This window comes from Panthera onca, chromosome C1 (assembly GCF_046562875.1).
Source record: "Panthera onca isolate mPanOnc1 chromosome C1, mPanOnc1 haplotype 2, whole genome shotgun sequence".
NCBI classification, from domain to species: domain Eukaryota; kingdom Metazoa; phylum Chordata; class Mammalia; order Carnivora; family Felidae; genus Panthera; species Panthera onca.
In genome coordinates this window covers 117,943,111-118,219,803 of record NC_138346.1, presented here as the reverse complement: position 1 = coordinate 118,219,803, position 276,693 = coordinate 117,943,111, and the positions used below count along the sequence as shown (strand labels likewise).

At 45.8% G+C, this 276,693-nt stretch overlaps 4 protein-coding genes and 1 long non-coding RNA gene across 18 annotated transcripts; 3 read left to right on the top strand and 2 right to left on the bottom strand.

Moving 5' to 3' along the window:
• Positions 1 to 52,332: 52,332 nt before the first annotated feature.
• LOC132671348 (uncharacterized) lies at positions 52,333 to 122,474 on the top strand. 5 transcript variants are annotated; one of them, XM_060622049.3, is made up of 4 exons: positions 52,333 to 52,655; positions 115,492 to 115,626; positions 117,729 to 117,820; positions 122,256 to 122,474. In XM_060622049.3, exon 4 carries the CDS (start codon positions 122,268 to 122,270, stop codon positions 122,472 to 122,474), a length of 207 nt encoding a protein of 68 aa, XP_060478032.1. In that variant the 5' UTR covers positions 52,333 to 52,655; positions 115,492 to 115,626; positions 117,729 to 117,820; positions 122,256 to 122,267. The 5 variants fall into 5 exon arrangements, with proteins under 5 accessions (XP_060478032.1, XP_060478035.1, XP_078307642.1 ...); XM_078451516.2 differs by lacking the exon at positions 52,333 to 52,655 and adding an exon at positions 110,713 to 110,879; XM_060622051.3 differs by lacking the exon at positions 52,333 to 52,655 and adding an exon at positions 111,379 to 111,424.
• BCL9 (BCL9 transcription coactivator) lies at positions 122,460 to 135,943 on the top strand. Of its 3 annotated transcripts, none has more exons than XM_078451515.2 (7): positions 122,460 to 122,568; positions 123,783 to 123,877; positions 125,316 to 125,505; positions 126,393 to 126,492; positions 129,343 to 131,584; positions 132,854 to 133,114; positions 134,220 to 135,943. In XM_078451515.2, the coding sequence occupies exons 1-7, from the start codon at positions 122,516 to 122,518 to the stop codon at positions 135,335 to 135,337; spliced, it is 4,059 nt and encodes a 1,352-aa protein (XP_078307641.1). In that variant the 5' UTR covers positions 122,460 to 122,515; the 3' UTR covers positions 135,338 to 135,943. The 3 variants fall into 3 exon arrangements, with proteins under 3 accessions (XP_078307641.1, XP_078307640.1, XP_060478028.2); XM_078451514.2 differs by having other exon boundaries at positions 123,783 to 124,099; positions 134,256 to 135,943; XM_060622045.3 differs by having other exon boundaries at positions 123,783 to 124,099.
• A 12,765-nt stretch (positions 135,944 to 148,708) lies between these two features.
• ACP6 (acid phosphatase 6, lysophosphatidic) lies at positions 148,709 to 176,499 on the bottom strand. Of its 3 annotated transcripts, none has more exons than XM_078451513.2 (10): positions 176,284 to 176,499; positions 168,558 to 168,686; positions 168,312 to 168,442; positions 167,901 to 167,980; positions 165,120 to 165,207; positions 164,121 to 164,253; positions 162,910 to 163,010; positions 160,651 to 160,746; positions 158,825 to 158,990; positions 148,709 to 152,393 (listed from the first exon to the last, which is right to left on the bottom strand). In XM_078451513.2, the coding sequence occupies exons 1-10, from the start codon at positions 176,497 to 176,499 to the stop codon at positions 152,208 to 152,210; spliced, it is 1,326 nt and encodes a 441-aa protein (XP_078307639.1). In that variant the 3' UTR covers positions 148,709 to 152,207. The 3 variants fall into 3 exon arrangements, with proteins under 3 accessions (XP_078307639.1, XP_078307637.1, XP_078307638.1); XM_078451511.1 differs by lacking the exon at positions 148,709 to 152,393 and adding an exon at positions 157,995 to 158,186; XM_078451512.1 differs by lacking the exons at positions 148,709 to 152,393; positions 158,825 to 158,990 and adding an exon at positions 159,002 to 160,213.
• A 349-nt stretch (positions 176,500 to 176,848) lies between these two features.
• Positions 176,849 to 275,798, top strand: LOC144617200 (uncharacterized). Of its 6 annotated transcripts, none has more exons than XR_013557396.2 (4): positions 176,849 to 178,538; positions 258,430 to 258,571; positions 269,619 to 269,666; positions 275,684 to 275,798. It is a non-coding gene; the product is annotated as an uncharacterized LOC144617200 (long non-coding RNA). The 6 variants fall into 6 exon arrangements; XR_013557397.2 differs by lacking the exon at positions 275,684 to 275,798 and adding an exon at positions 273,014 to 273,448; XR_013557399.2 differs by lacking the exon at positions 258,430 to 258,571.
• On the bottom strand, positions 237,460 to 254,959 carry GJA5 (gap junction protein alpha 5). Its single transcript, XM_060622047.3, has 2 exons — positions 254,776 to 254,959; positions 237,460 to 240,580 (listed from the first exon to the last, which is right to left on the bottom strand). Exon 2 carries the CDS (start codon positions 240,546 to 240,548, stop codon positions 239,472 to 239,474), a length of 1,077 nt encoding a protein of 358 aa, XP_060478030.1. The 5' UTR covers positions 240,549 to 240,580; positions 254,776 to 254,959; the 3' UTR covers positions 237,460 to 239,471.
• Positions 275,799 to 276,693: the final 895 nt, after the last annotated feature.

Here is a 276,693-nt window from a genome sequence, read left to right as displayed (position 1 = left end):
ATAGAACCTCAAGGTTAAAAGCCATTGAGCCCAAACACTGAATTGATACTTGAATTGTATCCACATCGCCATTCAGCTTTTGTCTGAGCTGCTCAGGGACAGCGCATGTGTATGTAGTCATTGGACATCTGGGAAATCTGCTCTGTAGTAACTTTCACCAGTGTCTACTCATTCAGGCCACACTGAAGAAAGCATCCCTGTGTATGCTGTCTCTCTCTTCTACAAGTGGTTCTCATCAGGTTTGCCTATAGATGGGACAGCAGCCCACACAGCTGCCCTGGAAACTCAGTATGTTCCCAACCTTCCGAAACTTCCTTATAGGAATCATTAGCATTCACAGAAGAAAACATTTCTGTTTTTTAATTCCTCTCATCTCCTGCAGCCACATCCCTGTCAAAGCTTCTGACTTGGTTAGCTTGTTTATCTCCTCAGTGAAAAGTGTGTGATCTGCTTTTCTCTAGTCTAGAACAATTCTTCATTACTGTGCTCTGGAGAACTTCATAAGATCCTAGTGATTATTCCATGAAAAAAATAGTTTCATGTAGTCAAATAATTTTGGAAAGCTGCAGGCATAACTAAACAGTTTTCTCATGTAAAAGTATGCTAACATGTACTATAAATTCCCAAAAGGGAGCTGTAGAAATGCTGTAGTGCATTTCCTAAACTTATTGGTTAACAAATGCATTTTGTTGTGGTTGCTTCTTTTCTGGGACTAGCATTCCATAAGACGATCTTTGGGAAATCTCGTCCAGAAAGTATATCTCAAACTTAACTATTATATGACCTATAAAATATTGCCTTAGGGACGCCTGGGTGGCTCACTCGGTTAAGTGTCTGACTCTTGATTTTAGCTCAGGTCACAATCTTGCAGTTCATGAGTTTGAGCCCAGCGTCGGCTCTGTGCTGACAGCTCAGAGCCTGCTTGGGATTCTCTCTCTCCTTCTCTCTGTCCTTCCCCAGCTCACTCACTCTCTCTCTCTCTCTCTCTCAAAATAAATAAACATTTAAAAAATAAAAGATAAAACATTGACTTAGATGACTGTATTATAAAATAACAGAAGTATGTACAATCATAAAAATAGGTGTAAACTCCACTCCTTGCACTTATAGCTCTTATATAAGCAACTATAAAACCAAATCAGTTTACAAATTAAATATAAGCAAACCCAATAAAATTCCAATTGACCACATTAAGTTAATGTGACATGTAGTACTGCTTTGCTTAAGCCAAATCGCCAGTGTGGAGTTTATCGATAAAGACATAAAATCTTATTATTAACTTGATTTTTTTGGCTTTGTGCACAGTAGACTTGCACTTGAACCATCAAATCATTGCTGATAAATTTCTTTTTAAGAAATGGAACTCGTTTAACCACATATTTGTTTTGGGATGGGTCAATCAATGCCAGGGTGCACCCCTCCCATATAAAATAGTGTATTTTTAAAACACTCTTTTAAGAAAATTATTGATTTATTTTCTGCTATTGAACTGTATGTAGTAAGTTAGTATGAACAAAGAATACAAGGCAAACACTTAAAATAGGAGTAGCATTCAAATGTGGTGCTCACTGATGTGCACAGATGCTTCCAGGTTTGACCTTCCTGTATTTTTCTGTCATGTGGTAGTGATGACAATTCTCCCAGCGCTTGTATTTTCCTGAACTAGCAGAAAACTTCATCTACAGATGATCTGGAGGCATTATTTGGCTTTCACTTGACAGGAATATGATCTCAGGCAGATACAAAACCAGGTACCCAAACTAGGAGGCCATATTCAGTTTTTAAGAGAATCATCTATAATTCAGAAAACGCTTGTATTCATTTTTAGACGTGATTATAAAAGTAGAACAGATTAAGGGAAAGTAGAGACTGAGTGCTGCTGAAATGCCTACATTGATTTTTGCAGAGAGTTGGTCCACAGACTCTTTTCTTGGCAACAGGGAGGACGAGAAATCGGTTGGCTGGAGTTTCCAGTTCCTGCTTTTCTCCCCTATGGCTCCCTCCCCTGCCCTCAGACAATACAGGAAAGGAGCTATTGGGTATGTTTTGACATTCATTCACACCAATGTGCTACCTCTGTTGGCAGTTTTAAGACTTTTAATGCATTATTGTGGAAGAAAGACTTTCCCTCTCACCTAAAGGATGTTGGAATTCAGACTCCCTGGACTGGAGGAGGAACTGGATTTGGGGACAGAGAGGATATATAGGAGTGGTTCTCTCCTTAGAATTTAAGCCATATTGGGGCTCACAGGGGGCTCAGTTGGCTAAGCGTCTGACTCTTGACTTCGGCTTGGGTCATGATCTCACAGTTCATGAGTTCAAGTCCCATGTCGGGCTCTGTGCTGACAGTGCAGAGCCTGCTTGGGATTCTCTCTCTCTCTCTCTCTCTCTCTCTCTCTCTCTCTCTCTCCCTCTTTCTCTCTGTCCCTCTCCCCCGTGCATGTGCACACACACCCCCTCTCTCTCTCTCAGAATAAATAAACTTAAAAAAAGAAAAGCATTTAAACCATATTTAGGAATGAAATTGAACAGAATACAAATCTAATCTGAATTGTGATCTGAACTCACAGGCTTAGGCAGGTGGCATACAGAAAGCTGCCCCCTGCTTTAACCTGCCTCAAGACACCCTCAAGTCCCTTCTTCCCGGTGTCCTCCTCTTGCCGGGGACCATGGCTGTGTCTGGCTTGGGGCTCTCTTCCTGTTTGCCTTTCCTCTTTTTGAAGCCTGTCAGCCGTCTCTGTCCCATTCCACCACCTCTCCATCCAGGGAGGGAAAACATACTCCAGGACCCCCTCTGCTGGGCAGCTCGGGGATTGACATGGAAAACACATGAAGGGAACTTCGTGAGAAGGAATCCCAAGGGAAGCTCAGGTGGGGAGAAATAAGATGCATGCCCTTTGTCTTTCATCATGTGGGTGATAATAAAGATACTAAGATGCTAAAGATTGAAAACCCAGGATATGGTCTCCAGGTGCACACCAATGCTCTTTAGCTAGAAGAATGGTGGATAGTGCTAAGCAGCTAAGTGAGAATATATCTTGAGGATCTTCTCTGGCTAGCAATCTCACGACTTCAACTGGATTTCCTGATCTGGAGAACTCTAAATGACCAATATTCCACCCAAGTCAGGCATGGTAGGATTCTTGCCTTTTCTCGAAGAGGAGAAAAAGAAACATGACCGTAAACTGGGATTAAGAGCATGCAACTCAGATATTTCGTGCAAGGCATGCACCTAACTTATGTCTGTATAATGTTCATTGTTTTTCCTTCTTCTTTTTGTTTTTTTTTTTTACTTTTTTTCTCATGTTTTCAACAACTATTTATTAAGCCCCTGTGATGTGATAAGCTCTCTGCCAAGACTTTGAGAGTCCAAAGATGAAAGACTTGATCCCTGCCCTCCAGGGACTTTCAGTCTAGAAGAGGGAATGAACAATAAACTAAACAGCAAGACAACAGATAATTGCAATACATGACCATTCCTTTACTTAAAAAATTTTTTTTAACGTTTATTTATTTTTGAGAGAGAGAGAGAGAGAGAGAGTCAGAGCCCAACCGGGGGAGGGACAGAGAGGGGAGACCCAGAATCCAAAGCAGGTTCCAGGTTCTGAGCTGTCAGCACAGAGCCTGACTTGGGGCTCAAACTCACGAACCTCGAAATCATGACCTGAGTGGAAGTCAGACACTCAACCGACTGAGCCGTCCCCGCACCCCAGGCCATGCCTTTACTTGCTACGGGCTTGTGAAGCCATCTACATTCCTGTTATCTCCACAAAGCAAGGCATACCCTGGTCTGCTGAGATTCTACAGTCCTTGCCTAATATCTTGTAGAGAAGGGCGTTCAGCATGTACGTTTTTGATAATGAAAATATAGACCCTTGTGTGAGGACAATCCATCCATGGGTTGCAAGCTCTTAGTGCAGGGATTGTAGCTAATTGTCCATTTCATACAGCAGGCAATTCACTGGGAAGAAAATGTGGTAATACTTCCCTGCTGCCACCTGGTGCTTTATTTACACTAAATTAGGCTCAGAGTAGTGGATGAGGCAACTGAAAATCATTAACCACGCTCAACTTTGAAATGAAATCCCAGCCCCATCCACCCAACACACATGTGGGGAACACGTGAATACACACTCACCATGCACACATATATCCTCTCCCTCACTGCTTCCATCTCTGCCAGCCCAGGGCGGGTTTTCTGGGAAAGTGCGTTCAGTTAAGACTAGAAAATGGGGCGTCTGATACAAGTTAATGTGTAGGGGGTGCCTCACCACTTAAAAAAAATTGTTTTAATGTTTATTTTTGAGAGAGAGAGAGACAGCACGAGCAGGGAAGGGGCAGAGAGAGAGAAACACACAGAATCCAAAGCAAGCTCCAGGCTCTGAGCTGTCAGCACATAGTCCGACGCGGGGCTCAAACCCACAAACTGCGAGATCATGACCTGAGCCGAAAGTCGGAGGCTTAACCCACTGAGCCACCCAGGTGCCCCACCACTTTTTCTCATTTGTTTTACTTTGCCAGTTTTTAGCTTGATTTTGAAGGTTTAAGCTTATCCTGTACATACAGGTTGTTTTAAAGCAAAGCTTTCCAGCCTTTAACGTGTCTAGTATTTTTCTAAGAATAATCGGAGAACTATTTATCATGGATTTTAATGTACGATGCAGACAGGTGATCTCAGCATGTTGGTTCCTGACCCCTTTTCTATTTGTTGTCTGACTCTTGTAACTGTATGTCTGAAATAATTCAGTATTTTCAGATATTAGTATACCCTTAATCGTTAATGAAATAAAAAACTCTTAGCTTCTCTTTGCAGTGGAGAAAGGGGAAAAAAAAAAGACTAGAGAATGGGGCCAAGGTGCCATGATTGGACATTTTTTTTTTCCTCTGGAGGACAAAGCACATGCTGGAGTGATGAACCCAACTGTGTAAAGAGTTAGTGAAGCAAGGGGTGCCTGTGTGGCTCAGTCAGTTAAGCGTCTGACTTCAGCTTGGGTCACGATCTTGTGGTTCATGGGTTCAAGCCCCGTGTCAGGCTCTGTGCTGAAAGCCCAGAGCCTGGAGCCTACTTCAGATTCTGTGTCTCTCTCTTTCTCTCTCTCTCTCTCTCTGCCCCTCCCCCACTTGTGCTCTGTCTCTCTCTCTCAAAAATAAACGTTTAAAAAAATTAAAAAGACAAAGAGTTAGCAAAGCAACTGTGACCATCAGCTTGTTGGTTAGCCCCTCATCAAATATTTTTGAACACCTACTTTGTGACAGGCACAATTCAAGGCTCTGGGGAATCACTGGTGAAGAAGAGGAGTATGTTAGCTCACCTAAAGGGGATTAGTCTAGGGTGGAGAGTCCTGTTAACTCCTAAACAAATAAATAACATAATATCAGGCCTGCATAAGGGCTAGAAAGAACATTACGTGTGGGGATGTGACTAAGGTGTTTCAGTGACGTGGCCAGGGCTGGCTGCTCAGAGGAGGCCATGTTTGAGAGATGGAGAGGTGATACTGATGGTGAAAAAGAAAAATCTATGGGAGGAGAATCTAAGGCAGAGAAGCCCACACAGGCCACAAGAAGAGAAAGACTTGGGTACCTACAGGACAGAGGAAGGCGAGGGTGGGAAGAACCACATGAGGTGAGTGATGGGCAAGGGGAGGAAGGGGAAGCTGGCAAGAGTGGCGGGGCTGGATGGGCTGACACTGGGGGAACAACAGTAAGGCCTTCAGATTCAATTCTATGTGCAAAGGCAAAGCGGCTAGCTGGGTTGAAGCAAGGGCGTGATGCGACCTGCTCTGGTTTTGTGAATGATTGCGATGGAGGATGGGTTATAGGGAAATTATGAAAGTGTGAGACCAGTTAAAAGGCTGTGGCTGTGTCAGCTTTGAGAGGTATTTTGCAGGTAGAGCCAAAGGGTTTATTGAAGCCCTAGATGCAGGGATATGAGTGAGAGAAAGGGATCAAATAGAGCCTTCAGAGTATCTAAGTAGATGGTGGTTCCATTTGCTAAAGTGAGGAAGGCTGAGATGGGGAAATGTATTTGGAGTGCAGAATCAGTAGCTCTGTTTGGCCATGTTACATTTGAAACATCTGTCCGACTGCCATGTGGAGTAGACAGGTAGGTGGTAGGCCTGGATTTCAGGGAAAAAAGGTCCAGAGGAGATGTGGGCGACATCAGCACGCGGATGGTACGTGAGGCCATGTTGGTTCCCCTTACTCTGCTTTATAGCCTTGAATAACATCCTTACCTAACACCGTCTATCTCAGCTCTCAGAAAGCATCTTTCCATTGGCAAGAATAGCAAAGTAAAAGATCGGATGGGGTGGTAAAAATCTGCCATTTTAAAGAAGAAGCAACTCCAGACACACGCATAAGATGTCAGACTTTGCAAGGGCTCTGCCTCCGAAACCCTCATTTTGTTGATGAGAAGTGCCGTGTGCAGAGAGATAAACTGACCAGCGGTGTCACAGGTCTGGTGCGCATACGGCAGAGCCAGACCTTGAACCTACGTGTGCTGGCTCCCACGCGCCCTCTCAGCACTCCTTCTGGCTGCCAAGATGGCCCGATGGCATACAGTCCGTGGGGTACAAACAAGGCCAGGTGTGTGTACCTCTCACAGGTGAATTTAAAATGAACATTTCAACCCGTATTCGAGATTTTCGTTCTGTACCATTCAAGAGTGAGTGATAGTTCCAGATTCAGCATAGAACAGGAGCAAATAATTTTTAAAAATAACAACGTTCTGGAAACCAGTCTCTTCACCTCTGTCTCTAGGGCTGCTTTGAGACATCTGTCTCATCTGTCTTGGTCATCAGTGAAGGCCTTAGGACACCTCGCTTCCAGATACCCTGGGAATCTGCATCTGCCCTTTGTGAATATGGCAACGGGCAGGGAAGGAGCGATTCTGCATCCTGCAAGGCACCGCTAGAGGGCTGCAGAGACTAGCGGTGACAGGTACAGACGGTCAGCAAGACCCAACCCAGAGAACCGGCCATCATCACCTAGTGGCCCAACACTCCCTCCCTTTAGGCAAGGGAGGAAATTGGAGCCTCAGAAAGATTAAGGCCACTGGCTGGTGAGTGACAATCACAGATCTATCACAGGTTCAAAATTCAGTGTGACACAATGGCAAGGGTGTGGGTTTTAGAGCCAAGAATCCCTGGTCGGTCAAATTGCCCAACTTGTCTGAACATCAGTGTTCTGGTCTGTGTTATGGGTAATAGTGCTCCTGCCATATGCCATGCAGCATGTTACGTCGGTAAGTTGGCGTTGTTGAGAGGCCTTAGTAAACATTTGTCAAATGCCCAGACCTTTCTCCTCTTCTTGCCGAGGCACTCGTTCCTCTCTGGACTAACTCACCCTCAGGAAGCAACTTTCAGTCATCAACCCAGATGATCCCATCTGCTTATAATGCTCTGCTGCATGGCCAAGTATGTAAACGGCACTATATAACACAGAAACGTAACAAGCAAAGCCACAGGATATATATGTGTATATATATTTTACATTTATCAAAGAGGCTAGGAAGGAGGGTGTCTTCCTTGTCAGTGTCCCAGAATTTGGAGGGGCAGAGAGAGAGGGAGACACGGAATCTGAAGCAGGCTCCAGGCTCTGAGCTGTCAGCACGGAGCTGACATAGGGCTCGAACTCATGAACCATGAGATCATGACCCAAGCCAAAGTCAGACGCTCAACCGACTGAGCCACCCAGATGCCCCATCCTTGGTTTGATTTTAGAGATGAGGAAACTGAGGACCAGAGAAGTTAATTAACTTGTCCAAGTCCTACCAGCATGCAAGTGGCAATGCTGGAGGTTAAGTTCAGCTCTGCCTGTGTTTTCACTGTGCCCTTTTTCTGTGAGATGCTTGCAAAAGGTGAAACCATGGAAAGTGCCATAAAGGGAAGGTTGCCGGGAGTTCTGAAGGGAATAACCGCTCCTGACCGAGGGATCTAGAAGGAATTCTGGAGGAAAGCTCAAAGTGGCCAAGCCTAAAAGCGGGAAAAAGGAAGAAGGAATTCCCACACGCCTATCTGTAGTTAACGTGATGCATCGAAACATGGTGTATTTGGTGTATGAGAGAAAGACACACAGGAACGCACGCACGCATGCACGCACGCATACTTAAGGCTGATTGAATTCTCTAAAAGAACTCTCCCTGGAAGGAAGTAGGGGTCAAAAGCTGAAGTGAAAAAAAATCTAAAGGTAGAGTATTAACACCAGTGTGCTTCACTGCCAGCTCGCCCAGGAAATTAATTTCACGTTGAGTCGTTCTATTAAAAACCCGACTGAAGTGTCTTCACAAGGTAAACAATGGGAAAGCCTCCAAGACCTTCCTAAAGCCTGTAACACAGCCAGAGGCTGACCTGACCTAATTGGCAGGTGTAGATCGGTGGCCAGGGAAACCCAGTTCTCTTCCACCTACCACAAGCCTGGCCAGCTGCCACTCAAAGATGCTAGTCCGGTGGCCACACGCAGCAGCCTCGAGGCTACCCCGCCCCCACCTTCAGCGGTGCTGCCCACCAGCATGCTAGTCACTGTGAGCACCTTCTGAACATGAAGGTCTAAACGCTCTTGCATAGCAGTTCTAGAAATAGCCAGGCACCTGAGTGTAACATGACACAGGAAACATCCTTCCATCCGGTACAAAGAACGCTCCTCCAAAGGACAGGGAGAGGATGTCATAATTAGCATCATTCATTCATCCAGCAGAACTGAGCCCCCAGCTATGAGCCAAAGGTAGTTCTCAACCCTGGCTGCCCAGGAGAATCACCTGGGATCTTTTAAAAATACCGACGTCAGGGCTCCACCCAAAGCCAATTAAATGAGAATATCTGGGAGTGGAGCCCAGGCCTTGGTATTCTTTAAAAGCTCTCTGGACGATTCTCATGTGGTTAAGAACCACCGCATTAGACATTGTATACAACAAAACCCAGAATCACTGACCAGGCCTCAAGGAGCTCGCAGTTCCACAGAGCCCTACAGTCCGCGATGGGTTTTTTTCCTGTAGGTGACCTTGACTGATCTTCACACCAAGCCTGTGTTAGAAAGAAAACAACAGGCCCAAAATGGCGTCACTTGGGCCAGGCCCAACCCTGGGCCTAATACCTAACCTATTTGTAGTTCCCATCTTCCCCAGAAATATGTCTTACCATGTCAGTCAGGAATTTTCTGATGAACACCACTGAGGTGGTCTGTCACAAGGGCCCTCTCCATCCCCCAAAGGAAGATGAGGTAATTCACCTAATAAGGCCTAGAACAATTCTTTTCTTTTTTCTTTTCTTTTCTCTTCTTTTCTTTTCTTTTCTTTCCTTTCCTTTCTTTTCTTTTCTCTTCTTTTCTTTTCATGTTTATTTAATTTTGAGAGAAAGAGAGAGACAGAGAGAGAGAGAGAGAGAGAGAGAGAGAGAGAGAGAGAGAGAAGGCGTGGGGGAGGGCAGAGAGACAGGGAGACACAGAATTCGAAGTAGGCTCCAGGCTCTGGGCTGTCAGCACAGAGCCCGACTTGGGATCACAAGATTATAACCTGAGCTGAAGTTGGCTACTCAACCAGCTGAGCCACCCAGGTGCCCCAAATCCTTTCTTTTCTTTTGCTTATAACTTTCTTTCCTTACCAGCCTTCCCATAGAAACCTTCCATTTTGTATGCCTTTCTACTTGCCAGATAGAATGCTGCCTGGTTAACGAATTGTTTAATAAAGCCAATTAGATGTTCAAATTTCCTTCAGTTTTGTTTTTTAACACCTGGGAGGGTGTTGTGATTGCCCATTTTGCAGACGATGTAGCTGAGGCTAAGAGGGGGTATATGTGCCCAATGTCACACAGCAGGTAAGCAGCAGAGTGGGCGTAGGAACTGGGTTTTCTGATTCCAAGACTCTTGCTCTGCATCACAGAGGAACTGGACTTGAGAAACGGCATAGGTCACATCACAACTACACCATGGCAGGGGCCAAGAGCCAAAAGGACACATGGGGACAAGAATTAGGTGGACCTACTTGTCATAGCAAATGCACGCTAACCAGCTGATGTCCATCAGTGTTCCTAAACTGTGTCTGTGTTGATCAACTGCTTGTTTATTTAACCATTTTCATTAAGGACTTTTCTAGGCAACAGAGCCTGTGGCCAGAATAGTAAGTAGATTTTTAAAAGATCACCTTGCCAGGCTCAACTCTTGGCCTTGGGATATGCTAACAACCCTTTAGAAGAATACAATTCATTGCACAAATTCTTAGGCTGTGAATAGTGGTACCAGCAGGTTTGCTGATTTGCTGGCCGTTAATTAATGGTCAATAGGTATTTGAGGCGCAGCCTGTGTTAGTAGAAAGAAAGAGGGAGACAGGTGCAGCATGTGGCTAAACTCAGGGGCTTTGAAATCTAATCCCTTCTCTGGGCGGCAGGTTAGCCTTATAAAACCTTTGCCTGTTTCGGTTGCACACACAGTTTTGCCTACTCAGGAGTGTCCCGTAACATTTCCAAGGTGGCCTCAGAGATACTGAGTCTGGTTTCCCAAGGTCCTTTGGGAAGAAGGAACTACTACTCTTCATAACCAGATTTACTGGCGCTCTGCTTCTCCCTTCAGTATTTTGGCCTAGACTCAGCTCTGGTCTGCTCTTCCAACCCCTCCTCCTCTTCACTCCTGGGATCTGCCACCAATCAAATGGAACCCTCTAGTTTTGCAAACGAGGAGACCGAGGTCACAGGAGAGACCTGGCCAGAGCCAAGTGAAGAGTGGTAGAGCGAGGACCAGCCTGGCATCTTGGCCCCCCCGCAATGCTCTTTGCATGGGTTCAACCTTAGGCAACATCACCGTGTAAACAGAGCTAGTCTTATAACCTCTCACCTTTTTCAGATCAAGAATAAAGAACTTAGATATGCTAATACGCATTATTAACACCTCAGTATAGGCAAAACCCATATTTCTTTTTTAAAAAGGATTTGCCTTGTATGTCAACTCTACTTCAATGATATATATGAATGAATGAATGAATGAATGAATGAATGAAAAAGGACCCATTAGGAGAAAAAAAGTCTCTAACAGCACTTTTGGTCTCTGACAGTCTGTATTCAGAACTTCTTGGCTCCTTTAGTAAGAGTAAAAGTAACAATAATCAACATACCATTTCCTGAGCACCCAGTATGTTCCAGGTGGTGTAAAAATCTGCTTTTATATATAGTTAATGCCCATGTAAAGCAGGTCTTTGTTTTTCTGTAAGCAGATAAGGAAGCTCGAATTCAGAGTGGGCACTAGCCTGCACAAGTTCACGCAGTAAGTAGCTGGACAGGGTGAAGTGTGCTGCTCAAAAGACAGGGTCTTTGTACCACATACATAAATGACATGTACCCTCCTCCCGGACTGAGGCCTTATGGGAACGAGGGTCCGGAAACTGTGGACACGGCAGGGCCTGCACACGGATTCAAGGATGCACAAGGGAGAGAGGCACCAGCCCCCAAGGGCCAAGCATCTTGTAGTTCCCTTCTAAATGCTCCCCCTTCCCTGCCCCCCATCGTTACCATTCATCTCCTTGTTAGTCATAGACCCTGGAGGCTGTGAGGGAAACGCGCAGTTTGAGCACAGCCTGGCCCAACCCTGGAATGGAGCCCGATGCCTGTGACATTCATCAACTGGTTAATTTCAGAAAGGCATCCATTTGCACCAGCTGCTTAAAAAGCTCTCTGCCCTCAGGAGACGCTCAGCCAATCACAAAGCAAAGGCAGGGAGTTTTTCTGGTAACCATGTTCAACCCAGTGTCTGTCTGCTGCTTGTTTGGTTGTATAATTTCAGTGAAGCTCAGGAGAGTGGAGAGTACGGCTAAAATGAATGATCTTATTTCCTTTAAATTATTATTCTTATATTTATGGCTCACATTTGTCCTTACTGCACAAGTGCCCTATTAACCTATGATGATGATGATGATGATGATGGTCATGATGAAAATGAGTGCTATTGCTCTTTGCATGGTGGGAGATGCCTGGCTGTTTCTGACAGATTCTCTCCAGGTGGCTGCATCTCATATGTGTGTTTGGAGGGAGGGGAGAGGGAAAGTCCCCACAAGTCTGGGGACTGTGCATGAATTCTGTCAGTTCAGGTTCAAGCCTCAAAGTGAGAAAGTCCTTTTAGAAGTGATTGATCAACCAGAATGCAAACACATTCACATAGAGAAGGAGAGATCCCTCACCAGTCCCCAGAATTAATTCTCAGGTCCAACCAAGAGACCAAATGCTTTGTGATCACAGATTCGGGATGTTGTCAAGGGTGGGTGTGGGTGGCGACTGTGGAGGGCCAGCCCTTCTTCTACAGCTAATACTTATTAAGCTCTCTCATTGTTCTAGGCACTGGACATGAATGGCCTCAGACTCTGCAAGAGCCCTAGGAGGAGAAGGGTGCTAGTTATCAACCCCATTTTACTAGTGGTAAAGCAGAAACTTGGGAGGTCACCTTATTCATTCAAGTTCAGGTGCGTCTATCTACAAAATTGATTCTCAACCACCTTCTTGGTCCTCTCTTAGGGTTAGGGGCACTTAAAGAGTTAGCCTTATCTGTTCACTCTGGGACCACCTTCTCCCTGGTATAGTACTGGAGACTTCTTTTTTTTCAATTTTTTAATTAAGTTTATTTATTTATTTTGAGAGACAGAGAGCAAGTGGGGTAGGGGCAGAGAAAGGGGGTAGAGAGAGAGAATCCCAAGCAGGCTCCACACTGTCAGTGCAGAGCCTGATGCGGGGCTTGAGCTCATGAACTGTGAGACCATGACCTGAGTTGAAATCAAGGGTCAGATGCTTAACTGACTGAGCCACCCAGGAGCCCCAGTACTGGAGACTTCTGATTGATTTTTGCTTACATGTTCCTTTTTATGGTCTCTATGTAAGCCAGCTGTCTGGCTACATTTGACAGTTTATATTTTTGTTTTGAGCTCAATGGTAGATTAGAAAATGAATTAAAAGTCAGGCCAGAAAAAAATGTGTAATATATATACATAGTAGAAAGAAGTTGAAGGTGATGCTAGAAGGGGGTGGGTAGGAGAAGATAACATAAATATGTAGTTGTTGCATTGATTCATTTATTCAACAATAAATCTGTGCTGAATACCCACTGTGTGCCAGCTACTGAGTGCGTAGAGCTGACAGTAAAAAGAACAGGTCTAGGCTATACCCTCAAGCTTCCCAGAGTGTAGTAGGGGCAGGAATGGGAAACACTAATGATCCAATGTTCAGGGTATTTGGAAGCAAAGGAAAGTGCATGGCCTGACCTTGCCAAAGTCTCTGGGTAGGGAAGGGGGCTGGGAAGACTTCACAGTGCTTCTTAAATTATACACAATATCTTCTATTAACACATCAATAGCAGCATAAGATCAGTTGAAGAAGTTCTTGTTTTAAGTCCATGTGTAGGGCAAAAACATCTTAATATGATAAGTACAGCTGATCCTTGAACAACACAGGGATTAGGGGCACCAGCCCACTGCCCAGTCAAAAATCCATACATAACTTTTGACTCCCCCAAAACGTTACTACTAATAGACTACTGTTGGCCAGCAGTCTCATTGATAAGTCAATTGACACATAGTTTGTATGTTATGTGTATTATATGCTCTATTCTTACAATCAAGTAAGCTAGAAAAAAGAAAATGTTATTAAGAAATTAAGGAAGAGAGGCACTGGGTGGCTCAGTCAGTTGAGTGTTCAACTCTTGATTTCGGCTCAGGTCAGGATCCCAGGGTTGTGGAATTGAGCCCTAAATTGGGCTCTGCACTGGGCATGGAGCCTGCTTGAGATTCTCTCTCTCTCTCTCTCTCTCTCTCTCTCTCTCTCTCCCTTCTGTCTCTTTTCCCTGCTCTCTCTCTCTCTCTCAAATAAAATATATATATAGTATGTATACAATATATGTATACACACACATATATATACACATATATAAATTAAGGCACAGAGAATACATTTACAAAGCTGTACTGCAAAGAGCCCCCCTATTATGTGTGTGTGTATACACACACATAATAGTTCAAACCCATGCTGTTCAAGGATCAACTGTATTTAAAAAAAAATCAACTGTATTTAGAAATATTAGCTTCAAATAGAATAATAAGATATGTGAAGTGGAATTAAAACAATAATAAACTAATGTGTATGAATTCAGGCAGTAACCTAAGCCATTGACATGATTAACTCAGTTGTCACTAGAACCCTAAGAGGTAAATATGAATAGTATTCCCATTTTATAGACTAAAGAACTGAGCCCCAGATTGATACGAAAGGCCAAGTAGTACCCCTCATCTATGATGTACCTAGTACTAAGGTTAAAGCGAGGGGTCAAGAGGAGACATCAAGTTTGAATTAGGACAAAACTCTCACACATGTGAGGTCTGTAGACTTGGGTCTTCATGGGTAAAATGAATGGGTCGGTAGATAAATTCTGAGATGCTTTCAATGTCAAACCATGAAAATAATTCTTAAATTTATTTCCAATGGAATAAAATAAGGAAGGGCAAGAGATGAGAAACAGGAAAGCTGGGCTTTGGAAGATGCCTCTGGAACTTCATGGAACCTGTACCCACGAGGTAATCTAGAACAGAATGGACGTACGAAGGAAAGGACGTGTGGAGGAAAAACAAAAGGCTCCCTCGGAGATGGAAAAAGATTGATGTGGTATAGTACAGCAGAAAACAAAGTAAAAGCATCGTTCATGATGGATCACCAGTGGGAGAGCTGAGGAGGAGCATGACCCCGATAACACTTCACGGGTAAGGTGGCAGGAGCACCAGTTCTAGCATCAGACTACCTCAAGTTCAAATCCAGGCTCTGCTACTCTGTAGTGGGACCTCAGGCCAGTCCCCCAACCTCCTCCGTGCCTTGGCTTTCCTCGTCTATAATCTGGGGATAATACTAGTACCTTCCTCCTGGAGTTGCTGACCGATAGGCTGAGATAACACACCTGTGGCAAAGTGCTCCGTGAATTTAGCCGTTGTTACTAATCCTAAAACAGTGGGAGACAGACAAGTCGCATTCCAGTCTTTGCATCACATCCAGCCTGATTAGGCCCTGACAGAAGTCATGGCAGTGGCAAGGGGAGGGTGTAAACAGTCAGTTGGGAAGGTCCCAGACAAACACTGAAGAACTGAGACCAGCCTTTTGGAGAAGTGAAGGTCAAGGCAGCAGCCATTACCTGTGTCCACACGTGCATAAAGGAGTCATTTCGTGTGTCCATACACTACACGTGTCCACACGTGCGTAAAGGGGCTCCCTCAAAAATGCCAAAGAATTGTACCTCTTTATCTCATTTTGGGGCAGATCCAGAGAAAATGAGCTTCACACAGGAGGGAAGGACTTCCTGATGAGGGATTAGGTACAGAGTTCTAAGCAAGGAGGGGTGTCTGCTTGCTACCCGTTGGAGCTTTAACATATAAATACATAAAGTCTTATTTTGCTGAAGTGGGGGCTTAGCCAAGGCCCCCACTGTGAGCCAAGGCCCCCAGTCTGAGTGATTAGAAGATGATTCCTTCCAAGTCTCGGGCCTAAGAACCTAGCACTGAACCCAATCGTGCGGTTGCTTTGGTTCTGTTTTCCCCACACTCAGTCACCCCTTGAGCTGCGCACCTACTGTGCACCAAGCACTCTTCAAGGCCCCACATTCCATTCCTATTCCAGGCCTCCTTTCCTTGCCAGGCCTTTCTGAAGCACCACAATCGCGCACACGTGCGTTCCATTCCCATCCAATTTCAATTCTTGTCCATCCTCCAGGAGCTAATTTCCGACACACGTACACATACTCAAGTCAACCTTAACGATGGGGTGCTTCCCTGGTGCCTGTGCCCGAGGATGGGCTGGTGGAGGCAGCGTGACGCTGGTTCGGACACTGAGCCTCCGCAGGGTCTGGGTCCCCACACTCACTGCTAGTAACGTGGGCCCCAGAAACCGTTAGTGCAATGCACTGACTTCTCTCGGTTTCTTGGGTGCTGAGTAATGGGGGTAAACTAAAGAGAAGAATCGTATAAATAGACTACTTTAACAAACGATCATATTCACACATAGGAAACACAACAGCAAATCAGAACAACAGGGAAACGCAGCGCGCTAATGAGACCGGAAGGCTGTTTCGGTTTCTGAGCTCTGCTTGCTGGTGTTTTGAAAGGGCAAAGCAACTCCGTGGCAGGAATGTCCTGGGGGAGAAAATTCCACCAGGACCGGCTATTATCAGGCTGTCGTGGAGGAGGTGGGAAAAGGCTGCCCAAGAGAGTCTGATTCGTAGACTGCTCTCGGAAGGAGCCAATGCTGGGTCTGATCAGAGATCATCGTCTTAGTGCTGCCCGGTTTTTTGAGAAATAAACGCCCAGGATCACATCGCATCTTCGCAGGCTCCCCAGCCAGCCGGCCTGGGTCTGGGCTCGAGGGGCGGGCAGGGGAGAGATGAGAAACGTGTAATCTGACGCCACCACCTGCTGGCTGGCTGGAGGGCTGGCTGGAGGGCAGGAGGGAAGGAAGGCGGGTGGGTGTTCAAGAATCTTTGTGGAGGTTTTGCTTCCTCCCCCTCTCTTCCCTATCCTCCCACAGAATTGCTTATTCCTCTGGCAAAACCCTGATTCTCTGTGCCAAAGTTCTCCACGCACGAAAGGGGGGTGGGTGATAACATCTGGTACCCGCTTTTCCAGTGTCTTGCAAGGCTTCATATTCTAATATTTCTAAAGCATCTGGAAGCTCAGCAAAAGGTGACCATTTGTAAGCACCTTGAACTGTCATTGACAACTGATATTTAGTGAGCATAGACTCTGGACCAGAATGTGTACTGGCTATTATAGATCATCCCATGCAAGGCTTCACAACAGCATGGTGAAGAAGGTATTGCTATCCCTGCCTTTCTGGCAAAGAAAAAAAAAAAGAAAGCCCAGAAAAATTAAGTAACTTGTCTACATTTATACAGGTAAAAAGAGTCAGGATTGAGTCTGACCCAATATGTGGTTCTGCCTTTCCTGTGTACTTTGAATTGTGTCTCCTGGGACGTTCTGTTCATTTATCCTGTGAATACTCTGGGTATCCTTTATTTTATGTTTTTCTCCCTTCTGTATCTCTGTGTCTGTGTGTCTGTTTTTCTGTGTCTTCCTCTGTCTCTTGGTCTCACTCAGACACACACACGCGCGCACACACACACGCTCACACGCCCTGAGTGCCCAGTTAGGGGGCGGCCAGTAGTTCTGGGCCCTGCCCCATAGAGACGGTTTCCCTGTTCTCCCTCCTCCGATCCCACACCCCGTTTTCATCACACATTTCCCAGAGACCTCAGTACCTGTCCCCTGCTAACGGGCCAGTTCAGCTACATGAAGCCGGCAGTTTGAAATTCTTCCTCCCTAGGGTGAACCTTCCTTGGCAATGTCTGAAGAAGTTTGTCCGTTCATCGTATGCTACAGTTCACTTGCCGATAAATCCTATATTGCTTTGTATTTGTGACAGCCCTCCTCTTGTTGCCTTTAACAACTGTTTGGCCCTTGAATCTTCCACATGTTTTCTGTCTTGTTCCTAGAAGCAGGAATCATGTCTTGTGTCTGTTTCATCAATACCCCCATGTGCTTGACACACGACAGGCATTCAAGAAATATTTATTCGTTTTGTGTCCAGTTTCCTCCCCTTCCTGGGAATGGGTCTGCCAAGTCACCTCTGCGCCCACCTTCTGTGCCTTGCTGGATATTCCCCCATCCCCATCCTGCCCAGGTTTTTCATTCCTTCCTCTCCTCAGTTAACTTGGCATGGAGTCCTGTTTGCTTGCTAAATCGCCTTCTTTGGGTCCTATAGGCAGACAGCAAATCAAATGCGGAGTGTCGCTAAGTTTTAGTTTCTTGTTGGACAACAGAGTTTGCTGGCCACACGACCAGAAGGACGACAGAGTTTGCTGGCCGCACGACCAGACTCTTCTGATCCTCTGTGTCTCCCACAGCTATCGTCTCAGGGCCTTTCCCTCGCTTGGAACATGCCATGACACATCCCTTGCAAGAGTTGTCAACGTTCTACCAACAGCTAAATCCAACGTACCCTTTTTGGCCTTTTATCTTGACCTCTCAGCCCATTTGTCCTTACTGACGGGTTTTTCGCAAACACTTCCCTCAGCTTTCATGACATCACCCTCGTCTGACACCCTCTGGCTTCTCTGGCCGCTGCTTCCTCTGGTTGTCATCAGTCCTACACTTATTAAACATAATTAACGTAATAGCTGGCATTAATGGATGCTTACTGTGTGCCAGGATTTTGGTAAACTTCATAGATACGGTTCTATAAGGTACGTACTGTCATTGCCCCATTAGAGAGGAAGAGGCCAAGGCTCACGGGGTGACACAACTTCCCCAGAGACGTATGGCCAGAGGCGCCTGATCCGATTCCAAAGCTTATTCCAACAGCAACAAGATGCTTCATGTCATTGGTAGGTTTTCTTCTCTTCACTTTTAGAGCTCCTTGGAGCTCTGGCGTGGCCCTGTTTCTCCTCTTGCTGTCTACTCTCCCTGGACAGTCTCACCCGCTTGTCTTTAGCAAGGAAATAGTGCCACACGGCTACCTTCAGCCCACGCTTCTCTCCTGAGCTCCAGATCGTCTTCTCCAACTGCCCATGGGCCAGTGACACGTGAGGTCTCAAACATGACATGACATCTGTCCCTCAAGACCTGCTCTTGCTCCCAGACTCCCTCTCTCAGTAGAATCACACGATTATCCACCGATTGCCCGAGTGAGGAAACTTAGTGTCCTCTGTGTTACATCTTATTCATCCTCCTTAACGGGGTTTCCAAGGCCCTTTAAGACTGCATTCCTGCGTCTCTTTCCGGGATTTCTTCCCGTCTTCACCTCGTTGCGATCACCCCATTGCGGTCCCGAGAATGAGCCAATCACTTCACTGCAATTACTTTCCCACTGTTGATGTAGTCTCGTCTGTTGCAGTGTCTTGAGGATCCGGCAGAGCGCCGTGTACATCAAAGGCTCTCAAAATAATACTGAATGAATGAATGAACTGCAAAACAGCGTTAATTATAACTACTTCTCTGTTATATTGGGTAATTGTGAAGATTACATGCAATAGTATTTGTGATTGTGCTTTGTAAGCTGTAAAATTATAGAACAATAAAAAACTATGCATGGTTGATCTCCTCTGCTTTTCCGGATTCCCCGTCCTCTTTCTGGACCCACTATCTCTTCAATAGTCAAGAGACCATGAGCTAGCTATCCAAGTCCTGCTGGGGACTCCAGCTGACATTTGCCCCGGGCTCTCTTGCTTGGAGGCTCCCTTCTGATCCAGGAGCTGCTAAGGTTGCATTCCGCATCATCCCTAACTTGGCGCAATCTGCAGCTGCTGCCAAAGCCTTATACTCACCCCACCACACCCACAACTTAACTCTCACCCAATCCAATTTGGTTCTTTAGGCCGGCTCTCCCCACCCTAAAGAGTATTAGTGGCCACCTTGGCACTAAGGGCTAGCACCTCTGTCCCCACACACCCTGATGGGACTTTGTGCTTTCCCTCTTTCCAGAAACTTTGCTAGAGGGGATATCCTGACCAAAGGTTCTCCTGGCCATGGAGAAGATGATTTGGAGAGGAATAAAATGCTAAGAGAGTTTTAAAGCACACTCTCAATCATTGCTGGATTCAGAGGAGAGAGGTTGGAAAGAATGTGAGAAAGGGGAGAAATGAGGAGTAGATGAGAGGGTGAGGAGTTGCTGGGTGGGCGGGAGAAGAACTCAGTCCTCCCTGATCATGCTCTGTTCCCTGACAACCACCCACTTTGGCAAAGCAGACGTCCTCTCTGGCCAGCTGCAAAGGTGTTCCATTCTCATCTAGTGTCACCCTCCACAAGACATGCCTTTGACCTCTTATGATTTAACTTAGAAATAGACTTATTCAGAATCATTGCTGACCTTAGAGGCCAAAATCAGAGGTCATCACCGGTCTTCATTTTAATCAGTACATTTGGGGGAGGTCAATCACTGTATCCTCTGGTGGTTTCAAATTATAAAAACAACCAGAATCACAACAGCAATAGCCCCATTGGCTCATTCACACAAGGTGGGGGCATAAACATGCCCTCTTCTCTGTCTCAGCACCCGCTTCTTAGACTAACACCCCTTGTGACTTCTTGAAAACTGCCCTGGATATTCAGTAACCTCAAGTTATCTGGAAGGGAAAGCAGTTAATGTGATCTGGCCCAGACCACCCATACCAGAAATGGACAAGCTTTTAATTCCATAGAAGCCTGTTTATCTGGAAATAGAGCCACTGTGCATATGCTAAATTTCTTTCTTTTTGTAAAAAAAAATTTTTTTTAATGTTTGTTTATTTTTGCGAGACACAGAGACAGAGCACGAGTGGGGGAGGGGCAGAGACAAAGAGAGACACAGAATCCAAAGCAGGCTCCAGGCTGTGAGCTGTCAGCACAGAGCCTGACGCGGGGCTTGAACTCCCGAACCGTGAGATCATGACCTGAGCTGAAGTCGGATGCTTCATCGACTGAGCCACCCACGCACCCCAATTTCTCTTTCTTTTTGAAATGTTGGGTTCTTTTGGAATGAACCTCTCTAAACGCCATACAAAGCGCTGATTGGATGCTCCAGGTGAACATTGCCCCCACCCCTTGTATTCACCTGCACGCAGGCCCCTTCCCTCAGCCCCTTTATGTCTCTCATCTGACATCGCTGTGCAGGACCTCTTTCCACCACGCAGCCCCGTCCTGGGCCCAGAAGCACATTGCTTGTATGACACTCAGGGTGCTAAGCTCACCTGCACCTTTTCCTGTTTTTCCTGTGCAATTTGGGGAAGTGACAGAACTGTCATAATGTGTACATTTAAGTCTCTGAGTTTTCAACAGGGAAGAGAAGGAGGGGGATCAGGAAGATGAGAAGGGGGGCAGACGCATTTTATTACTTTTCGAGATACTAGTTCTGGAGCCTCATTTTTTTTTCACGCTCCAAAAAAATCCCTGCATAACAACTAGATAGAATGATGAGCAGTGACACCTTGGAAGGCAGCCAGTCTAACACTAACCGTATTAGAGAGATAATATAATTTTAGACCTGGAGGGGCCTCAGACCTGATTTAGTCCAGCACTCTCATGTGGAGATAAGGACAGTGAGGCCCAGGGAGGTGTTGTGACTTGCTCAAGGTCACGTAGGGAGCTTGGTCTAGAAACAGCTCTCTGGGCAGGCAAGGCCACTCTATCCAGACTCTGGCAGGGTGAGTAGCGCAGCAGGGTCTGTGCAAAGGGCTGGGGGTAGGGCGGGGGTAGAGGCAGTGGGAAAGAAAGTGAGGGAACAGGGTGTTGGAAGAAAAGAAGCCAGGAAGGGTCCCAGAGGAAGGTGTTCCAGAAGCACCATTTCAAATGGAACAGTCAAGCCTGAGACATCTGGGCATGAGAGGTGCCAGGTGGGCCTGGACTGGGCAGCAGTCGGGCACCAGGAAATTCCCTGGGAGTCAAAGCAGTCGGAGAAGCAGAGTCAAAAGAGGCTGATTTGCAAACAGCACAGGGCTCTGCAAACAGAAACCGCAGCTGCAGGACCCAAGGACAGAATTTAGATTTATGGAGTGTGGATAGGACTTTTGGTCAGCATCAGTCACCTCCACCCTGTGAATCACCGCCAAATCTGGATGAGTTGTATTATTGACCATGATAATAGGAGGATGAATGGTGGCTGTGATCGCCTGTACTGCCATCAACCTATAAGATGGCTAGAAATCTTGATCTGGCCAGCCCTTGGCCCAGATAACGATGTGCCAGAGACACCGTGACGGCCATGAGCGAGACAAAGGCCACTATGCACAATCCTGAGATGGAGGGGCCCGCTCTGTCATGGGTCAGAGCCCAGGTGAACACAGACCTTGGCTGGGGAGGTTGGGGGCGGGAGGGGTGGGTGGGTGGGAGCAAAGACAGCAAAAGCTGGAGAATGGAGAGGACCAAATCGCCTATCTTCCTCTCACGGGTTCAGAAGCCGTCAGTGAGGCAGTGCCCAAACGTTGGTGCTCCTAATGCTCAAAGGGCACACCTCTGAACAATTTCATTGCCAGCATATCCAGATTTTGTCACAAGCCTTGAGTAAGTCACTTAACTTTGCTATGTGTCAGGCTAAATCAACACAATGCAAAAAAACCACATCTGGATGAAAATGAAACGCCTCTGTCAGTTGTCTGGGTGTTTTGTCTACCTGACATCAAACAGCTGGATTCTTGTAAACATTTGGATGACGCACTGAATTCTTCATTTTTCATTCAGATCACAAAATCATAAACTCTCCAGCTTGGCAGGAACTTAAAGGTCATCTAATCCCTGATATTTGGCATAGCCTCAAATGACCTGTTTGGTATTATTGTGCAAATCAAACACTAAGATAGGGTATGTGTTGTGTCTAATTATACATATTGTATCTTATTTAAACACATGTTTATTTTAACATTTTGTTCTCCTTGGCTGTTTAATTGAATTGTAAATGAATCATTTACAGAGTAAACTAGATTATTATATGTATGAAAATACAATGAAATCCTGTAATTAGCCCAGCCTTGATTTAAAAAAAATAAAAAGCTGCAGGTGCATAAATGTGCATGAACCTTGATGCCACACTCAGCACGGAGCCAAGAGGCTGTGTGAGTTACCTTCCCTCCTGAAGTTACCCGCTTAGCTTGACAGAGAGCGGTTTGCAAAGAAGTTTGCTTCATCTCTTGTTCACTCCCTCACTTAAGGTTGCCATTTAAAGAGCTCGAACCCGGTGTCCGTTTCTGGACGGAGGCTGAAGTGGAGTTGACTCCCAGTTCGTGAGTTTGAGTCTGCACCGGGCTCTGCACCCAGAGCCTGCTTGGGATTCTCCGTCTCCCTCTCTCTCTGCCCCTCCCCCACTCCCTCTCTCTCTCAAAATAAATAAATAAGCATTTAAAAAAATAAAAAACACAGGGGCACCTGGGTGGCTCCGTCAGTTAAGTGTCTGACTTCGGCTCAGGTCTTGAAACCGTGGTTTGTGGGTTCGGGCCCCACGTCGGGGTCTGTGCTGACAGCTCGGAGCCTGGAGCCTGCTTCAGGTTCTGTGTCTTCCCATCTCTCAGCCCCTCCCCTGCTCATGCTCTGTCTCTGTCTCTCAGTAATAAATAAATGTTTAAAAAAATTATTTAAAAATAAATAAATTAATTAATTAATTAAAACGTTCATCCAAATGCAGCTTCACAGAGAAGATGCGCTAAGGAAGCTTTCTCCCCCACAGATCCGGCTCCTGGCCTCAAGTATGTATTTCATTTCCCCGACAATTTGCATGGAGCTTTTCATTTTTCACAAGTGGTTCTTTGAGCCATTGACTCATTTATCCTGGTAGGCTCTGTAGAAATGGGTACAACCAAATTAAGATATAGGAGCACAGGGTAAACATATTCCAAAACCAAATAACATGTGCACTGAGTTAAAATGAGGGTCTGGGGAGAAAAACCAAGTCGTGAAGGTCCAGGAAAAGAAAGAAAGGGTGAAATGAGATGGTGAGTCAATGAGGCAGGGAGATGGGGGAAGACTGCTCTGGATGGCAGGAGACGTAGATAAGGAGGTTCTTATATTTGCAGTGATGAAAGCTTGTAACGGGATGGAGGGAAGTAAATGGGATGGTGGGAGTAAATCAGTCAGTCGGCCAGCCAGCAGCGTTTGCGGGTACCCACTGTGCACAGAGCGTTCTTGGTACAAATAACGGTGGGGAGTTAGCCAGGCTGAAAAGACCTTCCCGGATGAGCTTAAAAACTAGTGGAGGAAACCACCACAGCAAACAACACTTCTGTGAACTTCAGAAGAAGCAGGGCCATATCGAATAATGAAGATAGCTGTAATCTAAGCAGGTGGCAATACAACCACATGCACAAAAGACAACTCAAGCAATCTAGATAGTATAGATTTAATACATATGTATGTCAGAGCTAACATTTATCGAGTACTTACTATGCAGCAGATATCGTATTAAGCACTTTATGCACATCTTATATATGGGAAGTGTGGACTAGCCTGGGAAATCGAAACATCAAGTAATACGCCTGTTCATTTTGGTATGAAAGGAAATAAATGAAAGGGTATAGGGAAGAGGTATGGGAACAGACTTTGGCATTCCAGGATTTGACATAACGAGCAGTGACTATCGAGGAGCAGTCCTTAAAGTGCAGGTCGTGGATTAATGTGCAGCGTGCTCAGATAAGAGTGACTTATGTTGGGCGACGATTCTCTCTTAGCTTTGGGGGAGAAAGTTTCACTGCCCACTGTTTGCATCTCAGTACAACCTCCTTGTTCTATGTACTTCATTGAGTTTGTAGTCATTCTTCTGAAAGGATGCTTTACTGCACTTCATGGGGGGGAGACTAGAAACCACTGTTTTAAATGCAAGTTTGAAGACTTACAAAGATGTTATGAAGTGCACTTCATAAAGGCAAGGGGTCTCCTGATTTCAGAGCAGCGCTCAAGTCCCCTGTTGGGCAGGGGTAAGTTCTCTGACGCCTCCCTGTGGTCTAATTCCAGTGGAATCACCGGGGTCTGTACCAGTGGTTCTGTCAGAGCCGCTGCTGTGACAGCTTGCCATTCTTGTCTCCTGGGAGTAACACCTCTGTTTTGCTCAGGGTTTGGGGGATGGAGAACTGTAAAATGTATTTTGGATTGGCCAACCTTCTCTTCAAAGGGTGCCTGGCCTCGACCCCCCATCCCCTGCTGTGCTGCGGGACAAGGCCCTGGGCTGCTCTTGCAACCAGGGTGGCTGTGTTCTCTACAAGAGCCTGCGCTCTGCCCTGTGATCGAATGCATAGTTGACTCTTGATAGAAAGGCAGCCAGGGCACCTGGGTGGCTCAGTCGGTTGAGCAACCAACTCTTGATTTTGGCTCAGGTCATGATCCCAGGGTCATGGGATCGAACCCCACGTTGGGCTCCACACTGAGGAGACTTCTTAGGATTCTCTCTTTCTCCCTGTGCCCCTCTCCCCTACTCACATACTCTCTTTCTCTCTTTCTAAAAAAATGGGGCACTTGGGTGGCTCAGTCGGTTGAGCGTCTGACTTCAGCTCAGGTCATGATCTCCCAGTCTGTGGGTTTGAGCCCTGCGTTGGGCTCTGTGCTGACAGCTCAGAGCCTGGAGCCTGCTTAGGATTCTGTGTCTCCCTCTTTCTCTCTGCCCCCCCCCCCCCCCGCCACTCATGTTCTGTCTCTTTCTCTCTCTCTCAAAAAAAAAGTGAATAAACATTTTAAAAATGTTTTAATTAAAAAAAGAAAAGAAAGACAGTCAATCTGAACTGTGTGTCAAGTGGGCTCCACAGAAGTGATGACATAGGGCAATAAGGTTCTTTTAGAAATTTGAACTGGTAAATTCCAAAAAGGAATTGGTAGCACGAAAAGCGTCAAGAAGTTCAACAGGGAAGGGCAACTGGGGAGAATAGCGGGTCACGCTTGTGGCGAACAGTACAACGCTGAAGGGCCGGCTCCTGGGGCGGATCCTCCCTGCGCCCATCAGACACTTCCCTCGCTGAGAGGCTACTGTTGCCAGATGGTTCTGGGATGTGTCTCTCTTCTATTGCCATAGGTATGCCTCAGTAAGCCCCCACCGACTGAGGCAGAGTGAGGTAGTGTCTGTTCCTGGGAAAGAAGATATCCCAGGACTGTCAGCCAGTTAGGGATCATTTCATCAGTGCTACCTGAAGTACGGCCCAAGGACCAGTGCACTCCACCGCCGGGCCGGTACGTGCGAACCAAGAACAGAAAGTGAGAGTAAGCATTTGATACTTGAACGGGAATTTGACTTTGCCGCAACATCCAGTTTTATGGCTGTTGAATCTACCGATAAAAAAAATTTGAGCCTGCGTTTAGTAAGTCTGGGGGTTTATTTTTACTTCATTTTTCTAGTAATTTATTTTTATTGTGTTTTACAAAATTATCAGTAACCGAAGGGCTGTAAATGGTAAACAACAACAACAACAATAACAACAACTTAAAAACAAGTCCTCTGGAACAGATAGCCCTGATTGATCCTTGATCCATGAGTGGATATCAGCAATAACAAATAATAGAGTAGAAAATATTACAGCACATTGCATATAGCAAGGCTGAGTATGGGTTTGTTTGTTTTTAACTCGGTAAGTATGGCTTTGTGAAACTTTTCTTTAAGTATAAGTAAATACACACACACACGTATTTTTGTATACGTATACAGCAGGGCAACGAACCTGGGATCATCATGCTTGTTTGTAAAATGGGCCTCTGCTTTTTTCATAGGTATAGGGAAAAATATGTACATCACTGAAAAATTATATAATATCTATAGGATACTCTTTTTGCATTATCTGATTTTGACTCTATGGGATCTATTTGACAACTGTATAAGTTGCAGATCACTGGGGCGCCTGGGTGGTTCAGTCAGTTAAGCATCCGATTCTTAACTGTGGCTCAGGTCATGATCTCACAGTTCATGAGACTGAGCCCCACATCAGGCTCTGTGCTGATAGTGCAGAGCCTGCTTGAGATTCTCTCTCTCCCTCTCTCTCTCTGCCCCCTCTCTCACTCATGCTCTCTCTCAAAATAAATCAGTAAACATTTAAAAAAATGATAGATAACTGATAGCATTGCAAAATCATTCCTGTCTACAGACATGCAAATTCTATCACTTTAAGGAGTGGTTCAGATGACTCCCACCCCCCATGGAAGAAACAAGTTTTGCCTCTTTTTATTTATTTATTTATTTTTTTTTTTTTAATTTTTTTTAACGTTTATTTATTTTTGAGACAGAGAGAGACAGAGCATGAACGGGGGAGGGGCAGAGAGAGAGGGAGACACAGAATCGGAAGCAGGCTCCAGGCTCTGAGCCATCAGCCCAGAGCCCGACACGGGGCTCGAACTCACGGACCGCGAGATCGTGACCTGAGCTGAAGTCGGACGCTTAACCGACTGAGCCACCCAGGCGCCCCTTTTTTTTTTTTTTATTTTTTTTTTTTTTAATTTTTTTTAACGTTTATTTATTTTTGAGACAGAGAGAGACAGAGCATGAACGGGGGAGGGGCAGAGAGAGAGGGAAGTTTTGCCTCTTTTTGTACATTCTTGTCAGTATTCCCGATGTAGAAACATCCCTGTTCTCTGGATTCTCTTTGATCCAGTTGTAACATCCATCTAGTTCCCTCACTGATTGAATTAAATAAAGTCTCTAAGGGGGCGCCCGGCTGGTTCAGTCGGTACAGCACGTGACTCTTGATCTCAGGGTTGTGATCTCGAGTCCCACGTTGGGGGTAGAGATCACTTTAAAAAAAAAAAAAGGCAGTAAAAAAAAATCTGCAAGGCATGAGCATTCTAACTCTGTATGAGCATCGAGTCTACCTTTTCTTAAGGATGATCTTTCAACAGAGGTCATGGTAACACTTTCATGCCAACATCAGGTTGTGGTGTTCGTTGAGACTGAAGTCCATTCTGATGAAATGGGACCCCTTGACAGGAAGCAAAGCCTGGGACCCCAGCAAGGCTGAGGGGCTTCCTCCTGTGCTCACGTTCTGCAGCTGCCATTACAGGAATTGAAAGGGACTTCGATTGTGAAAGACCTTTGCGAAAGACCAGGTGCTGTCAATGACTTTGATTGCTGCTCCATAATATCCCTCCCAGACCTTATTCTTGTGATATTTTAAAATACACACCCCTCTTATTATAGTTCAGAAAAATGTCAAGATGCAATTGAACGTAGACTAGGTAAATTCAAAGTATAAGGCCTCAAAGATAGCAAGAATGAACAGCAGCTTGAGAATTAAATATCTAGATGCTAGCCCAGGGGCACCTGGGTGGCTCAGTCAGTTGAGTGTCCAATTCTTGATTTCGGCTCAGGTCATGATCCCCTGGTCAGGGGATCAAGCCCCGTGTCAGGCTCTGTGCTGAGCATGGAACCTGCTTGGGATTCTCTCTCTCCCTTGCTCTCTGCCCCTCCCTAACTCAAGCATGCTCGAGCTCTCTCTCTCTCTCTCTCTCTCTCAAAATAAATAAATAAACATAAAAAAAATAGATGCTAGCCCAGCTTGATCTCTAATTAGCTGTATGATCTTAAGAAAGTTACTTAACCTCTGTGGGCCTCAGATTCCTTATCTGTACTTTGACCTAAATTAATAGCTTTGATTTTGGGGGTGGGGCAGAACGTGGGGGTAACAACAGTTTTTTCAAAAGAAAGCTTGCACACAGTCCCAATTTGCAAAACAATGACAGACACTCTCTCCAGTTGGGTGTCTGCTTGGTTTCAGCTCCCCACACTGTGGCCGGCTCTACTTACAGGGGCCCCTCAGAACCCCAAGGATTCCAGAATAGTACAGCCTCCGAGACGTGGAACTCAATTGCATGAAAGCGCTTCCTAACGCTGTGATGTTACAGTCAATTATTTTGTCTCTGAGTGTCCTGACCTTTGGAGTGGTGTTTCTATCCCCAGTTCCCGTAACCCCTGGGATTCACCCCTCAGTTCTAGTTTAAAACATGTCTATTGTATTCTATGGGGCACCTGAGTGGCTCAGTCAGTTAAGCATCCGACTTCGGCTCAGGTCATGATCTCATGGTCTGTGAGTTCGAGCCCTGTGTCAGCCTCTGTGCTGATAGCTCAGAGCCTGGAGCCTGCTTCCGATTCTGTGTCTCCCTCTCTCTCTGCCCCTCCCCCGCTCATGCTCTGTCTCTCTCTGTCTCTCAAATATAAGTAAATGTTTAAAAAAAATAAAATAAAACATATCTATTGTATTCTAATAATCTGTTGAAATATCTGCTTCCCCCACCAGCCTGTGAGTTCCCCGAGAGTACAAGCCACATCTTCATTCTGAGCTCTCTCCTCCACCCCACCAGTGACCTCCTGCTCAGAGCTCGCTCCTGAGCCTCAGGCTCCCACGTGCAGCTGCGTGCCAGACAATTCCACCCTGGGGACCTCCCAGGCTCTTCAAAAGCAACACGTGTAGAACTGGCCAGAGCTTCCGTTCAGAACCCTCACCCCATCCTGACGTCCCATCTCGATGAAGGATGCTGCCATCCACCCGCTGCCTCACTTCATTGCCACATCCAACCTGTGACGTGTCCCTTAATTCCACCTCCTCCTATTCTTGGTTCCACATGCTTCTCCTCCAGTGGGACACTGCTATTGCCCAAGGACCCATGGCCACAGGGATAACAGCAGATAATTTTGATGGAGCTTTCGGGGTGCCGAGTGTTGTGGTAGTATGTACGTATATAAATAGGTGAATTAAGTAAGTTGCTCTTCATACGCGAACTCCTTCAATGTCCGTGCCTACTTGGTATCGTAGTGGTCATTACCAGTCTCTCATTTGATGGGTAAGGACATTGAAACTCGGAGAGAATAAATAACTTGCTGGAGCTGGAACGCGAGCCCCTCTTTCTCTAATGCTAATGCTCCAGCCCTTGACCATTCCATGAAAACTAAAATGTGGGCTGGTGTTCTGTCCCTACCACCAGCCTTGCCCTTTTAAGTCCTTTCTCCCTTCTTATAGCCCGGGGCATTTTTAAAAATAGAAGTCTTATCATGTATCCTCCACTGACAACTCTTCATTGTTTTTCCTTTGCCCTGGATACTGTACAAACTTGTTTCGAGCTCACTGGGGCCTTCACAGTCTGGACCACATTAACCTCTCCGACTCTCTTCTTGCCTCTGTCACCCTGGGCTCCAGTCACATTGAATCGTTTGCAGTTTTGAGCACACACCTCACAGTGTCTCGCATCAGTCCATACCGCCTTTTGCTTGTGCCTGGCAAATTCTTTGCCCCACCTCTTTACCCAGCCGGCCCCTGGGCCCCGAGTCACACTCCAGGGCTCAGCTCAGAAATGTTCACTGCTAAGAAGCTCTCTGTGACCCACTCCGGTTGCCAGAGCCCCATGTATTTCCTGACGGTATCGCCGTTACTCAACATCGGAAGTCCCTGTTTATTTGTCAGTGTCCCCCACCAAAACCAGCTCCCAGAGGGTAGAGACTGCTTCTCATTCATACATTGTCACCCTTTACCCTAAGTTGGGTTCCTTTGAAACAGGTGAGGATTCTTGGCAGGTGATGGATTTATTGAGGGAGTATTTATCTCAAGCTGGTCCCAGAGGGAGCTCTGGGTCTTGATGACAGCACAGATTGTCCCCTGTCCAGTGAGCAAAGGGGCTGAACTTCCATCCCCTCAGAGAGAGAGAGGGAGAGAAAGAGAGAAAAAGTGTGTCGGGGACATAACTCCCAGGCATCACTGGGGACAGTGCTTCCCACCCATAGGATTCCAGAAAAGGGCAGCTGTGAGTCCTTAGCAGCTAGCAGGTGGGTACGCCCTCCGGCTAAGAGGATTTGCTACTCACCCCAGCAACTGAATGCAGCCTGCCACATGACACTCAATAACTGTCAGAGGAATAAACGACATAACTTTTTTATTCATCTCTCTATTTCTCATTTATTCCTGGCTTAATGGTTTTTCTCGTGAATTAAATCCCCTTAAAGCTCTCTAGCTGTTTTCCCCTTCCCTGAACTCTAACCACTTCACAGTGTTCCCATACTTGGGTAACTCTAGTTTCTCCCTTAATGTGTTTTGTTAAGTACTAGCCAAATATGCACACGACTGTTCAAATTTCTACAACTTAATTAGTTGTTAAGGGTCTAACTGCTCCCCAGTCAGACCGTACACATCTTCTCAAATCCAGGAGGATTTGCAGGGGAAAAGTTTCTGTCATACTGGCAATTGTGGGCAAATTTGATTTTTTAAAAAATTTTTTTAATGTTTATTCATTTTTGAGAGAGAAAGAAACCGAGTGCAAGTGGAGGAGGGGCAGAGAGAGAGAGGGAGACACAGAATCCTAAGCTGGCTCCAGGTTCCGAGCCGTCAGCACAGAGCCCAATGTGGGGCTTGAACTCACGGACTGTGAGATCGTGACCTGAGCCAAAGCCAGACACTTAGCCGACTGAGTCACCCAGGCGCCCTTGGGAAAATTTGACTTTTAAGCCATTTGCTTAGAATGATCTGCTCCAGAATATCTACATATATCCTGCTTGAGGGTCTACTCAAATATATCTATCAATTCTCCATAATTTGTGTGTGTATTATCAAGGGTAAGGGCCCTTACCTAGCAGTTAGCTGCTGCCTGTTCAGAGGGCCTGACATCAGCAGCCCCCTTCCCCGGTTAGGAAGCTGGGGAGGTCCCCTGTGGAAGGAAGGTGGATTATTCCTACAAGAAGTTTGCTTCTGCCCAAGAGGGCCTGGGCCCCGACTTTGTTCCTCAAAGACATTTTCTCTCTGGGAGAAATTCAGCCCCATGAGACTCAGCCAGAAGTTAAGAACCTTCAAGGTAGAGACTGAGTCTTGTTCGTCTTTACATAAACTTAGTAATACTTCACACTCGACTGTTTAAATGTACTTTCACATATAGTATCTCATTTGACCCTCACAAAAATCACAGTGAACAAAGAACTATTGGTCCCATTTTACCATCAAGAAACATCTAGACATCAAGACATCTAGAAGTCAAATGACTCCCCTACGATCACATAGCTATTAAGTGATGGAGCCACGATTCAAACCCAGGATTTCTGATGCCAAATGCGATGGTCTCTTCAGGGCACCCCCCTGCGTCCCTGAGTAATGTGAGGCTGGCATGCCATATGCCCTCATTAGCTGTTTGTTGGGTTGAATTACCTATGGCTTCTATTATTCATGTCCAGTGCTCCCCTTCTTTAGTCTAGATAGCAAAGAGTACACGATGGGCTCGTCTGTGTCAGTGGAAGCATTGTGCCAATAAGGTCAAGGGCACTGGTTCAGTTCTCAAAAGAACAGTTACTTCTGTCCCAAGACAGTAGCAATCTTAGTTCCAGAGATAGAGATCACTCTCCTAATCAACCGTTTTGCCTGACTGTCATGGTCAACAGCAAGGAATGGACAAAATAATTTGAATAGGGAGGGGCAAATCCATTACTAATTCCAGGGAGCCTGGGAAAGAAAATCTTGTTATTTTAATTTTTCTCCTAGGAAAAGGGGTAGAGAATCAGTGGAGTTACCCAGAGAAGACTCTGGGTCAATATTCAATGATTCAACTGCATCTAGCCCTAAAACGTTTAGGAAGGAGGGGGTGAGCCAGGCTAAAGTGAGAACAACCGCACAGGAAGAAATGACCAGCTGGGACATTTGGTTCCAATACACATCAGGTCTTCAAAGAGGAGGTCAGAGGGTACATTTTCTGCTAGAGATACCTTGAAGACTTTGAGGAACAGGAAAGTGTCATGCTTCCACTGGCTAAATTTTAAATCCAGAACCTCAAATAAAACCTTCACCCAAGTTCCCAACTTCCATTCCTACCACTTAGCTTATAACGACAAGAAAGAACAAACGCTTTCTAACAAATACTTGAAAACTTCAGAGCTCTTACTGCTAATAAAGCTCACAGCCATTCAATTTAATGAACACTGGATGACAGGCCTGTTGTACATCCACAACCCTACAAGGCCCCGGGAGTGGGGTGCATGAAGCCTCTGCCCTTGTTATCATCCAAGGAGTAAAACCATTGTAGTGTGTAGTAACACAAGTCAAGCAAAAAGTAAGCGCTGACTGGTGAATGTGCTCTAGGAGATTCAGGGGGAAAGCTGGCTGTGATCACATTCCTTTGGGAAATCTTCATGGGAGAGGACTGAACTGAACTTTGAAGGATTGTTAGGATCTGATTCTGAAGGCAGAGGGGAGGGGAAAGAGACTTCCTCTTCTGAATCCAGTGCCCCACCTACATTCTCCGGGCCCCCTTTGCTAGTTCTGCCATTGCTGCAGCAACCAGCCGCAAGCGAACAAGATTTGGCACTTCGGGGCCTGGAGCAGTGCTCGGTTTCCCTTCCTGGCTTCCTCTGCCCTCGCCGTCCCATCCGCAGGAACCAGCTCAGCTGCTCTGATACACGTGCAAACCTGGCAGCGCGAGGAAGTTAACACCCAATGGACAGCACTCGACCAATGGGGAGCAGAAGCTGGTGGACTGATGCCTCCGTCTTCCACCCTGCGGGTTCCCAAGCCTGAGATGCCTTATACAAGGGCTCTTCAGAGAGTCCCAACTAGCACTGAACGCGGGTTGCCCACAGTGATGATCAGATAAATAAAATCCGCATGGATTGGCTTCTCTTTCTTTCCTGTTTCAGTCTTTACAGACCCCTAGGCCCCCAATCCTATTTCTTAGAATCACTTCCCAAAACTAACCGCCTGCACACAAGCTCTTGACTTGGAAAGAGTCTGGACTAAGGTTAAGAATGAGGTTGTTGCTTTTTCTTGACCTCCCTGAAAAGCAGGTGTTCCAGAGAGAGGAGAAAGTCATGCAATACGGTACAGGGAGGGAGGTGCCAAATCTCTCTACCAAACCTCACAGGCGGATGACCTGCTCCTTCTTTTGGATTGGTCCTACAGGACTTCACTTAGAGCCCTCCTGGGGGTCTTCAGAGAGCTCCCTGAGGCCTGAGTGATGGAGAACACCACCTCTGTGTGGTATAGGACACTTCACTGAGGCTGCAGCAGCCCAGCCCCATGCCCTCCTCTTTCCCCAGTTGTCAGTGAAAGCTGAAAGGGGTTCTTGTATTCTGAGGCCCAGCATTGTGGAGAGGGCGAGAGCTGGACCTCAGCTTACCTGCAGCACCCTAACCCTCCCTAAGCCTAAGCCACCCTCCCTCCCTCCCTAAGCCATCCTCCCTCCCTAATCCACCAGGTCTCAGCACCCTCCAGACCCCCGACCCATCCCCAGGTTGGCATTTGCTCAGTCTGCACGCAGCCAGCCTCCCCAGACCGCTCGGCCCCACTGTGTCCTCACCAGAAAGCACGCTCGGAAGGGCCCTCAGACCGGCTTACTCTGATCTTGGCAGTACGCCTGATCCTCTCTGAATGTAGACCATGTTGAGTTTTGTGCCTCACAAGTGAAGCATGATAATAAGAACTTGGAGAGGATCTCACAGGGATATTGGGTTTGAGAAAAAGATCTAGACTGAATGCTGAGAGGAACAGGGTGACTTAGCTCAGTGAGAAGGAAGGATGTGCAATGTGCCAATGGTCCCAGTGATTCAGACAGACCGACCCATGCCAGAGGCATGGGATATTGCCTGAAAGACTGAGGTTGGTGGGAACTTCTCCCTCAGAAGGACCGTGAAGGGCTTGCATTAGGTGGGAAGGTGGGGGCGGGAAGATTGTCAGGGAGACTGAAGAGAGGTAGATGACTGAGTAGGGTTTCTGGTAAGACCAACAGGACTCAGGGTTCATTTAAGGACGACTAAAGCCCAGTCATTGGTGGTGGGAGGCTTGTTCTCCTCAACAATCTCTCTGGCCTTGAGTGATGCCATTAGGCTCAATTTTACCCGTGTGCACTTGAAGGTGCAGGAAAGCGATGTGGAGAGGAGGGGAGAGAGGGCGGTGGGAAAGGCAAGAAGGAAGGGGGAATGGCATCTGTAATTGCTGTCGGAACGCTTCCGCATCAGCAGCCAGCCCTACAGGTCTTCTGGACCCTGTTCAGGAAAGCCGCGTGGCCCAGGGGTCAGGATCCTGGCCTGGGCGACAGACCCGAGGGTCCCAGCGCTGCCTTAGGCAGGCTGAACAGCCCTCGCTCCACACGTACCTCCCAACACAGCTTCCTCATCTAGAGTGGAAACCCCGTGAGGACAGGCACTTTGCCCTATTCATGGTGATAGCCCTGGAGCCTCGTAGGGCACCTGGCAATACATATTTTCTGAATGAATGCAGAAACCTATGAAATGGGAGTAATGTGACCACTGCTCCATAGGCAATAAAACATCATGACAAAGAACATAGAATTCATCTGAATTCAAACTCAGCCACTTCTAGCACGTAACTTGGGCAGGTTAGTGAATCTCTCCATGCCTCTCTGTGCCTCAGTTTCCTTATGTGTAAAATAGAGAAAATAACAGTACATCTACCTCAACCAGTTATGGTGTAGCTTAAAACAAGTTAATTTAATGTATGTGAAATGTATAAAATAGTGCCTGGTTATATATTTGTTAGTTATTATCATTGTGATGAGGATTAATTGATAAAAGGCAGAGAAATGCTCAGCCCTTGTGTTCTATTCTATATACTCTATTCTATACTCTCTCTTACGATGAAAGATAATCAGATATTGTTATTGAAAAAAATTTTTTAATGTTTGTTCATTATTGAGAGACAGAGACAGAGCGTGAGCATGGAAGGGCAGAGAGAGAGGGAGACACAGAATCCAAAGCAGGCTCCAGGCTTTGTGCTGTTAGCCAGAGCCCAACGTGGGTCTCGAACCCACAGACTGTGAGACCATGACCTGAGCCGAAGTCAGACACCCAACCGATGATGGAGCCACCCAGGCGCCCCGAAAAATAATTTTTGTTTATTTATTTATTTTGAGAGAGACAGAGACAGCACCAGCGGGGGAGGGGCAGAGAGAGAGAGAGAGAGAGAGAGAGAGAGAGAGAGGAAGACAGAGAATCTCAAGCAGGCTCTGCACCATCAGTGCAGAGCCCAACGCGGGTTGGTGGGTGGGGGGGGGGAGGGCTCGAACACATGAAGCCGTGAAATCATGACTTGAGCCGAAACTGAGAGTCAGACAGTTACCCACCTGAGCCATCCAGGCACCCCTGAAAGTTTTTTAATATTAAAACATTTAAAAAAATTTTTTTAATGTTTATTTATTTTTGAGAGAGACGGAGACAGAATGTGAGTGGGTTGGGGCAGAGGGACAGGCACAGAATCCGAGGCAGGCTCCAGGCTCCAAGCTGTCAGCACAGAGCCCGACACGGGGTTCGAACTCATGAGCTGCGAGATCATGACCTGAGCTGAAGTCGGACACTCGACTGAGCCACGCGCCTTTAATATAAAAACATTTTAAAGCCCACGGCTCATCATCCGCCACACTGTAAGCTCTCCCTAAATGTTAGTAATTGTTACTGTTGCTATTGTTTTCGGTATAAGAAAATCATTCTGATCTGACCGGATCTGCAGGCTGAGTTTCATCCTCAGGATCCATTTGGAACAGGAGCAGGCAGTGGCAGGCATTAACGGAGGAAAGATCCCCAGGAAAACTGCTCTTGGCATTGAATAGGATGGAGTAGCGGGAACTGAGCTGGTTGTAATGTTTAGCCGCAGGCTAGAGAAACAGACTTGAACAACAGCAGAACAGGAGAAAAACAGTGATGTGAAGAAGCACAGACACTGAGTAGAACTTGTTGTAATTCACCAGACCAATTTCTTCTTCTGTACAGTTTGTTACTTCCATTACTAGTCAGAGAGGCTGGTTCAATTCCTCAAGAAGTATTTACGAAATTTGTACTATTATCATTTTTTTCGGCACTGTGATCAGGGTTGTGAGAAATAGAAAGGCAGCATATGGCAGCCTTTGCTCTTGGGCTTATAATCTCTTAAAGAGAGAATACAGTAGACACATTAAGATCGTATATGAATACATCCCTAAGTGGACAAAGCAGGTGACTGCTGCAATACTTTAAGACAAGGGAGACGTTGATTCATTTGTTCATTCTTGCAAACACTCACTGAATCATTGTTTAATAGACATTTACTAAGCAGCCACTGTGCTGAAGGTCATAAAGGATAGGAAGTTCAGGAAACTACATGCCTGCCCTCAAGGAACCTGTACTTTAAAACTGAAGGTGGTCAGGGGGGCCTGGGTGGCTCAGTCAGTTTCTGCTCAGGTCATGATCTCACCGTTTGTGAGTTCAAGCCCTGCATCAGGCTCTGTGCTGACAGCGTGGAGCCTGCTTGGGATTCTCTCTCTCCTTCTCTCTCTGTCCCTCCCCCCATCTCAAAATAAGACACATTTTTTAAAAATTAAAAAAAAACAAACAAACCTGTTGGCGGTCTGTATGAGAACAGCTCCAATACAGGGCAGAACACAGTCATGTTTTAGGGATTTGCTCAGTGTTAGCATTACCAGATGTACCTGAGTGGTTTTGTGTGGCTTTCTGAGGATGGTGGAATTTGATGTGACTTGAAGGCTCAGTATAACGTAAATGTATGGGGGCAGAGATGGCATGCCGAGGAGGAAACTCGCAGAAGTAGAGATCAGCACGGCTTGTATTTCGTTGATTCATCAATTCATGGAACAGACTTTATTTTTGGAAATATCTATTATAGGTCTTAAAGAGGAATAAGAAATCGTTCCTTCCCTCAATTTGTAGGCTAACGGGGGAGGCAGGTGCATTTGTAAAAAGCATATTACAGTGTGGCATGTGTAACAATTGAAGTATGTGTAAAGTAACCTGCAGAAAGCTATAATGACGTGGGGATTCAGCAGGTGACAAGGGAGCCAAGACTGCAGGAACAAGGGCCAGCATGTACAAAGGCTCTTTAGGAAGCCCATTGGAGAAGCCAGTGTATAAGGGCAGATGAAGAGTGATGGGAAATCAGGTAGTTAGACAGGTAGAGATCAGGTCATAAGGGCACTAGAGGCCATTCATGGAATTTAGGCTTTGTTCAGAGGACAGGACGATCAGTAAAAGTTTTCGGGGGAAATGACCTACCACATTTGTATTTTGGAAAGATAATGATAACTGTGTCTTATATTATTTAGGGAGGGCCAACTGTGGTTTATAAACCTCAACCTCACAATAATCTTTATCACCTCCAGAGAGATGCACAAATTTGCCCAAGTTCACTCAAGGGGTGAGGAGATGAGGAGGCTTTCCTGTCTTACCCCTACACGCTGCTACCTCTCTGCCGCATGGAAGGGACCGGAAGGGAAGAGGCAGAGCTGTAGTCAGAACAAAAGATACTAAGCCCAGAATTGAAGCAGTGGGGGAGGAGTGTAGAGAAAGAGACGGAGTCCAAAAGTATTTAAGACGTAGGCTCTCCTGGGCAGTGTGAGAGATTAGATGTGGGGAGAAAAGTGGGGAGGGGCTAGAGCGACCCCCAGATTTCTGCTCCTACAACTGTGTTTCTTGTGGGGCTGTCTGCAGGGGTCGGAACTGTAGGAAGTGAGGGAGGCAGGGATGGAGGTGATGGGGGAGGCAGCTGTGGGACATCCAGTGAGGACCCCCGTGGGTGGGGGACCCCCGTGACACACAATCTGACAGACTGGCCGGACGGGCAGGGCTGATTGGACTGTAGAGAGCCCGGATGACAGGATAACACACGGATGTGAGTTTGAAGGCAGTAAGGAGTCACTGAGGCCCTTTGATTAGGGAAGCAACATGGTCAGTAACAGCTTTTTAAATGTCAAGCCTCAAGTGACAATACAAGAACTAAACCAGAACTCCATTCCACTCTGTGGTGAAAATAACACATCAGGAAGGATCGGCCAGCACCTGCCTGGGCGGAGACCAAGTGCTGTGGGGCTTAGCAAGCCCTGGAGAAGGGGCTGGCTCTTGGCCGTTGTCACCCTCCCATGTGGCGCCCCTGAGACGTCTCGTTCCCGAGGTCTGCAGGCCTGCTCTGAGCCACGTGCGCGGGCGTCATCGGGACTGCGAGGGCTCTTCCCGTCTCTCCCGGGGAAAGGCCAGAGGACTCCCAGCTCCTGTCTTTGTCTTTCTCATTCCTGCTACCACATGGTGACCGAAGGGTAAAGGATGAAAAGAAATGTTGGGAGATGAAATGGAGTGGGAAATATTAATTTGTACCTTGAGACACTATCCTGCCACATAATAAGAGTCCTATTTTGGGAAAACCAGTTCACGACATTGGACAGGGTCTGGTGGAGTGAGGAGACAACCGAGGAAATGGGGAGGCCAATTAGGAGCCTACCGGGGTCATGGGGTGTTGTATGGGCCACACAGAGTTACTCTTGAGCAACTCGCGTATGAACCGCGTGGGTCCACTTACACGCGGGTTTTTTGGGATGAGTACCGTACACAACTCTAAATGTATTTTCTCCTCCTTATGATTTTTTAAATAACATTTTCTTTTCCCTAGCTTCCTTTCCTGTAAGAGCACAGCGTGTAGTGTATATAACGTATAGAATATGGGCTAATCAACTGTCTATGATATCGGTAAGGCTTCCGGCCAACAGGAGCTTTTGGGGGAGTCAAAAGTTATGCTTGGGTTTTTGACTGTGCAGAGGTGTGGCGTCCCTAACCCCCACAAGCACCAACTATAATTTATAATGGGCTCTCCCCTCTCGTTTGATGTTCACAGGGACTCTGTCATTTGGTCTTGTGATTCCCATTTTACAGATAAGGCAACTGTGCGAAGTTAAGCAGACAAAGCCACCTTGCCAGCTTAAATTAAACCTCGGTCCTGTATCGAAAACCTTTAAGGGAAGGAGCAACCCTTGTGCCCTCACAACCCACGCACATCCCGCAACACCTCCTTGCCTCTCTGGGAATACGACGCCTAAACATCAGAGCCCAAAGGTGCATGTGGTGGCTCTATGTTGAGAGAAGATCCCACTGGGAAGGAAGGCTGCAAGCCTTAAAGCATTCCTCTGGGCTTTGGAGGGACTTCCCACAGAGAGCTGCTTGGAGCAGCACCACACAGCCTTCCGCAGGCCCCGCTGTAACTTCGCTGTTGAGGCTCAGCGTACAGCCGGCTCTGACAACCGTCCTCTGATCCATGCTGAATGAATCCCTGGTACACACTGTCAGAATCTAAGAGGCAGGTGTGGCTCCCCTAACGCTTTGAATAGGAACTTGTTCAAATCATGTAGCCTCTCTAGGAATGGTTTTTCAAAGGAGTGGTTTATAATTTCTCCTCTGCAGCAGGAGTCAGGGGGTGGGTTGGGAGGAGGAAAGAGGAAGTACTGATGGGGGAGGCAGGGAGAGAGACACCTTCCTGGATCACAGCAGCAAAGATCAAAGGAGAGGGGTGATCCCGGCTTCTGGAGATGAGAGGCGGGGAGAGAGCGCCTGAGTAGGTAAAGGAGAGAAAGAAATGAGATGTGGCAGGTGGAGTCCTCTCTAGAGAGAACGAGAGGAGGTTTCTGTTTCCCCACAGGAGTTTGCTATTCAGGGCTCCCTGGCCCCACCCTCAGCCTCTGTAACCACTTCCTCTTCGTCCAAGCTACAGCTTCTGGTCCCTACTCTTCCTGACCTTCCTCCCCACCGTCTCCTCCTCTCCTCCTGTGGTTTATGCGTTCCTACCCCTATACATCCACTCACGTAGATAGCCCCCAACCCTTCACCCTCTCTCATTGATCAGGACCAAGTTTAAAAGCTGAATGCCCTGTTAGTCTGACCTGAGCCTCCAGCCCCAGAACCGAATCGCCTACACCTGTGCTTTCAGGCGCTAGCCCACCTCAGAATCACCTGGGGGGCTTTATAAAACACAGACTGCTGGGACACCACCCCCCCACCAGTTCCAGATTCAGCACGCCCGAGGTGGGGCCTGAGAACCGACATCGCTAACAAATTTCTAAGTGATGCTGAGCTAGTGGTCCGAGGACCACTAATCTAGATCATTCACGTAGCCTTAATCACGCACTGCCCCAGGGGCGCCTGGGTGACTCAGTCAGTTAAGCATCGGACTTTGGCTCAGGTCATGATCTCACAGCTCGTGAGTTTGAGCCCCGTGTCAGGCTCTGTGCTGACAGCTCAGAGCCTGGAGCCTGTCTCGGATTGTATGTGTCTTTCTCTGCCCCTTCCCTGCCCACGTTCTGTGTGTGTGTCTCTCTCTCAAATAAATAAACATTTACAAAAATTTTTTAAAAATCATGCACTGCCCTGTATTGATACCTTAATTGAGTGTGTGTATCCTGCCTCCCGGATGAAACTGAACAGTTCAAAGGCAGTGGTAAGTACATGACTGTCTCCTCCCCCTACCTCCCGCAGTACTGAGCCAGCAGACTCTGAGCAGGTACCCAGATCCAATAAAATTTATTAATTGGTTGTGAAGGGTTAGTTTTGATTTTGGGTAAAATTATGAAATAGGCAGTTTGTCCACAGGAACCCTCCCACTTTCTTCTCCTCTTTTTCTCTACTGATTTCTGTGCCATTCACTCTTCCTCTTCCAGGTTGAACCTGCTCCCCAAACCATATGACCGTCCTAAAAACCCAGGGTTCTATTGTTTGCCCCCTTAGTGTCTATCAACAATTCTTATAAGCAGTTGGGCTGAGAAGGAGAAAAGTGAGACCAGGCAGTAGCCATTGAGGATACAGGGCCCAGGGGGCCTGTATTTTTATTTTATTTTACGTTATGTTATGATATGTTATTTTGTTTAAAGATGAGGAGAACTTGAGCTTATTTAAAGACTGACCGAAAGAAGCCAGCAAGGTGATGGTATGAAAAAGACAGTATGATGGACAGAGGGTGAAGATTGAGGGGGGCAGGGGGATCCAGAGGAGGAGAAGGATTGACACAGACAGGAGCAGGGACTCCTCTCTCACTATAGATAGAAAAAGGGAAGGGGTTTAGATTCAGGGACAATGAGGCTTTGGACTTTAGGTGACTCCTCGCTCTAACATCTTATGATTCCACGAAATTAAATTGCCACAGAGTCAGTGGCTTAAGAGGCACCTGTCTTTGGCCAAGTTTTTCTTTTTTTTTAAAGATTTTAAAGTAATCTCCACACCCAGTGGAGGTGGGTCTCGAACTCCCAACCCTGAGATCAAGAGTCACACCGTCCACTGACTGAGCCAGCCAGGCAACCTTACTTCTCCTTAGCTAAGCTTTAACCCAAAGAAAATAATTTTTCCTGCAGAAGTCTCAGGCATAGGAGGCCTGGCAGTGGGGCCTTCCAGTGGCCTCAAACACCTGTTGTCCTACTCCATAAGGTGGAGTTGGAAAAGCAGGCCAAATACGTCCAACTGTGACAATGTGAGGTCTAGAGCAGGGTCACAGTGCCAAGCAAGTGCTGGAACCAGATTTGGAACCCTCCTCCACCTGACCCGAGAAGCCATCCAATCCACCCCTCTACACTCATTTGTTCTCTGACCACCTAAAATTGCAAGGAAGTGGGGGCAATTTTAAGACAGCTTTTCTTAGCCCTCGGCATTGAGACTGGAGATCCACGCAGCCCTAGCCCATCTCTGAGAAAGAGAAGAGTAGTAACAGCAATAATAACAAGTTGTAATACATCCTCAATTATGTTAGCATGCCAAGTCCTGCTACATTGTAGGAACAGGTCAATAAGTGTAGGTCGCCATCATCTTCTTCCTCCATCCTTCTCCTTACCATCATCGTCCCCACCATCATCATCATCACCATCACCACCATCACTGTGTGTCCAGGCACCATACCATGCTATGTACTTATGTGTTTATTTACTTTTAAAGTATATGTTTTTCCTAATTACAAAAGTAATAGATGGGCAGTGTTAAAAAGTTCTAACAAGAAATCCATAACAGAAGAAGTGCAAGTGTGGTGTCCTGGGAAGAGGGAAAGCCCTGGGCTCAGACTGCCTGTGTTCATATTAGGGCTCTACTGATGTTGGCTGTGTGATCTTGTTTAGCTCTTCTGTGCCTCAGTTTCCTGATTTGCTAGGTGAGGGCAAGAAGAGTTCTTAACGTCATACAGTTCTTAGGAAATTTAAGTAAGATGTTGTATACATAAAACATTGATCACCGTGCTCGGTACATAGTAAGCAGTCAGGAAAAGGGGATTGTAATTGATATTATTGCTGCTGTTCTGTAAATGAACTCCCCACAATTCACATCTCAGAAGTAACCAGTATTGACAGCTCTTTGCATATCTTTTCAGGTTTTGTTTCTATCTATCTATATCTATCTATCTATCTATCTATCTATCTATCTATCTATCTAATACAGGGCCCAAAATATGTATACTATTTCACATCTTTGTTCACATGACAAATATTCTAGATGATTCTCAAACAGTCCTACAAAGTACATATTGGTAACACCATTTGTTATGGATATCCATCAGTTATGGATAACTGATATACCCTCTCTGAAGGTGGCATCTTCATATCCCAAATGTTCCAAGGAAACCTTTGGAGGCTGAAGTATAGGGTGTAGGTCAGCAATCTTTTTCCACAAAGGGCCAGAAAGAAATAGTTTGTACTTTGCAGACCATATGGTTTCTGTTGCAACTACTTAACTCCATGGTTCTAGTATGAAAGCAACTGTAGATACTATGTGAAGGAATAAGGGTGATTGTGTTGCAATAAAACTTTATTCATGGAGACCAATTTGAATTTCATCTAATATTTACATGTCATGAAATAGTCATCTTTTAAAAAATTTTTCCAGCCATTATTTTGAAATGTAAAAACCATTCTTAGATTGCAGGCTATACCGTACAAAAATGCTACAGGTCGAATATGGCCCATGGGTCCTAGGGAGCACCCTAGATTGCCATGCTGGAACGTGGTTGAAAACTAGAGAGGCAATGACGTGTAGAAGTAATACCTTAATATGACCCTTCCTACCTTCTCTGTAGTAAGTATCTTTTCCTCTGCTTGAAATGCATGAGCCCACCAAATCTCTTCAAATCCTACTCCAGGTCTAGATCACACACTGCATCCCCTGTGAAAGTTTCCCAAAATTCCTCTGAAGAAAGAAATGCTTGTTTCCTCCCCAGATTCTCTTAACACTACTTTCATAGTACTATATACGTACTTTTCACCTACCAGAATCCCTACTAGGCCTCAAACTCCTTGTGAGTTCGACTTATTTAATGTGCATCTGGAACAAGTATGCTGCTTGGCATCTAAGAAGGGTTGAACTGAGTTACTGAGCTTCATTCTCTCTACTGGGGGCAAGAAAGAGACACCTGTTAGAAGTAGTCTGGGGGGAGAGCTGGAGAGGGGTTAGTGTCCTGAACATCTCAAGGGACCTCAATTCAGGAAGCCTCCCTCAGAGCAGACAAGCAAGGATACTTTCTCTCTCTCTCTCTGTCAAGCCACAAGGATTCTCCTCTCTACCTCTCTGAGTAGGCTGATTTCATTACTTTTCTTCCCCCACTCAGAAGTTCTCTCAATTTAGGGGCGCCTGGGTGGCGCAGTCGGTTAAGCGTCCGACTTCAGCCAGGTCACGATCTCGCGGTCCGTGAGTTCGAGCCCCGCGTCAGGCTCTGGGCTGATGGCTCGGAGCCTGAAGCCTGTTTCCGATTCTGTGTCTCCTTCTCTCTCTGACCCTCCCCCGTTCATGCTCTGTCTCTCTCTATCCCAAAAATAAATTAAAAAAAAAAAAAAAAAAAAAACGTTGAAAAAAAGAAGTTCTCTCAATTCAGGAGCTAAGAGAGATCAACTAGCTTCTGTTAAGTCCTGATTCAATTTCTTAGAGACAGAATGTTACTGGCCAGGGGAGCTGGTTGCATCGTATAAACATAAGTGCTCCAGCTTTTCTGAGCAGGTGGCCTGGGTGTTATACTCCAGGAATGGAGGCCATGTTTTGGGCAGAAACCTCAAAATATGTCCAATACCTGGGTTCCTGGCTGGCTCTGTTGGTAGAGCACGCGACTCTTGATCTCAGGGTTGTGAGTTCTAGCCCCACATGAGGCCTTCTTTAAAAAAAAAAAAAATGCCTGTGACACCTGTTGGCTTCATTTACCTTGTGATGGCTGGTGTTTTCATTTGGAAGCACCTCTCTCTTTTCCACTATCTAGAGGGCATGCTCCTTTAGAACAGAGGCAGTCTTACTCATTTTGGTGGCGCCAGGCCGAGCACAGTGTTTCGCACACAACAGGTCATAGCAAATGTTTATTGAATTGGACTGAAAATACCACCTTCTATTCAGTCTTTACTTCATCTTTCATCTTTATGAAAGGTACACATTCCATTGCTAGGCAAAAGACAGGTGGCATGAAAGATAAATTTCCTTTTCCTGGCTTCGGGATTTTTTTTTTTTTTTATTATTAAATTGTCTTAAGCTCAGATAATTGCATTATTTCCATTCCAGGTTTTCAGAGGTCAAACGACCTCGGGTCCAGATGTACTATGAATGCCACTATCATAGTTGCAGAGCAATTATCTCCTTCCAGCTCTGCAGGGCGGAACAGCTCCAACTCTGGAGCCAGTCTAGGCAGAGATCCTTGTGTAAGTACCCCTCTCAGAGTGAGCGAAAAGTGAACTCCCAGCCGCTTGGAGCAGAGGATTACGTGGTTGTGGCTGGTGGCCGAGGCACTGGCTGCCTGAGCTGGCTTCTAAGCAGGCCCCGGAGCAGCTGAGGGCCTCAGGTCACACCTGAATCCCTCTGCCATTAACCAAGGCCAGGGAGGCCGAGCCTCCAAGGTCAATCAGGGGAGGCAGTCCTTCCCTGGCTGTCTCCCTGACTGCTGGAGAGAAGCTCTCTAGCCAAGTTACTACATCGCCTCTGATCTGTTCCCTTGGGGGAGAAGTTGGCTCATTGTTTACCAAAACCTGCAGCTCCCATCGGTACCTCTGCTGCCTCTTTCTGTGCTGATGAGCTACAAGCTTTGTATATGTATAGAAGCAGATCTCCGGGAAGGGGCATTACAGATAAAGCCCTCGGCAAATGCAGCGTGTTCTATAGTTTGTGCCTTCCTGGCCTTGGCTAATATCGATTCCTCAGGCCTTCTAAGCTCCCTTCCACATCTAGCTTAGAGGAGAGGGAGACGGGACACAGTGGCCTCTCTGTCCCACTGAAATGCCAGTTCCTAACAGACACTCTACAACCTGCATAGTTGGGGTACTTAATCATGCAGATCCGGGCCCACCTCTCTCCCAAGACACTGTGTGCGTGAGCACGTACATATGTGCCACGTCCCCCCTGTGAAATGCACAGAACTCCAAATTATCATTAGTTAACCCACTTAAACAACAATTATAAATATGAAGCAAATACATATGAACTCCAGCAAATCTCTGACTATCCTTTATCTCCTTTATCATTCAATTAGGGTCCTCTACAAGCATGCATAGGTCCTTTGCAACAATTAGAGCTTTTTCAGAAAGTTGCCTGGAAAAAAAAAAAAAGATGAAATAACTCAAGCTTAAAAAATGGTGTGTGAAGACCTTGGGGCATTGAATCTGTTGGCCGCTTCCAGAATGGTTATCCTGTCAGCCTCCCCACATTGAGCCTGTTCTTCTGATTTATTGTACTTTAAAGAGAAGGAAGAAGCCGTATTCGTTCACTCTGCAGGAGAGGGGTTTCTGTTCCTCACTACGTGATGATCTGTGGTCACCTGCCATCTCTCACTGGAGCTCAATTATGTGAATCTCTCGTTAAGATACAAACTTAAGTTGTGCTCCCTTTAAATATTTTTTGCCTGTAAAATAGATGTTCTCAAATTTCTACGCATCTCTTAACATTTGGGGTGGGAGCGTACTATGGTTTGTAGATTACCTACATGCTTTGTTCTTTCTTCTTATTTTTTAAAAATCTTTTTAACGTTTGTTTATTTTTGAGAGAGACAGAGACAGCCAGAGTATGAACAGGGGAAGGGCTGAGAAAGAGAGAGACACGGAATCCAAAGCAGGCTCCAGGCTCTGAGCTGTCAGCACAGAGCCCGACACAGGGCTCCAGCTCAAGAACCGTGAGATCATGACCTGAGCCGAAGTCGGATGCTCAACCGACTGAGCCACCCAGGCGCCCCTGTTCTTTCTTCTCCACTATACTTTTTGGCCACTTATGCTCTTTTTTTGACCTGAAGCTTAGCTGAGAAGAGAAGATAAAATTCAAACTAATAATTTTTAAGTTCTAAAACACGAGTCTGCCACAACCATTTTCTGAGATGCTCGCACTCTGCTCCAGGATTACTTGGAGGGATCCTTCCAACTAGTGTTTTCAAATAATAACATCATTTCTCTAAGATGTGCTATATGGAAAGTATTTTCCTTGAGTGTTTATGTTTACAGACCAACAGTTCACGTGGGAAAGCTAATAAAGGGTAAAGCAAATGATGATGCCATTAACATGTCCTTTCAATTACCTGCGGTTCAGAAAAATCAATGGCGAGATAGACAATATAAAAGAACAGTAAAGAGCAGGGGCTCTGGGTCCAACAGGACCACATTTGGGTGCCTTATATGTATAAGCCGTGCGACCTTGAGCAAAGCATTTCATCTCCCCACGTTTGTGAAATGAGAACAAATATAACATCTAACGTCTGCTGATTACTTTTCATGTGCTGGGCACTGTGCTAATTATGTCACATGCATTCATTATCTCATTTCTTCCTCAAAATAATCCCATGAGGAAGGTACTGTTGATATCCTCATTTTGCAAACGAAGAACCTGAAACTCAGAAAGGTTGAGTAATTTGTCCGAAATCACAGAGTGACTGTGACTCACTGTAACACGATACCATGCCCAGCTGGCTCTAGAGACCCAGTGTGAGCACGAAAGCACCGTGTTGCATTGTGTTAGCAGTACTTTTCTTACAGGGTGAGTTGTAGCAATTAAATGAGATACTGCATGTCAAAAGCAGCCCTGATGCATAGTAGGGCTCTTATTGTCACAAATGTTTACCTATTACTTGCTAAAATTTGTATAGCGCTTTACTCTTCATCAAGCCCATTGACACAGTAACTCATCACTTCATGATATCATGTGAAGTATCATCAAACTGTGGCTCAGAAAGGTTAAAAGCCTTGGCCAAGGGCATTTAGCTTAGACGTACATCGCATCGGAACTCATATCTTTCAATTCCAGAACCCAGAAACTTCACCCTGCCTTTTAATCCTGGAGGAGGTAGCTATATTTTTATGGAACGTAATTTATTTAATTTATTATTAGGAGAAGTGGCTATTTTCAAATCAGGTGAGTTCTAATCTTGCCTGCCCTCTAAATTGCTGCTTTATCTTGCTAAATCTTGAAACTTGGTTCTTGATTTTCTGCTTGATTCTCTCCTTTATGTCAGACAGTTCACCTTCCAGAAATGTGGACAGAGAAACCTCTTTTGTCTGACTCCCACATTTTTCCCCACAGTGAAATACATACAGGTAGATGGACATCAAATTATGAATGGGCTGGGTTTTGTAACATTAATTTGTGAGTTGGGTGTTTGGAGGGCTGAGAATTTTTCCCTCATAAAAACCATGTTTGAAATGGAACTTGAGCCCCATAGGGACCCCGCAGGGACCTATTATGAGCATGTGTCAGGTGCAGGGAAAGGAGAGTGTGGAGGATGAAATCAGGGTCCCTCTTCCTGTATGTATGTATTTATTATTTTTTAATGTTTATTTATTTTTGAAAGAAAGAGAGAGAGTCAGAGACAGAGTGTGAGTGGGGGGAGGGGCAGAAAGAGAGAGGGAAACACAGAATCTGAAACAGGCTCAGGCTCTGAACTATCAGCACAGAGCCTGATGCGGGGCCTGAACCCATGAACTGTGAGATCATGACCTGAGCCGAAGTCAGATGTTTAACCGACTGAGCCACCCAGGCGCCGCAATTTTTAAATTTTTTAAAAAAGATTTTATTTTATTTTTTAAAGTTTATTTATTTCTGACAGAGAGAGAGAGAGAGAGAGAGAGAGCTGAGCAGGGGCAGAGAGAGATGGAGACACAGAATCCAAAGCAGGCTCCAGGCTGTGAGCTGTCAGCACAGAGCCCGACGCAGGGCTCGAACCCATGAACTGTGAGATCACGACCTGAGCTGAAGTCCAGTGCTTAACCAACTGAGCCACCCAGGCACCCCTAAAAGATTTTATTTTTAAGTAATCTCTATACCCAACATGGGGCTTGAACTCACAGCCCTGAGATCAAGAGTTGCATGCTCTATGGACTGAGCTAGCCATGTGCCCTGGTCCTTCTTCCTTGAATTCCAGACTCGCCTCAGATACAATTTTGAAACTATTTGCCTTTATTGTGTTCTCACCTTCTCATAGTTAATGCCATCCCCTCGTGGCCCTTTATCTTCTCCCCCTTCGAGCAAGCCCCAAATCAGGCCTGTCTTAAACCAAGACGCTTCTCAATTCTGAAACTATTTACCTGCTTCCCCTAGTCTTTTCCACTTCACTCTCTAAGCTAACTGGCCATTTGATATGAATTAGGTATTTGGAGGAAAGTAGCCTAATGAAATAATTCACACTAACCTAAGAGTGGCTGATTTTCCTTATCCCCTCTAGAAGCGTTTGTCTTTTTTTTAAGATTGTTAATATTGCAAGCGAACGTGCAATTGTTGGAAATTCTGGCAGTGAAAGAAAATAAAGTGAAAAATAGCTATCACGTGGTAGGTATCTGGGGGGAGATGTGCCATGATTTGGGTAGATCCACCCAAAGAGTCTTCCTTGCTCTATCCCTTCATGCTATGACCCTCTCCGGCACACATGTACACACGTACCCAAACACACGTCTCATCAGCTACCTTGGCTTTGACCAGGGAAACTTACCAGAACGGTAGCGTTTTAGTGCTAGACATGGCGCTAGGGCTGATGGCGTCAGCTCATTTTATAACTGACGACACCAAGCTCGGACAGAAGGGCCTGGTTCACATCCCCGTGAGTGGTAGAATGGCACTAGAATCCAGATCTTCCACTCAAGAATCCAGGACATTTTCTACCCTCCTCCATTCTTAGCATTCAGAAGTCTCCTAAAATAAACTGAGGAACACTCACACCGTGACCTTGCTCACTTGCCTATTTGGATTTTCTCTTCTTGGCTCTTTGGACTTGGCAGGTGCAAACCATCAGTGGTAGAGGCAAGATAGTACAACCTGGCGTTCCTATCAACATGTTGTGACCCAGGCGCTGGCGAGTCTCGGCCCTCTGCCAGGTGGGACTATGGAGGAATTGGAAAACTGGGGCTGTCAGGGGGGGACCCTGGCATAGGCTTTCTTCTCCATTAGCCCCTCCTGGAGATGTCACGTGAAGACATTAGCATTGTTATTGCCTCTCTCCTCTCTCTCTCTCTCTCTCTCTCTCTCTCTCTCGCTGAGCATTCAGATTGTCACTCTAATAACTGGAAAGGGTCTTCACTCTCCCACTACTGTGCAGCCGTGGAGATCACAGTCTCTGGAGAGGAGGGCCGCCTGGGGCCACATCTCAGCCAGCACTTCCTGCCTCACTGAGCTTGGCACCTCACTGAACCTCCGTGCCTCAGCTTCTTCATCCAGGAAATGGGAGCGGTAACAGTTTATACCTTATGGGGTTGTCTAACAGACGGAGGAGCTTAATAAATGTTAGCTACCGTCATCATCATCATTATCGTCAACACCTTGCGGGTGTTTTTAGTTTGCTTTTACTCTTTTTTTAAGGAAGGGAAGCCTTCCTGGCCTTAGCTGCCTTTCTCCATTGCCCGGCAATCTGTAAATCGTGTAGTCATTAAAGGTTAAGTTGACCCTTTATGCAATTTTTGCCTAGAAGGCCCCATTGTGTATAGTGAGTCATCATGGCTTAGAAGTGGACGGTGAGTCAGTAGCCTGTTAAGGGGAGGTCAGAAGGTCCCCTGGCTCAGAGTGAGAGGACTCAAATCCAGTTCTGAGGTGCAGAAGGAAACAATGCATTTGTATGGCCGAGTGGGGTGTTATGGAGAACCCGAGCTATGCAGGTGAGAGGGCATAAACTAGTGGGCAAATGCCGGGCCTTTGGAATCACACAGACCTGATTTCAGGGTCTGATTTCAGCTCCACTCGTACCTTGCTGTGTGACCTCAGGGAAGTTATTTAACCTCTCTGTGCCTCATTTTTTAACATCTGTAAATGGAGATGGTCTGAATAGAAATGCTTTCATGGTACAAATGCTTGGACAAGTGCTAACAATTAAGTAAATACTCAATCAAAAGTAGTTACTATTCTGGGGCACCTGGGTGGTTCAGTTGGTTAAGTGTCCAACTCTTGATCCTAGCTCAGGTCTCAATCTCAGCACTGTGAGTTCAAGCCCCGAGTTGGGCTCCATACTGGGTGCGGAGCCCATTTAAAAAAAATAATAAAGTGGTTATTATTCTTATGATCACCATGAATGGGAGTTGGGACAGAAAATTCTAGGGATCGGCCCTAATGGAGAAGCAAACTAGGTGATGAAGTAACAGGAACAAGGATGTGCCTTTGACCTGGTGAGTTTTAGGCAGTGACAAGCCATGTAGTCAGCATTAGGTTTAAAGAGCCCTAATTTCCCCTTTGTCGCACCTCTACGAAGAGTGAGTGATGTGCGTCCATGTAATTTGCATTTGTAGAAGATTCTGAGAAATAGAGTCTAAGCCACCTTCCTGTAAGAATGCAGGTCTAGATCAGCTCCAGTTAGGAGCTAAGCTTCCCCACAGACCCCGCGTGCTGGGGGGTCACTTCCTGGCCTAGGGGGAGACCTTGTCAGGTCTGTGACTGCACAACACAGTAAGCATATGAATGTCACATAATCATCCTGTCCTTCTTCTTGATCTCAATCGGCCCTCCTGATTTCATGCCATCTGCAAATTCGCACATCTTTTGTGCTCCTTCTTTTTCACATTTTATGCCTTCGTTTGCCATCTCAGTTCCCCCACATGTTTCAATCTCTGGGCTTCCATTTTTCTTCTTCCTTTTTCAATGCAGTCTCTCTCTCTCTCTCTCTCTTTCCCCCCCTTCTCTTCTCTCCTTTACACCCCCACCTTCCTCCTCCCTCCACACCAATCAAATTCCTGCTTGCTTCATGCCATATTCATTATCCTACCTCATTCCCCCCTCATTCCTCGAAAACAGCTCACTGAGACTCACCCTCCCCCCCTCCCCCCTTCCCCGCAACTCGCAGCGCCCACCCTCCATACATTCCAGCCGCCTGGCAATCAGTAACTGTAGCATCACACTTCACAGCTCTCGGAGTTTACACTACTTGTTACTACTCTCCTGGCTACTGCTCTCTAGGGTTTCTGCAAAAAAAAAAAACAAAAACAAAAACAAAACAAAAAACAAAACCCAAAAAACAAAAAAACAAATCCACTTTAAAAATATCCCGGCTACAAGTTGAACCCACAGTTAAAGTTTACGCGCACCTTGACACGTTTCATGGTTTTATTTTAACTAGTAGCTCAGGTCTGGGCTCAGTTATGCAGTGAAGAGAGACCAGCTCCTCAGGGGACCAATTTTTGTCTACCTGAGAGAAGAAAAGGCACCTATAACATTCTACAGACGCGCCGGAGCTGGGCCCACCTACCCTCTCACGTCCCCACTCCCCCAGTGTGGAGCTGACGGGACCTTGCTGTTTTGTTTGTGGAGTCATTTCTTTCACTCTTCCTGGAGCTCAGGCTACCCCCGGGGGTGGGGGGGGGGGGTGTCTCTGTGCACACGTGTGTGGCCACTGCTGTTTTTCCAAAGGGCTCACCTCTCTTCTGCCATTTTACCAGGACACAGGAGGCTCTCCTGCTCTCCCGCTCCCTCTCTCTTTCTCTCCCTGCCCCCAACTCAGCCTAGGCTTTTTCCTGTCTCTTAACTCCACCAGTGCAGCAACTAGCTGAGCTGCTTGCGTGTGAGTGAGTGAGAGAGAGAGAGAGAGAGAGAGAGAGAGTGTGTGTGTGTGTGTGTGTTTCTGCCTGCGCAGCTAGGCCAAGCCTGCGAGCCTGCCTGTCACTGGAGAGTTTTAGTTTGCATTCAGAAGAAAGGAGGAGGGGAGACAAGGGGGGAGGAGGAAAAGGTGGAGGGGGAGGAGTGGGGGGGGGCGCCCAGAAGGGAGGGAGAATGTCTTGTTTGTGGCTTGTCAGCAATTGCTTGAGACAAGCTTCCATGTGTGAAAGCTACTTGGCATGAATGCCTGGGCCGTACCAAGTGTCACCGCAGCAAGAGGGGGAGTCAGAAGAAAAACAGATCAGACCAGAGCAGACAATAGGCCCCTAAAGTGTTCCCCCTAAGTTGCTTTGATGTTGTCCTAGTGTCTTGATACCAGGAGGCCGGGGATTGCAGGAAAAGGGCCTTTTTTGTCTTCATTCACTTTCCCCCCTCAGTTTCTGAAATGATTCTCCAGAATTTCTCCTCATAAAAAAGGTAAGAGCCCTAACAATTCCTTCTTCTGTGGCTGGCTCGTTCGCCCGTGCCTGGAAGTGGGGGTCTCATTCCTGCGCTGCTCAGGAGGGAGCGCTGGGGTCCTGCCGCTGGAGCTCTTGCCTTTGCCCCTAGAAGTGCTGCAGGGCTGGGGATGGCCCCTCTTTCGAGGGAACCCCAGTAACACGATCTGTGCCTCTGGGTTGGTGGGGGAGAAGGGGTGGATGGAGAGGGGCGGGAGGAGGGTGTGAGGGTGGAGGTGTGAGGGGGAAAGAGAGAGAGGAGAGAGAGAGGGGAGGCTGAAAGAGAGGGAGAGAAGGGCAGAGCCCTTGTTCGGAGCAGCCCCAGCCTGGAGCCCAAGGAGGCCTTGCAGGCTGGGAGCTGTGCGTTCTCAGGCAGGGCTAGGGCTGGCCGGGGGGCGCCTGCAGAGATGGCCTCAAGCTTTGTGTGTGCGAGGGTGTGCGTGTGGACTTCCCCCACATGGCCCTGACCCCCTTGTGAAGGGGAAGCACCCCAGCCCTCATCACCCCGAGCCCAGACTCGGAGGCAGAGCGGCAAGCAGACGAGAAGGGAGAGCAGGAGAACTCTGCTGCGAGACAATCCAGAAACTTTTCCAGTCTCGGGGATTTCTCTGGTGGTAGATGCAGTAAAGGAGTTGTGTGGGGGGGTGGGGTGCGGGGGGTGGGGAAGGGGGGCGTGCCTCAGTTTCCCCTTCTGTACAATCCAGAGAGCTGAGTGGGGATGCCGCAGGTCTGCCTGGGATTTGGCGACACAGTACAGATCCTTGTGTCTAAGAGGCATGGAGACATCTTCGAGCTGGCAATCCTGCAGGATCCCCAAGTAGAACTGTTATCATCATCATCGTCAAACCATCATTAAAGACACCCCGAGACAAAAAACCAGGGAACACAGATCAAGTGTCTGAGCATTTCTAAGGAAACAAAATGCCTTTTTCCACCTGTTGGCTTCTGTCCTTTCCTCTTGTGTCTTTTCGTTAGATTTATTGGCCGATTTGTACAGAGAATGGGGTGGGAGGGCTTAGGTTTTCCCCTTTCCTCCTCCCTTGTACATATTTTTTTTTAAAAGAAGGTCCCTGTAAGATGCTTGAGAGAAAATGTGCCTCCTGTTAGAGTAGTTTATTCAAGACCTTGTGTTTTCTGGCTCTGGTAAGGCTTGTAGACACATCTGTAAACTCTACCTTGGAGGTTAAAGATTTTTATTGTGGCTTTTAGAGATTAAATGAGATTTATTTACAATTGCTGTTTATCAGAGAGTAAATGTCTTACTGTGTGTGTGAGGGTAAGAATGTGAAGGCTGTTTACTCGCTGGTGGTTTTGTGGATAAAACCTTTTGCTTTTTAAAGTGACATCTTGAGAGATGGGAAGAGAAGGCGAAAATCAGTGCCTAATACTCATCTTAAAAAAATTTTTTTAAGAAAAAAAAATGTCTGCTTATTTTCTTGAACTGTGGATTTCCTTTCTTTTCTTACGCGGCAAGGCTCTCAGTTGTAGCTCTCTTTGAATTCTCTGGGGGAATTTTGCTTTCTTACCTAATTGTAGGTTTTCTGTGACTCTGCTAGTTGTCCCCCCCAAGAAAAAAATCTGTGAAAGTCTGGGAGGCTGTGCCTCCTTCCATTCGAACTGCAAATGTTTATCAGACTGACTCCCTGTGATAGCTAGAGATTGAAGCAAAGGGCCAGCCCTGGTTCAGAATATTTATATTTTTCTCTGGGAGGCCTGGAGAACCTGACTTCTGGGTGTGAGAAGGGCTGAAAGAGAGATACTAATTGGCCTGGATCGGGCAAGAAGCGCCCTCCACACACCCATATAATGTTTCACTGGAATAGAACTGAACTTCGTATTTAAAAACTTAATTCTTTTCCACTTCGTAAAGCAGAAGATCTTACCATGGTTTGGTTCCGGATATCTTCCTAAAATGTTAGAGTTTCAGAACTGCCAGGGGAAAGAAAGGGTATTTATTCCTCAGGTCTTAAATGAGAACACCAAAGGCCTGGAAGGATCAGCAGTGATCTGAGGGGTTCAACGAAGGTGCCCTGGGGTTCTGGGTGCCCTGATGGTGTTGCGCTGGCCCCCTTCCCTGGCCTCCACGCTGGACCCTGTACAGCCCAGCACTCGGGTCTGCCAAGAATATTGGCACCTTTTGGCTTCTGCTTGCTGTGCTGGACTAGAGCGGTACACTCAGCCCTGCTCACGGCACACGGAGCGGACAGGGCGACCCCGTGTGACAGCGTGAGTTCGCAGGAATTCATTCCTGTATTCACTTGTCTGTTCAAGTGATATTTGAGGGGCATTTCCTAGGTACCAGGCGCCTTGCTGGACACCGAGGACACAGGGAAGGACCAGGCACGTGGTCCCTTGCTCTTGGAGCACTTGGTCCTGGTGGTGTAATCAACATTCACCACACAGTTAAATTATAATCATAATACCGATAATTCACACCGAACAGCATGCAGATACCGTCTAGGGCAGAGCATAAAGGCGTAGAGGTAACTGCCCTAAATTTGTAGCTAGACTTAAGCTAGCTGTCCTTTTCTCTTGGCTGAGTTCTCCCCCCAGCCAACTTCCATTTCACTGGAGGCATCCCAACTCCCGTAGAGTCCAGTGTTTCCAGTTAGAACCCCTCCCCCCACCTGCCCACAGTGCAACAGAGATACAAATAGTATCTATTAACCCTTTACACTTGTACTATTAAATAACTTCACACTCATTGTGAGTTGACCTCCGTGGCAGCCATTGCCTGGGTGACTCACATTAGCTGTGGCCTCTGCACCCTGTTAACCTCTAATGGGCATTGGGAGAGACATGTGGTTCGTGAAGCCCTTGTCTCATTTCACTTATTCCATAGTTTCTCCAGTTGATGCCAACTAACCACGTAGCTCTGGGAAACCCCGCCATTAGCACTGTCCCCTCACAATTCCAAAGACCATAGCGTAATGACACGGCTTTTCTCATTCCTCCTGACAAGGACGTGTATCTACAAAGGGCAAAATATTTTAAAGCCTCTTCATCTTACCATAGTCCCTTTGGGCTGGGTTATTAAAATCTGACTGGCTTGATCCCCCAAAGTAGGAGAATCTCCCGTCCCCATTTTGGTCTTGCTTGGAGGGAACGTATGGTTGAATATGCCAGTCTCTTCCGTGCCGGCAGACTTGTGCTCACGCTTGTATCCCCATTTTCTACATGGTGTGTTTCTCTAGTACTCAGAGGAGTGCCATCAATCCATCTTTTTTTTTTTTTTTCTAGGCTAATTTAGTAGTTTAAAAGGGAGACAGACATGCCCACCCACACATAAATCATAGGTTTGGTGCCTCTACTTGGGGAACCTACACAGGTCGTGTGGTTAAGTCGTGTGATGAGTCATTTCTCTGCACCCAACGTTGTTACGCGGTGAAGTACCGGCCTACATTGTAGCAACAGCCCTATCCACAGCTTGCCATCGTCATCTGCATTTGGCACCTGTGGCCATTGCCTTCTCCTGTGAGCTGTACGACTTCATTTGCAAGTATTTGATCACTTCCGACACACTCTGCCCGCCCCCCAATGTGTTACTCACTGGGGCGCTGCCTCTGGGGGAGGCAATCTGAGTCCGCTTTGGAAGAGTAATCCAAGGAGGGGAGTGGGGAGCTAAGATGTGGATAGAAGGAGGATCTGGTTGAGGGAGAAATTTAACAGAACTGGGAAGCCAGACAACAGTCATCAAGTCGTCCTTAACTCTGGGGGAATAAAAATGAAGACTGATGACATTTAAAAAGTGCATTGTTTGCGCACTGTGTGTAAATAAAGGTGCGAGAGCTTCTAGTCCCTCTGAAGGTAAAACCGTTACTACGTGCGGGACATTCCCCAAACTCCTTGGTTACAAATGCCGATTTTGCATGTAACTTTAGTGAAGGGAATTGTGTGTGTGTGTGTGTGTGTGTGTGTGTGTGTTTTCCCCCAAAAGATATAAATATAAGGTGTAAAATGGAAATTTTCTCCATTTCTTTTAAGCCTTGACATTTTAATGCACTTTAAAATATCTGCTCAGCCCTCTCTTACAATAGCCCTATGAATTAAGTAGTATCGTTATCCTTCTGTTATAGTTGAGTAAGGTTATGTGACTTACCCAAGGGCTCACAAGAAAATAAGGGACACCATGGCTAGCTGATTAAATTTCTGTTTTTCCGTTAGGCCAAATCCCTTCAAGAGATGAGAAGCAGAGACGTGAAGCAGTCACCATTGATATTCCAGACAAATTTACCCCTTTCTTTAAAGACTTAAGAGTTAGAGTGTTCAGGTGCCTGGGTGGCTCAGTCGGTTGGGCCTCCGACTTCGGCTCAGGTCATGATCTCGTGGTTCGTGGGTTTGAGCCCCGCGTCTGGCTCTGTGCTGACAGCTCAGAGCCTGGAATCTGCTTCTGATTCTGTGTCTTCCTCTCTCTCTGCTCCTCCCCTGCTCATGTTATGTCTCTGTCTCTCAAAAATAAATAAATGTTAAAAAATCAAAAAAAAAAAAGATTTAGAGTGTTGATCAAAAAAGAAGGGGCCCAATTCTAATTTAAGCTTTACATGGTTTTTACGAGTGTATTGGACCAGTTTCTGGTTTTGGTTTTGCCATTCTATGACCCAGGACTCCCCATTCTGCTCCTCTGGATCTCTTTCAGAATGAGGGGCTGGGCTGCCTCATATCTAAGTTTCCTTCCTGTTGTTCCCTATGTCTCGAATTCTGTGAAGAGAATGTTCCATGGATCTGGTCTTTTGGTTACATTTTACAAAGCCCAATTCAAGAACTGTGGTCCCCAGAGGGGAGATGTGAGTTTTGTGGGTATATGGGATTCATTCCTACACATCCAAACCACGTTGACGTTTTGAAGTGAAAAGCACAATAAGCAAAAGTGGGATTTTAATTTATGGATTTGAAGAGAATTGGCCAGTCAGCATGCAGGCGCATGTGCAAGGAGACTAAAGAACCAGTTCCAAAAGAATAGGCTGTTTTGAATGCACATCTTCCTGTATAATAAGTATGAATTGAAAATGGACGGGCCCCGGGTACATCTCTTAGCTTCACCATGCTTACTGCTTCCTCCCAGAAATTGTGCTGTTCCTTTTCATACTATGCTTGCATACTGTTTTGAGGGCGCAAGGGACCAGTTTAAGCAACAGCAGTGCCGATGACACACGCTACGTGTTAAACACCGTGCTTTGGGGGATGACAGGGCTACTGACGATCTTTATGATCAGCAGCTCCTGAAGGATATTGCTGAAGACTTGCTGATATGATGTGTGAGATATATATATATATATATATATATATATATACACACACACACACACATACATATGTGGAATATACCTTTAGGACGTGAGTGAAAAACTGCCTCTGAAATGTGACCAAGAGAGACAGATAGGGTGGAGACTGAATGATGTTTTTATTAATCATGTTTTGTGTGAGTAATTCCAAGCACTAGTCACTTGAAACTGGCTAAATCTTTGAAAAGATAGAATTTAAAAATTTCACATGGTAGCTCTTAATGCAATTTTCGGAATCCGGAGTAAGAACTTGTACCATATTTTTGGACTATCATCTTACTTGTGGCAAGGGAGACTAGTTCAAGGCACTTTGAGGATCAGTAAACCACTGACTCTCTTTGAATTGGTCTTACTTCTGTCTGCTAAAAAAAAAAGTATCTAAGATATAATTACTTTTAACTGGGGAAGGGAATTTGGAAGACCATATTTAATAATATTTTGACTTATACCTTTATTTTTGGTTGCTTAAAATTCCTAACATTGGGTATCTAGCTTAACTTCATAAAATCCTAAGAAGTAACTACGTAAGAGAAATATATTATTGACTTTATAGATGGGAAAACATGAACAGGTTTGTGAAATGATATACCAGCAAGCTTTTTAGAACATAAGACTATGCGCTATAGGGGCGCCTGGGTGGCTCAGACGGTTGAACGTCCGACTTCGGTTCAGGTCATGATCTCACAGTTCGAGTGTTCGAGCCCTGCGTCTCGAAACCTTCTTCGGATTCTGTGTCTCCCTCCCTCTCTCTCTCTGCCCCTCTCCTGCTTGTGCTCTGTCTCTCAAAAATAATTAAATAAACTTAAGAAAAAAGACTATGCTCTATAGAAATATGTGAAATGTGGTTATTGTTGAATGCTAAACTTGAAGGAAAAGAAAAACATATTCTATATATCAGTGTAGCCAATCTAACTTTTGATGATCAAGATAATTATCAAAAGTATTTTTTATGCTATATGTTAACAATACTGGAATTAAAATAAAAATCTTAAAGTATTTTTATTTTGTTCGTGGAAAGGTTCGAAATGCCTCTAATCAAAAGTTTTGGAGAGCTTTAGTAATTTACATGAAAACCATAGTCGTTGGGGTGCCTGGGTGGCTACGGTTCAGCATCTGACTTCGGCCCAGGTCATGATCTCGCGGTTTGTGGGTTCGAGCCCCACGTCGGGCTCTGTGCTGACGGCTCAGAGCCTGGAGCCTGCTTCGGATTCTATGTCTCCTCCTCTCTCTGCCCCTCCCATGCTCATGCTTTGTCTCTCTCTGTCTCTCAATAATAAATAAAGTGTTAAGAAAAAAATTTTTTTTAATAAAAAAAAGAAAACCATAATCATTCTTTTCCTCGAAAAATACATACACAAACTCAAAATGAACAGTAATGACAGTTGAAAGGAACCAAGCCATCATTTGCTCAGAAGAGAAACTTGGGAGCCTTGCGGTAGCTTTACCTTGTCTAGTACTAGCTACGTTGGATTTTCTGCTATCCTTGGGGCTGGCGTAGTTAGCGTATGGTTGGGGAGAAAAACTTTGCTTAATGTGTATGACTAAGGGACTTTTTGAATGTGAGTCAAGGGCATACTTGCCTTTTCTAAAGACGCCTGGATTGGTGGCTTATTGTACGGAAGTCCATGATATCCCAGGGTCTTTAAGGCAACTGTGGTCTAAAGGATGCAGAGCATTAGTGCCCAGGTCATTACCTTCGCCTGGACATCTTTCCGCCTCATCTTTTCCAAGCCAACTCCTGCCGCTCCTTCAAGACTTATCCTGGGCATTTCTTCTGGGAAGCTTCTTAGATCCTATCTCTGTCCCACTGCCTCTTCGTCCGGGTGTATGCTTATGTGGCCTTTATGACACTGCGCTGGAATAGGATACTTCCTGCTCTGGGCTGTAGCCCCTTCAAGGTTTGGGACTGTCTTTAGCTTTTGTGCACCTGCTGCCTAGCACAGGGTGAAACAGCAGGTGGTCATTTGTTGCTGTCAAGTGAATAGGTAATTCACAGTGAAATGTAGCTTATTAAGAAATTTAACTAAACCGGGGCACCTAGGTGGCTCATTCGGCGACTCTTGATCTCAGCTCAGGTCTTGATCTCAGGGTTGTGAGTTCAAGCCCTGCACTAGGTTCTGTGCTGGGCATGAAGCCTACTTAAAAAAAAAAAGAAGAAACTTAGCTAAATGCAAAAAGAACAACAGGTAAAAATCTTAAATTATACAACCTTACATCCCAAGTTAAAAAAAGGAAGTTTCTTGTATTCACCCTTTTCCTCCTTTGCAGAGTAAACTATACCTTCATAGCAAAGTATTTTGTGAATCCCTGAATCTTTCCTCTTCTTGTGCTCAGCTTTTCTCCTGTAAAGTTTGCTAGTTGTGTTTCTCATTGGTCTAAGAGTTTACTTCTTATGTCAAAGGGTCATAGGTGATAAATGAGTGGTGCGGTCTGTACTGATATTTAGGTAGTAGCTAACAGGAGAAGTTTCTTCTATCTCAGAAACAGGGAAAATAGATCTTTGAGGAAGTCTGGACAATCAGAGGGTAGTCAGGTGAACAAATGACTGACTTCCAGGAATCTGCAGCTGAGACTCACCTGAAACAAGAGAACAATACAATTTAAACTTCATTTTCTAAAAGAGGTTTTAAGTGCTGAACCCTCAAGAAAAGGCCTTCTGGTTGCAAAGAACTGACTCATGGAAGTTTCCTCAAGGAAAGGGATTTCCCTGTGGGGATGCTCAAGAAGGAACTTGAAATCAGAACTGAAGTCTTTCAGGACCTGAGGCAGCTCCAAGGGCAACCTCTTCTTTTATATCAATCTCGTTCTCTCACTGTGTGTTTGCCTTACTAGCTCCTTTTGCTACATGCTGATTTGGTCTTCCAGCTTTATTCGGCGTAACCTCTCTCCATCTCATAGCTTTTGCTTACACCTAGTGTTGCTTCTTTGACTTGCCAAGACTTCCATGTCCAGAACTCTACCCTCTCTACCCTGCTTCTTTTGTTTCTTCTTCCTCGCGCCTTCTTTCCCTACATTTTTCATCTGTAATTTTCCCTGATAATTGCTTCATTCTCTCAGGTTTTCCTAATTCAGATACCCAAGAAAGAATCCAATAACCCAGCTAGCCTTTTCCTTGCCCTTCTTCTAAGTCCCTAACCAGCCTTGCCCGAGGGTCAGACGCAGACCTCTAGCCTAGAGTGCCGCGGTAAAGGGAGGTGGGGGGGGGGGTGTTAATATAAAACTAGATTGCCGTTTAGTAGGAACTATGGAAGGGCCATCTTCCCTTCTATGTAGGTGTCAACAAATGTATTTGACATATCTAATATAAGTCCATTATGGAAATGTAAAGAAATTAAGGGTAACCAGATTATTAAAAATTAAAATGTTTCATGGTTGACAGTATACAGAGATAAGAAGACTGTGGGAACAAATAGCAAATTTGTAACCAGGAAAGAAATTAGGAGAGGGAAATGTATTAGAGTTAGTTCTTAGATGAGTGACATCATTTCATACATTTATTAAAAAGCTGGAGTGTGTGAATAGTGAAAGTGAGAATATATTGTGTCAGATCCCAGAGGCTGGCTTAAAAAGCAAGCCTAATCGAGGCACCTGGGTGGCTCCATCGGTTGAGCGTCGAACTTTGGTTCGGTTCAGGTCATGATCTCACGGTTCGTGGGTTCATGCCCCGTGGCGGGCTCTGTGCTAACAGGTGGGAGCCTGGAGCCTGCTTCGGATTCTGTGTCTCCCTCTCTCTCTGCTCCTCCCTTGCTTGCACTCTGTCTCTCTCTCAAAAATAAATAAAGATTAAAAAAATAAACAAAAAGCAAGCATAATCCAGGGCGCCTGGGTGGCTCAGTCAGTTAAACGTCCCACTTTGGCTCAGGTCATGATCTCACAGTTCATGGGTTCGAGCCCCATGTTGGGCTCTGTCCTGACACTTTGGAGCCTGGAGCCTCCTTCGGATTCTGTGTCTCCCTCTCTCTCTCTCTGCCCCTCCCCAGCTTGTGCTCTGTCATTCTCTCTCTCAAAAATAAATAAATATTAAAATTTAAAAAAAAAGCAAGCATAATCTTGAAACTGGGGATTAGGGTGGGGATAAATAGGCTTCTTAGGGAGTTTCTGCCTATACTTTCTGCCTGTATTTTCTTTCTCTGCTTCCTATTCTGTTCTTGATCCCACTTACTTTAGCTTCTGGAACAATCTGTCACGAACTAATGATGTGACCTTGGGCTGGTTATTTATTCTCTCTGAAACTCAATTTACTCATCTGTAAAATAGGGATAATGATTATTATCTCGATAGCTTATTACAAGAATTAAGTTAGATGGCATAATATATTTAAAGGCATAATATATTACCTAGGATAGGTAATGAGCACATAGGTGCTCAGTCCATTGTAACAATTATTCTAGCACACAGGAAGGAAGGAAACACTGACTGAATGTGTTGGGTAAAATTTTGCTTCTTATATCATTTATCTCTTGTAAGAATCCTAAAGGGTTTGTATTATTATTTCTACTTTATGAACAAGGCTACAATTTTAATAATTAATTGAGTATTTGCTACGTGCAAAGCACTGACCTGAACCTTTTCCCGTGTTGTCTTATTTAAATCAAGTTAGGTGCTCGTTATGTTTCATGTCGTAGTTGAGGAAATTGAGGTCTAGAGAGTTTAACTTGCCCAAAGCCGTACAACTGGTGAGCGCCAATCAGAGCTTATGTGTAAGTCTGTCTGAACTCAGGTCCATCTGACTCGAATGTTTTCCAGAGTCACTTAGTGGCTGAATGTGAGTGTGATGGAATCGAGATTCTGGTCTTGTGTAGGGCAGCGTTCTTGAAGTTCACCACCAGAGGTATGCACTGACTGAATGACAGATAGTGGGAAGCACACACACACTTACGCTGCATCTGAGTCTGAATGCCATGACTAGACAGACAAGGGCAAATTTTGGAAAGAGTACAAAGGAAAAAAAATTTAAAAATTAAAATATGTCCAAATAGGCCTCCCAGACCCGATGAAACGATTTAACAAACATGTGTTGAATGTCTACTGTGTGTCAGGCAATGAAAAATGATCTTGGCCTTGTGAGAATGCAAGGCAAGTAAGACTGAATTCCTTCCTGTAAGGTGCTTTCATTCTGGTGGAAAGAGATAGATGCTCATACAGTTAATAAAGCATGTAGCGCTGGATCAAGGAACTATGGGAGTCAAGGGAGAGAACGGTTAGTTTGGTGGGTGAAGGAAACGGTGGTAGAAGGAACAGAGGAAGGTTTCATGCAGTAGACAACATCTGCCGTGGTCTTTGAGGGGACAAATACAGAAGGACAAGAGGCCTCCTATAGTTTCCTTTTTCTTGATACCAATGGTTTTACAAAGGGTGGGACAAAGTAACTCCTGCAGTAATATATTGAGAGTTAGTAGTGTTTTTAAAGATTAGGTTCGTTGAGTGTGAAGAAACAGCTACTCTTGTTAATCATAAGAATATATTTGGGGCGTCGGGGGGGGCTCAGTTGGTTAAATGACCGACTTCGGCTCAGGTCATGATCTTGCGTTCGTGAGTTTGAGCCCCGTGTCGGGCTCTGTGCTGACAGCTCGGAGCCTGGAGCCTGCTTCGGAGTCTGTGTCTCCCTTTCTCTCTGCCCCTCCCCAGCTCACACTCTGTCTCTGTCTCTCTCTCTCTCAAAATAAATAAATGTTAAAGTTTTTGTTTTTGTTTTAAAGAATATATTTGTGTTTTCCTGGTCTGCACTTACATGTGTTTCTATTAAAAGGACCAGAAAATGGAATCCTGTTTTCTATGCATTCTAGTTTGAAGATCTCAAGTTGTCCAGCAATCCAACAAGAAACTACAAGTCCCCCAAGTGGCCAAATGGTACACCAGTGTCCGCTTTCAGCTGTATCGTGAGGCGTTAAAAGTACTAAGTTACCGGCAAGTGGGTCACCTATCCATTTAAATTTGGAATGGAGATTTTAGTCTGTGGTTGGGAGTTCTCAATTTTTCTTACATACAATACCAGGTTTTCTGAAAAAAACAAAAGAAAACAAAACAAAAACCAAAACAAACTAACAAAAGAAAGCAAAATACCAGTCCCAATTTAAAACGTTCTGCCTTCGCTCCATACGTATATTCATGATTGGTAATCTATGTGTTCTGATTGTAATTCAAAGTCATCAATTAAATGTTTGGAGAGGCCTGTAGACATCTTGTGCTCACAGACTTTGTCCCTTGTTTTTGTTTGGTTCTTTGCTCAAGTCCCTTTTTTCCCCGATCTCTGTTGATGGACATTATGCTCACCCTTCCTAGAGCCTGAGGAGTCTCTCCATCCCCAGAGTGTCCATGTTATCTGGTTCTTTTCTTGAAGTGACCATAAGAGCTCTACACATTCACCATCACAAATCCCTTAATAGGCGATAAACAAGAGGGCAGGTTTTAGGTGCCATTCACCTACAGATCCCTGTAAACACCCAACACGGCCCCTGCCTTACGAGTAGCTGGCACTCAGAGATGTTTACTGAACTGAACTGAATTGAGTTCTGGGTTTTGTTGGACTGGGTTTTTCAGAGCTATTTATTTATCTTGAGAGACACAGAGACAGTGCGAGTGGGGGAGGGGCAGAGAGGGAGAGGGAGAGAGAGAATCCCAAGCAGGCTCCACGCAGCCAGCGCAAAGCCCCACGCGGGGCTCGAATTCGCGAAACCATGAGATCATGACCTGAGGTAACACCGAGAGTCAGACGCTTAACCGACTGAGCCACCCAGGTGCCCCACGTCGGGCTGGCTTTGGGTCTAGTAACATTGATGTCTGACCTCCAGTTCCCTTTTGGAAAAGAAACGTTGTTTTAAAAAGAAAGCCTTTTAACTGATTTTAGGATGAAAGAAACCATGTAGTATAAACAGTAATTGTAATTATTATTAATACACATAATTAAAATAGCATGAACTGGTAGAAGTGCTTCCATGCTTACTCTTGCTGGCAGAGTGGGCAGGCCTGATGAACTAACTGGTCTTTTCCATCTGTAATATGTATGATTCTTTGAAATTTTATGTAGACAAGTGCGAGCTAATGTACACTGGAAGGAACAATTGAAACAGCTCATACTCACTGATGGGCTCTGAATTACTCCACTTGTAAGTGCCCAGGAAAAAGATCTCGGATTCATTGTGGATTGCTCAATGGAGACATCTGCTTGCTGTGCAGAGGCAGCCAGAAGAATGAATGAGATATAATAGGCTGTATTAACTTTGAGAATGGGATAAAGAATGATGCAGAAAATAATATAGTGCACATAATTTGGCATTGACTAGTTCTGTAATTACAATAAAACATTTTAATGACATACATTGATGTTATGACTTCACCTTAAAATCAGAATTCGGCATTGGGTCCTTTCGTCTCAAAGAAAACAAAGCAGAAATACAAAAGACCTAGAGAAAAACAACAGACCATCTCCAAGACATGCAAAGGATTTGCCTATAATGAGAAACTGAAAAGACAAGGACATTTTAATTTGGATAAAGGGGAAGGGGGGGAATGACATTGTATAAATTTATTTAAAATTAATGAAAGTTTCAGAAAATTGCTCGAGCTCGCTTCAGATTATCCTTGGTAATGGAGGTCAGAGATAGGCAGGATAATTGAAATCCTTGATAATCTCCAACCCTCATTTGAGCTATTAGTTGCAGCCTCCCGTCCTATGAAAAGTTTTAACAAATGAACAAATAGGGACATTGCAGCCCACGGTTTGTGAACTAAACGGCCGACAAGAAAGGCAGCCAGGGTGTTGGGAAGCTCACAGAGTTTGAAATCAGGTGACCAGAGTTCTGGTCCATATTCTGTGCTTATCATCTGTCCAACCTTGAGTGCTATGCTTGACTTCTAGGAGACCCAGTCCCCTCATCTGTAAGATGGAGATAATAGCAATACTTGCTTTGCACGCTTGTTGGGAGAACCAAATGGGTCCATTGAAAGTGGTGGGTGAGCCTTGATGTTTGATATTGCGGATTGGTTGTTAAGAGTATTGGCTTGCCGGTCTCCTGGCACCTGGGAACTTACATCACACCTTCCCTTCTCTTGAACTTTCTCCAGCTTATGTTTGTGGCAGGAAATTTTAGAAGAGGTGTGCCACATTTCTTTAATCTCCAGGATCATCCACAGATTGTCTTACTCCCTTGCTCCCAGTAAGCCTTAAGATAATTTTGCAATGTTTTTATTAATGCATGATTATCTAAAGGTCATCTCCTGTAATTTTCACAACAGTCTGCTGAGGTACAGACCCACAGTTGTCTTCATCTTCCAGATATAGACACGGAAGCACACACGACTTGCTTAAGGACACATAGCAATGACTGAACAGAGTCAGACCTGTGTTGTCTTACCTCTGGGTTGATTGACAAAGTCTAGAAAGCCGACTTTTGTGACTATGCTGATTCGTCTCCTGGGGAGTGACTGGCTTACTTATTTCCCTAGGAACGCCTACTCTATTCTTTGGCACCCAATTCAGGACTAACCTCCTCCATGGAGCCTGTCCTGAGCCCTCCTTTCCCCAAGAAGAAGTTGTCTTGTATGCCTCAGCCCCCCATATTGTAGCTTTAAACATACTATTATGTTAACAGTGGAAACTCTTATGCCCTATGCAATGAATAGTTGGTGATTTGGTTGAACAAGTTAGTTAAAGCAGGAATCATACAAAATGATGGAATCGTTCCTTAAGCTTTTATTTCAACTTAAAACATCCCTCAAATTTTTGATGTAGGGCCAAGGCCTCTCTTGTCTTTTGAGTTTCAGGCCTCCCATTAGAGTTCTGTGCCCTATTTCTCATATAAGCCACACCTCTGAGGTTTTTGCAATCATTTTGTCTTGGTTTCCTTTAAAGTAGAGCAAGATCTTAAAGCCATTCTGTGAAGCAATCAGATTTTTCCAGATTTTTTACAGGTGGCTCTCCCACGCATACACTGACAGCACATGTTTTTAGTAATTCACCTTTCCTGTGCCTTTCCCAAACATTCACCTGAGCTCCGGTAGAAACAAATTCTCTCTTCTTTATTCGTATTCCTTATGTTGAGTACGTTTACTTAAATTGTGTAATAACAGTGATGAGAGGAACTAGCCTAAGTAGGTTTGGAAACAAACATGCCAACTTCTGGTGGGCGGACAACTCGGCTGCGGGAATAGCAGAGGGCAGGCCTCCTAGAGGAGCCCACCACTGGCCGTGATCACCCCGCATCATGGGCCTATGTCTGTACCTTTACAGATGGAGTGGAGGCCACAGATGAGTCAGTGAAGTGTCAGTCACTCAAGGGAGCCCCTGCTCAGTGTGGCTTCTGCTCCATGTCTGGCCTCGAAGATGAATGCCTTGAAGGTCTAGCATTTATCTTTCTGGTTAGGATCTAGCACAGTGACGGGTATATAGTGAGCCCTCAATAAGCATCAACTAACACACCAACTAGCCGTGCCAAGAGAAACAAAACATAACTTTGCCACTGTTCATTTTCTGGTGGGAGTACTAAACAGCGATCACCTGTCCAGAAGTTGGTTTAGGGAGAGAGAAGAAGAGCTAGCAAGTGAATTTCAAATATTAATGGAAGATAAGATAATATGTACCATTAAACAGTTAAATGTGAGGCAGCTATAAAGGATTGGATTTTGTTTAGGGGCGCCTGGGCGGCTAAGTCGGTTAAGCGTCCAACTCTTGATCTCAGCTCAGGTCTTGATCTCAGGGTCGTGCGTTCAAGCCCCGTGTTGGGCTCCACGCTGGGCCTGAAGCCTACTTAAAAAAATAAAAAAAGGAAAGAAAGAAAGAAAGAAAAAAGAATCGGATTTTGTGTAATATGTAATTAACCTGTGTAACTCTAACACAAAAAAATGACATTGAGACAAGCATGCTTGATAACATTTTATAAAAGACAAGATATGTCCTTACGTGAGACAAAAATCCACACTTAAAACCATAGTATCTGACTACAAAGAGCCTCTCTGGTGATTATGTTCAGGGCCAGCCAGGTCATGAAAAAATTTCCCTTACTCATATATCATTGGAGCATGGAGTTGATTATACGCTTCTTGTGACAAAGTAAAGCATCTTGAATTGAGCACCAGAAGAGGAAAGGAGTCAGATGTGAAGGATATTAAACTTGACAAAGACATTCTGTGGTGGGTGATTGGTTTGGAAGATGGTGGTAGACTTCTGGTGAAGGCAAGGATATCCTCTTTCCCAAGATAAAGTAGGCAAAACATTTAGCCTTGTGCTCAATAAATGTTGAACCAAAATATACTCACTAAGCAAAGTTGGAAAATTATAGAAGGTTTACGCGACCACAGGAAATGGGATGATAAAAAATACACACACACACACATATATGTATATATATAAAGAATATATATATAAATATAAATTTATATAAAGTATATAAAGAATGTGTATGTGTGTGTGTGTGTGTGTGTGTGTGTGTGTGTGTAGAATAGAATGAATTCTCCGTAGGATCTAGTGCGAACTTTCTCCTTAGTTTACCATAGCGAGAATCTGTAGACCAGTACCAATTATTAATTCTTGAGGACCTCCCTGTTTCTCAAGAGGTTGTGAAGGTGTTATCTATCAAAGGAAAAAGGGAATTAGAATGGCACTGAGTGCTCATGGTGTGCCAGTCATTATGCCAAGTGTTTAATATGTGTTATATTCCTTTGAATATAAGTCGCCATTGATTTTTGTAAGACCCATATTACTTTATGTGCCACTATGACACAAAATAACACTCTCAATTAAACTATGGCACACTACCAGTGTTAAAGTGCATCTTGAGGGGTTGGGGGAGAGGGGAAAGTGGGTGATGGGCATTGAGGAGAGCACTTGTTGGGATGAGCACTGGGTGTTGTATGGAAACCAATTTGACAAGAAATTATATTTTAAAAGAATGCATCTTGATTTACGAGCTATTAAAAGGTGAAAAACTACCCATCTTAGAATTGAGGCAATATGGTATCTCATTTAATCCTCCCAACGACCCTTGAAATAAGTATTAATATTGCCAGATGAAGAAAGTGAGGCTCAGAGGAGTCAAGTAATTGGCCTAAATGCAAATAGCTGGCAAGCTCCAGGGCTGGAATTTGACCCCAATTAGTGTCTCCAAATCCAGTCCCCTTTTCATAGTCCTGTGCTGCTGATTGAAATCAGGGCTTGCTACAGAACTCAGAGATTTTTTTCCCAATAAAATGTGTTCTACTAAAAGTATTTACCTTAGGACCTATCTCCCAAAGACATTGCCTTGAGGGAAAACTGTGAGCGACACTGGGGTCAGTGATGGCCATGGATTTCTAAGAGTAGAAGGAAAATTTGAGTTCCTCTGGTGCATGAACCCCTGATGATAACATTCTCCCAAGGAGCCACGCAGCCTCTGAGAATCACCAGCAGGACAGTCACTTGGGCGGCCCAGTGCATCTGTTGTGAGCTCGGCTTTCATCTACTCTCTAGTCCTCGTTCTGTCTGCAGAAATATATAGAGTTGGCCTCACTGTCTTAACCCCTTGTGGCCCCTTCCCATGTTTGAAACAGCTATGAGGGTCTCTCTAAGGCTTCTTTTCTCCAAGTTGAATACTCTGAGTTCTTCATAGGACATGGTATAGAAATCTTTATCTTTGGCCACTCTCCTGAATGCACCTCAGTTTGTCTGTGTTCCTTTTACAGAAAGGTATGCAGAATTGATCATTTTGCTCCATAGGAGTAGAGAATGATCACCTCCCTTGCTTTAGGTACCATACTTCTCTTGGTACAACCTGCAAGTACATCCAATTTTTCCAGCATCTCATCAGAGAAGTGTTATCTCTCCTTCCCCTGCTCTTTCTCCTTCCTTACTCTCCTCTAGAGTCTCCTTTTTTTTTTTTTTTTTTTTTTTGAACACATGCTGCTATGTGGGCAACCTGGACTTTTTGGTAATTTCTGTGTTGGACCTAAGTCGTTTATGCTTTGGTCACTTTGAAAATTCCTTTTGTTAGCACTGACATTTTGAGGATTTTTGACTTTGGGTTTTTTGTTTGTTTGCGTTTGATGGCCGTGACTCCCAATTTTGTAACATCCACAAATGAAAACATTTAAAAACGTCTTCTATAGCTTTAAATCATTGCTGTACAAATGGAGCAGGACAGGGCCAAAGACAGAGTCCTTTGGGAAGTCATAGTTGTTGAGTTACCAAGCTACCACATTTTTCTGTTGTTCCCCCCATATGTTTCCATCTTGTCTAGAAGAATATAAGAGGCTTCACATATGCCATCCCTTGTAACCTGGGCAGATAATACTGCTCCTCTTTAACAGATGGGCAAACTGAGCCTCACCAGGGGCCAGTGTTGGAGGAGGGGGTCGCTTACCCAGGACTGCCCATTTGTTAGGAGTAGAATTGGCATTTGCACCTAGTTTCTCCCATCCCATCCACTCTGCATGGCTGTACCCATTATGAATTACTTTGCTGCGATCCAAAGATGCAAATGTTACCCCGTTTTCCTGAGCTACAGGAGAGCCCTTCTGACCTCAAAGAGCCAAATGTTACAACAGAATCGCACTCTCTTCCTCCTTCCCCTAGAGAACCACAGGCAAGAGTGTGGGTACCTCAGTCCTCTCTAGGCATAGGACTTACGCCCTCACCTTCCCATCGATGTCTCTTAGAAAGAGGTGTGAGAACAGTGTTTGAAAAAGATTTCCTGGACATTCTGGGCAATTTGAGTAGTTGGGTCCTGAAGGTGAGAAACTAGTCCCAGAGAAAACAGAGGTTTTTAAGAAGCTGGAAAAAGGCTGTTTACCTAAACTCTTGGTAATAAAGTCACACACACACACACACACACACACACACACACGAAACCAGACTTAGAAAGCCTTTGCTCTCACTCCTCACCTTAGGACATGTTACAAGGACTTCATATTTCAGAATAAGTTACTATTGTGATGTTTAAAAAGAAAAGAAAAACAACAGAAATGATACAGGGAACTACTCCTGGGGCTCAAATCCCACAACTGGTATCCAGCTTGCTGGTGGGTGAGAAGCTGTGTTGGCGTGGATGAGATTCACAGGGGGCGGCAGCCCAGGGTGAGGTAAGACATCCTGAGCAAGTATCAACCTTCACATGTCTCAGTGATGGACGGACCTCTGGTGTATCCCTTAATCTTCCAGGAGGAGTCTGTTAACTCTTAGGAAGGAATAAAAACAGGTACCATTGCTTCGTGAGATCTTCATGATTCTCGGCTCTAATTAATAACAGATGGTTCACAGTGAAACCATGTACTAACAATATGCATAGCTTAAAAAAACAACACGGACATCTAGTTTTCCCCTTTCATGAAAAGAGTCAAGTCAAGATCAATGCATGACACCCAAGATAGTCGTGAGGAAAGGTTATCTTCTTGCTTCCCCAGCAAATGTACCCATTTTCTACATAAATAGGGGCCTTTCCTCCGTGGGGACATTCATTCAGTACTTTCTTCCAAAGCAAAGTCACTTACGATAAGTGAGCTCACAACACAATTGATTGAGGTAAACCCCAACACACTAAGTCAGTCTTTCTGGAATGCTAATATACTAATACTACAGTGAAGAATGAGGGAATTAGATGAAACTTTTATCTTTTTTTTTTTTCTGAAAAGGAACTGCTCGACTCAAAATTAATTGCTAAGGGAAATGGTTCTACATTATTTCCCTAAACCTACCTTGGGGATTGAAGGACTATGGGTAGTGGGGAGCCCCAGACATGGAATCTATGTCCTAGGGCACTGTTAACACAGTGCATAATTTTCAGCAACTCCCAAGTGACTTTTTCTGACATCCATTCCATGTAAAACAATGGAAACCTATTTCCATGCTTATTTGTGTTTCCCGGGAGCCCTGAGATGCCATGGTGAAGATTAAAGGGCTAGACCCTTCTTCTTATTCCCTCTTATGATTATTCATAATTTTCTAAAATCATCTCATTGAACAATGCCGCCTAAAGATGAATTTTAGGTATATTTGTCTATTCATTTGTTCATTCATTCAACAAATATTTATTAACCACCTCCTGCATGCTATGTTCTCTGCTAGGGACTAACAAGCATAAAAAATGAATAAGCTTCAATCATCATCCTTAAGGAGCTAATCATTTAGTAGAGGAGTAAGACGTACGCGGATAGCTGTAATACAAAGAACAGTGGAATAAATGCCTTAAAAAGGTTCCGACAGAATCCTGTGGGAGGTTCACATCTAGTCAGAAAAAACAGAGGAGGCAGCGTGAAGATGGTGTCATTCGACTCTGGGGATAGAGCAGCGTAGGATCTCAACAGATGTGACCGGAGGGGGCATGCATTCAGACCCAGAACATCACAAAAGTAAAAGCAAAGGCGTGTTCCCAGAAGAGCCAAGTAGATTAGTTTGGCCAAAGCATAGAAGGGAACTGGGTGAGTGTGGAGAGAGGCACAGTTTAGGATGCATGCTGTAGGATCTTGAATACTGGGTTAGAGAATTACAGCTTAGCTTCGTAGGCAGCGGGGAGCCATTGAAAGTTCTTGAGCAGAGAGGTGGTGTAAGCAGATCTTTAGTTTGGGAAGATTCATTTGGCTGTGGTATGTGGGGTGGGCTGCAGAAGGGTTAGATGAGAGTCCGGAAGACCAGTGGGGGAGCTACCGAAGTCTTTCTGGCGTGAAGGCTTGAGGACTAGAATTGCGGTGATGGCCGTGGAAAGGCAGAGGGGGGGTTGAGTTTCAGAAACACTGGAGGCAGACCTGGTAGGATTTGGCAACAGATTACACGGGGGTGGGGGTTGACTCACACATGACAGAAAACTGGCAAAATGACGCCGCTCTTAAGAGGAACTGAACGCGTGCACGTGCACACTTGCACTTACGTGTTTGGGCGAGGGGGTGGCAGGATTAGGGGGAACCTTTTTAAAAGGCAAATCATATCTCATTGCTCCCTGCTTAGTAATATCCAAATGGCCTTCCACTGCATTTAGAATAAAATCCAAACTTCTTACCACTGCCCGGCGTAAGCTCCACATGAGCTGGCCCTGATCTGCTCCAACCTTATCTCCCAGCACTCTGTCCTGCTTCCGTTTTAGCCACATTGCCCACCTGGCAGTCCCTCAAATGTACCAAGGTCATTTCTGCCTCAGGGCCTTTGCATTTAATATACACTCTGCCCACAACACTCTGCCCTCAGATCTTCACCTACCTGGCCCTTTCTTGCCAGTCAGGACTCAGCTTAAATGTCACCTCCTAGGAGAGGCCTTTCCTACCCAATCCATTACCATACCCTTTGCCCACAGCCACCCTTTATCACATCATCCTGCTTTTTATTCTTCACGGCATTTACCATAATCCGAAATGCTCTTATTTATTTGTCCCCTTTGTTTGTGTCTGTTCCCCTCTACCAAAAGCAAGCTCTAGGAGTGCGTCTTGTTCGTAGCCATAGTCTATAAAACCAAGCCTGGCACGTATGAGGTGTTTCATGAATCGTTGCCAAGTGAATGAACGAATGAGAATCTGTTCTTCCGGGGGTATGTTGGCTTTTTATGCAGGTGTCACATTCACGTAGAGATGGACAACGAGGACTAGGGTATGTGGGGTTAGAGCTCAAGAGAGGACCATGTTTGCTATTTGTCTCACAGGAGTTGGAAAGTCAGGAAAAGTCAGCTCCTGGGCCACTTTGAGCAAAGGCATCTTTTCACTGCTTCTGCCTTAATCACTGATGCTAAACTTATAGTCAACTCAACCTGTGGTGTCCAAGTGAGTGTCTGTTGCCCTCCAGAGATTGTCTACTTGGTAGACTTTAGCAAAAATGCTACCTTGTCTGAAGTAGTTTTTGAAATTCCTGTTTTAGAACTGCAGACAGTCTGCAGCATCTCAATAATATTGTGAAATATTAATAACACTATTCACTAAGCACTTGTGCCAGGCACTGATACTAAGTATTCTCAGAAATTAGTTCACTAAGTCTACCTCAAAACCTTGTAAGGCAGGTAAAAAGATTCCCCGGTTTTGCATTGAGGAAACCGAGACCCAGAAACGTAAATCCCATGAGCAATGTCAGATGTGAGGTTCACATGGAGTCTGGGGGACTCCCAAGCCTGCATGCTTTCCTGCTGTACAGCGTCCTCTGTGATGAGGTGTGGGAGGGCAGGCAGGGGGTGGGTGTCTTCCTCGTTTTTGAACGTGAATGTGACTTTTATAAACAGCCAGGAGCTGTAGCACACAATCCTGGTTATACCACTCAATAGGTGTGTGATCTCAGACTAGGAACTTTCCCAATAATACAATCCTGCTGAGATGCTCCTCATAGAAGTGTTCTGTCAACTCTAATCTGCAAAAGCCTGGCACATAGTGGGACTTCATTTTGTACTCCTTTCTCTCTTATAAGACACACCACTAACTCTTGGTTTTTTCAGGGTTTGATTATCTAGATGGTAGATCACCGAGTCCCTTGCTTTCTTCCCATCTTTCTTATTCTTATCATGTTTAGAAGGATTATATAATTTGTTTCCACTTCTGTTGGTGAAGTTAGGTGAGAGGAAGGATTGGAGGTTGTACTGTCTGAGAAAGGAACTGGAGAAAATGCGGTCTGAAGTGATGGCTTCAGATTTCTACTTCATTTTTGTTTGAAGCCTGTGACCTTGGGCAAGCATCCGGGTCTCAATGTCCTCATCTGTAAAATGAGATCACATGACTTGTCTTCTACATCACAGGGTTATTGTGAGGATCAAATTATAGCCATAAAAGAACTTGGGAGAGCATAGAGTTATAAACAATTGTAAGATATCGTTATCATTGCCATCCTTACAAAATGAGAGTCCATCCTTCTTTTCAGAGGTCTAATACAATAATAGTACTTGCTCTGTCTGTAAATTGCCTGAATTAAACTCATGCCTTTCTTTATTCTTCAATTGAAACAATTCCCAAATCACTCCCTTAATCTTTTATCTTTATACTTAAAGTTCTTGCTTACAATGCAGTTGATATCTGCCCTATCCAATATGGTGGCCAATATCCACATGTAGCCAGTTACATTGAAATTAAGTAGAATTAAATAAAGTTTAAAACTCAGTTCTTCCATTACACTGGCCTCATTTCAAGAACTTAGTAGCCACATGTAGCTAATGACCACCATTTTGGACAGTGTCACTAGAGAACATTTCCAGCCTTGGAGGAAGTTCTGTTGAACAGCACCATTGTTGATTTTCCTGAGTTGCATTTTTCCATGCTTTCTCATAACTCTGTAGCCACAATAAAACCAAGCTAGTTGTTCTTCAGATGAGGACATCGAAACCTAATGTATTTGCCAACGCCTATATGAAGAATATCAAGAATCGTAAGCCATCACCTACTCCAACTTTCTAATTTTACACACGAGACAATTGAAGCCCAAAGAGGTGAGATCACTTGCTCCAGCCCATACAACTCTTCAGTGGATTTCCACTGCTCTTCACACAGTGTAACTGTGGACACATGAGTAATAGAATAGGCTGATATTCCTTTTGCAGGGCTGCTAATACCATCCATCTCAGAAGAAGATATGCCTGAGACAGAATTTACAAGTAGCTTGCTATTGTCGTTCAGCATCCTTCTCTTGCCTGGCTAAGTGAACCCCCACTCGGTCACAGTGAAGATGTGCTGAAAGCTGGAGAGCATGCCCCTTCCATGCTGTCTCTGAGTTACAAGTGCCCTAGAAAATGGCTGCCCTGCAGACCAGAGTATTCCATGATGCAGAATTTGAATCAATTCCCCAGACCAGCTCAAATTACTGAGATTGGCTTCACTTCATCTTTGCACTTATTTAAATCATGAAATATTGATCTTTAAGCAAACTGCTAGGGAATTTAGAATGGGGATTGTTATTCCCCAGGCTTACATGCAATATGGATGTAAACTGCTAAATAGCGCTTGGTACCTAGTAGGTGCCCAATAGATGTTTAATTCCATCCCTCCAGCTCCACCCATTTCTACCCCGTCATCTCACCAGCTGCCAGCCCTGTCCTAGATAACCAACACAATACTTGTAATTCCCAGTTTGCTAGAACCCCAAACAACTGTTTTTTAAGTCTTATCGCTCTCATTAACCTTCAGAGAGAGACTACAATCAGTGTATTAACAATTTGTAAACATATGGGGAGAAGGGGGCACAAGTTTTTTTAATTTATCGTCAAGACAAAGGATCTGATTGGTTTAAAGCATTTCTAGAGGCAACAGGGAGTTGGCATTTCTACAGCCAACTTCCAATTGGAAGTAGGAAGTGTGCCAGAAAATTTGCACTGTGTGGTTGCTTTATCCCTCCGTATATGTGTGTGGACCAAGCAATATCATTAAGAAGTTTAGGAAGAGAATTCTACCCTGGCCTGCTTTTCACGGTTATAGATACCTTATTTCCAAAATATTCTAATTGAGAACACACATTTGGTATATGCTTAAGGGAAATTTAGGAGGGAAAAACAAAATGGAATCTGTTCATTTATTTCTGAGTCAAGTAAAAGCAAGGAGAAAATATTTCATTTTGAAAAACCAAATATCCGCAACAATTAATGATATAAAAATCAGTATTTTCCTAAAGCATCAAACTTGGCATGTAACTGAGCCTCAGTGGGGAATAATGCCTAACTCTGTTAGAGGAGAATATGGGTGGAAATAATGAGACCGTAAGAAGTGAAAGCGAGTAGTGTTCCTGCATAATGAAGCCTAAATCCGTTCTTGTCCTAGGACCACCCCCCCAATCTCAGGAACCAATCTCTCCTTCCTCCTAAGGCAGAGATCCCCTTATCTACTTTGAGGGTGGCTTTGCTAGTGACCCAGCAGGTCTGACTGCTTTTCCACTCTCTATTTCAAATTTTATGTTACATCTCAGTTCTAATAATTGCACTTTCAAATTGCACACAACCTACTCTGCAACGCGGTTGCACACACGAACACTAGCGAACCCCTTATACTCCCCTCCACGGAGCAAGCTTCATCCTCCCAGGAATGGAAGCCTTTGCCTATGGAGCTTTAGATATGCTAACGAGCCCACCTACCTCTGGAGCCAATGCCTTATCTTTTTAGACGTCCAAGGCACCCTCTCATTCCAAGAAGGTTCTAGTCATGCTGCTTCTCGCCAATAGCGCTCTGTCATAGGAGTGAAGTGTTTTAGGGCACAACTGTGATCAAATGAGACTTTAAAACCCGACAGAGCAAATTCTTCGTAACAATGCCCTGTTGACACACACCACACAGAATGCTGGACTTCGTGGCACTGGGAAGTTTCAGAGACGAGATACCATTTGGTCCAACTTGTAACAGTGCTTAAATCCCTTCTCTCAGTCATTTCCTACCTGGGCAATGCTGAACCAGAAAGATGAAAAAGAAGCAAAACCAAGCAACTTTCTTAGTCATTTTACTTGGATCCAAACAGAACAATTAGTAATCGTTGGTGATTTCTTATACCTTTACTTGAGCCTTTCACTTTTTTTTTCAAGTACAAGAAAGATGAGATGAAAAAAGGAGGACAATTTCAGGCAACCTGTTAGCAATCTTCTTTTACCTGCTTCCTTCCTTCCCACAGATCTTCCTAAAAGACTTAGTAAATGAAATCATTAGACATGAGGACGTCTTTGAAGAAAGGCGTCTTTCTGTCTAGGCCCAGATCAGAGGGCAGTTCAAGAGAGGATGCATTTCTTTATGTGTGTCCTTGTGCACGTGTTTCCATTTTCTATTTTTTTTTTAAGTTTTATTTACTTATTTATTTACTTACTTATTTAATTTATTTATTTTTAAGTAATCTCTACACCCAACGTGGGGCTCGAACTCACAACCCTAAGATGAAGAGTTATGTGCTCTTCTGACTGAGCCAGCCAGGGGCTCCCCCCGCCCCCCACCATGGGTCTCTTGGTCATCTGTCCTGTCTCCCTCACCATTCTCATTATTCATTTACTTATTCAATCATTCCCTGAGTACCCACCACTGTGTCAGGGGCTAAGGATTCCTAGAAATCATAAGATAAATGCCCTCCCTACAGGAAGCATACTGTGTTATACAGTGATAAATAAATAGCCCTATATAAAGTGGCAAAAAAAAAAATATTAATTGGAGCTGAGAGGAGGGAAGGTGATGACTGGGCAGCTGGGGGAGGTAGGGGAGGAGAAATTCTTATAGGTCTAGAGGAGTCTTCTGGGTGAACAAATGGGGAAGAGAGGCAAGTAGAGGAAAGGCACCCAGTAAGAGGGAACAGAATATGCAAGATCGTGGAGCCATTTGAGACCCAAGTCTTCTTAGTAAATAACTACTTTCTTGAGGAGGATTCTTTTTGGAGAAAGTAGAAGGACATGGGCAGGGGGTTAGTGGAGGAAAAAGTCTGTCACATGATAAGGAATTTGAACTTTATCCTATAAGGTCATTCTGACAGTACTTTGGAATAGGACAAGACTGGGGACAGAGATATCAACCAGTAGACTGTCACAGGGAAACAGGAAAGAGGTGGTGAGGGTTGCTGGCAGGTAGAATGAGGAGGAAGGGGCGTATTTAAAACACATCGGAGGGACGCCTGGGTGGCTCAGTCGGTTAAGCGTCCGACTTCGGCTCAGGTCACGATCTCATGGTCCGTGAGTTCGAGTCCCGTGTAGGGCTCTGTGCTGACAGCTCAGAACCTGGGGCCTGCTTCGGATTCTGTGTCTCCCTCTCTCTCTCTCTCTCTCTGCTCCTCCCCTATTCATGCTCTGTCTCTCTCTGTCTCAAAAATAAATAAACATTAAAAAAAATAAATAAAACATATCAGAGGTAGAATCTGCAAGATAGTGTGGGAATAAGGAGTGGAAAGGGTCTAGGAGATGCTGTTTTCTGGCTCAGGCACTTTGGCATTAAAGGTGTCACTTTCTGAACAAAAAGAACAAATAGAGGTTAAAAAAGGAGGATTGACCACAGGAGATTAGTTCTGTTTATGTTGAATCTGAAGACTCTATGGGACTCTATGGGCATGGTGATGCCTAACGGGGCTTGTGTTTGGAAAAATCCAGTTAGAGCTCAGCTCATTTCAGCAAACAGTTATGGTGTGCTTTCTGTGTGCTCCCCAGGATGTCCGGGTTAGAGATATTGGTGTGAGAGCCAGCTGTTTGTAAGTGGCAATTGAAATTATGGACAATCACCCAGGAAGAGCACGTTGGGAAAAAAGACAGGTCTTGGGATGGAATGCTGGGGATCCCTGATCCTTAATGAGAAGGGAGAGGAGAGCTGAGGAAAAGTAGGGAGAATGAGAAGTAGAGAGGTGGTATCGTGGAAGCCACGTCAGGGAGAGAACCGCACGAGGCACGGAGGAGTCAATGGTGCAAATCCACAGGCAGACAAGGTGTGGGCTGGAAAGCACTTTTTCCATTTGACAGCTGGAAGCCATTTGTGATGTAGGGGGAAGCAGTTTGTCTGAAGTGGGGCAGGCAGGGGATTTGCATCCTCATCGTCTTTGGAGTAGGGGTTGTGTTTTCAAGTTCTTATATATTTATACTCTCTACCATTTGCTGCTCTTTGTCACCCTATTCCCTTGGCCCATCCCCGCTCTGTAATATAACATTATCGACTGATTTCTCTCCCTAATTCCAGACACATTCTCAACTGCCCACAGACACTTTGATGGCCTTCCGTGGGCACCTCGAGCAAAACAAAACACATTCGCTTTCATCTAAAAAACCTGAATCTCCTCCAGTATTCCCTGTCCTAGTTAAATAATACCACCTTCCATCCAGTCCCTTAAGCTGGATACCTTGGCCTCAATGAATTCTTTCTCTCCCTTACCTTCTACGTCCAAATGGTCATGAGGATCTGTTGACTCTACCTCAAAAATGTCTCCAAATTCAGCATTTTCTTTCTCCACTGAGCACCATGTCCACACTCCTTTTCGGACTTCTTTCGTTCTGTTATAATTTTGCATATGTGCATGTTTCCTCCTTCAAATCCAGAGATCCTTGAGAATCAGACCGTTCCCTTATTTAATCTTATATCCCTACTCCTGGTACAGTGCCTGGCACCCAACTGACTCTCAACACATACCGGATGAGTGAATGAATAAGATCTTTTCATATGTGACATTCGCCTTCCTGTCTAAAAGCTTATGGAACCATTTCTCTGCCTGTGGTTCTGACCTTTCTGCTCTCTCATCTGCCCACCAACCTACCTGCTTCACTTTAGCTCTAGTTGGGTGACACGTGACTTTTGCCTGAGGAAGATCAGATGCATTAAACCAAGCAGTTATAAATTTGTCCCTCTCCAGTCCTCCAACAGGGGAAAACATTTCTCAGAGAAGAAAAATGGTAGACAACCCGGTCTTTAGGGGTGGAGACGTGAGTGTTCACCAGAGAGTAATTACTCCTTCATTGCAGGGCTACTAACTTCTCAAAGCTACCCTCATGTCAGACTCAGAATAGGAATCCAGTAAGTGCCAGCTGAACAAATGAATAAATGAATGAGCCGAAGCTTGAATGCAGAGGGGAAATGTGAATCAGACCCCCAACTTTATTTTTTTTTAATTTTTTTTGTGTTAAATTTTTGTAATATTTATTTTTTTTAAAGGAGAGAGAGACAGAGGGCAAGCAGGGGAGGGGCAGAGAGAGAGACACACATACATAGAATCTGAAGCAGGCTTCAGGATCTGAGCTGTCAGCACAGAACCCAGTGCAGGGGCCTGAACTCACCAACTGTGAGATCATGACCTGAGCTGAAGTCCGACTGAGCCACCCAGATGCCCCAAAGACCCCCAACTTTAAACAAGAACCACTTTCATACCTGCAGGAAAGATTAGCTTTAAGGAAGACCCATTTTAAAGGTGGGCATGATGATTAGGTCCTTACTAGGGGCATTTTAGCCCTTCAGCCCCCCAGATGTGTCATCATGTTCTTTTTTAACAAATACTTGGCATGACACTGGTGATAGTTTCGGGGACAGGCATATTCCTTAAAGGGGACTGGACAGACATATACACAGCCTTGAAGCAACTGGCCCCCTTTGGGGCTCATCCTGGCCAGATGGGGTAAAAGAACAGGCAGGACATGATCTCCCTGATATCTCTGCCTCAGGTGACTTCCCAGTACCTCTGTCATTTGCAGGAGTCAGTCCTGGGCTGCTCAGAGCTCATATCCACTGGGTCATTTCTGATGCCTATAAATGGGAAGCCTTGTTTTTTGGCAACTTCGTTGACTTTTTCCCCCTAAAGCAACAAATGTACAATGTTTTTGTTTTTCTTTTGCCTCAGATGAGAAGAGCTGGTATGTTTTCTCAGGCAAATATCCCAACATGCTGTCTTCAGAGGAGCATAGTTGTGTGCACGCGGGCACGTTGTGTGAGCTTTCTGGGCCACAATTTTCTCATCTGTCAAACGAAGGGGCTGGTTGACTTACCCACGTTCTCCCTTAGACCTAGTGTGCTGTGATTTGAGGATTCATAATATTTCCCTCACCACCCTCACCTCTCTGTCTGGCACGTCCTAGAAGCACAGGAAACTGAATTATCTCAGCTATATTAAGGAAACAAACCTGACATATTGAAACTCTGTATTCATACAAAAGACAAGAAGAGAATCAGGAGAATGGCACCACGATCCTTCTTATAAAAGGTGTCTTCATTTTGCGAGAGCATTTATTTATTCATTAATAGATGTGTTCATTTTTCATCCTCTTAGATTAATCACCGGTTAGGTTTACTATTATTATTATTATTATTATTATTATTATTATTATTATTATTTACTGTTGCTGTTCTCTTCTTCTGGAAGCTCCACACCCACCCGAGGCTCAAATACACACAACCCTGAGATCAAGAGCTGCGTGCCCTGGCCACTGAGCCAGCCAGGTGTCCCATTCACCTGTTCGTTTCTAAGGCCAGTGTTAAGAGACAGGACCCTGCTCTGTTTCAGGATTCTTTATAAGTGTGCTCTTGTAATATGTCACACTTGGGTTCCCTGGGACCAAGGGCCTCTCCCTGAGTCCCTCACTTGTCACGGCTGCCCATGCTCTTAGCCAGGGTAAGGAACCAATCCTTGTGACCCATAGCAAATGAGCAAGGAATCCTTAGTTCCTATAGGTGCTCATTCACATAAATCCATCTCTAGCAAAGGAAGGAATGGAGGTCAGGAATACCACATGTGTGTTATCTGCTGCTTAGGTCCAAAGTTCTAGAGCCACCCTGCTGGCTGAGCAGCCAGAACCAATCCCTGGCAGAGACAGATTGGTACTTGGTCTCAGGGAAGCGGCCTGCACATTCCCCATCCACCAGGCTGTACACACCGGGCCCACTCAGGTGCCCCTGAGGACACAGTGGGTCACAAGCATTCCTAAGCATATCCCACTACAAGGAGAGACAATCAGTGGGTGAGAGGTAGTCACTCACCTTTACATGACATTTGCAGGGTGCGATCAGTTGTGTTCCTCACTGTCTCTTTTGGCCCTTACCGCTCGGACGTAAGGAGGATTGGTCTCATTATCCCTGTTTTACAGGGGAAGAAAGTGAGGCTGCTGGTTCAAGACCTGAGTTTTCTGATTCCAAGTCCATTATTCCTTTTCTCCTTTGCCTTCTGATGCCCCAACCCTGCAGGTGAGGAGCGAAGCTGACAGCACCCCCCGGGGCAGAGTGCTGCAGACAGAGGCAAGGGTAGTTCTGTTTGTCAGTCTCCTAAGAGTCAGCTGCAGACAGAGACCCCCTCTTCCATCAAAGCCAGGCCTCCGGGTTGGGAGGGGCTCAGTGATCCGGGGCATTCAGACAGGGTTTACCCCCCCCGCCCCTCCCCAGGTGACACTGAGGTCCCTGCTTCCTCCTCAGCAGGTGAGAAAGCCCCTTCATCCCTGCATCCCACTCCTGTTCCCCTCCCCCCAGAGGAAGTATAGCCACACCTCTGCAGGTTGAGGACATGCCACGGGAAGGACGCTCCAAAGGCAAGGCACCTTCTTAGTTCCTAGGTTTTGCACCCAAACTCCTGCACTAACCCAGTACTCTAGTCGTTGGCTCCACATACATTTATTAAGCATCTACTATATGGAGGCCCTGTTCTGAGTACTAGAGATGAAACACCGTACAAAACCACTCTCTTCCTAGAGTTTACATTCCAGCGGGACACAGGCCAGAGGCCAGGTTTGCCACCAAGGCCTTTGCTGCAGAGGCTCCTAAGAGTCAGGCAACCAATGTGTTTCCATTCTAGACTTTTCTAGCATCAATAGAAATCACTTCCGGGATAGGCTGCAGCTTAGGTGGCTCAGGAAATTCCTGACCCGCACCGACCGTAGGTGACCGGCCAACACTTTGATCCCATTAACACCTTTCTAGAAGAAAAAGTCCACAGGTTGAAGGTTTCAACCCTCTGTAATACTTAAGAACAGAGGTTTGGGCTTCGTCTATTGGTGTTTGTTTTCCCCTGGTAGAGCATTCCAGCAAAGAAAATCTGTGTGTATGTGTACCCACATATTTCTGGAGTCTTTTATTAGACTCTGAAGATAAGAGACAACTAGAGAATCCCTAGCATTTTTTTCTCAGAAGAAAAAAAAAGAAACAACAAACTAAAACCCAAGTGCTAGCACTCAGATAAGATAAAGACTTTCCACAAATGGATGCAAGTGAGTTCTGTGGTGAAAAGAGTTAAAATATGTAATTCTGATAGGGGCAGATGTCTATCACAATATAGGAATTCTAAGGCAAGTGGTCTAATGAATATGCTTGTCAGGGGGTTTGTGTTGGGGGGGCATCTCATTTTCCATAGGGTGGAGCGTGTATTAGACACGCGGTAAAGACTCCTTAGCTGATGATGGTTGCTGGCTAAGAACAAGGTTGAGAGGCTCACCCCTCTGGACAGAACCAGAAATTCTTAGCCAGAAGTGACCTTGGAGATGTCAAATGGGAAGGGAGAATAAGGCAATTCAGTGTAACATCTAATAAGAGGGTACATGCTGGAGTGAGACCTGGGTTCAATTCCTGACCTTGTCCTTTGACAGCAGTGAGGGTTGTTGTACTGTCATTTGTTTGTTTCTGTTTTTGGAAATCATTTATTCCTTTTTTTTTTTCGAAAAAAATTTTTAGTGTTTATTTATTTATTTTGGGAGAGAGAGCAAGCAGGGAGAGAACGTGACAGAGAGAGAGAGAGAGAGAGAGAGAGAGAGAGAGAGAATCCCGAGCAGTCTCTGCAATGTCAGCCCAGAGCCCGACGTGGGGCTCAATCCCATGAACTGCTAGATCAAGAGTCGGATGTTCAACTGACTGAGCCACCCAGGTGCCCCTGGAAATTATTGATTTAGGTCTCAGTTCCCTCATCTCTAAAATGGGGGCATATTGTATAAAGGTTAAGTCTGAAAATTCACGTGACCTGGTCCAGCGCATACAGCGAATGTCATTTTTCTGGAAGAAGAAGTGATTTGCTCAAGTCGCACAGCTAGTTAGAGACAAACCTGAAAATGACAAGGGTCCCTAACTCCCTGTCATGTGCTTTTTTCCCACTACCCCCTACACTAGGCCAGAAAAGAGAAGCAGAACAGGTAAAATGTAGGCTGAGTTCAGAAGTGAGTATGACGGTGCCTTGAAGAAAAAAAAAATCCCCACTGCTTACTGAGGGCGGCTGTGTGCCAAGTATGTATCCTGCATTCCACGTGTGTTATCTTACTAATCTTTGCAGAGACACTACATGGCATTATCATTATCCCTGTACTAACGACACAGAACTACAGCTTAGGTGGAATAAATAATCTACCCAAACCCAGATCTGTCTGCCTGACCTCCAAACCTGTGCCTTACTCTTAGCCGTGAAGACCGTGGTAAGAATATTGAGGCATTTTAAACATCAGCGCAAGGCAGACAGGCCCCGCCAGGCTGCAGGTGGATCCTCCCTTTACTGCTGTCACTGCTTTCGGTGGCCACCTTTCGTGAGACTGTGATTGTCATTTGTGGGAGGACACAGTGGGTTTGAGTGGACGCTGTTTTTATATTATTCGTTTGACTCATAGGATCTGTATAGACAAATGGAGATCCTACTGCCATCTGGGACCAGAATTCCGGAGGAACAAGCTATCCGTGCACCTTGATGACAAGGAATGGTGTTGTATCTCCAGTGTGAAATGCCAAATAGTCCAGGAATGATAAAATCACCCTAGTTTTTCTTATGAACTCCTAGAAGTCATCTTTGTTGGTATAAATGAGATCATTTAGCCTAATTAGTTCCAAGCTTAATTAGCAGTAATTATCCCAACATGGGAGTAATATCCAAGCAGGAAGTGCCGAGTCCTCGATTAGATAGATCTCTAATTGGTGTTACAATATTGTAATTAAAGCGTGTTTGTACGCCTCTGCCGCAGCACGCGATTTGTTTCATGTCTGATTAAACAGGGAGACCCAGCAGCCTTTGAGGGGGCCAGGACTCTGGATCTGACTCCTATAACATGTTCACCCTGTGACAAAAAAATAATAGGGCCCCCCTCACAGTCATGGTGACTGTGCAGCCCTGAGCCGAAGGCCTTCCCGCGGAGAGGACGTGTGCTTTGTCTCCCCGCCGCGTCCCCTGCCCTGCAGTGTGTGCAGGAGAACAGGAGCATTTAGCAGAAGGACCATTTTGTAAGTTGTATACTTTTGGGGGCCGCCTCATATGTAACCCAGAGGAGACGCTGCAAAAAGAGCAAACAATAACAGCTATCATTTATTGAGCATTTACTATGTGCCCCAAACTCCTAAAAGCTTTAAATACCAGACGTATTAAGTCTTCAGAGTGAACCTCTGAGATAACTACCACGATCCCTGTGTTACACGCAAACACCTGAAGATGAGATGAGCTTAATTACAATTAGCTTCGGCTAACTCCGAGGTCACAGCCTCAAGTCTCAGCTTGAACCATCAATCACCCCTCTAGAAGGCTCCCTCTGGGGCACCTGGGTGGCTCAGTCGGTTAAGCGTCCGACTTCAGCTCAGGTCACGATCTCGCGGTCCGTGAGTTCGAGCCCCGCGTCAGGCTCTGGGCTGATGATGGCCCAGAGCCTGGAGCCTGCTTCCGATTCTGTGTCTCCCTCTCTCTCTGACCCTCCCCCATTCATGCTCTGTCTCTCTCTGTCTCAAAAATAAATAAACGTTAAAAAAAAAAAAAAAAAAAAAAAAAAAAAAGAAGGCTCCCTCTGACCCGAGACCAGGTTCCCTCCCCTGCCGAGCTCCTTGTAGTTTTCCTCACTTGCTGTATTATAATTTTATGTCCCTCTGCCCCTGCTCTGTGCCCAGTGCCCAGCACCTGGCAACGAGCCAGGACCGGACAGGTGTTTGACAAACAGGAGTTAAATAAATTGTCAGAATGGTAAGTTGGGTGATTCGAACTCAGCTCCGTGTGCTGGCCTAGACTGTTTTCCACTGCATCATGCTTCCTTTTCTCATGTTTAAAATTCTGGGGGCTCCTGGGTGGCTCAGTCGGTTAAGTGTGGTCTCTTGATTTCGGCTCAGATCATGATCTCATGGTTCACGAATTCAAGCCCCACGTAGGGCTCTGTGCTTAGCTGCGGAGACTGCTTGGGTTTCTCTCCTCTCTCTCTCTCTCTCTCTCTCTCTCTCTCTCTCTGCCTCTCCCTGCTCGTGTTTTCTCTCTCTCTCTCTCTCTCTCTCTCTCTCAAAATAAATAAACCAACTTAAAAAAATAAAATCCTGAAATTAAGCTTCCAGGTAGTACACATACAATGAATATTTATTTGGGCAAGGGATCGGGGAATGAATAGATTTTCTTTCCTCTCATTTCAAAATGCTGTATTACAATTTTGCAATAGATCCCTTAACCATTCACCATATTTATCTATTTAATGCTTCAACTTATGGTACAATGTAGAGATTTTTGTCCATACTCACATAATCGATAATTGGATCTAATAAGCACAAGAGAATTTGAGTAAACCAGATAGAATTTATGTGCATTTATATATCATTGGATTCTGAAAAGTTTTAAAAATGTGGCGAGCACTTTCAGAACCTGTATTTCAGTGATTGCCAGCTATGGTTTTGGCATATCCCAAGAATGTGTAGTTATTTCGATTGGCAACACAAAATTCTCATGAATTATTATTTTTTTAATTCCAGAATAACTAACATACAGTGTTATATTAGTTTCAGGTGCACAACATAGTGATTCAGCAGTTCTGTACATTACTCAGTGATCGTCATGATACATGTCCTCTTCTTCCCCATCACCTGTTTCTCCCATCCCCCCATCCGCCTCCCCTCTGGTAACTATCAATTTGTTCTCAATATTTAAGAGTCTGGTTTTTTGTTTGTCTTTTTTTTTCTTTGTTTGTTTTGGTTCTTAAATTCCACATATGAGTAAATCACATGGTATTTGTCTTTCTCCGACTGGCTTACTTTGCTTAGCATTATACTCTCTAGCTCCATCCATGTTGTTGCAAATGGCAAGATTTCATTCTTTTTTATGGCTGGATAATATTCCATCGTATCTATATATCATATCTTCTTTATCCATTCATCTATCGATGGACACATGGGTTGCTTCCCTATCTTGGCTGTTGTAAATAATGCTGTAATAAACATAGGGGTGCATATATCTTTTTGATTTAAGTCTTTTCATATTCTTGGGGTAAATACCTGGTAGTGGAATTACTGGATCATATGGTATTTCTATTTTTAACTTTTGAGGAACCTCCATACCATTTTCCACAGTGGCTGCACCAATTTGCATTCCCACCAACAGTGCACAAGTTTTCCTTTTTCTCCACATCCTTATCAACACTTGTTGTTTCTTGTGGTTTTGATTTTAGCCATTCTGACAGGTGTGAGGTGATATCTGATTGTGGTTTTGATTTGCATTTCTCAAAATTCTCAGGAATTAAAAAAAAATTAACTTTGCTGCCGGGGTGCCTGGTTGGCTCAGTTGTTAGAGCATGTGACTATTGATCTCGGGGTTGTGAGTTCAAGCCCCATGTTGGGCATAGAGTTTACTACAAATAAATAAATAAAATAAATAGACCCTAAGGTGCAACTTTTAAAAAATGTAACTTTGCTGAATGTTTAAAAGTGTGACAACCTTTAAAAGAAAGGATGCATTGCGGAGGAATAAGAAGCAGGCTAGATCGGAGTGGAGCCAACACCTTTAAAACTTTGGAAATCAGCTGCTATTTAATCTTGGTCACTGCTGAAACATATTTAGGGATTAAGAAGCTCAACAGAAATATGTTTATTCATTAAAAATTTTTTATGCAAATAACTTTTTTTTTTTTACAAAAATTCCACAAAGTGTTTAAGTGAAAAGGTTTCCTTCCCAACTTACCCCATCCCCACCTCGGCCCCCCCCCCCCCCCCCCCCCCCCCCCCCCCCCCGTCACTTCAGAGGTGGCCAGATTTGCATATACCTTTCTGGAGATATTCTATGCATATGCAGATATATCCATTTTGAAAGGCATTATTTCTTGACCCAACTCCGTAGCACACACTGAATCATAACAGTGAATTAGCTCACTTCCTAGTCTAGGCCAAGACAGGAAGTGAGAATGAGGCATTCAGTACATAGAAACCAGAAGCACAAAGCTCTGTGAGTCTATTTTTAAACAAAACTACTACTAAACATTGTGGCGATGTACTGAAATTTGAATGGTACTAATGGTACTGGGGCTAATGAATGAGAAATGCTTCTTGACTTATGACAATAATAACAACATCACGTGGGAGTCCTGAATCTTCCTGGGTTTTTCTGTTCTGACTGACTCTTAGGATGATGTTTCTACAGGGCTGTTCATTGAGTACCAGCATAATGAGGCGGAGGTGATGGGTTCCGGTCACTATTAGCAACTTAACTTGCTGCTGGTCTCTGTCACTAAAGGAGTTAGGTGAGAAAGTGAGGATGAATTCATGCAAATCTAGTCCCACCAAGAGAGAAAAGTCTCTTTTATATAAAGGATATCGTCATTACATTATTTTGTGTGGACAGGGCTTGGTTTATTATCTTGGATGACTATTTTAGTGCAAGAATAATTCACTAAGCTTCCTGTAGTATTGCACTAATATTTGGGGCTTTTTTTTTTTTTTTGGCTTTTAAATAACCAGGAATGATCTAACCATGATATGAAAATAATTGGATTTGCATTTATACAAGTAACAGGTAAACCATGTTAAAATTGTTGTGGTCCGAGTATCTTACGATACCCAAGGAGTACACTAGGCAAGGTCGTCATCAGCTTGTTATAGTTTATATTTAGAATTCATTGAGCCTTACGCATACAGGCTTTGTAGAAAACCTGGTGCCCTGGGAACTGATTATTTATCATCTCATTTTGTTTATCAAAGACTTGCCTAGAGTCTCTGTGGTTTTTCTTTTTCACGAAGGGCTCACTTTGGATGGAGATAGACTCTGACGCTTCTTTTACGGCTGTGGAAATCTCTCTTGACTCTGAGTAGACTGTTTTCTTCTGAATGTGCCTTTGGCAAACAAAAAGACCAATGCGATAGAATGTTCTGGAAACATCACCCAGGACCACTGTAACCTTTTGCCTTTATTTTAAATATTCTGCTCCATTATGCTTATAAATGCACTTGTATTTTGTGTCCCAATTTTTGGCTTAGACAATATAGCCACTGGAACTGGAACCAAGTGGCTCTAGTTTGGGGGCCGACCCTTTTTGCTTTCCTTGGTGGAAAAATAAGTTTTTGCTTTGTTTCTCTGGACCTTGATCTTTTCGTTTGTAATGAGATGTTGGATCAGTCTCTAAGGTACCTTTTGTCTTTGAGATTCAACCAGTATGAGCTTGAGCAGTGCTTCCAAGGGTGTGTGTGTGTGTGTGTGTGTGTGTGTGTGTGTGTTTAATGTTTTCATGATATCAAGCTCTGAATGAATCTAGCTATGTAAGTCATTATGTCTATAAGGACAAACTCCATATATTTTGGAAGTTAATTGATTGTTTCCCTTTTACCCAGCTTAAATCTAGAAAACCTTCCTCCTCTGTGACACTTCAATACATTTTGAGTTCTCCCACTCAAAGTATATCCCCTCCTGGTTCCTGGCCAGTTTTTCTTTGCCTTCACAATATTTCCAAGAATCTGCCTTTCTCCTCCTGCTGGCTGATAACTGTGTGACTTCAGTTACTCCCCTTCTACCATTAATAAACTTAGTGGTACTCTTGTCTTTTAGAGCAGGGACCATGTGATATTCATCTTATTGGGCTTCCTCTCTATGTCAAGTGCCTCGTACATATTGGGCTTTCAGAAAGGGTTGTTGATGGAGCTGAGTTTCTGACAATTGCTACCCATCACATCCTTCAGAACTTCCTCCAAAGAAACCTTTCTGGACTAACTCAATTCAGACTTTGCATTCCCTTTTTTGCATGCCATACTACTTCTGTACATGTGGCTTGCATCATATTAACTTGTGCAGTTCTGGGTTCTAGCTACTCCTTTTGAAGTATAAGTAAAGTATGAGAGAAAGGTCCTCAGTCTTGGCATTCAAAAACTTGGGTTCCGTCTCTGCAAATTTTCTAATTGAGTGATCAAGGACGGTCACTCAGCCTCCCCAGGTCTCAATTGTTATTGTTGCTATTTAACCTAAAAGATGGAGGGAGAGCAACCGTGTGGCTGGATCTAATGGTTCTAGCCTTAGAATCCTAATTTTTGGCCCACTGGTTCCCTAAAGAGATTATAAACTTCTCAAGGGCCAAGAAATTTCTTTTTTCTACAATTTGGAATAGACAACAGGCTTGACATAGATGGTACTTAGTAAATTCTTCCATAGAAAATGGTGGTTATTTTACCCCTTCGGGAAAGAAAGCTAAGCCCAAGAGTGCTCTTCTCATAACATAGCCCATGACCTAAAGTGGCTCTTGGATCCACTCTAGGAAATGCTATTCTGGACGCGGACACGAGCCGCGAAGAACAGCACAACATGTTAGTCATGAAGTTGAGGGGTACACCTAACAGCTTTGCCTTTTTAAGTAAATGTGTTTATGGTTTGCGCTGCTTTCCTCAGTAAGATCATTTCCTTCCAAGTAATGAGAGCTGTGTGTGATATGGTTGAAATCCTGTCCCTCGGCTGAGATGGAGAACTGACGTGATGCTTGAGTGGGGCCCATTATCCCAACGGCACTCATAGGAATGCTAAGTCTGGCAAATATTAACTCGGGAACCACAGCAGCAGTGAGGAGACAGCTGTCTGCCCACCTTCCTGAACCTACCACTTTGGGGGTGTTTTCTGATTTTCCTTTCCTTGGCTTGAGCATTGCATTTATTTCCCCCTTTCATTCATTCTTCTTTCTCCTCTAAAAACAAAACAAAACAAAACAAAAACACACACACACACCAAAACAAAACAAAACAAAACCAAAACCAAAAACAAAAACAAAAACAAAAACAAAAAACCCACCAAAAACGAAAAACCAAAAAACTTAAACCAAAACAAGGACATTGTATTTCCTCCATTTGTCTCCAACTGGAAACTCTGATGTTCTCATTCATTTCAGAACAGAAAGCTTTTCCTCTTTTGCCTAAGTGAGGCACAGTACATTTATTCATCCTCTCTGCTTCCAAGCCACAGGCCTGGGCATCGGAAGAACTCTGGAATCTTCCAGGGGTCCCTGGGAACAGATTCCCATGCAGGCAGCTATAGAATGCATGGGTTGTGAGAGCAGCTCAAAACCATTCCTGTGTGCTGGAGACACTTTCTTCAGAGGAAGAGAAGCATATGATCTTTATCCATATGGCAGGGAAGGGAGTGACATATTAGGTGGGAGAATGCTAACGTACATCTGAATGGATGTAAAGAAACGACTTATAGCTAAGAAGGAGGAGTTTGTGGTTTAGGTTAAAACCACAAAGGAAGTGAAGGACGTTACCACCTTCCTCTTTGTGGGTAGAAGATTCTCCTTCGGCTCATCTCATGGGCTCTGTGAGACGGGAGTCTTCCTACAGGAATATGTTTATTGCTCCTGCTCTTCCAGAAAAGCATCCTGCATAGTGGTTTGTGGTCTTAGAGAGTTTACGCTTGATTTTTAAAGTATAAACATGCTATAAATTACCCCCATTTCCAAACCTGGTGTCCCAAACATGCTTCCCTTATCTTAAATAGAAAAGCAAAGAATTAAGGATCTCTGGGAAATGAAGGGAAGAAAAAGCCTTTTCCCAAGTTACCTAAGGAATTTCCTGACTTTAATTCTCTTTTGTTTTCCTGGAAGAGACCTTCTGACTAAGCTTTGACTTAGCAAAAAAATAAAAAATAAAATACAGATATACAGATATATATGTGTGTGCATGTGTATACATATATATGTAGCATATATATATATATGTAGTATATATATGTAGCATATATATGTAGTGTATATATATATAGCATATATATATATGTAGTATATATATGTAGTATATATATGTAGCATATATATGTAGCATATATATGTAGCATATATATGTAGCATATATATGTAGCATATATATGTAGTATATATATGTAGCATATATATGTAGTATATATATGTAGCATATATATGTAGTATATATATGTAGCATATATATATGTAGTATGTATATATATGTAGTATATATATGTAGTTGTGTTCTCTTAATAGCAACCATTTATTGAGGACTTACTATGTACTAGGTATTTTCGTTATATTATTTTTGAACTTGCAAAAAGTCTGAGAAATAGGTTTTATTATTCCCATTTTTATAGGTGAGAAAACTGAAGCCAAGAGAAATCAACTTGTGCTATGATCTTGAACCTTGCACTCTGTGTGTTTGATGGTAATACTTGTGCCCTCCCCGCCTCTCCTTACAGTCTGGTAGTAGAAGTATTTCAGCCACTGATGCCGAAAACTTAGAAGTAAGATTTGAGGGGCGCCTGGGTGGCTCAGTCGGTTAAGTGTCTGACTTCAGCTCAGGTCACGATCTCACGGTTCGTGGGTTCGAGCCCCAAGTCGGGCTCTGCGCTGACAGCATGGAGCCCTGTTTGGGATTCTTTCTCTCTCCCTCTCTCTCTGCCCCTCCCTTGCTCGTGCTTTCTCTCTCAAGATACATAAATAAACTTAAAAAAAAAAAAAGATTTGAAAGCTGGCTCTGCCTCTTATTACCTAGATGGGCCTGGGCAAACACTTGGATCCCTCCAGGTCTTATCTGGTATGTCTTGACTGCTGTGACACTTGCTTAACGTTGGGAAAAGTTCCCCTCGTTGGCTTCTTATTGGAATTAACTGAAGCAACCAATATAAAGGTGTAGTATATTGACTGGCACACAGTAAACTCCCCAGAGGATAGACCACATGCTAATTGTGTATGGGTCAGGTTCTAGACCAAACTGCGAAACCATTAAAGTGTGCTTGGGGGACCTTTCCCTCTCTTGTTTAAAGACTGGCCTAACTCCTCTCTCTAGCAAAAAGATGCATCTAGGTGTAACACTTGGAAGAGAGAAGTCATACCTCTTCCACGCTAAAACAAAAGAAGCAAGCCTTGGTTGTAGAATTCTGTCCTCCCAAAGCTTGAGGCAAGGGCTGTTTTGTGGTTAATTGTGTGTGTGTGTGGGGGGGGGGGGGGGGGGGCGGTGTCCAGGGGTAGGAACAAGAAGCCATCTGTGTCCCCCCTACCAACCCCACGGAGCACAAGGACCCAAGGCAGCCTTTTCATCTCTTCTTCTCTGGATGTGTTCAGTGCAGGGGCAGTTGTAGATTCCGGGTCTCAGCTGCTTTTGATCAGAACTTTTTTCCCCTCCTGTGGTGATTTTGCATGAATTTTAGACCCTGGCAACTTTCAGTTGCCTGGATCTGGTTTTCATTGCAGATTTTGTCAAGATTTTACATTTAGGTGGCATTTGAAAGGTTTTTCTTTTTTTCTTCTCTGAATATTCTATGTGAATTTGAGATTCTGGACTTCCCCCCTGCTGCCCAGTTTATTCTATTTTAAATGTAATATTGGTGAACTTTCTTTTTCTAAAGGTTTTATTTTTAAACAATCACTACACCCAACACAGGGCTCGAACTCACAACCCTGAGATCAAGAGGCACACACTCCATCCACCGACTGAGCCAGCCAGGCACCCCAGTATATTGTTTTAATTACAAAATTAATAATGATTCATCGTAGAGAATTAGGACAAAAGAAGAAAGAAAAACGTAATGACCCACGAACCCGGCTTTTAGAACGCTATTCACATTTTAATTCATTTCCTTCATTCTTCTATGCATATACATGTTTCTATCTCTGTAAATTGTATTACGTATGTTTTGAAAAATTAGGATGTATACATTTTGTATTCTGCTATTTCACATAGCTTTATATCATGAGCATTCTTCTCATGTCATACATTTTTTAAAAGATTTATGGCTGTATAATATTTCACTGTATGAATGTACCAGGGAACACTTAACCATCCCTATTCAGCTGATGTTTAGATGCTTCTTTGTAAAAATTTCTGAGTGTCCACACTTTCTTTTTCCTTATAAATAATTCCCAGAAAGGGAATTATTGGAAAACCAGGGAATAGAGTATATACTTTTAATTTTTTATTTAAAAAAGTATTTGTACCTGATTACTTTAATACTGGCCAACCTGTATACAGTCAAAGCCTTTTCAAAGTCTCTTGATATATAGTGTTAAATTGATTACCAAAAATGTTGCTCTAGGACAGGTCAGTCTGTGAACCATGGGCCACATTTGTCCTGTGACCTGTTTTTGTACCACCCATGAGCTAACAATGGTTTTTACACATTTCAATGGTTGGGGAAGAAAAATCAAAAGAAGAAGAATATTTTATGACAAGTTAAAATTATATGGAATTCACATTTAAGTTTGCACAAAGAACGCATGTTGGGGACATGGTCATATTCTTTCATTGACGTCTCGTCTGTGGCTGCTTTCGCCCTACAGTGGCAGAGCTGAATAGTTGCAATGGGGACTATGTGGCCCACAAACCCCAGAATATTTACTGTCTGCCCTTTACGGAAATAGTTTGCGGAAACAGTTTGCTGACCCCTGCATTAGTATGTGATCCTACAAATTGCCAGTGGGACTTTCTTACTTATTGTTAATCTGAACAAGTCAGCAAATAATTATGAAGTGTTTACCGTGTGCTGGGCCATCACAGAAAATACAACTGACTTCCTACTTCTTCAGTCATTAGTTAGAATGATGTGTTCGCCACTTCAAGTGATTTTTTTTCTATTAGTTTTCTGTGGGTGTTAAATGGTAAATTTTGAAATGTTAAAAATTGAAATGTCAAATTTTAACTCAGGTGTTTATGTTTTTCATATTGCTTTGTATGAGCTCTTTATATACTAATAAGGTTAATTTCTTTTTCAGTCATATTTGTTAAAATCCTATTTGTTGGAAATACTTTGTTTCTATTAGGTTGTTGGTCTTCCAGTTTTATGAATTTTTTTACAGACAGAATTTTACATTTTTGTGCAGTCAAATCTATTGAATTGTTTACTTATTTTTCCTTTGATTTTATTCTGAGAATATCCTTCCCTGTCCCCAAGGTCAGATAAGTATTCATCTACATTTTCTTCCAGTTTTTTTTTAACTGATTCGTTTTTATATTTATCTCTTTAATCCCTCTGGAATTTCTTATTATACGATGTGAGACGAGGATCTTAAATTTTTTCCAAATTGCTGGCAATTCGACGCGGGGCTCAAACTCACAAAACTGTGAGATCACGACCTGAAGGGAAACCTAGAGTCCGAAGCTTAACTGACTCGAGCCACTCAGGCGCCCCAATGTGTATGTCTTTTGGTATTCTGTTTGTGTGTGTGTACGTGTGTGTTTTGTTGTTGATTCCCTACAGACGTCCACTTTGTTGTTCCTGATTAGGTCTGTACAGTACACAGATCCTAGTGGATTTTGGCATTCTATTTTTTTTTCCTCCGGTGTCTTACTCCTTTACGGTGGTAAATTTCAGTAGCATCGCCCCTTCTCATGGTCAATTTGTCAGGCATGCAGTATAAGCTTATCTCCTACAAGTACACAAATCGTAAGGAAACTTCCTACCAACAAGAGGTAAAGGCCAGAGCCAGGCCTCACACATATGTGACCCATGAACCGTAGTGCTCGTTCATAACCACTCCAGGTGACAAAGCCTTCAGCTTTTGTAACCTAGGAGGTTGGAGGTTTTCTGGCTGAATAGTATCAACTGGTATAAAAAGAGCAAATCTCTGAAAAGGGTTCCCAGAAGAGCTGTTACATGATGCACAGCCCCTAACCTTCTGTTAACGGCTCACCCCAACCCGACCTTGGTTCACAGTGGAGTTATTTCATTTACCAGGTGTGAAAATTGGATTTTACCACAGAGGAGGGGAGTTATTACCTATCAGGTCTGCTCTTTAGGGGGGCAGAGATTGGTGTGGGATTTATTAAGAGATGTGCTTATGCACAGAACAAACCATTAGAGATGTGTTCCTTTAAAATGGATTTGCAACCTTTGTCATTTTAGGAGTGCTATTTTTTTTTCTTTTACTTTTTCTGACAGCCTCCTTTCCCTTGTAGATTGCACACATCCCACCTAGGATGTGAATATTTTATATGGCACCATTCTGCCAAGACAGGGACCTCAGGGGTGTGACAGAGTGCAGTTGGGGGTGGGGGTGGGGACTGCCTGCCGTTTGGATGCTGATATTAGTCACACGTGGATACAAAGGATGGGAGGTGGGCTGATAAAATAATTTTCATGTTGATTCACTGCAGTCTGGTCCAGACCTCCGTTTGATGCAGGTATTAGGGTCACTCAGATTCTCCAATGAGGGAATTCTTGAAAATCAAGAGTTTAGATTTCCCTACTTCTTGTTAGAAGCCACAGACAGCCTCAAAGTTAGTATCTGGATAACCGCATCTGTTTTTGAAAGAAGACACCTTGTTTACTATCATGGTGGAGGAGGCGGCTGAATTTATTATTGTTTAGCATTTCTAGCACACTTTGTTCTCGCGGAGTGCCTTAAACTTATTTATGTATGTATATTGGTTGCTCTCCAGCACTCCCAGGAGATGAGTGGGTGATAAGTTTTATTATCACCTGCTTTTCCAAAGAGGAAACAAGAGCTCCTGAGAAGAGAAGGGGCTGGCCTGGGTTTACAGCTCAGGGCTCCTGTCACCCCGTTGGGGGACTGGGCCCTCAACAAAATGGTGATAAAGGCAGGCAGGCCTTGCTCTGCCCTCTCCCAGTCCTGGTGGGCCACCTGGGTCCCCTCCCATATCCCACTGAGCACCGAGTGCCCTCCCTCAAAATAAAAATCTACACGGTTCTTGGCCTCTGACTCTGCCAGCGCTTGGCATCTAAACACACAGGCTTCCTCACACGGGCGCCTTACCCCCCTGCTTTCCTTGTAAAGGTCCTGCTGTTTTCCTCACAGCCCAGCGCCAGTCCCTGGAGTCATCTGTGACTCAGCCCCTCCATCCACTTTAGTTGTCCGGTGTGCCATGTAGATTCTGTCACCAAACATCTTCACATTCGTCCCTTCCCACTGCCACTGCCTGGACCCCTATAATAGCCCTTTCCTGGGTCCCCACACTTCCCATCCTAAACTCTTCAGTCCCCTCACACTCCCTTAAGCAACCGCCGCTCCACAAACACTGTGCTCCCTCGGGGTCCATTCTCAGCTCAGGGTGGCCTTCTAACCCAAGTGCACACTCCTAGCCAGCACTCAAGACCCACCTCCCTAAGGAGCCATTTCTGCTACCCAGCCCCTGAAGATCACCTTTGATCCTGCGCATCAAGATCACCTATGGCGTTTGGTAAACAGGCTCCAGCCAGAGAGGATCTGACCTGGTGGGATGGCTCTGGGGCGAGGAACGTGTGCGGTGGCCACGCTGCCCTGCCCGCCGCCTGCAGCCAGGTATCCTGCCCCCCCCTCCCCTGGGTGCGCCACTGGCCCCACACCCTGGGCCGCTCACCTCACCGCCGCGTGGTTCCCACCAAGCCTTGGGCTTTGGGCCCCTGCTGGCTCTGCTGTTCCTTTAGCCTGAAGCCCTCCCTGGCCGCCCCATCCCCACCTGTTGAAATTTTTCCAGTGCTTTAATGGCCCAGCTCAACTATGAAGGCGCTGCTTCATGAAGACTTTTCTGATTGTTCCAGAGGGATGGGGTGCGAGTTCCTCCGCATTCAACTTAAGATCTTTTCACAGCACAGCTTGGTCTTACCATTCTAGTCCCCATCTTTCCTGCCTGGCCCCTTCGCTGTCCCTAAACTCTCACTTTACAGGCATCCCCAGAACAGACCCAGGACGCATACCTCTGCCAGGAATGCGGTGCCCCTCCCCCCTCCCCTCCCCCACCCCCCTCTCTTTTTAAAAAACTTACCCTACTAGGCTCAGCTCATGTGTCATTTCCTCCATGCCACATTCATCACAACCAACAGTCTTTCTAGACTCTCCCCTGCCCCCACCGGCCCTAAGTCACTCCCTCCTCTCTGCTTTGCAGGCCCCAATCGAGAACTCAACTGCCCTGGCTTTCTTCCTGCTTTGCCTTAACCTGGTTAACGCCACACTGGGCAGTGAACTTGGCCAAGGTTGTACTCTGAGGTCCATACTCTGTCAGTCCTGGAATGCGTGCCTGAAGGAATCTGTTTGCTCCGAGCCATTCCGTCCCAGAACGAGCTCTGCTCCCTGCCCTTCTCCCCTGCCATTTGTCACCTCCTGCCCTTTCTGTGCTTTGTTTTATTCCCCCCACTAGATTGCAAGCACTCTTGAGAGGAGAAACCTTAGAGGATTTCCCTCTCTATCCCCAAGCCCGGTTCCTTACCCGTGGCAGGAGCTCAATAAATGTTTGTTTAATTGAATGGTAGGGTGTTGTGCTCAGCTAGCTGGTAAACAACCCTATTTAAGGGGTTAACAAATAACACGCGGAGAAGTTCTTCTCCTTTGGGGGCATTTGCATTTTAATGGGAATCTTAAAAACCCGAAGGAAATGTTCTCTAATGGTGGGATTGCCTGCATTGTAGGAAGGCTCATTTTTGGTGGTGCTGGAGAGGGACTCGGGTAAAGTTTTCCAGCCCTGGAGTCCTTCAACTCTTTTGGGACATGGACGCACTCTGGGCAGTCTGGTGAAACCTATGGTTGGAATTATAATTTTAAACACATAGAATGAAATGCACAGCATTGCAAAAATCGTTACAATGAAACATGATCAAAATGCCAAAAGCATCAAATCCGCCATACACTAATATATGTGCTTCTTTATTAGAACATTAATAAAAAGGTCTACTGGCAAATTTAGTAACTACTGTAATTGTGTCATCGGTGATGAGTTTAAGCGATATTTGGGATGTCTGCCACAACTGAAAGGTGATACAAAAATCCCTGTGATTCTATTGGTGAAAAAGTCACGGGTGGTTCATACGGCCTTGATCTATTGCCTGTGTTCCTGTTTGAAGGAAATGATAAGTTCCAGTTAGAAGTTAGTGCAAGTAAACGTATATTTTTTTCCTCCATCCAAAGTCCAGCCTTAGTCTCCAGGTAAACCTGGGATTAAGAGACCCTGCTTAGCTGCACAACCCGCCCCCCCCCCCCCCCATGTGATGTTGGTAGTGGGTCGTCCTGAAGCCAGGGTCAGTTGGCTGGCCCTGGGCTTCCTTGTCTATACTCCACAGCCTCTATCTGGAGATCCTAGATTCTTTTCTTTTTCCCCCTATATTACACAACCAAGGGCAGTAGTCTAAATTTGTTTCATTTTCACTGGAGACGTGAAAGGAGAAACATAAAAGGATTGTCAGGCTTTGGGGGAGGGAGGGGATCTTTTAGTCCCTAGCCTGGGAGGATCCCTTCCCAAAGTCCTAGGCTTGGGGTGGGGGCCAGAGGAAGAAGGTCATTGTATGTATGTATGTATGTATGTATGTATGTATGTATTTATTTATTTATTTATGAGAGGAGCAAAGAGAGAGAGAGAGAGCCCGCGCGCGCGCGCGCGAGAGAGAGAGAGAGAGAGAGAGAGAAAGAATCCCAAGCAGGCTCCATGCTCAGCATGGAGACCCACACGGGACTCTATCCCACGACCCTAGGATTATGACCTGGGCTGAAATCAAGAGCCCAGAGGGGCACTCACTCAACCGGCTGAGTCAGCCAGCCAGGCGCCCCGGGGTCGCTGCATCCTGGGGAAAGCAGTTGTAGAGTTTCCCTGAAAATCACTGCTGGCTCCTTCTGAAGTCAGAAGTCCACATGGAGGCCAAAGAGCCTGATTCCTGGGGGGTGGTCCAGCATGATATCCACCCCGGGTGTTGGTTAGTGACTAAGTGAAATATCATTGCTCTTGACACACCACACTCCCTAATGCTGATGTTATTTCTAATTTGGGTGAAAGTGTTTGTGCAGTTCTCTTTTTAGCAGCCAAATGCAGGGAACACGTTCAGTCCATTCCCACTCTCCTTGTGTGTTTTAGTCACGTAGAGACAATTTTCCCCCACATAGACTGACCCTGCCGTTTGCCGTGACTTGGGGCACAGACCTCTGTTCTCCGTGGTGGGGGTGGGGTGCGAGCTTAGGGAATATAAGTAAATTTTAATATTAGTGGGACACCTGGCTACCAGAGTGAGCACCCTATCAACCAAGGCAAAGCATCATCCCTGCCCCGAATGGTAGTGACACCAAAGGTTTTGTCCGTGACACCTTTCTTTCCTCTTGTGTGCCTTTTCCTTGCCACTAATCTGCTTTCTGTCTCTATAGATTTGCCTTTTCCAGGACATTGCGTATAGAGGGGATGATGCAGGCTACAGTCCTTGTGCGCCCGGCTTCTTTCCCTTTGTGTAGCAATTTTGAGGTACAGCCATGTTATAGTGTGTGTCAGTACCCCATTCCTTTTTATTGCTGAGGAACACACCACATTTTATTTATCCACTCATCGGTTGATAGACACTTGGATTATTTCCGCGTTTTGGCTGTTAGAATAATGCTGCTATAGAACATTCACACACAAGTCTGTGTGGACCTGTTTTTCTTTCCCTTAGCTAGACACCTAGAGGTGGAACGGCTGCTGGGTCATATGGTCAACTTACGTTTAACTTTTTAGGGAACTACCAAACTGTTTTTGAAGGTGGCGGCACCATTTTCCGTTTCCCCCAGCAACGTGCTGGGGTTACAGTGCCCCCCCCCCATTCTCGCAACACTTGATGTCGCCTGTCTTTTCTCTCATGGCTGCCCCTGGGTGACATGTAGTACGTCTCACTGTGGACCAGCGTCGGTTTTGAACTACGCGTCCCCCCTTTCTGACCACAGTGCTCCCCCCACCCCCACCAACCCCGCCACTTCCCCCCATTTTAGGCTAGAAACCAAACTGGAGCTCTTTTCCTTCCTCTTACGTTCACACGCTTCAGCAATGAGCTACTCTAGCCTTCCTCAGGTGGTGCCTTTTCATTCACCTTTATGTTACCCTCTCTGGGTCTGCATCACCTCACACCGAAATTTCTGCAGCCTTCCATCTGCTCTCCTGGCCCGCTGTGGGTCTACCTTCCTTCCTGGAGCTGCAGATTGTTAGAAGAGTAACATACAAAGGGTGTGCGTGGATGTGGAACCAGGGGAGCTGTGCCCTCGTCCAGGAATCGCCCTTAACTGCCACATGACCTTGTATGAGTTCTGCAACTTATCTGAGCCCAGCCTCCTTCATTAAGTTATTTAACCTCTATGAGCCATGGTTTCTTCATGTGCGAGGTAAGATTGATAATAGAGCCTATCTCATAGGGTTGCCGTAAGCCAACCATACAATCCATGTAAAGCCCTCCGCACAGTGCCAGTGGTATGGGGAACTCGGTGCTGCCTAATATTATTACTTTAAATTTTTTTAATGTTTATTTATCTTTGAGAGAGAAAGAGACAGAGTGTGAGCAGGAGAGGGCAGAGAGAGCGGGAGACACAGAATCTGAAGTAGGCTCCAGGCTCTGAGTTGTCAGTACAGAGCCAGACGCGGGGCTCGAGCTCATGAACCATGAGATTATGACCTGAGCTGAAGTCAGACGCTTAACTGACTGAGCCACTCAGGTGCCCCGTAATATTATTATTTTAATTATTGTTATGACTATTATTATTATTATTCATTATGATGCAGGTTTCTTCCAAACCTAGCACATGGCTATCATAAGGATCAGGTGTGGCTGCGAGTATGAAAAGGCTTTGAAGAATGCCATGCAAATTGCAGTAGTGTTATTTTTACCCAGTTTTTCCTGTGCTCAAGGAGGGAGGCAGGCAGGAAAAGCAGCGGGAACACAGGCTTTGCTGCTGGCCTAGTGTTTGAATCTGAACTGTGTGCTATTTAACAGCCGCGAGGCTTGGCCAAGTCATTCAACCTTACCATTTTTGATTTTCTCATCTGTAAAATGGGTATAACTATAAATCACATTCTGGATGATGCTGTAAGGAAGGTGTCTATTCCTTAAGCAGCGTTTGGTAAAGGGTGGCTTTTTCGGTTTTTTAACGGTGTTATCATCCGTGCATGCTTCACTATTGTGTTCTGTGTAATGAACTCCTACCCTAGTTATTCAGTTGCATTTGTCCCTTCACCCAACACCTGCTTTCACCTCAGAATGACTTGGGTTTTAATCTCAGCTCCCACTCGGGTTTCAATCTCAGCTCCCACTTAAACTACATGATTTTAGGATAGTGACTTATCTCTCAAAGTATCTGACCCCTCAACTGTAAAATGGGAACAATAGTTCATGCTTTGTGGGGTCATTGTGTGTATTATAAGAGACGATATAAATATAGTCCTTAGACTATTGCCTGGCACATGCATATACCAAATACTAAGTAAAGGCAGCGGTCGTGTTGGCTTGTAATCACCATTAGTATTATCGTTTTCTGTCCACACATACACTGTTCTCCTTTCAGCCTCTTGCTTGGCTCCTTGTCTCTCCCTCCTGGGTCACTATCCCCACCTGGAACTGCTCAAATCCTATTCAAGGCCTAGTTCAACTTCTGGTGCTGCAGATGATTGCTCCAAACTCTACTCATTGTTTTCCACCCCGCCCCCCGCCCCCCACCAAAGTCGAGTTTGTTTCCTGTCTGTCATGTCTGTAACACAATTTAGGAATTAATTATTACTAAACTTTTTGTGTTTTCCCAACTGAACTGTAAGGTTCATGACAAGGACTATTTCTTCACCTTCTACTGAAATTCTCACTCGATTTAATTTGGCACTAAAATGCATATTAAGTGTTAATTTAACTTCTCATTGATAAACAATAACTAAGAAAGCAAACATGTAAAAGTCATTATGAAATTTTAAAACCAGGGTTTTTTTGAATCACCTTTTTTGATAGTGTTCTTCATTGATACGATTCAACTTTGATCCTGAGTGAAATTATTTATTCTGAAACACAGAGCAGAGAAAGTGGAGAGTCCCCAAGTCAAGGTCAGCATTGTCTGTTAAGTTAGTAAAGCTTGTTTTTACTGACACAAATGACCTTGTTTTTGTTTTCACTGTTACATCTTGGCATCTCTGTCCAATCCGACCCTTCCCCTAATCCCAGAGGACCTACTGCCTTCAGAAAGCCCTCTGAGCATCTCCTGGCTTTAATTTTTGGGGAGGTTCTCCAAACTCCAGAATTAGTTTTTCCTTTCTTCTCCACAACATTCCCTCCATACAGTTAACAGTTAAGGAGGGCAGAGGTCTGGCCAGATAAGTTATTAAAATAATTTGTTGTGTTACCCTTCCCAAGGGCTTGGGGAAGGGACATCTTAAATCCAAAGGTATGAATTTCTAATGGCAGAGTTTAAAGGAGTGTGTTAGGAGAGTTGACGAGATCCCAGTGAGGGAGATTTAAATGTGAGAATAAGTGAGGTATTGAGGAGGTAACCTTCTCAGTGCTCCTAAAATCTCCCCCTAAAGCCAGTCCCATTGTGGATAATCCAGAGATGATGAAATGTAGTAATAACCAACATTTACTGGGGACTTACTATGTGCCAGGCACTAGTCCTACATGTCTACATGTGGGAGCTCATTTATTCCTCACACTATCCTGTGAGGAAAATATTAGCATCGCTCCACTTTATGAAAGAAAAGACGAAACCCTAGAGAGGTTAAGTAATTTTTCTAAGATCACACAACTCTCTGATGGTGGAATTCAACGCCGGGCAGTCTGATGGAGGGCCCCTCTACCCAGAAATGGCTCTGCTGAATCTTCAGTCTCCCCTTACAAGCATTCTAGGAAATCAGAAGAGCCAACTTTATGAGCAAGACTTAGATACCATCATCATCATCGTCATCCTCGTGGCAGCAGACAAGGTGTGGTGCCATTGTGCGAGGGTGTGCTGCATAGAATGTGGAGAAGACATTGATTTAGCCCCACTGCGGGTCTGAATCAACCTGCCTGCTGCCCCCTTTGGGTAGTCTCAAATGCCTCCACTTCCATGATGCATTTTTTGCTCATCTCACCCAGCCCCCGGATAATATATCTCCTCTGATTGCCATTTTACTTTTTGCCTCTGCTCTGCCACTTATTTATTACTTTCTATCTTGTTTTGTGGTTATTTATATACACTGTCACACAGCTGAGCCGTTGCACATTGCTGAGTCCTTTGCTGGGCTGACTCCTACGCGTTCTTTGAGATTCTGCTCAGGTCTGGTTGCATTCCGTGACTCTCTTGTGTGGATTAGATGCCTCTCTTCTGTGTGCCCTGGACACCTGGTATTTATCCATTTCCTAGCATTTATTATACTTGATTATAAATGTTCACTTGTCAGTATTCTTAACTAGATTGATCCCAGGTACCAACATGAGGGGACTTGTCGTATACTTACTTGAATCTTTGGTGCTTTGCACAATACCTGGCACTTACTGAAACCTTCCCTCCCCCCTTTTTAAATGAATGAATCATCTGTATAAGTCTGATTAGACTTTGAGGACAAAATTTGATACCTGATTCATATTTGTGCACCCCCCCCCCCAAGATGCCCAGCACTTAGTAGCTGCTCAGTAAATATAGCAATGACTAAATGATTGCAAAACACAGAGAGGTATATGATTTTGTTCTCCAGATATAGGGCAAGACCAGGAACTACCTTAAAAGGTACAGGGTGTTAAAAGTTTGCATATCCATGCTATGTTCTAAAATTGGAGATATAAACACCTTCTATAATGGATGAGAAAGAAAAGAACATTTCTTTTTCTTCATTTTGAAGTTACTTGGTTAGTAAACTGTAGTCCAACATTCCATCAAACCCAGGTCCAGATGACTCTAAAGGCAATATTGTTCCTGTCACACCACACCATTGAGATCTTAGGGTAGAGGGGGCCTAGTTGGGCCCAGAAGAACCAGTAGGGCTGAAGTAATCAGACAGGAATAGACACTGCATTAACTGTAATATATATAAACAAGTCTTTTAGGAAGACCTATCTGGAAGGAGCATGGAGAACTGACTGACAAGGGGAGAGGCTAGAGGCTGGAATGACTATTTGGAGGCTATTACAGCAGGCCCAAGTTGGGACCAGAAAACAATAAACTGATTTAAGGAGGAATTTGTGGACACTGGTGACTGAGAAGAGATAGATGGATGGAGATTTTGAGTCAGGGTTACGCCAAAGTTTTGAGCATGAGTTAAAGATAGTAAATTCAGAGATGAGACTTAATTTTGAAAGATGGTGAGTTTGTTTTTTGACATGTTGAGTTGATTGTAGATAGGCAGGCTGAGTAGACAGAAATGTAGGATTTAAGCTCAAAGGCCCTAGGATGTGTTGGTCCTCTGCAAAGGGGCAATGGCTGTAGTTAGAAGAGTGAGAGAGGCATCTTACGGAGACTTGGAGAGGGGAAAGATTAAAGAAGCAAGGACTTTAAGGAACATTCACAATTAGGAGACAAAAAGAGGAATTTAAATCAATAAAGGAGACGGACCTCTAGGTATCTATATGAAGGAAGTGAAATCACTGTCTCAAGAGACAGCTGCACCACTAATTACAGTAGCCAAGACATGGAAATGATCTAAGTGTCCATCAACGGATGAATGGATTAAAAAATGTGTTATATGTGTACAGTGGTGTATTATTCAGCCATAAAAAAGAAAGAACCCTGCCATTTGCAAAAACGTGTATGAAACTTGAGGGCATTATGCTGAGTAAAATAAGTCAGAGAAAGAGAAATACTGTATGATCTCATTTATATGCAGAATCTAAAAAAAAACCCAAACTTACAAGAACAGAACAGATTGGTGGTTACCAGAGGCAGGAAGTAGGGGGTCGGGGGGAAATGGGTGAAGGTGTTCAAAAGGTACAAACTTCCAGTTGTAAGATGAATCAGTTCTGGGAATGTAGTGACTATAGTCAACAATACTGTATATATTTGAAGCTGCTGAGAGAATAGATCTTAAAAGTTCTTATTACACACAAAAAAATTATAACTATGTGAGGTGATGGATGGTAATTACTCATAGTGTGGTAATCATCTCACAGTACATACATACATCAAAGTATGTTATTGTATACCTTAAACTTATACAATGTTGTGTGTCAATTACATCTCAATAAAATTGGGGGTGTGGTGGGGGAGACAAAATCAGAATAACATTCTATCTTGCGGTTCAAACTATAAGAGATTCAGAAAGGAAATGATATTCATTGGATGCTTTGGGCGATTAGGTTTGGCCATGTTGAAGAGAATTCTAGTAGAACGCTTGGGTTAATTATAGAGGAGGAAAATGGATGGTGAGAATGTAGGTTACCCTTTGGATAAATTGCTAATAAAAAGAAAAGGGAAGAAGAGTGTTGGAGTAAGAAAGATTTTACTGAGATACTAAGGCAAAGGCAAAGTAGATGGAAGAGAAATAACCAAGTAAAAAACTCCTTTAGAGGTGGGGTGAGATGACAAGGTAGGTCTTGCAATGTAGGAGGAGTAGTGGATAAAATTTGGGATAATTGTTGCAGGAAGTGTTATAGGAGGTGATGACGATACATAGAAGAATTGCCAAGTAAATAGTAACAAAGTTCAGTTGAAGCTCTATCGCCTAAAAGTTGACTGGGACCCACTTTCTCGGTTTTGTGGGTTTTTTTCTAATAATGTCTGGCAGCCCAGGAGTGGAAACAAACATTAGGCATTTTCACTATTGGAACAATGGGTGGCCAGGCACTCCAGAAAGGCATCGTGGCACATGAGAGCAACCTGGATGCAAACCATGGAGGTGTGGTCCAGTTGCAGTTCCAGAGAAGCCAGGGAGAGGGTGATTGTGGGAAGTGGGAGGCCTCCAGCTCGGAGGGTGGAAACCCAGGAGAAATAAAATAGGTGTATCTGAAGGGCAGCGTTTCTAGAGGTATGTCTGGGAGAAGAAAATGAAATGAAGTAGTAGAAATACTTAGAATTATTGCTGGGAAAGAGGTGAAGAACAAAATGAAACAGGAAATTAATGGCAATTGAAGAGGAAAAGGGTTGTGGGTCTATAATGGCAGATGTGAAGGACTGGAATGAAGATGAAGAGATTTGGGGAGACATGATTGGAGCACCTAAAACATCCCACGTGTTTCTTGTTAAGCTATGATGGACTGTGGTCCAAAGACTGGGGAAGAAGATCAGCATTTATATTTTATTTTTTAAATGTTTATTTATTTTTGAGAGAGAGAGAGAGAGAGAGAGAGATTCCCATGCAGGCTCCACACCGTCAGCAGGGCTGACTCAGGCCTGACTCAGGGCTGGATCCCCGAGTGAGATCATGACCTGAGCCCAAATCAAGAGACTGGGCACTTAACCGATTGAGCCACCCAGGCACTCCGAGGATCAGCATTTATATATCAGTCATTCGGGGCTCCGGAAGGAAATAGCAGTCTGAAAGTCACAAGGCTTGACCTTTAGATGGCAGACATGAGGTTAGGAGACACAACCACACAGGTCTGAGTACGAAAAACAAAAGGGAAACATCGATGGTAATTTTTCAAAGAATCTGAGCGTCACATCGCAGATCTGTCAGAGCTTTCACAGAGAGGATGCCTCTAATTCCCAGATTGTGGACAGCAGGTTTGTGGTGACAAAGAGCAAGACCCACACTCACATTCAAGTGCCAATGGCCCCAGGTGGAGTGGCCAGAAGGAAGGAGGTGGGAATATTGATTTCTTCCTTACAAAAGAGACACTTAGCCCTAAGTTTTCCCAGTAGGGATGAAGCTCTGAGACTCCCCATTGACTTAAATGGACTGGTGAAAGCTGGGTTAGGGAGATTTGATTCTCCTTCATGGGCACCCTAGCAAAGAAATTGCCTGCTGGGTATTTTATTACAGCATTGGGCAGTAGACTACAAAGGTTAAGACACCATTCCATCCTAACCCTTCATTTTCAGTCACAAATGACTCTCTTGGTAGTATTCCTTTGGGGTTGAAACTTGCCTGTTTTGGTTTGGACAATGGAGTAGATGAATCAGTAAGAAACAGTACAAACAGCAGGAAACTAGACAAACTGAGGGCTTTGACCAAGGCAAGAATTTGTTAGGGCCTCTGAAAGCCCTAGCACCAGCTGGCTGAGTGGGCTCAGCCTTTCTGAGTCTTACTTTCAACATCCCGAGGTAGAACTTCATGTTCTCTTCTACAATGATAAATATTAGTAGGAATGAACAACGCTTGGCAGTTAACAGTGCTGAAGAGTGTTGGACTTCAATTCTACTCCCTAAAAATGGGTATAATCTTGGCAAGTCATTAAACGTCTGTGTCTTAGAATTCACCTCTGTAAAACAGAAGGGGGTTCTTTCCAACCCTAAAATTTCAGTCTAAGTTTATCAAGAGCTGGGGGAACAAAAACATTTTGAAAGTGGAATTTATAGGTAAAAAAAAAAAAAAAAAAAGACGGGAGTCAAACTTAAATAAAAGATACTGTGAATAGTTGAAGAACTAACAGGCCAAATTTATACCATCCATGTTTACATCAGAGTCAGTGCTTTATCATCATTATGAGAAGCAAATTTCAAAAAGGAAACAACAACAACAACAAACCCAGGTCTCTTCGGTGTCAAAAACCTCAATTTTTAACATTGTTAACCATTTGGATTAAAAATGATTTATCTTAGAATTTCAAGAGGAGCAGAAATAGTTTGAAGCTCTTATTTATAGGATGCTTTTAAAAATGATTCCATCATCATCCATTAGTATTTATGTACATACAGCATGCTAGATCTCTATACAGCAAAATAGAATTATTTCTCAAGTGAGATGGAAATGAATGGAAGTTAGAAAATTCAGAAGACAAAAATTCTAGTAAAATAAACTATTTGATAGAATAAATAATATTTTTAAATGCATTTCAATCCCATGTGCAATGCAGGTAATTTAACATTACTATGGAGACTCTAACCTTTCGATTTCATGACTTTTAGCACACGTTATTCTTAATATATTGCTCTGTTACCCTAGTGTTGCACATTTAGTATTCATTTACATTTTTCTTCTGGTTCAGTAAATAATTTGAATTTTGACACATAAAGTTGAGGGCGTAATGCCTAGTGAAACGGTTAAGACTTTTTTGTATGTATTATTGTTATAGTGAGCCTGACTTTGAATAGAAATGATCAGGCCTGGAACACCCCACCCAGGAGCTTATTTTAGTAATGGTTTTCTCTTACAGGTACCTTCTGTAAATCCCTTCTTTCCACCTACGTTTGCAATCCCAAATGTTTCTTGCGTATTCCTGGTTTTAGTTGTCTTTTCACAAGTGCATACCTTACTTTTCCCCCCTGTCTTCTTTTTATAGAGGTTCTCACCTACCTCCAAAACTTGACAGAAAAGCATTTTAATTGTTTCTCATTTGGAATCCTTCAATTGATCTTAGCTTTGTATTGTTGTTTTTTTTTTTTTAATTTTTTTTAACGTTTATTTATTTTTGAGACAGAGAGAGACAGAGCATGAACGGGGGAGGGTCAGAGAGAGGGGGAGACACAGAATCCGAAACAGGCTCCAGGCTCTGAGCTGTCAGCACAGAGCCTGACGCGGGGCTCGAACTCACGGACCATGATATCATGACCTGAGCCGAAGTCAGCCGCTTAACCGACTGAGCCCCCAGGCTCCCCAGCTTTGTATTGTTTAAATATACTATTGTCTTTTTTTCCTTATTTATATCCTTAGTCATAATGGAAGACAAAGAGAAAACATCTTGCTATGAAAAAACAGGTTTTCATAGGATCTAGGCTGGGGAGACACGGAATAGAAACTTACATGGCCACCCAAGACTTCTAAGTGGTTTCCAAAGCTTCATCATTCAGGGTTCTCCTTTACAACCAGCACCATTAGTTAAAAGATTGCCCCAGGGTAGGTTTCCTACTTTGTAGACAGGGAAACTGACTACAGAATTAAGCATCCTGCTTAAAACTATGGGTGGTAGAAGCAAAACCAGAAGAAAATTTATCTATTTCTCTTGGCCATGTTGCCCCTCTTTCTTCAGGGAGACTAGGCAGTACATTGTAACATAGGCAGTCTTCACTTAACTGATTCAGAAAGGCTGTAGGGCCAGTGCACGAAGTTGCAGAGAAACATCTTAGACCAAGATTCTACAAAGCACAAATACAGAGATGTAACAACAGTGTGTTCCCGGGAGGACTGTGGAGTAGACGTGTCTGTAATAACAGTTGGTCACGGCAGCAACGAGGGCCACAAAGATAAAACAGGAGTAGCCTTAATCTGAGCTTTATTCAGCAACATGCGGTCACCAGGATGCCGTCATTTTTCCTTCTGAGAAAAAGTGCAATCTAAGGGGTTACCTTCCCACTCCACAGGGGACAGTGCCGGGATGCCTGGGCTTCGAGTCCTCCAAAGCACAGGCCTCCCGAAAAATCAGGGGAGCGATACTTCGATCAAAAAGCGGTTGTGAAGCCATTCGAGGATCTGGGCATTAAGTCCTCTAGGGCACCAGGTTGCGACGCGCGAGCGGGGCTGGGCTGGGCTGGGCTGGGCCGGACGTGGAAGGAGAGACCCGGCACCAGCGATCGTGTCTGCAGGACCCGGGCGAGAGTCGGCTTTGGATAGGGTGGGGGAGAGTGCAACCCCAAGAGGGGCCTGCTCCCCTGGGAGGGGAGAAAGCAGGCAACCGCTAATGCAGTGCACAGATTGAGAGGTGAAAACGCGGGACCTGCGCTAGTGGCATCCTGGAGGTGTGAGGGGGTCGCCTTGAAGACTGACGACTAGGCCGGGACCAGGGCAGCAGGGAAGAGTGAGGGAAAGACCCCTTCCTTTGGCAGCTTCCAATTCGTTTCTGTCAAAGATGGCCAAATTCCACGCTGCCCTGCCCCCCTCCGTGCCTTTACTGGTCCCCTGGGGTTGCTCCCCGGTGCTGCAGCAGGCTGTGGGGAGGTCCGGGTGAGTGCGTGCGCGCGGAGGACAGCTCGGGGAAAGAAGAGACCCTCCCCGGCCGCACCTCCCACCCCACCGGCCCTTGGGGAGGTGCTTTCAGTTGAGAAACAGGGCTCTGCCGCTTTAAGGTGGGGAGTAGGCGTCACCTCTGGCCGGGTGACGAACCGGGGCGGGGACCCCATGGGCGTGCCCATGCAAAACAGGAGGTGGTGCTGGCGGTGGGCGGTCCCATAGTAAAATGTTCCGGGGAGGGGCGGGGTCGAGGAGGCGAGGCTACTTGGTGGGCGGGGCGCTGGGGGCGGTGCCTCTCCGGGAAGGCCGGGGAAGGGGAGGAGGAAGCGGCCGGGTTGGTACCATCGCGCGCGTTCCGGGAGGGGGAACAAGTGACATTCCCTTGGAGGGGGGCGGGCCCTTCCCGGCGGCGGGCCCAGCGCCGAGGCGGGGAGGGGCAGTCCCCAGTCCCCCGCCGGGCGGGACGCCGGGGCCGGGGGAGGGGGCACTTCTCCGCTCGCGTCCGAGGCGGGGCCGGCGGTACCTTTCGTGGCGCGGTGCGGCTGGGGGAGGGCCGAGGGGAGGGGGAAGGGGCGGGACCGGGAGGGGGGAGCCGGAAAGGGGGAGGCGCCGGCGGACAATGGAGCCTATGTGTGCCTGCGGGAGTGGGACGGCGCCGCCGCCGCCGCTGCCGCCGCCGGGGGGAGACGCTGCGCCGCCGCTGCCGCTGGCCCCGGCCCCGGCCCCCCGGGGCTGAGAGCCGCCCCGGACCGAAACCTCCTCCCCTACTCCGCTCCTCCTCTCCCCTCCCCCACTCCCGCCGCGGGGGTAAGTGGCACCTCGGGGGGGAGGGGGAGGGGAAGGGCTGGAGTCGGGGGTGTGGGGGGGCCGGGTCCGCGTGTTTTGAGCCGGTTTGGGGGCAGGGGTGGCCACAGCCGCGAAGAGCCGTAGGGGTTGGGGGGGAGGGGAGAAAAGGGGCGGGGGTCGAGGTTGCGGATTTAGTGAGTTGAGTCTGGAGAAACCTGTGGGGGAGGAGGGGGGACGTCCTTTGCCCACCGCTCACTGAGCAGTGGGAAGAGACCGCGACATCTCTCGATTTTTTAGAGGTTGTGTCCCAAGCAGTGCTTGGAGAGGCTGAACGAGGAGATGGGACGGTCCCAAGGTCCGGGGATGGAGGGGCTTTGGAGGGGGGAGATGGAGAGCTAAATAAGGGAATTCGGGTTGAGTTTGGTGGGTCTGTAAGACCCCGGAGGTGGATAGAGAGGTAAAGGGGACTTTGCAGGCCAGTGACTTGTTGAAGGGTGAGGGGAAGTGAAAGCTAAGAAGCATGTATGAGTAGTAAAGGGCTCCAGTAGGTGAGGTGGTGATGTCTAGGTCACTGAGTCATTGTGGGGGTCGTGGACACAACAGTGATTTCCAAAGTGGAGCCCTAGCCATTGACCTTTGAAAGTTGCAAAGACTATTAAGATGTCACTGGTTAGTGTTGGGTGAGCCTGGTGAAATGGAGATATCCTAAGGAGAACAACAGCAGGGTTGGTTATTATGTTCAGAGGGAAGGGCCAGAGGCCTGTAATATTGTCGCTGGGGGCCTTACCTGGTGGCTCCCAAGCCTGAAGGAGGAGGCCTCAAATCTGTCCTCCAAGGGCCCCCTGGTCTGTGATAGAGAAGAAGGACTTAGAGCCTAAATTCTAGTCCAGTTAGGGACGAATAAAGTTACTGGACAAGGTAGAGAAATAGGCATAAGTATCTCTTGGTGGAGAGAGACTCTAAGGTGGGATGGAATTGGTGCAAAGTTAGTCTTTGGTTAAGGCAAACATGGATTGCTCCCTGGCCGTGACTTCAGTGGGAAAGTGATTTGGTGGCTGTGTAAAGAGATACATTTTGATCAGTGATGTGTGGTGGATAACTAGCATTTGAAATATTCGAGAATTAAGTGTTCGTTCTTAGACCAGAGATTTGGACTCTTGTGCACAGAGCACAAAATGATGAGTCCAAAGTAGCAGGTAGGAAGGATGAGTAGTAAAATAGTTGAGAGGTAGGGCCTGGGAGGGGCAAAAGGTTATGGGTGGGTAACAGTCATGTGTGAGTTTGACTCTGCATGGAGATTTTGCAGCATGATTGCCCTGTTGATTTTGGTTTTTTGTCTTGGTACTAGTGGTTTGGGATTTTAGCAAGAGATTAATGCTACTGTGAATAACGTTTTGGTCCTAAGTACAAATGTAAGAAAGACATGCTTACTAACTATGGAAAAAAGACCCAAGCTATTAAAGACAGAGATGAGTTCATGAAAGGACAAGTTAGATGATGTAAGGATGCTTTGAAGAATGAGGATTCCAGTAATAGGTGGTTTGAATAAAAAGAGAAAATCTAAGGCAAAGTTGGGGCTGGGGTGACATCTCACAGTTTTAGGACCTAGGATCTATAATTGAACCATTATAATGCTATTTTGTAGTAACAGTGTTGAATGTTAGATGATAATAGTTCCACAAGATATGGTAGGTTGGTAAGGAGGTCATTGACTAAAAGGTGAAGGAACGATTCCACACTGGTCTCTTCTTAGAAGGCAAGTTGTATGTAACTTGGCTTTTGAGCTCAGGATCCCTGACCTCGATTTTTAGATGACTAACATAAGTGAAAAAGTACTTATGCACATTAGAATTTGTTCTATGGGATATTTGCCCCATAGCCTTCAGAAGTGTCTGCTGCTGTGAATCAAAAGAAAATGCTCTCTGGCTTATAGGGGGGAAAACGTACAGAGGTTTCACAAGCATTATAACCAACTAAATTATTTGATCATGGTGACTTGGGATGGTGGTTAGAGCCATGAACTTGGAATCAGGAAGCTGGCTTCCCATTGACTTCTGTGACTTTGAACTAATCTCTCATATTTATTCTCCAGTTTTCCCATTGATGAAGTGGGGATCCCACTGCCCTGACCACTCATAACACATTGCATTGCTTAACAAGTGAATGCCTATCTGTAAACTGCTTTGAACACTTCTGAGAATGAGAGATGATGTAGCCCAACTTTTTTCTCACTTCTAAAAGACTGCTCTCTCAGGAACAGACCACTTTCAGCTTTTGTAACAATCATGGCAGCATAGTTGATCGAGGAACAAAAAGGAGTACCTTATGCATCTGTCTTGTTCTATCATCTGGGTTTTGGTTTCCTACTGATTTTTTGAAAGGTGATACCTCTTCTCCATTTACGAGGAAGTTAGAGTGATGACAATCGGAGAATGTAAGGAGAGGTCCCCATGCAGAGTAGGAATGTACATGCTGTGAATGCTCACCTAGACTGATGCCTGCCCTAAATTTGTGTGATCTTGGACATGTTACTTGGCTTCATGGTGCCTTAATTTTCTTCAACTATGAAATATTGTTGGTGGAATAACCCACTTGTCCGTCTGCCTTGGTTGACTGCGGTGTTAGAGTCTATAGAAACTTTTATTTGTCCCAGAACAACTTTATTTGTTCCTAACCTCCTATGTCACACATACACCTTTGGCAGGCTAATGAAATATAGGACCTCTTTTGGGAACTGTGTTTTTAAAATGCATAAAATGAAACACATGGACTTACAAATGACATGGAAACAGTTATCAAAATGTTAATCAGTTATGATATAGTAATACATATGCTTCTTTCTAACACATTAAATAACAAAATGTAGCTGCAGGTCTCACCATACTGTAATTTTGAACTAGTGATGAGTAAATATTGTGTTGAAGTATCTGCAGCAAGTATAATGTGACATGAAAATGTCCTGTGGTTTGTCTTGGTGACAGTCACAGGGTTGCTAATACTATCACGGGTCGTTAGCTCCCTTCACAATTGAAGGCAGTGCTGACTTTTGCTGAAGAGGTGAGTGAGTACAAACGAAGATGGACGTTTCCCCCCAGTAAGTCCACAGCTGCCACCAAGTCTCTCCACAGACCCCATGTGAGGCAGTGGGTCCCAGGTTAAGGGCTCCTGCCCTAGACCAGCTGATTTTTGAAAATTAAATGATCTTATGGCCACTCGCGGTTAAAGCTTTGCAGTATTTTTTTCAACATCTCCATCATGCCAAATCCAAGAGCGTAAAGAAGGTATGAAGTAAAAGTTTGTTTTGCAGCCTGTTGGTGACTATTCTTGGTTGTGGAAAAAAGTAAAAACGATGATTAGCATTAGGCTTTCACATCTGGCGGATTTTGTTTTGCGAAACAGCCCCGTCTTCAGGGGGGCGGATTTGGGCTGTGCTGCTCCGTCTCCTTGCATTTTGAGTTTTAGTGGTTTGCCTTCATTCTCCATTTTTGACCTAATTATTTTCTCACTACTCCTTCCAAATACTCTGTTGGCCACAGAGCATTGGGGAATGGGTGGTTTTCTTTGCAGTTGGTGTGAATTGGGGTATGAACTTCTCCATTCTTCTCGTCCCTGTAGGACTCAATGTGGGACTAGCTGGTGTCACTCCACTTTGACCTAAAAATTCCCTTCTGTTTGGGAGGCAGAGCTCATTCTTGGAAAGTTCTTCCGTGTCCCAATGTAGAAGAGAGAGCAGATCGGACATCTCGAAAGGTAAAGAACCTGATAATGAACATGTAACTTCTGCGATTCACTCTGAGTATTTTAGAGTTTTGTTTCTGTTTCTGTAGGGTCTCTTATACCTTCCACTTGTTCATTATTGTAACAGTTCCCAAGGCAAAGGTCATCAAGTCAAATGCAAGTCTAAACTGTAAGTGTAGTCACCTTATACTTTCCTGTGAGCAGGGACCTCTGCAATTGCTCACCTCATGGGAAGGGCAGGTGGGAAGACGTTAAACAGGTGTTTAGCGTGTCTTCATTGGTCTGTGTACATACAAGCCAAAGGTAGCAAAACTTCAGCCCCAAGCTCATTATAATCCTTGGATCACTCAGTATTTATTGAGTTTCTCTTGGGCATCGGGTGCTGAGATGATGACCCTTTTTCTCAGGGGGCTCTGTGTCTCCACATAACAGGGATACAGTTTATAAGGTGTAATAGTGTTGTGACTATGACGCTGAAGGGCCACAGAGGACATGCCTAGGGATAGCTGGGAATCAAGGAGAATTTCACAAAGAAGGGACATCTGTGCTGACATTTTACTTTGGGTGGCCGTCATTCCAAATGATAGTTGAAGTTCCTTTTTGAATGTTTACATTTTGCCAAGACTCTTTAGTTTGGTAGAAATGTTTATTTGCTTGCCTAAGGTTTGTTGGCCTGCAGGGCACTAGAGGCATTTTGACCCTTCGAGTATGAAAACACAACGTTAGTATTTTGTGTGGACCAAGATTTTCTGCACATGCCTATCGCCTAGTTGTCTTTCCCCCACATGTTGGAGAGAGAGTGGTTCTTCCTGTTGTGTACTCTTTCTGCAAGGAAGCCTGTTAGGAGTTGGCATGCCAGAAGTCAAGAATGAGCTAGGAATGGAATCCTGCGGCCTTTTCGTTCCACATTCTAAGTTTGATACTCTGCCTTTTATGGAGCAGTGGTCATAGTGTAGAAATGAAATTTGTTAAACATGACATAGTTGTAATAAACTTGACTTCTTAGAGCAGGAAAGTGGGAAAGGATCATTGGAGGAATGGAAATTGGAATTGTAGAGGTGGTTCTGAGCTTGGTCAGATTAACTTGTGAATTTCTTTACAACACTGTGACCACCTTGTAGAGTCTCCTTTTAAAGATTCCGAGGTAGTGTGGCCTTAGAACAGTCTGGAACTTGGTTCTTCCTTGCAATTTCAGAACTATAAAATCTGGGCAAAGGGGGGAGGCTCAGGGTTCTAATTCTGTTTTACAAGGACTCACACTGGAAATTGTCCTGCTCGACCAGTAGCTTGTTTTATTGACTTACCTAGCTCAAGTCAATGTAGCCTTGTGCCACAGTAGGCACTCAGTCAGAGGAAATCATCTGGCCAGGTCGTTTGGCCCCAAGTTCTCCCGAAAGTATGTGAACCGTGCTTGCTGAACGCTTGTGATGCAGAACCCGGTTGAGAAGGGGGAGGACTGTGCTGCATCGCTCTGTGCCTTTGGCATCATGTCTCCAGTTGTGTGTCTCCCGCCTTCCCAGCCAGCTCTCACTTCTCCCTAATAACAAGGACTGGACAGAAGCAAAAATGGGAGGGGTGTTTTTCTCCTACCAAATGCCCAGAAATTTAAAAAATAGAAACATTGATTTTATTTGCTCTTAGTATTTCACCAGTCGCTGAAAATAAAACGTGCAGTTGGGGAAGAGGCAAAGTCCCAAGGCCTAGGGCCTTGAGATGTCTGCAGATTGGATAACACACTCTTTAAAAAATTGGAAGTTGATTCCCTTTACCTGGGAGGTGACAACAGCCTCTCAATCTAGTATTCTAGAATAAATAGGAAATCTGTTCTTCTCTTAAGGTGTTCAGTGACAACACGATATAGTGGATTTTTTTAAAAAATCCATTTAGGGGCGCCTGGGTGGCTCAGTCAGTTAGCGTCTGACTTCGGCTCAGGTCATGATCTCACAGTTTGTGAGTTCGAGCCCCATGTCGAGCCTGTTTCGGATTCTGTGTCTCCCTCTCTCTCTGCCCCTCCCCAACTTGTGCTCTGTCTCTCGCTCTCAGAAATAAATAAATGTAAAAAAAAAAATTTTTTTTAATCCATTTAGAAGTTTTTCTTCTTCATCCTCATCCAGGTGAGGGTCACCTTTGAGAAAGGGGTTCCCGGACTCCCCCAGCTCCTCACCTCCAGGATGAGCACTGCGGTATCGTGACCCTTGGGGTTTCGGTGAGTAGCCTGATGGATGGTGGCACTAGAGAACCTGGCTGGCTTAGAAAGATGATCTTGGGGAAGAACTTCGGCTTTTGTTCAACAGATATTTTTTGAGCAGACACCTCATGCTGGGTGCTGTAGTAAGCGCTGGGAACACAGAGGTGACCAAACAAATCACCCTTGACCCCTGCCTTCCCTTCCTGAAGAAGAAATCCCGAAGCCGAGATTTCAGGCATTCGGCAAAAATATTCAGACTCCATACGGAGGGTTGTGGTGAGGGAGAGACGTGTCGGGAATGACTCCCGTGTTTCCGGCAAGAACCGACCGGGTGGACGAAAGTGCCATTGACCACAGTGTGGAAGACTGAGGGGCAGGTGCGTCGGGGAGGGATGAAGAGTTCTTCTCCCATCTAGGGAGACGTCAAGGTGGTGGCTGCGTGTGCAGGTCTGCGGGGTGCCAGCTGAGCTGGAGATGGGAAATTGGGAGTCACTGGCTCTGAGAGAGCTTACAGAGTGGGGAGAGAAGAGTGCCGAGGAGCTCTGAGGAGCTCTGAGTCGTAGAGGCTGAGTGGAGAAGGGGCTGGCACAGGGCGCAGGTGGAGAGCGACTGGGGAGGCAGGAGGGAAACCAGGGAAGTGTGGCGGCCTGGCAACCGAGAGGGGAGAGTTCCAAGAAGGAGGTGATCAGCTGGCAGACTAAGAGGTGGAGTCCGATGAGGTTACAAAAGTGGCCAGTGGTGACCTTAAGCAAAACAGTGGTTTCTGTGATCCGGGTGGGGGTGGGGGGTGGAAGTCAGTTTAAAATGGTTAAAGGGTGAACGGCAAGTAAGGAAGGGAAAACCACGTGTCTTGTCAACTCTGTGGAGAGACTTGGCTCTGAGAGGGACTAAGAACATGCTTTATTTTTCTGTAATTTTTTGGTCTCTGTTCAACGCTGGAAGACATACCACGCACGTGTCTGCGTGGTGGCTGGAAGCACGCAGCAGATAGCGGGGAAGACCCGAGGGGAGAGAGAGAGAGAGAGAGAGAGAGAGAGCGTGCTTGTGGAAAGCTGGAAGGGATGGGGTCTAGACCGCCTGTGGCGGGACTGACCTTTGAGGAAAAGTGGGCTATTTTCTCTGTTTCGATGATAGAGAAGAAGGAGGAGGTGGGTACCGTGAAAACAGGTTTGCAGACTTGGTGGTGAGGACGACGTCACGTCCTGCCTGGTGACTTCTTTTCTCCTTGTTAAGTCCTGGGCAGGACCGTGCCCTGAGAGAGGGGAGGGCGGGGTGGAAGGGGACAGTTGGAGAGGAACAAGATATGAAATGCCATTGGGCAGGATAAGCGAGTGAGCTGGCTAGACAGTGATGGTTGCCGTAGTACCAGTTAACCCAGAGGCTGATACCGTGCCGCCAAGCACTGTCTTCTGGGCGCTAGCTCACCTTGTCCACCAAGTCCCCATCTTGACAGTGATGAAGAACACAGCCGGGGGCCTGGCCGAATGCCAGCTCTCCCACTTACTAGAGTATGACTAACTCGCATATGACTAACTCACGTATGACCCAACTCGCTCCGGCGAACAGCTAAACGTTTCAGAGCCTCAGTTTCCTCACCTCTCAAAAAGGTGGGGGTACCTGCCTCCCGGCGCTGTGGTCAGTGACTTAATATGTACAGGCCTTGCCTGAAAGAGTGCCTGATACCTTCTTAGGAAGAATTTTAAATATGAGCTAAGAAGAAAAGGGAGAAGCATTGAGTGAATAGATCTTCAAGTTGGAAGCCTGAGTCCTATTGGAGGAAAAAGTCTCTCTGTGGCTGTAATGAATCATCTTCTGTGGAAGACCTTTTCCAGTCCTTAAAATGACAGCTGAGCACCAGCCTGCAAATGTAGGCACCAAAGAGCCAAATTGTAGTCTTTGGAACTATATGATGAGACACTTGGTGGATTCTTTTGCCGGGCTAAGGCTAGGGTGACTGACTTCAGCTACTCCCCTGGCTCATCCAGGGGTTTTGAAAACCCGGGATTTTGTTCCCCGACAGTCAGGGAGTCCACATGCCTGCTTCAGCCTTCGTGCTGTCTCTCCGCCCATAAGGTCATGGTGAGGAGGTGAAGAGTAGGGTCGATGAAGAGTAGGGTCGGGGAGAACCGATTGCAAACCTGGGAAGAAGCCCTGCACACCGTTCACATGTGCTCCCTCCATTCACCTGTAAAATGCCCATCCATCAAGGCTGAGAAACATGTGAGAATAAGAAACTGTCTTTAGGAGTACTTTGAAGATAAAAGTGTTGTGTGCTCACAGTATTATTATCAGAAATCATCTTTGCTACCAGTTCATCAGAAATGCCTGGCAGACTGGGGCACCTGGGTGGCTCAGTCGGTTAAGCGACTTCGGCTCAGGTCATGATCTTGCAGTTCCGGAGTTCGAGCCCCGCATCAGGCTCTGTGCTGACAGCTCAGAGCCTGGAACCTGCTTCGGATCCTGTTGTCTCCCTCTCTCTCTGCCTCTCCCCTACTTACACTCTGTTTCTCTCTTTCAAACATAAATCAACATTTAAAAAAAATATTTTTTTAAAGATAGGCCTGGCAGATTGAGGCGATTTGATATTTGTAATATGTTTTGAGTTCCTTTGGAGAAAGTGTACCACAAATGCCAGGTGTTTCTGTTCTGGGAGAAGCAGACGGAGTATGTCACTGAGGGTCTGATCACATCTTAGTACATCATGCTGAGTATTATAGACAAGCCAAAGAACTTGAAAACAAGATTCTTGTCTTCAAAGAACATAGTCTTTCTTCATAAGGAGATAAAACATATACATAGGACTATTCAGTATGACATATGATTGAGTGCTAGAATGTGTGATGCAGACAGAAAGTACCAGAAGTTACAGAAGGGGACTATTTGGTGGGAACCACTTTTCTGTTCCTGAGGTAAATGTTTTCTGATGGCTTTGTCCATGCAAGATTCAGTAGCTACTTGTATGTTACCAGGGATTCCTGATGTTTAGTGAGAGGTTACAAAATGGTTTATGATTATGTATGTCAGACTTGACAACCACGATCAATTTTATAGTTCAGACTGAAAAAAAGAAAAAGCTGAAGGTGGTGGGGGCTAAAAGTACAACCTTAAATACCATCAAGACCAAAATGTTTTTTTGGGATGTTTTTCCCCCCGAGGTCGGCATAGAAAACATTCCATACCATTTTCTTCTAGTTGTTTTTCCTGACTTCATCATTTAAAAAGAAAAAAAAAAAAAAAAGTAATTGTGTGCACTGAGAACTTCCATAAATTCCTTTTAGCGTCTCAGGTAAAATGCTGGGACTATTGCAGATTTCCAAAGGAAGACATGGATGTTTAACCCTTGACCCTGATCAGACTCGGCGCCAAAACCTGTAACAACTCCCAATCTCCAGTCCGGTTCTGGAGTCCCACAAAGTGTGTGTAAGCGGTAACACCCGAGCTACTTCTGGCTCCCTGTGATTCTTCAGCCACGAGTCCCGCATCTTACATCCTTCTATCTCAGTCCCGGGCCCCTTTGCCAAGCTATCAGAAGTCCCGCCAAGCTATCAGAAGAGAGTAGAGGGGACAGTGGTTACCAGAAAACCATATTGGAACTGCCCTGGAAGGATCAGTGACTGAAAGTGGGTTTTGGTTGTCCCTGAACTAGTCCAGGCGTCCTGAAGTAAAGGGCGTTCTCATTTGCTCTCTGGCTAGGTTTGGGAATATTTTCTTGACCTTTATGCTTCAAATTAGCCTTGCAAATTGGCTCAAAAACTATCTTAGCTTCCAAAGATGTTCTTTTACCTTCAATATGATGGATCATTCCCATGCTTAGCCATGCCTACGGTCCCTGTCATTAAACAGCGAGAACTCCAGACACATCCTTGGCATAATTTAATAGAAAGATCGTGGAAGTCAGGGGGCAGAACTGATTGTATTTGGTATTGGCTCAGCAGCCGATCTCAGAAGGACCTCCTCCAATGTCTCCCCACCCTGAGGCCCCGAGAATATAAACAGAGATTAATTTGTTTCGTGGTTTGACATCGGGATGGGTTTGCTACATTTCAGTGCCGTTGTCTGCCATCAGAGGCGAAACACCGGATAGTTGCTATGGATTTGGGAGTACCCTGTGGTTTCAAAGCATTGTTTTGAAAAGAGCAGATAAACCTGCGTTTTGGGCGGGTTTGTATCTGGAAGTGGAGAAATGTAAGGGAGAATATATGGCTGAAGATGAAATGTTTTTCTCATGTGCTTGCCGACGCCCGGTACATGATACTTGGTGGGAGGCCCGTGTGCTTGGCAGAGAGTCCTGTCACTCTCTAGCTGCCTTCTCGCCAGAGCATGAACACCGCTCCCCCTTTGGCCCTGTTGGAAGCCGAGGAGTGATGTAGCCGCCGCGTCTAGTTGGCTAGACTGTAACCTTGATCCTGTTGTAAGGGTGTTTTATGTCTTTCTGGGTGGCCTTTTCCCATAGTGTGCCCTGGAGATGCGAGATTTTCCTTTGGCAGCAGGAGGCACACACCCAGAGGATGCCGGAGCTGCAAGGGGAAAGGACCCACTTCCACAGCAGAGAAAAGCAAAGAGGAAAAAGGCATACAGGTGGCCAGCGCTGAGGGCCGCGCCCAGCAAGCCGCCGGCCGCCGCCACTGCCCTCAGCAGCTGTCTGTGCTGCAGCCCGAGAGGAACTCGGTGAGCCCGTCCCTGTTTGTGACTGCACGCTCAGGATTTCAATCAATGCATTCCAGTAACCCCAAAGTGAGGAACTCTCCATCAGGAAACACACAGAGGTAAGGGCTAGAGCCCGCCCGGCTGCCCCCTGGGGGTGTCGCAGGTGGACCATGAACACTCCTTGAGGGAACGGTGTGTTTGGATTGGACGCAGATGAGACTCAAGCGGGGAAAAGAGGAGAAAACAGAATAATAAACGGGCTATAGTACCATCGGGCTTTCTGTTAGAGACGTCCGTTGGTGTTCTTCCGCCCATTGTTCTCCGACCGCGCCTCTCCACCCCCGCCCCCTCCCCAAAGCGCAAAGGAGAGGACCTTAGAGTTCACCCAGCACCATGTGCTAACCTTGGCGAGTGAGGAAGCCGAGGTCTGGAATGGTGAGGAGGCCTGAGATCCTAGGACTAAAACACCAGCCCTGGACTGGACTCCCGCTGTGAAGCTTTCTCCTCTGTTCCACAGTACTTAAATTGAAACTTTTTTCTCTTTGTTTTGAGAGAGAGACAGAGAGAGCACAAGCAGGGGAGAGGCAGAGAGAGGGGGGGCAGGATCCAAGAGGGAATCCCAAGCAGGCTCCACACTGTCAGCACAGAGCCCGACACAGGGCTCGACCCACCAACTGTGAGATCGTGACCTGAGCCGAAAGCAAGAGTCGGACACTCAACTGACTGAGCCACCCGGGGGCCCCTTAAATGGATATTTGAAAGAACTTTTTCCACATCCCTTGGGGCACTGGTTAGCATAATCTGCTCTGGCGTGCGATACTGCTTGTTTGAGGGACTCGTGTCTGGCAGGGTTTCCCTAACCTGCCATTCAGCAGCGGGTTTCCTCGTGTACTCTCCGGGTCTTGCTCGTATTTTCCAGCAGGGAAGCTAGGCTCTCGTTACAGCTGTTCCTTGTCATCAGCCAGGGGGTGGGTAGTATTTTGATCTTAACGATGCCTGTTTGTTTACTCTGAGCTAGTCTTAGTGTGAGAGTCACTTCTCTATGTACATAGAAACCATTGTCCTTTATTGACAGAAGCCCTAGAGATGGGTCCCCATGTGACTCTAGGGTTCCTGAGACCTGGCAGGCCACTCTGCCTGACCCTCCTCTCTGTCGATAGCTCCGAGATGAGAGTGGGGTTGGAGGGGGTGAGGAAGGAGCCGAGGTGAAAGGTGGGGTAGTTACTTAGTCCTCTGTGTCTCCTTGACCTGCTCCTAGAAACTGCTTCTTCCTGATTTGGGCTGCCCAGCTGTATCCGGCATCTGATCTCTCTTTATTATTTGTCTCTTTTAGTAGCCCTAAGTCAAAGCAGGAGGTGATGGTCCGTCCCCCTACAGTGATGTCCCCATCTGGAAACCCCCAGCTGGATTCCAAATTCTCCAATCAGGGTAAACAGGGGGGCTCAGCCAGCCAATCCCAGCCATCCCCCTGTGACTCCAAGAGTGGGGGCCATACCCCTAAAGCACCCCCTGGCCCAGGTGGGAGCATGGGGCTGAAGAATGGGGCTGGAAATGGTGCCAAGGGCAAGGGGAAAAGGGAGCGAAGTATTTCCGCCGACTCCTTTGATCAGAGAGATCCTGGGACTCCAAACGATGACTCTGACATTAAAGGTATGTCTATAAGATCTTTGAGACTCAGAGGGAAGTAGGTATTCCCGAGGGAAGGCCTCCGCCATTGCTGGATGCTGGAGAGCCTAATAGCAGCCGAGTGGGGAGAGTAGGTATCAGACTCAGGCGTTGTCACGGCTTATTAAGAGGGAACCATTTCTTCTCATTTTCCTGCTCACTGAAGAGCAGTGTGGAACCACTTTGTTGAGGAGCTCTTGCTCTTGATGATGCAGGTGTTCTGGGGGTTACAGTAGGACGTTCCGTGGTCCTAACCACGTTCTTATGGATGTGTCTGGCCTCCGTGCTATTTATACTCCAGAATCAAACCAGCAGCTCCAGCCTGTCGACCCCAGTGGCCCGCACTTGAGCAGTTTTCCTGGCGTCCCTTCCTTTTCTCTGTCAGATTCACCCTCTAAGACGTGGGTTTTGTGCTCTCTGGCTCCCACCTTGCCAGTGTTGTAGGCACGAGGGTTAGCGCTGGCACTAGTGTGGGTTTGTCCCGGCTGATTTCAGTGTGGCAGGATGAGTGGCTACGTTGGGGGAGACATAGGGGAGGCCCCACAGTGGAGCCAGCCAGGAGGAATGTGGGACCAATGGCTGTGGTTTTAGTTGTTTTTCCTCCTAGTGTAAAACCAAAAATCCTAACTGTAGGCCAGAGCATGAAGTTAGCATTCCAGGAGAGGAAGTGTGAGCCTCCAACCCAAATTAGAGATGAAAACCTGGTGACCGTCCCCGTCTTTCGTTCCTCCCTCGGGTGTTTGTGGGGAGGCCTGTCATGAGTGCCAGCGCTGTGCTGGGTGCTGGGGGGCCACGGTCAGCAAGATGGATGCAGCTGCTGTCCCTGAGGATGTGAGCGCACCTAGACGGCACATCGTTAAACGATTACAATCAAATTGGACAAATGCTGAAATCAGAGAATGTGGGGGCTATGGGTTCAACCCACAGGGGCATCCAGTCCAAGAGGTTCCAAAAAGGTTTCCAGGAAGGAGGGATGTTTGCGCTGATATCTGAAGGATGCGCCCTATAGAAGTAAGGAGGTGGGGGAGGAATGCTTTGTAATTCATCATTTCGGGGCAAGTGTGTTGGAGTTTTTAAAATTAGAGGTCTCCTGTTAGCAAGGTGCCTCCTCCTTGAAATTCTCAAGGTGGGCTTGTGCTATATAAATGCTGGCAGAAGAAGTTTTATTCTCTCCGTGACGCGGATCTTTTCATTCTTCTAGAATGTAATTCTGCTGACCACATAAAGTCCCAGGATTCCCAGCACACGCCACACTCGATGACCCCGTCAAATGCTACGGCCCCCAGGTCTTCCACCCCCTCCCATGGCCAGACTACTGCCCCAGAGCCCACACCTGCTCAGAAGACTCCCGCCAAAGTGGTGTATGTGTTTTCTACTGAGATGGCCAATAAGTAAGTTAATGGCTGTGTCTTGCTGTTGGCATGGCTTGTGTGTTTGGACACCTAAGTTCTTATTCCCACTGAGGACTACTCCTTCCCCCCTCCCCTGACCTGTGTTATGATCACTTAAAGTTAACAGGACAGAAAGGGGTAAAGTAAAATAAAATATTAAACCTCCCTACCCTCTCTCCCCAGAGGCAACCACTAATGATACTTGGGCTTTCCTTCCAGAAGTTTTTTATGCTTGTAATATACATCTAGATCTTTTTTAAACATAAAAGAGATTAATTACACAATATACACCTTTCTGTGATTTAGCATCCTTTTTTAAATAACACAAGTAATACAGGTCTATCTTGGAATAATTAGAAAATATGAATAACTAAAAAGAAAAATCTGCCTGGAGTTCATAGAGATAACTACGGTGGACGTTTTGGTACCTATGTCTCTGGTGGATGGACCAGCAGATTTTTTACTTATTTAATTTATAAAGAATGTGACTATACCTTACATACATACAAAGTGAATTTTGACAGCCTTAGAGTATCATTAGGTATTGTGAGATTTCGTATTTGTGGTTGGGATTTTGAACTAGGATTCCATAAAAACACACCTACCACAGGACATTGGTTTGAAGGAGAAAATCTCAGGTTTTTTACATGCCTGTTTTGAGATTTGCTAATGGCTGTCATTAGATTTCAGAAGTCTGGTGGTAAGTGATAGACACAGATAATGAAAACCCTGTGTTTCTCGATTCTTATTCAACATTTCTGGTGGCTGTCTACACGGAACGCCTTCCTTCCCCTTGTACAAGTTCAGTCTGGGGTTAAAACGTTTTGGAATTACAGGTAGTGAAATAGAAGCACGTCCTAGCGTATGCGTCTCTTTCGTCTCTGCAGAGCTGCGGAAGCTGTGTTGAAGGGCCAGGTTGAAACTATCGTCACTTTCCACATCCAGAACATCTCTAACAGCAAGACAGAGCGAAGCACAGCCCCTCTGGTAGGCCATTCTGGAAGTGGAGTGTGGTTTAAAGGCTCTACAGCAGCTGTACAGGTGGGAGACAGTGAATGTCATTGGCAGGGAGGGTAGTCTTGATGGTGTAAGCTGCATTCTGGACACCTAGTCCTGGCACTGTGTGGCTTCAGGCGGATCGCACTGTACTGGCCTTTTCTTTTTTTTCTTTTTTAATTTTTTTAACATTTATTCATTTTTGAGACAGAGAGAGACAGAGCATGAACGGGGGAAGGTCAGAGAGAGAGGGAGACCCAGAATCGAAACAGGCTCCAGGCTCTGAGCTGTCAGCACAGAGACTGATGCGGGGCTCGAACTCACAGTCCGCAATATCATGACCTGAGCCGAAGTCGGACGTCCAACCGACTGAGCCACCCAGGCGCCCCTGTACCGGCCTTTTCTATCAGCATGCTGGTATACTGATGGATTACTGGGAGAGAAAGACACAATAAAAAAGGAGTTATGTGGAGACCTTAGATTTCCTTCATGTTAACTAACCATCTCTGGGAAAAGCTGACTTCAGACCCTGTGTACGGGGCAGGTTTCTAAAAACTGACAAACGTTCTTGAGTTAGTTGCAGAACAGAAAAGGAATAACTAAAGCCACAGTCCTGGAGCACATGCTGATAATACCATAATTACAGTCTCAGTGACTTTCAGAATGATCCTCATGTATTTCAGAGTGAGAGGACCATTGAGTGCTTTTAATCGCTTGATATTTCCAAAATTATAATAAACGTTAGTCTGTTTCCTGTCTGGAGCTTAAGTGCCTGCTGCAAACCACATTAGAAAAAGCATGCTATGGTTGCTTCAAGACAGCGTTCCAGATGGAACCAAAAGTTATTTCTTGGGACAGGTGTTGGCGAGTGCCGTGGGGACACTAAGAGGTTCCAGACACAGTCCCTTCTTTCAGGAAGCCTAAGATCTAGCGCTGGGTTGGGTCTTCGACATGGGAACAGTTAAGTGACATTAAATGACTGAAGTGGCAATTCAAGATAAAATAAAGTTTTCATCTATGTCGTTTATCAACGAAGCCCCTCTCTGTTGACATAGCAGAGCTTGGGCTTTGTTAGACTTAGAAAAGGCATTTCGCGCTGCTCATACATCTCTGCTAGTCAAGAAGGATAGAGGTGGACATACATAATATTTAAATTTATATATATATATATATATATGTTTTTTAATTGATACTTAAACCTTTTAGACACATATATAATGCTTAAGATTTATATTATCTGGAATGCACAGGGTTCGTTGTAGTGCAGACTAACATTTGATCGATTGGATGACAGATTGTACCAGTTTTCACCTCCACCTTCTCCGGTACTGAAATGAGTCAGAGAAGGAGCTGGAATTGGGAATAATCAGATTGCCGTTGCTCCAAATCTGAAATCGAAAGTGGCACTGAAGTGCTTCCTCTGTTCTGGTCACATGACAGAGTCCATGCCCACCCCCCCAACAAACAAACAAAACCTGGCCACCAAAGGCAAACTTAAAATGTCACTGGAAGGAGGATGAAGGTGACCTCCGCGCTCCAGTGAGGGAGGCGGGGACATGGAAAACACTCGGAGCACACAGAGCCCTCGCAGGTTTAGCCAGCCTTCCCCGAACCGGTCTCTGTCTGCAGACATATGTGTGTGGCTACCTGCAAGCGAAACATTTACATACATATTCACAGAACGGGAACACCCGAGGATAGTCTTTGTGTTTATGCAACACAAACTGTTCCATGCGGAGATACACATGACGAGTCGTGTACAAATGTGCACACAGGGAACCATTCCAGAGAGTCAGTGGGGAGGCAGGGGTTTGGAAACGCAGACTGGATTAAGTGAAGTAGGAGCGAATGAACATCAAAAAACGGATCATGCGGCTCCCTAGAGCCTGGCGAAAGATCCCTGAGCTGGGGTTTGTAGGCAGGGCCCTTTGGTTCTCCTCCAGTACCTCCCACAGCACCAGGGTGTAGACCCAGGACACACACGTCCCTCTTCCAGGCACTAACAGCATCCTTGTCACCTGCTGCAGGACTTAGTGTAGCGCTGGTACTTAATAAATAGTAACGAGGCTATCATCCAGCCTATAGAAAGGGCAGTCCGCCGTCTATTGGAAAGAACAGACCAAGAGACACCATGAGCTAGATAGCCTCAGATTTCTCCACGGACGCTTCCTGCCTGCGGATTATCTTACTACAGTTAATGTACAAATTCTTATCGAATATGGAATCAGTGATCACAAACTGAAAACAGAAACCAGAGATGTCAGGCCCCCTGGAAACTCAAGGAGAGGAGTACTTAGGTAGTCCCCCTGCCAGAGGAGACGCCGACACTGAACTGCCTTTCCTGCTTCCTCCAGCTGGGAGGGTACAGAGCTGTCAGTGACAGGGACTTTCTCTTTCGGTTGAAAACATCAGCCCTCTTGATTGACAGTGAGAAGTCTGCATACCCAGTCGTACTTTCGGGGAAAAGAAAAGGTGTTAGGTACAGCCTCCCACATACCAAGAAACTAATCTCTCTTTGAATCAGCAACACACGGTACATGCGATATCAAACCTGTTCCTCGAAATAGATACTCAAATGTATTCACTTTGGCAGAGTGGCTCTCCCCCTGGCATGCTTATAAAGTTATTGAAACCTGATCTTCAGCACGGGAAAGAGGATACCATTTGACAGTAAAGGGAAAGAAAAAAATCAGAACGTCCCCATGTCCAGAGTGGGGCTGTACAGCAAATGTCAGAGTAGATTTATGTGATGGGGACAAATCCTTTATAACGTGCCTTGCCTTTTTCATCGCCTCTTTGTACAACTTACCAATGATTTTTTAAAATCTCGTTTGTTTTCAGAACACACAGATATCTGCCCTTCGGAATGATCCGAAACCCCTCCCACCACAGCCCCCAGCTCCTGCCAGCCAGGACCAGAATTCTTCCCAGAATACCAGGCTGCAGCCGACCCCGCCCACTCCGGCACCAGCACCCAAGCCTGCTGCACCCCCGCGTCCTCTGGACCGGGACAGTCCTGGTGTAGAAAACAAACTGATCCCTCCTGGGGGCAGCCCCGCCAGCTCCACGCCACTGCCCCCAGACGGTACTGGGCCGAACTCGACACCCAATAACCGAGCGGTGACCCCTGTCTCCCAGGGGAGCAGTAGCTCTTCAGCAGATCCCAAAGCCGCCCCACCTCCACCAGCGTCCAGTGGCGAGCCCCCCGCGCTGGGAGAGAACCCCGATGGCCTGTCTCAGGAGCAGCTGGAGCACCGGGAGCGCTCCTTACAAACGCTCCGAGATATCCAACGGATGCTTTTCCCCGACGAGAAAGAATTCACAGGAGGACAAAGTGGGGGACCCCAGCAGAACACTGGGGTATTAGATGGACCTCAGAAAAAACCAGAAGGGCCGATACAGGCCATGATGGCTCAATCCCAAAGCCTAGGGAAGGGACCTGGGCCCCGGACAGATGTGGGAGCTCCATTTGGCCCTCAAGGACATAGAGATGTGCCCTTTTCTCCGGATGAAATGGTTCCACCTTCCATGAACTCCCAGTCTGGGCCCATGGGACCTGACCACCTGGACCACATGACCCCCGAGCAGATAGCTTGGCTGAAGCTGCAGCAGGAGTTTTACGAGGAGAAAAGGAGGAAGCAGGAGCACGCTGTTGTGCAGCAGTGCTCCCTCCAGGACATGATGGTCCATCAGCATGGGCCTCGGGGCGTGGGCCGAGGGCCTCCCCCTCCATACCAGATGGCCCCCGGTGAAGGCTGGGGGCCGGGGGGCGCAGAGCCCTTTGCTGATGGGATCAGCATGCCTCATTCTCTGCCCCCGAGGGGCATGGCTCCCCACCCCAACATGGCAGGGAGCCAGGTGCGCCTCCCTGGGTTTGCGGGAATGATCAACTCTGAAATGGAGGGACCGAACGTCCCCAACCCAGCATCGAGACCGGGTCTTTCTGGAGTCAGTTGGCCAGACGATGTGCCAAAAATCGCAGACGGTCGAAACTTCCCGCCTGGCCAGGGTGTCTTCAGTGGTCCTGGCCGAGGGGAACGCTTCCCAAACCCCCAAGGATTGTCCGAAGAGATGTTTCAACAGCAGCTGGCGGAGAAGCAGCTGGGCCTCCCCCCGGGGATGAGCATGGAAAGCATCAGGCCCAGCATGGAGATGAACAGGTTGATCCCCGGCTCCCAGCGACACATGGAGCCTGGGAGCAGTCCCATTTTCCCTCGAATACCCGTCGAGGGCCCTCTGAGTCCCTCTCGGGGCGACTTTCCGAAAGGAATGCCCCCGCAGATGGGCCCTGGTCGGGAACTGGAGTTTGGGATGGTTCCCGGTGGGATGAAGGGAGATGTCAGTCTGAACGTCAACATGGGATCCAACCCTCAGATGATACCTCAGAAGATGAGAGAGGCTGGGACGGGCCCTGAGGAGATGATGAAGTTACGCCCGGGTGGCACAGACGTGCTGTCTGCTCAGCAGAAGATGGTGCCCCTGCCGTTTGGGGAGCACCCCCAGCAAGAATACGGCATGGGCCCCAGGCCGTTTCTCCCCATGTCTCAGGGTCCAGGCAGCAACAGTGGCTTGCGGAGTCTCAGAGAACCAGTCGGGCCCGACCAAAGGACTAACAGCCGGCTCAGTCATATGCCAGCACTACCTCTCAACCCTTCCAGTAACCCCACTAGCCTCAACACCGCTCCTCCAGTGCAGCGTGGCCTGGGGCGGAAGCCCTTGGATATATCTGCGGCAGGCAGCCAGGGGCACTCCCCAGGCATCAACCCTCTGAAGTCTCCCACGGTGTGCCAAGTCCAGTCACCAATGCTGGGCTCGCCCTCGGGGAACCTCAAGTCCCCCCAGACTCCATCGCAGCTGGCAGGCATGCTGGCGGGCCCGGCTGCTGCTGCGTCCATTAAGTCCCCCCCCGTCTTGGGGTCTGCTGCTGCTTCGCCTGTTCACCTCAAGTCTCCATCACTTCCTGCCCCGTCACCTGGATGGACCTCCTCTCCAAAACCTCCCCTCCAGAGTCCCGGGATCCCTCCAAACCATAAAGCACCCCTCACCATGGCCTCCCCAGCCATGCTGGGCAGTGTAGAGTCAGGTCAGTACGCTCGCGTCCTCACGGTCGCCCCTTGTGAGCCAGAGATTGCAAAAGCCTGGTTTATGCCCTTTGAGGAAGCCGGTGTCCTGACTTGATGATGCAGCTGGTGCCCGGAGACATGTCTCTGAGCTCTGCACTCGGAGGTGCCCTCTGCCGAGACGGACGTATCTGTGGCCGTGTGCATCGTCGGTACTTCCACGGGGTTAGGCACAGGCGTCCCATCCTGGCAGAGAAACACGGCTCTCAGGGCAGAGTATGTGTGTCAGATGGGACTGTTAAAAGGAAGAGGAGAAAATGGGAAGTATTTGTCATTTCACAGACAAATTTACATTTGCACGGTGAACATGTTGGTGAAATAAAATGCCTTAACGGTGGGTAAATGTGGCTGCTTTAAATACTAGGCCCGCCCACTGGAGGGGCTGCCCTCAACATCCACAGGCTCTGAGTATAATCCTAAGCACAAAGGGGAGGCCGCTGAGAGATTTGAGTGGTTCTCGTAAATACACGTTGGCCACAGAAGCAGTTCCCAAAACCTCTTTGGTAGACTGCTGTTCTCACAGATCAGCCGCAATTTACCAGTATTTTCTTCCCAGGAGAAGCTCTCACTGATGATGGTGGTTTTATGAATGGGACCAGAGGTGGTCCGTGGAAGATGAGCACCGAGGTGTAAATACTAGGTCCGCCTTGTCCCCACTTGAGAAAAACTAGACTCCGAGTAAGATAGAAAACATATACTACCAAGTTAAAGCGCCCCTCTCCATTGGTTAGCGGGTCATGAAAGCAGGACGGTGGGACAGCCCCCTCAGAACTTTTTTGTTCAAACACTTTGGTTGTGGAAATTAATCAAGAGCATGTGTAGGGTTGGTGGCTGGGGTCAGATCGCTAGTCTGGCTCCACAGCAGACTAAATACCGGAGTTGAATTTTGAGTTGTGATCGGCAAGGGAAAGACCTGCTTATGTCGTGTTCTTTTCAGTGAAATAGTTGTCCGTAAGCCGTGTTTTTCCCAAGCTTCAAGTTCTGTCTGAGGCATTCTTGGTGTGTTTGTCTTCACGTCTGCTGATTCATCACCTCTGTATTACGCTGCGGTCTGCCCTCTGCACACACACAGATCTTGACTAGAAGACTGATGATTCCTGTCCCGGGTCTAATAACACTGTCCTGTTCATCTGTCGCTTCCCTGGCCTTGCTAGTTCATAATCATAGGCCTGATAGCCTTCAAGAGCAATCTAATTCCCTGCCTGTTTTTGTTTCATTTTGCTTTCTTCTAGGTGGCCCCCCACCTCCTACAGCCAGCCAGTCTGCCTCTGTGAATATCCCTGGAAGTCTTCCCTCTAGTACACCTTACACCATGCCTCCCGAGCCAACCCTTTCCCAGAACCCACTGTCTATTATGATGTCTCGAATGTCCAAGTTCGCAATGCCCAGTTCTACCCCTTTATACCACGACGCCATCAAGACTGTGGCCAGCTCCGATGACGACTCCCCTCCAGCTCGCTCTCCCAACTTGCCATCAATGAATAATATGCCAGGTAAGCAATCAGGATGGAAGCTAGGATACGGAGCCCGTGTTAGACAAAAGAGAGACTTCTCGCGTGCTTTGTCGACAGCTGCAGACCTCAACTGGTGGAGGTGCAACGAGTTGAGAAAGAATACCGTCGATAGAATTAAAGTGTCTGCACTAGAGGAAGATAGCAATTTTGTATTAGTTTGACTCAGTCCGTGCTTATTGGAAAGCAGATTTCTTGACAGTTCTTAGAATGAACTTATAGAAGTTCTGATGCTTCTGTGTGCCTGGATGGGTTCGTTTTTCCCTTTTTGTGGTGGGGGGGGGGTGTCGAGGGTCAGAGTAGGGAGGGTCCTCCTGGAGCAAGACTGAAAGCAGTTTCCTTTTAACATTCTGATTGGATGTCTTTAGTTTTTAAGTGTTTTTCTGGAAGGGCAGCCTCCAACTACAAGCAGCCACGGGATTTGAGATGGTGGAAAAGCCCCTATTTCCTAGCAAGCACCGTCCTTACCACACTCAGTAGTAATTCCACAGAGAAACCAAATACTTAAATGTCCCAGAGACTATAGTAGAAACTGCATGCTTTCCCTCTCTGTTAAAAGCTATGTTTCTTTAACGTTTCATACACCCTAGAGTGTGAAATGCTCTCTGAGTAAGGCAGTCTAAAAAGATAATGCTAGATGTCATTTGGTAAAGGCCTGTTTGGTTTCCTTGTTATTATTTCTGATTCTTGGACTTGTAGGACTGATTAATCCTCTTTCTCCAAAGAGGACCATACTTACTTCAGACAGATTCTTTTTTTCTGTATGAAATGTCTCCAATGAAGAGGACTACACTGGTTTGCATATTAATTTGTAACTTTTCACTCAGGAGACTTTCTTCCTGGTTGTTTTCTACACACTCTTACGTCATACAGTTTGACACTCAAAATATAACCTCTCGTAGAGCTGTTGGGTGTCTGTGCTCAAAAATGCATTTCGATCTTGTTGAGGGCAGGGACTCTGTGACATATGTTTTCCCAACAGAGTACCTTGCACGTTTGACTTTTTGTTGTTGCTGATTGGATTTGTTGTAGTTTTTCTAAGTTGCTCTCGGTTAAGGTGATTCCTTTGATATCTTTATTTTTCTAGGGATGGGCATTAATACACAGAATCCTCGAATTTCAGGTCCAAACCCCGTGGTTCCGATGCCAACCCTCAGCCCAATGGGAATGACCCAGCCGCTCTCTCACTCCAATCAGATGCCCTCTCCGAATGCCATGGGACCCAACATACCTCCTCATGGGGTCCCGATGGGGCCTGGCTTGATGTCACACAATCCTATCATGGGGCATGGGTCCCAGGAGCCTCCGATGGTACCTCAAGGACGGATGGGTTTCCCCCAGGGCTTCCCGCCAGTACAGTCTCCTCCACAGCAGGCTCCGTTCCCTCACAACGGCCCCAGTGGGGGGCAGGGCAGCTTCCCAGGAGCTATGGGTTTCCCAGGAGAAGGCCCCCTTGGCCGCCCCAGCACCCTGCCCCAGAGTTCAGCAGATGCAGCACTTTGCAAGCCTGGAGGCCCCGGGGGTCCCGATTCCTTCGCCGTCCTGGGGAACAGCATGCCTTCGGTGTTTACAGACCCAGACCTGCAGGAGGTCATCCGACCTGGAGCCACCGGAATCCCGGAGTTTGATCTGTCTCGCATTATTCCATCTGAGAAGCCTAGCCAGACACTGCAATATTTCCCTCGAGGGGAAGTCCCAGGCCGTAAACAGCCCCAGGGGCCTGGGCCTGGGTTTTCGCACATGCAGGGGATGATGGGCGAACAGGCCCCCAGAATGGGACTAGCATTACCTGGCATGGGAGGGCCAGGGCCAGTGGGAACTCCGGACATCCCTCTTGGCACGGCTCCATCCATGCCAGGCCACAACCCAATGAGACCACCAGCCTTTCTCCAGCAAGGCATGATGGGACCTCACCATCGGATGATGTCACCAGCACAATCTACAATGCCCGGCCAGCCTACCCTGATGAGCAATCCGGCTGCCGCCGTGGGCATGATTCCCGGCAAGGATCGGGGGCCTGCTGGGCTCTACACCCACCCTGGGCCTGTGGGCTCCCCAGGCATGATGATGTCCATGCAGGGCATGATGGGACCCCAACAGAACATCATGATCCCCCCACAGATGAGGCCCCGGGGCATGGCCGCTGACGTGGGCATGGGTGGATTCAGCCAAGGACCTGGCAACCCAGGAAACATGATGTTTTAAGCTGCTAAGATTGGATGTGCCGATCCTTGTCAAGATGAGATTCCGGGTCCTGAGAGCTGCCTTGAGGGAGTTCCGGGAGTGCTGTTGGTCAGGCAATAGGAGAGCAGAGACCCGAGGGCTGCTTTGGGGGAGGGGGGAACTCGAGAATGTATGGATTTACCTGAAAACAAATGATTCATTTAATCAACAGGTGTGTTTTTTTTAAGATTTATTTTTTAAAAATTATTTTTGTGGACTTGGGTATCCCATGATGGCACCTACTTTTGGGAATCTGTAGCCTGTGCTTTGAGAATTGCCATCGGTCATGTGTTGCACCGTTCTCTGTATGTTTACGTCCTTTGGACTGGCTTCTCCCAGGATTCTTTTCTGGTTTTGTTTTTGTTTTTTTGTTTTGTTTCGTTTTTTTGTTTTTGTTTGTTTTTTTATTTGCTTTGGGCTTTATTTTTTTGTGTACTGTACTATATTGTAAAAGGGATTTTAGCAGAGACTTTAGTCTTTGGGACAAGAGGAGAACAGGAATGCTGGGCCGTTTACTTTAGGTGGAGAATCCGTCTTCAGACCTTTGGACTATTTTCTTTCAACTCCAGTGTATAGAAAAAAACCAAACTACGACCTCAGAGCAGAGTATTAATGAAAAGCACAAAAAAAAGGAACTAAGTTCAGCGAGGGGTGGGGGGAGGGGGGAGATTTTTCTTTTCAAAAATAAGCTTAGGACGTTTGTTTTTCGGTTCGAGTGCTCTCCGGCACGGTCTGTCTCTTCCAGTCTGCAAACCCACCTTCACGTTTTTCTCTCAGTTTCCCTCTCCTCCCCGCCCCCCCACCCTGCCCTCATCTCCTTGGTTAAGTGTATCTCCTTCTCCCGTGCCCCCGCCCCCAACTGGTGACCCCTGCTTTCCTCCTCTTTCCCTTTGGCAGCTGCAATACACGGTGTTCTTTTGGGGAAGTAAATCTAATGAAAGCCTCGCCTTCCAGGCCGAGCGTCGTCCCGGTTCCGCGAGGGAAAGGCCTGTGCTTGGGATGCTCAGCGGTCTTCTGCTCCCTTTCTCTTCTTCCCCAACACGCCCTTCCCTGCCCACCTTGTTTTCTGTTCTCCTTTTCTTAGGAATTCCCAAGTGAATTTTATCGATGTGGGAGTGGAACAGATGCTAAAAGCTATCCAGGATTTCGTTTTTGTTTTTGTTTTTAATTTTGTGGTTCCTCCCCTGCCCTCCCCCTCCCATGCGTAAAACGTTCTGTGTAACCTCCATTAAATTTGGTACAAAACCACTCACCAGAGCTGTGGTGTCAGAAAAATAAAATATATTGTTTCTTACAAAATCCAATTGCCTTTTTTGTTCATTTGGGTTCCTGTGCTGTTTGGTATGGGGCATGGTGGCTGCCAAGTGGCCCAGAGGGTTCCACCTTGTAGGGAGTTGGCTGATGAGGAAAGGAAGGCTAGCAAAGGCTACAGCGGCCCAGGTGAAGCCTCTTCCCTGTGGACGAGGCAGAATGAGGAATAAGCCCCCGAGGATTTATCCTGCCAGACTGGGTCCTGTCCTAGTCGTGAAAGCCAGGCAACCCCCCTCCCCAGTGCTGAAATTCACCTCTTTACCAGAATGGTCTTTCCCAGGAATTTCTGTGAGAGTCAGTTTAATGGCGTGAAGTAATTAAGGCTGAAGGTAGATTTGCAGTCATTTGCATAAGCTGTGAAATGTCCTGGATCTTGTTAAGGCAACGCATTCCTGCTGTCCCTGCAAATCGCGGCTCTCCACAGTCCGTGGGTTTCTGCGGTCCCTTCTGGCTCCCGTCCTTACTGCCTGCTCGTCGGCGTCTTCCCTTCCCCCGGCCCTGCTCAGGCTGTGCTCTGTTCGATCCCCCATCACACACAGGACCCCCAGTGCAGCAGCGTGCACCCTGCAAGGTACTCGTCTGAGGGACTGGCTGTTTGTGTTTCTGTGCCTTTGGATTTGTTTCGGCGTGTGGATTTCTTTAGGTCCTAGGCGTTTTTAGCTGAGCGAGTGGGCGTCTGTGTGCGCGTTCCTTCACAGGTGAGAGAAGAAGTGAGGAGCTGCAGGTGCGGAGTCAGCTGCAGACAAACTTGGACAAGTTGGGCTCTGCTGGCGTTCTACAGTCCGGAGTTTTTCCTGTGACCGTTTCTGTCTCCGGGAAGGGTGTTTGAGAGCCGTTTTTCTCTCCCACCGTCGGCAGCCCTGGCTTCTCAGTAACACTGGAGCCCCAGACAACAAACGTGAGAGCACCTCCCCCACCGTCCCTTCCATGTGTGTTCTCGTGCAGATCTTTGAGGGGCCTACGAAGTAGGTGGTACTCATCTCCTTTGCAGATGAGAAAGCTGAGCTCAAGTTTAAGGATTCTGGCACAATCAGATATATTCAGATGGTCCTGCGTGGTGAAAAGTTTATTCCAGGGGAGCAAAAATGAGGCTTTTGTTTCATGAACTTAGCCATATTCCTAGGTCCTCTGGCTTTGAAGCATAGAGAGGAGAGCAGGGAACAGCGACACATGGGGAACGTGAGAGGAGAGCCCTAAGGAAGGTTGGGGGACCTGGCATTTGCCCACTGGACTGGCTTCTTGGGCAGCCCCACTGCCTGCTGCACCTGATGGTGCTGTGCTCACTGATAGTGCGTGGTCCCTTGCTACTGTCCCTAAGAGAGAGCCAGGGGAGGGCAAGAGCGGGCTGGCCCCTGCTGGGAGGCGCTGGGAATGTGGCACTGCTCGCGCCGCCCCCTGCTGGACAAGTGCGGCAGTGCAGATGAGCTGTCCGCTGCAGAGCCGCGCAGTTTTGAAAAGCCCCCTTCATAAATCATTCATTTACACTGTCAGCAGATACCAACAACATTTCATCACGATGATATCTGATAAACTAAGTTCATTTGGGGTTTGAACAGAACAATTTCTAATTTACTAAGAATGCTGTGAAATAAAATCACATTTGAGGGACTGGATGCTGTTGCACAGAGAACTAATTTTTAAAACTTAGCAAAAGGTTGATAAAGATATTTCATGTTAACATAATCCTGTGAAAGCCCAGCCAGTCTCTCCGCAATTTCAGGACTAAATGGAGGAAGTGCAATAATGATGGGTTACTTCATTTCAGGGGGTAAGTGGTGGGGTGTGGATCATAGCATTATTTCTTAAGGACTAACAGAGTGTGGTGTTTTTTTCCCTAAAACAACGTGAAATAAAACAAGCTTTTTAAAAGGATCTGCACTTATAAATGAAAATAAACCACTGTGGGGGTCTTGTGAAGGGCGAGGCATGAGAAAATAGAAATTTTAAAACAAATTTGCAGATTTTAAAGCTACTTTTTAAAAAAACTCATCCAAAATTTCTCCCAGACTCCCTACTCCCCTGCTGTCACCAGGGCCAGCTTTCATGGATGGGAAACCTGTGCAGCTGCCCAGGGCTGGGGCTTGGTCTGCTGTCACCTTTTGAAATTCTCAATAATCGTTGGATAGGGGACCCCACAGTGCCATTCTGCACTGGGCCCCACAGATGGTGTAGCCAGTCCTGACTGTTGTAAACTGGACAATCACAGCAGCTCCATAGTGGCCCTGGGCTCTCGGCCTCAGTCCTTCCTCCTCCCCAGTGGCACGGGTACCCCAGGCAGGGTGGTGGTGGTGTTCCGTTTGAACAGTCTACACTTTAGTCATTTCCTTTTCTGAGTACTTTCAAAGTGCTGCGAGGATGGGGAAGCTGTATTTAACACAAGGACTCATTGCCTTAGCAACCACCATCTAGAGAGCTCCTACGGTGTGTCCAGAACCGTGCTGAGGCTGGGACGAGGGAACAGGTGCAGAAATTGATCATTACAGTACAATACGGTCATTACTGTGGTGAAGGTGCAGGGTGCAACAGGCCAGAGGGGAAGGTGATTTTTCCTGGTGGAAGGTGGTGGTGGACCTTTCAACAGGCCTGCCTGTTGAAATTTGATGGGCGCTATAGAGGAGGTGGAGGTAAGAAATGAGCAGAGGGAGAGAGGTCACAGAGAGCCGGGTGGGGCCCCTCGAGGGGTCCGAACTTCAACGTTTGAGCAAGGGACGCAGGTGATCAGCTTGGCCCTTCAGGAGTGTGCTGTGGTGTGGGAGTCAGGCTGGGGGTGGGGTGGGAGAACACAGGAAGGTCACTTGCAAAGACTTGCTTATTCTGCAAAATCCGTATGTGCACAGACTCATCTCTTTTGCTTTAAAAAACATTAGATTGAACTGTATCTTCGGTGCTTGTTTAAAGAACTTAAGGCTTACTGCTGCTTTCTTTTCTCTCACCTAGACCAGTCATTGTTTTTCAGAGCCACAAACCCTTGTCTCTAAGAACCATCATGGCATCTCAGTTCAGTGGTAAAATTCGAACAATACATCTAAAGCAAACAGTTTGCAAAGCAGAAAGACCAGTTTGTGGCCAACTGGTATATTTTATACTGGAGGGAGTTAAATAATAAACGAGGTTAAAAAGAAGGTATGCTATGGGGACTGTAGGAATAAAAATGGTCTTGCTCTTTAACATGGCTCTTTATCTGGGTTACTGTAATAGACTCCATCTGTTTTCTGCCTCTAGGTGACCACACTTCAACTGTTAACTTTCTGGTTCAGTGCTTAGTTGTGTTTGGCAACCAATACTGCTAGAGAAAGAAGGTGAGTATATGATCACAGACACAGTAGATAAAGAGAAGGTGCTCGGTGCTAACCACCCTCTTCCTTTCTCCAGCAGCATCTGGAGCTAGAGTTGAGGGCAGAAAGAACTTACAAACCTTAATGGTATTCAATGTCTAATTAGTTAGCGTTCAAGATGGATTGAAATTTTAAAGTTTTTTGTTTTTTGTTTTTTGTTTTTGCCGCAGCCCAAGTTCTTTCTGTTAAAGGTTCCTTGGAGCCTGTGGTTTTTTTGTTTTTTTTTTTTCTTTCTCATCTTTACCAAGCCTCCAGGAGCTTTCCTTTTCCCAGTTTCCCACACAGAAACCCTCCGTGAGCTTCTTTGCCTGGAGACTCCTGCCCATCCCCACACATCAATCTGATCTAAGCGCACATGTTCAGTTCTCAGTGGTGCTATAAGAGCTCGGGAGTACTAGCCTCCGGTTGCTAGGTTCTCAGCATCAAATGCAGCCAAGCCAGGCCCAGCACCTTGCTAGAGACTGAGTCATCCCCACTGCGTTCAAACCAAACATATTTGGTTACAGGGAATCCATGGACGACTGTGATTTATTTCTTTCCCCAAATGCAAAAGGTCTCCCAGGCTTTGGTGAAGTTCTTTATTCTAGCTGTCAGTAGTTGTGCTATTAAAATTTTTTGCACACACGGATTTATTTATTCAAGTGTATATGCACCTTTAATATACTAAGGTATGTAAATAATTAAATGCCAGTTTTGAAATGTCAACACGCTGCCGTGAAGATTAGTTTGTTTTTTCCTTGTCAATGAGGCTGGAGAATCCCTAGAATTCTCTTCATTCCTGCAAGGCCTTTAAAAGGCCATAATGATACCAGTAAGGAAATACAAGGAACACATCCATACAAAGTACCAGGCATCACTTGGCCCAGGAAAGAAAGGATCTTTAGCATCTGTGTAACAGAGTCCAAGGTTTCAGCAAGGACTGTTATAAGAAGGTCTTCCCACCAGTGGAATATGAAGGTATACAAGTTGCCTACGAGAAACATGCATATGTCTCATTGAGAAGATACATGCTAGCAATGACTATAGAGTATGACCATATTCTATTCTCTGCATCACCATATTCATGTTGATATCACACCCCAAAATAATTAGTGAATTCACCAATAAAGATGACTGGGGCTATACAGAATGAAGTTAGTGATCTTGTGACTACTTGTGACCCCCTTCCTGCATTATTAATCTCTCCCCTGGCTTTCCGTCATTCCCATCAGCATACAAACAGGCCCTACATTTGGTCCTAGGCTTTCTGCTTAGTCTTCTAATTCATCTAGTCACCGTCTGTACACTAACTCTAGAACTTCTATCTCCCTCTCTGCCTATTCATAGGAGTTCTAGACTTGCAGCGTCAACTGGCGCCTGGACACTGCCTTGTGGGTGTCTTGCAGGCACTTCAAACTTAACAAGTCCCACACTTGACTTCTGAATTTCCCCCACATCTAATCTTCATAAGTGATACAGGTCCATCCACTTAGTTCTCAGCTCAGACACAGGGAGTCATTCTTAATTCTTTACTTCTCACATGAAGCCAGCAGCAAATCCTTGTATGTCTATTTTCCATTCTTCTCTCCATTCCAGTTCAAGTTACCATCTTTCACCTGCTCTATTACATTCCTTTTTTTTTCCCCTTAAGCTCTTATTTGTTTATTGATTTAAGTAATCTCTACACCCAACGTGGGACTCAAACTCACAACCCTGAGATCAAGAGCTGCCTGCTCTTCCAACTGAGCCAGCCAGGTGCCCTACATTCATTTCTTTTTCTTTTTTTAAAATTTTTATTTTATTTTATTTTATTTTCTAAATATAATTCATTATCAAGTTAGCTAACATACAGTGTATACAGTGTGCTCTTGGTTTTGGGAGTGGATTCCCATGATGCATCACTTACATACAACACCCAGTGCTCATCCCAACAAGTGCCCTCCTCAATGCCCATCACCCACTTTCCCCTCTCCTCCAGCCCCCATCCACCCTTAGTTTGTTCTCTGTATTTAATAGTCTCTTGTGGTTTGTCTCCCTCCCTCTCTGTTTGTAACTATTTTTTCCCCTTCCCTTCCCCCATGGTCTTCTGTTCAGTTTCTCAATTTCCACATATGAGTGAAAACATATGATATCTGTCCTTCTCTGTCTTACTTCACTCAGCGTAATACCCTCCAGTTCCATCCACGTTGCTGCAAATGGCAGAATTTCATTCTTTCTCATTGCCAAGTAGTATTCCATTGTATATATAAACCACATCTTCTTTATCCATTCGTCAGTTGATGGACATTTAGGCTCTTTCCAGAATTTGGCTATTGTTGAAAGTGCTGCTATAAACATTGGGGTACAAGTGCCCCTATTTCTATTTTTAATGTTTTGAGGAACCTCCACACTGATTCCAGAGTGGCTGCACCGGTTTGCATTCCCACCAACAGTGCAAGAGGGTTCCCATTTCTCCACATCCTCACTAGCATCTGTTGTTTCCTGAGTTGTTCATTTTAGCCACTCTGACCGGCGTGAGGTGGTGTCTCAACCTACATTCATTTCTTAACTTCTGCTTCCAGTCTTGCTCTTCTCCAGTCTACTCTCCACATGGTAGCCAGAGCGATCTTAAAAAGTATAGCCCAGATACATCAATTCCCTTCCTTAAAAATCTGTAATGGCTTCCCAGTGCAATTTGTATAAAATCGAAGATCTTTCACATGACCCAGGTACTTCTCCAGTTTCACTTCATGCCCTTCTATCCTTACTCACTGTGCTCCAGCCAAACCACTCTAAGTCCAGTATCTCCAGTGTGCCAGGACTCACATACACTGGTTCCTTGGACTACATGCTCTTAACTCCAGCCACTCCCAGTGACTGATGCCTTCACCTCCTTACATCCCAGATTGTCACCTCCTCAGGCCTTTTCTGATCATCCATCTAAATAACTGCCCGTCCCTACCACACACACACACACACACACACACACACACACACACACCATTTTGCATCACAACATCCCATTTGTGTCCCTTATAGCAAGGGTTCATTCTATTTCACCCACTCCATGAAGTCAAAAACTGAATTTTTCTGGCTTATCACTTATTCACCAGCATCTAGCATAGTGCCCACCTTCTAAGAGGGATCAGTAAATATCTGCCAACGAGAGAAATGAAGGGTCCGTGTGAGTTTGGGTGGCCAAGGAAAGACATCATGGTGGTTATGGTACATGAGGTGGTCTGTATAATAAAGCTGGGGGTGGGGACAACACACGTGAGGGAATGGAAGAGGGAATGAACAGGGGGAGACAATCAGACCACTTGACATTGAAGGGAACAGCTTCAGCAAAATAGTCATTTGGGTAACAGAATGAAACTGAAAAGAGAGGGAAAGAAGAATGGCTCCAAAAGCCAAGAAAAGTAATCTCATCTTGATATGGGAAGTAGCAGAAGCCACTCTTTGGTCTAGATCAGGGGAACTACACGATAAGATAATTAGTGTATAAAATGGGTCGGGTCTGGCGGGGGGACTCAGAAGGGACTGAAGCAAGGGGCAGCCCCAAAGCTGGGAGAGCTGACTGGCGGCATGTACAAGTCCTCCAGGGTGGAGGACGAGAGGCTGCTGGCAATGGAGAGTGAAGAGTGGAGCCAAGAGAGCTGTGAGGGAAGAAGCCCCGAGATTTCATCAGACACGGGGTGGGGGGGGGGGGGGGGGTAGGAGGAGGGAGGACTCAAACAAGACACCAAGATTTCGAGACCAAGGAACTGAAAGAAGGAATTATGGTGTTGGAAAGGACCTACCTCCTGCTCTGCAGTGTCCCTGGCAGGTGGCCGTCCTGTAACAGGAGGCCATGCTGTTGAATAACATCAGTTCTAATATTTAGAAAATTCTGAACACGGGGGCGCCTGGGTGGCTCAGTTGGTTAAGCATCCGACTTCAGCTCAGGTCATGATCTCACGGTTTGTGAATTCGAGCCCTGCGTTGGGCTCTGTGCTGGCAGTGCAGAGCCCGCTTCAGATCCTCTGTCCAATTCTCTCTCTGCCCCTCCCCTGCTCATTCTCTCCCTCTCTCTCTGTCTCTCTCAAAATATAAATAAACATTAAAAAAAAATTCTGGACACAATGAGTCAGGTTTCCGTTAGCTCTTTGGCCATCCCAATTTTGCCCTTAGGAATATAGAATAAGGACAGTCCTTACTTCACAGGCCAGCCTTCCAGATGTTCGAAAACAGTTATCAGGTCCCTCCTAATTTTCTTCTTCCCAGGCTAAATTCCCTGGTCCATCAATCATGACCAATGAGGTCTGGTTTTGGGTTCCCTAATAGCCCCCATAGTTTTATTCTGTTTCATTACAGTTTATAAACCTCTTAAAAGTATGCCACTAAGAACTTAAGACAGTAGTATTTGGTGCCCTAGTAATATCTGGTCAACACAGAGCCCGGTGAGACTGTTGCCCCCTTTTATCTAAACAAAGTTCCTCTCCTTGGTGAAAGTTCACCTTCCCCCCCTTTCTGTGGGGGGAATTTTAGGAAATGAAAACCCCAAGATCCTTTTCATGTAAAATTAACCCTTGCCCCTAATTCCGTATATTTTTTGCTAATTTTTTTAACCTGAATTCAGGATTTTACAGTTATTCCTCTTTAATTTCAAGTCCAATTCTGATCTATTATCCTAGAATCTTCAAGTCCTTAAAAACCTGTCCTAAAATCCTTGGCATTGGTTCTCACTGATTTTCATATCAAAAGCAAAGATGTTAAGATTTTCATCCAAGTGATGAAAGGGTCCAGAATAAAGTCCTGAAGCTCACCATTAAAGCTACATTTTTTTTTAAACCCGTTTGTTTTTATTGTGGTAAAAAACAAAACAAAACAAAACCCAAAAAACAAAGTTTACCATTGTAACAATTTAAAGTGCATAGTTCTGCAGCGGTAAGGGCATCATTGCCATGCAACCGTCACCACCATCCATCTCTAGGACGCCTTTCATCTGGCAAAACTGAAACCCTGTCCCCAGTAAACAGTAAGTCCCCATTTTGCCCTTCATGTAGCCCTAGCAACCACCATTCTACTCTCTGTGTCGATGAATTTGACCACTCTTAAGTACCTCATACAGGTGGGAACATACAGTCTTTGTCCTTTTATGACTGGCTTATTTCCCTTAGTGTAATGTCCTCAAGGTTCATCCATGTGGTAGCAATGTGGCAGGGTTTCCTTCCTTTTCCAGCCTGTGTAATACTCCCCTGCATGTATCTGCCACATTTTGTTCATTCCATTCCTCTATCTATGGACACTCAGTTTACTTCTGCCTTTTTGCTATGGTGAATCATGTGCTATAAACATGGGTGTACAAATATCTGTTTGAGTCCCTATTTTAACTTTTTTTTGCTTAAACTTCTTTTAGTTTAACTTCTTTTCTCTTTTGACTTTCCTTTAAAAAAAAAATGTTTATTTATTTTTGAGAGAGAGAGAGAGCACAAGCAGAAGAGGGGCAGAGAGAGGGAGACACAAAATTTGAAGTAGGCTCCAGGCTTCTAGCTGTCAGCACAGAGCCCGACATGGGGCTTGAGCCCACAAACCGTGAGATCGTGACCTGAGCCAAAGTGATGCTTAACCACCTGAACCACCCAGGGTGCCCCTCTCTTTTGACTTCATTACAGAGGTGGAAGTGCTGAATCCTATGGCAATTCTAAGCTTAAATTTTTGAGGAACTACCAACACAGTTTCCCACAATGGCTATATCATTTTACATTCCCACCAGGAGTGTACAAGGGTTCTACATTTTCTACATCCTTATCAATACTTGTTATTTTCTGGGTTTTTAAAATCATAGCTATCTGATGGCTTATGGTGTGAAGTGGTATCTCATTGTGCTTTTGATTTGCACATCCCTGATGATGAGCGTCTTCTCATGTGCTTATGGGCCATTTGTATGTCTTCTTTAGAGAAATGTCTATTCAAGTCCTTTGCCCATTTTGAACCGGTGTGTGTGTGTGTGTGTGTGTGTGCGCATTGAGTTGTAGGAGCTCTTTATATATTCTGGAGAGCAATCCTTTATCAGATATATTATTTGTAAACATATTCTTCCATTCTATGGGCTGCCTTTTTACTCTGTTGACAGTGTCCTTTGATACACAAACGTTTTAAAATTTTGATGAAGTTTAACTTGTCTAGTTTTTCTTCTCTTGCCTGTGCTTTTGGCGTCATATCCAAGAGATCACTGCCGAATTCAAGGTCATAAAGCTTTTCCTCTATGTTTTCTTCTAAGAGTTTTATAGTTGGAACTAAACTTCAGATTGACATCAATTCAGTAGTTTGTTAATTTTTAAATGTACTTTTACAATCACTTATAAGTCCATTATCACCCAGCTCACATTTCCCATCTACCTATTAAGTGATTGATTCTTTTATTTGTTTCTTTAGTCAGAACGTACAAAGCTAGGAATGATGGATACGGCAGCAAACTGGTCAGGGATGGTCACATCTGGTCCTCACCAAGCTCATAGTCTACTAAAGAAGTCAGACACGAAACAAGTGATCACAAACACACGTATGACACAACAGAAGAAAAGGAAGTTGCCAACATGTTAAGACTGGGAAACATACACTGACTGGAAAGATTTTTATCGAATTTCTTGAGAATATTTGATTTATTGGTCTATTAACCCAAACAGAAAAGAGAGTTTGCTCACAGACTTTTACTTGTTAAAGAATCCACTCTAGGGCTTGGGTGGCTCAGTTGGTTAAGTGTCCAACTCTTGATTTCAGCTCAGGTCATGATCCCACGGTTCGTGGGTTCAAGCCCTGCATCAGGCTCTGTGCTGACAGTACGGAGCCTGTTTGGGATTCTCTGTCTCCCTCTCTCTCTGCCCCTCCCTTGCTCTTGTGCTCTCTCTCTCGCTCTCTCTCACTCTCTCTCTCTCTCAAAAATAAATAAACGTTTTAAAAAAGTTATACAGAATAAAAAACTCCCCTAAAAAAAAAAAAAAAAGAACCAACTCTAGACCTACTGGGGACAAAGAAGCTCTTGGTCTTCAGATTCTACAGTCTCTCATTTTATAGGTTTTGAAAAACTAGGACCACATTTGCCTTTATATTTTGGCTCTCTGAGATAATTATAACTTGTCCTAGGCTACTCTCTGAAGTAACATCTAGAACTTCTTCCTCTATCTCAGAGCATGATGCATCTGCACATGAAGATCTGAACTCATTAGAAACAACCAGGTGCTTATATGCTCATCTGTCTAAGTTTTTCATCCATCCCAACAATGCTTGGCCTTTTTTGGCTTGAAGATGGCTTCCCTTATTAGAAAATCCTGATTAGGGAAGAGAGAAGGATCTGGAGTTAAATGGTTTCATTTTGTCTTTCCTCTACTAAATCCCTTTACCCAGATAGCAGCCCATTTTTTACTTCTTCATTATTTTCTCAGACTGTAGCCTAGAGGCTGTTAGCTTCCCCTCCCTGCCCTGCCTCACACAAGCCTCTGGAATCATGGGTAAAAACTGGGGAAGTTGGGAAGCCAGTGCTTGTTGGGGTTGAGGAAGTGCTCAGTATGAAGGGATGGTTTAGCAACTATATGCAGACAGTTGGAAATAAGAGCAGGGGGATGACAGGTTTGGATTAGCTATGGAAATGTGAATTCCTCCACCGGGAGCTGAGTATGGGTTATCTCTCCGTGGAAGTAAGAGAAGAGAGAACCAAGTGGAGGGCAAGGAACTAAGTCATGAAGGATTGGCACCGTTGGAAGTAGGGGAAGAAATTCCAGAGAAAGAAGCTGAAATTCGTAACATAGGAAGAAACCTTAGAAATGATCCTAGCCCACCTCTCTCATGTAACTGATGAAGAAATGGTTGTCCAGATAAAAAAGAATCAATCCGGTCACTGGGGTAGCTACAAAAGTATAGAGTTGCATAAATCCTGAGGGGGTGGGAAAGTGGCTTGCAAGATCCAGGAGGTGGTCCACAGGGCCAAATGCTCCTGAGGAATCCAGGAAGGTGAGGATGCTAAGAATGGCTCTCAAAATTGATTGACTGATGCTCTGGTCCCCCAGAGGGCGTTTCTGGTTAAGAAACGGAAGTCAGATTGCCAGCGTAAGGATCAGGGGAAAGGGTTTGGGTATGAAAGAGACGGAGATGCTGAATTGTACACATTCAGTGGGTTTGGCAGTACTAGGTAAGAGAAACAGGATGCTGGCTAGAAGGAAAGCAGAAATAAAGTTTGAGACAATGGTAATATTACTAAGTCAGGAAGAAAGGAAGCAATTAATTGAGTGGGAGGGACCGAGGATACGAGAGAACTTGCGCCATCCTTGGCAGGAAGACCTCAAGAAGGAGGTGAAGAACCAGAGCATGCATAGAGGTAAGCTTTGGAGAAAGGAAGACACCAAAAGGAAGGAGGTACCACATGTGGGGAAGGAGACAAAGCCAAAGGGAAAGCAATATCCCAGGGGACAGATGTGGGGAGAAAAACCAAGCCTACCCCAAGGTCAAAGGTGGGGGTCTACGTCCTGCCTCTGCCTCTTGCCAGATCATTGACTTTGAACTCTCTGAGCCAGCTGCTTCACATTTCAATGCCACCGAGTTTGTGAGACTGATTTTAGATAACATATGTGCAGAGGTCTACTACCAGCTGAGTTATCAGAGCATTTTTGAGATTTACCCCAGAGCTCACAATGCACACATCTGAAATGTCTCTGCTAGTGAGTAAATTCTAAAAGCTTCACAGATGTGCTGGTTGGACAATAAGAAAGTTCTATTTGGAGCTGGAAACTTTCTTCTTTCAGAAGGGAGACCCAGGGAGTCCTCTCGCTGCTCCCCTGAAAGGTAGCCCAGAAAAGCCTTAGAGAAAGCTGCACCAACTACAGTGGACATTGTAAGATGGGATGGGGGGAACAGCCACAAGAAGGTGTCTGCAAGGGCTACTATTCCCTGGCGCCTCCAAGCCCAACTGGGCCCAACATGGTGGGCTCTTCAAGGGTAATAGTGAGGTCACCAGATTCTCAGGCACTTCCCTCTTCATTCTTTAAGGTTCAGAATCATCAAATTAGAGGACCAAACCCCATCCCTGACCACATGAAAAGAAAAATGAGGCCTGCCTCTGACTCAGACTGTTTACAGGGAATGAAAGATGCTGTGGAATCACAGAGCCATGGATTCTCAGGGTGGGTAGATACTTTAAAACCATTTATTCCAACCCCTTGGATGGTGTATGAGCCTTTACAATAGTCTGGCTAAATGCCAGTGTAAACTCAAAATCCTTCCGTGACAGGAACCCTCTGAGGTAGCCCGATTCTCCCACGGCCAGCTCAGATTATCTCAAAGGTTTCCCTTACATTGACCTCAGGTCTCCATGGCCCTGTAGCCTATATACTGGTCTGAGTGTGGTCCTCAGGGCCCATGTAAATATTGTATCAAATATGTCCTCAGCCTCTTTGATCTCTCCCCCTTGGTCCTTCTCTGGTTGGCGTGTTTGTCTGTTTCTGCTAGCAAGTGTGGCTGCCAGATCCAAGCATCGGTCTCTGGGTTCTGCAGAGGGATAGCACCACGGCCCTCATTCCAGGCACCGGCACAGCCACAGCACATTTAGAACTTTGAGGAACACATCATACTCTTGATTCACATGGAACACATTGCTCACAACAGCGCTTATCCTGTTGTGGGCAATTGATTTTGAGATCAAGAAATTTGTATTTATTCCCAGTAAGTTCCATCTCATAATATTTGGCCCAGGATCAAAACAAACAAACAAACAAACAAACAAACAAATGATATTAGCATGGACATATCTAATACACCTATCATTTATTCACTCAGTCATTCGGTCATTCAATAAGCTATTCCTCCCAGTTTTATGTCTTTAGTAAGTGTATCCAGCCTGCACACCCTGGTTGTTCAGTTGTATTTTTTACTCAGATTATTGACAAATATGTCCAAATGGGCAGAGGCCTACATATGCCACAAACACTTCCCTGAAAAACGATTGACTATTGACTTAGTTACTTTATGAATTCAGCAAACACATTCAAATTAAATATATATTGAAACCCTCCTATGTGCCAGGTCCTGATCTACGTGCTAGAGAAACATCCTGCAGTGAGCGAACCAGACAAGATTCCCGCTGATTGCAGAGGGGGAGACAGAGGATGATAAAAATAATAATAATGATAGCTGACATTTATTGAGTGTTTCCTATGTGCCAGGCTTTGTTCTAAACACGGCACGTGTTTGTTCTTCACAAAATCTTGTGAGGTAAATACTATCACTGTTCCATTTTCTAGATTAAGTGTACAGAGACCCAGAGGAGTGAAGTTACTTGCTCGAGATCATACAGATTCTAAACCTGTTCAACCTCGGCAGTCTGGCTGCAGGGCCTGAGCATCTAGCCACCGGGTTTCTAGTGTATCTCTACAAAAGTAAACGCTAAATTAACCATACACGTAAGCACATAAGGAAATAACCCACACAAGACAGAATCACATTCAAGCTGAGGTCTGAATCACAAACAGGAGCCAACATCTCAAGATCTGAGGGGAAAGCAAGGGGTAGGGGATGAGGTGGAAGGGTGGGCAGGGGTCCTGTCAGGTGGGGCCTTGCGGATTAGGGAATATTAGGTAGGGATTTGGGGTATAGGAATTCAACCAGTTATGAACAGACCTAATTGTTTCGGTATCTGGCCAACACATATCCATCTTGTCCACAGATATACTGTGAATGGTACCCTTTCCCGGGATTACCCTCATCCCAGATACAGGACACCCCCTTCACACACTGGCCAGTTCCCTTCCAGCTGTCACCCTCCGCGTGGCACTGCAAGATGCACTCTGGACCCACAATCAGGACTCAGAGTCCATTAAAGCTCCTTCACGCTATGGGTCCTTGGCCAAGTCACAGGCCCTCTGATCTTTCAGTTTCTGGGGATTGTTCCCATTGCTCTGTAATGTTATCTCACTCCCAGAACAGAACCACCATGGTATTGAGCATCTGGGGACCCTCTGATTTAGGGAACACTCACTCAACCTTTCCCCTTCCTGATCTTTTCCATCCTCGTCTCCACAAGGCCCAGGTAAGCGGGATCTAAACTTATGCATCTGGCTTCCCTTACTAACGGCTCCAGGGACCACTCTCTCATCTCCCAGAAGCCCTGCTGGTTTGACCCCATCAAATTCGACTTACCCAAGTGTTATACAACCCTCCCCTTAATTACACACTCAATCAGTTCCTTCCGAGCTCAGCAATTTGTGGTCTCTGGGCATCCCCCGACTGCTTTTCTGGAAGGAGCTCCCGGGCTGGGCCTTGGCAAGCCTCGTTTCTAAGGCCACAGTGCCCAGAGTTGAAAGCTCTGCTGCTATTTCACACTCTATTTCCTTCCAAATTAATTCTCTGATGAATACTGTCCTTTGCAGTGATTCAGTGCAGGCCATTTCCTTACATCTCTCCTTTACCTTTGAGACGTTTAATCTCTCTCGAATCCAGATTTTCCTCTGCGGAAAGCCTGCCTCAGAGAAAAATGCCCTGCTTTCCCAACCGGTATAAACAGCCTTATCACCATTGGCCCCAACCTCATGGCACACCTGCTTTACTTGTTTACCTGGGCCATGCCTTGGATTCCAAAGCACACACCTGCCTTCTCTAAGGATCCCCACACCACAAGGAGCGACTCACACTTCTGGGCCTATGGTGAGCCACTGAAGTCTAGTTTAAGGCCCAAACACATGAAGATGTAGATTCATTCAAGAAGCTGTTCTTGAGCAGCTACATGTTCCAGACCTTTCATGGAGCTCTTTTGCTCTCACCCTCTACCACTAGCTCCCTCCCACTCCCAGAGAGCAGCCTCCTCATCAATATTCTCATGAACAGAGGCTCTGCAATGTTAAGTGGGTTGTCCAAGGTCATAGGGCCCGGGAGAGCGTTAAGGCTGGAATCCAAATCCCTGACTCTTTATCTTTACTCCAAGGTAGGCGTTTCTTTCCCCGTCCCACAAGCGGCTTAAACTCCCCCAAAACAGTCACCAGGATCTTCTCACCAACAGTACGTTATCCAGCACAGGGTGCCCATGCCTCGGGAACTCTCAGAGGAACGCTCAGAAGAGGTTTCTGAGGAATAATGTGAGTGATGCCTTACATTTGTATGGCACTTTCCTCCTCACATCATTAAGTGCATGGCATAGCTAATCAAGGAGAAGAGCCCGGGGATAATTCTGTGAAGGAGACACTATATGAGAGCCTCATTTCACAAATGAGGATATACAAGCTTGTTCACGGGAAGTTAACGGACTTACTCAAAGTCACACGGATGGTACATACAGAGGTAGGACTTGAACTCGCAGCCTGTGATTCCCTGACCGGTGTTCTCTCAAGTTCTGATACCAGTTTGGATCTTTGCTTCCAAAATGGAGACTGTGGGTCATGCCACCTCACCCCAACTCCAACCTTCAGGGAAGCCTACATTTCAAAAGCCAGGTAGAGAGAAAGGAGTCCTTGGGAAGATCAGCTTTTTATTGAGGACAGTGCTTTTCATCTCTCTCTCTCTCTCCCCATCCTTAGACGGGGACCAGGTTCCTTAGAGGCTGGCAGGGTAGACGGAGCAGTCAGGACTGCAAGGCCAGTCCCCTGGGCCACTAGAGGGCAGGGTCTGAATGGAGCACACAGCCCTCTTCCTAGAGAGTTCCCCAGCCAGGCAGAGGGACTTGAGCTTTCTCTTGCAGCCCCAGGGTACTCAGGGAATGGCAACTCTAGCCCCAGTGTTGAAGAATGATACTTCCCTGGCATATAGTAAAATATATATGAAATAGTTGTTCTTAACCCCTCCTGCCTCTGTTGCAGATACGTGGGCAATGCCCCCCGAGGATTCCAGCAAAGAGAAGGAGTGCCAGGTACCACGTGCAAAGACCTGAGTTGCTTACAACAAATACAAACGGGCCAGCAATGCCAGGTCCTGGTGCTCTGAGAACTGGGGCTGGGGTGGGATGGAGACTCTCTTCCTCCTCTGCAGGTGGGCCCTTTGGAGTTTTGATCCCCTGGCTGTCCTTTTGAACCATCTACATGAAACTGTTAAAGGGGAGTCAGCACATAGCAGTGACTGGCCTTGTCTAATGCCAGTTATTTCATCTCAGCGCCTGCCAGACAGACAAGAGCTCTGGGAAGTAAGATCAGCCACGAGGCCCTCAGGAGGGTCTGCCGGGTGAATTCCCACCAAAGTCAATCTACCCATACAAGCCAGGGGATGTGGGAGAAGAGTCACCACTGTCTGCTATCCGGGGAGGCCCTAACTTTGGCCATCCAAGGAGCGACTCACTCTGCAAATCCTTTTAACCTTAGGAGCACTCACTTAAAAACATAAAGAGAAAGGAGTCAAGGCCAAGGGCGGGTGAGGAGTTTATGAAATGCTCACATCTATCCTGAGGGCAGATCGTCAGGTAGGCAAATGTTAACATCCCTGCTTAATAATTGGAAAAACACAAGCTCAGAGAAGTTAAGTGACTTGCCCACAGCCACGTGACTGGTGAGGGAGGGAGTCAGGGCTCCCCTGTACACACAAGCACACTGCCCCTGGTAAGGGGTAAGAGAGGAGGCACTGTCTGCTGAGAGGGAGGCTGGGAAGTGCACTCCCAAATTTCCCTACGAGGTGAGGAAGCCTGTCTCAACTCAGAATCTAGAGGGCAGAAATAACAAAAAGGCAAAACAAACAAACAAACAAACAAAAACCCTCTCTGAAGGCTCTTACATTTACTTAATTAATTCTCACAACAACACTAATTAGTTGGTATAATCATCTCATTTTACGTGAGAGTCTCAGAAATTCCTGTCCAGGAGTCACAGAAAAGCAGAGTAGTGTATAATTTGAACCCAGTGGAAGCCTGGGTGTTTGCCTTCACTCCATGTTTCCCCCTGGTGGCGAGTGGGGAAGAGTGCACAGGAGCACAAACAAGGAGGGATTTCAGAATCCATCAGTAAGGGCCTCTGGGTGGCTCAGTCGGTTGAGCCTCCGACTTCGCCTCAGGTCATGATTGCCACAGTCTGTGGGTTCAGGCCCCACATGGGGCTCTGTGCTGACAGCTCGGAGCCTGAAGCCTGCTTTGGATACTGTCTTTCTCTCTGCCCCTCCCCACTCATGCTCTCTCTCTCAAAAATAAAAACATTAAAAAAAATCCATTCAATAAATCTTTGCCCCCTGGGCATCACACTCTTGATTTGGGCTCAGGTCAGAATCTCACAGTTCATGGGATTGGGCCCAGCGCTGATGCCCAGAGCCTGCTTGGATTCTCACTCTCCCTCTGCGCACCCCCTCAAAATAAGTGCACTTAAGAAAAAAAGAATATTAAAAAAAAAACCCAAATCTTTGCTGAAGTCCATTGTGCCAACTCTTGTACTTGGCTCTAGGAACACAACAATAAACAAGACAGACAGCCCCCTGTTGCGAGACAAGCAGAAACATGAGAGGTATCTAGATAAGCAGGGGTGAGGTGGGAAAAGGGAGTGTGTCGGGGGTCAGGGGATGGAACAATGTGTACCAAAGTCCAGAGGCCACAGGAGGCTTCCTGTTCCTAAAACGGTTCAGTCTGGCCAGGGGGGATATGTGAGGAGGTGCAAGGCATGGATTGGAGATAAGCAGGGGCCAGCTCTCAAAGGGAAACAGAAGGCAAGAAAGGGTATTAGGATGCCACTAAGTAATGCAGGAGGATATTATGGGCCCCAAGATAGTAGTGACAGAGGGGATGTGTTCATTCAACAAATGTTTGAGTGCTAGCATGTACGAGGCACTATTCTTGCTGCTGAGGGCATATCAGTGAACAAGGTGAAGTCTATCTTTATAAAGCTTGCGTTCTAGTCAAGCAAATAAATATCAAGCACTGATAAATATCACGAGAGAAAAAAAGATACAGGACCAGGTGTATTGGTTGATTAGGGCTGCCATACAAAATACTACAGATCAGGTGGCTTAAACAGCAGAAATGTATTTCCTTACAGTTCTGGAGGCTTGAAGTCCAGGATCATGGTGTCAACAGGCTGGGTTTCTTCTGACGTCTCTCTCCCTTACTTACGGATGACCATCTTCTCCCTGTCTCTTCACATGGTCCTCCCTCTGTGGATGTCCTCATCTCCCCTCTTCTCATAAGACACTGGATTAGGGTCCACCCACATGACCTCTTTTTATCTTAATTACCTCTTTAAAGGCCCCATCTCCACAGAGTCACATTGAGGTACTGGGAGTTAGAGGACTTCAACATAGGAATTTTGAAGCGACATCATTCAGCCCGTTAACACAAGGTGATAGAGCATAACTAAGGCTGGACGTAGAGGGAAGAGAAGGGTCTGAAATCTTCTACATAAGCTAACATGGGAGGGCCTCTCTGAGATGGCAGTGAGCTGAGATCTGAATGAAGAGAGGAAGCTAACCATGCAAATGTCTAGGAGAGCATTCCAGGGAGAGGAAACCGCTTGTGCCAAGGCCCCAAGCTGAGGTGAGGCACACCGCATGGCTATGAGGCATATGAGGACAGCAAGAAGGCTTGCACAGATGGAGGACAGTGGGAAGAGATAGGAGAGGATGTCATAAGGTCCTGAGGACTATTATGATGACTGGCTCTTTCTTTGAGATGGGAAGCCGGGGTGAATTTCGAGAAGGGTGACATGGTCTGTTTTAAAAGCAACACCTATGCTGAGAAGTTGGGGGGGAAGGACAGGACAGAAACGGAGACTTCAAAGAGGTAAGAGATGATGCCGAGACTAAGTAGCAATGGATGTCTTGAGAAGCGGTCAATGTAGTCTGAAGAGAGACACAATAGGATTTACTGATGCATTAGATGTAAGACATGAGAAACGGGGGCAGCAAGGGAAATTCCCAAGTTCTTAGCCCAAGCAACTGCCCAAGGTGGTACCATTTAAACCTAGATGCGGAAGCCTGTGCGACAAGTAGGTTTGAAGAGGCAGAAATTAAGTTTATCGTGAACAATGGGAAGTTTAATATACAGTAAATATCTTAAATATCCACGTAGAGATGTTGAGTTGACAGTTGGAAATGAGACTAGAATTCAAGGGAAAGGTCCAGAGCGAAGACATAAATTTGGGGATAAATTTGTGTAAAAATATGTTAAACTATGGAACTGCTTGAGATCATGTAGGGAGGGAAAAGGTAGAAAAAAGGTAGAGAAAAGATCCAAAGACTAAGACCTGAGATACTCCAACACCTAGAGATTAGGAAAAGGTAGATTTAGCAAAAATTAAGAAGTTGAGAAATTTGAGGGAAACCAAGAGAGTATTTGTCATGGAAGCCAAATGAAGAAAATATCCCCAGACTGTTGATGAGAAGCTGAGTGAGCCCGGAAAATGGCTGTTGGATTTAGCACTCAGAGGTCGCTGATGACGTTGACAGAAGCTGTTTCCATGCAGTGGTGGGGTGAATCACAGTTGGCTCAAGACAGAATGGGAAGAATCAGAGTCTAAATGACTTTTGAAAAGTTTTGAGACGTTTTGCTGTAAAAGGGGAAAGAAAAGTAGCAATAGTAGGTCAAAGATGTGGGAAAAAGTTGTAAGACAGATTTTACAGCACATTTGTATGCTAGTGAGAATAAGTAGGGTAGGAAGATAGAAGTAACAATGTAGAAAAAAGGTAATTGTAGGAGTCAGTGCAAAGCTGGAGGTTGGCCTTAGATAGGAGTGGGATGGTTCATTCTTAGTAACAGGACAGAAGGCCTTATGGGCACCAATGCATGTGAGTTAAGAGATTTGGCAGTGGTCGGGGGTGAGCAATCTTCTGATTGCTTTTACTTTCTTGGCGAAATAGGAAATATAGTAATTAGCAGAGTGAGGATGGGGAGGGGACGATGACCGTCAAAGATAGATATGAATAGATTCAAACAACAAACATGAGAGACTGGTAGAACTTAACTGATTAGACACAGGAAAGTGGGAGAGGAAAAAGACAAGAATGGATTTCTGCTTTAGCAACTGAGTGGACGGTGGAGGGGTCTTTCATTCAGATACAGAAGGCTGAGGGAGGAGTAAGTCTGAGAGAGAGGGGGCTGATTCTGACATTGAAAGTTCGGGGCCTATGGGACGTCCTAGTGGTCATGAGTGTCTGCAGGCCAGATGAAAAACCTCAGCTACAGAAGTAGGTCTGGGAGCTGTCAACACAAAGATGGTTGGAAGTGGAGAGGGTTTCGTGATTGCTGTTTTCCCTAAGAGGTAAAGAGATCAATTGGTTTGAGATGAGAGCAAGTTTGAAAGAGAGTCTGGGGAAGAATGAGAAAATTGATAAGGAAATAGGGGGACCATCAGGTACCTCGGGGGGCCCAGTTAGAGGTGGAGTTCTTAGAGTGGCTCCAGCCTGCCACTGTGGAGCCTGCATCCTTGCTACTGGGGCTACAGCCACCAGAAGCCGAGTGTCTATCCCGCGCCTTCCAGCCGGGTCTCCACAGCAGGGCTCATCTCACTGACCAGCAATGTCCCCTGACCTCCAAGCTTACCTTTTGCCTACACACAACACCCTTCCCTCTTTGCTTTACCTGGTGAACTCCTACTCACCTCTCCTACTCAGATCAGCACAGAACCTCCCTAGAAGCCTTTCTTAACTGCTCCTCGGGCCCCTGCCAGCTGGGGCTAGGAATTTCTTCTCTGTACCCAAAGAGGTCGATACACCTCATCACAGAACGTAACACACTGCATTATCATCACTGACTTACTGCCTCTCCCATGGGCGAAAACAACGTGAGGGCAGAACCGTTCCACCTTTATAATGCCCACTACTTAGTAGGTGGCACAATGTATGTTTGTGAAATGAAGACAGGTAAAAAGAACTCGAGTCCCAAACCAACACAATTCTGCAGGGTCACGATGACCCTAGCCTGTGTCACGGCAGATGCTTCTGGCCATGGAAATCAAGCCACAAAATAGGAAATACCCCTTTGGTCTCAACATTACACCTCTCTTCCTTTCAAGAAGTGACCTCAGTATATCATATCTGCAGGAAGGAAATACCCTTAGGTTAAAATACATTAACCCTTGTTTCCTGCCTTCCCCAAACACGACAACCAGAGGCAGTGTGTTAAGGCATTTTATTGAAAAACCAACGCATCCTTTTGTATACATCGGTCACTCTCCATCTCCAAGTTCAATCACATGTGCTTGAGAGCAGAGTGTGTGGTATTTTTCTGGGCTCAAGGTGTAAGCTGACAGGGTGTTTAAGAACTTGTCCAGTGGACAGAGCTGGTCAGGGCATCCTTCTGGCACCTGCTCCTGGGGAAGAGACAAAACTCAGCGGGGCCACTGAGGACCCTGGCCTGCTGTTTTCAGCTGTGCCCAGAGGTCCGAGGAACTTGACCCAATGGTGTGTGCATGCACACACGTAACAGCCAGGAAGGCCCCACTAGCCGGTCAGCTTCTGGAATAGGCGCACCATGCCCTGCTTGAGACGGTCACTCAAGAACTGCTTCTTGAATTGACCGGGGAGACACGGTCACATCATACCCCTGAGCTGGGAGGCGAAAGTCTGCCCTGGGCGGGGGTGGGGTGCTCCAGCGCCTGACCTGGACAGCAGCTGAGGCACCGCAGTGCGGACAGCACACTGCCTCCCAAGGACACCAGCATTAATTTTCAACACAGCCTCCCAGTCAGGATGCCACATCCTGGCAGAGACACTCAGGAGGAGGGGGTCCTGTTCCTAGAAGGAGTCTGTAGCAGGCTCACGATAAGGCCCAAATCCCAGCCTGCCACCATATTTCCAGTTCTGCCCTGTCTCTGGGCCATGGCTGTGAGTCACTCTATTGGGTCCAGAGAGCTGATTGTACCAAGGAGACTCCACTGGGCCCAAGGAGGGAGCCTTGGCGGTAAAACCAGGTGAGTGGGGTTGGAGGAAGGGTGCCTCGCCACCTTACCTCCCCACGGTAATAGAGCTTCACAAACCACTCCTTAGATTCCCGGTGCTGGTAGAGTTCCATGGTTAGATCAACAGCAAACGGGGGCCATTTGTGGTCAAAAATCCCCAGGATGATTAAGAGAGGCATGAGGGTCACATCGTGAGCCGCATAGAGGTACAGCTTTCTGCAAGGAGGAAACAGTTCTCTATAGGCCTTTCCCTCAGGATTCAGAAGACCAGGATGATGTCTGCCTCCTTTGACACTTATCAGTGAGCCTGATGGAAAACTGCTTTGAAGTAGATGCTGGGGGAACCCTGATGCCACTCTCATATTTTCATGAGGAGGGATCCCCACTGGGATAGCTGGCCTTTCCCTTCCTGCCCACCTGCTTGCCCACCCACCCACTCACTCCTCCCCTGGTGAAGTTTTGAAGTAGAAACCGAGCATGGGTCGCTTGGTCCTACCTCTCTTCTCCCCTTGGGACCTGCCTGCCTGTGGCAAATGTCCCTCCTGCTCTCAGCTGTGTGATGAGTGTAGTACAGCATGCTCCTCCTTGTTGGGGAGGCTTGCAGTTCGGGGGAATTAAGTTCATTTCAAAGGAATATTAATAAGCCTGTTTGGCCTTCAATATATTCTCCAAAGGGCTTTAATCAGTAAGAAAGGTGCCATTTTTATCTTTATCTGCCCATCCCCTGTATCTATCTCTTTAAAAAGATCAAGGATTTCATGTGTTGACTTTTTTTTTTTTTAGTTTATTTTGAGAGAGAGCGCACACACATGTGTGAGCAGGGGAGGGGCAGAGAAGGAGAGAGAATCCTAGACAGGCTCTGCTCTGTCAGCATGGAGCCCGTCGTGGGGCTCAAACTCAGGAACTGTGAGATCATGACCTGAGCCAAAACCAAGAGTCAGATGCTCAACAGACTGAGCCACCCAGGCGCCCCTATGTGTTGACTCTTAAACTAGAAGACTAACACTGGACCCTGTAGTATTCTACAGATACAAAGTCAAGGGGGGCAAGGTGGCCAGGGCCAGTGAGAAATGTACTGTCACTGCAGGTGCTGTGAAGGACAGGGAAGGGCACTGGTATGATCTGCTATTATAAATCTGGCCCAAAGTTCCTGAATGTTCCTATGTCACCTCACTGTCCCCTACTGTTCCCATGTTCGTGAGTTTCTAGCTATGTACAATCTCTCTAAAGAAGGCCACCTACCACAGCGCTTCAACAGCAGTGTGTGCATAAACCCCTGGGGATCTTGTTAAAATGCAGATCCTGATTCAATAGGTCAGTCCAAATCTAGAAGCTCCCCCAGTAGCGGTGAAGCTGTTCACCTGTAGATCACACTCTGCTCAGCAAATGCCCAGGACACGTCACATTCCCAATCTGTGCCCCCAGCCAGGTTCCAGGCACTACAAAGTGGCAACAGAGGTTTAGGCGCTACTTCCGACATTTAAAAACGCCTCGCGGATATCATACCCTTCTATACACTCGGTGAAACGTGTTCGAACTAAACAGTCTATTCAGCAATTGTATCAGCATGATATCATAATTAGCTACTCTTTCACACATGTTCCATTAGTAAAAAAAAAAGGAAAAATAAATTTAGGGTTCTTTCTCACTAACATAAAATTTTCAAACCATGGCAGGACTGCTGCAGCAGGAAGAATGGTAACAATGTTGTGAACGTCTTTGGGACTCCTGGCCTCTTACACAACTGCCTACTGTCACTGACAGCCTGGTTCTTGCCCCCCTAGAACCTGCCCCCCAGCCCCCCAGCCCCCGGCCCTTGCAGCCAGAGGCCTCTCCTGCCCTTGGCCGCACAAAAGCCAGTTGCTGTGGCAGGTACCTGGTCTTGCCTGGTGCAGTGGCAGGGTCCATGACTTTCCGCAGGTTGCTCTCCAGGATGTGGAGGAATGGGCCAACTGCCATCTGAAGGCTCTCCCTGCGGCAAGTAAACAACACTGAAGCAGCCGGCACACAGGGCTGCGGGTGGGTCTGCCACCAGGACCTCATGAGCCCAATCAGACGGCGGAGGAGAGAGTAACCTGCGGGATGGTGGGGGTGGGAGGGGGGCGTGTGGAGCCACCTCTGGCGTGAGGGTTCTCTGTGCACAGAGACTTCCAACAACAAAAGCGCCAGAATGTGGATCTGGTAAGAACACAACGGGAACAGGAGTGGTAACCAGGGTAAGTCAGGAAGAACCAGGCCCTCAGGGAGAAAAGAACAAGCTGGGAAGGGCAGGGCATAGTGATTTCCAGGAATTCCAGAAGGCCCTTAGAAAAGGGATAGGAAGGAACAGCATCCCAAGCTAGGCTTCCCAGATGCCAGTCCTCCTCCTTTGGAGTGTAGACCACAAGGACGTGTCAGATGTATCTGATACAACACAAAGTTCAGCGGTGGTGCCCGCAGGGTTGGCACGGTGGCCACGCCACGTTCCCCCTCGGGCTTGTGCCTTATGATCACAGGGTGGCTGCTGCGGCTCAAAGCCTGTCTCCCAGTGGTAAACGAAGCAGGAAGCTGAGCAGGAAGCTGTGCAGGAAACGGCACAAAGGCTTGGTCGTGGTGCCTCTCACTTTTTATCGAAGAGGACAAAACCTCTTCCAGAAATTCCCAGAGCCCAATCTGGACAAAAGGGAACGAGGTCATCATGATTGGCTCGGAGCAATCCTTTCATGGTGACTGGGTAAATACATGACCACCCTTACGATGTGTATAATGTGTAAATAAACGGGAATGTTGAAGTAATGGATGGGGAGTAGGCAACCAATACTGTATGCAACATCTACTTTCCAGAAGAAGGTACACAGGCCAAGCCAAGTTGGCTGGCACTGTGAGGCCATCCAATTTGTCCTTGAAGAAACATTAGCTTTATGAAACCAGGGCTAACTGAAATGCAAAGAAGAATCAAGGCTTATTTAAAATGCTTTACACTGGGAGAAAACAAACTATGGCCATTGGCCAAATCCGCTCCACCTGCCTGTTCTATAAATAAAGTTTAACTTGGAATATAGCCATACCCACTTGTTTGCGTATCATCTATGGCTGTGTTCATGCTACATGGGCAGAAATGAGTGGCTACAACAGATAATGCATGGGCCATAAAGTCTAAAATATTTACTAAGTATGTGGGGGGGGGCAGGAGGGACAGTGAGTGATAAGTTAGGTCTGGTGGGGCCACTTCAGGAACAGATGAGGGAAGGCAGCAAGTCACAGTGAGTGGAGGCAAGCTGGCTGGCACAGCTGGAGTCTTCTGGAGGCCCCTAGCAAGTACACAAGCGGACATACTGAATCTGAGCGGGAGAAAAGCAGCCAGGGGTCCTTACCCTTATGCAACAGACCCTGCAAATTCCTGAAACATTAGCTGGATTTTGCTCACACTTATCTTCCCCAGGACTGATCCTCTCTTTCCCATCTCCTTCTCTACCAAGTTACCTATTCTGAGTGCAAGCTGGATATTCTTAACCAACCAGAAAAAGGTGTTTTGTTTTGTTTTGTTTTATTTTTTAATTTGGTTAAGAGAGAAGCTCTCCATTCTGGTAGGCAAGAAACAGGCCTTCTAAAACAGAGCCCTAAGTATAAGCAACACAGAAAACACAGGACTGATAATCAGAAGAGCCGGCCTAAGTCCTGGCAGCTAGCTGAGCCTAGGTTAGGCTCGCACCTACTTCACCTATTAAGCCAGAACTTGGACCCTGACAGGGAAATGACACCTACCTCATAGCGAGAACAGGAAAATGGCTTGTAAGTTGTAAACTGATGAACAAAGTCAACAATCATTATTCTTCCGTCAGCTCTCCCCACCCAAACCCTTTGAAACTTAAAGTAAACGGGGAAAAAGTCAGTGATTAAGAGAAACTCAGTCGAGAGGTGACTCCTGGTTCTGCCTAACAGTGAACAGAAGCACCAGCTCACCAGTCCCAGCTCCAGAAGTATAAGCACGCAGGGCCGAACCCACTCAACAGGCCAGCAGAACAGGGTGATTCCCACCTCAGCACATGTAGAGACATGCGCTGGCAGGTGTGAACAGGCCTGGCGAACCCTTTTCCCCACATACAGGGAGGCCTGACCGAGCGTGACTTAGTGACGGTGGCTGAAGGCTTCTCACCTGTCTTCCCTCTGCATAACGTACAAGGCCGTGTCCACAGCTCTCTGCTCAATCATCTGTGCAAATCTCCTCAGTGTGGGGCAGCTTGGGAGGCTGTGCACCTGGAAGGACCACAGGGACAGTTTCACAAAGAAATGCTTCTCGTTCGCTGAGCTTGGCAACTGACCAGCTTCCACAAAGCCTTCAGGGGCCTGTCTTCTCCAGGGGACGGCCTCAACAGCCCCCAAAGCTACACCCCCAAGGCCCTTCTAAAGCAATTCCTACAGATCTGGAGGCCTGGGGGGGGAGGGGGTTCGGGGGGGGAAGCTGTTTTTCCTCCCTTTCTGATGGTTTCCCATCTACTCCAAAATGAAAAACATTTGTATTTTTTTTTAAACTATAAAAATAAATAAATAAAACACAGAGCAAGGAATTCGTAAATTTCCACATGGCTTTTATTTTCCCAAAATGGATTTCTAAAAAGTATGCCACGTAAACACTTTTATATAAACTCTCACCTTATAACCTGACATCTATATTACCCATAAGCACAGGGCATTTCTGCCTTCAGGGCACACTGTCGTCCGGACAAGAGAAGGAAGGGGGACCCAGGCTACACTGCACCGTTGGGTGTCTGCCTTTTGAATCTAGAGAAGGCTTTCTCATTGGCTGGTCTTCAGTATCCATTAGATAAAGAAAGAATCTATGGCTCGATACATTTGGGAAAAATAGATTTAAAGACTGATCAGCTTTCTTTACTTCTCAGATTCTTTAATATGCTGCTGTGTGTAGAGACTCTCCACAAGGTGATATAACAGAGATTCCAAAACAGTTAGACAGCAATCCCTCCGTACCCATCACCCACCCTGCCCCTGCTGGCCCGGGATGTACACATTCACATCACAGGTATTCTGGGGAATGTGCCTCGAGAAATGCTGATCTAGAATTAAATGACCATGTGCCTAACCAAGTGAGGAGTCCTCCCTACGTGGGCCCTACCCCTCCGCTCCCACATCCACCCCACCTGCACGTCCTCCCACAGCTGCCTCCATAAAGGGAGACCTCTGCCTCCACCTTCACCTCCACCCCATACCCCTCCACCCACACCCCTCCCCTCCACCCACACCCCTAGGCCACACCCCTCCACCCAGTTCTAACTCAGGAGCCAGTAGGTCCAGCTGCCTATCCCCAGCCCCCCAACCCCCAGGGCCAGAGAAGGACAGTCACCCAACCTGCTCAGCAGCCGCATTGTCAAAGAGGCTGAGGAAGTCTACTCCGTCATTACTGGCAATGCCCATCCCTTCCTTCACCTTTTGCAAATCCTCGGAGATTCCTGGCTGCAAACAGGCAGCCTGCCTCCGGCCTCTGCCAAAAAATAAAAAGGAAACCCTTATATTGTATAGTAATTAACAGTTTACAAAGTGTATCTCATTCATCATTTGGGATCTCATTTAATCTTCAATAATAAGACGTTGGGGTTAGCTGGTTTTAGTCCCATCTTACACATGAGTCAACTAAGGTTCTATGAATTCAAATGACTTATAAAATAAGTTAACAGGTACCAGAGCTAGAATAATAGCCTGGATTTCCAAATTCCACTCTAGCATTTTCTTCTATTATACCCAAAATGATACAACCATGGCCCTGCGGTCTGCTTGAATACAATATTCTCTGTCTTCTGTGGAACACATACTACATAGTCTTTGTGCAGCCCAGAAATATCTGAATGCTGAAAAGCGCCCTGAGCCCAAACCGAGCCATTCTACAGGGCAGCAAGCTGGTAAGAGTAGGGAAATCTGGGTCTTCTGCTTGCCCATGTGGATTTGCAGTTTTATGACCTGTTTCATCGCCTTCTACCTAACCTGACAGTTTCGTCAGCCTCCTCGGAGAGTCCACGATGGCCGAGAGGACAATAGTTTGTAAAGGCAAACCCAGCTCAGGCTGTTGGTACTGGCTCTCTGGCCCAGCAGGTGGCCTCCTGCAGGCTTGCTGTACCTTCCCTAGAGGCCTCCCACTGTGAGCAAGACCTTCATTTCCCGGACAGCGATGGCAGGCCTGAGTGCAAAGCAATCCTTCCCACCACTCACCCAACACAGTAAGCCTGGGCAGGCCCTCAGGTCAGGCAGAGTCCTGTGAGCAGAAGTGCCACGAGGCTGGCTGTCCACCCACCCCCCCCACCTCTCCCTACCCCCCCCCCCCCCCCCCATTGAGCAAGAAGCCAGGGCGGTTACCTGGTTCTCTCCTGCAGGCTCCAGCAGTTCTGGTAGTTGGGGTACAAGACTTCAGAGCTTGCTTCATCAGTGTGGATGACGATGGGTCCTGGAAGGAAGGTGAGAGCACAGCCAGGAAGAGGCTTCAGCTTGTCCCTCCCAGCATCCCCACCCCCTCCTTCTCTTGTCTGCTTTAGGAGACAGATCATCAAGGTCACTGTTTTAGGACAGTAACTGCCTTGAACATGCCCTGGCCTTGCCAACAGCAGCTCTTCTATGGGCTGAGAAATGGAGAAAGCAAGGAGCAGCCTTGTTCTGTCTGGCACAACCCCTCCTATTGGGCCACATATGACTAGAGCAGGTACAGACCTGGATCAGACTTGGGCATTCTAACAAAGAATGAGCTGTCCCGGACTCCATCAGAACTAGGTGACTTTCTTGCCTCTTAAAGTCCAATCCTATAGACCAATATAGTGACTCAGCACATGACAATCTAAGGAAAGCCACCACAAGGCCACAAATCCTGTCAGACCCCACAGCCTTGCCTAAAAGGAAAGCCAGGTTTCCAGATGAACTGCCAAGAACCACACGTTAGACCACAAATAATGTTTCTTATTATACAGTTGACCCTTGAACAACCCGGAGGTTAAAGTCACCAATCCCCCCATGCAGTCAAAGATCCATGTATAATTTTTGATTCCCCTAAAACTTAACGACTGATAGCCTACTGTTGACTGGAAGCCTTCCAGTAACATAAATAGTTGACTAACCCATCTTTTATATGTTATATGTATTACATACTGTATTCTTACAACCAAGTAAGATAGAGAAAAGAAAATGTTATTAAGAATAAGAGAAAACATACTTTTATAGTTCTGTACTGTACTTACCAAAAAAAAAATTTATGTGTAAGTGGACCCATGTGTAAGTGGACCCATGCAGTTCAAACCCAGGTTCAAAGGTCAACTGTATACCTCGCAGGAGCTCGCTACTACTCAGAGCTCACAAGTACCTTTATCCCCTCCCATCAATACCCAGAGAAGGTGCTCTAACACCTTCCAAGGCTTTGCTCTGTGCCAGAGATGGCAAGGGCCTGTGGCAGTTTCCTTTGCTACACAACTCAAGACCGACCTTCTCTAAATGGCAAAGAGACAGCTGCTGTCAGCAGCTCTCCGGAATTCACTCCGATCAATACAGGGTGATTAGGTGAATCTAAGCCCCAAAGAGCTATTATTCCCAAACAAAAATTTGACAGTCAAAATTCCAGTAGCATATGGTAACTTTACAAGAATATCAAAATTCAGACACACTTTGTCAGGCAAATGATCAAAGGCCCTCCCCAGACAGATGTGTCCTCTGAGCGGCAGAGTGTAAAGATGAAGAGTATTGGATTCTGAAGCCAGACTGCCATACTTTGAATCCCTGTTCCACCATTTACCAGCTGTGTGTTCCTGGGAAAGTCATTTAGCCTCTCTGTGCCCGAATTCTCTTATCTGTAAATTGGGGATACTATTGCCTATGGCCCCGGATTATTACAAGAACTAAACAAGTTAGTAGATACAAAGCTACTAAAAAAGCTTTGGGACATGGTCAAATTGGAGTCCCAGGGCGTGCGGGTCCAGTGGCTCGTGGTGACACCACTTCCCTCCCTGTTGGGAATATGGGGCAGTCTCAGTCCGAGACCTGCCTGTAGGTCAGCCTGCCTTCAAGAAACAGCTTTCCTACTTTTGGTGTTTCAGAGGAAAGGGTATTTATTTGCCTCTTAGAAGCTGGGCAAGTGAAGAGCTCTCAGAAGGCCAGGCACTGTGGACTCTTTCAAAGCTTAGGGGCTCCTAAGGGGCAGCCCCTCTGTTTGCTCTATGTTACTCAGACACACCCTGCTTGTGCTCAGCAGGCAATTTCAGCCGGAATTAGCAGCTGTATCCAACCCCGACTAGGGTAATGCTGGCCTCCTCTGGCCTGGAGGTTTCTATTCTTTTACATAGTTGTTGTTTGTTTGTTTGTTTGTTTTTTAATAAGCCTGATGGCAATTTTATGTCTATTTGAGATACTACAAAAGAAGCTAAGCAAGAACCTTTGCTTTATAGCACCATTTTAGTATTTCAATATTGGTGAGGTCGTGAGGATATGAAACTCAGACTGGCAATTACATGTAAATTTCAGTCAAGTATAAATGACAAAATGAAGGCCCCTCTGACAGTCAAAGGCCCTCAATACATAAGATCCATGAGGCAAAATAACACATGTGGTCCTTGGTGGTGAAAAGGCTGGGCACCACTAGCTGCAATCACTCACCGGTTGAACATGTTAAAACCCAAACTCAATAGACTTCCTCAGTGAGGAAAGGCTGAACAGAATACTGTTAATACCATCTGAGTCACGCTGTGGGTTAACACCAAGACCAAGCCAATGGCAGCAGGCTTGGGTCTCGGCTAAGTGTTCCTCCTGTCCTCCCTCCTTTTCAGCAGTGTCTTACCTAAGCAAAAAGCCCCAGTGTTATTCACAAGACCTGGCTGGGGATGCCTTAAGCGGCCTGGGTAGACGCTTAAGAGGAGAAGTCAGGGGCCAGAGGCACATCAGAGTGGCTGACACATCACCGTGGAGGCGGAGGTCAGGCCGGCAAGGCCAGCAGGAGGCCAGACAAGCAAGGGCCCATCAGAGTAGGCACGCCATGGAAACCACGTGTGCAGGAGAAGAGAAACCGAAGGAACAGGCACTAAGAAAGAGAGGTGGGAGGGCTTTGGAAGGAAGAAGAAAAAGCTCCTCAGGGACAGGGCAGACTTCTAGACTCCAAACTCAAACCTTCTTTCTGACTTTGGAAAAGCCCAGCCAGCAAACATCGGGTAGACTCCAGATTCCGATATATATTAGTGGAACGAACACTGGAAAAAAACAAAAAGGTAGAGACACTCAAAAAAGGAAGATTCTATACACTGTCTCATCCTACAGAGCAACTGGGAGGCTTTAAGATCACATGAGGGGGGCTATGGGACTGGGAGGAATCCTTTCTCTGCGGGATGGGTGCCCCAAGGGACCCAAAAGCCAATGAACGTGATCTCCACTGACCACATGTTCACAGGATGCTGTTATATAAGGGGAACTGCCCCAAACTACCTTGGGTGAGAATGGGCACCATCCTGGGGGGGTCAGTACAGGTTTCCTCAGGTGTAAGATCTTAAAATGGAAGCCACGTCCCTTTTACGAGTGACTCACAAGACCTCCAGTGGATTGAAGGTTGGTGAAAGAAAGGGGATGTCCTCCACATAGCTCTTCCTCAGCCTCTGTCCTAGGGCAAACATTTGCTGCATGCCCACATTAGTCAGCTGTCCAGCAAACATGCCTCCCTGGTGCGGGGCAGAAAGAGAAGCATGAAAATACCTCCCCGTCTGCTAAACTCAGCCCAGAGAAAACCATGGAAACTTTACAGGGGGCTTCCCAGGGCAGGGAGGCAATGCTCACCTTGAGTACGGTTTTACGGTACTGAGAGTCGAAAGGAGAATGTGGTTTCAGGCCACCAGCTAGATTGGTGACAGTGTAATCAAACTGAGTTTGGGGTGGGACCTCTAACAGCTGGAGATTCCACTCTGCCTGTTATGACCACAAAAAAACACAACACATTGTTTAGAAGGTTCTTGAAACTTACAGCATTAATATCCAGCAGCACCTGAAGACATACCTGGGATCACAGACACTAGACTCACAACCTTCCCATGGGAAGGAAAGAAAGAAGCTTTAACCCTAGCTCCAATTAAAGGAAGAAAAGACAGTAATTTATTATTCCGGGTACCCTCAGCCCAAGCCCTGTTACTGCTCCACTAGCACTGACTATTAAGACGCTGCTCTGGCACTAAGCCCAGACTGCAGTAAAGGGGAGAAGTCACCAGAAGGCCTGGCATGCAAATACTTGGTGAATGAATGAATGAACAAATGAATGAATGAAAATAATATGACCTCAGTGAGCAGACACTTGTAAGATTTTTCCAGGAATCAACCTCCAGGTTTCTATGCCTCCCCTGCCCTTAAGGACTTTAACTAATGTCCCTTTGCCTTCCTTTCATCCAGTTTCTCAAACAAGGGGCTGCCCCTTCTTCACTTCTTCACCATCTTCCTTTTCTCCTTGCAGTCTGGCTCCTGCTCCACTCTACTGTCACGGTTTCAAAACATCCCCAGTAGCCACAGGTCTCAGAGCTCCAACTGCCCATGAAACTCTTACACTCGCTGAGTCAGATGTGATGACTCCAATTTTAAAAACAAAAATCTTTTCTTCTTCCCATATGCCAGCTCCTCTCCCGAACACATTACGTCGCTCGTAATGATGCCACAGGTCTCCTAGGCCCCAAAACTCAAACCTCTGACTCTCCCCCACTACTCCACCAGCCGCACTAAACTCTATGGATCACTGGCTAGGAAAAAAGTCATTCCCAAAGGTCCTCATTTTATCTGGTAAGAGTGTAAAACCTTACTACCTCAGGCAAAAGCGTGTGACTGACTCCCTTCCCTCCACCCCCACAATCCATACAGAGATACAATTCCCTGCCCCCCATTAATCTTGCTAAGTCACTTTCATCATGTCAATAGTTGTTTCCTAATGTTTCAAGAGATAGGCACCTGGCATTCCAGGACTCCTACACCTCGGCCGAGCCCCTGTCCCCTGCTATAGTGTCACTGTGCCTCTCTCCTCCCGTCCCCAGATCAGACCACGCCCACTGCTTCCTCTGCATCTTCTTTCAACTTGCTTCCTGTGCTCGGAGGGACTCCTGCCCATTCAGCTTCTCTTCAAGGTCCAATGATAGCTCAAGTCTTACTTCCCTTCAGTGACTAGCTTTTAGTGCTTGTCTTCTTAAAAGTACGAGGACGGTGTTGTAGAAAACGTTGTGTGGCTAGAGAGTAAGTGTGGAGGGCTGGGAAGAAATGATGAAGAGAGAGCGGGAGACCTGCAGCACTTAAAATCACAAGATCATTTAACTCAATTTCCCACTATGCGATTTCCTATTCCTTTTAAAACTAACATTTGAAAACTTACTATGTCTTGTAGCACTGTATCGATCTTGGCCCCTCCCAGAAATAGCCCAGGGGAGCACCACTGGTGGGGGGACCCCAGGTTCCATTCACACAAAGGAAACCCTCCATCTTTCAAAGGACATTGTCTCAGTCCCACCTGCAGCCAGTCCTCCAGACCTGGGCCTCTTCCCCCCCTGGAGCTGCAGCAACTGACATCAGAAGACTAGGTGTTCAGAGCACAGACCTTCTTCTTACCGTCCTGTAACTATGGCTCCTTCTTCCAAAGTTTTGATCCTGTAACTTGCCTGCATAAAACCCTTCCGGGGCTCACAGCTGCATGATGGCCCCCGCCTCTCCTTCTCTCTCTTCACCATTTCTTCCCTGCCCTCCACACTTACTCTCTAGCCACACAACGTTGTTTTCTACAGCACCGTCCTCGAACTTCCTAGCTTTTCAACCTCATGTTCCTTCTACCTGGAATTTTCTTTTCCCTTTTCATCTGAAAAGATTTCTGCTTATTCCGCAAGATAGCTTAAACGTTCCCAGGAGCTGTGACAATGGCCCCATGATCTCAAAGTAGCCTCGGTGGCTCTTTTTGGTGGCCTTTACCAAACCGTATTAGAAGAGCTCCCTTACTAGTCTGTCCTGCTCAGCAGTCCTGCTCGGAGAAGAGAGACTGGATCGTCGGTTTACCCTTGCATTTTGGAAGCCCAGCAAAGGGCCCGTACACAGATGATCTGCCATACCTTGTGGAAGAAATCAAGACTGAGATAGCATGATCCTGCCTTTTCTAGGTTTTCGGGTTAGCAGAGACAGCAAGCTAGAATGGAAATGACGGCAGCACGAAAAACAGAAATTGTGTGCCATAAGAAACCAGATGAGGGCCACAGTGGTTCAAAGGAGAGACAGACCTCTTCTGGCTGGGCATTCAGGAAAAGTTTCATGAAGGGATGGCCTTTGAAGTGAAGACGATTTAGAAAAGCAAAGACCTGGACTTGAGAGTAAAAGGTGGGTAAGGAGAGACTGGTATTGAGAATTCCAAGAATAGGAAGAAGCTTGAGCGAAGCAGAGATGGCCAAGAATGCCATGCAGGAAAGAAGTGGTTTGATTTGCTTCAACCTGGGACCAGTTTTGAAACTTTTTTTTTTTTTTAAATAACAGCCCAGTTTGTTGTTGTTAAGTTTATTTATTTATTTTGAGACAGAAAGAGAGAGAGTGAGGGAAGGGCAGAGAGAGAGAGAGAGAGAGAGAGAGAGAGATGGACAGAGAATCCCAAGCAGGCTCCACACTGTCTGTGCAGGGCCCGATGCAGAACTCAAACTCCCAAAATGCGAGATCATGACCTGAGTCGAAATCAAGAGTCAGATGGTCAGCCCACTGGGTCACCCAGGTGCCCCACAAAATTTTTAATTAGCAAATACCAAGTAGAGTTTAACTTTAGATTTCCACATACAAAGGCAAAAACTGGAGTTCCTCTAGTTGAAGCAGGAGTGGGAACACAGAGCCTTAGCCCCTCAGACCCTCCGAGGCCACAGGCTCCAGGGAATAGCTTGACAACCAGCAGCATAGATCATAACTAGAATGGGAAGTCTAGATGCGGAAGCCAACTCTCTGATGTCTGCAGAGGAGGGCCTAAGGCCCCATCTAAGGCAGTAGGAATAGAAGGGGTGGATGCAAGAGATTTGAGTCAAACCTGGCAAGTGAGTGGATAAAAGCTTTATGTGGGGGCTATGTTGGTAGGTAAATAAGGAAGGTTGAAGAAAGAAATTACGTTGGTTTTGAGCCTGGGTGCCTAAGGCGACAAGGGTAATAGAGGTCCTTCTCGACTAAAACTAAGGCCAACGCAGAAGAACAGACAAACTGCGTTCGGTTTTAGACATTTTAAGTTTGAGGTACCTTCTTTGCGTTCCCAGGGCTCCCAGCATAGGAATCTCTTTTCTCCTTTAGCACATCTTAAAATTCTTTTATAGCCGAGACTGAATTATCCATCCTGGTAAGGCCATTGTCTAGCACAGGCTCTGATACCAAGTCCACAGGGTCTATTCAGCCTCACTTAAGAAATCTCCTCTTATTAGCGACATTCACCAACATAGGATCTTTGGTGTTTCCCAAGAGATGACTCCTGGCAGTTCAGTTCATGACAAATCTACAATGCACGTTTTCAAATTTTTAAGACTACACGATACACTAGTTCCGTACATGGTGTCTAACCGCGACCCCCCCCCCCCCCTCATTCTTGTTCCTGCTCTTCAGCTTCCGAGTTCATGGCAAAGACTAACTTTAAAATCTCACTTATTTATGCCCCATTTTTAAGAACTAACTTAAAGGAGAGGATAACAAGACCTAAAATAGAGTAAGACAACCCATTCAAAGTAGGCAAGAAAGACAAAAGCAAACAAGTATGGGGACAAAAACTGGATAAGGAAATAAAGTTTCTCAAAAAGGTACACTCTAAAGACCCACAGATTTCACTGTAGGTGGGCCAAAGATTCAGTGCTAAGCTTTCTGGCTTTTATGAAGGGAGAAACTCGATCAGCTAGACAAGCTTAAAGATAAAAGCAAGCCAACTGTTCAGGAGAAACACACCACTTCTAATGCGAACAGACAAATTCCTCCCAAGGGTCCTCATAAAGAGGATAGAGTAATATAATGAACATCTTTTCACTAGTCACAGCAACGAGTTCTGTGGGATTGTTTCTCATAGTTTTCTCAACACAGAATGATGGCATCTCACCAAAGCACATTTCTGTGAAGACAGTACTATACCGGGATTGATATGCTACGTTCCAGAGGTAAAAGACAAAATCTACATAAAAGTAAACAAAACCCTTCCAGGTGTAGATTTTAGAATAAAGCGGTGGTTTGAAACCTTGGCTGCACACTGGCATCACAAAAAAACAAAACAAAACAAAACAGCCCCATCCTGAGCTCATCACATCTGGATCTCCTGGGATGGGGCCTCAACTTTGTTAATGCTATCCAGTCCAGATAATTCTAAAGCTCCACCAGAGAAAATGTTGCCATGTCTGGATGCTCTGGGCCAGTTAAATCAGACTCTCCAGAAGGGACACCCAGGCATCAAGATTTTTGAAAGCTCCCCATTGGAGTCCAAAGTCTTTCCAAGAACAAGCAGTCATGAACACTGCTCCAGAGGAATGAATGGGGCTATTGGCACATCCTTCATGCCACGCTTCCTGAATAGTGAGTGCTTCTCTTAGCTGAGCTCTGGGTAAGTATTGAGTAACAATTAGACTAACAGTAGCCTTCCAGTTGGCCTAAATTACCAAATAAATAGGAACCCAAATGCCTTAATCAATAGTGGAACTGAGATAAGCTAGACTTGACTTTATAAAAACTGGAGGAACCTGCCTGAGTTGGAGGCCATCTTGCCTAGAGGTGAACTAAGGGAAATCTGAAAGCAGGGCCACATTTATCTTGTGAATATGTACTTGAGTCGAATCTCATGATCAGAAAAAAATAGCCAACCAAGTTCCAGAGCTTATATTCCCAAGCACAGCTAAAGGAAGACAAATTAAGTCAACAGCCATTCAAGCCAAATGAAAACAACTCAATAACACACCTCGTTTTAAACAATGCTGCTCTCTGAAGATTTCTGAGATAACTGAATGAAGTGACTTGTCACTTGTATTCATCCATTAACCAGTCACAAGCCTGGAAACATCTACCAAAGGCAATTTTCGTTTTAGAATTGCTACCAGGTGGTCCCTTCTGACTACAGTTAGTAACAGAACCAGGAAGATTAGAAAATCCCAATAACAACCGTTATCAAACTGGACCTTGGAAAGAAAACCTGAGAGAAATCATCCAGAAACAAGTTACAGGGAGCCAAAGACACAGGCTCACAGCCTAAATGGAAAGGGGTTTGGTCCCACCCCTGGCATTTGTGCTAATCGAAGATGTTTAATGCATTGGCCTGATGTCTGGAGAATGCGAGCAGGCAGGAGGTGACGTGCCTTCCCTAACTGCAAAGGGAGGCCATGGACTCAGATGCTTCTTACTTTGTGGCTACACAGACAGAAGAGAATGAAGCTGGCATTCTACCTGAGCTACAAACTGCGCCTTCCAACAGAATGGCAGAAGGTAGCCATCACACCCCCGCTAGCTCAGGAAGAAGTCCTAAAAGAATCTAAATCTTTCTCAGGCCTTAAGGGAGTATATATCCTGTATATATTAGGTCCAAGCCTAGACACTCAGACTTTAATTCTCTGCTACCACTGATAGCTTTGTCTTTAACGTGAGGAGTCTTCTATCCCTGTTACTTTCCAGCCTTTCTGTAACAAGAATAAACGAAGAAGGGGGGAGTGCACATGAGATGGGCGATGTGCAAAAGTCACAAGGAAGATTTAGTAAAAATACAAAAAGGGAGAGTAAGGGATTGAAAAAGCATCAAAAAGAAAGGAAGGAACGTTGGGGGGGTGGGGCGGGGGAGGAGGGAAGATGAGAAAAAAGAAATTCCAATACCAGATGGAAAGTGGTACAGCCATTCAGAAAGGCTAACTAGAAATCTGGTAGCAGAATTAAGTGCCTGCCAAAATTTGTTTATTCATGTGGGAGGTGCTTTAAAGGTTTGAGTTCATGTGTGGCCAGCTTTAAAAACCAGATTTTCAGTTGGACACTGTGAGGACACAACCCTAAGGGTTTCTGGAAAGCAACGATGATCATGAAGAGAATGCCAAATAATGAGGTTTAGACATCTATTGAACTTGCTCCAACATCAGCCTGGAGGACCAATTAATGCAAACGCACTCCACAGGTAAGTGTGATGGCTGGGGGCCTGAGGATTTCAGGCTGCCTCTTTATCTTCGCTGGGAAGCCAGTTCTTCAATTACAGGCCTGCTTGCACCAAAGGCCAGAGACCTCAACTGCCTCTCTCCGAAAATCAAATCCAGGAAGGTTAATTATTAAAAAACAAAAAAACAAAAAACACCTATGGGCTCCTGGGTGGGTCAGACAATTGAGCTCAGGCTCTTGATATTGGCTCAGGTCATGGTCTCCCAATTTGTGAGTTGCAGCCTCCCGTGGGGCTGTGCGGCTGACAGTGTGGAGCCTGCTTGGGATTCTCTCTCCCTTTCTCCCTCTCCTGCTTTCTCTCTCTCTTTCAAAATAAATAAACAAACATTTTTAAAAAATAAATAAATAAATAAATAAATAGAAACTATTTGTGCTTTAGTCATAATTACCCTGGCCAAACCTGGTAGATTTTAAGACATTAGAAACACAGGAGTAGCCAATTAAAAATGTTTTCCTACCTCAAATCCCTTCCACAATGGTTTTAGAAACCCAAAATAGAAAATAAGACCCAAGATACAGCACTTATTTAAAAAAAAAAAAAAAAAAAAAGCCTTCAAGGATCTCAAATGATCTCCAGCAAACTGAAAGCCGCTGTGATACCTGTTTCCAAAGATGTTGACCTCTGCTACCCGCTGTAATCCCAGTTATGGGGGTTCCTGCAACTCTTGACAACCTTCAAACAGTCACACAGAAATGCACTACACTTTCATTCTCAAGTTCACCCAAGTATCTGTTAGAAATGCAGCATCTCTGGCTCAGTCGGTTAAGCGTCCGACTTCAGCTCGGGTCACGATCTCGCGGTCCGTGAGTTCGAGCCCCGCGTCGGGCTCTGGGCTGATGGCTCGGAGCCTGGAGCCTGCTTTCGATTCTGTGTCTCCCTCTCTCTCTGCGCCCCCCCCCCCCCCCCCCGTTCATGCTCTGTCTCTGTCTCAAAAATAAATAAATGTTAAAAATTAAAAAAAAAAAAAAAAAGAAAGAAATGCAGCATCTCAGGCTCTACCCCACACACCTGCTGGATTCGAATCTTCATTTGAACAAGATCCCTAGGCGATTTCTAAGCCCTCCAAGCAGCGCAGTGCTACCAACTGTGCTACCAACTGTGCTACACCACTGCCATCAATCAGGGGTTACAACTAGAAGTCCCCGGGGTGCCCAACATCCGGAGGGTAAGAGGAGGATGGGCGGCTAGCAGTGCCAGGCCAGCCCCTCTGCTCAAGGTACTGCAGTTTTCCTCTGGTCTGGATCCAGCCGGAATCCCGCTCGATGAGGGTAAAACTCCCAAGGTGTGTGTTTCGGGGCCAGGCGCCCGGTCCGCCTGCGGTCGACCGCCCGGTCCTTGCCCCACCAGTCCCGGCCCCGGCCGACCTCTCACCTGCTCCCACGGGAGCGGCTTGAGAGGACTCCGCGCCCCGTGTCGGAACACGACCTGCACCATTTTCAACTCCAGCAGACTCCGGTCGACGGGACGCTGGCCAGGCAGCCCCGGGGTCTCGGCCCGGGCCACCCGCCGCTGGTGGACGCAGTACGCCAGCGAAGTCAAGACGCCCACCGGGGCCCACACGCGCACGCTGAAGACACGGGTGATCATGGTGGACGCCCCTGGTCGGCCCTGCGGGGTGAGGCTGCACGGGGCGAATACAAACTTTCCGCCCGCGCCGCGGCTCAGCGGCCGCTCCCAGATTCCCGGGAACCCGCGGGGGCGCACATCCAGCCCCCAGCCAAGCTGCGGCGACCGCGGCGACTCGCGGCCCTGGTGGGGGGGACCCCAAGTGGGAGCGTGGCGGGAAAAGCGGAGGTGGGAGCAGCGAAGACTCCCCGGGAGTTTTAACTCGGGTAGGGGTTGGCCGCTCCCGCAGCAGACACCGCAGGGGGGGGGAGGTCGGCTCCTTATCTTTCGCCCTCTAGGAAACCTTAAACTTGTAATCCCAGTTTGGCCTCCGGGGCTCCGAAGGGACGGGAACCAGCCCTGAGATCCTCGGCGGCTGAGACTCCACGAACACAGGGGACCGGATTCCACTTTTCGGTCAGCAAGCTCGCACACTACCACTGCAACCACCCAGGGACCAGTGCCAAGTGGATCCGCGCAGAGGAGCACGGGAAAACGAGTCCCGCGGTGACGCCTCTTTGGAGGCTCTGGGTTGTCAGAACTACAACTCCCACAAGGCTGCGCGCGGCGGGCCTCAGAGCTGGGAGGTAATTTCTTGCCCCAGACTTTGCATCTCGCTCCCCAGCAGCTGAGGGTCCAAGTCTCCGGGACTGGGTGGTCAATGTAGTTGGTAGGAATGAATCCGCGACTTTGCCTGGCCGATAAGGTAGGAAAAGAGAAGACTGGGGTAGAACTGGGTAATAGAGGGGAGTAATTTTGAGTCTAAGGCGTGTAGGACACTTCCGTCCTGGAAGCTGGGGTCTGTGAGGCTAAGAGCCCAGACACCAATTTACTGAGTGATCACCCCTTGCGAAGGATGGCACTAGGCGTTTTATATTTAATCTTCACTTACCAAGATTAAAGATTAAACGGCCCCTTCTGAATTCAAAGAGGCCCAAGTTGTCGCATACACGTAGAACTTTAAGCTCACTTATATCCATAATATTTCTTGTGGAAAAGTCCAGGGCCTGCCTGTGAGTGTCCCAGTGACTAAACACCTTAATTTACAAAGGACAGTGTGACCTGTAAGCACCTGTTGGTCTGGTTTCTCTTGCATATGGGACTGCCTCAAGCCTGGGTTCTAAATCTTGACAACAGAACATAATGGAACCAGCTGTGTCTGAAGGCAAAGGTCAAGTTGAGAGGAGAGACCTGTGTGAGAAGACTCTGAATATAGGCCATCTAACCAATTCCTAAATCCTTCTGATTTTTAGTCCTGGATCAAACTGGGCCAAATCTGAAGACAACATACTTACGGAGTATGACTTCTGACCTGGATCTAAGCTTGTTCAGCAAGCTGCAAGGTTATGAATACCCTACTATGGGGGAAGGGTGATTTTGGAACAGGCTCATTGTCACAGTTTTCCCCCTGGCCTCATCCCTGCCTGGTTGGACTCACTCTTCAAAGTCTTATTGTGCATCCTGATGTGAGTACAAACTGAAAGCTGTTTTTCTATAGGCCCCGGGAGTGCCAGACAACACTGCTTTGGAAACTATAATCCCCATAGTTAGAGAGATCTGTTCTCCACAGCGTGGCAAAACATGGTACAACTTTTGTGCAGAAGGACCCTGATATTTGAACAGCTTCGGCAGCTTCAGTACATCAGGGTAAGCTTTAAGATGATGTAACGTTGGCATCTGGGAACCAGTACCTTCGGCCACAATGGACAGGCTACCCTAGCCCACACCCTCCACTCTGGCAGCCTCAGCACAGGTTTGTCAAGCATCAGGAGCAGCACCTTTGACCTATATAAGCAAGAGCAGCGGGATAGACACATTGGCCGGGGCACACGTGTGGTTGGGGTGACTGCGCTGGGGATATCTTAGCAGTGGATCTCCGCAGGAAGCCAGAGCAGGTTAGGTTGGAAAATGACAGATTCCGTGTGGTGGCTGAGAGCACTGTTTGTCAGCACATATACGACCACTCTTGGGGAGTCCTATAAATATTGAGTACGTGATGCATGGTGGTGCTGATACTGCTGGTAAGTGCCATTTGTTTGTTTGTTTATAATTTTTTTTTTTTTTTAAGTGAGCTGCAGTTTAAAGGATAGGCTAGACATTGTGAAGTCACGCCCTAGGGTCTGGGGATGGCCCCGGGGGGAAGGTGGAGGAGGTGGACGAACTGAACTGCTGTTGTTGTGACCCCAGTTTTACCATCAGGCAGGGATGGCTTGGGAAACCCACCAAATTGTGTGCAGACGGTGGCATTTAACATGATGCCCAAATTGGTTTTAATCATGAGATTAGATAAGAAACAACCACATTCACTTGTTTTATGTGCAGTGGTGAGCACAGAGCCTGGTTCATAGTAAGTACTCCAAAAATACTTGCCGAGTGAAATTGTAGGATATATCACAGGGATGCTGTTGAGAACATTGTCCATTTCATCACATTTTGCTCCCTATATAAATCTCCTCCTGAGAAATTTCTTTTAGAGTAACGTGTTAGCCTTAGAACGAGGATTATAAACTATGAAGATTACTTTTCCTTCATTTTTACTGGGTTGACAGGAAGCTTGGAGCCTACTTTTAAATTCACTACAGCAAATATTTGGTCAGTATAACTGTGGCCTTTTCTTCCAGGGTATCACCCTGGATGGGAAGGGAGCAAGATTGGGGAAAGGCTGTTCCAAGTGTGAAACATTTAGGAGGGAGTTAACGGGAGAGAGAGGGAGGAAGGAGTCAAGGATCACTGGTAAATTCCTGACTTGGGCAGCTCCACGAGAATGCCTTTTTACCTGGAAGGGGGTTGAGTGGAAGTTGCCAAGGTAATTTTGAATATATCTGATGTGAGGTACCCGTGAGGCATCTAAGTAGAAATGCCTTCTAGATAATTGGTTGTGTGGGTCTGGAGCTCAGATGGGAATGTATACATGAGGTTCTTCTGCACCTAGTTATTAGCTAAAACAATAGGCCTGGGTAAGATTCATGGGGCGAGTGGATAGAGTGGGGCAAGCAAAAAAAAGGGGGCTAGGACAGGACTCTAGGAGCCCGCTGTTTAAGGGAAGGGCAGAGGGAGAGAAGCCTGAGAAGGAGAGTGGGAAGGAGCAGCACAGAGATAGGAAGAAGAGAGTGAGATATCAAGGAAGCCAAGGTTCCAAGAAGGGAATGGACGACAGTGTCAAATGAACTGAAAGGTCCGATAACGTGCAGACTGTCCACTGGATTTAACGACAAAGTAATTTGGGGTCATTTTAGTGAGAGAAGTTTCAGGAAAATAGCAGGGTGGGAATTAAACAGAAGTGGGCAGCAACTGGGCAGTAAGTGTCATCTTGAAGAAGTTTAGCCGAGAAGAGGAGGTGAATGAGTACAGTAGCTGGAGGTGTTTGGTTCATGAAGTTAAGGGAGAATCGTCTTGAAGATGGGGGATGTTTTCACAGTTGACCCCTGAACAACACAGGTGTGAGCAGGGCGTGTACACTTACACATGGATGTTTTTTCAGTAATTACAGTACATACTGTAAGTGTGTTTTCTCTCCCTTATGATTTTTTTAATATTTATTTTGAGAGAGACAAAAGTGCATGCATGTGGGGGAGGGGCAGAGAGAGAGGGAGACAAAGGATCCCAAGTGGGCTCAGAGCTTACAGCAGAGAGCCCCATATGGGGCTCCAGCTCACGAACTGTGAGATCATGACCTCAGCTGAAGTCGCATGCTTAACCAACTGAGTCACCCAGGCACCCCTCTCTTGTATGTTTTTCTTAATAACATTTTCTTTTTACTAGTTTGCTTGATTGTAAGCCTGTGGTACCTAATACACATAACGTACAAACTACGTGTTAACTGACTGCTTGTGTTACCAGTAACACTCCTGGTCGACAGTAGGCTGTTAGTAGTTAAGTGTTTGGGGAGCCAAAAGTTATAGGTGGACTTTTGACTTCGGGCGCCGGGAGGGAGAGGTCAGCACTTCTAACCCCATGTTGTCTGAGGGTCAATTGTATATATGTTTAAATGTTGATAAAAAGAAGGCTGTGGATACGGAGAGGTTAAAAATATAAGAGACAGGATAGTAGATCGAGTGGAGCGCTTAGGAGGGTAGGAAAAGGGGACAAATGAACTCAGATGTCATAATTAGCCTCAGAAGGAGAAAGTACGTATTTTCCATGTTGACAAGAGGAAAAGTAGAAAGGGTAGGTGTGTGTGAATGGAGTTACGTTCCTTTTTTTTGCTTTTTTTTTTTAATGTTTATTTATTTTTGAGAGAGAAAGAGAGACAGAGCCTGAGCAGGGGAGGGGCAAACAGAGAGAGAGAGACACAGAGCTCATAGCTCCAGGCTCCACGCTGTCAGCACAGAGCCCAACACAGGGCTCGAACTCACGAACCGGGAGATCATGACCTGAGCCAAAGTCAGACGCTTAACTGACTGAACCACTCAGGCACCCCATGAATGGAGTTACATTTATAATATGGGAATTAGAGGGGTTTTTTTTTCCTTTAATGGTTTCTTTTTTCTGCAAAATCAGTATGTGTATGGGAGGGGAGCCAAGCTTGATGCTTTTGAAGATTTGAGGATCATGGGAAAGTGAAATATTCACAGTACACACAAGAGAGGGTAGTGCACCATTGCCTGGTGCATTGGAATCACCTGGAGGGTTTGTCAGAGTGCAGGTTCCAGGGCACCAGTGAGTCTTACAGATCAGGGTGGGGTACAGGACTCTGCAATTTTAGTAATTTTAGTTTTAGACAAGTACCCCCTGGTGATTCTGATATAGGAGCTCTTCAGATCACACTTTCAGAACTACTGATAGTCTAGGACGGCGTCATTTTAGTACAGGGGATTTTTTATAAAAATGGGAGAAAATTGCCAGTAGAGAGGAAGCAAGACAAAAAGGAATCATTGATAGGACAAAGCCCATAAGGAGGTGGGAGAAGGTATGATAAAGAAAGGAGGAAGGATCCACCTTGGACAGGAGAAGTCCCACCTCTCCAATTAAGATCAGCCATCCACAAGAGGGTTATGTCTTTCATTAAGGGTCACCTCTTCCAGCAAGATAGGGAAGAAGGAGGTAAAGACACACATTGAGGCAGGTAAGATTGATAGTTTCACCTCCAACAAATTATTTCCCCCAGTGATGGGTTTTCTCTTTTGCCAATAAGTTTGGAAAAGAGAAAACCCATCAATAGTAATAATAATAAAAATAATAATGTTACTTATGTATTACCATATTAATTATAAAGATATAACATAAGTACATAATTATAATTGGATTGCTGGGTAGTTTGAATTAGAGCCCCTGCCCGTGTAACATCTGGACCTATAATATGAGCCCCAGATAGATACTGCTAAACTTATGCTGGGGAAGGGGTGAGTAATTTGTGTGCTATATCGCGTGTGTGGTATCCCTCCAACATGTGAGATTAAAACGTTGGTTTTCCTTCAGAACTTCTCACCAGTATGTCTCTCTCTTCCTGTTATCACCTCAGTGATTGATGGCTTCCTCGATTATTTTCTTGAATATCATTTAGCACTTGTTGGGTCACAAGTGGCAGCAAACTTGATTCAAGCTGGGTTAACAGGAGGAAAGAAAAGAGAGGAATTGATTAGCCCACGTTATGGAAAACTTCAGAACTGCCTCAGGCTTAGCTGGCTAGGAGCACTGATAACATTGGTTTCTAATGAAAAGAAATGGGCAGAAGCCCTGAATGGATGTTTTCCCAAAGAGGACATACAGATGGTTTCTGGCTTCTTTTGCCACCTCCAGCTTCATTTCTCTCTCTCTGTTGCTTTTAGCCTCAAACTGTGTAACTTCAAACTGTCTGGCGACTGCTAGGCTGCCCCTGGTTTGCACCGTGGCCGTCGCTCTTCCCCGTTCAGCTTAGCTGGAAACAATGAGCTTTTTTTCCCTTCATGCAAACAGAGATCCTGGGCCTCAGAATCACTTGCCAGATTCGGGACACATGCTTAATTTCTGAACAAATCATTTCTGACCATCCCTGGAGTTGATGGGGAAGTAAGTGAAACCCACCCAAAGCAAACGAGCAGAGGGGTGAAAGCAGCTCTTCAAAGGAGACTCAGAGAACTGCTCTCAGCAGCAAAGGGGCAATGGATGATGAGGGGACACGGCAGATGTCTTCCACACCCTTCTCCCGTCTTTCCTCCTGTTATTAATCAACGCCCTGTGTGCCTTGTCAGGGGCTCACGGCGAAGTTGCTCACCTTTCAGCAGAGGGACGTGGGCTTAATCCTCTCCTGCAGCTCTTAGAACTCCAATTAGGTATGTCTACCTCTGCCTCTGTACCTCCGTCATTTCCTTGTGTAAACACAAGGCTCCCCTTTGCCCACAGGATGATTCTTGGTATCAGCGTTCAGTGGCCCACCAGTCTGGTATTCCGTGCTGCTTTATACCTGGAATACTGGTATTTCTGTTGGTGTCATACTGTTAATTTAGGAGTTAAAAAAAAAAATCTCAATTATTTATGTCTTGACATACCACAGACATGCTTCATTAAGACTTGGACTATATAGGTGGGGCACCTGGGTGGCTCAGTTGGTTGAGCGTCCGACTTTGGCTCAGGTCATGATCTCACAGTTTGTGGGTTCGAGCCCCGCATCAGGCTCGGTGCTGACCGCTTGCACAGAGCCTGGAGCCTGCTTCAGATTCTGTGTCTCCATCTCTCTCTGCCCCTCCCCTGCTCACGCTTTGTCTCACTCTGTTTCTCAAAAACAAATAAATGTAAAAAAAATTTTTTTAAAGACTTTGACTATAGGTGAGCTTGTTGAGAAAGCTGTCTTCTATACTTCCATAAACTTCAAGCAAAAGAAGAAAATAGCAACCACCAAAGGAAAGCTTCTAATGCAGAAATGATTCTTACCTATTACAAAGACTTTCCAGCAAATGGAATATGAACAGACACTATTGGCATTAATATGGTATCTGCATTAACATCTCTACTTAGGTAAGATAAAATAGGAAGATGAAAACAGATGAGAAATACTTTTTTGGAAGATACACACACACACATGCATATATACATATACATATATGTGTGTGTATGTATATATGGCTTGTAGCTTGTAACCAATAAAAAAATTGTTAGGGGTGCCTGGGTGGCTCAGTTGGTTGAGTGTCCGACTTTGGCTCAGATCATGATCTCAGGGTTTGAGGGTTCAAGCCCCACATCAGGCTCTGTGCTGACAGCCTGGAGCCTGCTTCAGATTCTGTGTCTCCCTCTCTCTGCCCCTCCCATGCTCATGCTCTGTCTCTCTGTCTCTCTCTCTCTCAAAAATAAATAAACATTAAAAAATTTTTAATAAAAAAATTGTTGTTTCTGCAGAGAAACAAAACATTGTCCCCCTCCAAATTTCCTCAAAGTTATCTCCCAAGAGATAGGATTGTTTGAAGATCATAGGCTAGAGAAAAATATTTGAGAACAGCTTACAATTATCTCCTTATTATTCCCTTAACCAGTGTAGATTCAGAAAGAAATTTTCAGCAACTGGAAAGTTTTTCATAACTCAATGATGACATCATTGAAAGACCAAGATCACTTTTTAAAAAAGATCATAATTTTATTTCATTTTGTTGTTGTCAATTTCAATTCATTTTTAAATCTCAATTAAACTTTATGTAGTGCTTAAGCAACATTTTATCTTTATATTAGAGTATATTTAATATATATTCAGTATATTTACATTTTACTTACGATTATCAATTTTTGTATTTGTAATGTATTAAATACTTTGTTTTACTGATCTCAAGTACTTAAAATACATTATATGAAATAAATACCAAATACACTGACATTTTACTTTAGTGTTTAAATAACTCTTTAGCTTGGCACTGGAGGCCCTTCCAGTCAGCTCCCTGTCCATATTTACAGCCTCCCTCATGCTGTCCCTACTCCTGGGATAGATGTATTTATCTATGTCTCCTTTGCCAAATAAAACTTGGATCTGGCTACCTCCATAATTTTGCTGGAGGCTCCTTTTCCTGTTTCTCTGCCTGTAATACTTCCACTGAACAACCACAACTGGTAGAATGGAATCTTAAGGCAAATTCATTTTTGACCCCCCACTGTCTCTTTACATCTCACCAAGGGGCTCTCTTCCTTGCCCTTAGAGGAGACAAAGGCAGAGGTAATAAAAGCACTCAGTCACTTTTTAAGTCACAAAATAAAGTGGCAATCAGGAATTAAAATGGCAATCCAAGAGAAGAATTAGAACTTGAACCTTGAAGTTTCTCCCCTCCTCACGCTTGGGCTGACCGAAGGCTAGAAGTTTGACATTTGAAGGTGAGGAAGAGAAGCATTCTTGGCTTCTCTTTCCTCCTCGAATGTTCCTTCTTCTCTTCTTCCATTGTATCAACCTATTTCTGACCCCTTCAGGGTCTGGAGTTTGGGGAGGGACATTAGTAAAGAGGAATTAGGAAGGGAAATTAGCACAACCCTTGTTGATAATTACTGTGGAAATGATCGAACAGGTGCTGTCTGGACCTTGCAGCTGGTTAAAGTTGATTGCTCTTTTAGGGACTTTTTCGTGGGTTCCCCAGAGACCTTCCCTTTCCCCACACTTCACCCTGAGGTATGGCACAGCAGTCCCCCATCCAGCTTGCTTCTGCTAAGGCCCCCACCCCTGCGGGAGGTCATTTTGAGCAGACTGACTCCCTTTCCCTCGGGGACCTCCTCTGGTCCCTTGGAAGGAAGCACTGTTTGCCCAGGTGGCCTCTGGGAGTGTGGCTGCTTCCCCACACCTCAGCCCTCTAGATTTACATGTCTCAAGTGCATGCCAGGTGGCAGTCCTGGGTGCCTCAAACTGCCAGAGACATACATTAAGCTCTGCAGGTGGTTCCCTCAAAGTCCTGCGCTGTGATTTGAGGTAAGGAGCATATCTCCCTCTCTCTCCTCCTTCACCCTTGGGGAGGACGGTAGAATTCTTCACACTCAGTAGTTCTTTCTCCAAAGAAATGCTTTGTTCAAAATGCTTCCTCTCTCCAGTTCAACGTCCCTTTATGCCATCAATGTAGGTGACAATTTAAGAGTTACCTGCCTCTCTTCCCCCACTTTTTACCACCTACTTTGAAAGTGTTTGCAGTTTGGTCCAACACACAGCTCTGGAAGGTGCCTCCGTGGAAGCTTTCATTTTCTTATCTTGTTACAACCCTAAAGTTCACTTTCATGCCTCTACATCAACAAAATCTTCTTCATCGCCCCCAAGGTAGTCATTTTTTACTTCACTGAACTGCTAGCTATGGATTGTCATGCCATTCATGTGGCACTTATTTTCTACCTTGTGTCGAGGTATACTTCGGAGACATTGTGAGCTCAGTTCCAGGCCTCCCTGCAAAATAGTGAGCCAAATGAATTTTTTGGTTTCCTAGTGCGTACAAAAGTGACGTTGCCACTGTGCTGTGGTATATTAAGCGTGCAGTAGTGTTATATCTTAAAAATGCATATACCTTAATTAAAAAACACTTTATCACTAAAAAATGCTAACCACCAACTGTGTTTTCGGCAAATCATAATCCTTTTTGCTGGTAGAGGGTCCTGCCTCAACGTGGTCAGTTGGCTGCTGACCAATCAGGGGTGCAGGATGGTGGTTGCCAAAGGTTGGGTCATTGCACAATTTCTTACGCTAAGACAGCAGTGAAGTTTCTATGTCAATTGGCTCTTCCTTTCACAAACAATTTCCCTGTAGCATGTGCTGTTTAAGAGCATTTTAGGGGAGGCTGGGTGGCTCAGTTGATTAAGTGTCCCGACTCGACCTCAGCTCAGGTCATGATCTCATGGTTTGTGAGATCGAGCCCCACCTCAGGCTCTGTGCTGACAGCGTGGAGCCTGCTTGGGATTTTCTCTCTCCCTCTCCCCCCACACCCCACCGTGCACGCGCTCGCTCTCTCTCTCTCTCTCTCTCTCTCTCAAAATAAATACCTAAACATTAAAAATAAAGTTTAATAGCATTTTACCCATAGTAGGACTTCTCTCAGAATGGAACCAATCCTCTCAAACCCTGCCGCCGCTTTACTGAGTGTATGTAATATTAGGTAATGTCCTGAATCCTTTGTTGTCATTTCAACAAGCTTCACAGCATCTTCACCAGGAGTAGATTCCATCTCAGGAAACCGCTGTCTTTGTTCATCCATCAGGAGCCGCGCCTCCTGTATTCAAGTTTGATCATGAATGGCAGCCATTCAGTCCCATCTTCAGGCTCCACTTCTAATTCTCTTGCTATTTCTACCACATCTGTGGTTACTGTCTCCACTGAAGTCTGGAACCACTCAAAGTCGTCCATGAGAGGTGGATTCAACTTCTTCCAAACTCCTGTTAATGTTGACATTTTGACCTCTTACCATGAGTCATGTATGTTCTTAATGGTATTAGGATGGCAAATCCTTTCCAGGTTTTCCTTTTACTTTGCCCAGCTCCATCAGAGGAATCACTATCTATGGCAGCTACAGCCTTATGAAATGTATTTCTTAAATAGACTCAAAAGTTGAAATGACCCCTTGACCCATGAGCTGTGGAATGGATGTTGTTAGCAGACATGAAAGCAACATGAATCTTGTTGTACGTCTCCATTGAAGCTCTTGGGCACCCAGGTGCATTGTCAATGAGCAATAATATTTTCAGAGGAATCTTTTTTTTCTGAGCAGCAGGTCTCAACAGTGGGCTTAAAATATTCAGTAAATCATGTTGTAAACAGATGTGCGGTCATCCAGGCTTTGTTTTTCCATTTCCGTTTAGAGCATAAGCAGAGTAGATTTACCATAGTTCTTAAGGGCCCTAAGATTTTCATAATGGTAACTGAGCATCGGCTTCAACTTTGAGTCACCAGCTGTATTAACCTCTAACAAGAGAGTCAGCCTGTCCTTTGAGGCTTTGAAGTCAGGCAGTGCCTTCTCCTGCTGTAGTCATCAAAGTCCTAAATGGCATCTTCTTCTAATATAAGGCTGTTTGTCTACATTGAAAACCTGTTGTTTAGTGTAGCCACCTTTGTTAATTGTCTTAGCTGGATCTTCTGGATACCTTCCTGCAGCTTCTGCATCAGCACCTGCTGCTTCCTCCTGCCCTTTTATATTACAGAGACGGCTCCTGTCCTTAAACCTTACGAACCAACCTCTCCTAGCTTCAAACTCTTCTTCTTCAACTTTCTCACCTTGCTCGGCCTTCATAGAATTGAAGAGAATGAGGGCCTTGCTCTGGCTCAGGCTCTGGCTTTCAACACGCCTTCTTCATGAAGCTTAATCATTCTAGCTTTTGATTTAAAGTGAGAGACGTGATTCTTCCTTTCCCTTGTATACTTACAGACCATTAAGTAGGGTTATTAATTGGCCTAATAGTATTGTGCCTCAGGGAATAATGAGGCCTGAGAAGAGGGACAAAGACATGAGAATACTCGGTGGCTGGAGCATTCAGAACACACACAACATTTATAGATTAAGTTTGCCAGTGGTGCCCCAAAATAATTACAGTAGTAACATCAAAGATCACCGACCAACAAATATAACAATAATGAAAAAGTGTAAAATGCTGCAAAGATTACCAAAATGTAATGCAGAGAAACAAAGCAAATGCTGTTGGGAAAATGACACCGACAGACTTGTTTGATGCAGGATTGCCACAAACCTTTAATTTGTAAAAGAAAAAAAAAAACAGTATCTGTGAAGCGCAATAAATTGAGGTATGCCTGTATTTAAGTATGCTTATTTCCACCAAAAATTTGTAGTTCCTCAAAGGTAGAGACCGTGCATCTTTCATTTTTATATCACTGAAGTCTTACACATAATGTGTGGATAATATTTATCATATCCAACAAATGGATTGCTCAATATTGCTGCGTATTATAAAGTCTTGGAAAGTAGGTAATATCTTCAGTTCAACCCGTGTTTATTGACTGTGTGCTGAGTTTCAAGCAGTGTGCCCGGTAGAAGTTACAGGCATAGACAAGATGCAGTCCTGTCTAGGTGGAGCTCAGGGGCTGGGATATTACAAAAAATGACATGACTCAATAAAGATGTGATCTAAAGCCTGTGCACAAGAGGGAGTGGTTAACCCTAACCAGAAGGCTCAGGGAGGTCTTCATGAAGTTGGAACTATCTGAACAAATTTTAAAATTGAGCTATAATTTACATATCATAAAATTCACCCTTTTAAAGTATAAAATTCAGTGGTTTTTAGTATGTTCGCAAAGCTGTACAACCATCCCTACAGTCTAATTCCTGAACATATTCATTACCCCCAAAGGGAACTTCAGACTCATTATCAGTCACTCTCCATTCCTCCGTTCCCCCAGCCCCTGGCAACCACTAATCTACTTCCTCTGTGGATTAACCAATTATAGACATTTCATATCAATGGGATCGTATAATATGTAGCTTTTTGTGTCTGGCTTTTTCACCTAGCGTGATGTCCTCAAGGTTAATCCACATTGTAGCACATATCAGAATTCCCTTCCTTTTTAAGGCCGAATAATATTCCATGGTATGTACGTACCACTTCATCCAACATTTGGGTTATTTCCATGTTTTGGCTATTGTTAATGATGCTGCTACAAATATGGGTGCACCAATGTCCATTCAAGTCCCTTTCAGTTCTTTTGGGTAGGTCCCCAGACGTGGAACTGCTGACTCTTATGATAACTCTATGTTTAACTTTTTTGAGGAACTGCCATATTTTCCACAGCAGCTACATCATTTTACATTCCCACCAGCAATGAGTAAGTGATCCAATTCCTTCATGTCCTTGCGAATGCTTATTTTCTGTGTTTCATTTTGTTTTTGTTTATTTATAATAACCATCCTAATGAGCATGAAGTGGTATTTCATTGTGGTTTTGGTTTGCATTTCCCCCAATGACTAGTGATGCTGAGCATCTTTTCGGTTGCTTACTAGCCATTTGTGTATACTCTGGGGAGAAATCTCTAATCAAAAAGCTCATTTTTTAAAAATGTTTATTTATTTTTGAGAGAGTGCAAGCAGGGGAGAGGGCAGAGAGAGGGGGACAGAGAATCCCAAGTGGGCTCTGCGCTGACAGGCTGACAGCAGAGAGCCTGGTGAGGGGCTCGAACTCACGAACCGTGAGATCACAACCCAAGCCAAAGTTGGACGCTCAACTGACTGAGTCACCCAGGTGCCCCAAAAAGTTCATTTTTGAGTTTTGTTTGGCTTTTTTTTGTTTGTTTTGGGGTTGCAGGAGTTCTTTATATATATGTCGGTACCTTATTAGATATATGATTTGCAAATATTTTCTCCTATTCTGTGGGTTATCTTTTCGCTCCATTGATAATGTCCTTTGATACAAAAAAGTCTTGAATTTGGGTGAAATCCAATTTATTTTTTTTCTTTTGTTGCCTATGCTTCTGTTGTTACATGTGGGCACCACTTTTGAAACACAACTGTGTTTGGCAGAATAGTACATTGTACTTAGTCATTAGAACCTGTTTGCATTAAGTGTGTCAGTCATTTTCTAGGCTTAGCCAGTTGTAGAAAAGAGAGACGGAGCTACCTGAAGGAGAGGCTGGGGTAAGATGTTACCATGAGCACAGGGATTTTTGCCAATATTAGAGCAATAGCTGTCTGACAGGAACAAGGAAAAGAGTTGCTAGCAGGGGAGAGAATTGCATTGAGAAGAGGAAGCGCTTAAGTTCCCTGTTTCACAATTTGAACCAATCTTAGATGAAATGGCCTTACTGAAGAGGGGAAAGCAAATGTCATGAAAAAGCTGTGCAGTGCTTTTAAAAAACATCCCTCACAGTCCTTTTGGTTCCGTCCTATGAATTAGGGAAGCGTGCCATATGTGAGAACATGGTAAAGGTGCTATGTAAGATTGTTTTGTTATTGTTTGTGTAGTAACTAAGCATGTGATACGGGAGCCTAAGAACCGGGATCGAGGAGGGAAGGCATAGTTATGGAAGGCACCTAGATCTCCCTTCCAGGAAAGACTTACTGCCCAACTGCAAGGAGTGTAATCAAGAGGAGCCTCTAGCTGTTAAATCCGTCTGATTCTGCCTCAGCTACAGAGGCCACTCTTCACCTGAGGTCGTGCCCTTCTGCGTGCAGCCTGCATTTGGTGACTGAGAAAGGTCAGGCCATTTTGACCCAATGTGGGACACTCATGTGGGCAGTGCTTGCTCTAAAGTGCTCTAGTGGGGTGGTAAAGTCTCTTCAGGTCTTTACTGCCTCCTCTGATTCATTCTCCTTCCACTCCCTTCCTTGCCCAAGTGTCGATCCTTGACCAACATCTTCTACCTGAAATCCAGCTTGGCATCTGCTTCTGAAGAAACCCAACCTGTGACCAGTGACCCTAATGATGATCTAATCTGGACTCTTTTTTTTTTTTAAATAATGAAAGTTATTTTTTCCAAATTCAAAATTATCCTCACTTCTTTTTTTTTTTTGAAATTTTCAGATTAAAAAAAAAATTTTTAATATGAAATTTATTGTCAAATTGGTTTCCATACAACACCCAGTGCTCATCCCAACAGGTGCCCTGCTCAATGCCCATCACCCACTTTTCCCTCCCTCACACCCCCCCCCCCCATCAACCCTCAGTTTATTCTCAGTTTTTAAGAGTCTCTTATGGTTTGCCTCCCTCCCTCTCTAACTTTTTTTTCTTTTTTTTTGCCTTCCCCTCCCCCATGGTCTTCTGTTAAGTTTCTCAGGATCCACATAAGAGTGAAAACATATGGTATCTGTCTTTCTCTGTATGACTTATTTCATTTAGCATAACTCTCTCCAGTTCCATTCACGTTGCTACAAAAGGCCATATTTCATTCTTTCTCATTGCCAAATAGTATTCCATTGTGTCTATAAACCACAATTTCTTTATCCATTCATCAGTTGATGGACATTTAGGCTCTTTCCATAATTTGGCTATTGTTGAAAGTGCTGCAATAAACATTGGGGTACAAGTGCCCCTATGCATCAGCACTCCTGTATCCCTTGGGTAAATTCCTAGCAGTGCTATTGCTGGGTCATAGGGTAGATCTATTTTTAATTTTTTGAGGAACCTCCACACTGTTTTCCAGAGTGGTGGCACCAGTTTGCATTCCTACCAAGAGTGCAAGAGGGTTCCCGTTTCTCCACATCCTCTCCAGCATCTGTAGTCTCCTGATTTGTTCATTTTGGCCACTCTGACTGGCATGAGGTGATATCTCAGTGTGGTTTTGATTTGTATTTCCCTGATGAGGAGTGACGTTGAGCATCTTTTCATGTGCCTGTTGGCCATCTGGATGTCTTCTTTACAGAAGTGTCTATTCATGCTTTCTGCCCATTTCTTCACTGGGTTATTTGTTTTTCGGGTGTGGAGTTTGGTGAGTTCTTTATAGATTTTGGATACTAGCCCTTTGTCTGATCTGTCATATGCAAATATCTTTTCCCATTCCATTGGTTGTCTTTTAGTTTTGTTGGTTGTTTCCTTTGCAATGCAGAAGCTTTTTATCTTCATGAGGTCCCAATAGTTCATTTTTGCTTTTAATTCCCTTGCCTTTGGAGATGTGTCAAATAAGAAATTGCTGTGGCTGAGGTCAGAGAGGTTTTTTTCCTGCTTCCTCCTCTAGGGTTTTGATGGTTTCCTGTCTCACATTCAGGTCCTTTATCCATTTTGAGTTTATTTTTGTGAAGTGTGTAAGAAAGTGTTCTAGTCCTCACTTCTTGTAGAATGAAGTAAATATTTCAGCAGAAAGAAAAAAAAAATCACTCGTAATGTTGTCCACCATCTTTGGAAACCATTTCTCACAGCGTTGGGTAACTATTCTAACATTTGGGTGGGTCATTATTTACTTATGCCTTGAATGATTATTGTTGTTTATTCTTTTTTTTTTTTAAGTTTTTTACCAGCATAAATAATGCTACCATGCATGTTCTCGTGCATGAAAGTTTTTATGTGTTCTAAATTATTTTCTTAGGCTCCAGTCCCAGAATTACTGGGTTAAAGGTGTGCCATTTTAAAGGCTCTTATCGGATAGTTTTCCAAAGATTTGAACCAGCTTTTACTATTATCAACAGAGTACAACAGGGCGTTGGGGTGCCCCTTTCAGTGCCTTTTCCCTATCATTTCATAGATGAGATAATTACTGGTTAAATAGTCATTTGTGACAGTGAAGAGTCTCCTGAATCTTCGATTAGATTAGTTCTCTTTTGCCCAAATGTGTATAAAACCCAAAAGTGCAAAGCAGCTCTTCTCATCAGCTTACCAGTGTACTTTATTCTTAGACGTGGAATGCTAACTCTCGGGATGCTTTTGTGGGGAAAAAGGAATAGGTGTGATGGTAAATGTGCAGAGATTCCCCCCTGGGGAGCGATTAGAGACAAATCACAGAAGCTGTGGCCTTGAAAAGAACTGTCCAGGCAGAGACTACACCAGTGGACAGGCACCTTGGACCCAGTGGGTCCCCTCGTTTCTGTCACGGTGCTGTGCGTGTGTGGTAGCAGTGGGCCCAAAACACAAGAAAACCTGGGGACACCCAGACAGTACTGTTATTTCACTTTACAAACAGTGATATTCTACAGCTGTAGAATATTCTATACCTGTAGGTATTCTACACCTATTCCATAACCTTCTCTTTTTTTACTTAATATATCATAAAGTTTCCATGTCATTAAATACATGTCTATACATGGTTTGAATAGTTTGCATTAGGCTAAATAAAATATATAGATTCTGAAACAGGTCTTAGTATTTTCATTCTATTTTTATTTTTTTAATTTTTTTTTTAACATTTATTTATTTTTGAGACAGAGAGAGACAGAGCATGAACGGGGGAGGGTCAGAGAGAGGGAGACACAGAATCTGAAACAGGCTCCAGGCTCCGAGCTGTGAGCACAGAGCCCGACGTGGGGCTCGAACTCAAGGACCGTGAAATCATGACCTGAGCCGAAGTCGGCCGCTTAACCGACTGAGCCACCCAGGCGCCCCAGTATTTTCATTTTAAAGATGAAGGCATCTTTCTGATGGGCAGAAAGCTTTACAAACTTGTACAGTTCCCACAATTAGTAAGTGGAGTAAATTCCATTGAACTGAAGTCACATCTGAGTCCAGAACCCAAGATTTTTCATTATACCATGTGACCCACCAGGCATAAACAGTTAAGCCCAACACCAACCCCGTTCTTTTGACTATCTGGCAGGAGCTATGCAGAGTGGGGGGTGTGTATCAGCAGGCAGAGTGGTAGAAATGCAGCTCCCAACCACCATCCCCCTGAAATTTTTCTGTTCCTTTGCAATTAACAAGCTTACAGCAATTTAAATTCAGTTCAGTCACGTAACCATTAGGCACTGGGAACACAGAGATTAACAGGGATGCCGGTTTAAACAGCTGTGTCTGCCTCAACACGTTTCAAACACGAGGGCAAAGGGGAAACATGTTCATGCCTGTGTGCCTACCACACGCTCACGTGCCACCCCGAGATCACTGCTGGTCCCTCACTTGTGTATGTACGGTCTCTGCCAGAGAAATGGAGCCTAATTAGAGTGGCACACATTTGCTCATATGTCAGATTCCTCTTGATACCAAAGGAAGCCTTTCTCTCTGGTTTTTAGTGATGAAGATACCAATTGCAATTTCCTCCCCATTATGCTACCACTAATGCTGATGTCCAATTTGGACAGGACACGAGCATTTGCCTCTTAGAAAGGGTGCCTCTGATTCCCACTAGAGGGCACTTGATGCTAATTCTGGGCCAGGTGCCATCCCTGGGGGCATTGGAAGTCTTCCTTCTGTGATCACCGGCTGTCAGATTCACAAAAACCCCTGGTGCTCGCTTTGTTTGTTCTAGAGAATGGTTGGGGAGTGTTTCCTTGGCCAGCTAGGAGAGGAGGAGAGAGTGGTGGGAGCATTCCATGCCTGCCTGGCTCTCCTTAACGCCCCCTCCCCTGCCTTCCCTCCAGAACCTGTCCTTCAGGGCAGCAGGCTCTACAGAGAGTGGAGGCAGAAGGGTGTCACCTGCCTTCAGAGCAATAACCATGCACAGTGCCACTCGGAGCCTGCAACGTTTGGAGGAGTGGATTAACCACGGAGGGGTTGCGAGAACTCCCAGTTCAGAACACAAAAGAAGAAAGAACAGAACATTGCGATGCAAAGATTTATGAGGGAGAAAGATTCACTAAGAAAAGGAAATTGGAAACCAAGGAAGCAGAATATTCAAAAGACAGCCATGTGCCACGCATAATAATGAAGTTTCCCTGACTCCCTTTGGCTCAGGTCGGTCTCTTTAATAATTTATATAGCAACTCTCCTTCGTCTGCCAACAGGTGGGTCTGGGGGCTTTGCAAATGTTTCCTTATTGCTCCTTTCACCGTGTCCGAGAGGAAGGTCAGGGTGTCCAGAAGGCTTTCCTTTGGGCACCCAGATGGAGAAACAGCCTCTGTGTGCCTGCCATTTGCATAAGGTAACGGAGTGAGACTATGGCAGCTAGGGGACTAGCGGGCAGACTTCCTCATTGGTGCCATATGGACCATGCCAAGGTCCCATAGGCACCTCAAGAGGATGGGTTGGGGCTGAGGAGTGCAGGCAAATGTCCGTAGGTGAGTGGACTTTGCGATGGAGGCAGGCACTCAGACTGAACTGGATCCCTTTGCACAGTGGTGCCACTGAGACCTGATCTCTGGCTCTGTCTCGTTCGGTTGATTTATGATGTGGGGGATGCTCACCGCATGCTCTCTTGGCTACTATCCCCGTAGTGTGGGCTCGTGCGTCTCCGCCCTGGGCTTGCAGCTAGCCCCCCTTCGCCCTCTCCCTTGGGGTTGGGACTGGGCACAATCACTGCCGGAAACCTGCTCCCCAGACCCCGTTTCTACCGTGCCCTCCCCAGACAGAAACCCTTTTGGGGTGGAACTCACAAGCAAGTCGTATCAGTCCTGCAGAGATGCTCTGTTTGACTGTGTGATGTTTTAAAAAATATTTTGAATTTGTTTCCAATGTTGAACAGGGACGATTTTAGATAAAAATCTGAATTTCTAGGGGCGCCTGGGTGGCTCAGTCGGTTAAGCGTCCGACTTCGGCGCAGGTCATGATCTCATAGTTCGTGAGTTCGAGCCCCGCGTCAGGCTCTGTGCTAACAGCTCAGAGCCTGGAGCCTGCTTCACATTCTGTGTCTCCCTCTCTCTCTGCCCCTTCCGTGCTCATGCTGTGTCTCTCTCTGTCTCCAAAATAAATAAACATTAAAAAAAAATCTGAATTTCTAGCTTATGGGGGGAAATTAAAGTATTTGTCAACATTAGTTCTGCACTTCCACATTACAGTGGATTGAGCAGAGTAGTGTCACTGCCTTCAGACAGGGCTTGTGTTTCCAGTTCACTTCTGTCCCTACACCTCCCCTGCCTACATATCTCCCCAGCTTTACTGCTAAGGGTGACTTGTCTGGGTCCCCTAGACCGAGCTTATGATTCTTGTTCTATGGCAGACCTTGACCCAGAACAGAGGGTCCCAGAGCAGCATTACCAAAGGGGTTCCAGCTTCATGGTCCTCATGCCCAGTGATGATAATTCCAAGTCTGGCTTTCAAAGAAAACACATATGCGCATGCACACGTGCACACACACGTACACACGCATGCACACGCGTACGCACATGCACACACACACACACACACACACACACACACACACAAGTGATACTGTTTCTTAGCCAGGCAGTGTCACTAAGGATAGAAAGGAGGGGTCAGTTATAAAAAGAGATTATTGAACTGTGTTGTAAAAGCAATACAGTTTAGTAATTTGATTATGGGAAGTGAGGGAGGGAAAGAAGACAAGGATGTCTCCAAAATTTCTGGCTGAATAACTAGGAAGATAGTGGTGACATTTACTGAGAAGTGGAGGCCTGGAGGAGGGGCAGGTTTGGGGAGCACCAGATAGATGCAGAAAACAATTGGATCTCTGACTCCCAGGCTCAGTGGTGATGCCTGGACTGAAGATTGAGTTTGCAGAGTCACCAGCTCTGAGGTGGATGATGAAGCCATGAGAGTGAAGAGATGGCCCAGGGAGGGGATGCGGTCTGAGAAGAGAATAAGGCCAAAGTTAAAGTATTAGGAAGCACCAGGCAGGGGAAGAGTCAGCTGGAGACTGGGAAGAGACTTCTCCTCACAGTGGCATGGCGACTATCAGAAGCTGGAGTCTCAGAAGCCCAGAGAGAAGAGAACTTCTAGAAAGGAGTGGTTAGAGAGGCCATATAAAATGGGGTGTGAAGGGAAGAATCTATTTGGGAGTTTGGAAAGAGGTCATTGTTTTGTTTTCAGGGAACAATAGTTGTAGGGATGGAGACAGGAGCCTTATTGCTGTGAGTTGACACATCAATGGGAGAAGAGTGGAAATGTGGTTGCCAACTATTCTTTTGAGGAGGAGGAGGAGGAGGAGGAGGAGGAGGAGGAGGAGGAGGAGGAGAAGAAGAAGAAGAAGAAGAAGAAGAAGAAGAAGAAGAAGAAGAAGTTGATAATGAAGGAAGGAAGGAAGGAAGGAAGGAAGGAAGGAAGGAAGGAAGGGGATAAAAAGTAGTTCAGAGAAATTGCAGAATTGGAAAGGGTGCTTGCTTTTTCTTCAGGTGGAAGAGGTATGGGCATTTTGACATGTTGCAGACTGCAGTGGGGAAAGAGGGGCTGACTTTATGGGGTGTGGAGTACGCATGGAGCAGAGCCCAGCACAGTGCAGGTGGGGTGCAAAGCACAGGGCCAGCGTCAAGATCAGGGAAAGGGACCGTTCACCTGCTGGGTCTAGAGAAAAAAAAAGGAGAAGGAGGTTGTGGGTAAAGAAGTAGGAAGTTGGAACTCATGTTTGATTGTTTCAAATGTCTTTCAAGTTGGAAGTGAGGCAGGTGGCTGGAGGAGAGGACTGGGGTGTGGAATCTGTGGTGTGGAGAATGCTCTCCTTTGGGGGCTCTATCTGAGCCCCAGAAGTAGATATAAGAAATTCCTCATATCCGCTCTTCCTATATTCTTTAGAGGTTTTTTTTACTTCTTTAAAAAATTATATTGCCCATTTTAAGTATACAACTTAATAATTCTTAGTGCATTTATAGAGCTGTACAGCCAGAATCACAATGCAACTTTATCAACATTTCCATCACCCCTTAACAATCCCTCATGCCCATTTTCAGCCAATCCCCATTCTGTCCTTTAGCCCCAGGCAATCACTAATCTACTTTGAGTCTCTTTGAATTCGTCTGTTTTGGAAATTTCATAGAAATGGAATCATACAACCTGTGGTCTTCTTTTACTTAGCATAATGTTTTCAAGAGTTCATCCATGTCAATTAAGAGACTCTTAAAAACTGAGAACAAACTGAGGGTTGATGGGGGGTGGGAGGGAGGGTAGGGTGGGTGATGGGTATTGAGGAGGGCACCTTTTGGGATGAGCACTGGGTGTTGTATGGAAACCAATTTGACAGTAAATTTCATATATTAAATAAATAAATAAATAAATAAATAAACATTTAAAAAAAAAAAGAGTTCATCCATGTCAAGCATGTTTCGGGGCGCCTGGGTGGTTCAGTTGGTTGGGCGACCAACTTCGGCTCAGGTCATGATCTCGCAGTTTGTGAGTTCGAGCCCCGCGTCAGGCTCTGTGCTGACAGCTCAGAGCCTGGAGCCTACTTTGGATTCTGTGTCTCCCCCCCTCTCTCTACCCCTCCCCTGCTCATGCTCTGTCTCTCTCTCTCAATAATAAATAAACGTAAAAAATTAAAAAAAAAAAAAGCATGTTTCAGTACTTTATTCCTTTTGATGGCCAAATAATGGCCTACTGTGTGTATATATCCCATTTATTTATTTATGCACAATTCATTTGAGTTGTTTCAAGATTTTGGCTGTTCTGAATCATGCTGCTGTGAGCATTCATGTCCGTGTCTGTATGCAGATAGGTTTCCTTTTCTCTTGTGTAAATACCTAGGAGTGGACTCACTGGGTGTTACGGTAAGGACTTTTTTCCCCCTTTTTAAGAAACTGCCACATTGTTTTTCAAGGCAGCTGAACCATTTTACAGTCCCACCAGCAATGTATGAGGGTTCCAGTTTCTCTACATCCTTGCCAACACTTGCTATTGTCTGGTATTTTTTATTATAAACATTCAAGTGATATGAAGTCGTATCTCATTGTGGTTTTAATTTACTTTTTCCTAATGGTAATGATGCTGAGCATCTTTTCATGTACTTATTTGCCATTCATATATCCTCTTTGGTGAAATATCTATTCAAATCCTTCGCCCATTAAAAAATGAGTTTTTTCTTATCATTGAGTTGTAAGAGGGCTTCTTTACTTAGACAATTCCGCATTATTCCAGTCCCCTGTTATAGTTAGTATTTCTTCATATGAAATTTCCCCTCTTGAAATTACTGTGTGATATCTCTCTGTATTCCATTCCGATTTATACACGTGGCTACTAACATCTGTTCTCTGATAGGCAAGTAGGAAATACTCAGAAAAGAAATATGAGGGGTGTCTGAGTGGCTCATTTGGTTGAACATCTGACTTGGGTTCAGGTCATGATCTCACAGTTCGTGAGTTTGAGCCCCGCATTGAGCTCTGTGCTAACAGCTCAGAGCCTGGAGCCTGCTTCAGATTCTGTGTCTCCCTCTCTCTCTGACCCTCCCCTGCTCACACTCTGTCTCTCTGTCTGTCTGTCTCCCTCAAAAATAAATAAACATTCTAAAGATGAAAGAAAGAAAAGAAATACAAAAAAGAGAAAGCCTCGGAGCTAGACAAATGTGCATCCGGATTCTAGTTTTGCCACTTACTTCAACGTGACCTTAGACAAGGCATTTAAACTTTACAAATTTTCATGTTATCATCTGTAAAACAGGAAAATGATGCCCTCCTCCCCCACACAGGATTTTCTTAAAGATAAGAGTTACATAAATAGCTTATCACAGAGATTGACACTTAGCAACGACTCAATAAATGAGGGCGAGCCACAAGGGGAGCAAGTGGTCAAGAGCTGAAAATAAATCTTAGCGTGTTCTGCCACTGAGAGTATTATTCAGTCAAACCACATTTGATGAAAAGGTCCTTGTTGTTATTTGGTGAAAAACGTCCTTGACCAGGGGCGCCTGGGTGGCTCAGGTGGTTGAGCGTCCAACTTCAGCTCAGGTCATGATCTCATGGTTCGTGGGTTCGAGCCCCACGTCATGCCCTGTGCCAACAGCTCGGAGCCTGGAGCCTGCTTCGGATTCTGCGCCTCCCTTTCTCTCTGTTCCTCCCCCAGTCACACTCTGTCTGTCTGTCTCTCTCTCTCTCAAAAATAAATAAAGATTAAAAAAAATTATTTTTAAATGTCCTTAACTGGCACCTGAGTGCTACTGTTGTTGAAGAGATGTCGAAGAGAGAGGCCAAGTGATGGCTCAGAAAGGTCCTCCTGTCGCTCCTGTCGCGCTGTGAGAGCTTATCACGAATGTGGGCTGCAGTCCTCAGCTGCATGGGGCCCATTTCATCAGGACCTTCACAGTGTCCAGGCTTTGGCAGCCCGACTCATGGCAACTCAACTCACATTGTTATTTTAGTCTTTAGGATAACGACAGCGACTCGCTCTTTCGGGGATTGATCCATTACTCAGTCACTAACCATCATGAAGGTTAGAAAGCAGTTACTTATTTTCATGTCCAACTGACTATATACGGAGACACGGGCTTAAGCTAAAATGCCCAAGTTTGCACTGGAAAAGCGTAAATGACAACACATCACGAGCACCACTGCACTGCTTATGATGATAATTATTTAGTTTACAGGTAGATTTGGACATTTCCATATATTCATGTCTTGTGTGTAAAATGCTTTGCTGCCTTGAACAGTGTTAGAAGCAGAATCAGGAATAGACACGATGAAGGAGTCATAAAGGGGTGATAGACTGCCAGATGAAGGATGGATCCTAAGGCTGTTAGAGCCCGACACTGCCACCTGGGGGCTCGGGGCAGTTTCTGCACTCCTAGGTGGGGAGGCCGGAGTGTGCTTGCGAACACACCTTCCTCTTGTTCTGAGAGGGTCTTCTTAGTGATCAGTGTGGTCGAGGAGATATAAGTGGGGAAGCCTGCCTCACACGTGTTAAGTATGCTATTTAGATCTGTTTCCCGGAGTGTGATCTGTTACCTGCAGCATGAGGACACTTCCTTCTACACTTGCATTCGAGCTGTGCACTCTGCAAGCTGCGTGTGTGTGGAAGGCGCGGGTGGGCTTTGCTCCAGCACCTACCCTCTAAGGCCTAGAGCCCAGATTGCAGGCATGTGTGACACACAGGCCTGGTTGCTTCTTTGTTGCACACCAGAGAACAAACGAGAGGACGAGGTGGGCGGCGTACCCTTTGGTTTTACTTAGCACCAGGTGGGCCATTTGTGTCACAGACAGGGGGCATGATGCACCTCGTATGAGGATGAAGACACAGAGGCAAAGAAATGAGGTGGGCTTTGCACTGAAGAAGGGGAGAACTTTGGGTCTGTGGGAAGTGGAGCCCAGTTTCTGGACGTGGAAATGTAATGACATCTGTTAGCTACTCTCTGTTGTATGTTCCTTGGCCCAAGGGCATTTATTACACATTCAGACCAGTGTTAGCCATGTTTGGGGAGTTGAAGAGTATGATTATGCTCACACGGAAGGCACAGTGTGTGGCATGGGCTGCTGTTCCACTTGCAAGGAGACAAGAGGTGAAAGCAGGGTCTTAGTGCCTTGATGTTCCAGAGCAAGGACTGCGCCTGAGGTGACATGTGACAAACAGGATTTATGAACAAGTAAGCTTTTCTTAGTGACCACTAGAGGTGCTTGAGAAGGTGAGATGGCTAGAGACCGGACTTCCTGCAGCCATAGAGGACAGGGGCTCAAGCTAATGTTATTTGGGGATGAAAGGTCAGAGAATTTGAGCACCTCCGGGTCATATAAATACCGTAGGGCTAACAAAATCACTGACACTATCACAAGCAGAAGCATAATCCAAGGACAATATTAGCGATCTGGCATTGCCAAACCATTATTAATAATAAGCAATACAAGACTGACATTTATTTCCCCCCCTCTTCTCTTGCCGCACGTGGAAATCTGGGTGGGGTCAAACAGTCCTTGCTTGTGGTTCCTACAGGACCTTGTGCTCTCTGGAGCCTCTCCTAAATGCCCTTCTTGCTTCATGGCTCCCGCAATTGACCAGCTCTGATGCTCTGATTCAGTTTCTATTCTTGACTTTTATTTTGCTCTGCATTATTCATCACCCTGTGATTTTTAAGAATTAGCAGTCCGTTCTGCCTTAGCCTTTCATGGTGTCCTCAGACTTAGTGGTCTCTGATTGTCCTCCTTACGTCCTCCTTTCCTCCTTCTCTTCCCTGCTCTAGAAAAGGATTTAAGGTGCCCATAGAGATGTAATTGACCAAGATAATATATTAAGTAAATTTAAAATACTAAATTAATTTTAAATTAAAAGTAAGTGAACAAAAGAAAAACGAGAGCAAGTAATAAGGGGGATGCAAATGTATATCCCTTAGAGTCCTAACTCTTGGTTACTAGCGGGTCCTCCTTCGGTCCGTGCTTGCTGGAGATGATTCAGAAAGAGGAGAGCGAATTAACTGCCCCAGTCCCAGGGATCATGAGGTACAAACACGCCATACCAACATACTCCTGATACTAAAACCAGAAAGAAAAAATTTCCGAAAGAATGTCCTAAACAAGATCGTGTATTATGCAATCACAAAGGCCCTCAACCACAACAGCAATTCTTAAGGTAGGCACTGGGGTGGAACTCATTAGGGGTGACCACACCAAAGCTCCGTTCAATAAAAGTGGTTTTCCAGGCGGCCAGTTCAATAAGATCTGCTGGTCTAGATTTTAATAGTTGTTGGATGGTGGTGAGTATGAGACTCTTTTCCCTCAGGAGTAATGGATCTTCTCTCCTGTGTTTCCCAGTAAGCTCAGGACTTTGTCCCATAATGGTGGTCCATCGCGCTGTGGATAGGATGACTTTTGACTTTGTTCCCTGAGCCCTGCCAGCACAGCCTTCCACTGCTTATGACCTGGCTTCTAGGCTCAACCTGGGTCGCTCTCCCCTCTCTTTCCTGTCAATCTTTAAAATTCCAGCATATTCATCTATTCCTATCGAAGGCAACCCCTCCTTCCACACCATCTGTGCAGCCTTGGGTGGGTTCCTCATCCTTCCCAAGACTTACTTTCCCTAACTAAAATGGGCTGTATCTATGACATGGTTTTGATGTGAAGAGTCAATGAAATATATAAATCCTCTAGCACAGTGCCTGGCAATATAAGGCAAAAGAAAAATCTTGGTTCTCCTCTCCTTTAATATGAGACCGCATTTAAAAAATTTATAGCTTGTTAAATCTAGCATGTTACTTATTTCATGTATAATTGTTTTCTTCTAAGGAGAGTATGCCTTTCAATTATTTAAGCCCCACTTCCCTCCAAATTACAGATCATAGTGCTTTGAGCATAGTAGGAACTCAATGCATATGGATTGAATAATTCCAACTGGAATGCTTTGAAAGGAAGGAGTAGAGCAGGAAAGGGGACAAATCCATCTGAGGGTCCATATGGTGGTCAGTTAAAGCTGTGGCAGTACCTTGTTCCCAAGGTACCCTATCATTTCCCAAAGCTATTTGTCCTGTCAGTGTGATTAAGAGACAGTAAGACAGTGAGAGAGACAGAGACCGAGACTGAGAGAAATGTGGGTAGGGGGTAAAAGGCAGGAGGGAGCTACAACAGTCTTTTTTTTCTCCCCATTCAATGTCACTAAATAACCCAAATATTTTAATAGCCCTATTTTCTCAATTCTCTTGCAATTTAATTGAGGACTTTGGTAATGCACAGTTGTTAGCACATTAAGGATTTTTATTTTTCTTAAGAAAAGCTTTGTGGTTGAATGAAAGTCACATACAGAAGGAATATATATATTTTTTTAATCTCTATTGTAGAACAATTCTCAAACATGAGTCAAACACTCTCCCCACCCCTTTTTCTTCACCAGCCTCCCCCAGTGCCATGTAGGGAGACTTGAAAATAACTCACGGTATTTCCGGGGAAATCGGCAGGCTATTTAACTTATCCTAGATGGGTCTGAATATAGAAGTATCCTCCCCTCAGTATATAGCACAAAGCAGGTGTAGGCGGGTCCAGGGTGGAGGAGTTGAGTGGGCCTTCCCATTTAGGGAGCTCAAGCATATCAGAGCATGTCAGAACGTTGGGGGCGGCTGGCCGTGGGTTCTGTTTGAGTGTGGGCTTAATGAGCCTCAAGGGAGAGGACCAGGGCCAGCTGGAGCTAATGGTTGCTCCTTTTAATAATTGCAGCCAGTAAAAGGGATACCTTTTAACGTCACCAACTGGAACGTTTTACCTGGAGAAAAAGGACAGACCGAGTGTACTGAGTCAGTCCAAGGAGGCTGTATGGGGTGATGGGGAGGGATGGTTTTGAGCATAATTGCATGACACTTTGGGGTGCGATATCCCTGATAATAAAACTTTAGGTGGGTCTCTGTCTCCGCCTGGTTCTGAGCATTTTGGACAATCGCATACTAACTTTCAAAAGTCAGGTAATGTCCATCCAATCCCAGATATCTCTCTATATTAAGAACTACAAAAGTCTTTTTGCTTTGGGACTTCATGAAGTTGGAAGAATTAAGAATGACTAAGCTCACATTCTGGAATTAGAATTTCCTGCATTTTACCATATGACTAACGCACACACATAAATGCATACACAAGCTGCAAAGCATATAAAGTAGACGGGCTAGGATGCTGGTAAAAATCCTCAGGTCTGACTGAGAGAATGACCTGTGTTCGTGTCCAACTCATGACTCTCTTATTCTGGTTCGGTAGATTCTCTTCTATGCACCATGCTAGTTTTTCTAAATGACAGGCCACCCCGAGACGTGTATTTCTGCTCCGGGGCCTTTCTTCCCTGTCTTTATTATACACTGGTTCACTTTATGCATGGCTTTTATCGGCATATTGCCAAGAAAATTGCTGACTTCCTCCTACGAGCAAAGAGAAACAATCAGACTGGAGCTACCCCCAGCACAGCGGCCCACCCACCCGAATCTGTTGGGGCTATGCTGCCTTTCTGACTTCGGTGTAGATGAGCCCTCTGTCTTGTCTACAAGTCCCAGCTCCCCCACTTGGACCTCTGATCCCAGCTCCTCTCACTGACTCCAGCGCAGCTCTCCCCGCCCTCGCCTCCCTGCCCTCTATGGTCAGCATGCACACGTGCTGTTATTCTCCCATCTAGACAATAAATCTTCTCTTGACCCCACTTCCTTCCACAGCTGCATCCCATTTCCCCGTTCCCCTTTACAGCAAAACTCCTTGAAAGAGGTGCTGCCTCTAATTCCTTTCTCCCATTATCTCGTAAACCCACTTCAAGCAGGCGTCTGTCTCCATTATGTCGCTGAGGCTACCGTCCACAGGGTCAACAATGACTTCTATGGAGCTAAAGCCAGCAGTCCTTTCTCGTGATCGGCCACTGCCCCTCCCCCTGTCACCTCTCCCACCCCACCACCGACTTGGCTCCCTCTGTCCCCACTCCCCACAGTCCTTACTGTTCCACAAATCCTCCAGCACACTCTCTCCTCAGGCCTTGGTACTGGTTGTTTTGTCAGCCTGGGATGCTTTTCCTCCAGCGATCTGCATGCCTATCTCCCAGATTTCTCTTAAAGCTCTGCTCAAGTGTCAGCTTTTCAGTGAGGCCCACCCCGACCATCCTCCTTAACCTTGCAGTCCCCACCCCAGCTTGCTGTCCCTCCCGGTTCTCCTTTATATTAGTTAACTATTGCCGCATAACAAATTGTCCCCAAACTTAGCAGCTTAAAACAACAGCAGATATTTCTTATCTCTCATAGTTTCTGTGGGTCAGGAATTTGGGAGTGCTGGGTGGATTCTGGTTTGGACTCTCCTGTGAGGTTGAGGTCACACCTCACTGCAGCAGTCATCTGAAGGTTTGACTGGGGCTGGAGGATTCATTTCTTTCTTTCTTTCTTTCTTTCTTTCTTTCTTTCTTTCTCTCATGTTTATTTATTTTTGAGAGAGACAGACAGAGCATGAGCATGGGAAGGGTAGAGAGAGAGGGAGACACAGAATCCGAAGCAGGCTCCAGGCTCCGAGCTGTCAGCACAGAGCCCAATACGGGACTCGAACCCACAAACTGTGAGGTCATGACCTGAGCTAAAGTTGGACGCTTAACCAACTGAGCCACCCAGGCGCCCCTGGAGGATTCAGTTAGAAGATGGTTTATTTACCTGGCTGTGGGCAGGAGACCTCAGTTTTTCCTCACATGGACATCTCCCAGGGTATTTGAGTATGCCTTATGCCATGGCAGCTGAGTTCCCCCAGAACAAGAGATCCAAGAGACAGCCCACAGAGACCACAACATCAATTTAACCTAGCCTTGGAAGTGACACACTATCCCTCCCACAGTCTCCTGTTGGTCACATAGGCCAGATCTATACAGAGAGGTGGGATCACGGGCACCATCTTGAAGGCTGACCACCACACCTTCACTCTATTTCTTTCCATAGTGCTCACCACCCTCTGAGACACCATATTGTTTACCTATTTCAGATGTTTACTTTTGGTCTCCCCACACTAGGATGTAAGGTCCCTGCGGGTGGTGGTTTTGATCTGTTTCACTGAGTGTTAGATCTCTGGTGTCTACACTGTGTCTGGCATAGAGTAAGCACTCAGATATTTGTCAAATGAACAACTGAATATAAAACCCTGTAAAACTCTGTCTGCCTACCTGATTGTTATTCTGGAGAAGCTTCTCTGTCTTAAATTGCAAAAAGCTGCAGCTCCAGCAGACTCTTTACACTTCCCTGAGCATTCAGTGACCCATCTTTGTTTTCTGACCCAATCCATTTAGTGCCTTTGCCAGAGTGAATAACTTCCTGATTGAGATCTGAGCTAAAAACAAAATCTTCTCCACTGGAGCACCCCGCCCCCCGCAACAACACCATCGCTATACACACTTGCACAGTAAGAGTTTTTCTTTGACCATTTCATGCCTACTTATGTACATAAAAGTAATGAAGTCTCACAATATCTTCTGACTTGGGACTAAGTAGCTAAGGGAATGACGGTAAGTAGAAGGAGCAGGTCAAAGGACAGAGCTCTGGAGTGAAGGTTGCGCAAGAGAACCAAGGGCATATGGTGGCTCCGTTCTGTGGTCTAAGAAAGGAATTATTAGCATGCGGGGGGCGATCCTGCCACCACCAGTATTCAGGAATTACTGAGAGGAGAAGCATCTGTCTCCTCCCTGCTGGTTCTTGGCAATGCCAGCAACTGAGGTGGTAGGGGGCATGCTGGTACCTGAGGAGGAGGAATCCCAGCTGAGGGCAGTGGTGAAGGAGCAGGCAGCAGGGCGAGCTGGTGAGGAGAGAGCCCTGGCTTCTCCTCCGTCCACAGCTCATGGCTCCATCTGTGCTCTTGGGGCTCATCCTGACTTTCCCTCACGAGTTCTTGCTTCCTCCATTTCTCCACATACGTCCCTTGCTTCTTTCTCTACCACAGACTGACCCCCTCAATCTGAAAATGTGATCAGGTCTCCCCTTTCCTAAAAATCTCTCCTCTCTCCTGGGACCACTTTTTCTCAGGGCTTAGCTATCTCCCAGGTACAATGAACACACACACACACACAAAACCACTTGGTCCCATTTCCAACCACCATTTGTCTTTCCTTAGCAAACTTATTAAATGAGCTCTTCACATTCCTGGCCTTCCTTATCAATTTATCCAGTTATTAATTTATTCATGTAAGCAATTTATTGAGGACTTACTATATATAATATACTGTGAATAGAGCGATGGAGTATGGTTTCGATGCTCAAGGCGCTCTCTGCCTAACAGGACACAGATAGGAAACAAATTATAATGTTATATAAGGAGGTAACACAGGAGAGTCATTAGGAGAGAAGCAGGAGTCAGAGATGGTTTCCCAGAAATGTGGAGTCTGAACTAGATTTTGAAAGACAACAGGTGAATCTAGGGCTGGGCAGTCGAGGGAAACAGAGAGAATCTTGGAAGCTGAATAAGAGATACTGGCCAACTTAAAGGCACCGAGATAATGTAAAATGAAGAAACCATATTTGAGTTGGCAGCATGAAGATCACTGGAGGTCTTTGCAGATGCAGTTGGAGTGGGGAATATTCTAGCAGGGAGAAATATTCACATAATAATCAGCAGCCTCTTCGGGTTGGTATGCGATTAAATGAGTTAATACAGGTAGAGTGTCAATGCCTGGCACACACTTGATTAGTAGGTGGTGGAGCCAGAATGCATATTCTCATCCTTGGGTGCCAGTCCCATGCTCGTTCAGCTGCATCAGGAATGCCTACTCAAAGGTTTCCATGTGCAGAGATCTCTTGGGGACTTCTTGGGGGAGAGAAAAGAGAGGTGGAGCAGGGCAACCCAAGGCAGCTCAGAGGTCTCCGTGCTCATTCAGGAGAAGCAGGCTCTGAGCTCCCTGTGTTCTGACAGGGCCAAACCTCCTCACCAGTTCTCCCCACATGGCTTCCCGTTCTGACTTCTTCAAAGAGGAGGATGCCTTCTAGGGTGCGGCTGAGGGCAGACCTTATCTCCTGACAGTGCCTGGACACCCCTGCTCCCCTCTCTGCCACACATTGCAGTCGGGGGCTTTGCTATCAGGGGAGGGGACTGAGGCTGCTGGGGATGGCTGTGCTGTGGCCACTGCAGTTTTGTTGACTGCCCTACGATGAGGAGGGAGTGTTCTCCAGGAAGAGAGCTGTGGGAAGCTTCGAGCCCAGGAGGCATGAACCACATGGACTAAAGGGATTAGCAGATCCCCTTCGGTTCCTGACCTGGGGACAATCTCAGATGAGGACAAAAGTAGCATATTTATGCTACAGTTTGGGTGTGCCTGGGTGGCTCAGTCAGTTGAGCGTCTGACTTCGGCTCAGGTCATGATCTCGCGGTTCGTGAATTCAAGCCCTGCGTCGGGTTCTGTACTGACAGCTCAGAGCCTGGGGCCTGCTTCGGATTCTGTGTCTCCCTCTCTCATTGCTCCTCCCCACTCATGCTCTGTCTCTCTCCCTCGCTCTCTCAAAAATAAACATTAAAAAAAATTTCAAGTTTAAAAATGTCATTCACGAAGAAGCAAGAAGTCACCCATAATACCACCCAGAGATAACCACTGTTAACATGTGGGGGATCCAGGCTTTTCTCTTCACTGACTTTTTCCACTTAATATGGAAACTTAATTTCATTTTAATAAATATACTTCCAAATACATCACTTTATTTTTTTCATGAAGATATAAGTGGCGTTTTTTTTAAGTTTTTATTTTACTTCCAGTGAGTTAACATACAGTGTGATATTAGTTGCAGGAGTACAATATAATGATTCAACAATTCCAATATATCACTTTAAATGGTTGTGCAGTATTCCTGTGAATCAACTGAAGGGGTATTTTGAGTGGAACAAGAAGGCATGGTTTATGCGGTCCTATATACTGCCTCATCCATTGCCCACCAGGTAGCCTTTCCAGAGACCACATTCCCACACCCTCAGTATGTCTCCAACAGGGCTTTTCCTCCAAACTATTGCCTCCTTCCAAATTCCATTCTTCTAGCTACCCCCACTCAAAACCCAAGAGTCACTGTTTCTTCCTTTCCTTAACATCTGCTTATCACACATCTTGTCAATTCTTTGCAATACTGTTTCACCCACCCCCCCTTTCATTCCTGTTTTCAGTACCTGAGGCCAGAACTTTATTAACTTATGCCTAATTACAAAATTCTCCAACTTACTGCAGTTGCTTCTTAATGTATGTCTCTGCCTTCTGTCTTCTCTCTCTCTCTCTCTCTTTTATTTCTCTGATTCATTCTGCAGAATGCTGCCAGACTTCAAATACTACTCAGAAACCTCCAATCACTTCAAATGTCCTTAAAAACAAGTCTTGCATTTGTGTAGTGCATCTCATATCATTTCTACTTCTGCAAAAACAGTATGTCTGGTAACATAGGAACATATTCTCATTAAAAAAGATCTACTTATATCTATGATCTAGAAATATCTGTCCACCTCATACCTAGCCCAATACTTGACAAATGGTAGCCACTCAAAGTGATGAATGGATGGATACATGCATGAATGAAGTGCATTCTGTTTCCCACTGACTTTCATCACAAAACTGGAGCTTTGTCTTCTCTGTGTTAAAATTTAGAAGTTAATTAATGGATAGACTTGAAGATCTTGGTGAGGAAGAACCAGCATGGTGCATAGGCATGAGGCATTGTACTGAGCAGGTTGGTGGTAGGAACTTTCCATCACTCTTTTAAAAGATTCTAGAGTAACACATCTAGAGTAGCATATCCAAAATCTGGCTAGTGCTCTCCAGTTTCCCTAGCTTCCTTCCTTAGATGACCGGAATGTCTGCCAAAAGCAACTTGGAAGAAAAGGTAAAATATTTGGTTTTGGATCTAATGAAAGGAAATCTCCTGTTTGGTAAGGGTCACACGGGTGACCAGAAAACTGGTGAGTCCTATCAGTACAGCGTGTGCTGGACTTTGGAATGAGAGTGCCTGGAACACACTACCATCCCTCTCTGAGCCTGATTCCTTATCTGTAAAATAGAGCTGATACCTACCATGTAGGGTTGTAGAGAGGAGTAAGTGCAGTAGGGATGTGTTTGTGCTTAGCACATAGTAAAACAGTGAAATAAATATTACTATTGAATTAGTCAGGGTTCTTCAGAGGGTATATGAGACTCATTATAAGGAATTGGTCCACATGGCCATGGAGGCTGGCAAGTCCAAAACCAACAGAGCCGATGTCTCAGTTCAAGTCCCAAAGCCAGCAGACCGTTGTAGAACCAGGAAGAGCCAATGTCCCAGTTTAAAGGCCATTAGGCAGGGGAATTCTCCCCTACTCAGGAAAGGGTCAGCCTTTTTTTCTATTCAAAACATCAACTGATTGGATGAAGTTCACTTACATGACAGAGAGCAATCTGCTTTACTCAGTCTACCCCTGTAAATGTTAATCTCATCCAAAAACACTCTCACAAAAACACCCAGAGTCATGTTCGACCAATTATCTGGGTACCCAGTGGCCCAGGCAAGTTGAAAGATAAAATTACCCATCACAACTATTATCAGTGATAATAAATTGTGGGCACGGAGGGATATGAGAGTAGATCACAGGATATTGATCCGTTGGGGTGGTAGGTATAGGGCAGGGCCTTGGAGGAAAGGATTGATGAAGGCTCCCTGAAAGTTATGGAGTCTTAACAGATTGTGCATCATCCAAGGGAAGATGTCCATTCCACGTAGTGATCTGGGGCTCAGGGGAACTTCCGGGAGATAAGGATTTGAGGGTCACGTTCGGAGCTATGAGAATGGATGAGATTAATCAGAAGTGTATAAATTAAAAAAGCGGGGATGGAGCCATGAAAAAGACAGCATTTTACAGGCAGCCATCAGAGAAGAGTAGCTAAAGGCAAACCGTACTGAATTGGAATATTCCCCCAAATCTAAGACTTGAGGCAAATGAACACCTTCTTCTTGATCTGTTCTGTCAATTCAGAGATCTGAAAAATGAGTTTGCAGACAGTTGGTGCTACTTGCACTGAAACTATAAGCACACATGGGGTGAGGACTTTGTGATATTTGGCTCTGGCTATAATTATACCTTACTTACCTGTTGTAGGCTCCCTGCCTCTGGCCCAGATTTCTAGGAACCACCATTAGGTACCCAAGGCAGGGGACAACCCAGGAGATAGCCACCTACATGGAATGATTTGGGAAGGTCTTTCTATCCCAATCCCACCCCTCCTACTACCTATAGCAGTTCCTCCATTACATTCCTTCCTTCTTGAAGGGAAGGACCATTTCCTAACCAACAATAAAAGTTTAAGAGAGCTGGCTCTACTTCTTTTTTTTTTTTTTTTTAATTTTATTGAGAGCTGGCTCTACTTTTAACTGGCTGTATGATTGAAAGCCAGGCACTTCCTCTCCAAGACCCAGATTCCTTCTTTGTAGAATGAGGAGATTGAACTCCGATGGCCTTTTAAGTCCTGTCTTGCTTTAATCTTCCATCAATCAGACTGTAAAGAATTGAATTGTCTGAGTTAATGAATTTGTATTTTTCCATTTGGGTTAGGAAATCCCACCAAGAAAGGCAACGTGTTATAAGATATTGATATTTCTGATGGCTAAGTGTAGGATTTTGTCAAACTGGAGGCCCTGTAGGATTTTGGTGGGGGTGCGCAGGGGGGAGGTTAAGGGCAGAGAAAGAGAAAGGAACACTCCGAGCAGGGGACACTGATGGTGAGAAAAAGCCTATTGGGTAAATCGGGTTTGGGGTGGAGATGATAGGATAAAATCTACACGAGCTAGGAGAGCTCCTGGAATCTCAGAAATCTAAAGGGTTTGAGAACAAGGATGGGGTTTGGTTCTGTTTAACAAGCATTTGTTGAGAATGTACAACATGCCAGGCCTTGGCTAAGCAGAGTGGATGCAACAATGAGTAAAAACCAAATGCCTGAGCTTCAGGAATTCAGTCAGAAACTAAAAGGGGAAAAGGAGCATTTCAATAGAGTTTGGTAATTATACTGCAGGTGGTTAAAAGTGTAGACTCTTTTGAGACACAGAATCTGAAACAGGCTCCAGGTTCCGAGCTGTCAGCTCAGAGCCTGATGTGGGGCTCGAACTCAGGAACGGCGAGATAGTGACCTGAACCGAAGTCAGACCTTAACCGACTGAGCCACCCAGGCACCCCATACTTGAATGTCTTTTTAAAATTTATTTAATTTAGGGGCGCCTGGGTGGCGCAGTCGGTTAAGCGTCCGACTTCAGCCAGGTCACGATCTCGCGGTCTGTGAGTTCGAGCCCCGCGTCAGGCTCTGGGCTGATGGCTCGGAGCCTGGAACCTGTTTCCGATTCTGTGTCTCCCTCTCTCTCTGCCCCTCCCCCGTTCATGCTCTGTCTCTCTCTGTCCCAAAAATAAATAAAAAACGTTGAAAAAAAATTTTTTTTAATTTATTTAATTTATAGAATTTACAGCAAAAAAAAAAAAATAAAAAGAATTTATAGCATAATTTTAAAAAAAAGTACAGACTCTTTTAATCTAAGTCAGATTGCTTAGATCTGAATCCCAACTCTGCCACTTACTAGTTGTGAGACCTTGAGCAAATTTCTTAACCACTCTCTGTTTCTATTTTCCCATCAATGAGATAGGGATAATAACAGTACCTACTTATAGGGTTATGGCAAGGGTAGAGTGAGTTGCCTGGAATAAACACTATATAAAAGTGTTATTACTTGAGCAGTTGTGGAGGTGGGCATTAAGTACTATGGGAAAAGAGCCAGGGAAGAGTCAAGAGGCGGGGTGTCCCCTATACAATTGGTGGTCGTTCTGCACCTTTGCATTTATTTCTCTTGGGCTTTCCTGAGTCTCTACCAAACCACATGCCTGCTCACCGCACCCCACAGTGCCAGTAACTTGCCATCGTGAGCCAGCAGAGTAACAGTCTCCCATTCTCAATGCCTCTTTCATGAGGAAGCCCTTGCCTCCAGGAAACAGAAACCATCTTTATTCTTGTGCAGCATACTTCCATCAGCCACAGCTGTCAGTCATCCCCAACATCCCCCTGAGTTCCTGTCCTGGGGTCATTTGCCTGGGACACCTGTGCTTCTCATCACAGTCTGAGCAGTGGGTGTCGCTGGTCTCCAGCTTCTCCTGCTCTGGGGATCTGCTTCATTCTCCTTCGCTCTGGATGTGGTGGGCTCCTGCCATTCTGTGCGTCCAATGATGTTAGGAATACCAGGAAGCAAAGACAGGTGAAGGGAAGGCAGCTGTGAATGTTCTAGTGTGGGAACTTTAAAAGCACTGATCCAGGAAATAGAGGTCAAGTTCTCCCTGCCTCTGCCGCCAGCGAGCCACGTGACCCAGGCAAGTCTGTCTACCTCAGTCGGCTTCCTTCCCTGGGTTGTAGAGCGGGAGTGTTGGGTGAAGTCAGTAGTTTGCCAACTTTTCACCACCATCCCTTTTATTGTTTCTCTCTGCGTGGACTTCATGTTTTGAAAGATCGATCTTCCTCCAAAAATCCTCTGCATTTTCAAGAATTTATTTTACCATCTGTAATTAGTCAGAAACTTTAATAAGCAAGGGAGAGTTTAATAACCCTGAATTCACAAAAGCCCAACGAAAAGCAAATATAAATAGACCAGACTTCTTTAGACGTTCTGTCATATTATTCCTGGTAAGTGCATGATTTCCAGCAGACTTTTTGAAATATTGGAAATAGCTTTGGCTCTCCCGTTGTCACTTTAGTATATTCCTGAGCATATACATGGTCTCTGAGCTTGAACAGCTTGGCTAGGTGATCTCTAAAGTCCCTTCTACTCCAAAAATGCTTTAAATTTATGACATGTTTATGCTGCTGGTGAGCTGAAATGAGCTGGAGGCTAGAGATCCAACCAAAAGAGGCATGTGGGGGCCAGCTGTGCTTCTGTGTGCAGTACAGTCAATCTTCATCCATTTTGATACGATGATTCAAAATTGATGTTATTTTCACATGGGTTGAATCGAAGTCTATCTTTGCTAAGCTTATGAAACAGGTTTGCTAACCACAATAGCATATGCCGAGTCTCCCAGTAGCCTGTCAGGGTAATCACAGGGCAGGCACAGAGTCTTCAGGCACTTAATTTCCCCAACCCCACGCATGCACCCCACAAAAATGATATCCTCATAATCAATCATTTTGACTGTTTGAAACATCTTAAGTTCACTGGAAGTATAGCATTGCATAAAACCATATATTAATTGAGCAAATAGCTTTCTAGGCAAGAACCATGCTAGGTACTGGGAGGGCTACAGACGTATACAAGATGTAGCTTAATTGCATTTCTACAAAAACATTTTTTTTAGCAGGAAAACCTTTTCAATAGTGTGCATTACAGAGGCTCTGTTCCGTTTCATTTCTGGGGAAACATAGAAGAGAGATGAGCAGAAAAGAGAGAATGAAAGAGAAGACCAGGGCAGCTAGAGGCTGCTGCCAAAGAAGCAGACCCCACGAAGGAGTCAGGACATCTGGCTTCTGATTCTTGAGACTGGGGTCGGCTTTGACAACATTAGTTAATAGAGGTGTAAAAAAAAATGCTGAATGCAGACCAGAAATGCTTCAATAAGTCTATTCAACAACTACTTATTGCCTATCTACAATATGCCAAGCACCATGTGGTGATAAAATGCCAAGTAAGTCCCGGTCCTTGTTTCAAGAATCCTGATGCCAAAGGAGAAACCGTATAGGAAAATAGACATCTGTGGATGAAAAGTGCCACAGGAGTACCAAGCAGCACAGAGAAGAGAATGATTTTTTTTCTATCATGGTTACTGAGGTTACTTTACAGAAGAAGTGACCTCGAGGCCAGCCTTGAGGTAAGTTTCAGCCTGATTACCAAGGGCGTTCTAGGCACAGAGAGCCACACGGACAAAGCCACAAACGTTCATAGACAGAGGTGGCTGGACTTGAAGGGAGGGCCAGCGAGGGTAAAAAAATGGAAGATGGCATTCGATTAGTCCAGATCAGTGTTCCCAGATGGAGACAAATCTAATATTGTTGTGAGGCATCACTTCACTTAAGATATTTAAGGGTATTTCCTGCAAGACTCAGTGGGGTGTGATTCTCAGTTGACTATCCAAGGCTATGAGTAGATGGACATGCAGCAATCACGAAAACTATTTTGTTTATTTATTTACTTACTTATTTATTTGGGTTTGGGGTGGGTTTTTTTAAGGCTAGTTTTGTCATTTTATTTTTAAAATTGTAATTCCGGTAGAGTCAACATAGTGTTCTGTTAGTTTCAGATATACAATAGTGATTCAGCAGTTCCAAATATTACTCAGTTCTCGTCGTGACAAGTGCACCTCTTAATCCCCATCACCTATTTCCTTCATCCCCCCTCCCCCCCACCTCCCCTGGTAACCATCAGTTTGTTCTCTATAGAGAACAAAGTTAAGAGTTAAGAGTCTGTGTCTTGGTTTCTCTCTCTCTCTCTCTCTCTCTTTTTATCTTTCCCTTTGCTCATCTGTTTTATTTCTTAAATTCCACATATGAGTGACATCATATGGTATTTATCTTTCTCTGACTGACTTATTTTGCTTAGGTTTATACTCTCCAGCTCTGTCCGTGTCATGGCAAATGGCAAGATTTCATTCTTTTTTATGGCAGAACATTATTCCATTGCATATAGATACCACCTCTTCTTTATGCATTCATCTATCAATAGACACTTGGGTTGCTTCCATAATTTGGCTATTTGTAAATAACGCTGCTGCTAAAAAACATAGGGTGGGGGGCAGGTCTCCCTTTGAATTAGTGTTTTCGTATTCTTTGGGCAAATACCCAGTAGTGTGATGACTGGATTGTAGGGTGGTTCTATTTTTAACAACTCTGTACTGTTTTCCACAGAGGCTGCCCCAGTTTGCATTCTCACCAACAGTGTACGAGGGTTCCTTTTTCTCCACGTCCTAACCAACACTTGTTGCTTCTTGTGTTGTTGATTTTAGCCATTCTGACAGGTGTGAGGTGGTATCTCATTGTGATTTTTATTTGTATTTCCTTGATGATGAGTGATTTTAAGCAAGTTTTCATGTGTCTGCTGGCCATCTGGATGTCTCCTTTGGAAAAAAAATGTTCATGTTGTCTGCCCATTTTTAATTGGATTATTTGTTTTTTAGGTGTTAAGTTGTATCAATTCTTTATAGATTGGCCACCCAACTCAGTTGCTGGCTTCTCCTTATTCAAGGACCTTTTAAACTGTTTGTTGTTTTATCCCTTTTACCCCTCTCCCTGTTCCACAGGTCCCCACTCCTGTGTTTCCAGTGTATGTCCTTTCAATTCGCTGTCCATACATTTACTACATAGAGTAGGTCTCGGTTGGAGGACTGGCCGGAAGGGTGACACACACTGAGCTGAAGTTACTTGGACCTTGTTTTCCTGGCCAATCAGTATATAAGCAAAGCAGCAATGCAGAAGGCATCCACCAGAGGAAGAGAATGCAGGTTCTCAGTGGTTCTCAGTGGCTCCTTGTTCTCATCATGGAGATTCATCTGTGAAGTTCGGTGGTCTCAGCATCCCCAGAATAAGGAATTCTCCAGATCACAGGAGGTTACAACTGTGGGCTCACTGCCTTTAGTCCCTTTCTGGCCTGAACCACTATCAAGCAGCTTAGAGATAACATTGCTTTAGACCCTCTCGGCCCCATCTGCAGATTCTATCACCACATGTAAGGGAGGTGGGGTGGGGTTGGTCAGGGCAGGGGATGGGAGGGGTTTCACCTTGAAGTGAAAAGGTTTCTGTTTGGTCATTGGCAATATCCTCGTTTCATATGTCTTCCCATGTTTGTATTGTGCCAACCCCTTTTGAAGGAGAGGAAATGAGTTTTTATAGATTCCTATTTAACAAGCCTCAAAGCTTGGCGGAACTCGTGTGATCACCTGTGATCTGTGTGACACGAGCCTCTGGCCTCCTGGGTTTCCCGTGTGTCTGCAACACATGTTCGCTGCAATCCTTTCTAGAGAAGTTCTACATGACCATCACAAGGCTTACACTTCTGTGTGTCCTATGTGTATGGTACCCTTCCTCTGCATGTAACAGGCAGCTTGAACACCTCCTGGATAAGACATGGAAACAGACTGGGACGGGGGACAGGGGTGGGAAAGCATCATTTTCAAGCTCTGGCTTTGTGTTGAGTCACTTTTCAGTCTGAGTTTTCGGCTCTGTCAGCACCCCAGGAGTCACTGGGCACAGCCACCCTGACTCTTGGAAACGGAGCCGGGGTGTGGCTATTGTGGGAGCCAGTGTTAGACTGTGACTGGATGGGGCCCAGCCTCAGCTGTGCTTGTGGTGACTGCCATGCCAGCCCCCTCCTATCCTGACTGCTCCCTATTCACTCATCCCGCCTGGTAGCCTCCTGAAGGAGGTGAGGGAGGTGACAGAGACCACAGGAGGAGAGGCTAAGGGAGGGGCTGTGGAGGGTGGGCATTGGCCTTGTCGTGTGTGCTGTAACCTCTAGTGATGGCTCAGGCACCGCACCCACACGAGCACATGGCCCGCATTCAGACCCAATAGGCCCCTGGAGGATGAGCACAGGGTGACTTGGGCAGGCAGGCACTTCCTGGAACTCTCTCAGAATTTCCTGTTGTTGTTCAGAGTCACGTGACCTTGGGAGGGGTCCAGCTCGGCCCTCTGGGGGTACCTTAGACCGGCCCACAGAGGGGACCACCATCATCAGAGCTTGGTGGCCTGCTACCTGCAAGCTCGTGTCTGGGCCGCAGGCTCACGTCAGACCACAGTGAACTCCTTCCTGGCCTCGAACAAAAGCTCGGAAGAGTTAAGGGTGATGGTCTTCCCATTTTATGCACGCGTGAGCACATTTCATAAATGATGTAGCCTAAATGTGCCTTTATTTTTAAGTCAGTTTTGGGGAATTTCACACGCCAAATCCACTGACCTAAATGAACAGGACCAGATCCCACTTCCCCTGCAGGCTGTGGGACCCTGGGCAAGTTATTTAAGTCTCAGCTTCCTCATTTGTAAAATGTAAATAAAAATAGTCCACCTTCGAGGGTTGTTGGAGGGGTCAAATAAGCTCTTTCAAGTAACACCCCCATCACAGGGCCTCACGTGTGCACTGCTCAATAAATGGTAGCTCCCATTACGATTTTTACTTACAGCTGTCCCCTGCCTTACAAGAGGTACACACTCGCCATGTGCCTTCACCCTCAGAGAGGCTACTGTTACCTGCCATCTTGTGAACGTGCTGTGCAGAGAGATGTTGGGATCAATGGGGCCACAACCAACCAGAACTCAGCGAGGCCTTTCTTACAAGCCACTGGCACCCAGATGCGTGGGCTCCCACCAGCCCCTGAAACCCCGTAACTGAATAGCAGTAGTGAATGGCATGCTTCTAAAAGTGGCGTAGAGTGACTGCAAAAACACAAGTGACCCATCAATGGCAAGCAATTACAAAATACCGTTTCGCTTATTGCAAGTGGGAGACGATGAAACATGGGCAGACAACCTAAACCATCCATTCAAAAGGGCAAAGGGGGCCCATGGAGGACAGCAGCTTTCTTCAGGAAGGCCTTCTACTGAGGACTCACTCCCTGCTTTCTAGGGCCTTCTCCTGGGAGACCCCAGGAGGCTCCCAGAGCCACTCTGACAGACACCTCCAGTGCTTCTAGTGCTGTTCCTCGCAAGCACATCTCCTCTGAAGCTTGGAAACCTTCTCCAGGGGATTGCCCCCCCACCCCCCCGGCTTGGGCACGTTTCTGCTGCCTAGCCAAAGAGAGGCATCAGCGATGGGGGCAGAAGGAAGGAAAAACTGGGGATCAGTATTAACAGGCTGCCCAGCATCTTAGGCTGGCAGGCCAGCAGGATTTGGGGGCTGTGCGTGGGGCATCCTGCCACCGTGCGTCCTGGCTCCCATGTCACTTCATGGTAGTACTGAGCTTAAGGAGAATAAGAGGCAGCTGGGAGTAGAGGAAGTAAAAGTAGCTCCTACTTGCATGGCATTTTGCAGTTTGTAAAGATTTCCTAAGCAGGTCCTCATGTGACCCTCCTAACAACCCTAGGAGCGGGGGAGGGAGCGTCGTTCCGACTTAGCGGAAGACACTGAGCTCAAGTGAAATGACTTGTTCCACGGAAGGTCTGGATTCACAGCTCTGTTTTGCCACAGGCAAGTCATGTGGCTTCTCCAGGATCAGCTTCCTCCTCTATAGAATGTGGGGGGTGGATATGCAGACCTTACGTGGTCTTTTCACCTCTGATATTCTCCAACCCATCTAATTTAGTATATATAGGCTCTTCTCAGCTTACGAATCATTCTCCGTGAACATTTATTCTATACAAGTGTTCGTTCCAGCCAAGGATTCCCACTCCGAAAGAAGCATATGAAGTCCTCTCTTCTCCTTGCTGCTGGGGACACTTAGGCACCCACTTACAGACACTAGCAGCTTCAGGGACTCTCCCTTTCTACCATTTATGCTGGCAGAGGACACTAGGAACTCAGAACTTTTGCTGCCGCGGTGGCCCTATGCACAAGACAGGATCGCCGAGCCCGTGTTGGGGCTCCCCTCGGCAGAGACCGCATTCTATTTTAGAATGCAGAGTGACTTTTTCTGCTAGAATCAGGTTTTAAAGGCTGCTGGAGATCTGTAATGGTAAGGTGCTATGGTTAGTTACATTGTGAGTTTAATAGGCCCCTATGGAATAGCCTGGAAGCCTCTCTCTCCCGTTCATAAGTTTCTCTAAAACAAGCCTGTTAAGTTTCAACACATGTGGCTCAAGAACACTATCTGTGGCTGCAGACTGACTTGTACTTAACAACCATCATTCCCAACCTATCAGGGTTGTGGCTCCTACAGTCTCTGGTCCAGAACCCTGCATGGAGACACAATCACTCAATTATCTCAGGTGGCTATTATTTCTCTTAAATAACCATTCTGCTCATTGCTAAGTGCCTGTGTTCTCCCAGAGTCTCCATAGACTAAGCAACATGTCAGCATGAGATGATAGATCCAGAGTGAGAGGAAAAGGACTTAAGGCACGTGGTAGGTAATGTCCCAGTGTTATGATATTGACGCCATGCCTGTCCCCAAATCGCCAGCCTGGCTCCACTGTTAGACATAACACTGGGCTGGGAGGGGTGTGGGAGATTCTTGGCCAACTCGGCATTTCTTATCTAGTGCTGACCTCACTTACCATAGAACAGGGCTAGAAAGTGTGTGGGTCTTGAAAGTTCAGAGTGTCCTGGGCTCAGGATGGTTCTTAGTTTTAAAGATTTCTGTAGAACTATCCACCACTGCCCACCCCCACGCCACCCCGCACCAAAGTTTATAAGCTCTGCTAGCCAATACAAGAAATTCAACTATATATTTTGTTAACTCTGTTTTGCTTTCTTAGAACGTACAGCATAATAGAAGAAACAGGCATTTATAAATAACCCTGACACTAGGCAGACAGATAAGTGCTAGACCAGATACACTAGATATACAAACACAGTGCCTTGAGAGACTATTTCAGAGGATCTTAAAAGGGTTTGGGAGGGGCACGAGATTAGAACCGGGCCTTAAAGAGTAAGAGGTCTTTGACAGACGCTTCTGGGAAAAGGTAAGGGGTGCTGGAGACAGGAAGGAGAATAGGTGGGGGGTGTGGTGGGCACCAGCCAGGGAGTGGGGCGGGGGGGGGGGGCAGAGCAGGGGGGAACCGTGGGTGCAGGCGCTGGAGATGGAGGCTGTAGCATCATCGTGGAGGACTCTGAAAGCCAGGTTTAGGAGGCTGGACTTTATTCAGCGAGGATCCCTTGCAGGAGCTGAAGGAGGCAGGGGCTGTGCCGGTATGTGTTTCAAGGAGACCACCACAATGTCAGAGCGGAGGACGGACTCATATGGGGGGTCGGACAGTGGGCACCAGCAGGAGGCTGAGCGAGGACCTAGGGGGAATGACTGGGCAGCTAAACTTAGGTAAGGCAGAGATGACGGAAGGGAAGGGGAGGGTGCAAGAGACATCATGAAATGCTTACTAAAAGTTTTTATAGTCCAGACACGTGCCTCTTTAGGGCTGATCTTATGAGAGCGTGTCCACCATTCTTCTGGGGTCTCTTTTATGAGATATTCCTCTGCTCAGAAAGTTACAGTGGTTCCCTGTTGCCTGTTGGATCAAATCCAGTCTTCTTCCCGTTCTGACCTTCAAAGTTGCCCACTAACTGGACTCTTCGTGATTTCCTCTCCACTGTCATCTGCAGATGTTAACATTGTAAGCAGTGTAGTTCTGCTTGGGCCAAGACAATCTGTTCATAGTCTCTGGCCCTGCCTGAATCGTGCCTCAAGGCCTCTCTCCTCTCAGCTGAGGCCAGCTGACGCCCCTCATCTGCACCCCGACATACATATACAGGTTTAACTCAGTTTCACCCAGCCTCCTTAGTACAATACTGACACGAGGTAGGATTGAGTTCCAGGTTCTGGCTCTGTTCGGTGTGTCCCTTCCTGCTGGAGCTCTCTGTGCCTTACACTATTCTTCCCTGAATATGACAGAAGGGATTCTTCTAGCTGGTCCAGACCCACAGGAGGGAGAGACAGAGGAGGGGCAAAGTGGGAGAGGCTCAGCCACACGTCTCTCCCTGCTCCACAATTCAGTCAGGATTGCTCGGTTTGACCAGTTCTATATGTGAGCTGACAGGACATTGTATTTGAAGAGTTTCATACCACAGAGGGCTTTAAATGCATTGGCCTAGACTTGGCCAACTTCTTCTTGATGTAAAAATGGAGCACAAGGTCAGAAAGACTTGCTTTCTCTATTTGCTTCCTGGTCAGGTGCCGACAGTGGCGCATGTCAGGGGCTTAAGCATGAGGGAAGAGGAACCCGGTCCCAGGGCCTTGGAATTTACACTCAGTCTGTTTCTGGTTACAGCAGTTGTTCAGTACGATTTATTTTGAGACTCTATAATCCTTGAGTCAGAAGGTGGTGACTTGGTGAATCTATATTGGGCAGGAGGTGGTAAAGCAATGGGGACAGCCATGATGGGGGTGTGGTATATGGTGGTATTAGACGTGGGGGGTGGAATGGAAGGCTTGGATAGCCTTCCTTCAGGGGGCCTGGGACAGGAAAACAGACCTCACCACTGCCACCAGGTGCTCACTCTCCCCTTGCAAAGGCCCTATGAGGTGCTCCTTTTCAGAAGTCAGACTCATCTTTCCCAGCGCACCTGCTTCTGACAGACACTGTCTGTTTCAGGGCTGATTTTTAGCCAGTTTTGACTACACCCAACCGTGTTTCACCCTCTGCAAAGTTCTAAAGAAGCGATGGTTTAACAATAGGACCAGGCATCAGGCCCCGGAGTTTGTCTTATCAGGGGGAAACACCTAAAACTGCCGTAATCCTTCCTCTCACACATCTCTACAAGGAAAGGTTTCCTTGGTTAGCCAAAAGGAAGTGTGGCTACTTGTATAGACGGGTGGTGGCAGATGGCAGAGCTCCTTGTCCCTGCTGATCGCCAGTGGTAGGGCTGCCCCAACTCAACTGCACCTAGTAGGCAAGCCCTGCTTTACCTCACTTCCCCCCATTGTGTGTCCTGTGCTCTCCTCCTAGCTGTAGGCACACACCACGTCCATTCATTCGGTGAGAGCTGGGCACCGGCCAACCAGGCAGACTTCCAAAATGCCAATCCATAAGGGTTGCATTACCAGGCTGTAAAACATCACTGAGTATAATGAAATGAAAGAAGATGTGTTTACCAAAACACCTTTCAAGGAGAGCACTAAATTTATTTCATTCATTTACTAAATAAATGTTTAGTTGCACCTATTCCATTCCCCCAATCAATAGGTATTTATTTAGCATCTTAAGTTATGTGCCAGACACTGGTCTAAGCACTGAGATACAATAATGAGCATAACAGTCTTCACCATGGTAGAATTTATATCCTAAAAGGGAGACAGACATATACAAGGATCTTAGGTCAAGTTCCTCACAAGCAGACACTGAAATGATTTGGGTTTAGTGATCTATTAATGAAGTAGAAATGAAAGGTGATAGGGATTGTAGAGACATGAGACCTTGTGGGATAGGAAAAAGTCAAATCATCTGAGTCCCAAACAATGGGAGGTAAGACATAAAATTGGTGTATGCAACAAAGGTCCATTAAGATTTCACAGTTACATAGAGGGACTCAGTCTATGAAAAAGACCAGCTTCAACCTCCATATTCAAGTTTGTGCTTCAGACAGCCTCAGAGTAGCCTCCAATGAGTTGACAGAGGCATGAGGCTGAGAAAGCAAAGAAATGAGGCAATATTGAGACTTATGTCTAGGAAAGATTTCTGGGTATGGCTACAGGCCTACAGGGTTAGGGTTAGGGTTAGGGTTAGGGTTAGGGTTAGGGTTAGGGTTAGGGTTATGAAATTGACTGGAAGCAAACAGATTAGAAGCCTACTGGTTTGTTTGTTTTTTTTTTTTTAATTTACTTATTTGTTTTGAGAGAGAGACAGAAAGTGAGTGAGGGAGGAGCAGAGAGAGGGAGAGACAGAATCCCAAGCAGGCTCCACACTGTCAGCACAGAGCATGACACAGGGCTGGAATTCACAAACTGTAAGATCACAACCTGAGCTGAAATCAAGAGTCAGACGCTTAACCAACTGAGCCACCCAGGTGCCCCTAGAAGCCCACTGGTTTTGAGAGAGCTCTGTTGTCAGAGAAATCACGATCCTGATTCTGATTCGAAAAGCAGAAACAAAAACAAAACAACCCCCCCCCCACCACCAAAAACACCTTGTAATATAAAACAGTTCTCAGGCCTTTAAATTTGCATTGGCTGGAAGCAGGCTGTGAATTATATAGTCCCAGGGATGGCCAAGTCAGCAAAGCTCACTTCAGAGAAGGCCATGGGGGAAATTGGGCATGGACCCATATTCCAACGGTATAGTCTGGCACCAGAGAGAACAGTGGACAAGGAAATTCCTTCAGAGATCAGGATTAAGGTCTAGTCGGAGAATTTCACCCTCACACTGGAACAAACAGTCTTCACTGTGTCTATCCAGAAAGATTTTATCGTTGCTGCGGACAAGTGACTGCCTTGTAGCTCCCATTATTCCTTTTTCTGAATGGAATTTTATTATGGCTTTCCTGTTCCTACCTCCATATCGTGTTTTGAGTGGTGGTTAGTGGAGAGAAGATACTTGTCTTTGTGTTCATAGGTCTCTGGACCACAGGGGCCTACATCTAGACTTGCTAGAGATAACTGTACATCACCCAGAGATCCTGGTCTTTGAGCTGGATATAGTGACTGAGTGGGATTTTGGATGTGTGTGTGTGTACTAAGAGTGTAAGTATGAGAAGACAGGTGTGCAGTAATATTTCATGACCAGTCTACCTCCTTAGCAGGCTGATAACATTAGACCTAGATGGCTAGCTGTCTATCCAATATTCATATAATATGCAATTGATATTGGGGTAGACTACATTTCCTAGCATCCCTTACATCCATATAACTAGCTACCACCAATGGAATGTAAGTAGAAGTGATGTGTGTCACTTCCAAGCTGGGACTTTTAAGAAGCTAATGGGGAATATCCACATTTTCTTCTCCTGTCTGCCATCTGAATGTTGAAAACTCTGAGTTTCTAGGGAATAGTGGAGCCACAAGATGGCCCCTAAACACCACATAAAGGAATGCTTGAAACCCAACCATATGAAACATGTACATTGGACAATTACATGATCAAGAAATATAGATTGTGTTAAACCACCATTGAGGGGGCGGGGTTACACCAACTAGCGTTACCATAATGCTAGAAACAACTTCATATAAGAGTTCATGACGCTGAATCAGGCATTCATTAAGCCCTTAAATGGTGTTCCTACATCATGGTACGCAAAGACAAAAATGCATATCCAGATAAAAACATCTATTTCAGTGAGAACCAAGTTACCTAAGTTCACTCCACAATAAAAGGATTTAATGTAGTCACCCTTCCAGGCAGGTGACAGTTTTGTACCTCTAGGTCATGATACCATACTGGGGGTTCAAGGTTAGTCACTGCTTCTGGGAAGTTAGATACTCAGCAGCGATGGTGGCCAGGTCAGCCTCTGCAAAGGAAAATGCATATTGTAGCCTATCTATAATTGTAACCCTGCCATTGTGATGATGTTCATAACCTCACTGATTAAAGACTGAGGTGACTGGGAAAGAGGCTGGCTGACATTCATAGAGCAAGATACCTGCACTGTGGACATCTTTGGGAGAACGTTCTCATGGAACAAACATTTTCACATCCTGGACCCATTATGATTTGTCCATTCATGTGCCTCTTTCCCAAAAATGCTTTGTCACATATCCCTTCCAAGTCTTTGACTATTTTTCCAAACCATTAGTCATTGTCCATGAATTGGCTTAGATCCAGATCTCAGGTCATCTCTCCTTTCAGACCAAATACCACTTAAAGCTCTGTACAATGGAAGGATTTCTCTCCTCTGTAGTCTTTAGGGCCACCCCTTCCAGCCTGTAAATAGAGCTGTAACATGACAGGAGTCCCCTTACTGCTGGTGCCAGCATATTGTGCAGATCCATCTATAAACCAGCTTATTTTTTTTCAATATATGAAATTTATTGTCAAATTGGTTTCCGTACAACACCCAGTGCTCATCCCAAAAAGTGCCCTCCTCAATACCCATCACCCACCCTCCCCTCCCTCCCACCCCCCATAAAACCAGCTTATTTTAAGCTAGGACTAAAGATGGGAGATGCTGTGATTGAAACGTGCTCCCTGAGTTCATAGAAGATGATGGGATTCTGAAGTAGAAGAGGCAACATAGCAGCACTTAGCCATCAAAGGCAGAGTGGGCATGGTTACCATAAGGGGTATCAAGCCCAGAGTATAATCCTATAATTCCTGACCCACAGGAATCATTGTAAATGTTAAGCTGATGATGGATCCCTAGGAACAACATAGAGGAGCAGCTCAATACATTCCTTCTTGACCTGTATAACCAAAGGAACTCTAGGTCTGGAAAATATAAGCCTGACTTGAGTCACTGCAGTAGAGAATCTAGATCAGCATCAACTCAAAGACCCAGAGCTCACTGAATGAAAGGAAGACTGAAAACCCTTGAGAAAATGCCCTGAGGTATTATCACAGGTATGTACTATAAATCTTTCTAGCCTTCCCTAAGCAGCCTTCCTGTAGCCATTGCCCACGTAACTAACTGTACACTGTGGGGGAAGCAAATACCCAAACATTTTCAGAGATTATTGAACACTGGATCTGAGCTAAACCCTGAGGACCCACAACACCACTCTAACACATAAGCCAGAGTGGAGGCCTTGGGGGAGGGTGTCATGCCATAGAGACATTTTTTTAATTGAGGGTATCAAGGTAGGTGGCTTGACCGAGATGGTAAAAAGGAAATACATGGAATTTGGGGCTTTGTCCATATCACAGTAGTCCCAGTAGATCACAAATATACCCCATTTTTTCCCCATGTTCCTGAGTATATATTGGGAATAAATATACTCAATAACTAAAAAATCTGTATGTTTCCTCCTGACCCATAGAGTGAGGACTATCATGGTAGGAAGAAAGTGGAATCCGTGGAGCTACCCTACTGAAATGGTGGATCAAAGCACCCTGTTTATCATGGAATCACAGAAATTAGAACTAATAAAGCCTCGAAAGAGGCAAAGAGGATAATCTTCACTATACTCCCATTTACATTACTTGTTTGTCTTACGTAGAAGACAGATCATGGAGCATAGTAGCGGACTCTCATAAACCAAGTCAGGTAGAGGCTACATTTAGTTCCAGACAGACTTTTCGACATTGTAGATCAATACATACCCTGGCACTTAGTATGCAACTGTTCATCTGAAAAATGATTTTATTTCTACAAGGAAACACCACCATCAAGTAACTTTCATGTGGAAAAGAGAGTTTTCTCTATCTTGCTACAGAATTACATCAGTTATCCAGAGTCATGTCATGTTTTTACTCTAAAAGGCATGCATTTCTCAATGTGGTGGCAAAGAGAAATGTCTTGGAACCCTTTTCAGAGACAAAGGTAAGGAGTGAATGAGTGGGGTCTATATGATAAATACATGCTGACATTCCTATTTCCCTAAATTTTTGGATTCCTCCCTTTACATTACACCAGAGAATTTCTGTTGTTGCTGATGAGAAGTCCACTGGTGTTCTTTTGTAGTTAATCTATCTCTACCATAAATTCTGGGATTTTTCATTATTTTTATGTTTTATAGTTTACTATAATGTGGAGTTTGGAGATTTATCATATTTAACACTTAATGAGCTTTATATAGCCGAATACTTATTTCTTCCTTCAGTTCTAGAAATATCTACCATTCTGTCTTCAATTTTTGTGTCTTTGTCATTCTTTAGTCTCTCCTGAAACTGTTTTATTAGACTATATTGGACTGCCTCCATGTGTTTTAATTTCCTTTTTAGATTTTCTATTTTTTAATACATTGTGCTGAAATTCTAAGAAATTTTATCACTTCTATTTCCCAATTCACTAATTCCCTCTTCAGCTCTGTCCAATCTATAATTTGGACCTTTTTTTTTTTTTAATTTCAGTGCTCTATTTTTCATTTTTAAGATATATACTTTTTTTTTCATATTTACACATTCTTGTTTTGTGAATCCTGTATTTCTTCTGTGGATGCTGCTCTATCCTTTATTCCCTTGAGGATTTTAAACATGCATATTTTAAGTCTTTTTCAGAGTACTCTGTTATTTCTCTTTTCTCAGACGTGTTTCTTTCAATTTATTGGATATAATGACTATATCATTATCCTGCCTTTCCTAAAATGCTTTATTAAGAATTGTGAGCTTGTCTTCGATGAAATTTTTAACAGCTTTTTTGCAGTATAACCTATCTACCATACAATTCACCTATTGAAGTGTATAATTCAGTCGCTTTTAGAATATTCACATGGTTGTATGTCCATCACCACAATCAATTTTTCATTACCCGTTCCATGACATTTTGTCCCATATGTACTCCTGTACTATGATGACCTCCCTGTGGAGCAGTTTTACAATTTCAGTGCAAAGCACCAAAGCATATATTTTGTTTGAGGCTTGGCTCAAGACTTGGGCTCTGAGAAAATAGAGTCATACTAAGCTCTGAACTCATAAAGGTTTATGCCTGGGTATTATGCAGGTGACTTTTCTTCCTTAGCCACTGGTAGTACCTCATTTTGGCATGCAGTTCCAGGAGGGAGGGGAGAGTTATTCTAACTTCCTCTTTTACATATCATCTTACTCAGGAATTCTGATTCAGACCCACTGCCAATAATGGAGCTACCAACAAGAACACTGGCCTTTATTCTTGCTTGGGCATTAAAGCTGTGGTTTTGATGATGTTTATGTATTTCCTCCTCCCCTGGATCATGCGGCTCCACTCTAGCCTTTGCCTGTGACTGTAGTTTCTTTCCATATATTTTCTTCTCCCTTTTTAGTGCAACAACTTTATTTCTGGTCCATGAAGACTTCTCTTTCTAGTGATTTATGTATGTATTGATTTTTAAATGTTCTATCTATTATATGTGATGTGGAATGAAAGTGTGAGGTTCAGTCTGTGCTCAATCCACCCCATTGCCATAGAATTGGTAAAGGCTTTTCCAGACAACCTTCTGGCGGTCTTCTCAGATTCTCAGGGTGTTCATCCTGCCCTCGACTCCCCAGGATGTTCCCAGTGGCATGCCCCATGCTTTGGGCCATTACCTCTATAGAATAGACTCTTTGGATGTGGAATGTTTTTGCAGTTTTAATGCAAGACCCCCTATGGAACTGAAAGACTAATCTTGTCTTTCCAATATACTTGCAGGCCAACTTCCTGTCCTTTAACCAACTTGTTAGCATGAGCAAGTGTGTGCAGGGGAGATGGGTGGGATCTCATGGTGGACTGCTATTGTCTGCATCTGCAAATACCTCCCTCTCTGATCTGTGAAGATGGAAGGGGCAGAGAGAACCTCTTCAAAGTCATACCTGTGGTGGAGTAGAGCACCAGACTAGAGAGGACACAGGTGATTTTAACTGGTTCTATCACTACCTAGCTCTGGGGCTAGTGGAAATCACTTCGTTGTCTTAGCTTCTATGGGAATACTTGTAACAGCAGTTTGTCATGACAAATTGCTTTTTTTTTTTTTTTCATTCATGCAGCATGTATTTCAGAGACAGTCTGGCCTGATCTAGTGCCAATTCTGCCACTAAACTCTAACTCACTTGATGACTTAGGGCAGCTCATACAAGATGGAAACTCCATGGGTACCGATTTCAACTAAGAGAAAACTTAGAAGTTGCTAACAGAGCTATCTGAAGATAGGTTGGATTGTCTGGGGAAATGGCATTATAACAGCTAACATTTATTAAGTAATCATTTGCTTACTTTTCACAGCAATCCTATGAGTTAGATACTATCACCCCATTTCAGAGATGAGGAACAAGAGCTCAAAAAGTTATATGGAAGTAGAAAACTAGGCTCAGACCCCAGATCTGTGAAACCAGGCTGACTACTCCCACCCACTCTTCTGTTTTGCCAGTGGAAGTGCTCAGAAGAAACCGGATGACCACTGGCCAGCAGGGGAGAGATCACAACAGCAATTAGGTTGGGCTGAGTGACTGCTCAGCACTGAAGTTCTAGAACTCTTCATTCTCTAGGACTCTGTTTCCTGGAAAGTAAGACTTGAATTTGATTGCTAGAGGCTCCTTTCTGTTTTAAAATCCTGTGATGCATGTGCTAGGGATAGATGGTGACAGAAAAGAAATATCATATATACTCTCTGACGTCCCAGGATTTAGTTGGGAAGACGAGCCATGTGTGCATGAACCCAACTGCCCGTGGCCCACTGCTCTGCTGGTGGGCAGGGAAAGTCAGCAGGAGGGACGTTGTTCAGAAAGTGTTGGAAGGAATGAGCAGGGGGCTTGGAATGGTAGGGTCTAAGTGGGTGCCAAGAAAAGGAAACAGAAAGGGTGAGTGTTTGGAAAGCCAGACGTGTTTCCCTTTGAAAGCTTAGCTGCCACACAAGCAGCTCTATCCATGCCTTGACAGCTCCTAGCCTCAGCTGTCAGAGGGTGTGTTTCACTCTCTCTAACCAGCTAAAGTGTCCTGGCTGTCCCAAACTCAACACCTCCTCTTCTGGTCTCCTGCCTGAGCCTGACACAGGAGGCTGAGAGAAAGACCACCATCGCTTTGGCTGCCTCCCACTCCCAGAAAGCCCTTTGGGTTAAGGGCTGCTATAAATATTAAGATAGGAACCCTGACGTGTGTGTGTGTGTGTGTGTGTGTGTGTGTGTGTGTGTGTGCACGCGTACAATTTTTTTTTATTTTCCCCAAATCTTCAGAGTATTTTAGGCATGGGGAGGAAGAAGGACAGGTTAATGACAGTGATGTCGTCAATTAACTGGGGAGGAGACTTACACTTCCTACACTTTAATTTCCTTTCCTACCAAAAAGTTGAACAAAGCTAGGAGGTTGTCATGATTTGTTGGTAGGGGTAGATGGGAGAGTTGGGTTGCCCTGTAAAGAGGGACATAGCAGCATAATAGCAGCAACCAGCTTGGATGTTTGTAGGCAGAGCCTTTAAAGCCACTGCTTGGGAAAGGGGAACTCTTTGGATAAACCACTATATCTGTTGGAGCGTGGTCACTTTCACACCAAATGGAAGTTTCCATCAGTGGTATCTTACCATGCACAAGCAGTACAAGGAGAGGAAGGAAATGCCCTTTTGGAAACTAGTTTACAGATAAAGTGAGGCAGTGGACAAAAATGTGGAATCCAGGAAAATTAAAGAGAACAACTTCAATTCAATTTGGAAATGTTTTCTGGCATCTTCTGCCTGACCAACATTGTCTAAATGCTGTGAGGCACAGGGTCTTGGAGGTAAGATCTATCCAGGCAGATAAGACTAACACACAAGAGGGGCACCAGGGTGGCTCAGTCGGTTAAGCATCCGACTTCGGCTCAGGTCATGATCTCATGGTCTGTGGGTTTGAGCCCTGTGTCAGACTCTGTGCTGACAACTCAGAGCCTAGGGCCTGGAGCCTGCTTTGGATTCTGTGTCTCCCTCTCTCTCTGCCCCTTTCCTGCTCATACTCTGTCTCTCAATAATAAATAAATAAATGTTAAAACATTTTTTTAAAAAAGACTAACACACAAGAAACTATGGGAATCCCTATAAATGCTGAACAGAAAAGACAAAATTCTTGACCTACACTCCTATACTGTACTTGTTCTAGAAGTGAAGTATTGCTACTAACCTTGATGTTCCAGACTTGGTCGAATGCTATATAAGTTTGGGTAGAGTGAGGGCAGCTAGAGTTCAAGAATCATTGGTTCAATCTGGATTCCTCAGGGAGCACAGTCTGAGGCAGAGACTGATGTGCTAACACTTTGTTAAGGCATACAGTTCTAGTAGCAAGAGCGGGAAACGAGGGAGAAAAGCATGGAAGGAGGTAGGGCCAATAGGTAGACAGATGTATTATCAAGCTGGGCACTCTTAAGTGGGACCGGTTGTTCAATCTAAAGTACTATATCCTGGAAAAGCCCTAAGAACCAGGTCTTGGGAGGTGCCTGGGTGGCTCAGTTGGTTGAGCTTCCAACTGTGGCTGAGGTCATAATCTTGTGGTTCATGAGTTCGAGCCCTGCATCAGCTCACTGCTGTCAATGCAGAGTCCACTTCAGATCCTCCATCCTCCTCTCTCTGCCCCTCACCCCCCTCTCAAAAATAAAAATGAAACATTAAAAAAGAAGAGCCAGGTCTCGGAACCACTAGCAGGGTGGGGGTAGGGGTGGAGGGAGGGCTTCTGTCCCCTCCTGGTCAGAGGTTTGCCCTTTATTGCACGGACTACTCAACGGTTCTTGGTGGTTCATTTGTTGGGCTGGGTGCTGAGCAGAGTTCTGCCACTGTGTCAGTAAAGGAAACCTGGGGAGGGGTCAGATGCGCCTGTGTGAAGTTGGGCCACACCCACAGCTGGGAACAAGAGGCAGGTGAGGCTGAGAAGATCTGAAGTGATACGAAAAAAGGGGTCTAAAATACCCATTACCCCTCTGCTGCATGATAATCACTGTCTTACCACAGATTTTCCTCTCTGGGTGCCCAGGTCCTGGCACTATGTGAGGCACAGAGCAGGCCCACATTATATCTGTGTTAACTAAGTGAACAGAGTGAATTTTGTTGAAATAAATGAATAAATGATCACACCGACCTGAAACCCCTTCATTATCCCAGACTTCCTTCTTCTACCACTATCCCCACCCTGTACCTAACCAGCCACCAAGTACCCATAGTCTGAGGCTCTATGTTGTCTCACTTCCTCCCTGGTTCAAAAGGGAGCCTCCCAGCCTCCAGGGGCTCCCCTCTGCAGTCCGTTGGCAAGCTGCTTCGTCTAGTCAACCTCAAGTACAGCGCTGATCACCCCACTCTCCAGATGCCCCAAGAAACTCGGTAGCTCCTCATTGCCTACACAGTGAAAGGTACGCTCTCAACCAATCTCCACAAGTGCCCTTCCCACCTCCTGGCCTCATCTTCCCCTTCCGGATCCTTGTAGTTCCTGGAATATACGGTTTTAATCATCTTTCACAGCCGTTTCAAGTGGTACTCACTCTGAGAAGCTTTTCCTGTTCTTTCCCTCTCCGGGGGTCCTTGCCTTGCCCTGAAGGCCTGCACTGCCATTTTCCTCTCGCTTAGCACACTCAGCTCCTCCCTTGGAATATGGCAGCATTCTCCTCTCCTGCTAGGTCTGAGCACCTGCGGGCCCTCCTAGTGATATGCTCCCAAGCCGCCCAAACAGCGCCTGCCCATGGCCCTGACCACACCCACTGCACTGAGGGGGCGCAAGCGCTCCTGGGTGCCGGTCAAGCCCCCACAGGGGGCGCAAGAGCTCGTGGGTGTGGGTGGAGCCCTCACACTCCAATGCTCGGCCATAACCAGGCGAGGCTGCCAGACCATCCGCTGTCACGCAGTCGGCAACCCTGACCTTGGGGTGGGTGCCTCCTGCTAACCTTATTCCATTTAAGGGTGGCGCTCAGAGCCCAAATAAAGACAGATTTTCCCAGGCATGAGTACTGCGGAAATGAAGAGAGGCGGCTCCTGGCAGTCACCCCAAGGGAACACCAAATTTAGCCCAAAGGTTGAATATAAATATATTTTAAATTTTTTTAATTGCAAAAATAACACGATAACATTAAAATAGTTTAGAAATAAGGAGAACTAAAGCCCTCCCACAGATCCACCCTACCGGCACAACTGCCTTCATTTTTGTTTGTTTCTTTCAGATCTTTGTCCTTTTAAGTTCCTTTGTCCTTTCAAGTACCTACTTTACACGTAATCGTGGTGTGGGTACAGTTTTGTATCTTGCCTTTTTACAGAAGACTATATGAGAAGCACTTAGGAGAAGCAGCTGTAGACAAAGAGATGAGTGGTTGAATCTTGCTTCTACACCTGCCAGCTGTGTAGGTTACTGAATCTTTCTGTTTCCTTATCTGTGATGGGGGGCGGGGCAAACAACCTCAGGATTGTTGCTATTACAGGGATGAGATGATAATTCAGAAACTCTCTTAGCACAGAGCCTGGAAAACAGCACTTAACAATTCCAGGTTTGTTTTACAAACAAACTTGGGGATTTTTTTTATTTTTAATTTTATTTTATTTTTCTTAAAGTTTATTTATTTTGTGTGAGAGAGAGAGAGAGAGAGCAAGCAGGGGAGGGGCAGAGAGAGGGAGAGAGAGAATCCCAAGCAGGCTCTCTGCACTGTCAGCGTGGAGCCCAATGCAGGGCTGGAACGCACAAACCATGAGATCAAGACTTGAGCTGAAATCAAAGAGTTGGATGCTCAACCAGCTAAGCCACCCAGGTGCCCCTGGGGATTTTTCTTTAAACAGACTTTTCCCCAGCTAATGACGCCCTACACAGGTTTTTACATTGGTTGTCAAATGTATAACTTTGCCTCAAACCTTTGTAAGCTTACACCCCTCCAGGTTATATTTCAGTCCACTTAAGAAAAGCCCCAGGGAGGGGCACCTGGGTGGCTCAGTTGGTTGAGCGTCCGACTTCGGCTCAGGTCATGATCTCGCAGTCTGTGAGTTCGAGCCCCGCATCAGGCTCTGTGCTGGCAGCTCAGAGCCTGGAGCCTGCTTTCGATTCTGTGTCTCCCTCTCTCTCTGCCCCTCCCCTGCTCATGCTCTGTCTCTCTCTCTCTGTCAAAAATAAATAAACATTAAAAAAAAAATTAAAAAAAAAAAAAAAGCCCCAGGGAGGCCTACACCGACTTTCCACCCCACCCGATTCCCTTCCCGATTTGGGCTGCTGTTTGACCCGCAGCTGCTTCCTGGGGGGATTGAGTTTGGCCAGGCTGTGGAGCCCAAGGCAAGAGCTCTCCTGAATGGGTTCATGCAAGGCTCTCAGTTTCTCTCAGAGGAAACCCTTGTTAGCAAGTAACTGTGGCCCATCCATAGGGCTTTGAGTCAGAGTCTTGGAAAATCAGCTAGGTTAAAGGGACAGAGGGGACTTAAGCCTTGTTTCCTGGCCATGACTTCCCGGGGCTGCATCAGCCTTCTGTGTAGTTGAAGAGGTGCCAACGAGGTGATTTCAGAGCAGTATCAGATACCATGCCAAAAATCATCTCCCCACCCACCACCATGCTTGACGGGGGGCCTGGGAGTCTCACTATTGGTTATTCCTCAGATTTCTGACTTTGAAGGCATCTAGTAAGTCTTGTGTGTCACCATCAATAACTGTCCTTAGCAGCACCTCACTGTAATTCTGATAATGGGCACCCACCTCGTACTCTGTTCAAGACCCTGGCCTGATGCATTGCCCACCTAGTACCCCAGCCCCTGGGATGCAGCTGTTACCCTGCTGCCAGCTGACAGATGTCCCCCGTGGTGCCTGCCTGGCATCTTGCACCACTCCTGTGGCCTGGCTTCCGTACTGATGCACTCTCCCTCCTTCCTCACTGCCCCCCTCTCCGTGTGCCCGATGTCGCATTGTTCTGACTCCTCTGATGCCAAGGCTCCTCTGGACCACATGCTGCTGGCTCTCTGCACACAGTCTTCTGCCCACCAGCCTGGACTCGAGGGAATGGGCCCAATTTACAAGGCCCCAGGCATGTTATAAGAATCAGTCCTGGAAATAACAGTTGCAACATCAAATAGGGCTTTTCAGAACGTTGACATATGCTATTTAGTTGTTTTAAGACTTCCCTTCTTTTGAGTAAAGAGACTTTTCTGTCCTTTGGGGCTTTTACTGAAAAAGGATGTATGTTTCGTAATAGTCATTGCCAAGTGGTGGTGTTTTAGGTGCTATTTAGATGCTGCTTGAATTCTGTGTCTTTCAAGAATGTTGGCCCAGACTGAAGTCAGGGACGGTTGTATTGTGGGGTTTCCCGGAAGAAATTTGGGTTCTTCTGCTCATCGGTGGCCGGCTTTGTCTCACCTGTCAGATCTCAACCTCATTATTACCTCCTCAGAGAGGATTTTCTGCCCATCCTGAGGAACATCCCTCCTCCACCTTTGTTAGCATCTTATCTGTTTCCTCCTTGGCGCTTATCACAATTCATAATTATTTTGTTTGTTTCCTTGTGTTAGGGTGTCTTCCCTACCAGAATGGAAGCCCCAAAAGATGGGACTCACACGTTTTGTAGAATTGCATTCCTAAAACCTGACATAGTGCCCAGCCCAAGCTAGGTGCTCAACAGATACTGTTGAATAAAATTTTTCTCTTTTCCAAATGAAAGAAGATAAAAAAAAAAATACTCATTGCTGCCATCAAGTAACCAATGAGAAGAGAAACTATTGATCCTGTTCTATTTACGTATCTATCATTTATACATTCTGCTTACTGTTCAATCCATGGATCGACTACAGGGCCTTCTAGGGTCAACGGAGGATTGGGGAGTGGGAATCCTGTTTTTGGCACACCCTCGAACCTCACTGTTTTCTTCATCTGCACATCATGAAAGCAATCCTTCAAGACACCAGCGGGGTGCCCACTGCCCTTGTTCTCCTGTTTTTCTCTCTGCTGGGAAAATTTGCTACTAGGAAGAAATCTGAAATTCATTCCTACTATGATTCTTCATAAAAGTGTTATTAGCACTTAAGCACTAAGATACTTTAACCACAGTAATGAAACACTGGTAGTAGAAATTCTGACCTTATCTGGCACTGGAGGGAGGGAATTTGGAAAGGAGTCTGCAGGGGCCTACAATCCACAGTGTGTTCACTGAACTACCTTCCTCAGTGATGAACCTTTAAAGGGGAGAGGAAGAGAAAATGAGAGCAGATACATGAGGTTGAAATCTTACTTGCTGTAAAATAAGTCCCTTGGCTTTTGCAGTCTGGGTGTAATATAAACTGTTAAATGTTAATAGCTATGTTTATAAAACCGTGAGAGGCACTGCTTCTTTTCTAGGAGAAAAAATGGATCTCAGAGGCTTTTTCCAGTTGGACTCCGCAGTCCCCTGTGGGCTGAGCACCTTGCTCTTGGACAGATGCCCCCTGAGTCCCAACTCTGCCGTCATAAGATGTGTTCTATGATCTTGCAAGCCTCTTCAAATGAGCTTTCCTACCCTGATGAACAGCACTGACCAGGAATTAAGAGAATTCTTCTGTTTGTGTTTCTCAGCCTTTGTTTCTTCCTCTAGGAAATAGGACCCCTGGGGGGAGCGGGGGGAGGGGGTTGGTCAAGTGCTAGGTGGTCCCTTGACCCTTTGTTTGGAGCAAGAGCCATTTCTCCTCATCCAAAATGATGTGATCCCAATTAGGGAGGCCAGTGAGAAGCCTCCACTGTCACGGAAATTTCCCGGGCCTCAGTATCTCTATAGGAACACCAAGACCCATTTCAGAGTCATCCTTGAGGCCTTCACTTGTTTAAAACCTCAGCCTCTTGAGGCCCAGGCCAAGTGTCCTGTTCCATGTCATTTCGTCCTGTGTTTCACTTCCCGGAGCCTGTGGTTCTTAGAATTGATAATAAATGAATTCCCATTTAATTCTATTCCAATTGTTCCCTCTGTGTTAATTTGAGTTAATTTTACCTCAGTTAATTGGACCACCTCAGTTAATTGGTAGATTGTGAGCTCCGTGGGGAAAGTTCTGGAATCATCTCTTGACATCCCAGGTTTTCAGATGCTATGAATTCAACACAATAATGAAAATAATAAAGACAATAATGACAACAATATCAATGATTATAATTTAGTGACAGATATTATTTCCCAGGCATTCTGTTGAACTCTTTACGGTCTCTCATTTAACAACCCAATAAGGTAGATACTACAAAGCTCAATTTACAGATGAGGAAACCAAGGTTCAAAGATTAAGTAGCTTGCTGGAGCCCAGCTGTCAATCAGATGCTGGGATTTTCACCCTTGCAGGCTGGACTCCAAAGCTGTTTGCATTACTGGCTGATGGGTGGGGTCCGAGTGCTTCCCTCCCCCACCAAGTCCGCCATCCTTCTTTGTGGTCGCGGCATGAAAGAGACACCAAAGCGACATGCAGGGCCAAATTTTATTAAGACACACTACACATATCATTTCCTGTTTCATTACTGAAAGTCCCATCATCAAGGATAATCTCATAGGATTTCTAATCCAATAACACCCATTTAACAAAACAAACCCATTTTAGAGATGGAAGGAGAGTCTTCTTGGTTTTGTTTTGGACAGTCTTCATGCCAATGCCAGACAATAGATAAAAAGGTGTCTTCTTTAGGGACCTGGAATGAGCAGTCATTCTTCCCTAAATGGCATCCTCCCCTCCAACTCTCTACCCTCATACTTCTCTCTACCCACCAATAGCCAATAAGCAAAGGGGCCTGGAGATGGGTGAGTGGGGCAGAGGCTGAGCCTACCTCTGAACCTTCACCGTCCTCTGTCTCGAACTCTCACCTACGTAGGCCAATGCCACTATAAACAGTGAGGTTCAGTCCCTCTGCCAGGCATCTGGAGGTGAGGGCAGGAAGATACAATTTCCTTTAAGGTTTCCTTTCCTTATTTCAGACTCTCCTCCCCGCCCCCCCACCCTATTGGCACACGTGTGCACACACACACACACACACACACACATATGCATTTTAAGAAGTAATCATCTCCCTGTAAGTCTCAGTATCCAATTCTGAGCATCCTTTACCTTCATCCAAAATGGCAACCACACATTATGGATGGACTGAACAGAGAAACCAGGCCAGTCCCTGGGAAGGCAGGGCTTTTTCACAGTCTGCAGTCCCCACTGCTTTCTGGCAGTCTCATTAGGAGCACCAGGGAGACATAGGAATTTGTGTGCTCTTAAATGAGGCCCCTGCCAAGAGAGCTGGAGATTCCCTTACTGCTTCCATGCCCCTGCTAAGCCCTCCAGGGAGAGAGAGATCTGGGGGCTCCATAGCTGTCATCACACCTCCTCTTGGCACTCTAAGTTGGCAGTCAGCAAGGGAAATAAATAGGAGGGAAAAATAGTTTTCCAGTATTTTCTCTCTTTTTTTTTCAATTTTATCTTCACAGCAGAATTATTTTTTCCCAACGGGAATCTGAGAAGCACAATGCCATCTTTGTTTTAATAAGACCTAGGGAAATTCCACTGGCCTTTGTGGCTGGTGATCTGGTCAGGATCTGAGAGAGGACGACGGCTTCTTGGGCATTCTGGTCGATAAGGTCTTTAGGGGAGCACTGAGTGAACAACCAAGGAAGGGAGGGATGGGATGGTTTCTATTATCAGGTTGAGCTGTAAAAGAGCCGCAGGATGACAAGTGGTGGCAGGGATTCCAGTGGGGCCTGTGTACACAGTCGCTCCCTAGGGGAGTGTGCACCCCCATGGGCTAGTTAGTTGTCACTCTGGCAGAAGTAAAGTTTGCAGCATCACCAAGTGGGACATTTGCCAGAGGTACATACCAAAGCACTTGTAAAGTTGAGGTTGCTGGTCAAGTTCCAAGGGCCTCTTTTTAAGTAAGACTGGATAGAGGGAGGACAGCCAAGGGCAGCCCAAGGCCACCTCATTGTCACTCCAAGGTTTGACCCACAGAGACAACAGATTCAAGAGCGCATCTAATGTAAGGTCCTTGATTCATGCTCTTTATTGGCTAGGAACGTTGGGCTCTTTCTTGCAGGAAGAAGGGTGATCGGGTCAAGGAAGCCATAGGAACTTGGAGAACCCATCTGGTATGTGGCTGGTATGTAGGGAGCCATCTTATCCTTCTGGCTATCCCTCCCAGGCCAGATTTGCCACAGTTCTCTTTTCTTCCTCTACCCCCTTGACTAAAGAATCTGAAAGTCTTCTAGGTACACTGGGTAGAGGATGGGGAAGGGACAGTAGCCTGGGTGGGAAGCCTGTCTCTGCCTGCACTTGCAGAGCCCTGGTCCTACCTTCTGGAATAAATGAGCAATGGCCTTGAGACCCAGAGCCCAAAAGGAGCAGAGCAGATATGAGAATGAGAGATGGGGTCGGTAGGGACACATCTTCCCTCTCTGAGCCTCTTTTGTTCCCACCTGGTCCTGGTTCCCCCACACTGGAGGGTCACACTGATAGGTCATCTGACCTGGCCTTGCTGCTGGCCTTGCTGAGACGGCGCTTGTCGCTCTGGTAACCATGGGGGATGCGGTGGCCTGGAGAGGCTCCATTGGGTACCTCAGGCTTCTGGGCATAACGGATGTGAATGAAACCCTCCCCGGGAATCTGCTCCTGGCCTTGCACTTGCTCAGTGGCCAGGTTGTCTGTGTTCTGCTGGGAAGCCATCTTGTTACTGAAGGGATTGAAGAATTTCCCCCCAGGGCCATTCTCCAGGCACTGATTGAAGTCAGGGGGTGGTGTGCAGTTCTGGACTATGCCGGCAATCGGACCAGGAAGCTGACACTCAGCCGTGCCCTGCCGAGATTTGGCAAAGCGCTGCCTGATCTTCTTCCAGCCCAGGTGGTAGAGCTCAGCCAGGCTGAGGAAGAGGGACAGTGCGGCCACCGCCAGCATAAAGACGATGAAGACATTCTTCTCCGTGGGCCGGGAGACATAACAGTTGACAGGGTGGGGGCAGGGACTCCTGCGGCAGACGTGCAGGGTGTCCAGGAAGATCCCGTAGAGGAGGTACTGGCCCACAATGAAGGCCACCTCCATGGTAGTGCGGATCAGGATGCTGCAGACATAGGTGTTGAGCAGAGTGCCCTGGAGGACAATCCTTCCATTCGCTTCTTCCCAGCAGGACAGCTCTGCCTTCTCGGCCACGGGATACTCGTAAGAGCCAGCACCCCGGACCTCTTTGGCCCTCTCGGCCTCCCGCAGCTTCCGCTTCTCCTGCATGCGCACGGTGTGCATGGCGTGGCCCATGTACACGAGTGACGGCGTGGACACGAAGATGGTCTGCAGCACCCAGTAGCGGATGTGCGAGATGGGGAAGGCTTGGTCGTAGCAGACGTTCTCGCAGCCGGGCTGCTGGGTGTCACACTGGAAGTCCGCCTGCTCGTCCCCCCAGGATGACTCGGCCGCCGTGCCCAGCACCAGCATGCGGAATATGAAGAGGACGGTGAGCCAGACCTTACCGATCACCGTGGAGTGCTTGTGTACCTCCTCCAGGAACTCTCCCAGGAAGCTCCAGTCACCCATTCCGGCTCAGTGGGGGACAGCTACCAGGACTTCTGCAAATGGGGCAGAGAAAGAGAGAAAAAGAGAGGGAGGCTTGCAGAGTCTCGAGGGTCCAGTCATGCTCTGGGATGCCACCGGTCCATGCCAATGTGTTCTTTAAAAAAAGGACAACTCAGGAGTCAAATTCACCTAAAAAGCTCTCTCTCTCTCTCTCTCTCTCTCTCTCTCTCTTTTTTTTTTCCAGGCCAGCAAAAAATGAAAGAGAAGATTAAAAATGGTTGTGTTAGCAAGATTCAAGTGTGATTCCCACACTTGAATGGATCTGGAAATCCACTGAGGAGTGTGTTACGGTGTGGATTTTGTGCTATTACCTTGAGAGAGTCTACTTCAAGAGGTCTGGGGTGGCCCCTGGGATCAGGATTTGCCCCAAGCAGCCCAGGTTGTTCTGAGGCTGGCTGTCCAAGGGCCACGCCTGGAGAAATGCTGGTGAAGCGGAAAACACACAGGACTGGTCTCTGCCATCACGAGGCTGGCCATCTGCCTCACTGAGTCTGCTTCCTTGTCTGTAAAATGGGGATAGACTATAGCTACGTCAGTGTCCTGAGGGTTAAATGAGTTGAGGTATATGACATGTTGGGAATCATAACTCAAATGTTCCATAGGTTTGAACGGCTCTGGGGTGAAAAAGAATTATTCTGGCTCCAGAAGGCAGAACTGGGTGAAGGGGAAGGAGTAGGTGAGGGGCGGCAAGTCTGGCCTCTTAGGATGCATTCTCTAGTCTTCGGACACGGCCCAGCTGTCTTGGGAGGTGGCGAACAAAAACGTGTTGGGTCACACCAGCGAAAAGCACTGCAGATAAGTGCTCGGGTTCGTGCCCACCTGCTATGCCTCAGTGTGGTGCGGCCACTGCAACCATACAGCTCGGCCTATCCTCCCGCATTCAGAAGGCACCCATGCCCAGACCTGCTCCTCCTCAAATCCAGAATAAATGCCCCAAACAAAACCTTCTCTCGTCAGGCCCTTGCCTGCTTCCTCGGCCTCATTTCCTGTCTGTCCCCATGAGTGCCTTTGGTTCCGTATCCTAGAAGATTCCCAGATGCCCTCTTCCCAGCCACATGCCCCCTCACCCCTAGCTGAATCCTATTAACCCTTTAGAACTTTAACCTAGTCAGGGCTCCCTCCAAGCTCCCTGATCCTTCAAGCTGAGCCTCTTTGGCTCCTGTGGTGGCCCTGAGGACACTCAGTTCCCTCCTAGCACTTGCCATCTTGTCTTGTGGTCCTTTGCCTATCTGCGTTCTTCCAGTAGGGGCTCCTTGAGAACAGAGATTGCCTTTTCCTCTGTATCATCATCACCTGGCCCAGAGCCTAGCCTGGAGTGGGTGCTTAGTAAATCTTAGATGAGTGAATGAAGGAGGGGTGGCAAGCTCTGGTATTCCCTACCCAAGAGCAAACCAATTCCCTATTCCTTGCCCGCATCCCTGTAGCAGGGTAAAAAGGCCAGATTTCACTTCTCAGTCTCCACTGCAGTGAGATCTGGTCAGCCAGGTATGGGGAGAGTCTAATGTAGAGGGAGTGCTCTAGAAACTGTTTTTCCATTCCCCAGTAAATGGAGGGAACCTTGCTGGAGGTCTCGCCCACCCCCACTACCTCCTGTGTGGACAGGCCTGTGTGAGTCAAGATATCTGAAGCTGTCCAAAGATTCTCAGAAATGCCAACCAATATCCTGAGGCCTCTGAATCAACCCTTGAATCTCCTACCTCCAGAATTCTTACTTGATGAGTAATAAATGTCCTTATGGCTGAAGCCTCTAAACAATCCTAATCAACAGAGTGATAAAATATTATAATGAAAAAAAAAAGGAGGGAACCGAACATAAATATTCCCTTCTTGGAAGGACAGAACCTCAGAATCTACTGGCATCTTAGAGATTGCCAAGTTCAAACCTTGACCTTCACATCTTTACTGCCGATGTGCCCCTGGTTCCTATCTGAACATTCTTTATGCATACGAGGGAGGACAGGGTGGGGTGCCATATTTCATGATGCAGTCTCCCTGGACTCCTGAGTTGGGATCTCCTTGACAGAGACCAGCCTCCTGGCCCTGTCTTCTGCCAGGCCTCTGCTGCCCACCCCTGAGAGTCCGCACATGAGTATAAAGGGCTTTATCTCTGTTCCCCTCCATATCAAAGACCCATCCAGGTCTTGAGGCCTTTCCTCTGGCTTGCGATCAGACATCTGCCCTTTCCCTTAGGTGGTGAAGGGTCCCCCCCTCCCTTAGCCTCCAAATGTGGAAAATTGTGGAGCGTTTGCTCAAAAGGAAAATGGCTGATTAGATAAGAGTTTGAATGATCTGTCATCTCTTCTAGGCACGTGCCTAGTGTTCAGCACCTTCAGGGTCATCCACACACGTGCAGGGACCAGGATGTGCTGAGTGTCTGAGAGAGGGGAGGGAGAGAAAGTGGGGCGGGTGGGGGAGACATGGGAAAGGAGAGAAGGGGAGAGGAGGAGCAAAAAGAGGGAAAGGACCAGAGGGAGTTGGGAATGGAAAAGGAAAGACCACGTAGTGGTTACGAGAAGGCAGTTTGGGGGTTAGCTAAGTGGAGTTCAAATCCCTAAATACCACTGAGCTTGGAGAAGCTACTGGATCTGTATCTCAATTGCCCATCTGCAAAATGAGGATACTGTTATTTATCTCATAGAGTGTTATGAGGTGATGTATAAAAAGCACTTAGCACAGTCCTTCCCATATAAAAACTAAAGAATAAAAGGCAGACTTTACTAGCAAGGGAAATGGTAAGAAAGAACAAGAATGGAGAAGGAGGGGGAAGGAGAAGAAAGAAGAGATTTGCATTACAAAGAACAGATGGAAGAGCAGAAGGGGAGAAAGTGAAAGGGAAACAGAAATGGGAATAAAAAAGACACAAAAGGAAAAATAGAAACAAATGTCATATCCTTCCAAAATTTGGGGCAAGTTTTCCAAACTGCCCTCAGTCCCTGAAGACTTTCCCCTTGATCTTTTGTGTCGCTCATTCCTTGCATGTCCCCCAGGAGATCTAAAAATAGTCCTGGGCAAAGAATGTGACGCTTTGGTCTGGTCTGCCAAGAGGCTTGACTGCTGCCCCCCTCACTTGCGGTGCAAGGGATCCCACCTGGAAGAAAGAAAGCGCGGTGGAATAGGAGAAAGACGGTTACATCAGGTAGGCTCCCTCACGGGGAGGGAACAAGAGAAACTAGCTGACGAGGTGGAGGGGTGACGCAAGCTCCATGTGCCCTGGAGCCCGCAAACAGGTGACGGGACTGCGCATCTGCGACTTCCTGGATGACTTAGGCGAGGTCAGAGAAACTTAAAACTGCTACCATGTACCAGTTGCTCAGTTTATAATATGAGAGTCAGTTTCCCAGCTACACTGGGTCCCTTTGGGGGGAACTCAGCCAAAGAAATATGTAGATTAGATATTCATTGAGTTTACTGGGTGTACAGCATACAAAATGTTTTGTAGATTATTATCCGTTTCTTGGCAGGAAGTGTGTCAGAAGGGGCAAAGGAAGCTGCCCATGCCATGAATAAATTCTATCAAATACAATGGCAATAATACACCTCACTGCTTTAGCTGTGATCTTCACTGGCTTCCTACTGCTTATGAAGTTCAGACCCTTTAACTTCAACTTGAGATCCTCCACAGCACAGCTACATCCTTTTTTCCCATTCCGCTCACATACCCAATACTTAGGCTACACAACTCCCCACTCACAAATGGGGAGTATACATGGCCCACACCTTCTCACCTCTCTTTGTCTTAGCTCCTTTCCTCTCTACCTACGAAGTCCTTCCCTTTCATTCATCCATTTAAATTTTTTTTAACGTTTATTTATTTTTGAGACAGAGAGAGACAGAGCATGAACGGGGGAGGGGCAGAGAGAGAGGGAGACACAGAATCTGAAGCAGGCTCCAGGCTCTGAGCCGGCAGCCCAGAGCCCGACGCGGGGCTCGAACTCACGGACCGCGAGATAGTGACCTGAGCTGAAGTCGGAGGCTTCACCGACTGAGCCCCCCAGGCGCCCTCATTGATCCATTTAATAGGAGTGGTTACCAGGTATCATACAAGACCCTTAAGACACAGCAGTTAAAAAGACAAATAAGGAGTCCCTGCTTTTACTGAACTTAACTGCCTTCATATCCCTTAATGAAGGGGAGAGACCAAACACATAATTGCAATAAAGCATGATGTGTGTTAACATGAAGAAAGTTTAGTGTGCTCTGGGAACACCTCAGGGGAGTTGGTTCTGGCTTAGGGAGTTGGGGAGGGCCTCGTTAGGTCAGGACCCTCTGAGGAACCCTGGATAATTGAACTCTACAGCCTTTTGCAACTGATACAACCGAAATCCCCAAGGCAAAAGAGATGGTCCCTGGAAGCCAGATGAGAACATCCCAACTCTGTAGTTTCTTCACTCCAAAACCTTCAACATCCTCTCTATGCGTGTCATATCCTGGGACAAAGAAAACATTTGGAAGAGTCACCAGGGAACTTGCTTGGTAACAGTGACATGGTGCTTAGATAAGAGGGAAAGGGCCAAAGGAAGGCTTTTGTGTATAGTGAGCAGGAATCATTTTATTCCCCTACTTTGTGTATTACGTGGCTACAGACAAAATTCAGGTACCTACATTCCCAGTCCAGTGTTAGCATTGTTGCCTTCCTACACAGCCAGTGTTTTCAAAGAAAACCAAATTAGAGCAACCTGGGTTAACATAAGCTCATAGCCAGGACCTTTTCCTATGACTCCACAGATCTAGGTAGAAATGGAGAAGTCTTTCCTCAAATTGATCCCAGCCCTCTTTGATGTCTCCTGAACTCTAAAGACTCTAAATTACTGTTCAGCCTATAGGGTACATTCTTACTTATACGCTGCTTTACACTGATTTTCCAAAATTTTCTATCAGCCACCCCACAAGTACTTTTTTGAGTCCCCACTATGTGCCTACCACTGTTCTGGGTACTGAAAATTATATCTAAGAGAGGGCACTTACTGGGCCCTCAGTGATGTCTGTTGATCCAATAACATCAAGCAAGAGTCCTGCCCTCAAGGATTTAACAGCTTTTCCCTTCAAATGAGTAACAGATTTCTCCAAGTCAAAAGCCCTGTCTTCTACTTTGTATTCTTATTGCATTAGGTTCCCACGTTAGGTAAATAATAAATGCTTTCTTGTTTGTTTATTTTTGGTGTTTTGTTTTGTTGTTTTCTGAGAAGGGGAGGAACAGAGAGAGGGAGACAGAGGATCCAAAGCTGGCTCTGCACTGACAGCAGAGAGCCCAATGTGGGTCTTGAACCCACAAACCACGAGACCATGACCTGAGCTGAAATCAGACACTTAATCAACGGAGCCACTCAGGTGCCCCCATAATAAATGCTTTCTTAATGACTGAAAAAAAAAATGCTTCATCTAGCAGTAAGATTACAGAGTGATCAAAAGGAGGCTCAAATCTTCCTTAAGTCCAGCAAGAAAAAATAAAACCCTACACAGTTCAAAACATGCTTCTCCTACCTTCTCTTGTTGACTCCAAGAGTGCGGGACCACGTTTGTTTTTTGTTCACAATTGAATACCTTCAGAACATATAGACCCTCAATTTTTATTGCTGAACAGAGGAATCCTCAGAGCCACTTTGTGGGGTGATGACTGTCGCCTCTGTTGTGCAGAGAAGGAGACATCTACAGAAGGTAAAAGACCTGCTTGAAGAGATGAAGACAAATGGAGACAGAACCTAGACCACTGAGTTTCTGGTCCAGTCTGGTGCACACCAGAACGCTTCCCTCCATCTTCCTTCCAAGGGTAGAGCCCATCGATTCTTATGTCTCCCCCTTCAGTACTTCAAAAGCTTCTTCTCACCCTGGGGCAGTGAGTTATTTGAGACTGGACTACCATTTAGTGATAAGGCCTGGGGGCCAGCTTTTGGGCAAACAAGAAAATGTGTATGATGCTCCCTTGATGTGACCAGCACCGGGTGGGGTGCTGAGGGGATTATGGGAAAGTATAATTCAGTTCACCCTCACAATTAGGGCCCCAAAGATCAGTAAGACTCAATGTTGAAGGAACTCACTGTCTGGTGACAGATACAGACACAACCAAACGTGCAAATACACCAGGCTTCCCAGAAGAGGCAACCCTTGAGTAGGAGTTAAGTGGAGGTGACATTTGTGGAGGTGAGGAGGTGGGAGGCATCCCAGACAAAGGCAACCACAGGAACAAATCTACCAAGTGAAAAGCAGCATGGTTTTAGAGGACAATGAGCAGAGCAGGGGAGGTAGAGTCTAAAGAATAGGTGGGGGCAGGTTATGGAGGGCTTTGGAGGCCATGCCTAGGAGTTTAGAGTAGTTCTCAACCCCTATGATAGACCATGTTTTTCATACATGACTTGCTCCTGTGGGTAGACCCTAATGGGACACAGCCCTCAGATGAGGTGAGGACATAAGGCACGGCACAGTCAATAATCACCCTGATGTCCTTTAGTAGTGGCTGTAGCATAAACTAGGTAGGCTGCAGGTTACAGGTACCACCCAGCACCCTGCTGAAACAGCACCCTGTCTCTCCTGCTCAAGAAGGCATATTGCAAGAGAGCAAGAAGCTACCATGGGGACCCCTTGAAAATTCTCTTCCTTCTATTGATTCTAATCCTGTTGTGTGGAGCCACACATAACAGTTGCCTTCTCATTTCTGTGCCCCCACCCCAACACCAAGTCAGAAGCTGGGCTTCAGACTGAACTGTAAAGTCACTGGGGTTTCAAACACATAATGAGAATGATGTGCTCTATTGGCTGTGTGTTATCTCTCCAACTCAGCCCTGAGGTCCTTGAAGAAAAGGCCCATATCTGTTCATCATTGTATCCTCCCGCTAAAATCCCCCCTACCCACTCTTTCCTCTTAGTGCTTGACATTGTGCCTTGCACCTGATAGGTTAATTCGAGTACTTTTAAAAATCAACCACAGTGAATACATTACAGCATTCAGCTCACTTGAAATACCTGATGCCAGTAGAGGGACTCCCTGGGAGGGTGACCTTGGGGCACCTGCACAATGGCTGTGGTGACCAGAACACCAGGGAGACAGCAGCCCCTGAGCCTTCCTTCTGTCTGTTGGTGACAGAGCCCTCTGCTTAGCTGAGAGCAGGACTGGATGTACCTGCTCACCATGGACTGTTGCTTCTCCATTTCCTCCCCACAGATCACTGGGGAAGCTCACCCAAGTTTGTCAAAATTAGATTATAAGACCACTCTGCAGAGCCTGAGTCTAATTCTGGACAACGACACATGTTCAGGGCATTATCTGACAGATCTCTTGTTCTCAATAAAGGTTGTTATTCATGGTAATAATAACAGCACTCTGGCCCATGCTATAATTCCGCTCACCAAACAGTGGAATGTGGCACAGAGCAGGGCTGACTTGTTTCCCAATGAAGAGAATTCTGTTGTAAAAGGACCCACGGGGCCTCACTTAAAGGGTCCTTGGACATAATACCACATCAGTGCAGCTCAGTTCAGACAATGTTTATGGGACTCCTGTGCTGTGCCGACATCAAGGGTGGCTTTATAAAGTAAAGCACCAAGCATGACCATCATCTCAAAACCCTTTTGTCCCTTATTCATTAGTGCACGTCTTTGTGATTTCCCCTTCCTCCCCCTCCACAGTTTCTCACTAAAATGCAGAGATACAGGGAGGATTGCATAAGAAAGTGGTCTTGATCTTCAGCCAGATCAGCAATCTTTATTACCCTTGGAGATGCTCAGCTCCATTTTCTAGTTTACCTCAAGTGACACAACAATCAAACTTTCAGTCTAGGCGATGATGATTATAATAACATAAAGCTACTGAGACCTTTCTATGTGCCAGACATTTTGCAAGTTTCTTGACATGCGTTTTCTCATTTGATTGTCCCAACAACTTGGGCAAGTGGGGATTATCCCCCTCCCTTTTATCCGGGCTGGGGGAGGTTGGCTGAGCAAGGTCACTCGAGGAAGACTGGCCAGTAAGCAGAGGAGTTGACACCAAAACCAGCTCTGGCCTTGTCTGACAGCAATACCCCGCCTGTCTTCACAACTGTGCTGGATTCTATCTAATCACCTAGAGTTCCTTTCTCCAAAAATCCTTACCAGTCAGAGGCTGGCCACTTTTACATAAGGTGAGCGCTGCAGGGATGTTTTCAAAGTGATTATTAGAATTGGGAGTTGAGGGGCGCCTGGGTGGCTCAGTCGGTTAAGCGGCTGACTTCGGCTCAGGTCATGATCTCGCGGTCCGTGAGTTCGAGCCCCGCGTCGGGCTCTGTGCTGACAGCTCAGAGCCTGGAGCCTGTTTCAGATTCTGTGTCTCCCTCTCTCTGACCCTCCCCTGTTCATGCTCTGTCTCTCCCTCTCTCTCAAAAATAAATTAAAAAAAGAACGTTTAAAAAAAAAATAGAATCTGGAGTTGAGTTCTAAGTGCTTGGGGGTAATTCTCACATTTAGAATTTCCACTGTTTTCCTGACTTAGGTTTGGGGCAGCCTCTTCAGCCTCCGGGGAAATAACCATGTGGGTAATACAGCTACAGCTATTGAGCTGGGCAGTGTGGGCAACCTTCTCAGAAGTCTGGGGCAGGGGGCTTACACCCCTGAAGCTTGATCACTAACGAGGAGGGAGGGAGACAGAGATGAGAGAGAAGAAGGAGACAGATGGAGGAGATGAAGTGTCACTTTAATTTCCCTTCGACTCCCGCCAATGGCAGATAATTAACCGCTCTCTCCATTTCATTATTTTCATTCTAACAAGGACAGAGTGGGTCGCTCAGAAACACTCTACTGGCAGACAGTTGTTTCAAAGCCACGGGGGTGGAAGGGAGCAGGCAAAGTGGGGAAGGAGAATTATGCCGGGATAAGTAATTTTCTTCTTAAACTGTTAGAAGAAGAAATATTTGTAAGAGGTGGATGGGAGGTAGTGGCAAATGGAGACATTCAATTACAATGAAATATTGGAGGTCCTTATTAATTACCCCCAAAAGGTTGATTAAAACCTATGCAGGTATTAATGAAAATTGAATTTATGGGATGCTTACATTTCTTTATTATTTCCACCATCTTGTCATAGATTCATATAGTACAGTAGAGCCGAAAGGAATCTAGACATCAATCAAAACCAATCCCTTATTTTTATACCAGCTGAAGACCAGGTTCCAGGAAAGTTCAGAATAGCGATAACAGATACCACTCAGTTGAGAGTTTTCCACGTGTAGCATTTTACAACTATACCTTTAGCCCTTCTGTTAACTCTGGTAGGAAAGTAGCTATGATCCCATTTTACAGCTGAGAAAACTGAGGCTCAGAGGTCAAGTGACTTGTACAAAGTCACACCAGTAGCAAATGCCGCCTAAGGGACTTGGCAGCTGGTCTGCCTGACTCAAAGCCTACCGTCGCTCTGTGTCTCTCAAAGGGAAAGCAAAGCAAAGAGGCCCCAGCACTGACAGCTGGTGACAAACCTATGACCAGAACTCTATCTAGTCTCTTAACTCCCTGAGCAGGGCTCTTCCCACTTTCCCAGAAGAGGCTCAGGGTTTTTGCTGTTAGCCTCTGGCTTATTGGCTGGCCAGCCCTTGCATATGCTGTTCCTAGAATGAACGATTCCATCGAAGCCCTCGGCCCCCAGTTCTCAGGATTCCCAGACTCTTCAGCATCTGCCACCATTTGGCCAGAATTCACATATAGAAAGTTATTTCCTTTTTTAGCCACTAAGTGCTCTTGGCTGCAGCAGTGTCTACTGCCGGGTTTTCGGCCGGCCAAACAACAGGCTTTGGTGCTCCATTGATGTCAAATCGTGACAAGAACAGCGGAAACAAAAATAGGTAGTGGGCCTCACGTTTCCTGCGAAATGGTGGGATTCGAACCCTGCCTCCACGCTCCAGTTGTGAGCCCTTAGGCAAGCCACTCAGCCTCCCGGTTTCCTCCTCATCTGAAAAAAGGGACTGTTTCCTTGTGGGGGTTAAACAATACGTGGATGTGTGGAGGCCCCTAGAACAGTATCTGGCACATAGTAGGCCCTCGGGAAGGTGAGGCCCTTGTCTTCATTTCTGACATGTCCAGTAAGAACTCCTCTCTGACATGACCCAACTAGTCAACCTGACACAGACTTTGGCAGTGCAGCCGGCCGGTTACAGTGATTCACAGGGACCCTCATTGTAGCACCGGGTGGGGAAGGTGACCGTCAGAGGCGAGGAAAACATGGGCAATGGGAAGGATACTCATTTCACTGTAAGTTAACTATTTCACTGGGTGTGCAGACCCTGGGGGACAAGCATGGAGAAGAAGGGAGGTACAGGGCCCCACTCAGATCAGGCCTCTCTCATTCTTGAAATAGGTCCAGCCTGCCTCCAGACTTTTCTCTTAAGTCAAGCCTTTGGGTCTAGGGATGGACTCCATTGGAGGTCACATTACAAAACGTGTGCTTCATGTAATTCCTGCCTTCTGAGAAACTGCAGCACTTTTGGATCTGCTCACCAACCAAGCCAAAGGCACATCCACAGGGTAGGTTTGAAGCTGGCTCAGTTCTACTTGGAAGGGAAATAAATAGGTGATAGTCTATTCTGCGGCCTGAGGGAAGGGCCATCCCGACCCCTCACCAAATCTGCCCTCTTCTGAGGTTCTGAACGATGAAGATGCCAGGTTGGATTAAGGTCCTGGAAGTTATCTCTGAACAAGAGTCTTGAAAGAGAGCCTCTTTTCAATCCCAGCTGTTTCTCTGTGACTCTAGATGAGACGTGTCCCCTCCCTGAGCCTTAGTTCGCTGGTGTAGAGAAGAAAGCAGTTGAGCTGGATGGTTGCTAAGGCCCTTCTAGCTCTAGGTGAGAACATCCGGGGAGTCTGTGACTTGACCAACTGTGATAGTGTGGCAAGTTAGTGGCAGAGCCAGAAGGCAAAGCTAGATTTTCTGACCCCCAGCTTAGAGGTCAGCAAAAGTAGTCCCAGAAAAAAAGTCTGTGGTCATAAAAACCAAGCGGTTCTTCCTCAGAATTATTTGTCAATATGAGCCTTCCCTGTAGAAAGGCTTTTACATAAAATGAGAGGTAGTTCAAAGAAACGGGCTGAGGACCAGGTGATCCTGATTCTACCCTATGGTTCTATTGTTCATTGAGCACTTAATATATAACAGCCATTTTAAATACAGGTTTCCCCCACTATCCAAAAAGGTAGAGGGCTCCTGTGAAACCATCTGTAGGCCAAAATGATGTAAAGCGAAGAAGCAATGACCTTGCCATAAGTATAAATCCTCTTTTGGGGAGTGCCTGGGTGGCTCAGTCAGTTAAGCAGACAACTTTTGATTTTGGCTCGGGTCATGATCTGAACAGTTCGTGGGTTTGAGCTCCGCATCCGGCTCTATGCTGACAGTGCTGAGCCTGCTTGGGATTCTCTCTCTCTCTCTCTCTCTCTCTCTCTTTCTCTCTCCCCTTCCCCACTTGCTCTCTCTCTCTCTCTCAAAATAAATAAATAAACTTTAAAAAAATAAACAAATAAACTTAAAAAAATAAATAAACTTAAAGAAAATAAATCCTCTTTCGGATTTCCATCAGTGAAACAGACACTATAATGTAGGTCTCTTGTAAAAGTTGAAGTGGCCTAAAGCAAACTTTCTGGTAGTGGGGGAAATCTGTACATTATTTTATTTAATCTTCATAAAACCTTACAAGGAAGGCATTTATTAACCTCTTAGGCAGATGAAGAAACCGGGGCTCAGAGACATTAAATAATTTTCCCTAGGTCACATAGCTGAAATTCCAGCCCAAATGTGACTCTGAGTTAGATAAATTCTACCTTCTCTCTGCGCTGTTTCAATACCTCTGATTCTGAGACCTCCTGACTCCCTTTCCTTATGAACGTGAGTGGATTGTTGAAAGCTGATTTTTTTTTTTTTGATTTGCTAATATCCAGAAACAAGTGAATCACAAAGTTGACTCAAGCTGTCATTCTCCAAGAACAGCAGCTTCCGACTCGAGACAAGGAGTCAGTTTCTTTTCTAGGAGCCCTGAAGCTTTCCTGGAAAAATGGGCATCTCTTCCCTTCGGTCAGCTTAATCCTTGAGCCCACGTTGGGGCCAGCTGGCACAGAGAACTGCTAGAATCCCAGGTGGGGGAGGTCTTCCCTGACACAGGGAGCTAAGCCCGGGCCTTGGGTCTCCCTGGCCCTGAGGACTATGGGTCTCCTGCCGGATCCAGGCAGACAGCCTCCCTGTCCTGCTTCCATCGGTGCGGTGGGATCAGCCAGGCTCCAAGAGGCCAAGCTGCACGGTGGTAGCCCCCCCCCCACCGGCGGCCAGAGCCATGAACCCTGCACTGCACACCGCCCTGCCCCCGGCAGCCCGCAGAGATGAGGAGGTGCAGGTGGGCAGGTGGGTGTCACTGCCAGAAAACAGGACTGTAGAGATGCTTAAATGGAAGAAGCAGGGAGGCCTGGAGAGAAATGGAAGCTCAGAAAACAGCTGAGGACAGAGTCCGAAGGGGCCGAGGTTGGCATGAGCAGCCTCGGATGTTCTCCCAAGCAAACTGGCCTGACTCACTGCGTCAGCCCTCAGAGGTCACCCTCCTTTCCTAGGCTTCGTTTTCCCCATCGGTCAAAGAAGGTGACGGGACATCTGAGAGACCTCTTCCAGTCCTCATGGCCTAGGACTTTTGGCCAATGGCAGGACAGGGGACAGGAGTGAGGCAGCTAACAGACAAGAACCAGTCTCAGGAGCTCAGCGAGAACGTCCATGGGGTTCAAAGGCAAAGCAGGACAGTATGATTGTGCTCCTGCCATGTCTTTATGAACTTCATGGCTCTGGGTGGGAGTGTGGCCAGAGGGCACCGGTGTGGAAGCCGGGGACACGCCTCCTGGTGTTCTGTGCTCTGCGAGCCGAGCCATGTCAGAGGACTGCTCCTTGGAGGAACAGCCAGGGGAGTAGGCTCTAAACAGCGCTGCCGGCCTGGGGAACCTGCCGGAAGGTGGAAAGTTCAGAGCTGTCCCTAGAGAGCAGTGAATCAGGCTCTTGGGCTGGGCTGGGACTCTGGGGGCATTGGGTGGAAAAGATGAGGGCCCGCTGATAATGAAAGTCAGGCTGGGCTGCCTACAAACACCAGCTCGTGTCCCCGGTGGTGAGCCCACACCAGCTGGAACACGGAGGGGCTGCACCTCCACACGCCGGCTGCTGTCTCCTCTCCAGTTTTGCTGGATTTCTCCTGGGTCTCCTGACTCCCTGTCCAGTGCTCCTCACTCTGTCCTGCCTTTTCTCCAGCCAGTCGGACCCCATGTGCCAGAGCCTTGTGAGACGCCAAGGAGTAAAAACCAGGAATCCCTCCATTATGATGGGACACTGGAAAGGGGCGGTCAAGTTAAAACTGAGCAAGGGCACAGGAAAGATGTAAAACCCTCATGTGAAGCTTTCCTTTTTCAAGATTCCCAGGTGCATTTGAGCCGAAGGAATCATAACCTTGTACAATGTTCCTGCTGAATGGGACCGGAGGGATCATTCTACTTCAGACCCTTCATTTTCTAAATGAGGAAACTGAGGCCCAGAAGGGGGAAGTATCTGGCCCAAAGACACACAGCCACTCAGGGCACCAGAACCCGGGCATCTCGACCCCCAAGTCGGGGTTCTTTTGTCACATGCTCAGAAGAGAGGCCAAGGGGCCCCGCACCCAGGAGGAAAGGGGACCTTCGGTGGGCACCTCCTCCCGCTTCCACTCTGGGGGGCTCACCAGCCTCTCTCCTCCGACAGCGACAGCGAGTGGCAGGCCAGCAGGGACATGATACTCTGCAGGAAACTAAGCAGGGAATATTTTTAAACCACCCAACATGCCTTAGGGGGGTGGAAATCAAAACACTCCCCTAGATGCTCTGCGGAAAGCATTTCAAAAAAGATTCCAAGCCTAGAGGAAGCATCGTAAAACAGTGATGGTTTTGGTTTTTAAAGGGCCAATTCCGTCTTAACCAAAGTTCTTGGAGATGGACCGCCGCGCAGCTTGAAAGATGCCCCTGGAGCCACAAGTCCAGACCCAAGGCAAGGGCCCTCCCCTCCCACTTCTAGCACTCCTTATAAATCAAGTGTCATTTATCTGCTGCTTCACAACCTCAGGGGCGCAGGGACTAGCCAGGAGTAGGGGGCAAGCCCCCAGGGACAGAGAAGGAGCTTTGTTGCTCTCCAGCCTGGAACTCAAGGCTCTCCCGTCAAGGGTTGTCTCATCTCTGGAAAGTCCGTCCTTACCTTCTCCTCGTCCTCCTTTCTGGAATGTCCGCGGGCTTCCCGCCCCGGCTCCTGGCCGCCTCCTCCACCGCCCACCGTTCAGGCTCTCAGACTGCCAGTTGCGCTCCCACCCCGCTTTTGACTCCCTGTCTGTCGCCCTCCCTCCTCCCACTTCTTCCTACTCTTTCGGTCCCCACCCCCTTCCCCCGGGTCCCTCCCTCCAGGCTCATAATCTGTGCTCACTTCAAAAGTTTTCTTCCCTCTACCTCCCTGCAGCCTGTCCTCACCACCCTCTCCCGAGGAGACTGACAGAGCCCTCCTCCTCCCCCGCTGACCTCCGCTGTCGCTATCACCACAGTCCTGGCACCCCCCCCCCCTCCCCACTCCCTCTGGCGAGTGACAAGCTGCCTCCCTAGCCTCCACAGAGCCTCCTTGAGCTCCTCCTGGGCATCAGGGGAAGACTGGCACATGGCCCAAGAGATCCCTCTTTTCCATCCTTTTCCCACCACCAGAGAAAAAGAGTGCTGCTTCACGGAACAGGTATTTTGGGGACCTCCATTCTGTCCTCCTCAGGGAGCTAATCAGCTAGCATAGGAAATGTGGTCTCACAATTCACAGCCACCAGCATCCAGAATAGACACCAAGGGTAACCGAAAAGCTCCAAAGGGCAGGGAGAGGGCACCCCCACTAACCAGGATCATCCTCCTCACTCCCTCTTCTCTAAAGAGACGAGAGCACCTTCCATGTGCCCAATGCTGGGCTAGAATATGTATATATATATTCCATTTTTATTTTGCTAATCATTCCAGTTTCCAGTTCTACAAGGTAGACATTCCTACACTTGAGGAAACCCAATCGTGGTGACCCAGTGGGTTAGTTAGTGCTAGAGTGGGGGTCAGAAGTTTTAGCTAATGCCCAAATTCACCTCTGTGCTCCTCCCACAAAAGCATACAGGTCTCCCAGTTGGACTCCAGTGGATGGAAGCTTATCTCTTGTTAGATCATGCTTCACAGGGGAGCAAATTCAAAAACTGAGAGTTTTCTCTCCCCTTAATCTCCCCTCATTCCCAACTCCTCAATTCCTCAACTTAATTTAAGCACGGGGCCATGGGCCCAGTCGTAGTGCGATAAACATCAATGACAGAGGTTGCTGTGAGTGGACTGAACCCAGACAAAGCAATGACCAAGAGCCCACAGGTTGTGACAGCGAGAGGAAAACCCAGAGATTATCTGGAACAGCCAGGGAAACTGAGGCTCAAAGAGCAGAGACCACGTGTCAGTGTCACACACAGGAAAGTAGGTGGCAGAGGCAGGACCAGAACCCAGATCCGTTCCTTGGCTCCCTCTTATTGCCGTCACACCTAGCGCTGCTCATGCACATGCCAACATTTTGCAAAAATTGTTTGTTTCTTTAGTGGGTGATGTTTTTCATGGGTGAATAAGCTTAGGAGCAGCAAGAGAGGGAAGAACATGGGGCCAAATTTCCTAGGGAGGCAGCAGCCCTATTGGAACTAAATTCTGGATTCTGGATTCCTTAGTCAGAGTTCCACTCTTTTTTTCCTATGTAGCAGATTCCAAGGCCAGCCCGTCCGGGTTTGAACCATGGATCTCCTGCTCACTAGCTAGGTAACACTGAGCAAGTTAACTTAACCTCTGTGCATCTCGGTTTTATAAATTGGAGATCATAATAATTACCCCCTCAGGTTGTTGTGAGGACTAATGAGTATGCGTAAAGCACTTAGGACAGTATCTAGAGCACTTAAGTGCTGTGGATGCGACTGCACAATCAATACAATACAATACCAGTCTCCTCCTGCCTGTACAGCCATTTACCATGGCTGGGCCACACTCTTAGGATAGAATTCAGCATGTGAAACCATAGAGAGTCCTAGCGATACCAGTTTCTTCTCCACAACAGAGATTATCCGTCTACTATGGCTTTGTCCTCATAGCCCAGCCAGTCTGGGGGCTCCTGGAAACCCCTTATTATATCTATCCAGGAAATGGGCCAGTCAAAGAACACATAAGTCTCCGTTGAAGGATAATCTGAGAGTGGGGAAGATTTAATGAAGTACTAATTCCCAGATCACTGGCTTCCAAAGGAGAGTCTAGCTGGGATTAGGGCTACGGATGAAGGAGAGCGCCATTTTCCTCTGAATGCCCAGAAGGAAAGAACTACCAAGAGGTAGGCACACCCATGATCTGGGGCAGAACACAGGGCGCAGAAGGTAAATGCTCCCACCGTGCTTGGCAGGTAGAGAAATAGGGCAGTGAAGAAACTGGATGGGCCACTAGAGGTGACCCAGGAAGTCCAAGTCGGTGTTGGGAGAAGACTGAGGTCCCCAACTAGGATCATCCCAAAGCAGGGAAGTGGGGCAGCTCTCCAGCCAGGTACTGCACTCACAGTGCTATCTAGGACAGAGTGCATTTTGATGGTCCAAAGCTAGAAGTCTGGTTTATTTCTTACCTGGGTCTCTTCCAGGCTCACGTAAGGACTCTGCCAAAATTAAGGAAAATATCATTCAGGCTGTGGATTCTGGGTGATCATCTAATGGAGCTAAATCTAGCTGTCACCACATATCCAAAAAGGATGCCACGAGCAGATGCTCAATGCCCCAGAAAAGGAGGTGTCAGGCCAGGGGCCGGGGTGGGGACTGAGGGTCTGTCTGCTGTGTCGTCGCCTTCATCCTCACATTCCGCTTAAGACACGGTCTTACACAGAGGTGCCGAGGTCTATGTGCCACGCATTTACAGATAGGAAGAACTCAGGGGGATTTAGAGAGCCAAAGAATTGGTTGGCAGTACCTGTAAGGGAAGGGCTGTAGACGTGGGATAGCAAAAGAGACATCCTTCCACATCTACTACGTGCAGGGCTTTGTGTGAGGCACTCTTCACCTTATTCTACTTGGAGATGAGAAGACAGACAGATGACCTTCTAAAGACTGTCTGAACCATCCATCACGGTCTCCTGGACAAGAAGCCCCGCCTATGGGCCCAGCCTCTGCTAAGTAGAAGAGAAGGGCCATCTTTTGTCCACAGTCAGCTATGCAGGCAAAACAATTAGTATCAATGACAGTACTCGATATGTGTTTGTCCTCATTGTATGATGATATCCTAAAGTGTTAAGTTAGATGAGGAAAACAAATCTTTTGGAAAACAGATTCATACAGTGTGACCTGTTTGTTGTGCTTTAGTGAAGGAGAAAGGGCAAGGCACATTTATTGAAGGCCTTTGAGGTACCAGGCATTTTCACCTCATAACACCACAAGGTAGACAGTGTGTTATTATTTCTGTTTTGCAGGAAAGAAAATTCAGCCTCAGAGAAGTTTAGTAAATTGTGCAAGCTTACTCAGTTGAGAAGTGGAGAAAAGGCCTGCCTGATGCGAAAGGTCAGGCACTTTCTCCCCATGGCCGTGGAGGAATTCTCATGGAACCCACAGCCTGGTCAGAGAGTGGGGCACAGGGCTCTCCAGGTGGGAGCAAACAGGCCTGCAGATGCCACAGAAGGAATGGGCTCCAACCCCAGCAAGAGAGACCACGTTTGGCCATGACCAGGAAGGTGGCGCAGCCCCAGCTGAGATTTCCAGGCAGAGGCACACTTTTTCTACAAGTCTTTTAAAGGTGGCATTTTGAAAATTGCTCCTTCTTATTTTTTTTTTCTGTTGCTTCTCCTTAGAGGCAAGAGGGCAAATGAGAAGACCTTTGAATGTCCTTCTACCTCATGAATCTTTGACTCCCCGAGTTTCCTTCCCAAGACACTGTGGTCCAGATGTTTGAAGAGCCTCCTCCCTTAGAACCTACAACCATAACACATGCAAGTAAGTTCTGCCGGCATTTAATTAAGAGAGTGATGAGTCCCACATGCCCCCTCGGAGGTCCTAAGTAGGTAACTGGAGCCATGGTTAGTGGGCTGAACTCACCCTTTCCTGCCGGTGGAGAGACAGACACCACAGGCATAAGCCGTCCCCTTTAAGACTTTTGCTTTCCAGATAGTGGCTAAAACGGGCAAGAACACCCTGTTCCAAGAAGCAGAAAGCAAAAGAAACACAGACTTCCTTGCCCCTGGTGCTTTGGTCTATGAATCTACTCTTGATACATCTCAAGTTTTAATCCCAAAGAAAAGCTCAAAGTCACAGCCATACCTCTTCTCGGGCTTAAGGCAGATGGGAACTTTTGGGATCCCAAATTTAAGGACTCTTTTGTAGTGGGCTTGGGCCAGTGGCCTCCACGGACGTGAGAAGAAGAGAAGGAGGTGGGGGAGGAGGAATCCAGTATCAGCCAAGCCTGATTCTTGCCCCCTAAATTCAGGGCATGAAGACAACAGCTGGATACAACCTCACTGGAGCCTTGGAGTACCCGGTCCAGGGATTTCATTTTATGACCCAAATGAGACCTTTCTCTGGGAGATCTTGGGATGGCATTTGCCCTCTAGATCCAAAAGGAAGTCCTTGAAAGCAAGAAGACTATGAATTTCACATTATTTTAGTTATTATGTCATTATAAGCAACATCTCGGGTTAACAATGCACACCTCTTTTTCCTGTAACAGATTCTGCATTCTTGGTCTACCCACCTCACAAAGACCGAAAAGAACTTACTCCTCCTTTGTTCTGAAAGGTGTTTTCAGTCAAGTCCAAGGTACAATACCAGGGGGTCTAGTGGCAAAAATAATAAAAATACAAGGTCAGGAAACTTTTTGCCAGATATGTCATTAACTCAGGTGCCCTCAGACAAATCATGCCAAAAAAGAGGCATTTCCTTGCGTTTAAAATAGAGATACAATATCCCATGTCTGTTTTGGTAATTTAGACAATAATGTTCAAAACCTAACTCAACAACAAAGTTTTCATCTCCTCCTAAATTAGTGCCCAGCTTCAACTATAGCTGCTAGGGTCAAATTATTACAGAAGATTAGAGGCATATTTAGGAGATTAAGATTATTCCATTTCTTCAAAGTTTCATCTCACATTCAGCAGCTAAATACTCAAAGTAGAATGGATAAGGCTGGGGGCAAATCACCTTGTGGTTAAGAGTACTTGGGTTCAGATCTTGGCTGCACCTCTCAGCAACTATGTGACCCTCTTTGGCATGTGGGGACCCGTTTGGAACCCAGGAGTTGGTAGGGAGATTATTGTAAACTGAAGACATTTGAGACTCATCAGACACAGAAAGAAGCCTTGTTGGAGCTTCCCTTATCTGACTAAAAGCAGCAGCTTCTGGGAAATGAGGCCACCATAAATCCCCTCTCTGGGGGGGAGTTGCATGGCCGTGAAGAAGACAGAAAGATCACCACACCTGCATAAACAAACATTATCACAAACTTTCTTATCTCCCATTTGTTCTAAAAATTCATTTGTCCTTCCTAAAGAAATCAATTTGTTCTTCCCATAGAAGCCTTTTCTCCCTCCCCCTTTTGCACTACCTAAGTTTAACCTTTAACCTTAAAAAAATTTTTTTTCAATGTTTATTTATTTTTGAGAGAGAGAGAGACTGAGCGTGAGTGGGGGAGAGGGAGAGAGAAGGAGGGAGAGGAAGACACAGAATCCGAAGCAGGCTCCAGGCTCCAAGCTGTCAGCACAGAGCCCGATGAGGGGCTTGAACCCACAAACTGCGAGATCACGACTGGAGCCAAAGTCAGACCACTCAACTGACTGAGCCACCCAGGCACCCCTTAACCTTTAACCTTTTAGTGAGCTAGCTACTTTTGTTAGCTTCCCAATGCATATGAATAAACCTCTTTTTCCCCTGCTATCTATCTTCTGTCAGTTTAATTCCAAGCCTCCAATAACTGAACGTAAAGAGTAGAGGAAATTTTTTTCTTCCTGGCAGCCTCATCTTGCTCACTTTTGAAATGAAAATAACATGGGGCGCCTGAGTTGAGCATCCAACTCTTGATTTCAGCTCAGGTCATGATCTCACAGTCATGAGATTGAGCCCCATGCTGGGCTCCGCACCGAGTGTGGAGCCTGCTTAGGATTCTCTCTCTCCCTCTCTTTCTGCCCCTCCCCAACTTGTTTTCTTTCTCTCTCTCTCTCTCCCCCTCTCTCTCAAAATGAATCAATAAAATTAAGTAAACATTTAAAATGAGAATAACATAGGGGACGACTGGGTGGCTCAGTCATCAGTTAAGCGTCCGACTCTTGATCTCGGCTCAGGTCTTATCTCAGGGTCATGAGTTAAAATCAGAATAACATAACCATGAAACTTATAGATGGGTTATGAAGATTGAATGAGATATATATGTTTGGCATGTAGTGACTGCTAAATAAATATTCTCTCTCATATATATAATACAGACATATATACCTACACATCCATGTAGATAGATAATAGACATAGATATATACATACATGCATACATACATACAGCATATAATGAATCATGCATCTGTTCTCAAGATTAAAATTAAATTATAAATTATAGAGGGGAGACTACTTTGAAAGAAATGAAAGATAAAAGATTAACAATGGAAACATGGTGTTATCAATATTACAGCTATAAATATTTTGTCCATTTCCATTGGTTCCTTTGACCAAGGCCACCAGATGGGGCCACATAGGTGGGACACCGCACACATCCAAAGGTGCCATTCAAATACAACCTTCCCTTTGTACCTGAGAGCACATTTCAACTGCTTTTCCAGGTGATACTGCACTTCCCCCCACCATCCTCCTCCAGAGTTTGAGGAATAGCACCTACCTTGTAGAGTCATTTATCTGCTAATCATGAATTCAGTGAAGGTATACTGAGAACACACTCTGTGCAGGGACAGGGCATACAGAAGTAACAGAGACATAAGTTCCCCGCATACTTTCCATGGCTGGGGAGAGAGCCCCGGGCACCAGCAAGTAGACTACAATGTAATGAGTGCACAAGTGAGCGTAGGTACAAAATGGTACAAGGGGGTTGCAGCAGCTCCCCCTGATTCGCAGTTTAACTTTTCACAGTTTCAGTTACCCATGGTCAACTGTGGGTCTGGAAGCATATGATCCTCCTTCAGACGTATCATCAGAAGGCCAATAGTAGCCCAACACTATGTCACAAGGCCTGTGTCATTCACCTCATTTCCTCTCACCAGGCAGGCATTTTATCATCCCACATTATCACAAGGAGTGTGAACACAGTACAATAAGTTATTGAGAGGGAGGGAGAGAGATCACATTCACATAGTTTTTGTCACTGTCTATTGTTTTAAACTTTACCATAAGCGTGTATGCGTGGGAAAAAAAAGATAGTACATATAGGATTTAGTACAGTCCGTGGTTTCAGCCATCCACTCCTGGGGGTACTTGGTACAAATCCCCACGGATAAGGGGGCACTACTGTATCAGCTTTCCTTCAAAGTGGTGATGGTGGTGGGGTAGAGGGCAGAGTGGTTATCAACAATAGCACAAAGTAAGAGTCTACTTCCCTTCAAAAACAAAAGCTCCCACAAGCACCCTAACAAAAAAGACTTAACATGACTCTGTAACGGGGTCCAGACGGCCAGAGAAAGCCAGTGGGGAATCTCCTTTTATGGCAAAAAGGGACTGGCCATTCTGTTAAGTGTTCATCAAACCTCTTAGGCAGGAGGAAGGATCAACACTGCCCCCCCACTAACACCAGACCCAAGCCAACCCTAGCTTTGGAGTATGTGGAGGGGAAGAGAAGAGACAGGGATCTAGCACTTAAGCCCCACATCCAGTGAATTTCAGATGTTGATTCTTATCTAACATGAAGACTCAGTTCTCAGATGATGGACCAAAATCTATCAGCTCCAGACAGACTGCTTCTCTTTGCATTGACATATCCTCTTTCAAAGAGGCTGAAACTCGGAGTCAGAAGACTAGAGATGGACTCTCAGCCCTGTCCCTTACTTGTTGTGAGATCTTGGGCAAACCACTGAGCCTCAACGTCCTCATCTATAAAATGGTGATATCGTCTTCACAAGTTTATTCTTTGAGCACAATACAACTTCGTTATTATTACATGCTATGGAATGGAGGTAAGATCTCAAGAGAGAAGCAGTGGCCCAGAGGCCCAGCTGGGGCTTGCATGCCCTGAGCTGCCTGTCCACCAGTCCATAAGGAGCCTCTGTAACTTGTTGCAGAAAGGAGATCTTGCCCTGGAGCATTGTGCTACCAAGCTGGTGAGCTCAGCCCTTCCCTGGCTCCAGCATCTTAATTTGTAAAGAAGGAATTCTGAGGCTATCAGAAAGGAAGTCAGATTGTTTTCGGAAAACAATAGCCAAGTAACTACAAGTCATTAGCTTCCTCCCTGGGGCCTGAAATCCAGCTTGTCTGGGTAGCAAAAAGGTCTGGTGGCACTGTTTACTTAAAGACCTCTGGACAGGACCCATAAATTAATTCCTGTGCATGACTTTCTGGAATGAGAGGAGGTGAGTCATGGAAATGGGAGAACTTCTGAGAGCGGAGAAGAGATTTCTATTTCTTCAGAGCACAGCTAAATCCCTGATGCCAGCCTGCCTCTCCTGGTGCCCAGTGGACATCTTCCTTTCAAGATGACTCTTAATAGGTTTCTTCCCAGAGCAGAAAACAAAGAAACAAAAACAAACTCTGTTCCTCGCCTTTTCCCTGAAGGCCTCTGGGAAGCTAGATGCTTCTCAGGCAGGGTGCTCTAAAAGTTTCTCTGGACAGGAATCCCCTCAGTGACAGGAGCAGACCCAAGTTAGGATCCAGAATCATGACTTCTTAGATGCTTGTCTCCACCACACAGCTATCAAGGACTCACAGATGACAGAACACCACCGGAGCTTGACAGGAACTTAAAGAGTGACTGTGCCAGATGAGGATACTGAGGCCCCCAGTGGGGAGGTGGCTTGTCCCAGGTCAGAAGCAGAATGCAGATCTTTCAAAGAATTAAGGAAACCTGGGGACTTCCCTTAGGGCTGAACAGGCCAATTAACTGATAATAGATCCTCTGACCTCTGTTAGGCCTCTTAGCTGAAAGTCCCTGGAGCGTAACTTACTAAGAACTAGAGAAAAACATGATTGCTTGACCTCTTTAGGTCCTGGAACAACTTGTCTCCAAGAGCTTAGGATGGCTCTAGATCCAGAAGGTGTTTGAGAGGAGATGCAAAATTCGTTCTTGAGCTCTTTTTAAACATCTCTGGCCAAATCATGAACTTGCTGATTTGGACTTTAGCCAAAGGAGCTTCTGTTACATCCATGGACCCCTAGAAGGTTTTTGGTGAAGTTCATGGGGCCTAGAAGCCCTTGCATTCATACACAAAGCTTCAGGGAAGAGGGATCGTTGTCTTGATCTGATTCACAGAGCACTCTCGACCCAGAAAAGCTTAGAGATTACCGCTCTAGACTACTGCTCTACAGCCAAGAAAGGTCATTTTTCACCAACCTCCAAAGTAATTGAAATGGCTGACAAATCTAACAGAGGCAAGCATGGCCTACTCCTTCCCTGGCCTAGAAGTCTCTTACCAAACAGGTTGAAATCTGTCCCACAGACATGAGGTGAGTTTCTCAGTTCAGACTTCACCTGTCAGATATGGAAAGGCCCTCTGAGATCAGGTTGTCCGTTCCTTTCTTTTATAACTTGCAAACTCACACAGCTACCCAAGGCCAGCACCCAACACAAGTCATCAAGTTGACACATAAAATTAACCACCACAGTAAACAAAGGAGTGCTGAGGAAGATACAAATCACTAGCATAACTAGGGAACCCTGGGCAACTCCAGCCAACTTGATCAATGAGAAGTAATACTCATTAAAAAATGAGTTAGTGGTGCCAATCTCCAAGAACTCTTCGGTCTTGAAAACTGGGTGCCAGGCTACCAAATGGAGTGTAAACCAAAGAATTTGTCCATAACTTTACAATCTTTCACAAACTAATAGGGATTTTTGAAATACTTAGGGAATAAGGAGGAAAGGGTCAAGTAGGTCTCCAAACCAAAAATGGCTGTGTCCCAAAGCTCCCATGTAACCTGGTGATGTGGCATTGGGAGTATGTTTCCCCATAGAAATAACGTGGTAAAGGGTAGTTGGCTTCCCAGGCTAGTCCCTAAAAGTTTATTTAAGGCATAATGCTGCTTAACTACAGCGTGGAGAGTACTGGAGACTCTAACAACCTAGTTAAGATGGTCTCAGGATGGGAAATAGTGATGCCAAGTTCTGACTAGGGACTCCAGGAATACATCCCCTTGGAGTTTCCAATTGAAGAGTCTCTGCCCCACACCTACATTGAGGATGGCCTCTTCCTGCCTCCTTCTCTTCATAGCGAAGGGAAATAACATTTACTGATATCCCAAGTTTCTTAATGCAATGACTGACCTCTTCAGCAAAATCCCCTTCATAAATGAATCTCTGGGCCCAGCCACAAATAGAATGCTTTATTTTTTCCAACACTTACGGTGTTTTCCAAGTATCGAAAGTAAAAGTATATTATGGTGAAATTTTTGGTAGTGCAGAAAAAGTATAAACAGGACTTAAAATCACCTATCATCACTGTGACAATATTGATATCTATTTTTTGCCCACCACATTTTTATCATTATAAATTTTACAAAATCGGAATTGCATTATGAGCATTGTTTTCTAATTCACTTAACAATATGCCAGGGACATCTTCTATGTCAATAGATATACATCTTCTTCACCTTTTTAATGATTATCAGGAGTATAGTGACGGGAAATGACACCCAGAGGCCATACAATCTGCTGGTGCCTTTTCTCTGCAAGAATGTTACCACCGCACTAGAATTTGCAAGGATTAGCATCTGCGTGCTGTGTGGTACCCCCTAGACTGATATATCTCCTACACCCCTTGCTAAGTCCTTGGGTTACATAGTTTCCTACGCTTTGGATTTACCAAAGTTCATTTCACTCCCTAGTATTGGGCATTTCAATATCTGTTACTAAAATATTATTTGTTGAAGGTAAGTAGCACCCTTTTAAATTTCTAAGACAATGTAATTTGGTGCTGCTGACACATCCCCCTCTCTGCCCCAAGTGAGTTACTCTGAGTTACTCCGTGTGATTCTGAGTCCTCATTTCAAAGCCTTGCAAGCAGATCGTGGGAAAAAGCAGAATTTCTGAACAAAACAATTTAAAACAAAACAAAAAATACTAGGTTCCCCCATCCAACCAACCCCTTCCCCACCACACATAACACACAAAAGGAAGTGTGCTGGGTGAGTGGTGAATAAGTGGAGATAAGAGTGACCTTGACAGACCCTGAGAAAACCCTGCAAAAATCTTGAGAGAAGATTTCTATGGGTAAACATGGTAGAAGTTTAAATCCTGGACAACAAAACCAAAGTTTGTAAAAACCTCTCCAACTTCCAGCCCTACCCCCACCCCCACCACCCATGGAGCCTACTGCCCCCAGAACAACTATCTCCTGTGCTTCTTGCCTCCAGTCCTGCCCAGCTTTCAGTAAGCTTATAAGGGTCTGGAATTGAGTAGCAGCTATGCCCATGGAGGCGAGGACATGTGCAAGACACAAAGGCTGATGGGATAGTGAGAGCCCGGGGACAAAGGTGCTGATTGGGGACTCAGGAGATGTGAGCTCAGATCCTAACTGACATATAGAGCTGAGTGACCTTGAGAAGTCACTCTTGTTCTTTGGCCCTCAGCTTCCATGTTGGTAAAAAGAAGAGATTGGGCTAGATTACACTGACTCTTCCTTCCAGTTAGGTGTCTGTGATTCTAAGCAATTGGTTTTCTCCATACCAAGCCAAAGCTTGGAAGAAACTGAAGTTTGTCTTGGATGCCTAACTATATCTACTCTTGAAGCTGCTCTCTGGGGAGCACAAAATATGTCCCAGACACTTTTTATTCCAGATGGTGGCACTGTACTGAAAACTCAAGGGTACTCCAGATAAGGAGAATGGAAATGAGCAAACACTTGGAGGTGTGTTTCAATCAGGACAGTTTCATCTGTCAATAGCAGAAAGCCCAGGTGCATCCAATCACACTGACACTGTACTGTGGGAAAGTCAAGGATGGCTTACTCTTACTTCTCCATTTATTTATTTGTTTTAAAAACCCACTGAGTTTGGTACTGTGTTGGGAAATAGATGTACAGGTGACTCAAACATGGCCTCTATATTAAAAAAAACAAAGCCAAGAGTGTCATAAGATGTCAGGGGTGCCCAGACCCCTCTGAGAACCAAATGAGGGGTGTTACCAACCAGGCATCCCATGGGCATAGAGATCTAGTTGGAAGAAAAAGTCTGCCTCGTTTAGATCACCATGTGTAGGAGGATATCCTGGTATCTGGATTGAGGGAATTGGACAATACATGCTGGAAGTTGGTGGCAAAGACTATAAAAAGGATCAAGATGGAGCTCTGACCTGGGAGGAACATTGAGTGGAAATCAGGAAGCTTGCCTGTCGGCATCTATTCACCCTACACACAAGGGTGGAGAGAGAGAAAGTCACATTCCAGGTATGGCTTATGGACTGTGGATGTTCAAGTGACCTCTTTGTGATGGTTTAAGTTCAGGTAGACATGAATAGGAGGGAACCATGACAGGTGACTTCAAACAGGTAACGGTAACAACAGCAACACCACTAACACTTACAGTGCCAGACTGTGATCTGAGTCTTTAATACATGGTGGCTCATTTCATCCTCATAAAAACTCTGTGGGGTGAGTGCTAGTGCCCCCATTCTACATAGAAGGAAGGCAAGAACAGAGACCGTGTCCAAGGTGACCTTGTCCAAGGTTGGTGGTACAGCTCCGATTTGAATCCAGGCAGTCTGGTTTCAGCGTCCGTTGTGCACGCAAACACAAAATCAATCACATGACGATGTGATAAGTGCCACAGCAGAGCTGAGGTCAGAATGTTGTAGGAACCGAGAATGGGGCAAGTCATGACCGTGCCAGGGGGCTCCACAGAAGAAATGACATTGTGGCACATCTTGAAGAGGGAGTAGAAGTTCTCCAGAAAGAGAAATGGGGTGAAGTACATCTCAGGCAACATGAGACAGCATGAGCAAAGGCATGAGGTGAGAAAGTGAGATGGCATTTTCAAAGACCAGTAAATAATTCTACCTAGCTGGACCAAAATGTATGGGGAAGCTTGGCTTGCAAAGAAGCCAGAGTTTGGGGCCAGATTTTTAAGGGCTTTGCAAACCACATTAGTTTGTTCTGAGGAGAGCCAAGGAAAAGGATGAATCAGGACTGTCCTCCAATCTTCAGGGGTTCACAGGGTGATTTCTCAGTTGCCCTATCCTGGATCACTCCCAATATAAAATCACTTCTGCTTTGGCCACCTGCTCCCTGCTTTTAGCTTCCCCACCCCCTGCAATTACAGGTGGAGCTCAGGGCTGGGCACTTAAGTCCTACTGCCAGTCCAGGGCTGGCAGCACACATAGCTTCTCAAAGGCAGAGCTGGGCAGGACACCCCAGTAGCTTTCCACCATGGAATCCTGGGCTCCTCTCTCACCATGCAATCCCCAAATCCAAGAAAATCCACAATGGATGCCACCAAATAACTTATTTTCCTTAGACTCTCTAGAAAGAGCCCTAACATTAAGCCCCTTAGTCAGAAGGCTTCCTTGGACTTTATAAGTGACGGGATGAATAGACATTTGGACTTGACTCCCCCAACAACTTCCAGTTCACCAGCGGATTCTCATTCTCTCCAGGGTACCCCTGCAGCCTTACCAAACATCATGTGTCTTTCAAGTCACTGTGTCTCTATTTCCAAAAGTTTCCCCTTCCTCGAAGTAGACTAGGATAGACCTATTTATAGGTCCTAGGCCACCTGCTCCTTGGTGCCTCTGCTGACCATTGAGAAAGAGGCTACTAGAGGTCCTGTAGCCTCCATGGCAGAGCGACACACTCATGGGAACATCCAACAGCGGCCCCAAAGCCTTCAGAACAAGGCATGTCACAAAGAACTCTAAGCGCAACTCCAGTGCGAGCTCTGTCCTTTGTGGCTGTGTGAACGGGCAAGGCCCTTAACCTCTTCGGACCTGAACATCCTCCTTGTAAATGGGTATTCCTTTTGCGAAAAAAAGACTGTTCTTCCTATGACAAATCCATCCCAATGTTGTAATGAATTGATGTGTTCCAAACTGCGAAGTGCCATGCAACCAATATTATTAATCAGATTCTTACTCTCCACACTGTGGGGAAAGCTCTTCCTATGAGTAGAAACTCTTCAGGCTTGTCAGTGGTATGTCAACAACCAGGAACAGCTTAGCCCAGGGACTTGCCTATGACTCTAACGCAGAGCAGGCAAAGTGCAGAAAGTATGTCTGGTCAGCTTCTGCATAAGCCTGGGTGGGGACCAGCAGGGGAGGCAGGAAGTTTTTCCCACTGCTATTATTTCCATATGCCTTCATGTGCCATTCTCCTCCTGACCCCAGCCTCAACCCTCAGGCCCAGGTAGTCGGGTGGTGCTCAAAGACTCTGGAGTTCAGAAGCTGTTGGCATAGACCCTCCCCAGTGTTGAGGGGAAGCAGGCAGATTTTAACCCAAAACCTTATAAGATGTTTACTTGTGTTTTACTTTTGATAAAATAATGAGGCAGACAAGTTGAAGACAGGTTTGGATCTTTCCAGTTTGATCAGTTTAGACCACAAAGAGCATCTTTGCCTGACTGGGAAGAAGTTTGCAGGTAGGACAGAAGGAAGCCGGGCATACTGAGCCCAGAGGAAGGAGGGACACAAATGGAGCATCCTGGTATTTGAAAGACTGGCACTAAGAGGAAGATCTGGCTTATTCTGGGCAGCTCAGAAGGGTGGAGCTGGGATCCATGGTAAGAATGAGGAGGAAGAGGAGGATGACTCACAGGAACTTACTCTTACTGGAAGTCTAAATGCTTCACAAGTGTTATGACATTGAATCTTCACAACGATAGCATGAAATGGTTACTATTATTGCCTTCTATTTTACAGGTGAGGAAACCAAGGCATAGAGGCTAAACAGCTTGCCCAAGCTTCACAGTGAGTAAATGACTGAGCCAGGCTCCAAATCCAAACATTGTAGTTCTAGAATCCTATATAAGCTTTCTGCCTAGTATGACAAAGTACTTTCAGAGTTCACCAATTTAAAAAAAAGAGGCAGAGAGAGCTGTTTTATGGAAATACTTAAGCCAAGACTAAGGGGCCATTTTCATGGGATGCTGGCTCAGTAAAGATTTGTTGGCAGAAAGTATCAGAAACCAATGCTTACTACTTTGGGCTTGGGGAGGAGGGAGAAGGGTGCTTGGTGGGGGGTAGGAAAATGGAAGGAGCAAGAGAAGAAAGATGGAGAGGAAGAGGAAAATGAGGAGGAGGGGGGGACATTTGTTGGAAGAATGTGGGGAGTGGAATGCAGAATAAAAAACACTTCTGAAGATCCAGAACTTGAAGACCAGAAGAAGGATGCCTAGGAGCTAGGGAATAGGAACTGATTAACCTTCGGAGCACTACCTAAATGAATCAGCTCTAATGGATTTCTGTCTTTTTGCCATTCTGCTCAGGATTCAAATTCCAGGAAAGAACATTCCCTCTAGCCTTGGGAAAGATTAATGATTTTTTAAAAATCACTAATATTTATGGTGTTTTTATTTTCTACCAGGAACTGTTCTAAGCACCATATTTACACATGTTTTCTTCTCACAATAACCCTGTGAGGAGGGTACTATTGTAATTAAGAAACTGAGCCACAGAGAGTTTGAGTTATCAGTCCAAGTTAGCACAGATGGTCTAGTGGTAGAGCTGGGATTTAAGCCGAGGCAATGTGGTGCCACCATGTTATGTGTCCTCTAATGTCAACAGGGAAAGAGTAAGTCCCTCAAAGCAGAATTTTTGTGTTGATGAAAGAGGAGAATGGATGTGAAGAGATAAAACCCACAGATGTTCCCTCATGGCTGGGTCCTGTTAGAGGGAAAAGGTGACTTCCTGCCAGGAATTCCACATTCAAGTCTCCATGCTTACCCTCTGGCCATTGCCAGGGGAAGACAAAAGCAAGCAAGGAGCGAAAAGATAACTAAATATCAGATGTACAGCAACTAAGCTGTTAGATATCTACAATGAAAGGACTGAATGAAATACAGATATAAGAGCATTAATAATTTCTGAACAGGACCCAGCCAAATGACAAAATTCTGAAAGAATAAGAGCCACGCCTAGGGAGGGCAAAATGGAAGACAACAAAGAAAAGATGCCAAATATGGAAGAACTTTGAGAAACTGAGATCAACTGGAGAAAAGCAGAGGCCAATTTCTCACAAATAGTAAAAACGTGATGTGAAGCTCTAAGTATTCCAGGAGGCCGGATTCCATGGTGGTTTGGGGGGAAAATTTAGAGTCAGGCTGCTGGGGTTAAATCCTGCCTCTGGCACCGTCACTTGTGGTCCTTTGGCAAAGTTGCAGGATCCCTCTGAGCCCCGGTGTTCTGATCTGTAAAAGTTTAATAATGCTTATGTCGGAGAAGTTTGCGAGGATAAAACAACGTGTGAGGATGTGTTAAGCACCGTACCTGGAGTAGAGCAAGTGCTTACTAAATATTAGCTACTTAGCCACTATTTGTTAGCTCCTGCAAGCCCACCACAGTCTTGGGACCGGCACACAGGGGCCCCTGGAACCAGCCCCATTTGGGGAATCACAAGCACCAAGTCTATAACAGCAGAGATCTGGAGCCAGCATGGGAGGCCAGGGAAGGCAGTGCTGGTGAACAGATGAAGGCATGCATGGAGGGGCCCTCACCAGGTAGATGCTCACGAGAGGGAGAACAGTGTGGTCTGAGAGTCGGGATAATGGAACACCAGAAGTGAGGCCCTGGAACAACATTCCACCTAAACTATAACTGTAGGAACTCTTTGTATAACTCTCAGAAAACCCCTTTGAGGTCTCCCAGGAGCCAGAGAACAGAGCCCTGGACTGGTAATCAAGAGCCAATCTGTTGATGCCCACTAGGTTCTGGGGCCATGAGTAAGCCATTTATGATTTCAGGGTCTCAAGTTCCTTGTCTGAAAAAACAGGGGCAATGATATCCACCTCAGATCACTATAGTGAAGAGTAAATGAGGCAATGCCTGTAAATCTCCTGGTGCATGGTAGGTACCAAGTAAATAATAACATCCCTCCCTCCCACCCACTGGTATAAAAACACCCACTGGTATAAAAACATTAAACAGGGAGTTCAGTGGAGCCAAAGAATAAGGAAAGTGGCTACTTTTTTAAAAAAAATTTTAATGTTTATTTTTTATTTTTGAGAAAGAGAGAATGAGCAGAGCAGGGGCAGAGAGAGAGGGAGACAGAATCCAAAGCAGGCTCTAGGCTCTGAGCTATCAGCACAGAGTCCAATGCAGAACTCGAACCCACGAACCGTGAGATCATGACCTGAGCCCAAGTCAGACGCCCAACCGACTGAGACATCCAGGTGCCACTAGTGGCTGCCTTTTGAACTTAATTTCCAGAACATCCTTGCATTCAAGTGAATCCATATCTTTTCCAGTCTCACAGTCCAGAATGACCTCTCCACTCCATCCCATCCCGCCTTGTCTAACAAAAATCTTTATCCTTCAAGGCCAAGTTCCACTATCACTACCACAAGGAATTGTTTCTAGAAATTCTCTCAGCATGTGACTTGTTCTCCAATTTTGCTCTTATTTCCCTCTGCCTTGTGCTATAATCAATTCTTGAAAACAGAGAAAATGTCTTACCCATTTTGGTGTTATTCACGGTCTAGGCTACACACACATTTTTTTTAGCACTTTACTTTCATGGGGTCTGGGGAGCATCCTGCCCCCTGAGTTCTTGTCTCCGTCTGTAGCAACACCTAGCGTGTCCACTTTGGCCTCCTCAGTACTCCCCAAGAAGGGAGGAGGGGCTATTCTAGTTAGGAAATTTGAGAACAAGCGCCAGCCGTCCAAGGCCAACTTGACCATTCAGTACAGTGGCTAGGGTCCAAATACTTGCAGGGACCCACAAAAAAATGTTTTAATTTCTTTTAAATTCGGAAGAAAAAAAAAACTTTTTCAGGTTACGTCCAAGAAAATGTTTTAAAATGTAATGCTAAAGTAATGTCATGCTACTATGTTCATCTTTATGCCAATGCATATGTAATTTTTAGTATCTTTTATGGAAGCAGGGACCCCTGAAGGCAAAAGGGCCTGTGACCCACAGAAGTCATGGTGCAGCTCTGTGGGCATGGGTGGCTCAGATCCTTCCCCTCTCTTCATTCCCTGCCTGCCATCATTTAGCCCCTCCTCCATGCTCACCATTTGATAAGGCCATAGCCATGTCCAGTAACTGGGAAGAAAGGCCCACTGTTGTTATATACCCTAAGCTAAGCCTTTGCTCTTAGGCTCATCAGTACTAAAGGCAATATGTTGACATCCTTCTGCCTGGACTGGACTGTTCTCACCCATTTTTCCTAACTTGGACAGAGGAAGGGGATGTCATTTATTCGGACCCTTGCGATCATTGTATTGATCCTTTAAATGACCTTGCCAGGTAAGTATGATGTTTATTCAACAGATGAAGACATAAAGAACAGAGAGTTTTCAGATTTGAGTCAAGGTCAAGCAGTTAACAAAAGGATTTGGAACCCAGACTTTTGGACTCCAAGTTAAAGCTCCTTTCTGCCACTACATTAATTAATTGAGTGTTGAATCAAAATGGCCAGAGGATATTTACCAGGCACCACAGAGCTTGGTTGAGATCTTCCCAAAATTGTTAACTTGGCAATTAGAAGCTCCAGCTGAAACCTTCGACATTTGCCCTCCCCTTAACAAACACTTTATAAAGTTCCAATTCCATTTTCCTGCCATGAAGACACTTCATCAGTTGGAATATATTTTGACACTCTCCTCTGCTATCTTTGTAGGAACATATTGCTGGGGGGAGGAAGGTCTTTCATATACTAGAGTACTTGGAATAAAAATATAATGTTTGATTTTCATGGAGACAGAAATATGAATAATAATGTACCTTTTTGAAATTAAATTTCTATTCCAGGAGGCCAAAACTCAAGATAAGCCCTTTCTACTGTCTGGCCCACAAACTTGCCCACTGAGTCTTGGAAGGGAAAGAGGCTTTGGGGATGAAACTAACAAACAGCTGTTCTTGTACTCTTATTCCAAGAAGACTCTTTCTTGTTTCCTCTCAAACTAAAACCCAGTAGATCCGTGGTCAAATTTCGAATCCTCAAATATTTGCCAAAAGAAATGTTTTGGGAGAAAAATATCTCCCAATTTCTTTGCCAGATGAAATTCCAATGATGTTAGGCAAGATGAAGTACATGATTTGCTAGAGAGGAGTCTCTAATTTCCACCTTGAATTTGTGTGCATTTCTGCCTCACCTTGTTCCTATCCACCAACCCCAAGTAATTGTTAAGCTTGACTCACCCAAGTGCCTAGAGCTCCCTAACAGCAAAGATTTAGACAAGGTTTTGAGTAAGCTGGATTCTGTTTATAAGCTAGGCTTGTGTTCATAACATATTATGTTCATAATGATGAACATACAATGTTCATAATGATATTCATAAAATATTCTAGAATATGGTTTTGCAAATACAGGTGAACCACCTGGCCATCCTAGGGTAGCTCTCTTTGGTGTGAGTACTATAAACTTTGCATTCTCTTCTCTCACTCATGTTTCACACACATAATTAACTCTTCCTGTTAGACTGTGAGCCCCATGAAGGCCTTATTCACAGCTTTGAGCACAGTGTGTAGTTGTATAACAAAGATTAAGAGCATGGGTTCAAGGGGAAGACAGACCTGGATTTGAATCTGACTGAGCTACTTAATTCATTGTATGACTTACAGAAAGTGACTTCCTATTACTCAGTTTTCTCATCACTCTTGTTCAGAGCTCACGGCTCCCCCCGATAGTCCAGCTGTGGGAACCGCTGCCTTCACGGCCTCAGGGCCAGCGCGGGGCAGGAGTGCAGCTTGGAGGGGGCTGTCTTTCAAATAAGGACTGAAGGGCGTGTGTGTGTGTGTGTGTGTGTGTGTGTGTGTGTGAGAGAGAGACTAAGATGAGGGACCAATGTAAGGTTACCCCAGTAATAATATAGTAAAACCCCCAACACAAATGTGATCAAATGAATTGTTTTTTCAAACTAAGGAAAAGCTATAGTCTATGCAAAGAAATGTGTTAAGGCACTCAGTTGTCCTCAAAGGCTAAACTGTCCCAACTCCAAACTTTTTCTAGGATTTTCTAGTTGTAATCGGTCCTAGGAAATGTCCAAGAAGCCCTAGAACGTAATTATAAACAAAAGTATCTAAAACATCGCAATTGCATTAAAGGTTTCTGACCTTCAGAGTTCGGGATATTCTTTCTTTGTTTAGTTACTGCATCAGATATTTTGTTAATTTTTCCTTTTAATGATTTTCTCTTTATGCCAATATCTGAGTTAGTATCTTTTAGACACTCTTCTTTTCACCATGAAAAGGGCTTTTTTCTTCTGATTATATAAATAATACATGCTCGATGTAAAAAAAAAGTTCACAATACGTAAACCATAAGGAAAAAAGTAAAAAATCACCTGAAATGCACTACCCGGAAATAATAACTATTAATATTCAATGATTATATCTGTGTAATCTATATATCAATATTTATATTTGTATAGATATATACAAATATGTGACTTTTCACAAAAGTTGTGGATTTTTAAAAATTATGAACACCTGTTTTTGCTTAAGTGCAGTGTTCTATATATTCCTGACATAAAGATCCAGGAAATAGGGTAGTATCTGATGCGTATCTCAGATTTATCTACCTATATATATATATATATAACTAGCCCTATGTATCATACAGTGTCTATAAGTAGGTAGAAATTTCTATGGCTAGCTATATATACAACTGCCTAGAGATCAGCTTATATGATGTGTGTATTTTTATTTGGCATCCTAATATGAATTCCTACACCGTCAACCCATCAACCTGCATGTATCATAAAGAATAGAACACATCTGTGCTTCTAAAAGTTTAATGCATAATTTGTGATTTGTTACTTTACAGGTTAACCTGGCCTATGTCCCAAGGCACGTGGTGTACCATGGCTTATGGACCAAACCTGAGATCGGGAGATCTTCTGATCAGGCGCTAAACCCAGGAGACTGTTTGAAATTCCAAATCCTAAGAGTGATCGTAGCTCAAAGGGAAGCAGAACACAGCCAAAAAATGTCAACTCAGAAAGGCACCTCTGGTATCAGCTGCAGCAAATCGCTCGCTTTAGGGATGATGAGGCTGGGACCCCGTGAAGTGGACGGCATACCTAGCACGGCTGAAGCTATACTTCCTTTCCTGAAACATCATCCCACTTCTTTCCATCAGCTTTTGTTTCCCATTACATGTGGCACCACTGTTTTCCTCTTCTCCCAGAGTACACTTGTCCAGGAAGTACTTGCACCTTTTTGGTCCACACATTTTCAGAGATTGAGTCAGAGGTGGAAACAGGGGAAGCAGGCTCCCTGAGAAATCAGATCCCATTACGTCTAGAAAGGGCAGAGGGAATAATAATAACATTAAAACAACATGTAACAGCTCTACAACAATTATCACAACAGCCAGTCCATGTAGCACTATGTTTCCAACACTGTCCTTCCTACTTTAAATATTAATTTATGCAAATGATGTGTGTATATCATCTGATCCAGACAACGACCCAGTGAAGGAGCCACTGTTATTATCCCCTCCTTACAGAGGAGGAAACCGAGGCACATAGAAGTTAGGAAACTTCCCAGGATTATAAAACTAGCGAGTGGCAGAGCCAGGATCGTGAGCCCAGTAGTCCAGCTCTGGAGTCCAGCCTCTTGCCCACTAGCCCCCCGTGGCCCCTCACAGAGGCAGGAGTACAGACATGCTACAGTGGTATTGATGACATGGCAGAAGCAGAATTCATCCAGCCCTTGCCTTTGTCACCCACGTGCCCGATGACCGAGCAGGGCAATCCTGGCCCCTCTTCTCAGTTTACCCTGCCTGGATCTGTGGCTCCTGCCCAGAGCTTCCGTAACTGTTTGTTGGCCCCC

What these genes read in the sequence shown, in the direction of transcription:
- ACP6 (XM_078451513.2), bottom strand. Translation starts at nt 176,499, where the DNA reads ATGATCACCCGTGTCTTCAGCGTGCGCGTGTGGGCCCCGGTGGGCGTC. An exon ending in TTCAATCCACTGGAGGTCTT is followed by an intron (nt 167,981 to 168,311) that starts GTGAGTCACTCG and finishes GTTTTTTTCCAG; the next exon opens with TGTTCGTTCCACTAATATAT. An exon ending in AGCCTGCAGGAGAGAACCAG is followed by an intron (nt 164,254 to 165,119) that starts GTAACCGCCCTG and finishes ATTTTTTGGCAG; the next exon opens with AGGCCGGAGGCAGGCTGCCT.
- GJA5 (XM_060622047.3), bottom strand. Translation starts at nt 240,548, where the DNA reads ATGGGTGACTGGAGCTTCCTGGGAGAGTTCCTGGAGGAGGTACACAAG.
- BCL9 (XM_060622045.3), top strand. Translation starts at nt 122,516, where the DNA reads ATGCATTCCAGTAACCCCAAAGTGAGGAACTCTCCATCAGGAAACACA. An exon ending in CCATCAGGAAACACACAGAG is followed by an intron (nt 122,569 to 123,782) that starts GTAAGGGCTAGA and finishes TGTCTCTTTTAG; the next exon opens with TAGCCCTAAGTCAAAGCAGG. An exon ending in CGATGACTCTGACATTAAAG is followed by an intron (nt 124,100 to 125,315) that starts GTATGTCTATAA and finishes TCATTCTTCTAG; the next exon opens with AATGTAATTCTGCTGACCAC.
- LOC132671348 (XM_060622052.2), top strand. Translation starts at nt 122,268, where the DNA reads ATGCGAGATTTTCCTTTGGCAGCAGGAGGCACACACCCAGAGGATGCC.